This window comes from Haliotis rufescens, unplaced genomic scaffold, assembly GCF_023055435.1.
Source record: "Haliotis rufescens isolate VD_foot unplaced genomic scaffold, xgHalRufe1.0.p SCAF_2, whole genome shotgun sequence".
Classification (NCBI taxonomy): domain Eukaryota; kingdom Metazoa; phylum Mollusca; class Gastropoda; order Lepetellida; family Haliotidae; genus Haliotis; species Haliotis rufescens.
The window spans coordinates 46066288-46296586 of record NW_025963890.1 but is presented as its reverse complement, the minus strand read 5'-3'; the positions used below and the strand labels follow the sequence as shown (position 1 = coordinate 46296586).

Genomic DNA, 230299 nt, shown 5'->3' with positions numbered 1-230299 from the left:
GGCTTGGGAACACAGGCTTTTTTAGAAGTACCATCTGGCATACGACCAATTCGCTTCCTCCCTGAAGCCACCACTTTAAATCTGTCTTCACATTCCATTCTGTTGTCAGCCATTGCCGAGGACAATCCCCAACAACTGACTGTAACAAACAGCAAACACCAAGTAAAAATGAAAAGTTTGAATGCACTCCAACACAAGAGAAATCAAAAGCCAAAAGAACCAAAGATGAAGTACCATTAACAGTCAAGTGTGTTGTATAACACTAGACAAGTTGCTGAGAAGCAAAAGACGTCCGAACTCGACGGCAGTCAAGACCGAACCCTTGTCAAGGGAACTAATGATTTGCATGTGGATATCGTGGAGGTGTACATGTTCAATACCGTGACGTTACATCTGAACGCAACATCTAATCACAATGAAATGTCACATTATGCACGGACAGCACGTCATGCACGTGCACACAGGAACCAAAGCGTGTCCACCTGTAGGGGAACTCACAATCACTAATGCAGGCGAGCTAAACACACGCTTAAAATATCTCAAAGGGGATATTCTGCCGAATGTGGGGCAGAAGAAGTGTAATTCCTTGACTATGGGACAAGTAACGTTGAACGGGCGGGGTTGCAAATGACACTTGGAGTCCATTCCCCAAAACTATCGTAGCTAATGTCACCGTAACTCCCATACTTTAAAATAGACTTACGACCGTCATTGCGCAGCGATCGTCCTGTTGAACGGGACCCAGGACGTTACAGGCCTAAAACAACAACACCTAGACAACATCGTCTGATTACATTAATCGCACTACGCAATAGATTCAAATTTAATCCTGTTATCAATAGAAAAACCAAGGAAGGTGAATTTCAACTTAAAACCCGGCCCTATGCAGCAAGTCTGCAAAGCAAGGCGTCATATGAACGGTGTCACCATAAGACCTAACCAAAGGCGGCAAGGATTGGGGTGGACAAGGCAACACCAGTGACGGGATGTGCGCCAATGGCATTACACCGTATTTACGGACGAATCAAGGTTTTGTCGATTCACAGATAGCGGCAAACATTGTTAGCGACGTAGCGGCGAGCGGTATGCCACTTCACCATGATCGGTATGAGCGCGGCAGTGTCATTGTGTGGGGGTATCAGACATGACAGGCGAACTGTTTTTGTTATTTGTGAATGGACAATGACTGGTCAGCGATATTTGGCGAAAATGTACGTTCTGTCGTTGTTTTGAACTGCAAGATGACAATGCCAGACCACGTCGTGCCCAGGTCGTCACCGATTATTTCCCGCGAGAAGCCATACGGCATTGGTCTGGCCCGCTAAGTCGCCTGACATGTCCCTAAGAGAGCATATGCGGGAGATAACGTACTGAAACCTAAAGGATACACAGGAAATAAGCTACACTTGGTCTGACGCACATGTTGGCCATAGATAACAGACATGGCAGCAAAATGTGTTATTGGAAGTGCAATATAGAATGTTTGAGGATTTAAAGTAGAGTGGATTACTGCCTTGGAATTACCCAATAGCACAGTAGGACAGGAGGCCATAAAGTAAGAATATACTGAACATTTACTTTTAAGGATTATTACGGTGTTGAACTACATCTCCACAAAAGTCTCGAACGATCTCAAAGTAGCGATATTTCCATGTTAAGAAGTGGTGGAGCACCTCTCAGAGTCGAGGCCAGTCGCTATACCAATCAATACACCTCTTGGAGAGAAAGAACCAGTTCGTCTTGTACGAAGGAAACAGGAGGGGAAAGGAGGAAGTGAGACTCAAATAAATCGTCTGTCTGTCTGTCTGTCTGTCTGCTCGGGCGGGGAGTGTACGTGAAACACTAAGCACCCGCCAAAGTGGCCAAGCTTGGGGTAGCTCTTCAGGCGGAATGGCTGGCAACATCAACGGCAACCAAATGCAAGTTAATCAACACGTTCCCGTAACGATTCCGGGTTAGAATTAGTCTTCGGCAAACTATGCTTGTCGTAAGAGGCGACTAACGGGATCGGGTGATCAGGCTCGCTGACTTGGTTGATGGATGTCATCGTACCCGTATCAGTGCTCACAATGTCAGTCATTGGATTGTCTGGTACAGATTCGATTATGTACACACCGCCGTCATATAGCTTGAATATTGATGAGTGCCGCGTTAAACAACAAACAAATAATCAACATGTTGTTCGTTTTGTAACAGATTTTTGAGACCGCATAACAATACCATGGAGCCAAACATGGCTGTTTCTCCAGATTTCTCTCCCAAGGATGAGATGGGGCGACAGTAACGACAGGACCAGAACTAGCCAGTGACGTTTGCTCAGTTGGACAGAACTTTGGTTGACATTTGGAAAATGCACCCCAGTCTGTTTTTAAACACCTGGTGTCTTCAATGTACTAGTTGTGACCTAGTTAATGACTGTTTTCACATGGTAAGGGGAAGGTATGTGACCTAGTTTATGCACGGGTTCTGCTGGAGGAGGAATGGTATGTGACCTAGTTTATGCACGTGTTCAGCTAGAGCAGGGACGGTATGTGACCTAGTTTATACACGTGTTCGGCGGTGGAGAGGGCACGGTTTGTGATCTGGTGTATATGAGAGTTCATATATGGAGCGTGGATGGTTGTGACTTTGTGTACAAAAGTGTTCAATTTAGGGTGAGTGTGTCGGGGGGGGGGGGGGGGGGGGGGGGGGGGGGGGTATATGACTTACAAATGTTATTATAGGAAGGGGGTGGTGGCGTAGCCTAGTGGTTAAAGCGTTCGCTCGTCACGCCGAAGACCCGGGGTCGATTCCCAACATAGCTGCAAAGTGTGAAGCCCATTTCTGGTGTCACCCGCCGTGATATTACTGAAATATTGCTAAAAGCAGCGTAAAACAATACTCACTAAATCAAATAGGAAGGGGTGTGGTTGTGACTTGGTGTTTACAAGTGTTCACATAGAAGGGGATGAAGTGTCGCTTAGCATTTACAAGCGTCACAGAGGAGGTATTGTTTTGGATTCCAGTATTTACAAGGGTCCAAGTAGAGGGGCATTGCTTTGTCACTAAGTGTATACAAGTGTTCATATACTAGTATAGGGATTACTTAGTGTATACAAGTGTTCATATACTAGTACAGAGGTGATTTAGCGTATACAAGTGTTCATATACTAGTATAGGGATTACTTAGTGTATACAAGTGTTCATATACTAGTATAGGGGTGACTTAGTGTATACAAGTGTTCATATACTAATATAGGGGTGACTTAGTGTATACAAGTGTACATATACTAGTATAGGGGTGACTTAGTGTATACAAGTGTTCATATACTAGTATAGGGATGACTTAGTGTATACAAATGTTCATATACTAGTAGAGGGGTGACTTAGTGTATACAAGTGTTCATATACTAGTATAGGGGTGACTTAGTGTATACAAGTGTTCATATACTAGTATAGAAGTGATTTAGTGTTTACAAGTGTACATATACTAGTATAGGGGTGACTTAGTGTATACAAGTGTTCATATACTAGTATAGAAGTGATTTAGTGTATACAAGTGTACATATACTAGTATAGGGGTGACTTAGTGTATACAAGTGTTCATATACTAGTATAGAAGTGATTTAGTGTATACAAGTGTACATATACTAGTATAGGGGTGACTTAGTGTATACAAGTGTTCATATACTAGTATAAAAGTGATTTAGTGTATACAAGTGTACATATACTAGTATAGGGGTGACTTAGTGTATACAAGTGTTCATATACTAGTATAGAAGTGATTTAGTGTATACAAGTGTACATATACTAGTATAGGGGTGACTTAGTGTATACAAGAGTTCATATACTAGTATAGAAGTGATTTAGTGTATACAAGTGTACATATACTAGTATAGGGGTGATTTAGTGTATACAAGTGTTCATATACTAGTATAGAAGTGATTTAGTGTATACAAGTGTACATATACTAGTATAGGGGTGACTTAGTGTATACAAGAGTTCATATACTAGTATAGAAGTGATTTAGTGTATACAAGTGTACATATACTAGTATAGGGGTGACTTAGTGTATACAAGAGTTCATATACTAATACAGTCATGCCCCGCTTATACGGACTTCAGATATCCGGAAACCTCGGTTCATTCAAAACGAAATAATTACTATATAAATTTACCCGTATATCCGGAAATTCAGTTTCCGGAACCGGACGGTCATTTTCATACATAGGGGTGACTTAGGGTATACAAGTGTTCATATACTACTATAGGGGTGACTTAGTGTATACAAGTGTTTATATACTAGCGCAGGGTGGGTGGGTTGTGACTTAGTGAAAACAAGTCTTTATATAGGGATGGGGAATGGTTTGTGACTTACTGCATACAAGTGTTGTAATAGACCGGTGACGGTATGTGACCGGGGATGTTCATCAACAAGTTGGTAGAAACGTAAAGTTCTGCCTCATCTACCTAATGTAGACTAACATAAGAAAATAGTGAAGTCTTCAAAGGCGAGTCAGCTTCAAGGAAGATAATTGCGCAATCCATCAATTTCCGTCATTTTTTATTTATTTTTTTGGGCGGGTCGGGTCGGGGGGGGGGGGGGGGGGGGGGAATTCACGTACAGAACAGTCAGTCAAGAGATACACAGTAATGGGAATGTATGCCAAGGTCGTGTTGGGGATCAGGCCGCTCTAACACGTACTGTAGCTGTCATCATCATTCTCACAGTAAAAGTTGGCATTCCATAGACGCACTCAGCAGGAGCACGCCCTGACTGAGTCAGCTGAAACAGAGGCCTGCTACTAAGTCAGGTGTCGAGTTTCCTTCGCGACCAAGCCAAAGTTTTAAATTGAGCACAGTTAATAGTATATCGATATTATTCCATTAATCTTCACCAGTAAAGCTTTTCACTTGCAAAGGAAGGCAGTTTAGCTCTACTCAGATATATTTAGATACCCAAAATGTGAGTTGCTGGATTTCCTGATTGTCAATATCTTTGTCAAATTTGGGAATAGAATATTCAGACAAGTTATAAGTATCCAATGGGTGGCCCTCTCCTAGCTGATGCGTTTCCCTTAGCATACGAATAGGACTACTATAGTTCAATCAAAGAAAGAACGCGATGTAAAGAAGTTCCATCAGAGTTTCAGATATATTTCTTTCAACAATGACAAGATAAATGAGCATCTTGAGCATCTGGGTGGCACGGGTGGTCCAGACGTCTAAGACGCCAGAAACCTGTGATTGTGGGTTCGAATCCCGGTTCGCCCCGATTATGTTTCTAGGTTTGTCAGCCCCATACCCGCGCTCGTGGGTTTCACCGAAGTGGTTAACTTCGGGCTTTCCTCCAACATTAAACTGACACGCCGCGATATAACTGGAATATTGTTAAAAGCGGCGTTAAACCCAAATCACTCACATTCACTTGTCCTCATCTATCTACCAGAGTTGGAAATCAGAGAAACAAAGGAGAAACCATATGCCCAGACGTTCAAAATGATGGCAACCTCTGTACTAAGCTGTTTGACAAGAGGGATGAATTCGATGTTCCATCATGAATTTTCCCCTTGATGTAGCACTCTATGCCATCAATTCCAGTTTATGGCGGCTACATTTTTCAATTGCTTAGGTACCTCAGAGCATGTGCATTATATCCAAATTTCATAGAAAGACACATGTTAGTAACAGATAAGCTTATCAATCAGGGTTTTTCCCATCAAAGGCCTGGTCAAGTCATTCCAGAAAATGTGTGTGAAACATTCAGAGGAATGTACTGAATAGTACACGTTGCTTGTCATCTTATTGTTCGATAATTCCTAGTGATACTGATCACTTGATTGTCTGGTCCAGGTCACCGTCGTATTGCAAGTGTATTGCTGGATGCGGCGTTAAGTGACAATCAAACACATTTTTACGAAAAAACGTGTGAGTGGTGGTGTTACCAAAGATAGCTTTATACTCTTTTCGCGAAGCCCCGTGAAGATTCCGGGGTAGAATAGGTCTTCAGCAACTCATGCTTGCCGTAAAAGGTGACTATGCTTGTCATAAAAGGCGACTAACGGGATCGGGTGGTCATGCTCGCTTACTTGGTTGATACATGTCATCGATCCCAAATGCGTGGATCGTGCTCATGATATCAATCACTGGATTATCTGGTCCAGGCTCGATAATTTACAGACCGCCGTCATATATATTGCTGAGTGCGGCGTTAATCAACAAACCAACCAACCTAGTGATACTGATCACTTGATTGTCTGGACCAGGTCACCGTCGTAGGGCAAGTGTATTGCTGGATGCGGCGTTAAGTGACAATCAAACACTTTTTTTACCAAAATTGTGTGAGTGGTGGTGTTACCAAAGATAGCTTTATACCCTTTTCGCGAACACCTGTTGTCTTCACTTTTTCCCTTTCATATGATCTTCATTACAATTTTACCTTTTTAGCACAATAGAATCTGTTACGCCAGTTTTTCAAGACTCTGATTATTCCCTTGCGTTGACGTCTTGAACTTATCATCTCTTGTGCCGCAGCTTGTCTGTTTTCCCTCAATATATAGTTGTCGTAGGAATATTCATACGCGCAACTGCCAGATGGAAGTACAACAAAAATGATTTAAATTCAGATTACAAAAGGGTTCGAATTAATGCTGAGAATATGATGACACCAGGTGTTTGTAGGAGTATGTTGTTGGGACCCGTTTCATAAAGCAATCTTAGCGCTACGACGCTAGTAAGTCTAGATGGAAGTGTGGGAGTTACGATCGTCTTAGCACTGAAAGGCTTTTCGGAACAGGCCCCCGACGCGTGTGAATGTCATAACAGGGCATTCCTCACACGACTAAGCCCAAGCAGGGACATGGGTGCCAGTGTTTGTTTGTTGTTTAACGCCGCACTCAGCGATATTCCAGCTATATGACGGCGGTCTGTAAATAATCGAGTCTGTACCAGACAATCCAGTGATTGACATCATGAGCATCGATCCACAAAATTGGGATACGATGACATGCATCAACCAAGTCAGCGAGCCTGACCACCCGATCCCGTTAGTCGGCTCTTACGACAAGCATAGGTTCCCAGTGATGACGGGACACGGGTGGCCCAATCATCTCAGGCGCCGCGTTTCGCTGTGCAGAGTTGCGTCCCATGGGCACGCCAGAAACCTATGATTGAGGGTTCGAAAATCCCGGTTCGCCCCGATTATGTTTCCTGGTTTGTCAGCACCAAACCCGTGCTCGTGGGTTTCACCGAAGTGGTAAACGTCTGATACCTGCATCACCTCGGGCTTTCCTCCCACATTAAGCTGACACGCCGCGATATAACTGGAATATTGTTAAAAGCGGCGTTAAGCCCAACTCACTCACTCACTCACTCACTCACTCAATCCCAGTGATGACCCGTGTCACGCAACACAGGGCTGCTTTCTTCAGACACCAGGATCAGCCGGTAGCTCGGATTGATTATGATTCTTGCAAATAGTAACATTATACAGCCTGCGTCAATTCGGTATTTCCTCCCACATTAATCTGTTACGTTGCGATAATAATGAAAAAGTGCCCTAAGCAGGTTTTGCACCATCTTACTCCCATCATAAATCTCCGTGAAACAATTATTCTCAAGTTATTCATAGATGACGATCTTTTCAGTTTGCGGCAAATCAGTGGTCCATTTGACAACGCAGCTTACGCCATTGATATATATTCATGAACAAAATTTAATGTAAATAAATAAAATTCTTTATGTAATATGAATGAGTAAGGTGTGTTTCATGCCTCTCGTGGCAACATCCCAACCTTATCATAGAAACCAGAAATTCACACATTGCGCCCTTATGAAGAATCGATACCGAGCCTTGGGCTTAACGTAACATTTCCTCACAGAATGTGAATACTACTCTGATCTACCATATGCCTATTCTCATTTGTTTCCTCCAATACATACTTGTCTAAGACGTTTAACCCCAGAAGACCAATTTATATATGTTATGCAGAATGATAGTCTAGCTATTCCCCTAGCCGCAGTTGTTACTGCTGTGTATAAAAGAAGAAAATTTCAACTTGCATTGTAAATAGTGCACTTCTGATCAATAAGTAATTGTTATTCTTCCTTGTAGGATTTAACCACATGTTTATACAAGTCTAAATATATTTAGTTTGTATGGTATTTTTCCTTAAAGGATTCCTCAACAGTTACAAAAGATATTAACAATGGGACATTTTCAAATAAGTACTTATAAAATAGTTCTGTTACCACACGTTCGTATATATTTTGCATTTGTATCTCACTAAACGATACTAGTATAATCTCTTTACATAAAACTAAGTTATTTTTTTATCTCTCGTGTCTCATAGGCCAACTGGCCGGGGGGCATATTTTATATTTTGTTATGTACTTTGAATGTATGTTTTTTTATACTGCGTGACACGCAAATAAAATAAAATATTATCTTATCTTATCTTTATCTTGTAACCACTATTCTACCCATGTAGAATGTTTAATGTTTAATAAATACCCCTCCAAGAAACGAACATACGTGATGCTGGATGTTAGGAAAGTGTGATGGAACAAAACAGGAACATGCTGTGTTCTCATTTCGTAGTGAAAACAATATTTTGGAACTCTCTAAATCTCTGTGGAACCATATGTTCTTTCTTGTGTAAATGTACATCCGGGATTTAGCGTTAACAACCGGTGTCTGCGTGCACGAGCCACCTCGACATTGAGGAACCTTTCAGCAGGTTACACTGTGCTAGCAAGGTGAAGGCTTACACACCTGCGGGATGCTAGCGTTCCTGGAACAGGTAAAATAATACCCGTGTAGGGAAAACACTGATTAAAAAAACTCAAAACACATCAGCTACTCAAGGCAGGATAGCTAACGTCAGGTAATTTCTTTGCTTGAAGCATATCACATTCTATTGAATTTAGATCTGTCAGTGGTTGACACGTTGGGCGCCAGTCAGTACGCCTGGATACGTGAGAAAGAGAGAGAGGAAGAGAGACAGAGGGAGAGAGATGGAGCTACAGAGTTTGGTGGTTGTGTGGGTTATAAAAAAGGCTAGGGTGTAATTTGTCGTTTACGACATTCGAACATTTAAAATTGTGCGTGAGGGATTTGAGGGTTGATGGTACACTGTGACCTGGTCTGTGCAAATGTTCACTCAGAGGGGTGATGTAGCCTTGCTCCGAGACTGTACTAAAAGATAAGTCATGGATGTGTAGTAATTCTAATCTCCTAATAGGCAAGTCTTGTTATGTTGACAGTGTCTAAGAACTCCTGTCTCTTATAGGAACAACTTGTTCTTATTGTTTACATAATCTAGAAACTATGATTTAAACTAATAATTATTGGCTAAGAGACTTGTGCAAGTCTAAGGAGTGATGGTGTGACGTGATCTGGCGGGCCGGTAGAGATAGAGAAGACAGAAATATCATGGTACACCTTTGATTAAGTTAGGGTCAGGTGGGAGAGGGGTAGCATTACTTCAGTGTACAACACACAGACATTACTACTTGTGGTATGTTAGAATTACCCCCATTTATTTTTAACTAAGGTAATTTGTTTGCTATAGACCCTCCAACTAGGTATTTAGCCACAACACGTACCTCATGCAGACGAAGGGGGACTAGTGTTACAAGACGGTTAAACAGAGGTGATGAGCTCGCTAGCATTGATTGTTGCCAATGTCTACATGTGTGTAGCGTTGTCGATGGGTGCACGTAACGATTACAATGAGTATTTGTGCTCATTGTTGCCCAAACTTTTACCAATTGCATGGACGGTATTTGGCTCAACAGAAGTATGTGCCCACAACGAGGACTATTTGTGTTCACTGCGTTCTCTAGAAACATGTAACCTGTACATATACATTTTTGCTCATTGCTGTCTCTATAAACATGTAGCCAGTACATATACTTTTTGTGATAATTGCTGTCTCTATAAACATGTATCCATGACAAGGACTATTTGTGCTCATCGCATTCTCTATAAACATGTAGCCAGTACATATAATTTTTGTTGCTCATTGCTGTCTCTATAAATATGTAGCCAGTACATATACTTTTTTGTGATAATTTCTGTCTCTATAAACATGTATCCATGACGAGGACTATTTGTGCTCATTGCGTTCTCTATAAACATGTAGCCAGTACATATACTTTTTGTGCTCATTGCTGTCTCTATAAACATGTAACCAGTACATATACCTTTTGTGCTCATTGCTGTCTCTATAAACATGTAACCAGTACATATACTTTTTGTGATAATTGCATTCTCTATAAACATGTAACCAGTACATATCCTTTTTTGTGACAATTGCATTCTCTATAAACATGTAACCGGTACATATCCTTTTGTGATAATTGCATTCTCTATAAACTTGTAACAAGTACATATACTTTTTGTGATAATTGCTGTCGCTATAAACATGTATCCATGACAAGGACTATTTGTGCTCATTTCTGTCTCTTTAAACATGTAGCCAGTACATATACTTTTTGTGATAATTGCTGTCTCTATAAACATGTATCCATGACAAGGACTATTTGTGCTCATTTCTGTCTCTATAAACATGTAGCCAGTACATATACATTTTGGGATAACTGCTGTCTCTATAAACATGTAGCCATTAGAAGTACTATTTGTACTCACTGCGTTCTCTATAATCATGTAACCAGTACATATACATTTTGTGATAATTGCGGTCTCTATAAACATGTATCCATGACAAGGACTATTTGTGCTCATTGCTGTCTCTATAAACATGTAGCCAGTACATATACTTTTTGTGATAATTGCTGTCTCTATAAACATGTATCCATGACAAGGACTATTTGTGCTCATTTCTGTCTCTTTAAACATGTAGCCAGTACATATACTTTTTGTGATAATTGCTGTCTCTATAAACATGTATCCATGACAAGGACTATTTGTGCTCATTTCTGTCTCTATAAACATGTAGCCAGTACATATACTTTTTGTGATAATTGCTGTCTCTATAAACATGTATCCATGACAAGGACTATTTGTGCTCATTGCTGTCTCTATAAAAATTGTAGCCAGTACATATACTTTTTGTGATAATTGCTGTCTCTATGAACATGTATCCATGACGAGGACTATTTGTGCTCATTGCGTTCTCTATAAACATGTAGCCAGTACATATACTTTTTGTGCTCATTGCTGTCTCTATAAACATGTAACCAGTACATATACCTTTTGTGCTCATTGCTGTCTCTATAAACATGTAACCAGTACATATACTTTTTGTGATAATTGCATTCTCTATAAACATGTAACCAGTACATATCCTTTTTTGTGACAATTGCATTCTCTATAAACATGAAACAAGTACATATACTTTTTGTGATAATTGCTGTCTCTATAAACATGTATCCATGACGAGGACTATTTGTACTCACTGCGTTCTCTATAATCATGTAACCAGTACATATACATTTTGTGATAATTGCTGTCTCTATAAACATGTATCCATGACAAGGACTATTTGTACTCATTTCTGTCTCTATAAACATGTAGCCAGTACATATACTTTTTGTGATAATTGCTGTCTCTATAAACATGTATCCATGACAAGGACTATTTGTGCTCATTTCTGTCTCTATAAACATGGAACCAGTACATATACTTTTTTGTGACAATTGCATTCTCTATAAACATGTAACCAGTACATATACTTTTCGTGATAATTGCATTCTCTATAAACATATAACAAGTACATATACTTTTTGTGATAATTGCTATCTCTATAAACATGTATCCATGACGAGGACTATTTGTGCTATTGCTGTCTCTATAAACATGTAACCAGTACATATACATTTTGGGATAATTGCTGTCTCTATAAACATGTAGCCATTAGAAGTACTATTTGTACTCCCTGCGTTCTCTATAAACATGTAGCCAGTACATATACATTTTGTGATAATTGCTGTCTCTATAAACATGTATCCATGACAAGGACTATTTGTGCTCTTTGCTGTCTCTATAAACATGTAGCCAGTACATATACTTTTTGTGATAATTGCTGTCTCTATAAACATGTATCCATGACAAGGACTATTTGTGCTCATTTCTGTCTCTATAAACATGGAACCAGTACATATACTTTTTTTTACTCATTGCATTCTCTATAAAAATGTAACTTATACATGTATGTTTTGTGGTCATTGTTGTCTCTTTAAACCTGTATCAAGTACATGGACTCTTTGTATCCACTACTCTCCATTTAAACATGTCACCTTCACATGAACTATTTGCGTCCATTGCTGTCTAAACATGTACCCTGTACACGGACAATTTACGATCATTGCTATCTAGATCAACAGGTAACTATCATACGAACTATTGGCGTTCACTCCTGGCTATATAGACATGTAACCACTGCATGTTTTATTTGCGTTCATTGCTGTTTATATTAGTATGTAACCACCACATTGTCTGTTTGTGTTCATTGCTGTCTCTGTAAATATGTAACCATTACATCAACTGTTTGAGCTCTATGCCATCTGTATAAATATGTAACTATCACATTGGCATCTGTGTTCAATATTGTCTCTATAAGAATGTAATTAAATACGTTAATTTCTGTCTATATAGACGTGAAACCATTACAAGGACCATTTGCCCACATTGCCGCATATCCTATTCTAAAGCATGAAACTATAACATGGACAATGTTGTGCTCATGCATGTGAATGTAGTTGCTTTTGTAAGCATTCACACATTACATGGACTATATGGCACATTATTGCCGATATATTCACGTGACCATCAACTGATTGTGCACATAATTGGTGATGTATACATGTAGCCGTTTTGCAGTCAGTGAGTGAGTGAATGTGAGAGAGTGGATTTACGCCGCTTTTAGCAATATTCCAGCAATATCACCGCGGGAAACGCCTGAAATGGGCTTCACACATTGTACCTATGAGGGAAATCGAACACGCCACACAGACATTTAGTAGAACGGGTGTACACATTATTGCCGATGTAAAAATAGCCATTTATAAAAAAACAAAACAATTGTGCACATTATTGAAGATTTATTCATGTAACCATTTACTAAAACTGATTGTATACATGTTTGCCGATACATACATATTCATCAACCGGAATGAGTATCTGAATTAATTGTTTGTCCAGGTGAATTTGTTCTCAAACATCCACATTGTTGCCGACACATACATGAAAACGAAGTCATGTGAAAAACCCACAATGTCAGACCTTTACACTTATTTCATTATTTCTTTTATAAAAGAGTCCCAATTTTGGATGACAAGAGTGTTGACTTCAAGTTTCAAGTAATCACCTTTCTAGTTCACAACTTTTGGAAAACAATTGAGCTTGTTCTTTCTTCAGAAAATTTGAGCTTGTTCTTTCTTCAGAAAATTTCAATGAACGCCATACAACTCTTGTTCAAAAGTTGACCAAGATTACGACAATTCAAGGCCTCACGATAGCTTTCAAAAAGTGTTATGGTAGACATGTGGAAGACGAAATTAGACGCGTTTTTCCGTGTTTTTTAAGTGAACATTTGACATGCTTTTGCATACCTTTATAACGTGTCCCACCTTTTCTCGAACATCTCCTATCAGCACTACTTGCTAGTGATCATAAACACATGTCCTGTAATTATACTATATGGTAATAAAAAGTATTCATTCAGCATTCAGTATATCTGGACTTATGTTTGTAACCTATTTCATTAATTTTAGTCAAAATTTCCTTCGATATTGTTTACATTAATTTCGCATGTGAAGTGATCAGTAGATCACACAACTCACAGTCATTTACAGCAACAACGGTCAGATTACTTTTATTGACGCCTTGATATGATCTTTAGTTGCCACAGAATGGATACATATATCACCAATGTCATACTTTGACTCGTTAAGAGTCATATTTGTTGTAGTTTAACAATTATATGTCAATAGAGCCTCGAGTCCCGACAGTGACAAGTCAAGTTGTCTCATACGTAAAAAAACATCCGACAATAGCGATCAGTTGTGGTACGTTTATGGTTATTATTATTTTAAATATATATAGTAAAGCTGCAACTAAAGCAATAAGATATTTGAAGATATACTTCCTTATAAATAGTTTCAAGTACGATTCTTCCGATCATTGCATTAAAATTATTTTAAGTTCTATTATTGGGTAATGTTTAACCGAATCCCCGGTAGACTGTGAGAAAACGTGTGTACATCCGATGCTAGCTTGGTTTATGAGAAAATACACACGGTAATCTTAATGTCTGCATATAACACAATTTTTAATAGAGCTCGCATACAATTAAAACGGTAAATCATTATGTCTAGCGATATTTTGTGTCAAATTTCAAATTTGTATTGACCCAGTTTTCATCACCTGTTCGGTTACTTGACTGATAGGATACGATGTAATATTTTTTCTGCGCATAATACTTTGGTTTCTTTCCAAAATACCGAATACCCTAGAAGAAGGTGCGCATTATTAATAGACATACAACAAAGAAAAAAATGTATTATTTATACTTGAAATACATGATTAAGTTATAAAATTCCATTCAGTACTCCAAGTGTACTGTTAAGTTTTGTAAGTACTCCTATATAAAAAAAAATGGAGTACGTACTGGAAAATTATCTGGAGCCCATAATAGCTTATGAAAGATGCCCGATTTAAAACTCCATGTAAACATACAAACCACTCTGTTTAAGAATTTATGTGAGTCTATCTCCCAATATAAACAATACAAATAGAAAATGAAGTCTATCGGAGGCTCTCATACTACGACAAAGAGGGGTACATGCAATATAGCTGGAAATGGTAGCGTATCCGCAACAAAGACGGAAAACCCTCTTTGCCACCCCCAGCGCGTGGCACTTCATTTCATAGATACGCATAAACATGGCAACGAACAACACAAGTCATGATTAACCGATTAGTGTGTATATTTACCGTACATATACGATAATAGTTATCCACTTGTAATCTCGTGTTGTGCTACCAATGGCGTGCTGTAAGAACAATGAAATATGAAACCTCGGCATAAACAATGGCAAAGGAAATAGTTTGGGTTGCCTTGACAAATATATTTCATGATACGTGCGTGTCAGTTGTGAATGGTGCTGCAATAAAATGGGTTCATTGAGAGAATGGTAGAGTTCCCAGAAGTGCCATATCGTCTGCCAATCAGTGGGAATCAGGAAGGCGTGGCACGCATCAACCCCCACAACAGTAATTTCATTACATCACATCCGGCTGGTGGAAATCCTTCAGCCTTTCAGTAAGGGCAGTGGAGTGAAGCGAGTTTGTGAGAGTCATGCCACGCACATTTTATGCCTAATTGCAAAGCGAGTATATCGCGGCACCCCGCTGTGGCAACACGGCTCTTCTGGTACTACGGACACGCCAGACAGAACCGTCAGACTACCAGAGCTCACGGTTCTTTCTCCAAGGATTACTGTATGTCATCAAATCATTTAAATATTCGTTGCAAGAATTCTGATACCTCAGGACGTGACCACATGGTACATAAACGCGGGTGCTAATTGCCCCACCGGTTGGTATTGTTGGTATTGTTGGTATTGCCATAATAATGTAATACCAGCAAGGATGGTATCGCCAGACAGTTGCGTGTGATCTTGGACATGATGTCCTGAATTGTGGCGTTGTTTTGTACAGTTAAATCAGGTATTGACGGAGCTACTGTGTTGTGAAGCTTCTGGATGTGAACTGCGGGCATCTGTGTGTAATAAGTCAAGCTGTATGAAGAAGGACCATCATGTTATCACTGGGGGCAATTGTCTTCCTCATCGGGTGTGTCACCAGGACCGGGGCACAGTACGGTGAGTAGCCACGGTTTAACAGTCTGTTGCAAATACAGTTACCGTATTCGACGGAATAAGCGCCCCGCTCTAATAAGCGCCCACGGCGATATTTGCTAATATATTGGCTAGTGAACAATCCCATTTAGCACCCCTTACGATTGATCAATGTACACAAGACTTATTTATTCGCGTATAATACGCACTCGTGTGTTATATGCACCTTTAATTATGGCCCATTACATTCTGGAAAAATATATCTGTCATATATAAACATTTCATATAAACCACGAAATTTATCCTTTAGTTCTGTTTCAGAGTTATTTTAACCAAAATAATAATCTAATACGAACCTCCTATTTCTAATTTTGAGAGCGCCCTGGGCGCTTATTACGTCGAATACGGTAGTTGACAAATTCGGTCGTGACAGTTTTCTTGTAAAACATGTTCTATAACATTTACAAGAGGATCGTATTACTGGATATTGTACTCGAGGGGTTACGCTGATGAGAAAAACAGAAGCTGTCGTTAAATTCCAGGGTGGTGATAAACTCCAGCACTTTCTTGAACGGCGACACTGCAGTGAATAGTGGTCCCTGCTTTCTCTCGAACAAATATACAAAAAAGTTAAGAGCTAATTTTGCAAAGGGAAATCTGAGGCGACCACGCATTTCTATGAAAAAAGAATCAACAGTGAGCACTTGAATCACTTAGAAAAAAGATCCATGTCGCATATCTAGAGTTCTGGAGCAACTCCGACATCACATATAAACACATCATTCTCCATCACAACTCATCACATCCCAATAACTCATCTTCGTGTACCTATGTTTATTTTCAGAAAGCAAAATTGTTAAATGAAAACTAAACCACATCAAGCTTCACAGCAGATGAATGTATTGCACTCTCAGCTGACAGTGCCAAGCATGTTATAGGTGCACGAATAGGACACCTGGGTCCGATAACAATGGGTTTCTGGACCAGAGCGAGGAGGGAAACTTGCAGGGTTTGGATAATGATATGTTTACATGACTGAAGATATACATAACTATTTTCTGTATACATGCAGATACACAACTGGAATTCACTTGCAGTTGGTTGAAAACTGATGCAGAATATGGCCAGACAGACAGACAATTTATTCGATATTGTTATAATTTCTATTGAAGGCAATGATCACAAAAATGAAAATCGATTTAAACGTAAATATCTTACTGTAAGTCGATTTGAAATTTTGGCTAAAATTGAAAGAAAGACGAAATGGTTATTCGATGTGTTTGATACGGGCATCATAGTTGTGTATTGGACATTAAGTTTAAATTGTTTTGAAAATGCACTCAGCCAAGTGTATATACTTTCTTGTGCCTGGCAGTTTATGACATACATGTGATTATTACCCGTGTAATCTACTGCCAGAATGATGGGTGTACAGTTACCAACCGTTTCGACAAAGTAGGATTTCGAAAGTATTTGAATGTGTTCAAATCTCTGAAATACAATTATCTGTGAAAGTGAAAGTAGAACTGTATGACATGAGTAATGTAACATTTCAAATGTCTGGTATCACACATTGCAATATGTTATATGTACTTTTATGAAGAAAAGTGCTGATACAGCAAATCTAACTGGATCCTGTAGGAAGGAGCGACGAGCGCAAATTGCCATGCAGGATGGCACATGAGGGAAACATAGAATTATTTTCAAGATCCACGACAAAGATAACATCATCCAGTCACCGTGTGATTCGGATAAATTGAGAACGTTTGACCTATTTTTACTAATGGTAGATTGTAAATATATGATCATGGTCTATGTTGTATTTACGTATTGACACAACACTATTGATTTGGCTTTGCATGTGTTTGTGACTGGTGCCACCGGTAGGTGATATTGATTCATAAACACATGCTCATAGTATAGTCGGAATCACACAGCAGAAATTATATATGACTATTGAAGGATTTAGTCACTTTATCTTACATTCTGACATGCTACTTGGTAGGTATTGCAATACTGCTGAACGTCACAAGTTATTGCATTAGAAATCGACACGTCACGGGAACGGGGTATTATTGTATTTACACATCGACACATCACAGAGTGGGTTATCATTGTATTTACATCTCGACACATCACCGTGGCGGGGGTATTATTGTATTTACACCTCGACACATCACCGGGGAGGGGGTATTATTGTATTTACATCTCGACACGTCACCGGGGAGGGGGTATTATTGTATTTACATCTCGACACATCACCGGGGAGGGGGTATTATTGTATTTACACCTCGACACATCATCGGGGAGGGGGTATTATTGTATTTACATCTCGACACATCACCGGGGAGTGGGTATTATTGTATTTACATCTCGACACATCACAGGGTGGAGGTATTATTGTATTTACACATCGACACATCACCGGGGAGGGGATATTATTGTTTTTACACATCGACACATCACCGGGGAGTGGGTATTATTGTATTTACATCTCGACAAATCATCGGGGAGGGGGTATTATTGTATTTACACCTCGACAAATCATCGGGGAGGGGTTATTATTGTATTTACATCTCGACACACCATCGGGGAGGGGGTATTATTGTATTTACATCTCGACACATCACCGGGGAGGGGGTATTATTGTATTTACACATCGACACATCACCGGGTGAGGGTATTATTGTATTTACATCTCGACACATCATCGGGGAGGGGGTATCATTGTATTAACATATCGACACATCACCGGGGAGGGGGTATTATTGTATTTACACATCGACACATCACCGGGGTGAGGGTATTATTGTATTTACATCTCGACACATCATCGGGGAGGGGGTATCATTGTATTAACATATCGACACATCACCTGGGAGGGGGTATTATTGTATTTACATCTCGACACATCACAGGGTGGGGGTATTATTGTATTTACACATCGACACATCACCGGGGAGGGGATATTATTGTTTTTACACATCGACACATCACCGGGGAGTGGGTATTATTGTATTTACATCTCGACACATCATCGGGGAGGGGGTATCATTGTATTAACATATCGACACATCACCGGGGAGGGGGTATTATTGTATTTACATCTCGACACATCACAGGGTGGGGGTATTATTGTTTTTACACATCGACACATCACCGGGGAGTGGGTATTATTGTATTTACATCTCGACAAATCATCGGGGAGGGGGTATTATTGTATTTACACCTCGACACACCATCGGGGAGGGGGTATTATTGTATTTACATCTCGACACATCACCGGGGAGGGGGTATTATTGTATTTACACATCGACACATCACCGGGTGAGGGTATTATTGTATTTACATCTCGACACATCATCGGGGAGGGGGTATTATTTTATTAACATATCGACACATCACCGGGGAGGGGGTATTATTGTATTTACACATCGACACATCACCGGGGAGGGGGTATTATTGTATTTACACATCGACACATCACCTGGGAGGGGGTATTATTGTATTTACACATCGACACATCACCGGGTAGGGGGTATTATTGTATTTACACATCGACACATCACCGGGGAGTGGGTATTATTGTATTTACATCTCGACACATCACCGGGGAGGGGGTATTATTGTATTTACATCTCGACACATCATCGGGGAGGGGGTATCATTGTATTAACATATCGACACATCACCGGGGAGGGGGTATTATTGTATTTACATCTCGACACATCACAGGGTGGGGGTATTATTGTATTTACACATCGACACATCACCGGGGAGGGGATATTATTGTTTTTACACATCGACACATCACCGGGGAGTGGGTATTATTGTATTTACATCTCGACAAATCATCGGGGAGGGGGTATTATTGTATTTACACCTCGACAAATCATCGGGGAGGGGTTATTATTGTATTTACATCTCGACACACCATCGGGGAGGGGGTATTATTGTATTTACACATCGACACATCACCGGGTGAGGGTATTATTGTATTTACACATCGACACACCATCGGGGAGGGGGTATTATTGTATTTACACATCGACACATCACCGGTGAGGGTATTATTGTATTTACACATCGACACATCACCGGGTGAGGGTATTATTGTATTTACATCTCGACACATCATCGGGGAGGGGGTATCATTGTATTATCATATCGACACATCACCGGGGAGTGGGTATTATTGTATTTACATCTCGACAAATCATCGGGGAATGGGTATTATTGTATTTACATCTCGACACATCACCGGGGAGGGGGTATTATTGTATTTACACATCGACACGTCACCGGGTGAGGGTATTATTGTATTTACATCTCGACACATCATCGGGGAGGGGGTATTATTGTATTAACATATCGACACATCACCGGGGAGGGGGTATTATTGTATTTACACATCGACACATCACCGGGGAGGGGGTATTATTGTATTTACACATCGACACATCACCGGGGAGGGGGTATTATTGTATTTACACATCGACACATCACCGGGGAGTGGGTATTATTGTATTTACATCTCGACACATCACCGGGGAGGGGGTATTATTTTATTTACATCTTGACACATCCCCAGACGGGGTATTATTGTATCTACATCTCGACACATCACCGGGGAGGAGGTATTATTGTATTTACACATCGACACATCACCGGGGAGGGGGTATTATTGTATTTACATCTCGACATTATACATGACAGGGAGGGGTATAATTGTAATATTACATGTCAAAGTGTGCGTGCGTGCGTGCATGCTTGTGCCCGTGAGTGCGTGCGTGCGTGCGTGCGTGTGTGTGGTATTATTACAATTTACATCTCGACTTTATACATGACAGGGTGGGGTATAATCGTATAATTACATGTCAAAGTGTGCGTGCGTGCGTGTGTGCGTGCGTGTGTGCGTGCGTGTGTGGTATTATTGTATTTTACATATCGACAGAGTGGGGTACAACCCACCTTCAGCCCTCATGTTTCCCTGAATTAGTACAACACCGAGTAAACAGTCAATGTGATAATGCGGGGTGTTGCCGCGCCACCTGGCGGTGTTTGTACAGATGTTTCAGGATTACCTTCCTGAGGATGCACCGGAGACAGAAACAGTACCTCCGTACTAATTGCCATTTCTTATACTGTACATTCTTCCTCCGTATCCCCATTCATGCACGACCCCCCGATGTTCCCAAGTCCCCCCGCTATTTCCCCTGATGATGACGATGATAGCGAAGTGGGAAGTTTATTCACCAAATACATTTCTCCCATCCTCCCTATCTCAGCCTCGTTGTCGAGGTAATTCAATCTGCCATGCTTTTCCTATGTTTTTGGAAGGCCCCGCCCCATGTTTTCACAAGTTCGAATATGTTTCTCCGCTGCTTAAAGTCAGTAAACGGGCTTACTGTAGACAAAGTACGTGTGCTTGGGCGTGTTGAGGGATTACTGGATTTTCGACACAAGTAGCAATTCGTTTTACAGGTATATATTGCCTGCAGTTATGTTGTCAGATATGTAAACAACGCTGGAAGATAAACAAACATTTCTTACACCATACAGTCATAAATATCTACTCAGCAAAACCACTGACTGGCAATTGAAGCACTTTAATGTAGGCTCCTATCTTCAAGGTTTCAGCGATGCTCGTGTATCCACAACATCGTTGTCAGTTCTCTCATCTTGTTAACACTTTGTTTAACTTACGGCGAATATGACAATTCTGTTTACAGAAAACAAACAACTCTGTCCTAGTGTTTACCACGTCATCAGAACATCATAAAAAGTTTGATTACGTCAGCGGAAAAAAGGATGACACTATCAGTGCTATTGTTTGTTTGTTTGTTTGTTGTTGAACGCCGCACTCAGAAATATTCCAGCTATATGACGGCGGTCTGTAAATAATCGAGTCTGGACCAGACAATCCGGAGAATGCATCATGAGCATCGATCCACGCAATTGGGATATGATGACATGCATCAACCAAGTCAGCAAGCCTGACCGCCTGATCCCATGAGTCGCCTCTTACGACAAGCATAGTCGCTTTTTACGGCAAGCATGGGTTGCTGAAGACCTATTCTAACCCAGATCTTCACGGGTCCCACGGCGCTGCAATTCCCTTGGCAGTATCGCCCTGACCATCATCATTAGTTTGTCCCTTGGGGCTTTCCTCCAGCATCAAGCTGACACACCTTGATAGAACTGAAATACTGTTAAAAGCCACACAATAAGTTTCATTTATAGCATTTTAGTTCACCTGCACCTGTTTGTAACAGGGAACACAGGTGGCCCAGTCGTCTAAGGCGCCGCGATTCGCTGTGCAGAGTTGCGTCCTTTGGGCACTCCAGAAACCTATGATTGTGGGTTCGAATTTTGGTTCGCCCCGATTATGTTTCTAGGTTTGTCAGCACCATATCCGTGCTCGTGGGTTTCACCGAAGTGGTAAACGTCTGAGACCTGCATCACTTCGGGCTTTCCTCCCACATAGGCTGACACGCCGTGATATAACTGGAATAATGTTAAAAGCGGCGTTAAACCCAACTCACTCACTCACTCAAGGCTTGTAACGCGAAGGCCTTGGGTGGTGTTTCAATCGTAACATAAACAACAATTAAGACCGAACCCAAAATAGACCATTCAACCTTTTGACCTTCATCTGGCGCGATATTTGTAAATATTTATTTGGGTTTCAACTTTCTGCATGTTCTGTGTGTTGCTATGCGTTGTGTACACAAAATAATGTGTTATTTTATGTTGACGTTCGTCATTCTAACGATTCTAGAAATAGCTCTTCTTTCAAGTATCCTGCTTCACACTGTAGGACGTCAGTCTTGATATGCCGTGGGATTATACTTGTGTTATATATATAGCGAGTTGAAGCAACTGCCGTGCCCCCCCCCCCCCCCCCCCCCCCCTCTCTCTCTGTGTCACGATATGGGGGCGGGGAGGGGTGGTTAGGGTGGGGGATGACCGCACTTCGTTCTCACAAATTCCCAAGAATTTCCTTCAAGAGTTGATGGACTGCTACATGTAGCGCGTTATCGGCGCGTTCTGCTTGGGTCAGCGACAACTATGCACAATGACGAGTAAAACGTTGAAAAAGTCGTGTTTGATTTATGTACCAGATGTCATGAAAACAATAAAAAGTCGGTGTGCATATCGCCGCCCCACCCATGCCGCCGTCAATGCCTTTACACCCACGGCTGTGACGACCTGTCAGCGCTGCAGAAACGGCAACGGCAACGGCAACAACTGCACTTGTATATTATTAATGGCAAAACAAGATTATTGAAAACACTTGGCAGAAGCTGTTACCGTTGACGCCCTCTAAACAAACGGAAGATAACATTTTTCTTTAATTATATGTTCATAATGAGGCCATCGTTAACGCCGACAGCCAGACATAGTGAAACGTGTTTAAGCAGTTCTTTCTACGCCGACTTTTTATGAGAATTACACACATATCCTTTCTTTAAAAATAGTGTTTTCAATGTACTTAGATGACCTCGAGTGGTGTTGAGATAACGCTGTGAAGAGTTGATAAATGTATATGCTCACTATTGTTGCTTTCCATCTCTTCTGGGAACTGCACAATGTTACAAAAGAAAATACCCGCGAGAAGACCATCTCGTTGCGTAAGCTTGTGCTCAAACGATGCCTTGTGATTAAAGTTTGTTTGTTGTTTAACGCCGCATTCAGCAATATTCCAGCTATATGACGGCGGTCTGTAAATATTCGAGTCTGGACCAGGCAATCCAGTGAATGACATCATGAGCATGGATCGACGCAATTGGGATATGATGACATGCATCAACCAAGTCAGCGAGCCTGATCACCCGATCCCGTTAGTAGCCTCTCACGACAAGCATAGTCCCTTTTTACGGCAAGCATGGGTTCTGAAGACCTAGGGGCGGTCGGGTAGCCCAGTGTTTTAAGCGTTCGCTCGTCACGCCGAAGACCCGGGTTCGATTCCCAACATGGGTACAATGTGTGAAGCCCATTTCTGGTGTCCCCCGCCGTGATATTGCTGAAATATTGCTAAAAGCGGCGTAAAACCATACTCACTCACTCACTCTGAAGACCTATTCTACCCCGGATCTTCACGGGTCGATCGGCGCTGCAATTCCATTGGCAGTATGACCCTGACTATCATCATTAGTTTGTCCCTTGGGGCTTTCCTCCAGCATCAAGCTGACACACCTTGAAAGAACTGAAGTACTTTTAAAAGCCACACAATAAGTTTCATTTATAGCATTTTAGTTCACCTGTACCGGTTTGTAACGGGGGACACGGGGGGCACGGGTGGCCCAGTCGTGTAAGGCGCCGCGATTCGCTGTGCAGAGTTGCGTCCCTTGGGCACGCCAGAAACCTATGATTGTGGGTTCGAATCCCGGTTCGCCCCGATTATGTTTCTAGGTTTGTCAGCACCATACCCGTGCTCGTGGGTTTCACCGAAGTGGTAAACGTCTGAGACCTGCATCACTTCGGGCTTTTCTCCCACATAGGCTGACACGCCGTGATATAACTGGAATAATGTTAAAAGTTGCGTTAAACCCAACTCACTCACTCACTAAAGGTTTATAACGCGAAGACCTTGGGTGGTGTTTCAATCGTCACATAAACAACAATTAAGACCGAACCCAAAATAGATCATTCAACCTTTTGACCTATATCTGGCGCGATATTTGTAAATATTTATTTGAGTTTCAACTTTCTGCATGTTCTGTGTGTTGCTATGCGTTGTGTACACAAAATAATTCTGTTTCTTTATGTTGACGTTCGTCATTCTAACGATTCTAGAAATAGCTCTTCTTTCAAGTATCCTGCTTCACACTGTAGGACGTCAGTCTAGATATGCCGTGGGATTATACTTGTGTTATATATATAGCGAGTTGAAGCCACTGCCGTGCCCCCCCCCCCCCCCCCCCCCCCCTCCTCTCTGTGTCACGGTATGGGGGCGGGGAGGGGTAGTTAGGGTGGGGGATGACCGCACTTCGTTCCCACAAATTCCCAAGAATTTCCTTCAAGAGTTGATGGACTGCTACATGTAGCGCGTTATCGGCGCGTACTGCTTGGGTCAGCGACAACATGCACTATGACGAGTAAAACGTTGAAAAATCCGTGTTTGATTTATGTACCAGATGTCATGAAAACAATAAAAAGTCGGTGTGCATATCGCCGCCCCACCCATGCCGCCGTCAATGCCTTTACACCCACGGCTGTGACGACCTGTCAGCGCTGCAGAAACGGCAACGGCAACGGCAACAACTGCACTTGTATATTATTAATGGCAAAAAAAGATTATTGAAAACACTTGGCAGAAGCTGTTACCGTTGACGCCCTCTAAACAAACGGAAGATAACATTTTTCTTTAATTATATGTTCATAATGAGGATATCGTTAACGCCGACAGCCAGGCATAGTGAAACGTGTTTAAGCAGTACTTTCTACGCCGACTTTTTATGAGAATTACATACATATCCTTTCTTTAAAAATAGTGTTTTCAATGTACTTAGATGACCTCGAGTGGTGTTGAGATAACGCTGTGAAGAGTTGATAAATGTATATGCTCACTATTGTTGCTTTCCATCTCTTCTGGGAACTGCACAATGTTACAAAAAAAATACCCGCGAGAAGACCATCTCGTTGCGTAAGCTTGTGCTCAAACGATGCCTTGTGATTAAAGTTTGTTTGTTGTTTAACGCCGCATTCAGCAATATTCCAGCAATATGACGGCGGTCTGTAAATAATCGAGTCCGGACCAGACAATCCAGTGATTGACATCATGGTTGGTTGGTTGGTTTATTCTTTTACGCCGCACTCAGCAATATTCAAGCTTTATGACGGCGGTCTGTAAATATTCGAGTCTGGACGAGGCAATCCAGTGAATGACATCATAAGCATGGATCGACGCAATTGGGATATGATGACATGCATCAACCAAGTCAGCGAGCCTGATCACCCGATCCCGTTAGTAGCCTCTCACGACAAGCATAGTCCCTTTTTACGGCAAGCATGGGTTCTGAAGACCTAGGGGCGGTCGGGTAGCCCAGTGTTTTAAGCGTTCGCTCGTCACGCCGAAGACCCGGGTTCGATTCCCGACATGGGTACAATGTGTGAAGCCCATTTCTGGTGTCCCCCGCCGTGATATTGCTGAAATATTGCTAAAAGCGGCGTAAAACCATACTCACTCACTCACTCTGAAGACGTATTCTACCCCGGATCTTCACGGGTCGATCGGCGCTGCAATTCCATTGGCAGTATGGCCCTGACTATCATCATTAGTTTGTCCCTTGGGGCTTTCCTCCAGCATCAAGCTGACACACCTTGATAGAACTGAAATACTGTTAAAAGCCACACAATAAGTTTCATTCATAGCATTTTAGTTCACCTGTACCGGTTTGTAACGGGGGACACGGGTGGCCAAGTCGTCTAAGGCGCCGCGATTCGCTGTGCAGAGTTGCGTCCCTTGGGCACGCCAGAAACCTATGATTGTGGGTTCGAATCCCGGTTCGCCCCGATTATGTTTCTAGGTTTGTCAGCACCATATCCGTGCTCGTGGTTTCACCGAAGTGGTAAACGTCTGAGACCTGCATCACTTCGGGCTTTCCTCCCACATACGCTGACACGCCGTGATCTAACTGGAATATTGTTAAAAGCGGCGTTAAACCTAACTCACTCACTCACTCACTCAAGGCTTGTAACGCGAAGGCCTTTGGTGGTGTTTCAATCGTCACATAAACAACAATTAAGACCGAACCCAAAATAGACCATTCAACCTTTTGACCTATATCTGGCGCGATATTTGTAAATATTTATTTGGGTTTCAACTTTCTGCATGTTCTGTGTGTTGCTATGCGTTGTGTACACAAAATAATGTGTTTCTTTATGTTGAAGTTGGTCATTCTAACGATTCTACAAATAGCTCTTCTTTCAAGTATCCTGCTTCACACTGTAGGACGTCAGTCTAGATATGCCGTGGGATTATACTTGTGTTATATATATAGCGAGTTGAAGCCACTGCCGTGCCCCCCCCCCCCCCTCCTCTCTGTGTCACGGTATGGGGGCGGGGAGGGGTAGTTAGGGTGGGGGATGACCGCACTTCGTTCCCACAAATTCCCAAGAATTTCCTTCAAGAGTTGATGGACTGCTACACGTAGCGCGTTATCGGCGCGTACTGCTTGGGTCAGCGACAACTATGCACTATGACGAGTAAAACGTTGAAAAATCCGTGTTTGATTTATGTACCAGATGTCATGAAAACAATAAAAAGTCGGTGTGCATATCGCCGTCCCACCCATGCCGCCGTCAATGCCTTTACACCCACGGCCGTGACGACCTGTCAGCGCTGCAGAAACGGCAACGGCAACGGCAACAACTGCACTTGTATATTATTAATGGCAAAACAAGATTATTGAAAACACTTGGCAGAAGCTGTTACCGTTGACGCCCTCTAAACAAACGGAAGATAACATTTTTCTGTAACTATATGTTCATAATGAGGATATCGTTAACGCCGACAGCCAGACATAGTGAAACACGTTTAAGCAGTTCTTTCTACGCCTACTTTTTATGAGAATTACATACATATCCTTTCTTTAAAAATAGTGTTTTCAATGTACTTAGATGACCTCGAGTGGTGTTGAGATAACACTGTGAAGAGTTGATAAATGTATATGCTCACTATTGTTGCTTTCCATCTCTTCTGGGAACTGGACAATGTTACAAAAGAAAATACCCGCGAGAAGACCATCTCGTTGCGTAAGCTTGTGCTCAAACGATGCCTTGTGATTAAAGTTTGTTTGTTGTTTAACGCCGCATTCAGCAATATTCCAGCTATATGACGGCGGTCTGTAAATAATCGAGTCTGGACCAGACAATCCGGTGATTGACATCATGGTTGGTTGGTTGGTTTATTGTTTTACGCCGCACTCAGCAATATTCAAGCTATATGACGGCGGTCTGTAAATATTCGAGTCTAGACCAGGCAATCCAGTGAATGACATAATGAGCATGGATCGACGCAATTGGGATATGATGACATGCATCAACCAAGTCAGCGAGCCTGATCACCCGATCCCGTTAGTAGCCTCTCACGACAAGCATAGTCCCTTTTTACGGCAAGCATGGGTTCTGAAGACCTAGGGGCGGTCGGGTAGCCCAGTGTTTTAAGCGTTCGCTCGTCACGCCGAAGACCCGGGTTCGATTCCCGACATGGGTACAATGTGTGAAGCCCATTTCTGGTGTCCCCCGCCGTGATATTGCTGAAATATTGCTAAAAGCGGCGTAAAACCATACTCACTCACTCACTCACTCTGAAGACCTATTCTACCCCGGATCTTCACGGGTCCAACGGCGCTGCAATTCCATTCGCAGTATGGCCCTGACTAACATCATTAGTTTGTCCCTTGGGGCTTTCCTCCAGCATCAAGCTGACACACCTTGATAGAACTGAAATACTGTTAAAAGCCACACAATAAGTTTCATTTATAGCATTTTAGTTCACCTGTACCGGTTTGTAACGGTGGACACGGGGGGCACGGGTGGCCCAGTCGTCTAAGGCGCCGCGATTCGCTGTGCAGAGTTGCGTCCCTTGGGCACTCTAGAAACCTATGTTTGTGGGTTCGAATCCCGGTTCGCCCCGATTATGTTTCTAGGTTTGTCAGCACCATACCCGTGCTCGTGGGTTTCACCGAAGTGGTAAACGTCTGAGACTTGCATCACTTCGGACTTTTCTCCAACATAGGCTGACACGTCGTGATATAACTGGAATAATGTTAAAAGTTGCGTTAAACCCAACTCACACACTCACTAAAGGTTTATAACGCGAAGACCTTGGGTGGTGTTTCAATTGTCACATAAACAACAATTAAGACCGAACCCAAAATAGACCATTCAACCTTTTGACCTATATCTGGCGCGATATTTGTAAATATTTATTTGGGTTTCAACTTTCTGCATGTTCTGTGTGTTGCTATGCGTTGTGTACACAAAATAATGTGTTTCTTTATGTTGAAGTTCGTCATTCTAACGATTCTAGAAATAGCTCTTCTTTCAAGTATCCTGCTTCACACTGTAGGACGTCAGTCTAGATATGCCGTGGGATTATACTTGTGTTATATATATAGCGAGTTGAAGCCACTGCCGCCCCCCCCCCCCCCCCCCCCTCTCTGTGTCACGGTATGGGAGCGGGGAGGGGTAGTTAGGGTGGGGGATGACCGCACTTCGTTCCCACAAATTCCCAAGAATTTCCTTCAAGAGTTGATGGACTGCTACATGTAGCGCGTTATCGGCGCGTACTGCTTGGGTCAGCGACAACTATGCACTATGACGAGTAAAACGTTGAAAAATCCGTGTTTGATTTATGTACCAGATGTCATGAAAACAATAAAAAGTCGGTGTGCATATCGCCGCCCCACCCATGCCGCCGTCTATGCCTTTACACCCCCGGCTGTGACGACCTGTCAGCGCTGCAGAAACGGCAACGGCAACGGCAACAACTGCACTTGTATATTATTAATGGCAAAACAAGATTATTGAAAACACTTGGCAGATGCTGTTACCGTTGACGCCCTCTAAACAAACGGAAGATAACATTTTTCTTTAACTATATGTTCATAATGAGGATATCGTTAACGCCGACAGCCAGACATAGTGAAACACGTTTAAGCAGTACTTTCTACGCCTACTTTTTATGAGAATTACATACATATCCTTTCTTTAAAAATAGTGTTTTCAATGTACTTAGATGACCTCGAGTGGTGTTGAGATAACGCTGTGAAGAGTTGATAAATGTATATGCTCACTATTGTTGCTTTCCATCTCTTCTGGGAACTGCTAAATGTTACAAAAGAAAATACCTGCGAGAAGACCATCTCGTTGCGAAAGCTTGTGCTCAAACGATGCCTTGTGATTAAAGTTGTTTGTTTGTTTGTTGTTTGACGCCGCACTCAGCAATATTTTAGCTATATGACGGCGGCCTGCAAATAATCGAGTCTGGACCAGGCAATCCAGTGAATGACATCATGGTTGGTTGGTTTATTGTTTAACGCCGCACTCAGCAATATTCCAGCTATATGACGGCGGTCTGTAAATAATCGAGTCTGGACCAGACAATCAAGTGATTGGCATCATGGTTGGTTGGTTTATTGTTTTACGCCGCACTCAGCAATGTTCAAGCTATATGACGGCGGTCTGTAAATAATCGAGTCTGGACCAGACAATCCAGTGAATGACATCATGAGCATGGATCCCTGCAATTGGGATACGATAACATGCATCAACCAAGTCAGCGAGCCTGACCACTCGATCCCGTTAGTCGCCTCTTACGACAAGCATAGTCGTCTTTTAAGGCAAGCATGGGTTGCTGAAGACTTATTCTACCCCGGATCTTCACGGGTCTGTGATTAAAGTATGTGTAAACGAAACTTTTGAAAGTCTGACCTTACGTCCATCTTTCAACATTATGTTTGGCGCTACTTTCGCCATGTGCTGCTTGCATCGACTGACCAGTGGTCGTGCCCGAATACATGCTGGACACCATGACGGTCAATTTTTGAAGTTTTAGCCTGAGTGTCTGGCGCTTGTCAAGCTTCACGTTGTGTATTGATGATGCATACATAAATACATTTGTTTGTTTGTTGTTTAACGCCGCACTCAGCAATAGTCCAGCGTCTGTAAATAATCAAGTCTGGACCGGACAATCCAGTGACATCATGAGCTTCGATCCACGCAATTGGGATTGTTGACAAACATCAACCAAGTCAGCGAGCCTGACCACCCGATCCCGTTAGTCGCCCCTAACAACAAGCATAGTCGCCTTGTACGTCAGGCATGTGTTGCTGAAGACCAGTTCTAACCCGGACCTTCACGGGTCTCACACAAATACAGCAAACACGGAAACTGGCACGGAAGATTCGCCAAGACGATGGATTCGCCTTTTAGATTAAAACTTTGTCAGTGAGCTACTGGTACTCCAGGATAAGTTGATCGAACTCACCAAACGCGTTTGAGACCAGTAGGCGATGCAAACATATTTGGTTTTGTTACAGGTAGAGAGGGTGTACACATGTTATGCACGTGCAGTGCATGACTATGAAATTGACTGCACTCCCGTGGACACACGTGTTGCTCATAAGACTATTAAGAGGTCGTTGTGAAAGTCGATACCAGAATTATTAGCCGAGACACACACATATCCATTGTACTACATGTCACGGACCACCCGTTATCCCTTTCTTTACAATGGTATGTGCCAGTGGGCGGACCTTAGACATAAGCGTTATGTTGTACTGATACTATGACTCTCGTCTTTGATGTTATGTTGTGCTGACACTATGACTCTCGTCTTTCATGTTATGTTGTGCTGACACCATAACTCTCTCTATACGAGTCATTATGACTCTCTCTATATCTGAGTCATTATGACTCTCGTCTTTGTCCGACGTTATGTTGTGCTGACACTATGAATCTCTGTATATCTGAGTCATAATCACTCTCTGTATATCTGAGTCATTATGACTCTCGTCTTTGTCTGACGTTATGTTGTACTTACACCGCGACTCTCTGTATATCTGAGTCATTATGACTCTCGTCTTTGTCTGATGTTATGTTGTACTGACACGATGACTCTCTGTATATCTGAGTCATTATGACTCTCGTCTTTGTCTGATGTTATGTTGTACTGACACTATGACTCTATTCCTGAGTCATTATGACTCTCGTCTTTGTCTGATGTTATGTTGTACTGACACTGTGACTCTATGCCTGAGTCATTATGACTCTCGTCTTTGTCTGACGTTATGTTGTACTGACACTATGGCTCTCTCTATATCTTAGTCATTATGACTCTCGTCTTTTTCTGATGTTATGTTGTACTGACACTATGACTCTATGCCTGAGTCATTATGACTCTCGTCTTTGTCTGACGTTATGTTGTTCTGACACTATGACTCTCTCTATATCTGAGTCATTATGACTCTCGTCCTTGCCTGACGTTATGTTGTTCTGACACTATGACTCTCTCTATATCTGAGTCATTATGACTCTCGTCTTTGTCTGACGTTATGGTGTACTGACACCATGACACTCTCTATATCTGACGCTATGTTGCACTAACACTATGGCGCTTTCTATTTCTGATACGGTGGGGTAGCCCTGTAACTAAAGTGGGTTCGATTCCCATGTATACAATGTGCAAAGCCCATTTCTGATGTCGTCGGACGTGATACTCCTGGAATATTACTACAAACGGGGAAACACCTAAACTCACTCTGACGCCTTGCCTAATACTGGCGTTTAGCGGTATGTCTCACCGATTTAATATCTCACGTTATAACTAATTGTTTGTCTCATCTAATTTGTGACGCATCACTTGTACCGCAACTGGCACAAGCAGTAGAACGGCGTGACGTCTACAAAGACATGCTTTATTTGCAAGCGAAGCAAGCTAATTTGAACGTTATCTTTATTTAGCCCCGTTATGTGCTCGTTATGATGTGTTCACAGCATGCACTTCTCATCATGCAGTTTGTGAAGACGTAACTCACGCCAAACACGATTTTATTACTGAGGGGAAAGCATGTATTGAGATAACACAAGTATATGTCGACAATGTTGCGAAAATGTATAAAATAAACACGCACCAGGGACAACGCCAACTGCATGGCAAACTGAAGTTCGATATGCGTCCTTCCAAGGTCGTTATACCAATAACGAAATATTTCGTCATTCGCGTTTCATTTACTGAACAAAACACGATTTGAAACTTTTACACAGAACACAGGAGTCTGAATGAATGTCCTTTCCTTGACAGGTAAAGATGTCTTAATAAAAGACCATGCAACAAAACCAAAAGCATCTCGCAATGTATTAAAAATACTTCCAGCAATATCATTAGATCCTGTGTAATTCATTAAACGGTACGCAAGTCTTGTTTTGTCACCAATATAGCTATAAAACATCAGTACTAATATATCTAGGTAGAACAGATATAATTCTTTCATCAACAACGGAGGAAAATATCTTGCACGATATGCGAGTGAGTGAGTATGGTTTTACGCCGCATTTAGCAATATTCCAGCAATATCACGGCGAGGGGCACCAGAAATGGGCTTCACACATAGTACCCATGTTGGGAATCGAACCCGCGTCTTCGGTGTGACGAGCGAACGCTTTAACTACTAGGTTACCCCCAACGCCCCACATGATGTGCGAATTAAGAAGGGAAATTGGTCTCCAATTTAAAATAAACGCTTATACTTTCCAGCTTTCGGCATGCTGGTAATACTACCTTGCTTGTTTAAGACAGATAGATAACCATTAAAATATATATGGTTTAAGGATCTCAAGATACGGCGATAAATGCTTCCAGATGAACTGATAAAACGGGGATGTTATAACTACTTATTATCACTTGGTAAGCATGTTCATGTTTTTAAAAATCTTGATTCCACTTGCTTTTTGAAAAATATTCAACTATTTACAATATGAAATTTGATATTCAGCTTATTTTGTTTAGTCTGAAGGAGGTCTGACGATGTATTTGACATATTTAGCTACTGCTAAATAATGTATTTGTAATGTAAGTTTCGAAACTTTCCATTAACTTCAAACACTTTCAGCAGTATCTTTGGAAAAGATATATTATTGAAAAAATACTTCTTATAGCAACAACCTACAAGCTAGGTTCCATATAAAAATTGAAGCCAATCAATTGGTTGGTATGGTGATTGGTTGGTATGGTGATATGTTTGGTTAGATTATTTTTTATGTAATTAGTTTACCATAATTACTGAAGGAATCCTTGCAAACATGGTATCTATGTGATGTCAGTGGCATCTTGCTGTCATTACCAACAGCGTACCCGTGAAGATTACTTGAGGATACTCACTCTGTTTCTGTCTTTGTATCTCTTTGCCATACACTGGTCAAGCGTACTAGATAACTGATCTTTTCTGCAAGAGGCACTCACAATAAAAAAAAAAATAATTAAAAAAAATGTTTCAGACATTTGTCAGTGATGTCCCAATAGATTTCTCCTACACTCAAGAAACATATAAATTGTAGATTTCTGAAGAAGGGACACGTGATTTCTCCATATTATGTACGACTCTACCATAACACTGAATAATGCTTGATTCTGATTGGTAAAAATGAAATTTAAATCAGGTATGTAATTCGATCGATCTATCGATAGCTAACGGGCTTCGATGCATATACTAATGGCAGCAGATGAGACCCATTAGAATTGCATACATTCGATAGAATATTACTACTATTAATATTTTTTCTCACTTACTTGTACACTGAGCAAGCGCTTGGTCAACAGTTTATCAAACAAAATCCAATCTGTTTCAGAACACGTACAATTAACTGAAACAATCCACTATCCACTGTGTCACAAAAAGGTGTTTCTCATGTCGCGCGTACGGGCAGCACGTCTTCAGCTAAATACGGCGGTATTCAGACATACTTCAGGGTGTTTCCGTTGGCAATGGTTGTGCCAGTAGGTTCATTTTACCATTAAATCAACGAGTTAATGTTGAACATTACATCAGATCGGGATTGTCCTCTATAGTTTATATACCAATAGACAGCGAAGAGTAAGGGAAATAGGTCAAGTTTAGCCAGGTCGAAGTTGAGGGTAGAGAGATTGTCATTCTTAAATATGTATTACTGTTGAGGGAGTTATTTAAAACCAACTGGTACATAGGTACAACTTCAAAATAACTAAAATTCATTTATATAATAAAGTTTGTTGGAAAAATAAAATAAAATATATTTTTCTAAAACCTGTCACCCCAACAGAAGCCATGTTGATTTCAAGGAAATTATTTATCATCCTGATTTTCAAGAAAAGGCTTGTTGCGTTGATTGGTCGAGGTGCAACTATGCAACATGTTGCAATGAAATTTAAATAAAAAATTATATTAATATGGAGAGTTATTAGATCAATTCATTTTGAAAAAATATGTATTTTCTAACCGTTAATTGAAAATAGTCAAGAACATAAGTCATTATTTTTTAATTTGAATGAAATGTTTTATGTTGGTCACTATCTGTTACACCTTGCCGGCACCTTCTAAGGCGCGGTCGGGTAGCCTAGTGGTTGAAGTGTTCGCTCGTCACGCCGAAGACCCGGGTTCGATTCCCGACATGGGTACAATGTGTGAAGCCCATTTCTGGTGTCCCCCGCCGTGATATTGCTGGAATATAGCTAAAAGCGGCGCAAAACCATACTCACTCGGCACCTTCTAAGATGGCTGGCCTATTTACCCACGTGTAAGTACGCATTCAAAGAGTGCACCATTTTCCAACCGCTCATGACGTCATGGTAGAATGGAGATAAACCTGTGGTTTGAAATTTGAGGTGGTTTAATTGTAGATTAGGTACCTCTTATTTGTACATTTGTAACATCGGGCTAAAGCGCACGGTTCCAAATTGAAATAAAAGTATTCAATGTGAAGTTAGACAACCTCAAATGTCAAATCACAGAAGGGTTATTTCCAAAGTGGCGTTTTGCTGTGTACGTCAATTCGCTACGTGTGCAGCGCTATCAGTATTGTATATGCTGTGTTTTTCTATATTGATATTATGTATATGATCATCTCATTGTACTGCTATGCATTGATATGAAACACGGTAACTCTGTATTTCTATCATCTTCCCGAGGCTAGGGAGTTAACTGATATATAAAAAATCCAGTTTCCACCCTTGACGAACTAGGCTGCAATTATGGAATTATATTTTAGTTGAACTAACGAGTCTATGCATAGTCCAATCAAAATGGCGTAACGAAATCTACATCCGGTTCGTAAACTGCCATGAAGATCGGTCGATAGCAAGTTTTGCGCAGCATGTATACCGCCAACTCAATGTCAACAGATATTTTCAAATCTTTACATGTTTTCAATCAAAGTGCTCACGTGATTTGATGCACTTTGCGAAGTAAGACTCGTTTTATCACAATATGGATATTGATTATCGATCAGATCGTCTTGACTGGGCGCCGCCATTTTGTTTGAAGCTAATGCAAGTTATATGAGAGGTGGTATCTGATTTGTCAGTATGAGGGACATAGAAGAGACTCAACTCATAATAGTGGTGGCACTACGATCGAGCCCTGAAATTCGAGCGTAGTTCGGCAAGGATGGACACTGGACTTAGTTTAATCCCTTGCCTCGGGAAAATGTATTTATATATGATTTATAGCTATACGTTATCTCGTCTGCCAAGCTATTATTCTGTACCTCTGTTCCTAGGTTACATCAGCCTCAACGCTCGTGCACTGTCGGACACACAGGTGCTTGTGTCCAGGTACGACGTCGGGGAGGTCAACCTCGCCAACCTCGACTTCTCCTACAGACAAGATGGGACGGCAGCGTGGTCGACATTCAGGTTCAACCCCACGCGCCAGTACTTCCCTGTTACCGAGCTCAACACTAGCTCGCTGTACTACTTCCGGCTTGAGGGCAGGCAGATGAGAAGCTACAGCATGTTGCACGCCTATACACATATAAGAACACCCCCATACAGTGAGTAGAACCTATCAGAACACCACCATACAGTAAGTAGAACACATCAGAACACCAACATATAGTGAGTAGAACACATCAGAACGCCACCATACAGTGAGTAGAACACATCAGAACACCACCATATAGTGAGTAGAACACATCAGAACACCACCATACAGTGAGTAGAACACATCAGAACACCAACATACAGTGAGTAGAACACATCAGAACACCAACATACAGTGAGTAGAACACATCAAAACACCACCATACAGTGAGTAGAACATATCACAACACCACCCTACAGTGAGTAGAACACATCAGAACAACTCCATACAGTGAGTAGAAAATATCAGAACACCAACATATAGTGAGTAGAACACATCAGAACACCTTCATACAGTGAGTAGAACATATCACAGCACCTCCATACAGTGAGTAGAACATATCAGAACACCTCCATACAGTGAGTAGAACACATCAAAACACCCCCATACGGTGAGTAGAACACATCAGAACACCACCATACAGTGAGTAGAACATATCACAACACCACCCTACAGTGAGTAGAACACATCAGAACACCACCATACAGTGAGTAGAACATATCAGAACACCACCATATAGTGAGTAGAACACATCAGAACACCTCCATACAGTGAGTAGAACACATCAGAACACCACCATACAGTGAGTAGAACATATCAGAACACCACCATATAGTGAGTAGAACACATCAGAACACCTCCATAAAGTGAGTAGAACACATCAGAACACCACCATACAGTGAGTAGAACATATCACGACACAACCATACAGCCTCACAATAAGTTACCATACAGAAACCGTATCATACCGTAATGACACCCACATAAAATACATATATTACTCCTTACAGCAAGTACACCAGCACACGCTGATCAAATGTAGAAAACAAACACGCATTACGGGGTCTGCTGCACATTCTTTAGTAGTAAACAGAACTCGACAATACTCTTTTAGAGTACGTTCAAACATCAATACCCAAAGTAGAACATCTCTGTTATGTATAAAACAGCAAACACTAAGAAGGCAAAACCTTACCCAAATTAGATGCAGAATAAATGATTTAAAGCGATTTTAACTTAAGTACATGTATGTACAACATTCTCCCACTGGTAGCATTCTCAACCTGGATATACCACGCATATAGAATAATGTAGTCAGTAGATTACGGTATATGGTCTATTTCGCCTCTCATTTCGTACTGTGCGTGCATGTCTATCTGTACGCGATACATACGGGGGCTGGCTTAAATGTTCTGAGAATATTTACGAAGGATGAAAGTGAACCCTTTTGATGTATTACATTCAGTAGTCTATACGTAGAGGCTGCATTTGAACCATATACCCAACCAGGCAGCAAAGTGTCCAGGTATTCTCTGTTGATGAAAATGGACAAATCTGGCAACAAGGCTGTCGTCAAGTATTTCCAACTGAAAAGAGTCCAACAGCCTTCCATGCGGACGTTGGTGTTAACTTTAGGAGAAGATGTTCCTTCCCCTGACACTGTTAAGAGGTGGAAAGTGGAGTTCAAAAGGGGACGAGAAAACCTCGAAGGTGATCCAAGAACAGGAAGACCTTCAGCTGCCACCCCTACGGAACATATTGAAACAATGCATGATATGATTATGGATGGTCCCCACAAGTCACATAACGAATACAGTAGGCACCTTTCAAGAGAGAGTTGGGAACATTCTGAAGAATGAACTGGGCATGACAAAGGATCCAGGACGCTTTGTTCCAAGACTTCTGTCTCCTTATCAGAAATATCCCAGGCTCATCACCTCCCGTCAGAATGTACGTCCTTTTGAAGCTGACCCGTTTTGCTGAGCTATTCGGAAGTGATTTGGATGAGTCCTGGGTTCACTAGTAGCAGCCAGAGGCTAAACAACGGTCAAGGCAGTAGAAATAGGAAAAGTCTGTTTTTTTTAGTTTGCAAGGTTATGTCTTCTGTTTTCTGGGTTCCAAAAGAATCATATGAATGGACAACCTTCTGAAAGATCAATGGCCAATATTATGCCAATCTGCTCAGGCAACAGTTTAAGAATATCAAGGGTAAACAACGTGGAAAACTGGTTGTGATGTTCCACCAGAACAATCCACCTGTGTACAAGTTTCTTGTCTTCATTGCTGTAATGCATGACGGTGGCTTTGAACTTGAAACATCTTCCGTATTCATCAGATATGGCACCGTCAGATGTACTTCTTCTCAAATTTAAAGAAAACATTGTCTGACAGGCATTACGTTGTGGAGGGATTTTTACACCACCAGGATGAAGCCTTCTTCACCAGTGAGATCCAAACATTCCAGCATCGTTGTCAGAGGTGTGTGTACCAGTGAGATCCAGGCACTCCAGCATCGTTGTCAGAGGTGTGTGGACCAGTGAGATCCAGACACTCCAGCATCGTTGGCAGAGGTGTGTGGGCCAGTAAGATCCAGCCGCTCATTGTTGGCAGAGGTGTGTTGACCAGTGAGATCCAGACACTCCAGCATCGTTGGCAGAAGTGTGTGGACCAGTAAGATCCAGCCGCTCATTGTTGGCAGAGGTGTGTTGACCAGTGAGATCCAGACACTCCAGCATCGTTGGCAGAAGTGTGTGGACCAGTAAGATCCAGCCGCTCACTGTTGGCAGAGGTGTGTTGACCAGTGAGATCCAGACACTCCAGCATCGTTGGCAGAGGTGTGTGGACCAGTAAGATCCAGCCGCTCATTGTTGGCAGAGGCATTATGCTGTGGAGGGATTTTTACACCACCAGGATGAAGCCTTCTACACCAGTGAGATCCAAACACTCCAGCATCGTTGTCAGAGGTGTGTGGACCAGTGAAGTCCAGGCGCTCCAGCATCGTTGGCAGTAGTGTGTGGGCCAGTAAGATCCAGCCGCTCATCGTTGGCAGGGGTGTGTGGACCAGTAAGATCCAGCCGCTCATTGTGGCAGAGGTGTGTGGACCAGTGAGATCCAGGGACTCCAGCATCGTTGGCAGAGGTGTGTGGACCAGTAAGATCCAGCCGCTCATTGTTAGCAGAGGTGCGTGGACCAGTGAGATCCAGGGACTCTAGCATCGTTGCCAGGGGTGCGTGGACCAGTGAGATCCAGGCGCTCTAGCATTGTTGGCAGAGGTGTGTGGATCAGTGAGATCCAGGCGCTCTAGCATCGTTGGCAGAAGTGTGTGGACCAGTGAGATCCAGGCACTCCAGCACCGTTGGCAGTGGTGTGTGGACCAGTGAGATCCAGGCACTCCGGCATCGTTGGCAGAGGTGTGTGGACCATTAAGATCCACAGCACTCCAGTATCGTTGGCAGAGGTGTGTGGACCAGTGAGATCCAGGCACTCCGGCATCGTTGGCAGAGGTGTGTGGACCAGTGAGATCCAGGCACTCCAGCATCGTTGGCAGAAGTGTGTGGACCAGTGAGATCCAGGCGCTCTAGCATCGTTGGCAGAAGTGTGTGGACCAGTGAGATCCGGGCCTTCCAGCATCGTTGGCAGAAGTGTGTGGACCAGTGAGATCCATGCGCTCTAGCATCGTTGGCAGAAGTGTGTGGACCAGTGATATCCAGGCGCTCTAGCATCGTTGGCAGAAGTGTGTGGACCAGTGAGATCCAGGCACTCCAGCATCGTTAGCAGAAGTGTGTGGGCCTGGGAGCGGATTATATTGAAAAATAATTTGCAATCGACTCGAAAAACGCAGTCTATCATAGTTAGGCTCAGAACGTTTCAGCCATACCCTCGTTTACCAGTATATACATACAGAAAACGGCGAAGCAAATTCCGCAGACGAACAAAAGATAATGTTCTTCTCCTCTTATTACATTGAGTGATGGAATACTGTTTTCAGTCGCTAGAGTAATATTCCAGCAATATCACGGCTTTTAAACATTGTATCCAATTTGGGAATCAAACTTGTGGTATTTTAGAAAGTAGGCTTCAGATTTGTTCAGCATTAAGAAAAATTGTGCCTTACCCCATCACAACTTCTGTGAAAGGTTACGTCCTTTACCCGTGGCAGGATCCGATGGCCGTGGGTTCAATTCTAATCACAGATAGTCCTACTTGAGAGCCAGTCCGTCAGCACCACATCCGTGTTCGAGGGTTCTCTTTTACTAACCTACTAGGCCGTGATATAACTGACGTATTGTTTAAAGCGGCGCTAAACAATACTCACTCTGCCATACCAACTAATGATACGGACACTTTTCACCTATAGGTCAAAGGGCACCTAGCAACGTGACGGCGGTGACGTTGGACGATGACTCTGTGAAGGTCGCGTGGTCCCCTGAGCCAGATGGCCGAGTGTTGGGGTATCTGGTCATCTACACCGAGGTGGACAGTAAGGACAGGTCACTCACGGAGTATAAAGTGAAGCCAGTGTTCAGAGACTTCCAGACCGTTCTCAGGGATATAAAAGGGTCGTCTCGCTATAAGGTGGAGGTAGCCTCCATCTCCTTAGACGGAGAGGGGTCCAGCAAACAGTCCGTCTACGTCGGGGACGAGAAAACACGTAAGTATGGTTAAATTCCACGCAGGGATAAACTAATACTCAAGCTGTGAAATAAATAGCTGAGAAGGTTTAAATAATTTTTTGTCATGGATAAGAAAAATGTTTACTATTACTTACAATGTAATCGTTACCTAATATCGTTCTGACATATCTAAAGAAACAAGATGATCTTTCCTCCGAACCACACACGATTAAGTCAGAAAATGAAGAGGAGTTTGGTATTTATGATCCTCAAGTAGGTTGTCAAGAGACAGCATCTTCAAGTTACGATGTACAATGTTCCCTCATATCATTCTTACATATGTAAAGAAACTTGCAAGATGGTGGTTCCTCTGAGCCACACACGATTAACTCAGAAAATGGAGAGGAGTTTGGAATATATGAGCATTATGGTTGTCAAGGGACAACTTCTTCAAGTTACAATGTACAATGTTCCCTCATATCACTCTTACATTTGTAAAGAAACTTGCAAGATGGTGGTTCCTCTGAGCCACAGACGATTAACTCAGAAACTGAAGAGAAGTTTGGAACATATGAGCATTTTGGTTGTCAAGGGACAGCATCTTCAAGTTACAATGTAATAGTTACCTAATATCGTTCTTACATTTGTAAAGAAACTTGCAAGATGGTGGTTCCTCCGAGCCACAGACGATTAACTCAGAAACTGAAGAGGAGTTTAGAATATATGAACATTATGGTTGTCAAGGGAGAGCATCGTCAGTTACAACACTCTTGGAATGCTTTCAGCGTGTTCAGAATGGAAACAAAGTGAATGTTGATCCAGGTGACCTGCTAGTGGAACATTGAATAGCTTAGGAATATCAGACATTCTATGGAGATAATACTTTTGTTAGCCTTATCAGTTTCTGCTCTTATCGTTAAATATCCGGTAACCATTCATCGTCCTTATAATGTTGGCCAATCTTCTGCGTATTATTCCATGCATTTAACATTGAATCTCGAAACTCGAAAATAGAACGATGCTAATTCCTCCGATACAGATATGGTTGTAGTACAACCCGTCAGGGTGTGTGTTGTTAAGTCAAGTAATTCCTCGCATATAAAGTATATTCTCCTTTGTAAGAAAAACTTTTTCCATCGGAAGGTTTTTGGTAAGGCTAAGTATAAGTAAGTTAAGTGTATCTATAGGGCATTAAGATGATTCTATTAATACCACAATCATGATGCCGTGTAAGACTCAGTAAATCCACAATGGAACTAGAACTGAAAGGTTCATCAGAGTGCTGTGAGTGTAGGTATATACTTAGCACTACTTCAGGTGCCCGAAGACCGCCTCCGGGGTCTAGTGGCAGAGCCTCTGCCGGAGAGCGGAAGGTCTGGGGTTCGATCCCCGGCCGCGTCACAGGAAAAGACGTTGAAAGATGGTACATGTTGTTACCCTGTCTGGCCAAAATAAGGACTGGTCGGCTCGGCATCAGTATACTGTGTCTGAGTGTGGTATTCGTGTTAAACTGCAGCATGGTATCTCAGTGGGCTAGCACTATAAATCGGCATCAGTCTGGACTAGCACAAGCATCCACACGCGTGCATGCTCGTCGCTATATAAGTGCAATAATCTTGAACGTGACGTAAAATCCCATTTCACCTCAGATGTCCGACATTTATTTCACAAGATCACCCATTGTTCAATTGGAGGCTGTGTTACAAACTAGAAAATAGCCTTTAGGCCACAACAAATTGAATATTTGCTCGTGGGGAATTTGAGGTCAAAAGAAATAAAAATTTCGTCATGTAAATAAAAGAAAATAACATTTCTACCGTTTGATGTATGTATCGTAAATACAATGCCAAAGTTGGTATCTAACAAAGGTTTGCTCAAGACATTTGAAGTTGGCTGGTCAGCTTGTATGACCAAATATGGCTTTTTACGAACAATCATTCCATTTGTTGTGGCTTAGATAGTTATTTTTTCTGTTTGCATTTTTTCTTAGCTTGTCATAGTCCCATTACTGGGATAATTATGAATATTATTTGCTTTGATTGTTTATATCATTATTCAGTTGCACTGTTGAAACCCTCGTCGTAATATGATAATGCAGAACACACCTACTCGCACTCGTGCACTCGCATAGAGAGTAGCATCGTTTAGTAACGAGAGGTCCGGATACAATTATTAGTCCAACTGTATATACATATTGTATCTTAAACATGACACATTCGGAAGTCCCCCGGATCGTGTCAAACCTTCGACATCACATGGAACCTCAAAGCTAGCCGTGGCTAGGAACTAATAAATGTTGAAAGTATTTATGCGTATATTTCTTTAAATCTCAGAGTATACATATTTCTGCGAAGCAAATAATAACATGAATTTTTTGTATAACTTTTGTGATTGGCATATTTTATTTGCCATATTTTCTTTAGAAGGTAGTTCTTCAAAAACGGCCTTTATGGTACCCGAACTTGCGGAACAAGTTGACCCTGCACGGATTACAGTGAATATCGTAGTATTACGAACTTTCTGAGAGGTAGCATCTTGTATAGTCTTCAGTGCACTTGCATTCACTGCTATCAAAACAACTTCCGAGTTCAGTAATTATGGTTGCCAATATTCATCCCTGTAATGTAATTAATAAGACCATAATTGTTTAGTTAAAAGTAGAAAATACATCTTTACAACATGTGTACAAGGATATGATTGATTTAAAATGTACATTGTACGCTGGGTTTTGGTTTAACTATTCACAATGGATTTGATCCTCATTAAATAAGATTAATAAATAAATAATACTGTTGGTAATTTTTGAGTATTGTCTGGTCAGGATTCTTGCCCAAAACTATTATTATATTTTAATTTCCTCCACAGAACAGATAAGCAGAGACGTTTAAAATATCTTCATATCATAACCGTTTTGTGGGTCTTGTCCAAGTCTGGGTCGTAGAAGTTGTAATACTGCTACAGCAGCAATAAAAAATAAATGCAAGTTTATATTGCACCGTATCCCTGCCTACAGGCGGGCTAAAAGGGCTGCACGATTCTTACCCAGCTCAATGGATCGGTGTGCGCTTAAGTTAAGATCCCAGATCCACTGTGATCATACATCCCAGCTGCCTTTTAACGTCTAGAAGGTTTTTCATTCAAATGATCGTTTCACCCAACCGAGTCCCTAGTTATTACTAGGTGCACAGAGACATATTTCGAACAAAATCACTTGTCTGAGATGACACTCAGGCGTTTTTATATAATAACCTGTGATTTAGTGCGGGGCTGGACTGATGCCCAAGAAACCCCCAGGAGTTAAACACAACACCCCAGTATCTGAGTTTTTAATGCCATGTTGATGGCTGTCCGAAGATAGAACACGTGGCTTGATGTATTCGTCTATTATATTGGCTGTACACCGAGTTACCTGGAGCCTGTTTCGTGCTATCTGGTGGAAATCAATACTGGTGTTCCACCAAGGCCAAGAAACGTATTCCATCGATATCTTCATATCGCTGATCCCACCCTTGTAATAACACGACCCTCTACTCCCAGGACGGATACAGACACGATACTGTTACCCACAGGTGCCCGGAGCAAGACTTATCACTATATCTATAACACAAGCCGGCTGTTATCGCGATATTTCTTATCCATTTCATGATGGAGAATCACATTATGTACGAATCAGTAATGTTAATTAAAATGGTAAACTAACTGTTAAGCGAACTGTTAACAAATTGTTAAACTGAATGTTAAACTAAATTTCAAACTCAATGGTAAACTAAATGTTAAAATAAATGTTTAGTTTAACTAAATGGTAAACTAAATGGTAAACTAACTGTTAAACTAAATGTTAAACTAACTGTTAAACTAAATGTTAAACTAACTGTTAAACTGACTGTTAAACTAACTGTTAAACTATGTGTTAAACTAAATGTTAAACTAACTGTTAAACAAACTGTTAAACCAAATGTAAAACTTACTGTTTAACTAAATGTTGAACTAACTGTTAAACGAAATGTTAAACTAACTGTTAAACTAACTGTTAAACTAACTGTTAAACTATCTGTTAAACTAAATGTTCAACTAAATGTTAAACTAACTGTTAAACAAACTGTTAAACTATATGTTAAACTTACTGTTTAACTAACTGTTAAACAAAATGTTAAACTAAATGTTAAACTAACTGTTAAACAAACTGTTAAACGATATGTTAAACTTACTGTTTAACTAACTGTTAAACAAAATGCTACACTAAGTGTTAAACTGAATGTTAAACACAAATTGAATGTAAAACTAAACGAAACACCTTTTCTTCCACCTCCTGTGTTATCCCATTGCATTATATGCACGATACAGATCTTGGTTGCTTCTTTGAGGGCTTCCTGGTAGTACATATGCTATTCAGAAATAGTTAAGGATCATCCGATTCTTTTATATTACTATAGTTAATCTGTCATGGCATGGGATAACTATAGTGATGTGACATAATCAAGTGGTCCTTAACTTTTTGTGAGTAGTACATATATGCCCTGCATGTCTGTGTGGTTCATGCATGTAACGGCAGATGTTTGTTGATATACAGCTCCGGGTAGATGCGACCTTTTCTTTCTGCACGTGCACATTTTTCGTAGCCAGCTGCTTTGATTGTTTCATTATCATGGGGAAGGAGCGGACAGAAGACACAACAGCTAAGTATTGAACATATTATTAACATTCCATTCACTATCACCAGAATCAGTAAACAAATATATCTAAAAAAGGAAGTAATTTTTGTTTTATTTGTAAATGTAACACTATTTGAATATATTTCTGAGGTAAACTCACTGTTAAAGTAGGTCAATATCTTCATTGTAGCTTTTCTGCGCATGGTTATTCCGCCACGTGACTCCAAGGTGAAGGACGAAGGTATCCTTATTTTGGTCTGTCGGGCGGACGGGTACCCGACACCGAAAGTTACATGGCGTAAGTCTGGCCGATTGTTTGACGACAGAAACAGGCGAATCTATGAGGATTCCAGTGACGGGGTATCTATCCTGCGGATCGACCCTGTAGTGTCCCGGCAGGACCGAGGGACGTATACCTGCATTGCTTCAAACGGCTTTGGAGAAATTGTGCGGGCGAGGGCGACTATCAAGACATACAGAGCTAAAGGTAGACTGGGTCACATTGAGTGAGTGAGTGAGTGAGTGAGTGAGTGAGTGAGTGAGTGAGTGAGTGAGTGAGTGAGTGAGTGAGTGAGTGAGTGAGTGAGTGAGTGAGTGAGTGTGGTTTTACGCCGCTTTTAGCATATTCCAGCAATATCACGGCGGGGGACAACGGAAATGGGCTTCACACATTATACCCATGTCGGGAATAAACCCGGGTCTTCGGCGTGACGAGCGAACGCTTTAACCACTAGGCTACCCGACCGTCCCTGGATCACAATGTCTGCGTTGAGTAGAGGCTTGGTGAGAAGATTCATTGTGAAAAATGTGTTTAGATCCCAAACTCAAAACTCAACACGTCTTTGTCCCATAAGTATGACATGTTTAGGATTGTGTTTAACAGCTAAACGTGTTTAGGTTTTAAATGTGAGCAAGACCCGTATGCCTACCCTGAAATCCATCGTAGCTGATTTGAAGGGGAGCTTTCTATGGTTGACTTTAGAGTTTAGTGGGGATATAGGAGACTATGTATGGGTGGGTTTGGGTGGATAAAATATATTTGTAGCAGTATAAATGGAATATTTTTTTAATATCATTGTTTTTAGAAACGTTAAGGTTCTATCGTAGTAATTCGATATACTCTCATTGTATGCTTCCTGTATGAGAGAAATAGCATTAGTCATACAGCAACAACTATCACCATGAACTGTGTGAGTGAGTGAGTGAGTTGGGTTTAACGCCGCTTTTAACAGTATTCCAGTTATATCACGGCGTGTCAGCTTAATGTGGGAGGAAAGCCCGAAGTGATGCAGGTCTTAGACGTTTACAACTTCGGTGAAACCCACGAGCACGGGTATGGTGCTGACAAACCTAGAAACATAATCGGGGCGAACCGGGAATCGAACCCACAATCATAGGCTTCTGGCGTCTCCAAGGGACACAACTCTGCTCAGCGAATCGCGGCGCCTCAGACGACTGGGCCACCCGCGATATAACTGGAATATTGTTAAAAGCGGCGTTAAACCGAACTCACTCACATATTATGTATTTATTATGTAATGTGTAACTTGTGTTGATCGATGCAATGGCTTGTGTCGTTACTATAATGCACAACTTGTGTTAATTGATGCAATGACCTGTGTCGTTACTATAATGTACAACTTGTGTTGATCAATGAAAAGGGCTGTGTCGTTACTATAATGCACAACTTGTGTTGATAGATGCAATGGCCTGTGTCGTTACTATGATGCACAGCTTGTGTTGATCAGTGCAATGGTTTTTGTCGTTACTATAATGTTAAGACCCGCGAAGAACCGGGTAGAATAGGTCTTCAGCAACCCATGCTTGCCGTAAAAAGCGAGTTTGCTTGTCGAAAGAGGCGACTAACGGGATCGGGTGGTCACGCCGCTGACTTGGTTGATGCATCTCATCATGTCCCAATTGCGTGGATCGATGCTCATGATATTTTTTACTGGATTGCCTGGTCCAGACTCGATTATTTACAGACCGCCGTCATATAGCTGGGATATTGCTGAGTGCGGCGTTATAAAACAAACAAACAAACATCAAATAAATCTATAATGTACTATAAAACTGATTGATGCAATGGCTGGTGTCGTTACTATAATGCACAGCTTGTGTTAATCAATGCACTGGCTTGTGTCGTTGTGTTACAGACAACATTCCCGGGTATCCCGTTATATCCCAACACCCGGTACTCAACTTTGTGGAAGAAGGGGCGGAGGTCATCATGAACTGCACGTCCGAGGGGACCCCCGACATCATCACGCGCTGGTTCAAGGACTCCTTCCCCGTGTACTACTCCAAGGACAACAGGGTCGCGTTAGGAGCCAATGGTGAGTGAGTGAGTTGACCACGTGACGTCCCCCATTTCCCCATGGGGGCGCAGGTATCCCTGCTGTAACTCAAAAGAGCATGGCAAGTTACTGACAGACTATGCATTATAACTGGTGCGAGGCTAAGATTCTACCCCACGACAAGCGGATGCTGGCAGCTAAGGAAAGAAACTCTTTACACTGAGTAAGGGTAAAAAGATATATAGATGAAGAACTTCTTCATTACAATTAAAAGCGATGTTTCACACCGAGTTGTCGTTCCTAAATATACTAAAAGTGTTTCTCATGAATATTTATCATCCTTACTTTGGGGTAGCCTGGTGGTTAAAGCGTTGGCTCGTCACGCCGAAGACCCGGGTTCGATTCCTGACATGGGTACAATGTGTGAAGCCCATTTCTGGTGTCCCCCGCCGTGATATTGCTGGAATATTGCTAAAAGCGGCGTACAACCATACTCACTCACTCACTCACTCATCCTTACTTAGTATGCTTACTTCTACATGCCTCGCAAAGAAGTCTGTACACTGAGTTACAGCGGGTATGAGATACATGGACCAACCGTGTTCCGGCATCAGTGAGATAGACTGGACAGTGACTGTACATATACCCATCAATGGACTGTAATGATGTTTAATTTCAGCAGAAAAAAAGGACAGATGTCTGTAGTATAATTGGCAGAGCGTAAGGCTATGACAGGATGAAGTACTAGTTACCGTGTTTCTATCTAACATCTAATGACGTCTGGGATAATATTGGATAATATCGAGCGAACCGGGATTCGAACCCACAATCATAGGTTTCTGGCTTGTCGAAGGGACGCATCTCATTGCGGTTCCTTAGAATACTTGACACCCGTGTCGCCGCTGCATATAGTCAACGTACTACCGTATAACAGTCCCTCGACGGGACGGATGCTGCAGGTATAAGATACAGGCATGGGTCACTGTATCAATCTCCATCCCAGTGCGTGACACCATTATGACCTTCCCTGTATCATCGCTGCCACTGAATCCTGAAAATTTGCCTTGAAATTTATATGTGTGTGTACGTCTTTTAGGTATGCCATTGGGAAAACGTTTACCGCTAAATTTGTTTGTTTAATCAGATTGGTTCGAGATTGATTAACGGATAAGGTGTGAGGTGAGGTGAAATGGGGTTTAACGTCGCGTCCAAGATTATTGCACTTATATAGCGACGTGCATGTACGTGTGTGTTTGTGTGGCTGCTTGTACTAGTCCGGACTGATGCCAATTTATAGTGCTAGCTCACGGAGATACCATGCCGCAGTTTAACATGAATACCCCACTCAGACACAGTATACTGACTCCGAGCCGACCAGTCCTTGTTTTAGCCCCTTAATGCCGAGCGCCCGACAGGGTAACAACAAGTACCATCTTTTAACGTCTTTTGGTATGACGCGGTCGGGTATCAAGGCCCGGACCTTCCGCTCTCCGGGCGGACGCTCTACCACTAGACCACGGGGGCGGTCTTAACGGATAAGTACCTAGCTTCCATCTTGCTTTCACAATGTACCCTTCACATGATAGATGGAATGGACTAGAATTTAAAATAGGCAAATATAGAAAAGAATTTAGCTGGGGAAGGGTACTAGGCGTCAAAGATCGTTATCACTTTCAGTTGGGAGTTGAGTGAGTATAATTGTACACCGCTTTTAGCCACATTCCTGCAATATCACGGCGGGGGACACCAGAAATGAGCTTCACAGATTGTACCCATTTCGGGAATCGAACCCGGGTCTTTGGCGTGACGAGCGAACACTTTAACCACTAGGCTACCCGGCCGCCCCTTGGGAGTTGAACTCCATGCATGGTTGTGGCCGCCCAGCACAACAGGGATCTGTGACTGGTGGCAGCAATAGTGTAGATAACCCGCTGTGAGGATCTTTGTAGTTATCTGTGCCATAACGTTGTCGACGTACGTTTGTGAACCGCAACGTTATTAACAATGGGAATGTTTTCATAGTTAACCATTGATTACACAGCGTTTACTCGTGTATTGCAACGTGCGGTAACCGCGTAAGTTGACAAGATTATGTTTTGCTAATCCCAACATTTCACGGTAGACACAAGGTAGACACAACTTTATGGATAACAACTTCTTTAATACTGTGAAGAGCGACGTTTCGGTATAGGTCCTTATACCGTTGTCAAGCAAGACTGAATGAGGGTTGTTGTTGTTGCATTAAGTGTTTAAGAGGTCGCCTTCTGCCTGAGCAATTTCGGCTGACCTGTCCCTCTTTGGGACTTCTGTGTGTGAGAAGGGTACACATATCTATTGTGAGTTTGGTGTTCACATAATTTCTGTTTTTGTATTGATATGATTTCTGTTTTCTTATAATGATATTATTTCATTTTTATCCTTGGCTGCTCTGTTTATATACGTTCGAGCAGCTGTCCATCTCTCAGAAATAGAGTTAGTTTGGCCTTCGCTATTAGATCTCTTGGCTTTAGGAGATCTATGACAGATAGCGGATCTAACTGCAATTCTTGTTTTACGAATGAGGGACATAGTACAGAATACACATGTATATACAGTAGGTGGAGGATTAACAGTAGAGGATTAACAGTAACAACAATTGCATACATGAGTGGGATATCATTGGTAGGTGTTTTTGCCAACACTTCACAACAACACTAGTGTCAATCTAACCAGTATTTATATTCACGCCATGTTTTCTTCCCCAGCACAACTCATCATAGTACGTGTGAAGTTATCGGACGAAGGGAAGTACGAGTGCTCTGCCCAGAATGACCTTGGCGTGGTGTTCTCCTACCCTGCACATCTCTACGTTAAAGGTAAAGGTCAAGGTCCTACGTCATGTGTCTGTAATTGGTCATGGCCAGAATGAACGTTCTGTTTAATGTACCATGTACCATGTACCTGTACCACGCTGCATACACAACTGTTCAAAACAAACGTTCCATCGATCGCGACCGTAAGCATCGCGCCACCTCATCGAGAGGTTGATTTATTGTTTGTTGGTTAACGTTGCACTCAGCAATATTCCAGCTACATGACGGCGGTCTGTAAATAATTAAGTGTGGACCACACAATCCAGTGACTGACGTCATAAGCATCGATCAAGGTGATTAAAATTACGATGACACACGTCAGCGACCCTGACAACACTATCCCCATAATCCCGTCTGTTACAAGAATAGTCGCCTATTACGGCAAGCATGGGTTGCTGAAGACCTATTCCAACCCGGATTTTCACGGGTCCCGAGTCGTGAGAGTTTGTTTTGAACAGTACTGTACGCCTCATTCCTGTAAGCTGTTTTACAATAATAAGCTAATGAGGAAATCACGAGTCAGCTTCAAATATATGTTTTAATGTGATTATACTAATTAGAACTAGTTATAAAGTATTTCGCTCATCTCCCGATGACTTTGTGCGTCTCAGGACCAATTTCCCCGACTTACATGTAATCCTAGCGGTACGTGCTTGGCTTACGGCGTTTCACTTCCCAAACCAATTAGACTTCACGTAGAGCGGTGTGGAACATATCGCTAACATAACTGCTGAAATCTCCTCCCTCAAATTAGCTGCGTAACCAGTTCCAGTTCATTTTTTGTGGCCATGTAAACAACATTCCTTCTTACTCGCATAGTGTTTGTTTTGACTCATAAACCATCTGTTTTCATCACTCATATGTAGTGTATATGAATGCCAGTTATCTAAACATAGCGCCAGTAAATTGTCATTATCGCGGAAACGTCTGAATCCGTGACATTGTTGTCTTATTGATGGCTTGCGCGATGGCTTCAGATGGCTGTATGTGGACGCGGAGACAGATGTTAAAAGTGTTAGGATTGCCATAGGCGACAGTCTGTGGTGTAATATTGTAGCTTGGTAACTGAGTTTTCAAACACTGAACCCTGGAAGTGAGTGTTCCTCCTTGCAAAGTGAAGCCCAATTAGTCCGGACCCCTTTATTCGGGACACTGTCAATTCCGGACATATATGTTTAGAAACGTCTAAATATATGCAAAGTGCCATTACTCCATACCTATAATTCTTTAATCTGAACATCCGGACGTTTATGCTGCAGTGTTTTATCTTACGATAAACAACGGCCACGAGTCGTTAATTTCTTATGAGATATCAACATTATGTACAGCCTCTTTAAGGATGATGATAAAATGTACAAGCTTTAAAATTAATTATCCGTATTTTTAAAATGATGACTCCCTCATTTAGAATCCGAATTCAGCAATGACTGGGCGGCCGGGTAGCCTGGTGGTTAAAGCGTTCGCTCGTCATGCCGAAGACCCGTGTTCGATTCCTGACATGGGTACAATGTGTGAAGCCCATTTATGGTGTTCCCCGCAGTGATATTGCTGGAATATTGCTAAAAGCGGCGTAAAATCAAACTCACTCACTCACTCAGCAATGACGACGGAGATTCTTGTCCTTACACACAAACAATGGAGGATAAAGGCAACGATTTATTCTGTGAGACGCACAAGAAACTTGAACAACTTGACAGGGTTCATCCGAAAGTGAGTCGAGTTACATGTATATCCAGGGGATGAAGACAAGCCGAACGAGGTGAACATGAGATACGGTCTTTATGATGTAGCCAACGAGGGTGTCAAAATGTACCTAGTGGACATCTTATTAATGACGAGGGTACCAAGGGAAATCTCAAGAAATAGTTCAGCAGAGAAAAATGCTTCATGTGTTTGTTACCTATACGGGATTATAACAGCATCAGTCCACCTTGATGCTCTTCTGAAAGAGGTTTTCAATAAGAAAGGATTTAAAACCCAGAGGACACTAACATATATCCTGTTTCTAGCCAACAAGAACACAATCACAGAAGAATACGGTACCAGGTCACTCATGTTTGCAAAGGTTTTAGAAATGCAAGATTTTGAATGGAACCTTCTCAGTCTATTGATCGCAGAATTGAACACCTGTGTGATAAATTTGATTTAAACATAAAAACCATTAATCGATCATTGGAGGAGAAAACTAAAGATCATCTAAATGCCACTGGAGAAATAGAAAGACTTCATAACACTGAACTAAAATGACGCAGTGATAGCAGGATCTTAGCATATCAAATAAAGTATAAAGACTCACAGATTGGTCTCCATAGATAGAACATCCATAGACGTCGCAAAACGTTATGCCTCATTCACAAAGAATGCCAAGCTTTACAGTGAATGGGAGACTGATTTCAAGGGTGCTTCACTTCGATTCAAAGAAAAAGACTGGTACTGTCGAACATCAAAACAGATGTTGATGTGAGTCTTGACAGACTCTTGGTTGGTTGGTTGGTTTGTTGTTTAACGCCACGCAACATTCCAGCTACATGACGGTGTCTGTAAATAGTCGAGTCTGGACCAGACAATCCAGTGATTAATTTCATGAGCATCGATCAATGCTATTGGGATACGATGACATGCATCAACCAAGTCAGTGAGCCTGACCATCCGATCCCTGTAGTCGCATCTTACGACAAGCATAGTCGCCTTTTACGGCAAGGATGAGTTGCTGAAGCCTTCTTCTATCCCGGATCTTCACGGGTCGTCAGACTCTTGAACTACTGGACCTGTGCGTACTCACCATATACACTTCGGATCAACATTGAAATTGCCTCAGCACATACAGTTTTTTTTAAAAATGACCATGTTGGCCCAAAGAATCTAAACTATCGTGAATGGGAGACCTACCCGCTGCGGGATGGTGGAAATAGGTAACCATAAACATGTTATTGATGTGAAACTAACCCTGATAAGTAGAAAATGAGGGACCTTAAAAAATCTCTACTTTACAGATTTTCTAGTTAACCAACTACGACTTGTGTGCCATTTTTGAATCATTTACCACACGTTCTTTATGCACAAGTACATGTTACACACAAGTACATTGATACGAGACACAAACCACAAAGACTGCTATTCTACTTATCAAGTCAAATTTACTATGTAACATGCTCTAAGGACCAATTGCAAGGAAGTGTATGTAGATAACAGGTGTTTCTGCTTAAAGTGCTCTCCTTATTAGATATATGATATTGCTAATTTTATAGTGAGAATGGCAGTACCAAAGGGAAGAATCTACATAAAAAGCTTTTCCACTTATGGTTTTTCGAATTCATATGGAGCATTGGCACTTGGAACACCAGAGGCACATTGTACAGTCGACAGTACCTTGAGATACGAATGTGATGACTTAACTGTTTCTGAACACTTGGTGAACAATGGAACTAAAGACACTTTTCGACGCCCCGAGTTCGTTACATGACACTGTGGTAAAAATCATAGAAGACCAGGGACGACTCAGAGGCGAGGGCGGAGCTGCCATTTTTTTGGAAAAGGACTTCTTCAGTGATATACGGAATTATGCCTCTGAATGTGACGGAGTAGATGTGACGTGTGTTCCTACCATAGCGGCCAGAGGAAACATTCGACATTGTTGATGAACTCTCTGAAACCAGTTATGCTATCTTGTGTGCCGACTTTAACACAGACATTATCTACAAGCAAAGCTCGCATCGATCACACCTACGCTAAGTAAATATGGTATCTTCCCATGGCAGCAAAACTGATGACATGGAGAAACAAGAGATAAAAAAAATCCTCCATCATCGACGATGTATTTGTACCCAAACATCTACAACGTTGAAGACAGGTATATATAACTCAGTCACATTGGATGTGTCTGATCACTCCCCAACATTTTGACAAGCTCACTAGCTCTGCACGTGAAGCTGGTGTGACGTCTACTCCACGCAAATGGTCAAAAGCTAGACACCTGGAACTTTGTATGCACCAAGCCGATGTTCACAGATTGGTTGGTGATGTAGTGCCTGACACTGGCAATATAGGAGCTGGTGTGACGTCTACTCCACACAAATGGTCAAAAGCTAGTGACCTGGAACTTTGCATGTACCAAGCCGAGGTTCTCAGATTGGTTGGTGATGCAGTGCCTGACACTGGCAATAAAGAAGCTGATGTGATAGAGAGGAATTATGATTCCATTGTCGGTCCACTGTGGACGTCTGCTGCAAGATGTATACCACGTGGACACTATAGGCCGTACCTGAAATCTTACTGGAACAATTCGAACCTTGACCTCTGTCATTACCAGATGCGCCAGGCGAGAAGAGTGTGGTCAGGCGAGAAGGGTGTGGTCAGCCGAAGGCAGGCCTCGGGGTGCCGGTAACGACTCGTATACCCTATACAAACTGGCTAAATGTGACTTTCGGCGTTGTAAAAGACAGATTGAGAGACAATGGAAAAATGAAAAATATGTTGAAATAACCTCAAGATGTGATGTGGATATTGCTGAATTCTACAGGATTTAAAAAACACGTGAAGAAAAACACAATTTGAGTACAAAGAACGTTACCTTCAGTGCCCAACATGTGGGTAGTCTACTATGCAGACTTACTGTCACATTTGACCGGCCGGAGTTTGATAACGACTTTCGTATTGAGGCGGAATGAGCAGATCTCAAAGATACCACTTCCTATATTTAAGACGGATCTAGAAATATGCGAACCGAAGCGACTGATACTAGCTTAAAAATGAGAAGATCGCCAGGACCGGACCGCATCACAAATGAACATATTTATTTCGCTGAAGATTTGCTCCTAAACATTTAACCCAGCTGTTTAACATGATGAAACGTACTTGCTACACCCCTGCATTGTTAAGATCTGACAAATATTCCAATATATAGAGGCCAATATAAGGACAGGTCGGTACCTGCAAATTACAGATGTATCACCCTGACGTCCATGGTGTGAAAACTGTTTGAAAGATCCTGTTGGAAAGAATTGAGAGGTATATGAAAAATATGGAGCCCGACTTCCCACATAGATTACAACGTGGCTTCAGGCGAGAGCATGGTGCAAACATAGCTACCTACATACTCAGAGAAATCATATCTTTCTCAACGGAAATATCTCCCACTGTATACACTGTGTTTCTTGATAATGAGCAAGCGTTTGATCGCATCTGGCACAACGGATTACTCCTGAAACTATTCATCCTCGGTATTCAAGGGAAAGCCTGGCAAATAATACGTCAGACGTACTTCGAATCTACTGCATGTGCCAGATATGCTGGAGAGACAAGCTGAACGTTCCCAATCGGACAAGGTGTAGGGCAAGGACGCGTCTTATCCCCATGGATGTTCACCTTGACGAATTAAAAGAAGGTGTTGTGTGTGGACGTGACCACTCCTCAGTAGTCCTACTCGCGGATGACACAACCCTCATAAACTCAACAAGTAGTGATCTATGTATTCACGAAAATGCATATGAATTAAATGTTATATATACATGATGGAAATGCTCACCAAGGCGGAGCCTTCTCTTTATTATCACTTGCGGTGTAGGCCTGTGCATACCCCATATAAATATCTGTCATTTTGAAAAAGTAACGAAATAATAAATCAAAAGTTTGTATTTGATGTTTTTTTTATTTACTGTGTAATAGTCAAATATGATGCCAAAGCTGTCGGCTCTGTAGATGTGGACTTGGTTTATGCTCCTCTGCTTCATGCCTTGTTGACAGATCTCGCAGTGGTTACGTCAACAGCCTTAAGTTACTGACGCACACGATGTACGATTGAATGTGCTTTTAATAAGGTTGTCCAGATGGTGAGACTGGAACTACAGGGAAATACTGCAATGCTGTCAACACAGCTAGATAAGATCAGTTTTAGAAATATATAACTCTTGTAGCTGAATAGCAGTACCAGGCGCCTTTCAAAAGTTCATCAGTAATAAAGTAGATCTCTTGGCAATAACGAAATGCACCAACACGGCGTTTCTTTTATCGACCAGGAATTCTGAAATAATTAGTATTCTAGTACAGCGTTAAATTGCGGAAACTGTGGAAACGTATACATGATAGATTGGAAAAGAGAACGATCGCCAGCATACCCACGAACTGGATGACCTACATACTATTTAATCCAATACTAAATGACCCCGATGCTAGATGACCTGCATACAATATATATATATTTATATATATATATATATATATATATATATATATATATATATATATATATATATATATATGACATATACTAGATGACTTAAATACTTAATGATCCAGATACCAGATAACCAATATATGACCAACATACTAGATGACCTACATACGACATGCTCCAAGATATATTATAAGCAACGATATAGCCTACATACAAGATGACCTACGCACAAGATTACTCAGACATATACGTTCGCATGCTAGATGACCTGATACCGTATGACCCAGACACTAGATGACCTACATACATGTATATATGACTTACTTAGTAACAGGGCGGTTGGGTAGCATAATGGTTAAAGCGTTCACTCGTCACGTAGAGGACCCGGTTTCGATTCCTGACATGGGTACAATGTATGAAGCCCATTTCTGGTACCCCCGCCGTGATATTGCTGGAATATTGCAAAAGGCGGCGTATAACCAAAACTCACTCACTCAGTAACTGATCAAGATACTTCATGAACTAAATACCATGTGACCTAGATACAAGATGACGTAGTTCTAGATGACCCAGATTCGAGATTACCAAGATACCATGATGTTATAGTCTTGTTGACTTACATATTGGATTACCTACAAACTAGATGAACCTGATGCTAGGTTAACCAGATACTATATTAAGTAGATACCAGATGAATAACAAAAACGTCACCCGTGGTGTAGGTTTGCCACACAACTGGGGCATGTCTGTACACCTTGGAGCAGACACTTCCTAGGTCCTATTTGAGACGAAACCCTGAGCCCAGTTACACTTGGATACCTACAACATTCTAGGTTACGTCTGGGGGAAGACAGTATCCCATGATACGTCTGGGGAAAGACAGTGTCCCATGTAACGTCTGGGGAAAGACAGTGTCCAATGATACGTCTGGGGAAGACCGTATCCCATGATACGTCTGGGGAAAGACAGTGTCCCATGTAACGTCTGGGGAAAGACAGTGTCCAATGATACGTCTGGGGGAAGACAGTGTCCCATGATACGTCTGGGGAAAGACAGTGTCCCATGATACGTCTGGGGAAAGACAGTGTCCCATGATACGTCTGGGGAAAGACAGTGTCCCATGATACGTCTTTGGGAAGACAGTGTCCCATGATACGTCTGGGGGAAGACAGTATCCCATGATACGTCTGGGGGAAGACAGTGTCCCATGTAACGTCTGGGGAAAGACAGTGTCCCATGATACGTCTGGGGAAAGACAGTGTCCCATGTTACGTCTGAGAACAGACACTGTCCCATGTTACGTCTGAGAACAGACACTGTCCCATGTTACGTCTGAGACTAGACACTGTCCCATGTTACGTCTGAGAACAGACACTGTCCCATGTTACTTCTGAGAACAGACACTGTCCCATGTTACGTCTGAGAACAGACACTGTCCCATGTTACGTCTGAGAACAGACACTGTCCTATGTTACGTCTGAGAACAGACATTGTCCCTTGTTACGTCTGGGAACAGGCATGGTCCCATGTTACGTCTGAGAACAGACACTGTCCTATGTTACGTCTGAGAACAGACACTGTCCCATGTTACGTCTGAGAACAGACACTGTCCCATGTTACGTCTGAGAACAGACACTGTCCTATGTTACGTCTGAGAACAGACACTGTCCTATGTTACGTCTGAGAACAGACACTGTCCCATGTTACGTCTGAGAACAGGCACTGTCCTATGTTACGTCTGAGAACAGACACTGTCCCATGTTACGTCTGAGAACAGACACTGTCCCATGTTACGTCTGAGAACAGACACTGTCCCATGTTACGTCTGAGAACAGACACTGTCCCATGTTACTTCTGAGAACAGACACTGTCCCATGTTACGTCTGAGAACAGACACTGTCCCATGTTACGTCTGAGAACAGACACTGTCCTATGTTACGTCTGAGAACAGACATGGTCCCTTGTTACGTCTGAGAACAGACACTGTCCCATGTTACGTCTGGGAACAGGCATGGTCCCATGTTACGTCTGAGAACAGACATGGTCCCATGTTACGTCTGAGAACAGACACTGTCCCATGTTACGTCTGGGAACAGGCATGGTCCCATGTTACGTCTGAGAACAGACACTGTCCCATGTTACGTCTGAGAACAGACACTGTCCCATGTTACGTCTAAGAACAGACACTGTTCCATGTTACTTCTGAGAACAGACACTGTCCCATGTTACGTCTGAGAACAGACACTGTCCCATGTTACGTCTGAGAACAGACACTGTCCTATGTTACGTCTGAGAACAGACATTGTCCCTTGTTACGTCTGGGAACAGGCATGGTCCCATGTTACGTCTGAGACTAGACACTGTCCCATGTTACGTCTGAGAACAGACACTGTCCCATGTTACTTCTGAGAACAGACACTGTCCCATGTTACGTCTGAGAACAGACACTGTCCCATGTTACGTCTGAGAACAGACACTGTCCTATGTTACGTCTGAGAACAGACATTGTCCCTTGTTACGTCTGGGAACAGGCATGGTCCCATGTTACGTCTGAGAACAGACACTGTCCTATGTTACGTCTGAGAACAGACACTGTCCCATGTTACGTCTGAGAACAGACACTGTCCTATGTTACGTCTGAGAACAGACACTGTCCCATGTTACGTCTGAGAACAGACACTGTCCTATGTTACGTCTGAGAACAGACACTGTCCCATGTTACGTCTGAGAACAGACACTGTCCCATGTTACGTCTGAGAACAGACACTGTCCTATGTTACGTCTGAGAACAGACATTGTCCCTTGTTACGTCTGGGAACAGGCATGGTCCCATGTTACGTCTGAGAACAGACACTGTCCCATGTTACTTCTGAGAACAGACACTGTCCCATGTTACGTCTGAGAACAGACACTGTCCCATGTTACTTCTGAGAACAGACACTGTCCCATGTTACGTCTGAGAACAGACACTGTCCCATGTTACGTCTGAGAACAGACACTGTCCGATGTTATGTCTGAGAACAGACATTGTCCCATGTTACGTCTGAGAACAGACACTGTCCCATGTTACGTCTGAGAACAGACACTGTCCCATGTTACATCTGAGAACAGACACTGTCCTATGTTACATCTGAGAACAGGCACTGTCCTATGTTACGTCTGAGAACAGGCACTACAACAGATTATGTCCAATTCTTCTGTAAGTTGTTATGGCTATGTGAATAAAGGATCTGGGGCCAAACGAATATATTGATGAGTAAAACATATGTGTTAGACGGATAACACCTGTTCACGTATTCAGTTAAAAAGAAAACATCATGGATCTAGCCGAAGTAGATGGATTATGATAGCTGACACTTACTATTTTGCTGAAAATAAACCAGTGAGTGCACCAGAGGTTACTCGACCATAACTGACTTGTTTTTGTTGACATCGATGAAACATATTCTTAAAGCCGAGGAATGTTTGTACCTTGCCACCACCATCGACCAAATTATAAAATTCTCCCTCTGTTTATTTTAGTGACACATCCAGACACATTGTTATTTCAATTTGTCCAGAATCACAAATTATTATAAAAATGTTTAATGAAAACATATTTTAAGTTACAGTAAAATACGGTTATAACGAAGGGACCACTAATTTCAGTTCGTAATAACCGTAGTTCGTTATAAGCATATACACATCATATATACAACACATTGCCGGGACTAAAAAATAACTTCGTTATATCGGTAAGTTCGTTATAAGCGTGTTCGTTATAAACGTAGTTTACTGTAGTTGGTTTCATCTTGTTTCCGGAATCCTCCTTGGTTGATCATTTCGAGTCTACCGGAATAACCTGAAATTAATAGATATAATTATATATAACGCCAAGAGAAACGCCCAACAGATCATTTTTTTCCACAGAACGTCTCCTGCTGATGACGCCCCCGACGTTTCTCCGGTCGAAGTTGAGACACAAGGTCAACTATGGCGAAGAACTGACGTTAACGTGTGACGCCGTGGGGCGGCCTGTACCTGACGTGTGGTGGGAGCAGGGCGGAAAACGTTTAAAGGGCCGGTCTCACAATGGCCAGAATATTAAGGTGCTGCAAGACATGAGACAAACATCGATCTATACATGTGTGGCATCAAACCCCCTTGACACCATCCGTAAAGAGTACAAAGTGACTGTCATCGAACCTAGAGTTGAAGGTATGTGTCCTCGTTTGTTTGTTGTTTAACGCTGCACTAAGCAATATTCCAGCTATATGACGGCGGTCTGTAAATAATCGAGTCTGGACAAGACAATTCAGTGCTTGACATCATAAGCATCGATCAACGCAATTAGGTTTCGATGACATGCATCAACCAAGTCAGCAAGCCTGACAACCCGATCCCGTTAGTCGCCTCTTATGACAGCATAGTCGCCTATTACGACAAACATGCATGGGTTAAGGGAAGACCTATTCTAAGTCGGATCTTCACGGGTCGTGTTCATGTGGAACAAAACAGGAGCGGTGATGTCAATCGAGTGCCATGCATTGTAACACGAACAGAAGTCTGTGCCGCAATCAATCTAATTAAAATCAGATCCTTCACTCCGATACGATATCTTTACGTACAAATCTCAGGACAGTTTGCGTCTGGTCACAGATTACTAATCAGCCAAAAAGTGTCGAAGCTTCTAGATTTTCGGTAAGGCTGAGCGAAGCATTTGAATAGCATGATTTCCGTATGTCGAAAACGAAACTTCCGAAAGTGGAAAGTATAGAAGCGCCATCATATTGTTGTGGATATTTCAAACAATCTGGCATCTATGTACGCCGTGTCATCAACTCCCAACTGTCATAGCTCGTGCAGGGTTCACCTGTCGCAACCTTCAATGGTGTAGACAGCCTCCGTGGTCTAGTGGTAGAGCGTCCGCCCGGAGAGCGGAAGGTCCGGTTTTCGATCCCCGACCGCGTCATACCAAAAGATGTTAAAAGATGGTACTTGTTGTTACCCTGTCTGGCGCTCTGCATTAAGGGGCTAAAAAAAGGACTGGTCGGCTCGGAGTCAGTATACTGTGTCTAATATGGGTATTCATGTTAGACTGCGGCATGGTATCTCAGTGAGCTAGCACTATAAATCGACATCAGTCCGGACTAGTACAAGCAGCCACACAAACACACACGCGTGCATGCACGTCGCTATAAAAGTGCAATAATCTTGGACGCGACGTTGAACCCCATTTCACCTCACCTCACCTCACCTTCAATGGTGTACGAAGTGCAGTAAAAGATCTGATTTCAATGAGATTGTGTGTAAAAACACGTTATCAATTGGTCTTCGAATTCAGAGCTCCCCTCGACTATTCACCGCGTATGAATACATGGCTATATTAATGGACTTTTGTGTGCCCTAAATGGGAAAAGACTGAGGCACGTGGAATGTGGAAATGAATATTTTATGTTATACCTTCAATATGGTTATGTTCTGCAGGAAAGAAAATACCATTACTTTCTAGCCTGGGCACCCTCCCACAAAGCGATGATAGAGTTGAGACGATCGTTGCTCCCATGCTTCAGCAAAGACGTATGGCAGTCATAGCGCTACGATCAATTTGTGGAACGTCATCCTTTTTTTGGTGACGTTATTTGCATTTCATTTTGTGAAGTCATGTTCATACACGAATAGAAAGAGAATGATGTGAAAATTTTCTGAGAACACACGTTATAATATCGATCAGCGTCATATGTAGGGCAAACAATAATTTCGGGAGAAGGAGGGGGGGGGGGGGGGGGGGGGGGGGCGTAATAATTGAAAGCGTACGCTCGTTACGCCGAATGCCCGGGTTCGAATCCCCACCTGGCTACACTGTTTGAATACCATTTCAAATATAAAACTTTCGACATGTGACATTGTTCCAGACACCATGGTTGCGCCGACCTTCAAGCCGGCCACTTTGTCCGTCAAGGTCAAGTTCACCGGCTCCACCAGCCTGACGTGTGAAGCTGAAGGTGACCCTGTGCCACGTGTCATCTGGTTGCTGCAGGGGAAAATACTCAAACGAAAGTCTGAGAATGGCAAGAACGTATTACGGCTCACGCGATTGAGAAACTCCGGAAATTACACCTGCACTGCAAGCAACATCGCCGGCAACGCCAGTCAGGTGTATAACGTCACTGTGGCGAGTAAAGTAGGTAGGTGCTTGGGTGCTTAGCGTGATGGTATTCGTCGTAAGCAAGACGGCAAAATGAACAAGAACTACATGGATATACAGTAAAATACGTTTGTAACGAACACGCTTATAACGAACTGACGGATATTACAAACTTAATTTTGGTTCCGCGCCATTTGCTGTATAGTGAGTGAGTGAGTTAAGTTTAACGTCACATCGGCAATATTTCAGCCAAATCGTCACGAGATTTGCTTTATAGATGTTGTATATATGCTTATAACGAACTACGGTTATGACGAACTAAAATAGTGGTCCAATTGAGTTTGGTATAACCGTAGTTTACTGTAGTACGCTATGTGCGCAAGGTCATATATATTTCGCTGTTATCATATGGCAGTTTTCATATCATACCCCATTACAACCAGAGACCCTCACATCAGCCCGAGGGCCGAGGGCCGAAGAACAGCGACTTACCTGTTTCAGGGGGCGCTCAACATAATATATTGAGAATATCTCCTTTCCCCCGTCACGAGAGGAGACAAACGTGCTATTTCTTTCGACATATGGAATGTATAGTTGTCCAGTGGAAAATTAAATTCTTTCATTACAAATGTAAAACCTTGACACGTAAATTATCCCTACCTAGGAAGCAGGGACGTTTCACCACCCTTTTTTCGACTTAAAAAGGAGTTCCTTGTTTGCAAAAACTTAGTAAACATTAACAAAACTAACAAAAAATATTTAGGGTCATTATTATTTATAATACATTTGAATATGACTTATTACAAAATCAACTGAAACAAAACTGTTCTTGTAATCGACAAGACCGCTGTTGGAATCGAAAGAATACACGCTGGTTAAGTGACAAAATGGCGCTTTGCGAAACGAACAATCCCGATTGACGAGTTAAATGAGAAATTTACAGTTTATGAGGAAACATTTTCAAGAGAATAACAGACATCAAGAAGCGACATTAACTCCATAAATGGCTATCTGTCAATATTTGCCTTATCAATGTGGAACTAACATAAAAAGGAAGTCAACAGTTTGTGTTCGAGCTGGACTTTTTCGATAAAGGAAGACAAAGTAATGGTTAGCTCATTGAATAGTTGATAGTGTTAAATAACATTGATATAATTGATAGTGTTAAATAACATTGATATAATTGATAGTGTTAAATAACATTGATATAATTGATAGTGTTAAATAACATTGATATAATTGATAGTGTTAAATAACATTGATATAATTGATAGTGTTGAATAACATTGATATAATTGATAGTGTTAAATAACATTGATATAATTGATAGTGTTGAATAACATATTATAATTGATAGTGTTAAATAACATTGTTAATGTTGAAAGTGTTAAATAACATTTGGTAATTTTAAGAGTGTTAAATAACAGTATTATTATTATTGATAGTGATAAATAACACTGGTAATATTGAATATGTTAAATAACATTGGTAATATTGAAAGTGTTAAATAACATTGGTAATATTGAAAGTGTCAAATAACATGGTTAATATTGATAGTTTTGAATAACATTATTATTATTATCATTATTATTAGTTCTCCAACTTAGGACACCTTCTCCCAGACATTTACACACTTGATTTAGAGCTTGTACTAAGCCTGAATGTTACAGAAGGAAAGACAAGAACAGGAAAGATAAGTGAACAGTGCGAAAAATATAGTTTACATAAATCTCTTTGTATTACGTATATAACTCTGTGTATAATTGTTCTGGTAAATCCCCATTTCAATTGAACATCAAATTGAAATCTGTTGGTGTATTGTCGGCTATTTGGCTTATATTACTGAGTGAAGCGTCTCCTTCTTCTCTTAGGGGGGCACGGGGGGCCCAGTCGTCTAAGGCGCCGCGATTCGCTGTGCAGAGTTGCGTCCCTTGGGCATGCCAGAAACCTATGATTGGGGGTTCGAATCCCGGTTCGCCCCGATTATGTTTCTAGGTTTGTCAGCACCATACCAGTGCTCGTGGGTTTCACCGAAGTGGTAAACGTCTGAGACCTGCATCACTTCGGGCTTTCCTCCAACGTTATGCTGACATGCCGCGATATAACTGGAATACTGTTAAAAGCGGCGTTTAACCCAACTCACTCACTCACTCACTCACTCACTCACTCACTCACTTTCTTCTCTTAACAAAGAAAAATTGATATGCATTTTCACATTTACTACCACAAAAACATTCTGCTGTGTCTTTAATTCCTAGTCTACATAAATCATAATTTAACTGACTTACCTTATGTCAGAAGGTTACCAAAAACATAGCGGTGCATATATTGGGTCCAAGAATCCGTGTTTCTGACATTAGGCGTATCTATTCTCCCTTTAATTTCACTACACACATGTACCTTCCATTTTTTTCGACAGCATTGGTTTGAGGTATAGGGCGTGATTTGTTGCGCGATGACCTCCTTGAGACTTCAGTGACAGTGTATTTGCAACTGCCGTATAATGGCAGTCACATCTATGCTGATTGCGAGGTCGCCACCAAGCCGGCAACTCTCCGCTATTGAATGTATTGTTGACTGCAGGGGTATTGTAAGACGCTTCTGTCGATTTTACATTCGCATTATTTATTGCCTGTTCAGCCACACAAACAGAATAACAGTCGCCGTTTCAACTGATGTTCAATAAGTCAAAATATAAGATAGCTATGCCATAACTCGCAAAGAACAATGAAGAACGAAGTGTGGTTTATTGTTCAAAACATTGTTCTATCATGATGTCATTTCTCGAGATTCGAACATGCGCTCGCAACTTAATGACGTCGTATATTGGACGACGTTATTTTTGTGAGGGAAGAGTATGGTGAGTTGTTCCCCATAGATGTAGCTGGGCAACGTAGATAAACGCAATGGCCGAACGATCCAAAAGTGGGAGAGATATGACAATCGGTATTGGGAGAAAAGGTATAGGTAATCGACGCGAGGATTGTGAGAATATGCGGGAAATACCCACCTGTGCATAAAATGAACTTATCTGACATTGCCGAGGTCAGATTCTTTTGAGAGAGTCATCATTATTACAATACGGCTAAATATATTTTAAAAGCGTGTATATTTCATTATCATCCTTAAGAGGCTGTACATAATGTTAAAATTTCATATAAGAAATAAACGACTCGTGGTCGTCGTTTATCGTACAATAAAACACTGCAGGGAGAATAAACCACTCGGGAGTGCGGTCCTCATTGTTTATTCTTCCTGCAGTGTTTTTTTGTACGATAAACACCGAATACGAGTCGTTTATTCCTTAAATGTTGTTATTCATATGGTTTTTATGTTGGAAAACATGTCATATGCCACTGGAGAAAAGATAAGCACCACCCACTTATTATTTTCATATTTCCGAACCGCCATATAGCTTTGGAGATATCTACACGTGGCACTGATCTCATTGGATACAAACCCGTGAAGACCCGGGTTAGAAATGATCTTGTGTATGTGTATAATAGAAAGAGTACGTATTTATTTTCAGAGAGGTTCAGAGTTAGTCGACCGGTCGACTTGAAGTCAGCCGTCGTGATGCCGAACGAGGTGGAGTTGAAGTGGGATCCCCCCAAGAACCTCAGTGGAGTAACAGGGTTTGCTGTATATGTGGTGGACCCTATCACTAATCTCGAGACGCGGGAGGAGATCCCCATGGTGTACAATTACACAGTGACTAACCTCAAACCTGACAGACAATATATCATCCGGGTTACTTCCTTAGCAAAGTCACTTGACGGGAAGGGCACCCCTGCCATAAAAGTGAAGACTCTCAAATTTGGTAGGAGCGAGCATTTACCTCCCAGAGAACCTGCTTGAAAATATGTTTATTATGAATAAAGAAAATAATTAATTGATTGCGAGATTGAAATTGAAATGTGATCATCGTTGGCAATGTTATGATATTCTTGTGATATTCATTGGAATTGTCGTGTGTATGCAATAGCATAATATGTAATTATTATGACATAGATTGACGTGTTGCGGTTTGGACAAATCATAATGTAACATGTAACTTACATAACTGACAAAGGGTAACATATCATTGTTACGGCATGGGGTAACATGAAGCTCACCTGACCTAGGGTAACACGTGTCTTCACCGGCATTGGGTCCCATGTGCTCACACCGACAAATACATAAACTGCTGACTAAGCGTAACACGTACATCTGACATGGGGTAACACGTACATCTGACATGGGGTAACACGTACATCTGACATGGGGTAACACGTACATCTGACATAGGGTAACACGTACATCTGACATGGGGTAACACGTACATCTGACATTGGGTAACACGTACATCTGACATGGGGTAACACGTACATCTGACATAGGGTAACACGTACATCTGACATGGGGTAACACGTACATCTGACATAGGGTAACACGTACATCTGACATTGGGTAACACGTACATCTGACATAGGGTTACACGTACATCTGACATGGGGTAACACGTACATCTGACATAGGGTAACACGTACATCTGACATAGGGTCACACGTACATCTGACATGGGGTAACACGTACATCTGACATAGGGTAACACGTACATCTGACATTGGGTAACACGTACATCTGACATGGGGTAACACGTACATCTGACATGGGGTAACACGTACATCTGACATAGGGTAACACGTACATCTGACATAGGGTAACACGTACATCTGACATTGGGTAACACGTACATCTGACATGGGGTAACTCGTACATCTGACTTGGGGTAACACATACATCTGACATGGGGTAATACGTTCATCTGACATAGGGTAACACGACACGTACATCGGACATGGGGTAACTCGTACATCTGACATGGGGTAACTCGTACATCTGACATGGGGTAACACATACATCTGACATGGGGTAACACGTACATCTGACATGGGGTAACACGTACATCTGACATTGGGTAAAACGTACATCTGACATGGGGTAAAACGTACATCTGACATGGGGTAACTCGTACATCTGACATAGGGTAACACGTATATCTGACATGGGGTAACACGTACATCTGGCATGGGGTAACACGTACATCTGACATAGGGTTACACGTACATCTGACATGGGGTAACACGTACATCTGACATAGGGTAACACGTACATCTGACATAGGGTCACACGTACATCTGACATAGGGTAACACGTACATCTGACATAGGGTAACACGTACATCTGACATTGGGTAACACGTACATCTGACATGGGGTAACACGTACATCTGACATGGGGTAACACGTACATCTGACATGGGGTAACACGTACATCTGACATAGGGTAACACGTACATCTGACATAGGGTAACACGTACATCTGACATGGGGTAACACGCACATCTGACATGGGGTAACTCGTACATCTGACTTGGGGTAACACATACATCTGACATGGGGTAATACGTTCATCTGACATAGGGTAACACGACACGTACATCGGACATGGGGTAACACGTACATCTGACATGGGGTAACACGTACATCTGACATGGGGTAACACGTACATCTGACATTGGGTAACACGTACATCTGACATTGGGTAACACGTACATCTGACATGGAGTAACACGTACATCTGACATGGGGTAACACGTACATCTGACATGGGGTAACACGTACATCTGACATAGGGTTACACATACATCTGACATGGGGTAACACGTACATCTGACATTGGGTAACACATACATCTGACATGGGGTAACACGTACATCTGACATGGAGTAACACGTACATCTGACATTGGGTAACACGTACTGACCCGGACAAAGCGTAACGCGTATATTGACGTGGCGTAAACGTGAATTTGACATGCGGTAACACATGCATCTTTTATTGGGTAACACGTGCATCTGCGGACATTGGATAACACGTACGTCTTACATGGCATAACAGGTACATCTGACATGGGCCAGGGTAACACGTACATCTAACATGGAGTAATACGTACATCTGAAATGGCGTCACATGTGCATCTGCGGACATTGGGTTACACATTGGATAACACGTCAATCTGACATGGGGTGAGACGTACATCTGACATGTGCTAACACGTAGGTATGACATTGGACAACACATACATCTGATATTCGGTAACACGTACATCTGACATGGGATAACACATACATATGACATGGGGTAACACGTTCATGTGAGATGGGTAACACGTACATCTGACATGGGGTATCACGTTCATGAGAGATGGGTAACACGTACATCTGACATTTGATAACACATACATCTGACATGGGGTAACACGTTCATTTAAGATGGTAACACGTACATCTGACATGGGGTAACACATACATCTGACATGGGGTAACACGTACATCTGACATGTGGCAACATGTGCATTTAGCATTTGATAACACATACATTTGACGTGGGGTAACACGCGCATCCCACATGTGGTAATAGTACATCTGACATTTGATAACACGTACATCTAACATGGGTAACATCTACTTCTGACATGGATTGTCCCATTAACTGCGTACTGTAAGACCTCGTAACATGATATATTCCTGCCAAATGATTCGAGAAATCGAGAAATCTTCTACGGTAGAACCACGGAATGACTGACAATATGGGTCCCAGGTGTTTATAGAAGACTGAATGTTGAACACATAGAGCACCACTGCATAGTCTGGCACTGACAGTAGCGGCCTGGAGAGTTTGTGTCGCACCAGCATGGAATACACAAGGGAACGTGCACATGTTTTGTTACGTTCGTAGTACATTATCTATATCGTTATTTGTTTGGACTTGTAATTAGCATTGTTCAATAAACATAATATGTTATATTTAGCGTCTAGTTGTGTGTGTGGATTTACCCAGGACTAAATCTGGCGTGTGACACAGTAGCATGTCCTCAGTCAAGGCAGTAGACGTCAACGATCACGTTGTGTCACGATGTGCTGTGCCGGTCCCCCACACTACACTATATACACAAGCCTGTGTGTCACTCACCACTAACACAGCCCAGGTAGGTCTGTATCATTCTTCTGTGACTTGGGCGTGGAGTGTTCTTTCCGAACTAACATTGTTTTACAGCGCAGTTTGTTTCACAGTTCCATTGTTGAAATGCCGGCGTGTCTATCCTCATGTACTTTCAATCGATTTTTGAGTAGTATAGGCGATGGGGGTACGGGTACCTTGTCCAGGTATGGTTGCGGCAGAACCCCCATCATCTATACTACTATTCACTGCCTCTCACGATCTTAGCGCTACGATGATCGTAGGTTTATGTATTAGTATGTTACGATCGTCTTAGCGCTGGGATCGTTTTGTTGCAGTGTCCTGGTAGACAGGCGGTCGCGAAACGCGCTAACATCTGCATCTAACTAACGAAATGATGTATCGCTCACTTTACGAGTTCATTACAAACTCTGTGTGTGATTATGTTATCTCTGCAGCTCCTACGGACGTCACGGCCAAGGCTATCGACAAGTCCACGATTGTGGTCAAATGGAAGTTACCGGAAGACCCCTCAGTTAGAGTGTACCGGGGCGTCGATGTGGAGTACCGCCAGATGAACGACGAAGGGGCCGTGGTCAAACAGGAAGTGCAGCGGTATGCTGGAAGAGGCAATAGTCTTTACATCCGGGCACTGAATCCGGCCACCACGTACCAGGTCCAGGTTAGAGCGAGGACAGAAGTTGGAGAAGGAATACCAAGCGATGTCGTTATGGTCACTACTGACCCTGAAAGTAAGAATTATATATTTCTAAATTCCAATTGTCTTACAAGATCCCGATGGAACTGCACTAACGACTTAATAATTACTGATGGAGCTTAAGAAATGTTCGGACATCTTGTAAATAAGACGTGGATCTTTTAGATTCAAGTGATTTTTTTTCAAATATTGTAATCCTGAGATAACGAGGAATATTCTAAAATGCTGCACCTGACCAATCGGGATCTTTCAGTCCCCGAACCTCCATTCCGGCTGCAAGCTGTTGACATCACCCACAATGAGGCAGAGATCAGCTGGTCTACACGTACTCCTATCGCCAGACTGACGTCGTTCAACGTGTACGTCAGGGACGTCTCGACGGGACGTGATCGTTTACATCATATGAGGAGCAGCGGTGACAGCAGCTACAGAATCAGGGACCTACTCCAGGACAAGCAGTATGAGGTGACGATCAGCTCCGAGATCAACGGACAGGCGGGGAACCGATCTCTCCCAATACGATTTAGGACAAAACCATTTGGTGAGATAAATATGACCCACTTTGACATATGAGACCTTATTGGTGAAAAATCACATTTTGACTTTTCATTATATTTTAAAAATACAGTATATCGGCAAACAAAAGTACAATTCAGAAGCTTCATTTCATTGCTGAGATACATGCCATCAAACATTTGAACTCATTTTCCGACTTACAACTGTTAATGCTATAATTGAAGTTCTTAGACATAATGTCTGATGAATTAAAAGTAGATATGTAGACAAGATTTTGAAATAATGTTTTCTTTTCATTGCATTGCGAACTAGCGAGAGAAAAGTAAAAGATATTTTTGTCCGCACACGAGTTGTAAAAAATCTTTATGACGTCACATGACAATTGTACTCGAGCATTCATGAAGTCCCATTTCTCCTGGTGGGTCACAAATGTAGTTTTACATAGAGAGTGGGATGTGATATAGCCCAGTTTGAGCAATACCAAGCTATTGCACAATGGAGTACTCTAAGAATTGTCATTCAGAATTCACATATTGTACTCGCTTGAGGCTCGAGCCTGTGTCTTTGGCGTGACAAACGAACGTTTCAACCACTTGGCTTCCTTGACGCAGGTAGTACGTGACATTCGTGATGCTTTGTGTTGATGCTGCTTTCACGGCCGTTAAACGTCATCTGTTTAATCATTCCTTTTTTTCAGTTCCCGATGCACCCAATGATGTGAAAGCAGATGCTGTGAATGCGACCACCATCTTAGTAACGTGGGGGACTGCTAATGACCCAGTTTCACGATCGTACATAACGGGGTATCGCATCCAGTATGAAGAGCTGGCACGTTACACAGGAAGTAAGACATTGGATGTTAGCCGTGGGAACAGAGGCATGCTGACGTCATTGAACGAAAACACAACCTACAAGATACAGGTCCGCGGGTACTCTGAACGAGGAGATGGGAAACTGAGTACCCCCATTCAAGCAAAAACACGTACGTAAAAGCCGCCAGAGTGAGTGAGTGAATTTGTGAATGACTGCTTTAGATGTCGACAAGCCTGATCGGTCCCTTGGTGATTGCATGAGTGGTTGCACGAATGAGAGAGTGAGTATTCTAAATCGATTTCAGAAGTGCTGCAACAACAACCTTTACCCACTTGCCTCCATCGAATTTAAATCCCACAAATTATAATTCAGCTGCAGCAACTGATTTCAAGCTACTTCACTCTCTCAGGCGCGGTGCTTATTGCGTCACTGACACGAGCAGGCGATGAGGGTGATGGGACACTACTCGAAATTATCGACACTACTCGAAATTATCAGGCCGACTTAGCGTGCAACCGACTCTGGTTATCATAAACAGTGTGACATGGACATGGAAGTCTCACCTCTTTAGGTATTGCCTGTACAAATGGCTTCACAGCTATACCTCTAAAACTATTGCCTGTGTGAATTGCTTGATATTGTAAAACGGTGAATTCAATATTGAAATGCAGAGGTTAACCCAGAAATTGGTTCACACAAAACTAAATTGTAAATGACAAGACAGCATCAATAAGTAATCAATACATTGTATTTAGATACAGTTTCAAGTTTACGATAAGAAATGCAATACTATGAATCAAATAAGTGGAAGCAGCAATGAATAACAATCCCTCGAATTAATGTCGGTGCATTCACGAAAGTTCAGAATATTGTCACTGTTGAATGTCTCTGTTCTTGAAACCAGAATAGCATTGGAAGCTGACATCTGGCAGTGTTTCCAAATATATATCCAAACCGCACTTGCCAAGTATATTGGAAACCTGTCAGGTCGAAATGGCATCGACTCGCCCTCTTGTCGCTCTTACATAGGTACTACCCGTGAACATCAGGGGTAGAATAGGTCTTCAGATCCCATGCTTGTGGTAAGAAGCGACTAACGGGTTCGGATGCTCAGGCTCGCTGACTTGGTTGATGTATGTCACCGTATCCCAATTGCGTGGATAGATGCTCATAATGTCAATCACTGGATTGTCTGGTCCAGACTCGATTTTTTACAGATCGCCTTCATATAGATGGACTATTTCTGTGTGCGGCGTTAAAAAACACACAAACAACGAAAGTTACCGTGGTACAGCCAGGCTTTTCGAACACTGTCCCTACTTGAAACGTCTTGAATGGTCAGGTCTGCCTTGTTCGTGTGCAAAGGGGCAGATAACTCTAATTATAATGCAAAAAGGGAGCACTTGATATCTTTTAGTAGTATTTCAATCAACCGCCACTGATAAGCACTACAGACGTATCTACAACAGGCTTCACCGTCACTGACATGACCCACACATAAATATGCCACCTTTGAGTACATTAGAGAGTCGAATAAAGCAACCTGTGTTTATTTCCCTAGTGGTGTCACCACAACCCGTGGACCTCCAAGCTACCCTCGTCTCACACAACAGCATCCATCTATCCTGGGACGCCCCCATCCTTCTCCGCTCCATCACATCCTTCAACGTGTACGTCCACGACGACGTGACGGGCAAGGTGACGAAGACGTCTGTCCGGCCAGCAAAGGAGCACACAATCACTGGCCTCCAGTCAGACAGACACTACACTCTGACGGTGGCCTCTGTCGTGAAGTCACGTGAACAAGAGCGGTCACAGCCGCTAAGTGTCGCAACTCTTCCGTACGGTGAGACTGGGAAAATGATACTGATGGGTTGCTGTTAGTCGGAAAACAAAAATGATATACAGTGAAACTCCGTTAACTTGTAGATACCATCTAAATCACATTGAATTAACTTAAGCGGATATTTAATGTCAGACCTCGGAGCCGACAAGAATTCAGCATGGCAATGGAACTACATTTTCTCACAGGAATTCCTGTTTAAGAGGCTTTGCCTATTATCTGGCTGATCTACGTATTTTGAAGAAACAGACCTTGAATCAAAATACAACTGTGATATGAATAATGACATTCGGCTATGTTGAATTTTATGTGCGCATTATTTGAAAAGCACATTTACTCGATAAGCAATACCATAGTTAATGTTAAGATAACACATGTAATGTTCTCAACAAGTCCTGTTAATCCTGTCGGAATATGTCTATTGATTTGATGCCATAAATTTATGAGTGAGTGATTTTTATGCCGCTTTTAGCAATATTCCAGCAATATCACGGCGTGGGACGCCAGAAATGGGCTTCACACATTGTACTCATGTCGGGAATCGAAATCGGGTCTTCGGCGTGACGGGCGAACGCTTTAACCACTTGGCTACCAGACCGCCCCTATAAATGTTTAGATAAATGTAATACGAAATAATATCTCTTATTCTAATAATCTTCTTAACGCACGTGTGACATTTGCCGCAGTTCCTGATCCACCAAGTGACGTGGTAGTCGCAATCGTCAACGAGACGGCAGTGAAGGTGGAGTGGACGTTGATCAAGGATGACGCTCACGCCATCGTCAACTATCACGTGGCCTACAGCGAGCTGGGCCGGGCTGGGGTCAGCGAGGGCCGGACGGTGTCCCGGCGAAGTGAGAGGGTCGTGCTGTGGCCCCTGGAGATGGATACCAGCTACAATGTCCGTGTCCGTGCTGAGACGGCGTCGCAGAAGGGGGTGTACTCGCAACCGACAGTCGTCACTACACGTAGGTTTTAGGGGAATCAAACACATTGATATTTAACAGCAAGCCTATTTAATACTTTGAAATGGAAGTTACTCTTTTTCAGTAAATAGTTTAAGTATCTATGCTGTGAAAAAATGACACTTTTTTATGGATTACAACTTCTTTTATTCTTTGTACCACGTTTCAGAGCTGCTTCTTGCTTCTTCATCAGAATCATCTGATATGGGAGCAAGGAGTAGCTCTGTAACGTCCTACAGAGAATAAAAGAAGTTGCTGTCCAAAAATAGTGTCATGTATTCATGTTCTCCAAACTTCTAAATGCCTATCAAAGACTTCATCTAAGCTAGTCATCTGTTGTGGATCAACAGTCAATGTCTATTTATTACCACAGTTGCCTGGGAAAAAGCTTTCCAACAAAAGTCCCATAATAGCAGAAAGCACACACAATTGAGTTTGGTCAAGTTCAAATGTCTATATAAGGGCAATGCCCTCTTAGTAACAATAGCCAGTGGAATTATTACCTTTCAACTTTTTCCATTTGAAAAACAAATCGCCAGCAGGCCTTCATTGTTAACCAAATATAATGGCCGAACAAATATTGCATTTTGGCCATTTTGTGTCCTAGAAGAGATCAGTGCTCATTCTCTGCCTTTCCTGAACATTTTCGTCTTTCAGGGTACAGGTAAGAACATTTTATCATCCCCCGTCACGATGTGGGGCGGGGATATAGGAACGCAGTTCGTTCGTACGTGCGTCCGCTTCTCAATGTGGACAACTTTTCTATAAAAACTATTACACACTGATGTTATTGGCTACGATCTCAAAAGGGTTCGAAAATTGGTGTTGTACATTCAGCTTTTATGGCCATTGCTCCATGCTTTTCAACTTGTATACTATGTGAAATTGTGGTCAACTTTCTGGGAAACAACTGCCGTTACATGAATGAAACTTTACAAGCTCATCTATGAGATATTTGTGAAAAATGAGTGCGTAAACTGGTTCCGTCTGGTGCATTGTGTGTGCAATGGGAGCATGTTCGCTTTGTTTTGTTTTGTTTGTTTTTTAACGCCGCACTCAGCAATATTCCAGCTATATGACGGCGGTCTGTAAATAATCGAGTCTGGACCAGACAATCCAGTGATTGACATCGTGAGCATCGATCCTCGCAATTGGGATCGATGACATGCATCAAACCAAGTCAGCGAGCCTGACCACCCGATCCCGTTAGTCGCCTTTTACGACAAGCATAGTCACCTTTTACGGCAAGCATGGTTTGCTGAAGACCTATTCTACCCTTAAATCTTCACTGGTCGTTAGTTTGCTACTGAAGTTGGCTTATCTGAGAGATATTTATCAAGGCTGAGTTAGGGACCTATGATGTGTATTAATTCCACATTTAATGACATAATGATGACATAAAGCGGCCCAAGTGGCTATCTCCTTTTAAGGGTTGTTTATATTCACAACTATATGAACAAACTAAATTCTAATGCGCCCCAAGGCTAGGGATAGTGATAACACTGTTTTCGTGTTTGATTTCCCCATGTAGCTTGTAACTTTCATATTTCAGTTGCATCCGACAAGCCTAACGACATCGATGCATCGAACATTCAGTTCAACCAAGCCGACATCACGTGGTACGCCCCGACAAAGAAACGCAACATCACAGAGTTCCGCTTGGTGGTCTCTGATACCGTGACAGGGGAGAAAACTCGTTTGAATATACCTCCCGTTACTGAGTATACTGTCACGGAGCTATACCCGGACAGGAAGTACATAATCACAGTCCGGTCAAGGATGGGTGCGCTAAGAGGCAAGAGGTCGGAGGAATATGTATTTAAAACATTACCCTATAGTAAGTATGGACATGAGCAGTTATTAATCTCTGAGTATGTGAGTGAGTGAGTGAGTGAGTGAGTGAGTTTGGTTTGAGGCCGTTTTAACAGTATTTCATGTGTGATGTAAGTCTTAGACACTTACTACGTTAGTAAATATTCATTGCAAATCTAGGATACAAACCCACGATCGTAAGGGACGCAACTCTGCAGAATGAATCGTGGCGCTTTAGGCGACTGGGCCAAAGCAATCACTCGGTACACTAATTCGGAAAGGATGTTGCAATGGGGTTATTTGGGTTAACACAATTGTTTTCAGCAAGGTTGGATGTGATTGTGTATACACTCTGCCTCAGTACCCTTGGCACCGGCCAGCGTCACCGTTGTCCCCGCGAATGACACTTCCCTTGTGGTGGAGTGGATACCAACCGTGAATGATCAAACCCGGCGCTTCGTCGTACGCTACAACATCGTCTACGGCAGGCAGAGAGACAGACCCGAGAATGAGGAGAGTCTTCAGGTTCCAGGAGACACCAGCATGGCTGTCATCACGTCACTGGAGCCCTACACCACGTACAGAGTGCGCGTGCGCGCGGAGACGCTGACTGAGACGGGACAGTATAGTCTACCGATTCACTCATCAACATGTGAGGAGATACATGTCTTCTTAATCTTATCGCTTTTTAATGTCTGCAGTTCATCATTTTAATTGGCTTCAAGAATATGCTCTGATATTTGGACCATATCATATGCTGAATTTGCATGAGATTATTCTTGAATGCACCGATAATGTATGATGTCTCAGCTATTGCTAATCCTCACCAGTAAAATCGGACAAACCCGTTTCACTGAGACCAACACGGCTAGAGTTCAACCAAGCTGACGTGACCTGGAACGCCCCCATTGATGAGCGGGATATTACAGGCTTTGAACTTGTGCTTAGTGACGTCACGAGCGGGAAGATGACGCTCCTGAACACGCCCCCTACCACGAGATACACCCTGAGGGACCTCAAGCCTGACAACGGGTATACACTGACTGTGACGTCACAACTCAGAAGCCGGAAGGGGAAGACGTCGGAGAAGATGACGTTCAAGACGTTGCCGTTTGGTTAGTTTCACATCAGCAGTCAGCGCATGCAGTATCACATATATCACTCATTACTATGAATACACAATGGTATTGTTTCAACGACCTCAGTTGGCGATATCATTGCTTAAATACAGGGCAATGGCATTTTCCTAATGTATCCTCGTGTCTCTGACTTCCTCCTACGCCTGTCACATATGACTGTCTACTACGTCTGTCACCTTTGTCTACTACGTCTGTCACATCTGACTGTATACTACATCTGCACATCTGACTGTCTACTACATCTGCACATCTGACTGTCTACTACGCCTGTCACATCTGACTGTCTGCTGAGTCTGTCACATCTGACTGTCTTCTACAACTGTCACATCTTACTGTCTTCTACGTCTGTCACATCTGACTTTCTCCTACGTCTGTCACATCTGACTGTATTTACTGCATCAGTCCCGGAAGCTCCGACCAACGCCGATGCAACAGCCATCAGCGATACCTCTGTGTTGGTGGAATGGACGTCCACTGATAACGACGAGACTCGCGACTACATCCTGCGGTACCACATCGCCTACCGCAAGATGGGGAGTCCAATGGCGGCTGAGGACAGCGTGCACGTGGATACGGACACAGACGAGGTCGCCATCGCTCTTCTGGACGCCGACACCGACTACAGGATCCGAGTGCGGGCTGAAACTCTGACGGAGGAGGGGAAGTACAGCAGACCCATCAGAGTCAAGACCTGTGAGTAGTGGCGTCTTAACTACATGAGGGTCCTGATTGGGGGGGTCCCATAAGCAGTAACCAGTAAAATTTAGGGTACTTTTTGATTAAGCAGTAATTTTTCTTCTTTTTCAATAAAATCGTCGCGAAAATCTTTTTGGGTCGCATATTTGTTTCACAAAAATGCCAAATGAATTTTTCAACAAATATTATATTAATATCACCAGGTTATTTTACCTTTCATTTCATCCTGGCAATTCATATTTTTAATACCGGGTAAAATCTAAAATCGCTAAACATTCTAGACTGGTCCCCTGCGTTAGTTGCGCAGCCTGCTTTCTGTGGCGAAGCATTTGGGTCTTGAAGACAGACTGTTTTTGACCATTTTAATCATTTTACGATAAGCAGTAAATTATTCATTTAAGTTAAGCAGTTATTTATTGGTATTTTCCGTTGAGCATTTACGATAAAAAAAGATGAATTTTATGTTTACGACAGTGTTTGAAGGGTGTTTTACGTTAAGCATTAAAACCTATCAGGACCCTCCTACATAGCCCAACGTACCTGTCTTGAAGTCCCACCTCTGTCCCATAGAAGTGAGGTGAGGTGAGGTGAGGTGAAATGGGTTTTGAAGTCGCTTTCAAGTCAATGTACTAGTCTTATATAGCGACTTGCATGCACCTGTGTGTGTGTGGTTGTTTGGTTTAGTCCGGACTGATGCCGATTTATAGTGCTAGCCAATTGAGATACCATGACGCAGTTTAACATGAATACTCCACTCAGACACAGTGTACTGATTCCGAGCCGACCAGTCCTTGTTTTAACCCCTTAATGCCGAGCAGACAGGGTAACAACAAGGACCATCTGTTAACGTCTTTTGGTATGACGCGGCCGGGGATCGAACCCTGGACCTTCCGCTCTCCGGGCGGACGATCTACTAGTCTACGACTCTACAGAACTATCACCATACGATGTGATAATGTATGGAAAGAATGGGACGGTGTGGTAGTCCAATGGTTGAAGCATACTCTCGTTACGCACAAGATCCCTACATGGTATATTACGTGGCGCCCATTCTTGGTGCCCTCGATCGAGATATTGCTTGTATTTGCAAAAATCGACATAAAACCATACTCACTTTTCGAAAGAGGTTGTTATTGGCAGAACGGGTATGGGTGTTTACAATATAGACATCAGTTGTGTTTTTATATTTTTGCAGTAAAATCTGACAAACCTTTGCAACTCGCCGTGAAAAGAGTACAGTTCAACCAAGCTGAAGTGTCTTGGAACGCGCCGATCAGCGAACGAGGTATCACGGGCTTTAAGCTCACGCTTGCTGATGTTACGGGCGGGGAGGTGACATTCTTGGACGCGCCCCCGAATGAACGCTATACACTGACAGGTCTCGAACCCGACAACGGATATACTGTCAGTGTGATGTCCCAACTCGGGGATAAGGAAGGGAAGATTTCAGACATGCTGGAGTTTAGGACCTTGCCGTATGGTTAGTATATCACCCTGGTGATGTTGAGGATATTCTACCGATATACGTAAGTATCTGAACGTGTTACACCTGGAATGTCGGGGATTTCCTACTGATAAAATTAAACGCAATAAATATAGTTTCAGTTGGTAAAGGACCCAAGTTGCTCAGAGGTCAAGGTCGCCGCGGTGCAGAGTTGTGTCCCTTAGCTTCTAGGATCCTTTCGTTGCGGGTTTGACTCCCGAGGCCGTCGGAAGTGTGTGGAACATGTGGAGGTGAACTTGAACAACCTGCGTCGCTTTGTGATGCACAGCACACGTCCTGATACAGTCGTAAAACTCATCTAAGCGGTGTTCACTCACTCATTATTAGCATTTAACAAGTTAAGCATTTATTCCATTTACTCTGGTAAAGCGTAATAGTGTAAAACCCTCGACATCGATCTACAAGTATCAATGCTCTCAAGACCAGGATCAGTACCACGGAGATTTATATTACAAGTGTATATTCAACCTAACAGATGTATTTTTACAAACACCTTTAGCGTTTGTTATGAAGTACCTTCAGTACATGTAGTCAGGGAAGAAGCACTGGTACTGCCTAAGTCTCTTACAGTATTCCACGCTGAGGCTGGAGTCCATATGGTATATCATACCTGTGCAGCAACACACGGTACAGCTGTGAATAATATTAATAAAATTTTAATAAATCGTGTCAATTTGTTGAGACTGAATGATTTTTTTACTTTTAAAAAACGATAGCTGTTGGGTATTGGCAGCATAAACAGAATGGAATTATACCTGTCTTGAAAAGCACTCTCAAGATCGAAAAGTACTATCTGGATTGACGAGTACTAAATGGATAAGAACACTATGTGGATAATGAGCACTCTATGGATTTAAGAGCAATTTATGGACTGAAGAGCACTTTCTGGATTGAAGAGCACTATATGGATTGAACAGCACTATCTGGATTGAACAGCACTATCTGGATTGAAGAGTACTAAATGGAAAAGAACACTATGTGGATAATGAGCACTATATGGATTTAAGAGCAATTTATGAATTGAAGAGCACTATCTGGATTGAAAAGCACTATCTGGGTTGAAGGGCACTTAATGGATTAAGAGCACAATGTGGATTGAACAGCACTATCTGGATTGAAGGCACTAAACGGATTAAGAGCACTATATGGATTTAAGAACAAAGTGTGGATTGAAGAGCGCTATGTGGATTTAAAAGCACAATGTGAATTGAAGAGCACTATACGGATAGAAGAACACTCTAGATAGAAGAGCGCTATCTGGATTGAAGGGCACTAAACGGATTGAAGAGCACTATGTAGATTGAAGAGCACTATATGAAGTGAAGAGTCAATGTGGATTGAAGAGCTGTATTTAGGTTGAAGAGTCAAATGGCATTAGAATGTAGATCACACTGCAGTCTGTGGCTTCAGTCAGTATGGCTGCCATTGTGGACAGATGATCATCAATTCTCGCGACATACCTCTATTTGCAATATATCTGCCATTGGTGACTTTCCCATCGTATCACACGGTACGGTGTACAACCTTTGCCAACATCTATCGTGTACGTGTGGTGTCAATAGCCGGTTTATATCAGTATTGAAACATTGCTTTCATTATGCACATTTTCTGAGGTTTCTTCCTTGTCCCTTTGTTTCTTGGTAGTTCAATGCTCGAAGACCTTGCTTGAGATTTACATCTGTCTTTCTACAAGCACAATACTTGCCGGGATGTGCGAGAACAACAAAAGCAACCTTTGTTACAGGAACCAACACCCTATTGGTGTTTCATTATGAAAGTTCTATGATGACAAGAATGAATTTAAGCTTCCAGAAACATCCCACAATTAACAATATGGTTTGTAAGAGGAGTTGTATGAGTTCCGGTGACACATGCACCGTTTAGACTCACAGCTTTCTGATTTAGTTGTACTATGTTTATAAGTCAATATCCAACGACAGTTGTACGATGTTACGTTTGTCGCTTCCAAATGTGCTTGTGTCTATATATCCAGTGTCAAATATGCTATTTGCTATGTGGTATGTCGATGTAGTTGTCATAATTTAAAAGTAAAGGACATGGAGATTGTGTCTTTCTTGTGTCATTGACAAACAGGTTATATTTCTGAGAGTATATTGTCTGCATTTCGTCATGCTCTTTAACAATGTGCCTACCATAAAGAACGGACATGAAACCAGATAGCGATGTGTCACTTATGATTTATTTTGTACGTACTAACTGATCCCACGGTCGGAAGAAACTGAATATTGGCGTTCTTTCACTTGCAGTCCCTACCTCCCCAGTTGGTGTTGTTGCAACACCTCTGAATGACACCGCTGTCATGGTGCAGTGGACGCCAACCGTGGATGATGACACTCGTCGGTACGTCACGAGTTACAACATCGCCTACACCAGACAGGGAAGCAATACAGAGGGTGGAGCTGAAGAGAGTCTTTTGGTACCTGAGGACTCAACAATGGCGACGATCACCTCTCTGGCCGCCGACACAAGCTACAGAGTGCGTGTGCGCGCTGAGACGCAGACGGAAAAGGGGCAGTATAGTCTCCCGAATCTTGTGAAAACATGCAAGTAGATTAACAAGTTTCCTACTCAGTAGCAAAAACAATGTACATGTGGCTGTCGACTCTCTTCCTCACTACACACCTGTCTATTTGTCCACTGACCCAATTGTGAATATATCAACTTCGTCTCGTCGCAAAATGGCTGAAATAATGCCGATGCGACGTTTAATTTTAACTCACGCACTCCTTACTACACGCGTATAGTTTTTTCCACTTCATACAACAACTGTCTTTTTGTCCTTTTCATAACAAGTGCCTATAACCTTTCATAATTACTACACAACTGTCTTTTTGTCAACGTCCTAAGAACGAGTGTCTATAACCTCTTTCCCTTACTACACACGTTTTTGTGTCCACTTCATAACAAGGGTCTGTAACCTCTCACCTTTACTACACATGTGTCTCTATTCCTCTTCTCTACTACACACCTTCATCCTTACAAGATACATAGTTGTAAACCTCAGGCTTCTTCCAAACTACATATGTTTCGTTAACCCTCCACCTGTAACCACCTTCCCAAATGCACACGTTTCTGTAAACCATTTTCCTAACGGCACACGTGTCTGTAAACAATCTTCCTTACGACATACGTGTCTGTAAACCACCTTCCTTACGACACACGAGTCATTAAACCACCTTCCTTACGGCACACGTGTTTGTACATCTTCTTCCTTACAAACGTATGTGTATGTTACCCTCTCCTAAATACACTTGCGATTGTTAACACTCTTCCTAAATACTCACGTGTCTTTTAACCATCTTCCGAACTGCAAATATGTATCTAAATCCTCTCCCCACCTAACACACGTGTATGTTAACCTTCTACACACGTCATTATTGACCTAACTTCATACATCTTCATATCCTCTTTCTAACCTGGCTCGTGAATATTAACCCTCTGGCTTAGAAGACACGCACTTTATGATCTTCTCCCAGAAAGGAACTGTATCTCTGGACACACATACTTTACTACACGAGTCTGTTAACCTTTACCTACCGAAACAATGCTATGTGTTTGTGAAAGATGATGGCAACAAATATATCCCATAACCACATATCTGTTACAGATGTGTCTGATAAGCCTCAATCGCTGCGTCTGACAGACATTCAATTCAACGAAGCGCGCGTGTCCTGGTATGCCGCTGTGCAACAACGTAACATCACCGGCTTTAGGCTTGCACTGACCGATGTCATGGACAATGACGTACAAATCCAGCGTATAGGGCCTGTCCAACAGTTTGCCTTCGAGAAGCTCAAACCAGACCGGAAGTACACACTGACTGTGACGTCACTATTTGAAGTCAAGCAGGGGAAGGAATCAGACGCCATGGAATTCCAAACTCTTCCTTTCGGTGAGTGGGGGATTGTTATCAACATCTGATTTCTAGGTCTATAGTTACATGGTACTGTGTGGGGATGTTTTTCGTAGTCATCAGGATCCGCTGTTGGACGGTTGGAATCCCAATTTCGTGGAGTTCCAACATCGTGAGATGTCAGAAGTCCGCTTCGCCTGGGAGCTGGAAGTGTATTGAAGAATGACACAGAACACAAACGCTAAACATTGACGCGATCTTTCAAAGTCTCAACTTGTAAACAACCACTACCCAATAACTTACACGTGCAAGTACCAATTCATAGTACTGGTACACATTCGTATGTCATGCTACCATATGCATCATACTGCCCGTACAGCTTTGAAGACTTAAACAAGCACAGACACATATTCATTCACATAACGGGTTTATAAACACAGATAATAACTTTGACATATTCTTACGGTCAGTATCTGTTTTAAGCTTAACGCTATATCTTTGGAGCATACATCTGAATGCATTGTATTTGAAACGGTGACGTATGAATGTTATGTGCTGGAAGCATGTTCACCGTAAGTAATCAAATATATGAAATGCACTTAAACCATGAATTGTATTAACTCTGAAGCGTTCAACTGTTTTTCACATACGAGGGGGTATCAAAATTTGTTCATCCCAGTGTACATAGAACTGATATATCGTCGTGTGCTATAATTATTTTTCAACATTTATCACTTCGACACACTTACTACATCTCTTTTGAGGTCGGTTCAATCATTCATGTTTTGTAGAAGGTCAAATCCAGAACAACAACCTTGGTCCTCATAAATACATAGGGCACGAGCATTTGTCATTATGTATACGCCCATGAAGGCTTGTTGCGACCTATACAAGAAGACGCTCGTCCTTTCTTACTCATGGAGTCTAATGCGCCTATTGTTCAAGACTAGGTTGTGGACGGCGTCAATATTTTCTTTCGTGGTGCTGGTGGTGGGTTGACCTAAGACGGGGTCATTTTACAGACTCTCTCTCCCACACTGAAATTCCTTAACCAAACGTTTACTTGTGGCGTGTGATGAGCCAGCTTCCCATAGAAACACCATGCAGCCGTTTATCAAAATTCGTTGGTGATTGCCCGTCCGTGGTATGAAATTAATATGACTGCTCTATTCTCAATGTAGTCGATTTCAATGCTTAGAAGAAGGATACCTCAGAGTCGAAGTCAGTTATTAACAAGTCAGTAAACAGAACGGCAACGTAGATTTGCCAGACAAAAACGTCCTGATATCCCCTCGTTTCCTGCCTGCACTCATAAATAACATTGTTTAATGATGCATGCCACTTTCTCACAGCATTGACAGCATGTTGTGTTTTGGTAGAACTATAGGCTCTATCTAATCATGAGGAACTGTAGTTATGCCTCTTTTGCTTTGTACTGTCATATAGCGTGTGAGGTCAATTATATGAGGTCAGAATGTTAAAGCATTATGAAGAAGGCATGTAAACTGTTTACTACCATCAGCAACTTACATTTTGATTGATTGACTTCATATATATTTATGTGAACACATCTGCTGAGCATTTCAGAGTAGACAGGTTTCATTAAACCACTCGGAGCATATTGCACTGGGAACTTGGCGGTTTCCAATCTCTGACCAGCCTCATCAATAAGTGAAAGGCATAGACCATTTCTCATGTATTAAAAAGTGGTTTGTCTAGTCCTAGCACATCTGTTCAGAAGGCAATGATCCGGGAAGATAACGAAGAGAGTAATGTAAACTGAAAACACTTACTCTCTCCTTCATCAGCATTTGCTTGATGCAGTTACAAAATTATGATAATGACTTTATGTTTTGTTCTTACTTTTATCAAAGTTGAATACCGTAGGTGTTTGTCATTGGTACTCGTACTGGTACAAGCATACTGCTGGGAAATCATTTGTCTGATAAATCTGAATACCAATGATGGACCATCATACCAATGACAATACCAAAAGTGTGAACACAATTGTTCAAGTGAGCAATTTAGTTTGGAGAAAGCAAGTTTTGAATCTTCCTACTGAACCTTTAACTGGATGACGATGCCATTTGTTGCTGCAATACTGCAAATGATATGACAATCGCCTGCACAAGATGTTGGAATGCTTGCTACTTTTATAAAATGAAAGATATTCAAATCTGCACCATGACAACACGTTTACAATTTGTTCATAATGTGTAAGCAGCAGCACCTGTTATTCCCACAGCAATATGCATTGTCCATCGAGTTGAATATTGGCAGTGTAAATACTACAGTAAGTACTCTTCATTTTTACCCACATGTGTCTTTGGATCTCTGTTACATATGTTAGTATTGAAATATATCTACAGCTGTACACATTGTTCACCCATGATCACAACAGTACGTTCACATAGATGTCTTTTTGACACAGTAGTGTGACAAAGAATAGGATTATTGTTGCCCATCCTTAAATATCCTTCATTTTTGACAATATCCACACCATGATCTTCTTGTTAGTTTATTTCACTGATGGAGCTGGTGCTCCTGCCTTCCTATGTGAACCATCTACATGCCTTTCTGCACACAATATATACTGGATGGGCATACCAGGAACAACTCTGACATGACACGATCAGCATGTGTGTCTCAGAAAGAAGAATCTATGTTTTGGTTTCACAAGTTTCTGGTTTTCAATCCAATTCTTTCAGCACATATTTTAACACTACAGCCATAAAATATCAATCTATTCCACATCTATGCTGATGACACAACGATATACCTTGCTTCCAAACCATTGACTAGAACCTCAAGATGTGTCTGTCTGTTCCAAAACTGCAGACATGTCAGTGTAAACCACGAAAATTCAGAAGTGACTTTTTCATTGATCAAAATAATTGAAAACCAAAGGGCACCCCTATATTTAAGGCTGTACCTTTCAGTTTTGTCACATGGTTCTGTGCTATAGTTATGTATGTTATTTGTGATTCAAGCCTATAGCTGTCGTGCATATGAAGACCAAATATCACAAGAGGCCGTTAAGACCTTTGACGTCCTTTACCTCTTTGCTTTACCGATGCTTCCATGACAGTCTTCATTTAACCGAAGGATGGGAACCAAGTTGACAATCAACAGTTCTGGAGAACATTCCTGCATTTGGCTGTCAGATAATCACCTACGAGCCATGTAGAACCAGAATTAATATTACAGAATAATTTCGATTAGTGCTTGGATTTTAACAAACCTCCGGTAAAAATTCACATTTTAACCATGCATAACTAGTCCGTGTCATTACTAAAATGATTACATTTGTGGTCGGGCGACAGTAGTTAACGTTTTCAGGCAGTGCCTACTTTTTTCCCAAGTGTATATGTTGATATAAATGTTTACATTTTGCTTAGGTTAAAATCCCGCTCATAAGCATGACGGAATGGTAATGTTAATCAAAATTAAATTCAGATTATTAGAGTTATAGTGCTCAATTACCAGTATGCTTCGACATACTACTGCCCAAACTACCTCACCTTCTTTCTGCATGGGCTCCTCTCGAGCTGGACTCTAACAGTACTTTACCAAACAGGAATGGGAACAATAACAAACCATCCTGATCAAACAGCATGAGTCTTTGACTATCAAATATCCCTTGGCAGTTCCTGGTCCCCCGAGTAACATTCGCACAACACCATTGAATGACACCGCTGTGCTGTTGGAATGGACGCAAACCGTTGATGAAGAAACACGCAGGTACATACGCGGGTACACCATCGTCTACAGTAAACAAGATGGCATGCGTCGAGATGAGGAGAGTCTGCAGGTTTCAGATGTCAACATGGCTGTCATCTCTGCCCTGGCCCCAGACACCAGCTACAGATTGCGCATTCGTGCAGAGACTCTGACGGAGGCGGGAGAGTATACCAAACCAATCTATATGAATACACGTAATTTACACTTTACTATCTATGCCTTAAAATCGCAAAATAACATCCAAGATTAACTGTTCATAGTCATAAATGTGAAGCAATCATTCATTTAAAATAACAAAAGATTAGATTGGAGTACAAACTATAATCTGAACCTTGAATTTATCCCTGCAGTTGTATCTGACAAGCCTGTGTCACTAAGGACCAGTAAAATAGAGTTCAACCAAGTAGGGGTGTTATGGTATGCCCCTATTAATGATAGAGGCATCAGCGGGTTCCAGCTTGTGCTCAGTGATGTTGACGGAGGAGGCATGGCAGAACTGAACACGCCCCCAATCTTGCAGTATACACTGTCAGGCCTTAAACCTGACAGGAAGTACACATTTAGTGTGACATCTCAACTTGGGGACCACGAAGGGAAGACTTCAGACCTGCTTTCCTTCAGGACCCTGCCTTATGGTTAGTTGTAAATATGGAAAATATTTGTAGAAAATAAGACTTTGTAGTTGACATCTGTAAGAACTTGTTGAATGCCTATACATTTTATCAGCATCCAAGGATAAATATTGAAGAAACTATATCAGAATATCTATCCTGTTTTGTATTATCTAAGGATATAAGCACAGTCCTGATTCAGTTATCAGAAGCTCATTATGTGTTACTGAATACTTGGAAAGCAAATTGTTCAGTGTCATTGTTATGCAAAACATGATAGTTTCAAAGAGGCATAATGTAGACATTCGCCCTGGTGGCAGTCACTGTATGACTTCCTGGTGACTCTTCTTGGCAGTTCCGGAAGCACCAAGTGATGTCACGATAACATCTCCTAATGAAACCACTCTTGTGGTGAAATGGACGCCAACTGTGAATGATGAAACACGCGGCTACGTTGTGGGTTACAACATCGCCTACAGCAAGGAGGACAGAAGTAGAGGCGATGGAGGTGAAGAAGGCGTGCAGGTTGCAGGGAGTTCCAGCATGGCAGTCATCACATCACTTGATGCTGACACCAGCTACAGAGTACGTGTGCGGGCTGAGACGTTGACGGAAAAGGGGCAATATAGTGAACCACTCGTTTTTCAGACTCGTGAGTTACAGCATATGCTAATATGATTTGTGAATGTTGCTTGTTTTATAACTGCTTAACTCTACAAAAGAATTGTGGAAAAGAATATATGATTGTTCCTCCCCATCTTACAAATCTGTTTCTAAAATTGTGAGATGCAAATCAATGTTTGAATGCAATAAAAAAGGAATATTGATCAATCTTTTAAGCACATGGGCCATGTAAAACAACGTCTTAAACCCTCCATAAACCGCACATTACTGATGTCAGATCGATGTGGTTGTTTGCAGTCGAGACAGATAAACCATTAGGATTACAAGCATCCCGTATACAGTTCAACCAAGCCAGGTTGTCCTGGTATGCCCCGGTTACACAGAGGAACATTACAAACTTTCACCTTGTGCTCCATAATCTCAAAACAGAAGAGGTAACCAGGAGTGTCATACCACCACGTACAGTGCACATTGTGTCAGGCCTCTTTGCTGACACCCAGTACGAACTTGTCATTACGTCCCAGATGGATGATCAAGAAGGGAAGTCTTCAGATGTATTTGAGTTCAAAACACTGCCTTTTGGTGAGTCTTTTATAATGATTTCGTCACATCACTAACAGATCGTCTTCGAGAACCTTATCTGAATAGAGACGATATGTTCTTCACCGTCATTATCCAAAAGTTGATATTTGATACACGATACTTTTCACAGTGCCTGATGCCCCCGACAATATTGTATCAAGGCCACTGAATGACACTGCTGTTCTGGTGGAGTGGACACCCACAGTCAACAATGAAACCCGTAGCTACATCCTTCGCTACCACATTACATACAACAAGTTAGAAAGAAGTCAGAGGGTGACTGACATGAGAAGTGTGCAAGTGCCAGGGCACTCCAACACAGCCATCATCACTTTCCTGGATGCAGACACCAGCTATATACTGCGTGTGCGTGCTGAGACTCTGACTGAGAATGGAGCACTGAGCCCGTCAATAATTGTGCGCACACGTGAGTCTGTATTGAATTATTGCTGGGTGTGCCACTGAAATTGAAAACATGACAATCTCATATGACATTCAACAAACGAGAGAACATCAAAGTCTCATGTCATGTAATTTTTTTTAACCTGCGTATAAATTTTAATATTCAATGGTTTGAAAATGATTGGATCGATGCAAATGCTTACATTTCAGTTGAGTCTGACAAACCACGGGCAGTGAGGACAACGAATATCGAGTTTAACCAAGTTGAGCTGTCGTGGTATGCCCCTACCGAGCAGAGAAATATTACAGGTTTTGAAGTCCTCCTGACTGATAACGTCACTGGAGAGGTCACAGGTCAAGAGACACTACCGAATTCTCGCTACACTGTCACCAATCTCAAAGCAGACCGGACTTACAAACTGACAGTGACATCACTGCTTGGATCACTTCAAGGAAAGACTTCTGATGTACTGGAATTTGTAACAAAGCCATTTGGTGAGATTAGAGAATATTGGTCGATGTATTTCTCTCCTTTGTAAGCACCTCCTGGCTGACTATGGGAAATAAATTGATAATTGTCGCCACAAATCTGGCATGTTTTGAGATCTATTTACATATGTTTGTATTATACATATTATTTGGTTCACTCTTGGCTCTTATAACGTTTTAAATGTTGACTGAAATGGTATGGAGTGTGCGTTTTGTTATCATGTCTATGGTGCATGGACATTAATGTGTATGTGTGATATTAATGTGCATGCAATATTTTCACTTTTACTAATACCAACACATGTTGTTATTACGAGCACAGTTTGCCTTATTGGTAGATGGTATTTAGGGTATGACACTATCAACAGCGTTGATACATGTGACAAACAGTGAGATTGTGAAGCATAATAATAAAAGGGATACAGTTGTATCAGTATTCCTTTATGATGTATTGTCGAATCAATAACAGTTGGTTTGTTCACAAACTCTTTCAAACAATGTCTGGCAACTGCATTGTTTAAAGTTCTAAACAAAGTTTTGACTGAATTTGATACTTCTGATACAGTGCCTGCTGTTATCGAGGATGTGGCAGTGACACCACTCAATCAATCCACCCTCCTCATTCACTGGAAGGTGCCAGACAGTATAGGATCACACGACTACATCACGCTCTACCGTGTAGAGTACAGCCTTCTGGATCGGTTCCAGAGGGTGAAGGAGACATGGAGCCTTGAGGTTGATGAGGGTGAAGACCATGCATACATCACAGGGCTGGAAGGGGACACAGAGTACAGGATACGGATGAGGTCAGAGACAGAGACCCAGCAGGGAAAATACACAAGAGGAAAGCGCACAAAAACATGTGAGTAGATAAACTGCTCATGGGCAAAGCATCTTCAAAAATTGTTACTTTCATGAACTCCAATATGGTGGTCGTGGTGTAATCTGTAAGTAGTGGCTAGCACAGAGACTATTGTTGGCGTCAAGGTTGTGTAAGCATTACAGAAGTTTTTGTGGTTAGCACCAAGCCAAAGACTGGCATCAGGATGTGTTTTCTAACTGGCTAGCTGTGAATAGTAAGGACATGGGTAGTAACCAACGAGATGCAATGAATTTACGGGTTATCTGTCTCGCACAAAGGATCAGGTCTTACACTATTGATTGAGAGTAGGGTAGGGTATTTTGTATACTACTCATTGTCATTTTAGAAAGAAACTTAAGTAACAAGAATGTATGACACGTTAAGCCTGCCAAGAAGCTTCCGTGAAGTTAGTCTTTGATTCAGACGACCTGATGTGTGACTTCTTATCTAATTGTTCTCAACAATGAAGCAACTGACTATTGAGTTTAGATGTTCTCTAAAATGCACATTTGCAAATATCGGAGAATTATTACGCTCGACATTTGCCCTTTTATAATTAATGTACATTTGGAATTTATGATCACAAGTGAATTCATACGTGTGTAGGTTGGATGGTTTGCTGAGTGTTTAGGCTTGATACCCTTTATGGCTATTCTATTCATAATTTGCTCATGCGCGTCTACGGATCATAACACTGCAATATCGTTAAAAGCTGTGCAAAGTATGCAAATTTAATGTTGATACATCATGTTGATAACGTCTATGTGCAGTGATGTCCGAGAAACCACGGCGTCTGAAAGTAACAGAGGTACTATTCAGCTCCATCAGCATATCGTGGAAGGCGCCTATAAAACAACGGAACATCACCAGCTTCAAAGTGATTACTTTCGACACCATCGAAGGGACGGAACAGACCAGGCAGATACCACCAAAGCTCAACTTTAGAATCGATAACCTACTGCCAGACAGAGCATATGGGATCAGGGTGTCAGCTCTCATTGGTGAACACGAGGGAAAGTCGTCCAAAACAATTGAGGTCAAAACCAATCCTTACAGTGAGTTTTGTTGTTGTTGTTGTTGTTGTTTAATGCTGCACTCAACAGTACTCCAGCTATATGACTGCGTCTGTAAATAATCGAGTCTGGACCAGACAATCCAGCGATTGCCATCATGATCACGGATGGGTTGCTAACGACCTATTCTAGCCCGGATCACGGGTCCCTTACAGTGAGTAATTGTCAAGACAGAAGTAGCAATCCCTACTGGTATGGATAGGTCATCTATTGGATCAAAGCACCGCATCAGTGTTTATTGTGGTCTGAAATATACAGAAGGTGGGCCCCAATGATTCGTTTGTAATTTAGAATGGAAATTGTCAGACATAATCAGATTATCCACAGAAACAGATTCCATTTGACATTAAGGGAAAATATAGCTGTTAAAATAATTTGAATGGACCACTGAAAATCAGTGATGGCACCAGCCGTTGGCGAAAATTGTGAGCACATGATAGTCTGCCTTGTGCTTGGCAGTAAGGGGATAAAAGAAGGACTGGTCGTCACCCGAGTCAGTATACTGTGTCTGAAGGGTCATCCATGTTAAACTGTGGCATGGTTTCTCATTGGGCTAGCATTATTAGCCAGCATTTGTCCGAACTAGTACAAGCACCCCCACCCCCTCCTAAATACATATACATCGATATTATAACATAAATACTTTTGACCTCCACGTTAAACTTATTTTGACCTCACCACACATTACAGTCAAACTTTGCACTTACTATTCCGTTAGATGCATGCAGAACTGTGCAGTGAGGATGATGTGGAAACTGTGAATCTGATGCAAGTAGATCCTATTCATTACGTATAATGGCATTTGTTCCAGTTCCAAGGGCTCCTACTGAGGTAAAGGCCCACCCAGTAAATGCTACTGCTGTGTACGTAGAGTGGAAGGCACCCGATGATCTGTTCGCAAGGCAGTACGTCATCGGCTTTAACATCCAGTATGACCGGTCGCGATCCCGACTTCCGGTTGAGAAGTGGAGTCTTCTGGAGCATTATGGGGGCAAGCAGAACTCGCTGATTACCTCCCTTGAACCCGACACGGAGTACAATCTGATGGTGAGCGTGAACACCAAGACAGAGAAGGGCGAGCTCAGTCGACAGATATCAGTCAAAACTAGTGAGTTCATCATTCTCATTCAAAGATAGCGTGGTGTAATTACACACAATCAATTAGCAATAAACAGTATCGGTGACTTTAACGACAAAAGTGTTGGATACATAATACAGTATATAAGATTTCACAAATTAAAAGAAAAATTAGTGAGAACCAAAATAGTCTTTGTATTTTCATCACATAACACTTGAATTGATTATTATTTGTTTTGCAATCTCATAACCAGAACTTAATTTGGTCACTCGACCATTTTAATCACAAGCATAGGCTGTTGTTTCACAATCCCCGTTGTATTATCTGCCAAAAGGACTCCAGACAAAAGTAGTCAGGGTTCTACATTCTTTACTCTGAAAACCACGATCGTGTATACCAAATCCTTATGTTTCTTCATTAAAGTGGTATCAGCTGAGCCTATGGATCTGAAGACAACACGGGTGTCGTTTGACGAGTTTGTCTTGACGTGGGACGCCCCGGTGGAAGAGAGAAACATCACTGGGTTCGCCGTCTACCTCACAGACAGGACGAACAACAGTCGCGTCCGGGAGGAGATGCCTGCAGTCCTCACCCACACATTCCAGGGTCTCACCCCCAGCACAGTCTACCTGGCTGATGTCGCCTCCATCCTCCACAGTGGGGAGGGGATATTGTCACAACAGATTCCAGTTGAGACAGCGCCATTCAGTGAGTACAAACTGTACAGGAGGATTTTAAAAAAATCACTTATAAATGATTCTTTGAATAGTTACTGTCTACATCATGTGAACACATTGCTTTATCATGTATTAGATAGGTTTCTGGGCAAGATACAATGAAAGGGCATCCAAAGAATGAAAGATAAGGTAGGGACTACCTTCAATGTTTACAAACAAACTTGGCGTCGTCCTTGTCTATCTCCGATCGAGTCGGTCTTTTGGACATATTACTGGTTATATCGTTATCATAATCAAACTACTAGTCTGTCGTAAATCAGTGTCTTACTCAGGCCTGAAACACGTGTAGGCAAGCGAAACAAATAAGCGAGACTGCTAGTGGGATCAGTTTCCATATCTTAACTTGTACACTTCTTCAAAATTAAAAATATTTGCGTTTGGCCGAAATTATGCTTGTTTCATTTTGACGCGATGACATCTGACTGCATGTCCACAACGTTATCATAGACTAGAGTAGCTTCCCTTTGGCAAAGGGCAATTACTCTAGCCGGCGGACCGATGGATTGCCGTAAAAGGTGATCATTGACATTGAAAATGCAAGTGTCGTTTTGCCTTTATGATAGTTATGCCACTGTCTATAAAACAAGTCTCAATTAAAATTATATTGACTGTTGTCACAGATCGACTGACTACTAACCACTGACCTTGTGACATGATACATTAATGCGCACATTCCATGAAAACTTCAAATGTTTGGGTATCATTTGTAAGGTTTGAGAAATACTTTTTTTGATAATTGAATGTAAGAACCAAATAATATGAAAAAGAGATTTTCACGTTTGTGTGTTTTTGAAGGGTCAATACCCTGTATTACGAATAATCGTTGTATATAGCGAGCCTTGGCGGGACGAAGGCTCAAAACGGTATCCGTTGGGTACTACATGTATACATGTACCTATAACTATGCAAATATAGAAGGTCAGGTCGGTAGTACTTTCATTGTTTACAAATATGGCGCTGCTCTTGTCTATCGGCAATCGAGTGAGCATTATCCATCCGGGATCTGGACAAATTGCTTGGAAAATGACGTATCTGAGACATTTTACATGTGACGTAAGTCTGGAGATATATTTTCGAAACACTTAGGAGGACTAGATTAAATTTCATATCTGTTCTTGAAGATCTCTACGGCTTTGGCTCTTTTCCCTAATATTAAAATTTTACCTTGATTTATTTGGTCGCGGTGTTGGACATGTAACTATTTTGTAACGTTATATGACAGGCCAGGCAGACCCTTAACAAACGTGACGTCCCGTAGACAGGAGTGACTTCACTTTGCTTGTTTGTTTGTTGTTTAACGCCGCACTCAGCAATACTCCAGCTATATGACGGCAGTCTGTAAATAATCGAGTCTGGACCAGACAATCCAGTGATTTACATCATGAGCATCAATCCACACAATCAGGATACGATGACATGCATCAAAGAAGTCAGCGAGCCTGACCGATCCCGTTAGTCGCCCCTTGCGACAAGCACAGTCGCCTTTTACGGCAAGCTAGGGTTGGTGAAGACCTATTCTATCCCGGATCTTTACGGGTCAACTTCACTTTGATAAAGGGTAATTCAATTTGAAACCTAACGCCCTGCGGGAGGTTTCAAATGTTAAGCCCATTTATCTAAGTGAGTTATTCTTACCTCTCTATCGGTATTGCATGAACTTAATTACATACCATGTGAAGAATGTGAATTACAAAATGGGACATTATTTACATTGTTTCTTGCAGTCCCCGATGCTCCGACTGAAGTCCAGGCGAGGTCTTATAACTTTTCCACCATAGCCTTCATGTGGCAGCTCCCAGAGGACCCCGCCTCCCGTGTCTACATTAAGGGGTCTCAAATCCTGTACACCAAGCTGAGCCGGGACGGGAGCCCCCCTGTTACTAGGCAACACCAGGTGCTCGGTCAGAGCAGGGAGAACCTTCTGACGTCACTCGAGGAGGACTCAACTTACAGAGTACAGATCCGGGGCTTCTCCGACACTGCCGAAGGGAAGTTGAGTCGGGCCATCACAATTTCCACCCCTCCTCAAGGTAATTGCGTCATCACAATATCTACCCCTCCGAAAGGTCCATGTGTCCTAAAAATATCAACCCCTCTCACAGGTAAATCTGTGTTCACAATCCGCCAGTCTCACAGGTGCCACGGTGTTATCACAGGTGCCACTGTGTTATCACAATATGCATCCCCCTGTCGGGTGACTGTGTCATCACAATATCCACCCCTCTGACAGGTGCCACTGTGTTATCACAAGATGCACCCCCCTGACGGGTGACTGGGTCATCACAATAGCCACCCCTCTGACAGGTAAGTGTGTCATCACAATGTCCACCCCTCTGACAGGTAACTGTGTCATTGCAATATCCACCCCTCTGACAGGTGTCATCACAATGTCCACCCCTCTGACAGGTAACTGTGTCATTGCAATATCCACCCCTCTGACAGGTGTCATCACAATATCCACCCCTCTGACAGGGGTCATCACAATGTCCACCCCTCTGACAGGTAACTGTGTCATTGCAATATCCACCCCTCTGACAGGTGACTGTGTCATCACAATAGCCACCCCTCTGACAGGTGACTGTGTCATCACAATACCCACCCCTTTGACAGGTAAGTGTGTCATCACAATGTTCACCCCTCTGACAGGTGACTGTGTCATCACAATATCCACCCCTCTGACAGGTGACTGTGTCATCACAGTATCCACCCCTCCGACAGGTGACTGTGTCATCACAATATCCACCCCTCTGACAGGTGACTGTGTCATTGCAATATCCACCCCTCTGACAGGTGACTGTGTCATCACAATAGACACCCCTCTGACAGGTGACTGTGTCATCACAGTATCCACCCCTCCGACAGGTGACTGTGTCATCACAATATCCACCCCTCTGACAGGTGACTGTGTCATTGCAATATCCACCCCTCTGACAGGTGACTGTGTCATCACAATAGACACCCCTCTGACAGGTGACTGTGTCATCACAATGTTCACCCCTCTGACAGGTGACTGTGTCATCACAATATCCTCCCCTCTGACAGGTGACTGTGTCATCACAATATCCACCCCTCTGACAGGTAACTGTGTCATCACAGTATCCACCCCTCTGACAGGTGACTGTGTCATCACAATATCCACCCCTCTGACAGGTAACTGTGTCATCACAGTATCCACCCCTCTGACAGGTAACTGTGTCATCACAATATCCACCCCTCTGACAGGTGTCATCACAATATCCACCCTCTGACAGGTGACTGTGTCATCACAATAGCCACCCCTCTGACAGGTAACTGTGTCATCACAATATCCACCCCTCTGACAGGTGACTGTGTCATCACAATGTTCACCCCTCTGACAGGTGACTGTGTCATCACAATAGCCACCCCTCTGACAGGTGACTGTGTCATCACAATGTTCACCCCTCTGACAGGTGACTGTGTCATCACAATATCCACCCCTCTGACAGGTGTCATCACAATATCCACCCCTCTGACAGGTAACAGTGTCATCACAGTATCCACCCCTCTGACAGGTGACTGTGTCATCACAATGTCCACCCCTCTGACAGGTGACTGTGTCATCACAATATCCACCCCTCTGACAGGTGTCATCACAATATCCACCCTCTGACAGGTGACTGTGTCATCACAGTATCCACCCCTCCGACAGGTGACTGTGTCATCACAATATCCACCCCTCTGACAGGTGACTGTGTCATTGCAATATCCACCCCTCTGACAGGTGACTGTGTCATCACAATAGACACCCCTCTGACAGGTGACTGTGTCATCACAATGTTCACCCCTCTGACAGGTGACTGTGTCATCACAATATCCTCCCCTCTGACAGGTGACTGTGTCATCACAATATCCACCCCTCTGACAGGTAACTGTGTCATCACAGTATCCACCCCTCTGACAGGTGACTGTGTCATCACAATATCCACCCCTCTGACAGGTAACTGTGTCATCACAGTATCCACCCCTCTGACAGGTAACTGTGTCATCACAATATCCACCCCTCTGACAGGTGTCATCACAATATCCACCCTCTGACAGGTGACTGTGTCATCACAATAGCCAACCCTCTGACAGGTAACTGTGTCATCACAATATCCACCCCTCTGACAGGTGACTGTGTCATCACAATGTTCACCCCTCTGACAGGTGACTGTGTCATCACAATAGCCACCCCTCTGACAGGTGACTGTGTCATCACAATGTTCACCCCTCTGACAGGTGACTGTGTCATCACAATATCCACCCCTCTGACAGGTGTCATCACAATATCCATCCCTCTGACAGGTAACAGTGTCATCACAGTATCCACCCCTCTGACAGGTGACTGTGTCATCACAATGTCCACCCCTCTGACAGGTGACTGTGTCATCACAATATCCACCCCTCTGACAGGTGTCATCACAATATCCACCCTCTGACAGGTGACTGTGTCATCACAATAGCCACCCCTCTGACAGGTAACTGTGTCTTCACAATATCCACCCCTCTGACAGGTAACTGTTTCATCACAATATCCACCCCTCTGACAGGTAACTGTGTCATCACAATATCCACCCCTCTGACAGGTGGCATCACAATATCCACCCCTCTGAAAGGTGTCATCACAATATCCATCCCTCTGACAGGTGTCATCACAATATCCACCCTCTGACAGGTAACTGTGTCATCTCAATATCCACCCCTCTGACAGGTAACTGTGTCATCACAATATCCACCCCTTTGACAGGTGTCATCACAATATCCACCCCTCTGACAGGTGTCATCACAGTATCCATCCCTCTGACAGGTGACTGTGTCATCACAATGTTCACCCCTCTAACAGGTGACTGTGTCATCACAATATCCACCCCTCTGACAGGTGACAGGTGTCATCACAATATCCACCCCTCTGACAGGTAACTGTGTCATCACAGTATCCACCCCTCTGACAGGTGACTGTGTCATCACAATGTCCACCCCTCTGACAGGTAACTGTGTCATCACAATGTTCACCCCTCTAACAGGTGACTGTGTCATCACAATATCCACCCCTCTGACAGGTGTCATCACAATATCCACCCCTCTGACAGGTAACTGTGTCATCACAGTATCCACCCCTCTGACAGGTGACTGTGTCATCACAATATCCACCCCTCTGACAGGTGTCATCACAATATCCACCCCTCTGACAGGTAACTGTGTCATCACAATATCCACCCCTCTGACAGGTGTCATCACAATATCCACCCTCTGACAGGTGACTGTGTCATCACAATGTTCACCCCTTTAACAGGTAACTGTGTCATCACAATATCCACCCCTCTGACAGGTGGCATCACAATATCCACCCCTCTGAAAGGTGTCATCACAATATCCATCCCTCTGACAGGTGTCATCACAATATCCACCCTCTGACAGGTAACTGTGTCATCTCAATATCCACCCCTCTGACAGGTAACTGTGTCATCACAATATCCAACCCTCTGACAGGTGTCATCACAATATCCACCCCTCTGACAGGTGTCATCACAGTATCCATCCCTCTGACAGGTGACTGTGTCATCACAATGTTCACCCCTCTAACAGGTGACTGTGTCATCACAATATCCACCCCTCTGACAGGTGACAGGTGTCATCACAATATCCACCCCTCTGACAGGTAACTGTGTCATCACAGTATCCACCCCTCTGACAGGTGACTGTGTCATCACAATGTCCACCCCTCTGACAGGTAACTGTGTCATCACAATGTTCACCCCTCTAACAGGTGACTGTGTCATCACAATATCCACCCCTCTGACAGGTGTCATCACAATATCCACCCCTCTGACAGGTAACTGTGTCATCACAGTATCCACCCCTCTGACAGGTGACTGTGTCATCACAATATCCACCCCTCTGACAGGTGTCATCACAATATCCACCCCTCTGACAGGTAACTGTGTCATCACAATATCCACCCCTCTGACAGGTGTCATCACAATATCCACCCTCTGACAGGTGACTGTGTCATCACAATGTTCACCCCTTTAACAGGTGACTGTGTCATCACAATATCCACCCCTCTGACAGGTGTCATCACAATATCCACCCCTCTGACAGGTAACTGTGTCATCACAGTATCCACCCCTCTGACAGGTCACTGTGTCATCACAATATCCACCCCTCTGACAGGTGTCATCACAATATCCACCCCTCTGACAGGTAACTGTGTCATCACAATATCCACCCCTCTGACAGGTGTCATCACAATATCCACCCTCTGACAGGTGACTGTGTCATCACAATATCCACCCCTCTGACAGGTGACTGTGTCATCACAATAGCCACCCCTCTGACAGGTAACTGTGTCATCACAATATCCACCCCTCTGACAGGTAACTGTGTCATCACAATATCCACCCCTCTGACAGGTAACTGTGTCATCACAATATCCACCCCTCTGACAGGTGGCATCACAATATCCACCCCTCTGACAGGTGTCATCACAATATCCATCCCTCTGACAGGTGTCATCACAATATCCACCCTCTGACAGGTAACTGTGTCATCACAATATCCACCCCTCTGACAGGTAACTGTGTCATCACAATATCCACCCCTCTGACAGGTGGCATCACAATATCCACCCCTCTGACAGGTGTCATCACAGTATCCATCCCTCTGACAGGTGTCATCACAATAGCCACCCCTCTGACAGGTGACAGGTGTCATCACAATATCCACCCCTCTGACAGGTGACTGTGTCATCACAATATCCACCCCTCTGACAGGTAACTGTGTCATCACAATATCCACCCCTCTGACAGGTAACTGTGTCATCACAATATCCACCCCTCTGACAGGTAACTGTGTCATCACAATATCCACCCCTCTGACAGTTGGCATCACAATATGCACCCTCTGACAGGTGTCATCACAATATCCATCCCTCTGACAGGTGTCATCACAATATCCACCCTCTGACAGGTAACTGTGTCATCACAATATCCACCCCTCTGACAGGTAACTGTGTCATCACAATATCCACCCCTCTGACAGGTGGCATCACAATATCCACCCCTCTGACAGGTGTCATCACAGTATCCATCCCTCTGACAGGTGTCATCACAGTATCCATCCCTCTGACAGGTGTCATCACAATATCCACCCCTCTGACAGGTGTCATCACAGTATCCATCCCTCTGACAGACAGCTGTGTCATCACAATATCCACCCCTCTGACTGAGGATTGTGTCATCACAATACCCACCCCATCACCCCTGTGTCATAACAATATCCACCGCTCTGACCTTTATCGACACGTGTTGCTATACTTAATATCACAATACACGAAGGTTCGGTTTTCTATGTATTAGCTCTGTATCAAACACAGGAATGGAAGGCATGAGCGAAATCGGACTATAACTGGTAGAACATCAGTAGAAGTCACTCTGTTACAGTTCCCGACTGGGCTCCAGAGCTGTTGACCGCGAGTGTCGAGTACGACGCGTCAGTCAGGTTGGAGTGGTATGTCCACTCCCCCAAGGCTGCATTGGACCACACCCTTAAGTACGAGGTGCAGTACTTCCGCCAGCCCGACCCCTACAGCGACATGTACGTCAGGGACCTGGACTCAGGGCCGACGATAATCGACAACCTGGAGACCCATTCCACGTACTCCTTCCGGCTGCGAGCGTACAACCCGTCTGGCTTCGGACCCTGGAGTAGCAGTCTTGAGGCTACCCTGGATGGGCCAGGTAGAGTCTTAGCGGGCACTTGGCACATGTTGTTTGTTTGTTTGTTTGTTTGTTTGTTGTTTAACGCCGCACTCAGCATTATTCCAGCTATATGACGGCGGTCTGTAAATAATCGAGTCTGGACCAGACAATCCAGTGATTTACATCATGAACATCGATCAACGCAATTGGGAAAAGATGACATGCATCAACCAAGTCAGCGAGCCTGACCACCCGATCCCGTTAGTCGCCTTTTACGACAAGCATAGTCACCTTTTACGGCAAGCATGGGTTGGTGAAGACCTATTCTACCCCGGATCCTCACGGGTACATGGCACGTGTGACTCATTGAAAATCTAGGCCTCTGTTGCGCGGCCGGTTTAAATAGAACATATGACCGCTTCCAGTACCGTTAGTTTGCCTTCATATCAACGTAAAATAATTTAATTTGCTTGTAAGATTTTACGAGAACTTCTAGCATTTATATATCCAGAAAGTAAAGCAAAACGTTACATTTTTGTTATAAACTTTATGATCAGTTTGTTTGTTGTTTAATGCCACTCGGCAATATCCCAGCTATATGCGGCGGTCTGTATATAATCGAGTCCGGACCTGACAATCCACTGATTGATATGATGAGCATCAATCTACACAGTTGAGATACGATGACATGCATCAACCAAGTCAGCGAGCCTGACCACCAATGCCGTTAGTCGCCACTTACGACTAGCATAGTTTCCTTTTACGACTAGCATTGGTTGCTGAAGTGCAATTCTACCCGGGATCTTCACTAAACGGGTGTTACACTTTATCTGTGTTTACAGCTTCAAGATTGTAATCCTGTAAACATTAGTTATTGTTCTAACTAGTGACTTACTAATACACTCCGAGAATGTCAGTAAATTGAATTAACAGAAAATTTCGGAATGGTTTATTCCAGATCTGGGTGTCATCAACATCATGCATATCAACAGGACCGGGCCGTATTCCTCCAAAGTTCGCTGGGTCCAGAGAGGCAAGACTGACTACGACGTCCAGGGGTACCGCGTGTACTACACCCCCATCGACTACAAGTTCCAGCCTGTTCCGGGGCAACGATTCGTTGATTCAGTTGGAACTCGAAACCGAGTCGACATCATCCGTAGTCTGCGTCCAGAGCAATACTATCACGTACAAGTTGCCGCTTTTGCCGACGAGGGAATTGGAAGACGTACTGACGTTGTCTTTCTCCCTGACATGGACTATCCGCGGATCCTGATTGGACCACGTAACACGAAAATTGCTGCCAAGCTGGCTGTGACTTTTTCTTGCAAGGTCGTTGGAGAGCCGGGGTTTACTGTTTTCTGGAAAAAGGGTTTGAAACGGATTACCAAGCGGCTTTCAAGATTTCAATATAAGATTGATAACGGGACCTCAATATTGAGGATCAAATCGGCTCGGCCACGAGACACCGGCGTGTATGAATGTGTACTTAATGTGAACAATACATTATACAGCAAGAGTGCAAAACTGGAGGTGTACGATCAGGCGGGTGAGTTTCTGGTACCTGTTATTATGTCTGACACGAGTGTTTATGTCTGACACGTGTTTATGTCTGAAACATGTATTTATGTCTGACACGTGTTTATGTCTGGCACACATGGTTTATGTCTGACACGTGTTTATGTCTGAAACATGTATTTATGTCTGACACAAGTTGATTATGTCTGACACATGTTTTTGTGTCTGATGCATTTGTTTATGTCTGACACGTGTGTTTATGTCTGGCACGTGTGTTTATGTCTGACACGTATGTTTATGTCTATTGTGTGTGTTATTGTCTGATTAGTGTGTTTATGTCTGATATCTGTGTATTCGGTTGACACGTGTGTGTATGTCTTGGGGAGCTTTCAGATACTATTTTATAACAATAATATTTTATGAGGTAAACCTTAGGACAAAATATCCATTCAAGTTCTATTCTGATATTTGCCCGTAAGCATTATTTTACTCATCCCACCCCCAAATCTAACACCTGCGCGTCAAGCTCACACCCAGATATTACTGTATAGGGTATTTCTAATGAAAGTAGATATCTCTCACTATCTCACACAGTGGTATCAGCTGTCTCTGAAAATTGGGCCTCAAATCGAAATTGAAAAACAATTTGTTTGTTTGTTGTTTAACGCCGTTCTCGGCAATACTCCAGCTATATGATGCGGTCTGTAAATAATCGAGTTTGGGAGAGACAATCCAATGAGTGACATCACGAGTATCGATCTACGCAATTAAATAATATAAAGAAGTTACAGACTGTTAGTCATTCGGTAAAATATGAAGTTATAAGTATTGTCACTTGTGTGATATGCAACACTTGTTCATCTCGACTGACGGACACGTTTTCCATTTTTTGCAGCCATCCCTTCCGGGTACCCGTCCTTCACCCGTAACCCGACACTGACGTCAGTAGAGACCGGCTCCAATACCTCCTTCATCTGCGAGGCGTCAGGAAATCCCATTCCCATCATCAAATGGCACAAAAACAACATCCCGCTTCAGGAGACCAACAAATTTGTCATCACACAGATCGGTAAGACTCGAGTAGAGCAATGCAGTTAACTAACATAAACCATAACTAACACATAACTCAACTTGCATTCTGTTGTCAACCATAGCTCAACATGCATTATTTAGAAGATAAACATCCTGTGTTTTTAATGTAGAGCTACGTAACCTTTATATTTAACTGAGCTAAATTGAATTTTGAACCGGAACCAGCTTTGCAAAGCTTTCGTTCAAAACCCCACGTCACCATTATGACGTCATATCGCTCATTGTGACGCACACGATATGACGTCACAGTCGGAGAGTCAAAATTTCAAGCTCTCTGTTGTCCCTAAAACTTAAAATACACTCTCTTTGAAGATTTCTATCGTGTTTTCTGCACGTAATGTGGTGCCAGACACCCTTTGAATATTGTAGTAACCGCAACTTTGCATTTTGTAACCTGTAAGTGTAGATATAATTATTTGAATATGCCTCCCGACAGTGACTGAAAAAGTACTATTCTATGAATATTATTAGCTTCCGCGGTGGTGCGGCCGTCAAACCAACTGTTTCAGTCAGAGGGGATTTATTGTGATTTAATAGCCTCTGATTGACAAATCAGAATCGAGTAATTTTCCAAATTTATGATAGAATCGCGGATCACGTAGATGTAGGCCGTCAGTTAACTCAACATGCATTATCGTGGATAACATAGGTGTGGGCCGTCAGATAACTGAACATGCATTATTCATGGATAACGTAGATGTGGGTCGTCAGATAACTGAAATACATTATTCATGGATAACGTAGATGTGGGCCGTCAGATAACTGAAATACATTATTCATGGAAAACATAGGTGTGGGCCGTCAGATAACTGAAATTCATTATTCATGGATAACGTAGATGTGGGTCGTCAGATAACTGAAATACATTATTCATGGATAACGTAGATGTGGGTCGTCAGATAACTGAAATACATTATTCATGGATAACGTAGATGTGGGTCGTCAGATAACTGAAATACATTATTCGTGGATAACGTAGATGTGGGTCGTCAGATAACTGAAATACATTATTCATGGATAACGTAGATGTGGGCCGTCAGATAACTGAAATACATTATTCGTGGATAACGTAGATGTGGGTCGTCAGATAACTGAAATACATTATTCGTGGATAACGTAGATATGGGTCGTCAGATAACTCAACATGCATTATTCGTGGATAACGTAGATGTCGTCCGTCAGATAACTCAACATGCATTATTCGTGGATTACGTAGAAGTCGTCCGTCAGATAACTCAACATGCATTATTCGTGGATTACGTAGAAGTCGTCCGTCAGATAACTCAACATGCATTATTCGTGGATAACGTTGATGTCGTCCGTCAGATAACTCAACATGCATTATTCATGGATAACGTACATGTCGTCCGTCAGATAACTCAACAGGCCCTCAGACATCGATGCTGGACCCGTGAAAATCTGGGGTAGAATAGGTCTTCAGCAACCCATACTTGCCGTAAAAGGCGACTATGCTTGTCGTAAAAGGCGACTAACGGGATCGGGTGGTCAGGCTCGCTGGCTTGGTTGATGCATGTCATCGATCCCAATTGTGCGGATCGAAGCTCATGATGTCAATCACTGGATTGTCTGGTCCAGACTCGATTATTTACAGCCCGCCGTCATATAGCTTGAATATTGCTGAGTGCGGCGTTAAACAACAAACAAACAAACAAACAAACATCGATGCTGGTCGTAAGAGGCGACCTAATGGATCGGGTGGTCAGACTCGGTGACTTGGTTGCGAATCTTCGTAACCCTGCGGCGTGGATCGATGCTCGAAACATCAATCACTGGATTGTCTGATCCAGTCTTAATTATTTACAAGCCGCCGTCATGTATCTGTGATAGTTTTAAGTGCGGCGTAAAACAGCTAAAAAAAACAACATTATTGACAAAATAGATTGTAACGATTGAAGATAAACACGTATGTGTAAACATCTACATGACGTAATGAATTTCGAAATCCTACAACGTACGTGTATCCCCGTGAAAGATACGAGTTAGTATTTATCTTCAGGCAACCCACGCTTGTCATAATAGGCGACTAAGGGGATAGGGTACTCGCTGACTTATTTGATACATGTGTAGGTCGATGCTCGTGATGTCAATCACTGGATTGTCTGGTCCATTATGTACAGATCGCAGTATTTGGAATATTGCTGATTGTGGCGAACTTACAAAGAAACTTACTTTTGTAACTTTAAATCCCGAATTGGGAACATGACTAAAATAAATAATGATTAAATTGTGTGCCTACGTGTGTACATGTTGTTATTCGACCGATCAAAGTAGACTCATTAAATCAGATAATGATTGTCGGAAATTAAAGATATCTCAAAAAACGTAATGGTATATGTCAATTCGTCAAGCTATCAAAAAGGGTATTAAAGTTTATGAGTAATCCTACCGTAATGTCTGATTATGCCTCAACATGTATCAGAAAGTTCACATTTCAGCAATCAACCATACTATTTCTGTCTGTGAAACCAAACCACCGACATTTCTGATTAATTCTAATGACGTATTCGGCCAATGATCTCAATTGAAGAATGCACGATGCTGTCAGATACGACGTGTTTCATAAGCAGACCGATATTATCGGTATCAGCTTGCACCGTAATGTTTCTTACTCGCCGTGTTTATGTGTGGAGTGTCAGATAGACATATGAGTTGATGACGTTAATGCTACTAATAGTTCTGTAGCTGTTTTTAATATGTGCTTGTCACGCGAATGCTCTGTGGGTTTGTGCCTGGTTGATCATGATATGAATTGAACGATGTTATCACACAGCTAATATACTGTATGGTTTAAATATATTTTTATTTCAACTGAAAATTGGGATCGGTATACAAGACAGCGCTTATTTGAATACCTCTCCCTACATTGAAATCAGGTAACAAAGATAGTGAGTGAGTGAGTGAGTTGGGTTTAACGCCGCTTTTAACATTATTCCAGTTATATCACGGCGTGTCAGCTTAATGTGGGAGGAAAGCCCGAAGTGATGCAGGTCTCAGACGTTTACCACTTCGGTGAAACCCACGAGCACGGGTATGGTGCTGACAAACCTAGAAACATAATTGGGGCGAACCGGGATTCAAACCCACAATCATAGGTTACTGGCGTGCCCAAGGGACGCAACTCTGCACAGCGAATCGCGGCGCCTTAGACGACTGGGCCACCCGTGCCCCCGGTAACAAAGATAGTCAAGGTGTATACATACATACTATTTACACAAAAATACCTTGGTGGTCAGTTATCACGCATGATCAGCAGTGTCTGGTTTTGATAGTCAGACTGATAGGGTTACACGTAATATTAAGTACTACATAATGTAGACAGGTACGTATATATACTGTATCGCAAAAGAAACGTCACCATGGATAGATATATGAGAAACCGTATTTGTCCAAACACTGTAAACATACTTCGAGACATTAAAAAGATGAAACCTCGCAACACTGATCATCAAGGTTGAAATTAAAGAGTCAAATGTTCTTAAAGTGAAACACAACACAAGTCTCTGAGAAAATGGCATCACAAGTCATTATCTCGTGTGTCCGCCATGTGCATTGATGACTGCCGTGCTACTTCGATGCATGGAATGGATGAGGCGGTTGATGAAGGCCAAAGGCACTTGGGCGCACACTCTGAGGAACGCCTGGCGCAGTTCAGCTGCAGGTAATTTTAGAAGCTTTGACAAAAATTACCCAGATATTTAAATGACAACTTTTCATACAATGTTACTTGGGGTGATGTTTCTTTTGCGGTTCAGTATATATTATATGTGAGGGTTTGGTGCATTATTTAAGTTTAGATCTACCAGAATTTGTCTTGAAAGTATGGACGGATAGAAGAATTTCTTGATGTTATTACACAGCTGAAGTACGATATACGTGGGACAATGTTATCACAATCTAATATTTTATTACACAGCTGATATACTATATACGTGTGATGATGTTATTATGCAGCTATTATACTATATACGTGTGACGATGTTCTTACACAGCTAATATATCATATACGTGTGATGATGTTATTATACAACAAATGTACTGTATACGTGTGACGATGATATTACAGAGCTAATATACTATATACGTGTGACGATGTTCTAATACAACAAATATACTATATACGTGTGACGATGTTATTACACAGCTAATATACCATATACGTCTGATGATGTTATTATACAACAAATACACCATATACGTGTGGCGATGTTATAACACAGCTAATATACCATATACGTGTGGTGATGTTATTATACAACAAATATACTATATACGAGTGACGATGTTTTTATACAACAAATATACTATATACGTGTGACGATGTTATTATACACATATATACGTGTGACGAAGTTATTACACAGCTAATATCCCATATACGTGTGACGATGTTATTAGACAACAAATATGCTATAGACGTGTGACGATGTTATTATACAACAAATATACTATATACGTGTGGCGATGTTAGTACACAGCTAATATACCATATACGTGTGATGATGTTATTATACAACAAATATACTATATACGTGTGACGATGTTATTAGACAACAAATATACTATTTACGTGTGACGATGTTATTATACAACAAATATACTATATACGTGTGACGATGTTATTACACAGCTAGTATACCATATACGTGTGACGATGTTATTATACAACAAATATACTATATACGTTTGACGATGTTATTATACAACAAATATACTATATACGTGTGACGATGTTATTATACAACAAATATACTATATACATGTGACGATGTTATTACACAGCTAATATACCATATACGTGTGACGATGTTTTTATACAACAAATATACTATATACGTGAGACGATTTTATTATACAACAAATATACTATATACGTGTGGCGATGTTATTAAACAACAAATATACTATATATGTGTGGCGATGTTATTATACAAAAAATATACTATATACGTGTGGCGATGTTATTATACAACAAATATACTATATACGTGTGACGATGTGATACAGAGCTAATATACTATATACGTGTGACGATGTTATTATACAACAAATATACTATATACGTGTGACGATGTTATTACACAGCCAATATACTATATACGTGTGACGATGTTATGACACAGCTAACATACTAAATACGTGTGACGATGTTATTACACAGCTAATATATTATATACGTGTGACGATGTTATTACACAGCTAACATACTAAATACGTGTGACGATGTTAGTACACAGATAACATACTATATATGTGTGACGATGTTATTACACAGCCAATATACTGTAAACATGTGACGATGTTAGTACACAGATAACATACTATATATGTGTGACGATGTTAGTACACAGCTAACATACTATATATGTATGACGATGTTATTACACAGCCAATATACTGTAAACGTGTGACGATGTTAGTACACAGATAACATACTATATATGTGTGACGATGTTAGTACACAGCTAACATACTATATATGTATGACGATGTTAGTACACAGCTAACATATTATATATGTGTGACGATGTTAGTACACAGCCAAAATACTATATATTTGACGATGTTAGTACCCAGCCAATATACTATATACGTGTGGCGATGTTAGTACACAGCTGCAATACTATATATGTGTGACGATGTTATTACACAGCTAATATACTGTAAACGTGTGACGATGTTAGTACACAGCTAACATACTATATATGTATGACGATGTTAGTACACAGCTAACATATTATATATGTGTGACGATGTTACCACACAGCCAATATACTATATATGTGTGACGATGTTAGTACACAGCCAATATACTTTATATGTGTGACGATGTTAGTACACAGATAACATACTATATATGTGTGACGATGTTAGTACACAGCCAATATACTACATATGTGTGACGATGTTAGTAGACAGCTAACATACTATATATGTATGACGATGTTAGTACACAGATAACATACTATATATGTGTGACGATGTTAGTACACAGATAACATACTATATATGTGTGACGATGTTAGTATACAGCTAATATACTGTAAACGTGTGACGATGTTAGTACACAGCTAACATACTATATATGTATGACGATGTTAGTACACAGCTAACATATTATATATGTGTGACGATGTTAGTACACAGCGAATATACTATATATGTGTGACGATGTTAGTACACAGCTAACATACTATAAATGTATGACGATGTTAGTACACAGCTTACATATTATATATGTGTGACGATGTTACTACACAGCCAATATACTATATATGTGTGACGATGTTACTACACAGCCAATATACTATATATGTGTGACGATGTTAGTACACAGCCAATATACTATATATGTGTGACGATGTTAGTACACAGCCAACATACTATATACGTGTGACGATGTTAGTACACAGATAACATATTATATATGTGTGACGATGTTAGTACACAGCGAATATACTATATATGTGTGACGATGTTAGTACACAGCTAACATACTATAAATGTATGACGATGTTAGTACACAGCTTACATATTATATATGTGTGACGATGTTACTACACAGCCAATATACTATATATGTGTGACGATGTTACCACACAGCCAATATACTATATATGTGTGACGATGTTAGTACAGAGCCAAAATACTATATATGTGTGACGATGTTAGTACACAGATAACATACTATATATGTGTGACGATGTTAGTACACAGCTAATATACTTTATACGTGTGACGGTGTAAGTAGACAGCTAACATACTATATACGTGTGACGATGTTAGTACACAGCTAACATACTATATACGTGTGACGATGTTCGTACACAGATAACATACTATATATTTGTGACGATGTTAGTACACATACACATACTATATATGTGTGACGATGTTAGTACACCGATAACATACTATATATGTGTGACGATGTTAGTACACAGATAACATACTATATATGTGTGACGATGTTAGTACACATACACATACTATATACGTGTGACGATGTTAGTACACAGATAACATATTATATATGTGTGACGATGTTACCACACAGCCAATATACTATATATGTGTGACGATGTTAGTACAGAGCCAAAATACTATATATGTGTGACGATGTTAGTACACAGATAACATACTATATATGTGTGACGATGTTAGTACACAGCTAATATACTTTATACGTGTGACGGTGTAAGTAGACAGCTAACATACTATATACGTGTGACGATGTTAGTACACAGCTAACATACTATATACGTGTGACGATGTTAGTACACATACACATACTATATATGTGTGACGATGTTAGTACACCGATAACATACTATATATGTGTGACGATGTTAGTACACAGATAACAATCTATATATGTGTGACGATGTTAGTACACATACACATACTATATACGTGTGACGATGTTAGTACACAGATAACATATTATATATGTGTGACGATGTTACCACACAGCCAATATACTATATATGTGTGACGATGTTAGTACAGAGCCAAAATACTATATATGTGTGACGATGTTAGTACACAGATAACATACTATATATGTGTGACGATGTTAGTACACAGATAACATACTATATATGTGTGACGATGTTAGTACACATACACATACTATATACGTGTGACGATGTTAGTACACAGATAACATCATATATATATGTGTGACGATGTTACCACACAGCCAACATACTATATATGTGTGACGATGTTAGTACAGAGCCAAAATACTATATATGTGTGACGATGTTAGTACACAGATAACATACTATATATGTGTGACGATGTTAGTACACAGCTAATATACTTTATACGTGTGACGGTGTAAGTAGACAGCTAACATACTATATACGTGTGACGATGTTAGTACACAGCTAACATACTATATACGTGTGACGATGTTAGTACACAGCCAATATACTGTAAACATGTGACGATGTTAGTACACAGATAACATACTATATATGTGTGACGATGTTAGTACACAGCTAACATACTATATATGTATGACGATGTTATTACACAGCCAATATACTGTAAACGTGTGACGATGTTAGTACACAGATAACATACTATATATGTGTGACGATGTTAGTACACAGCTAACATACTATATATGTATGACGATGTTAGTACACAGCCAATATACTTTATATGTGTGACGATGTTAGTACACAGCCAATATACTTTATATGTGTGACGATGTTAGTACACAGATAACATACTATATATGTGTGACGATGTTAGTACACAGTCAATATACTATATATGTGTGACGATGTTAGTACACAGATAACATACTATATATGTGTGACGATGTTAGTACACAGCCAATATACTACATATGTGTGACGATGTTAGTAGACAGCTAACATACTATTTATGTGTGACGATGTTAGTACACAGATAACATACTATATACGTGTGACGATGTTAGTACACAGCTAACATACTATATATGTATGACGATGTTAGTACACAGCTAACATATTATATATGTGTGACGATGTTAGTACACAGCCAATATACTATATATGTGTGACGATGTTAGTACAGAGCCAAAATACTATATATGTGTGACGATGTTAGTACACAGATAACATACTATATATGTGTGACGATGTTAGTACACAGCTAATATACTTTATACGTGTGACGGTGTAAGTAGACAGCTAACATACTATATACGTGTGACGATGTTAGTACACAGCTAACATACTATATACGTGTGACGATGTTAGTACACATACACATACTATATATGTGTGACGATGTTAGTACACCGATAACATACTATATATGTGTGACGATGTTAGTACACAGATAACATACTATATATGTGTGACGATGTTAGTACACATACACATACTATATACGTGTGACGATGTTAGTACACATACACATACTATATACGTGTGACGATGTTAGTACACAGATAACATACTATATATTTGTGACGATGTTAGTACACAGATAGCATACTATATATGTGTGACGATGTTAGTACACAGATAACATACTATATATGTGTGACGATGTTAGTAGACATACACATACTATATACGTGTGACGATGTTAGTACACAGATAACATAATATATATATGTGTGACGATGTTACCACACAGCCAATATACTATATATGTGTGACGATGTTAGTACAGAGCCAAAATACTATATATGTGTGACGATGTTAGTACACAGATAACATACTATATATGTGTGACGATGTTAGTACACAGCTAATATACTTTATACGTGTGACGGTGTAAGTAGACAGGTAACATACTATATACGTGTGACGATGTTAGTACACAGCTAACATACTATATACGTGTGACGATGTTAGTACACAGATAACATACTATATATTTGTGACGATGTTAGTACACATACACATACTATATATGTGTGACGATGTTAGTACACAGCCAATATACTTGATATGTGTGACGATGTTAGTACACAGATAACATACTATATATGTGTGACGATGTTAGTACACAGCCAATATACTATATATGTGTGACGATGTTAGTACACAGATAACATACTATATATGTGTGACGATGTTAGTACACAGATAACATACTATATATGTGTGACGATGTTAGTACACAGCCAATATACTATATATGTGTGACGATGTTAGTACACAGATAACATACTATATATGTGTGACGATGTTAGTACACAGATAACATACTATATACGTGTGACGATGTTAGTACACAGATAGCATACTATATATGTGTGACGATGTTAGTACACCGATAACATACTATATACGTGTGACGATGTTAGTACACAGCCAATATACTACATATGTGTGACGATGTTAGTACACAGATAACATACTATATACGTGTGACGATGTTAGTACACAGATAACATACTATATATGTGTGACGATGTTAGTACACAGCCAATATACTATATATGTGTGACGATGTTAGTACACAGATAACATACTATATATGTGTGACGATGTTAGTACACAGCCAATATACTACATATGTGTGACGATGTTAGTAGACAGGTAACATACTATATATGTGTGACGATGTTAGTACACAGATAACATACTATATATGTGTGACGATGTTAGTACACAGATAACATACTATATATGTGTGACGATGTTAGTATACAGCTAATATACTGTAAACGTGTGACGATGTTAGTACACAGCTAACATACTATATATGTATGACGATGTTAGTACACAGCTAACATATTATATATGTGTGACGATGTTAGTACACAGCGAATATACTATATATGTGTGACGATGTTAGTACACAGCTAACATACTATAAATGTATGACGATGTTAGTACACAGCTTACATATTATATATGTGTGACGATGTTACTACACAGCCAATATACTATATATGTGTGACGATGTTAGTACACAGCCAATATACTATATATGTGTGACGATGTTAGTACACAGCCAATATACTATATATGTATGACGATGTTAGTACACAGCTAACATACTATATATGTGTGACGATGTTAGTACACAGCCAATATACTATATATGTATGACGATGTTAGTACACAGCCAATATACTATATATGTGTGACGATGTTAGTACACAGCCAATATACTATATATGTGTGACGATGTTAGTACACAGCCAATATAATATATATGTGTGACGATGTTAGTACAAAGGCAATATACTATATACGTGTGACGATGTTAGTACACAGCTAACATACTATATATGTATGACGATGTTAGTACACAGCTAACATATTATATATGTGTGACGATGTTACCACACAGCCAATATACTATATATGTGTGACGATGTTAGTACAGAGCCAAAATACTATATATGTGTGACGATGTTAGTACACAGATAACATACTATATATGTGTGACGATGTTAGGACACAGCTAATATACTTTATACGTGTGACGGTGTAAGTAGACAGCTAACATACTATATACGTGTGACGATGTTAGTACACAGCTAACATACTATATACGTGTGACGATGTTAGTACACAGATAACATACTATATATTTGTGACGATGTTAGTACACATACACATACTATATATGTGTGACGATGTTAGTACACCGATAATATACTATATATGTGTGACGATGTTAGTACACAGATAACATACTATATATGTGTGACGATGTTAGTACGCATACACATACTATATACGTGTGACGATGTTAGTACACAGATAACATATTATATATGTGTGACGATGTTACCACACAGCCAATATACTATATATGTGTGACGATGTTAGTACAGAGCCAAAATACTATATATGTGTGACGATGTTAGTACACAGATAACATACTATATATGTGTGACGATGTTAGTACACAGATAACATACTATATATGTGTGACGATGTTAGTACACAGATAACATACTATATATGTGTGACGATGTTAGTACACATACACATACTATATACGTGTGACGATGTTAGTACACAGATAACATATTATATATGTGTGACGATGTTACCACACAGCCAATATACTATATATGTGTGACGATGTTAGTACAGAGCCAAAATACTATATATGTGTGACGATGTTAGTACACAGATAACATACTATATATGTGTGACGATGTTAGTACACAGCTAATATACTTTATACGTGTGACGGTGTAAGTAGACAGGTAACATTTTATATACGTGTGACGATGTTAGTACACAGCTAACATACTATATACGTGTGACGATGTTAGTACACAGATAACATACTATATATTTGTGACGATGTTAGTACACATACACATACTATATATGTGTGACGATGTTAGTACACCGATAACATACTATATATGTGTGACGATGTTAGTACACAGATAACATACTATATATGTGTGACGATGTTAGTACACAGATAACATACTATATACGTGTGACGATGTTAGTACACAGATAACATACTATATATGTGTGACGATGTTAGTTCACAGATAACATACTATATATGTGTGACGATGTTAGTACACAGATAACATACTATATATGTGTGACGATGTTAGTACACAGATAACATACTATATACGTGTGACGATGTTAGTACACAGATAACATACTATATACGTGTGACGATGTTAGGAAACAGCTAACATACTATATACGTGTGACGATGTTAGTACACAGATAACTTACTATATATTTGTGACGATGTTAGTACACATACACATGCTATATATGTGTGACGATGTTAGTACACAGATAACATACTATATATGTGTGACGATGTTAGTACACAGATAACATACTATATATGTGTGACGATGTTAGTACACAGCTAATATACTATATACGTGTGACGATGTTAGTACACAGCTAATATACTTTATACATGTGACGGTGTAAGTAGACAGCTAACATACTATATACGTGTGACGATGTTAGAACACAGATAACATAGTATATACGTGTGACGATGTTAGTACACAGATAACATACTATATATTTGTGACGATGTTAGTACACATACACATACTATATATGTGTGACGATGTTAGTACACAGATAACATAGTATATATGTGTGACGATGTTAGTACACAGCCAAAATACTATATACGTGTGACGATGTTAGTACACAGATAACATACTATATACGTGTGACGATGTTAGTACACAGCTAACATACTATATACGTGTGACGATGTTAGTACACAGCTAACATACTATATACGTGTGACGATGTTAGTACACAGATACCATACTATATACGTGTGACGATGTTAGTACACAGATAACATACTATATACGTGTGACGATGTTAGTACACAGATAACATACTATATACGTGTGACGATGTTAGTAAACAGCTAACATACTATATACGTGTGACGATGTTAGTACACAGATAACTTACTATATATTTGTGACGATGTTAGTACACATACACATACTATATATGTGTGACGATGTTAGTACACAGATAACACACTATATATGTGTGACGATGTTAGTACACAGATAACATACTATATATGTATGACGATGTTAGTACACATACACATACTATATACGTGTGACGATGTTAGTACACAGCTAATATACTTTATACGTGTGACGGTGTAAGTAGACAGCTAACATACTATATACGTGTGACGATGTTAGAACACAGATAACATAGTATATACGTGTGACGATGTTAGTACACAGATAACATAATATATATTTGTGACGATGTTAGTACACATACACATACTATATATGTGTGACGATGTTAGTACACAGATAACATAGTATATATGTGTGACGATGTTAGTACACAGCCAAAATACTATATACGTGTGACGATGTTAGTACACAGATAACATACTATATACGTGTGACGATGTTAGTACACAGCTAACATACTATATATGTGTGACGATGTTAGTACACAGATAGCATACTATATATGTGTGACGATGTTAGTACACAGATAACATACTATATATGTATGACGATGTTAGTACACAGATAACATACTATATATTTGTGACGATGTTAGTACACAGCTAATATACTATAAATGTGTGACGGTGTTAGTAGACAGCTAACATACTATATATGTGTGACGATGTTAGTACACATACACATACTATATATGTGTGACGATGTTAGTACACAGATAACATACTATATACGTGTGACGATGTTAGTACACATACACATACTATATACGTGTGACGATGTTAGTACACATACACATACTAACAGAATAGCAGCTGATCGTTGTTGCCACACAGATGAGCCGAGGGCTGGTTCTGTGGCAAGTTGCTTGTAGAGGGGGAGCGTCTTCATATGACTTACATAAGCATCACTGTTGATGTTGTTTGTGTAGTTACGAGGCACTTCAAAAGATGAAGTGAACAAGACAAGCCCGCAATAGTTAAATCCAAACTAAAAGACAAACACAACAAACAGATAATCATTTCCCACACACCCAGACATCGATAACGTTCCAGCGATGCCGGACATTAGGTTCAATAATAGTGATATTTCAGAACGTTCAGTTAAACGTTCTACAGCTGGATATGCCGACTTGCTACACTCTCCAATTAACAATCAGTTCCACAGGACCCGTTTTCTAAAGATTTCCAGCCAGCATGTCACCAACATGTTCAAATAAACATCCCAATAAATAATCGTGAAGAAACCATGTATTATTTAGATTAGTTTCGCCATATCTGACTGCCTCATTCCAGCATGTTCATACAATTATTGATTTTCCTTTTTGAACTTTTGATAATGTTCCATTTGTATGACTTGTCATAAGGCCCGCTGCGAGTTTTGTTTAAACACAACATTTAAGTAGACACTGGATCTCAATTGGTTTTAGATTGCAGAAGCTGACGGTAACGTATGTACATAAATCAAGCAATCAATGGTTGACAGAGAACTTGATCGGTGTGCCATGGATTCCATATTCAGTGCCTACACATTGCGTGAAGATCAAAGCCGGTTACAGCGTGTGATCTGTAGACAGCCTTCAAATGATTGCATGTTGTAGTGTCATTTGGTAATGCCTGCCGCATACGATGATTTAAAGCTATATTTACTGAAACAGATTGGGATTTGCGTGGATGCAGACAGACTTATTGTTGAACCAATACTGCTGAATGTTTGAAGTACTTGTGCTTAATCTCGATACAATGACTCCTGGGAGACTGAAATGTCCATACCATATCGCTGTTGTCACTATCACTCATCGTCTGACGGACTTGAGTGAGTGATTTGGTTTTCACGCCGCTTTTAACAGTATTCCACTTATATCGCGGCGTGTCAGCTTAATGTGGGAGGAAAGCCCGAAGTGATGCAGGTCTCAGACGTTTACCACTTCGGTGAAACCCACGAGCATGGGTATGGTGCTGACAAACCTAGAAACATAATCGGGGCCAACCGGGATTCGAGCCCACAATCATAGGTTTCTCGCGTGTCCAAGGGACACAACTCCGCACAGCGAATCGCGGCGCCTCAGACGACTGGGCCACCCGTGCCCCCCTGACGGACTTGAACCTGACTGTATAAGTTATACCGTGTGTACTTTTTGGGTCTCTCGAGCTCCTGTCTGTCCTACGTCACTTACCGTTTCGCAAGTCTGAATACGTACACTCGTTCTGGTACCAATGGAAGAATTTCCTCTTTCAAAGATTATGTTTTTTTAATTATTTTTTTTATTGTTCGTGTTCTTTGGCTGGGCATGGCTATGGGAAGCACACACAATACTATTGATCATCTCATTGGTTGGCAATGTCCATTGTATCAGGTGCCTTTGACCTTCAACCTCAGCCACCGTCCAGCCCTTCCCCCATCCTATGGTATGCGATAATGGGGGTGCCAACCCCCACCTCTAGTCATCCGACATACCAATTAATTCGTCTTGGCATCCAATCGAAGAACTTAGTCTACATGGCAATTAAAGTAAATTAGACTGGATTTTTCACAGAAAATGCAGGAACGTCACGCGTATAGGGTTAAAGCTTAATATTTTATTGATTTGTCGCTCTTTGCAAGAAACAAGGAAAACTATATTTCAATTAATATTGGCATCCGCGTACCAGATAAACATGTTATGGCATCCAGCGTAGTGCCCTGCAGAATCTGGAATACCAGACTGCATTCTGGGAATCAAAAGGAGGTTGGCACCTGTACGAGTTCTCAGTTCCCATGTCTGCATCCCACCCAGAAAGTCCATCTGTTTGTTATATTTCTTCAACGTGAAACGAGTAAAAACGTTTCTTAAATGTCTATTTATGTATTTAACGATCAGACCCGTGAAGATTCCGGGTTAGAACAGGTCTTCAGCAACCCATACTTGCCGTAAAAGGCTACTATGCTTGTCGTAAAATGCGACTAACGGGATCGGGTGGTCAGGCTCGCTGACTTGGTTAATGCATGTCATCGATCCAAATTGCGTGGATCGATGCTCATGATATCAATCACTGGATTGTCTGGTCCAGACTCGATTATTTTACAGACCGCCGTCATATAGCTGGAATATTGCTGAGTGCGGCGTTAAACAACAAACAAACAAACAAACAAAAACGATCACTGACCTGATACCTGATGGGACCTGTTATAGTTACAGTATATGGCACGCGAGCTGGTGAGTATGGTCTCATGACAATTCCGTGTCACCGTTGACCTACTTCGTGACTCGACTTTTCTTGAAGTCGGCTTGACTTCTCTGTCATTATCTGCCCTATCGCCGAGTTAATGTTTTGTGTAATGGAACCTCTTGCTTAATGTAACCTTCATGAAACCTCAACTTAACCACACTGTCACAGCATGGGAGCAGATAAGCTTGTACCCTTCTTTCACAAAGTGACTGAGTGAGTTGGGTTTAACGCCGCTTTTAATAGTATTCCAGTTATATCACGGCGTGTCAGCTTAACGTGGGAGGAAAGCCCGAAGTGATGCAGGTCTCAGACGTTTACCACTTCGGTGAAACCCACGAGCACTGGTATGGTGCTGACAAACCTAGAAACATAATCGGGGCGAACCGGGATTCGAACCCACAATCACAGGTTTGTGGCTTGCCCAAGGGACGCAACTCTGCACAGCGAATCGCGGCGCCTTAGACGACTAAGACGAGGAAAGCCCGAAGTGATGTAGCTTTCAGACGTTTACCACTTTGGTGAAACCCACGAGCAGGGGTATGGTGCTGGCAAACCTAGAAACATAATCGAGGCGAACTTGATTTCTAACCCGCAATCGTAGATTGTTGGGGGAGGCAGCGAATTCCGGCGCCTCAGACGACTTGTCCATCATGAATATTCGTTCACGTGACACACTACACGTTTGTGTAAACATTCACCATCTCACAACTTTATTGATAACTGTCTGTGGCCCAAAACAGGCATCTTTTAAACTGTTTGATGGCCATGACACGTGGATCACATCACGATTGTGATTACAGGTGCACCATGTCATACCTTAACTTGCACGACACGCCATCAATACACACGCGCCATGTTACGCACGTGCAACGCAGCTCAGACATGTTTACATTTACGTTATCCCACGTGCACGTGTTCACATGCAACACAACTGAAATGTGATAACACGTGCAATATGCCATGTGTAAATGTTAATGCATCATGTCTCACTGCTATCTTTACCCTCGACATATCTTTACGCATGCTTGACATAATTGCGATTATTTCTATTGACTCTTTTCTTTAGAATGTTTTCTGTGATCAGTGTTGTTGTAGATATTAATTATTGATGTATAGTGAATGTGGATGTTTTTGTTGTTGTTGACGTCAATGTTGTGGTGTCGTAACATCTGTAGATGGTGATGTTGTAGACAGCGGTGTTCAGGATCACAAGAATGAGTGAGATTACGCCGCTTTTTACAGTATTCAAGTTGTATCACGGCATCAGTTTCATGTAGGAGGAAAGCCCGAAGTGATGCAGAGATTAGACGTTTACCACTTTGGTGAATCCACTGAGCAGGGATGTGGTGCTGAGAAACGTAGAATTATAATCGGAGCGAACCTGGATTCGAACCTACAATCACAGGTTTTTGGCGTGCCTAAGGGGCGCAACTCTGCACAGCGAATTGGGCTCCTTAGACGACTGGACTACTTGTGTCCGCTCACAAGGATGTACAGAAACATGGAGCCAAATATTCTTGAGATACCAACTGTTCTTGAAATAGGACAGTGTCTAAATTATGGGACAATGCGATTGTGACATACACTATGGAATAATTGTTTGATATAATAATATCAGTTTTTGTTTGTTTGCTTGTTTGTTGTTTAAAGATGCACTTAGCAATATCCCAGGGACGGCGGTCTGTTAATAATCGAGTCTGGACCAGACGATCGAGTGATTGACATGCGCTTTGTGAAAGATTTAGGACAAAATAGTTATTCTACGGTAACATGAATTAAAACATTTCTTTCTGTAAATAATACATCACATTGATTTCTGGTGATATATTATGATCCTTGAGAGGGCTCCTGTCAATATTTATCTTATATGCTGAGTAGCATGCATCGTCATTGTATTAGTGAGGTGAAATGGGGTTTAACGTCGCGTCCAAGATTATTGCACTTATATAGCGACGTGCATGTGTGTTTGTGTGGCTGCTTGTACTAGTCCGGACTGATGGCGATTTATAGTGCTAGCTCACTGAGATACCATGCCGCAGTTTAACAGTAATACCCCACTCAGACACAGTATACTGACTCCGAGCCGACCAGTCCTTGTTTTAGCTCCTTAATGCCAAGCGCCAGACGGGGTAACAACAAGTACCATATTTTAACGTCTTTTGGACCTTCCGCTCTCCGGGCGGACGCTCTACCACTAGACCACGGAGGCGGTCTCATTGTATTAGATGCTACGTACAAGTGCACTGACTGTTTCAGGGCGGGAGAGCAGGCTATGGATCCTAAACGCAACTGTGAGTGACATGGGCAAATATGTCTGCTCGGCCGAGAATAGGTTCGGCACCATCTACAACTTTGATGCTCAGCTTTACGTCAAATGTAAGTCACATGGAAACCAGTCTCCGGTACACTTTCTTCTCCTACGACCATACAGCATCATTGTTACGTGTTGATGTGTGATGACTAATAATAGTGAGCGAGTGAGTGAGTGAGTTGGGTTTAACGCCGCTTTTAACAGTATTCCAGTTATATCACGGCGTGTCAGCTTGTTGTGGGAGGAAAGCCCGAAGTGATGCAGGTCTCAGACGTTTACCACTTCGGTGAAACCCACGAGCACTGGTATGGTGCTGTCAAACCTAGAAACATAATCGGGGCCAACCGGGATTCGAGCCCACAATCATAGGTTTCTGGAGTGCTCAAGGGACGCAACTCTGCACAGCGAATCGCGGCGCCTTAGATGACTGGGCCATCCGTGCCCCCGACTAATAATATACTCATCGCCAAAAGAAACATATAGAGAAGTATGTACGTTGAGAAGAGTTGTTTCCAGTGTGTATACCAATTAATGAGCAAAATAACAATCATCCAAGTGTTAACACAGAGTACATTTATTCTTAACCACGTGCTGCACGTGATTTCCAAACGCTGATCCAAATGATGCATCTCGAGTCATGGATCTATGACGTCACATGTAATGAGTTCATGAGCATCGATATCGGTTCACACAACACACCAGTATGTTGGTTTGTGCTTCGAACCAAACCTAATATCTCTTGAATGTGAGTAATTCTTCATATATTAACCAATATGTTTGGTATACGCGTTTCTTTTGGCGGTGAGTATATATCGAAAATTAAATGTGTGGATCGTTGCTCAGACTATCAACCACTCATTCCCCTGGCACCTATTTGATAGTATACATGCTACGGTGATATAGAGTAAATATTGCCGACTATGGCACAAAACAACATTCACCCACTCCCGTTGCTAGGGCTGTCGCTTGCGTAAACGGTCAGTTCACAGGACTTATATTCCTACGGTGGCTCATAAGGGACATGGAGTCTGTTTTTCAATATTAGGATATTTCACTTACTTTTATCGTGACCTTTTGCACATTAACACGATTTGTCATACAAATATGTGATAAATCTGGTATAAAGTAGATATTGAATCGCTGAAAAGTGAAGCGAAAATGTGAAAAACTAAAACGGAAATGTCCAAAACAAAACCGAAAAGGTCAAAAACTAAAATGAAAATGTCAAAAACTAAAATGAAAATGAAGAAAAATTTTGGTTTCAGTTTTTGGCATTTTCGCTTCACATTTCAGCGATTCAATAGCTACTTTAAAGTACATTTTCCATGTTTTCGGTTGTTTTAATACATACATGATTTATCACATATTTGTATGACAAATTGTGTCAATTTGCAAAAGGTTACTCCATGTCCCTTCTGGGCCACCGTAAGATCCCGCATTGCGCAATGTAACCAGTGACAGCCGTCTTTACGAGAGTGAAGATATGAATTCCGGAATGAAAATGTGTTAATGTAATCTTTTGCTAGACATTTTGTAACGTTTAACATTTACATTTTAATTTTAATGACTTTATTTGGAAAGGAGTCATGCATTTGGTTTGGGAACAAAGTCGAAGCAATATCTTCTATCTGAGTGAGTGAGTTGGGTTTAATGCCGCTTTTAACATTATTCCAGTTAAATCGCGGCGTGTCAGATTTATGTGGGAGGAAAGCCCGAAGTGATGCAGGTTTCAGACGTTTACGACTTCGGTGAAACCCACGAGCACGCATATGGTGCTGCCAAACCTAAAAAAATAATCGAGGCCAATCTGAAATAATAAGTAGCATCATTTGTGTATGATAGGTAAATACCATGAGTTCTGGATATGTATTTGATATTTGAACGTGAAATAACTTAAGGCGTCATATGGAAACACATGTGTTTACATTCTATTAGATTCGTCTTAGATAAAAACAATATTGTGCATTTAACGTGTATTTTGAATATTTCAGTAAAGAAAAGTCCGCCTGAATTTTCGGAATTTCCCGAAGATGCCTATGTGAAACCCGGATCTCCAGTCACATTGTCATGCGCAGCAGAGGGCGTGCCGGAGCCAACGATACGCTGGCTTGTTGACGGGACCTACTTAGAAACAACGGAGGTTTCTACTGGCCGAGGCCAGCTTGTGTTGCCGGAGGTGTATGTGTCGGCCTTGTACACGTGTGAGGTCAAAAACATTAAGGGGACCGATAGTATCGACGCCCGAGTCCAAATCGACAGGACGGGTGAGGAACTACATCCAGGGCTCTGATGTTTATTTATTTATTTATTTAAACAAAAATAATTTGTGTATTTATTTTTATTTTTATTTATTTATTTATTTATTTATTTATTTATTTATTTATTTATTTATTTATCATTTATTTATGTATTTATTTATTTATTTAACGCCGCATTCAGCAATATTCCAGATATATGACAGCAGCCTTAATTGATCGCATCTTGACAAGACAATCTCCAGGGATCTAATTTAAAAATCAAAGTGTGAAATGTATACACAAATACCTGACTTGGTGTGATTTTCATAAATGCCTGTGAAAAGTAACAGTGAAATGACCGAGCTACCGTTTAAATAACAACTATACTACTCAAAATAAATATAGAAAACCCGATTATTTCAAATTTATAATAGTTAATATGCAAAGAACACACGAAGACAGATTAGCTATAGTAAGATGAAAGAATCGAGTGTTCTTTAACTTCTTTTGGGTAGTATACTTAATGTGGATAAGTTTGGCGAGTGAGAAACATGACCTGTTGCTGTGGGGCGTCTCAATTTGTTGTGTACAGTTGTCTCCCCTAGTGCTGGTGTTCGTCCTTTGTCTGTCTGTGGCCTTCATCAAAGCTGAACGGCCTCGTCATTTGAGCTTCCCTCGTATATTAGGCTAAGGTAATGGAATAGAGTTTTCGGTAATTCAAAAATGGCAATAATGAGTGAGTGAGTTGGGTTTAACGCCGCTTTTAACAGTATTCCAGTTATATCGCGCCGTGTCAGATTAATGTGGGAGGAAAGCCCGAAGTGATGCAGGTCTCAGACGTTTACCACTTCGGTGAAACCCACGAGCACGGGTATGGTGCTGTCAAACCTAGAAACATAATCGGGGCGAACCGGGATTCGAACCCACAATCATAGGTTCCTGGCGTGCCCAAGAGACGCAATTCTGCACAGCGAATCGCGGCGCCTTAGACGACTGGGCCACTCGTGCCCCCCTCAAATGGCAACAAATAGTATGTAGAATTATAACGTAGACATGCGTTGGGACTGTTGGTGTAGTGTAGCAGTTAAAGAGTTGGCTCACAACAGCACTTTATTTCAGTTCAGGCCCTGTATATACTATATGGCAATCAGAGAACAGGCATTGATTATGTAGGTACATTATACAATTAATGTAATACAGTAAATAACAGCGACAAAACCCTTTCCATATTCATAAGAAATATCCGCTCAATTCACAGCCGGTTGTGCGATTCCGACAGTATCATAGGCATGTGTTTATGAATCACTATCAAATAGTGATGACACCAGGCGTTCGCGAAAAATAACATTATAATTATCGATTTTATCGAATATCTAAAGATTGTGTTTCATATTTTAAACATCAAGAACTCAAAATGCAATTATCTTAATACTGTCATAATAGTATACGCAATCTGCTGGACGTTTTGGGGATAGCTATTTTGAGGATCCGACTCTATCGTGGCAAGAAAGGACACTTAAATACATATTGGAATTCTCCTCACAGGGGCCGTAATCTGCCATGAAGAGGTAGTCTATTCCATTTACATTTTTCTTTAGGGAGACGAGAATTTTGATATTCTTAAAAGTAGTGACGGGATTCTGTATGTGTGATCAAGTATTTGTAAGTTAGGTTCAAACCACAAATCAGATTCAAATAGTTCAACGCAGATTCAAATTCAAACTTGAACATTGTCCTGATGAAGCCAGATACTGATGGGTATGTTTCTGTCTACAGTGAAGTTCAAGGGGGTCATTCTTCGGAAGCCCCAGGGAAAGGCAGTGGTTGTCGGGGCCTCCGTCAGCTTCTTCTGCCACGGGGTGGGGCAGCCCAAGCCCAATGTATTCTGGGAGCGGAACGGGAAGCGCCTGTCCCGCCAGGACTTTGACCAGACGTACTACCTGGAGGAGAGGGACGGGGTGTCCGTACTGGAGGTCGGGAAGGTGCAGGAGAGCCGAGACGAGGGCGCGTTCTCTTGTACAGTGGAGAATGACCTGGGCTACAGTGAAGCGGCCACTACCCTCAAAGTTTACAGACTGAACGGTACAGGCAACATACTCATGATAATAATAATGTTACGCGTCGATTCCCAAATTGAAACAATATGTTAACCCAGAAATCTATACGTAAAAGAACCTATTGTGAAACCAACCAACACCCAACAAGTGGTATACTGTCAAGAAATGAATTACAAATATTAACTAGGTTTACAAATCAATACACATTTCTGCACAGCAATTACAATGGCAGTACATAAAAGGTGAGGTAAGGTGAAATTGGGTTTAACATCGCGTCCAAGATTATTGCACTTATATAGCGACGTGCATGCACATGTGTGTGTGTGGCTGCTTGTACTAGTCCGGACTGATGCAGATTTATAGTGCTAGCCCACTGAGATACCATGCCGCAGTTTAACATGAATACCCAAATCAGACACAGTATACTGACTCCGAGCCGACCAGTCCTTGTTTTAGTCCCTTAATGCCGAGCGCCAGACAGGGTAACAACAACTATTATCTTTAAACGTCTTTTGGTATGACGCGGCCGGGATCGAACCCCGGACCTTCCGCTCTCCGGGCGGACGCTCTACCACTAGACCACAGAGGCGGTCCAGTACTCAATAGAGTGGTAGTACAATTTTCAATGGCAATAAATAATATAATGGCAGTGGTCAGTATCAAATTCAAAAACACAATGGTGATAGCAAAAATCGGTGATAATAATATATATGTACCCAGCGGCGACAGTGGTGAAGCTTCCGAGATAAGCTAGGCAGGGAATCAGGGATGATGAGCGATCCTCACATGAAAGCTAGTTTCGAAGCGGTGAAATGCGTTAGGTCCCGTAAAAACGCTCTTGTCCAACGATTTATCATTATACAGCCTAACCAGCTAATAGAAAGTTCCAGATGGTCCTCACAATAAAGAACATCACAGAAATTCCAATATGCTTCTATAACCGCCCATATCACCGTCCGCGGTATATGGACCGGAAGTTTACACACCACACTAGCACCTATTTATAGTAACTTCTTGACAACTGATCACTGCCAGCAATATCACGTCAGGGGAAACCTGAAATGGGCGTCACACATTGTGCCCATGTAAGGAATCGAACGCAGGTGTTCAGCGCAACAACCAGTAGGCTACCCCACCGCGCCCCCTCCATCTGAAACAAATTGAGAACAAATGGGTTTCTAAATAATCAAAACTGACATCACCCTCCAATAGTTGTTGTAGATTACGTCCTTTGTATATTATACATAAATCAAAGTAATCGAGATTGTGTTTTCAGAGAGACCCGAGGATTTCCCTTCCATTGTGAAGCACCCAGTAGTGACCGCAGCAGCTCGGGGGGAGACGATTCGACTCTACTGTTCATCCAATGACCCCACGGCCTCAGTCACGTGGTACAAGGACAGGTTCCCTCTGCAGCTGTCAGAAAGGGCCAGAGTCACCATGAAAGGTTCGTCACTTTGCAAGCACACGTGTGAAACACTTCCCGGGGCAAGGGCGTTAACTGACTATAAAAATCCAGTTTCCATCCTTGCCGAACTAGGCTGCAATTATGGAGTTATACTTTGGCGGGACTAACGGGTTTATGCATAGTCCAATCAAAATCGTGTAACGAAATCGACATCCGGTTTGTAAACTGCCGTGCAGATTTCGGTCGATTGCAGTATTTGCAAAGCATGTGTTCCGCCAACTCGGCGTCAACAAATATTTACCTTATCTTTTCGTGCATTTAATGAAGGTGCTCACCTGATTTGATGCATTTCGCGAAGTAAGACCCGTTTTATTGCTATGTATATCTTGATTACCGATCAGATCGTCTTGACTGGGTGACGCCATTTTGTCTGAAGCAAATGCCAGTGATATTAGAAGTGGAATCTGATTGGTCAATAGGAGGGACATGGAAGGGACATAACTCGTAACAGCCGCTGGTGACGCTACGATCAACCCCAGACATTCCAACCTAGTTCGGCAACATGCGTCTCCACTCGGCCCTTTCCGTGACGTGTAAGAAGACTCTTGCCCCTATCGATGAATGTTATGTGCGAAAATACGACAAACCAATCAGAATGCGCGTATGACTTCAAATACTTCGGTCAAAGAATCCCACAGGAATATTTATTTTAATTTTACATATGTCTTACATTTGAAAATGTATAAAAAATACAGTTACATTTGTTCAATCATACAGTATAATACTGTTAGTCCCGATGTGTTCAATAGGATCTAGAATTTATATGATATATGAGGGAATATACGTGAATCATTACGCAACGTGCTTAGACGCGCTTAGACGGAACCCAGTCGCAAAAATGACCACGAGAGAGGCACGAGTCGCTATTCGGGTTGTCCCGGAATAACACGAGTTGGTCACGAATGATTCGACAAGGTTGGAAACTGGACTTTTACACTAAGACAACTCCCTTGCCTCGGGCAGATGCTTCCCATATACTTACCCATAATTCCTTTTCCGAGTTCACCCACAGCAACAACAGCTCGCCGTATGAGGCGACGAGAGTAGTTCGGGTGGTCGTGCAATCAGCCACGTCATCGATCCGATAGTGCAGTGGAGACCCATTATGCACTAAATCAGAATTGAAAACGACAAGAGAACCTTATAAACGGGTGACTCAAACCTCACCTGCCATCCTCGATGATGAGTGAGTGCGGGAGTGAATATAGTTTTACGCCGCTTTTAGCAATATTCCAGCAATATCACGGCGTTGGACACCAGAAATGCCCTTCACACATTGTACCCATGGAACTTCGGCGTGACGAGCGAACACTTTAACCACGAGGCTACCGCACCGTCCCTCCTTGATTATGAGTGAGTGAGTGAGTTGGGTTTAACGCTGCTTATAACATTGTTCCAGTTATATCACGGCGTGTCAGCTTAATGTATGACGCAGGTCTCAGACGTTTACCACTTCGGTGAGACCAACGAGCCGGGTATGGCGCTGACAAACCTAGAAACATGATCGGGGCGAACCGGGATTCGAACCCACAATCATAGGTTAATGACGTGTCCAAGGGACGCAGCTCTGCACAGCAAATCGCGGCGCCTTAGACGACTGGGCCGCCCGTGCCCCCCTCACACCCCCTCGATTATTATGAAATTAAGCAGTCAATAATTAAGATCTCACCATTTTGTGATTTGTTTTTCTGCAAATAGGTTCAAATCGATATTAATATATTAGATATTAACATTTATGTTACTTTGTATTCCGACCGACCACGTGACTACAGGAAGCACTCAAGACCTACATTAAGGTGACTGGCATACAGTTGCGTCTATTCCCAGTCTATGTTTAGACGTTATGATTAGAGCCCTGAGTGGAACTGATACATTGGTCTATGTAATTTGGGTTATCGTTTATTGCTAGATTGGCCAACATAATAAAACTTGAGTTATATATAACCAACGGGGAAAGTGGCGTTTCAATTACCTGTTCTAAGGACATACGCCATGATATCTAGTGTACTGTACAAAGGTAATGTATACAGACTCCCCAAAAGGCAAACAGGAAGATAGTGTTTCAGGACAAACGATTTTCCTACTAACCCGATTGGACTTTCTACATCAACCAAGAGTAGTTTATTTCTTAGATGAGATATCAACATTTAAAAAAAATATTTAACCAAATTTTAATAATGATGACTCCGTCAACAGAAACCGGAAACCTCGGAAATGTTGGACAAGTAAATTTTACGAACAGGGGTGTTAAATTTGGTCTTTCGCGCATATTCTCACAATTTTCACGTCGATTGTCGCCACCTTTTCTCCCAACACCGATTGTCATATCTCTCCCACTTTTGGAAGCGATCGCTCGGCCTTCGCGTTTATCTACGTTGCCCAGCTACATCTATGGGGGACAACTCACTTGATGACAGTTCCCTCTCAAAAATAACGTCGTCCAATATACGACGTCATCAAGTTGCGAGCGCATTTCCAGAAATGACGTCATGATAGAACAATGCTTTATCGTGAAATAAACCACGCTTCGTTCTTCAGTGTTCTTTCAGATTTATCGCGTAGATGTCTTATATGATATTGTATTTCAGGGGCGACTTAGAAGCCAAGTGGTTAGACCACGGTTCGATTCTTTGGTACTAAGTGTTAAGCCCAGCGCTAGTGTTCCCCGTCGTGATATGGTTAGAACATTGCTTACCATTACACACCCTTAATGTTAAGTGAGTGAGTTGGGTTTAACGCCGCTTTTAACAGTATTCCAGTTATATCTCGGCGTGTCAGCTTAATGTGGGAGGAAAGCCCGAAGTGATGCAGGTCTCAGACGTTTACCACTTCGGTGAAACCGACGAGCACTTGTATGGTGCTGACAAACCTAGAAACATAATTGGGGCCAACCGGGATTCGAGCCCACAATCATAGGTTTCTGGTGGGCCCAAGGGACGCAACTCTGCACAGCGAATCGCGCTGCCTTAGACGACTAAGACGAGGAAAGCCGGAAGTGATGCACGAGCACGGGTATAATGCTGAAAACCTAGACTATGTTCAGAGAGCTGACTGCCTTATCTTGGCTTTGTAAGTTGTAGGTATCAGATATTTCATCTTCATCTTAAAACATTTGTTATTATTTTTTGTGTTGTGTATCCACATGTTCATCTTTAAAAAGACACTAAAAAAACTCCCTTTGACTGAGAACACAAGATCCTTTTTTTTGTCTAAGACTTGCAAAAAGTAGTTCATAAAGCTATCAACTATTGTAATGCATTGAAATGCAATGGATTGAGAGCTTTGAAGTTGGGGAAAGGAACAATAGCCTTACTTCCTTTTTTTTAATATCCATGCAAAAAAAACAAACAGCGTGGAGTTTTTTATGAAACGGGCCAACACTTTCCAAGGCGGGATGATATATAGAAAAATATGTTCAAGCAAGCTATGGGATTCATTGATTTGTATTAATGTTTGAGTGAAATGGTAATTTAAGACCGGTGTGAGATGAGTAGCACAAACGCAAACAGACTACATCCTTTTCTTTGTTTCTGCCAGATGGAGCCAGTGAGCTCCGCATCCTGAAGGCGCGGGACAAGGACTACGGGAAGTACCACTGCTCAATGGAGAACGCGTCTGGCATCGTGTATTCTAAGCGAGCCATGTTGTACATACGTCGCGCCGTCAGGAAGTCCTAATGTTAGCCCTGCTAGTAGGTGTTGTGCTGATGTGCTAGTGTATACGTAATGTTTGCATGTACATAGGCTTCTTTGTGTGCAGGTGCTTTGCTGTGTAGAATATATGTCCTGTTTTCCACGCTGAAATGGGGCGGTAGCCTAGTGGTTAAAGCGTTTGTCGTCACGCCGAAGACCCGGGTTCGAGTCCCGACATGGGTACAATGTGTGAAGCCCATTTCTGGTGTCCCCCGCCGTGATATTGCTGGAATATTGCTAAAAGCGGCGTAAAACCATACTCACTCGCTCCTTTCACGCTGAAATACGCTACATTGAAATCTTCTGAAATTGATATCTATTTACTCAAACTTCAGAAGCTCGAACTCCGATAATACCAACACAATGCTTGTCTCGAACTATCAAATTTCGAGATAATTTCGATTGTACATTGGATTTCAAGTTTCTGAGGTTTCACAGGATGTCTTCATACTATATGCATGCCTTTATCTCAGCGCCGTCAGTTACTTAAGAATGCTTTCAGAAATATGGTTGTGTAAAGTGGCTCATTGGTTAAATATAACATACTAATCTTTACTAGTTTGGATGTGTTTGAAAGTATGATTAAATTCCCCGTATAAATTAATTGGCTCATTACAAGGATAATAGTAGGGCCCATCTCTGTCATCTGCCTGGCCCGGATTGGCTGGTCACTTGTAGCCAATGACAGCGCGTAACATCAAACCCTTGCATTCTGATTGGCTCAGCAGTCGTTTGAGGTATCTGCTGACCAATTGGAACAAGCGGCAGTCACGTGTCTGCTCTTTGATAAGACAAGGTGTGACTTACACAGGTTCTTTATGTATATTAACTCGCTCTGTCGTCTTCGAAATCCTTTGTTTTGTTTATGATTCGTAGGAAGACACACGCATGGTCAATCAGTGATTGATGTCCAAGAAAGGATTAACATAATCTCAACAACTGTAATGATATATAATCCCTTCACAATTAGAACCCCAATCATAGTTCATGCTGATTTAATCTCCGCGAAATATTAATGCCAGAAATTATCGTTATTGGTTACTAACGGTATCTAGGATTTCGTTGTATGTGTTCAATATATACTGATGACGTACATGTGTCGTGTAGAAGGGCCCTAATTGCCTTCAGTGGAGGGTATTTGTGTGATGTACAAAATGAGAGCGTCATGCTATGTTTTTGCTACTTTGTGAAATAAAAAAATTCCTGTCATGTTGTGTTTCTAAATCTTCCATGATGGCGGTTCGAGCGTTTCAAGAATACTTTATCGAATGTGGTCCTTCCTTTGGAAACTGTGTTGATTTCGTCACCTTCATCATATATTTTCCACACAACCAGATCCGGGTATACATGCGAAGATCTGGGTCAGAATTGGTCTTCAGCAACCCATGCTTGTCGTAGAGGCGACTAAAGAGATCCGGTGGTCAGGCCAGCTGATTTTGTTAATGCATATAATCGTATCCCGTAGATTGATGCTCTTGATGTCAATCACTGGATTGTCTGTTCCAGACTCGATTTTCTACAGACTGACTTCGTTTAGCTGGAATATTGCTGAGTGCGGCGTAAAACAACAAGAGTCAAATGCGCATGAAGGAAAGTGAATCTGACTGTTTTAAACACTGTAAAACACTAAGTGGCTGTGTATGGTTTAGTAGACACAGACAATCGTTTCTCGTGCAGATTTAATGATGGTCGACTCAGGAGAACTGCGTACACAAAACATTTATATCTAGGCGAATTGAGTAAGCTGGAAATGATCTCAGATTTTGCCGATGTGAACTGAAAACAAATGCAACGCCATTGCCACTCACCGTCTCCTGTCCAGTGGCATTCACGGATTGACTAATATTTTTCGGTTCATCGAATTAAAATTCTAAAAACCGAACTGCAAGCCTTTGAAATAATCGGCCCATTCACGCATTCTGCATTAAGGTAATCCGTTGTCTGGAATCGTCCTGCAATGCCATCTTTAAGCTTTAAAAGAAGCTTGACAGCAACATCCTCGATTTAACTATGGCATGAGCTTTTTATCCGCTACCTACAGAAACACCAATCAGCATGTGGATTCGTCTGTTAAATAGCTATCGACACGACACAGGTCCGCCCATGTGTATAGTGATCCCGTGTATACATAATCTCATGGAGACAACGTTTCGTTTGTTTCTTGTTGTTTAACGCCTCACTCAACAATATTCCAGCTTTATGACGGCAGTCTGTAATTTAAGTAATGAGCTGAAAATCCAGTGAATGACATCATGAGCATTGATCCACGCAATTGGAAAACGCTGACGTGCATCAACCAAGTCAGCGAACCTGACCACCGGATCCCGTTAGTGTCCCCATACGACAAAACATCTATTAGTTTGTTTGTTTGTTTGTTGTTTAACGCCGCACGCAGCAATATTCCAGCTATATGACGGCGGTCTTTAAATAATCGAGTCTGGACCAGACAATCCGGTGATTGATAACATGAGCATCGATCCACGCAATTTGGATCGATGACATGCATCAACCAAGTCAGCGAGCCTGACCACCCGATACCGTTAGTCGCCTTTTACGACAAGCATAGTCGACTTTTACGGCAAGCATGGGTTGCTGAAGACCTATTCTACCCCGGATCCTCACGGGTCCCATCTATTAGTAGTTCATATAGTAGATTCTAATTAAAGAAGTATTTCCCTAATTTGAAATACTTATTCCTGTCCCAACTATCAGTTATAACCAGATCGGTTATTACGAACCCTTGTCTAATCCTCACCTTATTTGGGGTGTGGGGTAGCCTAGTGGTTACAGCGTTCGCTCGTCACGTCGAAGGCCCGGGTTCGATTCCCCACATGGGTACAATATGTGAATCCCATTTCTGGTGTCCTCCGCCATAAAATTGCTGTAATAGTGCTAAAAACGGCGTAATACCATACTCACTCACTCAACTGATTGGTGATCAACGTTTTCGTTCATATAAATATAGATTGACTCCGTGTAGTTTGATAGAGCGTCTGCGTAGTAAGCAGAAGGTCGGGGGATCGATACTCGGCCTCGCCATACCAAAATACGTTACAAGATGGTACTTGATGTTACCCTGCCTGTCACTCAGTATTAAGGGGCTAAAACAAGGATTGGTACGGCCGGTTCAGTATATACGGTGTCTAAATGGGTCTGGCACCATAAGTCCGGACTAGTACAAGCAGACAAACGCGCACAAACCGCAACGTGAGTGCAAAAGTTCTTAAATGCGACCGCAACCCAATTTCCCCTCGTTTGTTATGAATTGTGAGCATCAGGTTAGGGTCAATATGATCCTCATGACAACCTGAACAACACTGAAATCCCAAGAATGCAACAACAAAACAAGAAAAACAACAAACAATTATTTTATGAAAGAGTACAACCTTGCCTTAGTTACAACAGTGCTACAATTCCTAAGCTGATGGGGCCCGTGAAGATCTGGGGTAGAACAGGTCTTCAGCATACCATGCTTGTCGTAAGAGGCGACTAACGGGATCGGGTAGTCAGGCTTGCTGACTTGGCAATCTCATTAAAATCAGACCTCAGTTCTCGCTACCGCTAAACAAAGATCTGAGTACATCTCATTACGGGTCACGTCAGAACGACCTTTCATCCGACCAATCGGAGCATCGCTTACCAGATTATGAAAGTGACAGTCGGAATGTGATTTCTAATCATGCTACCTCGAAAACTTTAACTCCGAACGATAGTTACGGGTTTAACGACTGAATCCATACAATCTAGGCCATCTATTAGCCATTCCAGAATGTTCTTTTGTTCAGGTTTCAAATCTGTAATTGAGAATTTGTCAAAAAATGTTTCGGAGCGTAGTCGCCAATTTGAAATTAGTGCCGTAAAGCACGAGAAAGCTGCCTTCTGATTGGTCATTCCATTAGTCGGTCAAAGTTTGCGCAAGGTCAATATTACGTGACCCGTAATGGGATGTCCTCAGATCTTTGTTTAGCGGCAGCGAGAACTAAGATCTGATTTTAATGAGATTGGCTGACTTGGTTGATGCACGTAATCGTATCCCAATTGCGTAGATCGATGCTCATGATGTCAATCACTGGATTGTCTGGTCCAAACTCGATTATTTACTGACCGCCGTCATACAGCTGGAATCGTGCTTAAAGCGGCGATAAACAACAAACCAAACCAAACCAAAACCTAAGCTGATCGATGGAATGTAAAGACGTCGTATGTATGACACGAGGAGATGATATTTGATACATGCTTATCTGAGAACAAGGCTGGCTGTGACCTGGCACCATATCTGCTGGGACGGTCCGAGAGTGCAGGCTTTGGAATCGGCACAACAACATGAGGTGAGGCAAACATCGCATTTGTCATATATATGGGTATGCGTTCACGAATTGGCTTACGTAATATTGTATAACAAAGTTTTAAGGGTTAAAGTAGTTGGTTTTTAGACAGTTTGGACCCGATTCACGAAGCAATCTTATCGCTACGGGTTACGATGATCGTATCGCAGCTATTGTTTTACGAAACGGGTCATGCCTTATACCCCAGTAAGGACCTGGTATCTCAGTCAGGATCTAGGTACCCAGTGAGAACATTGTACCACAGTAAGAACTTAGCACAACAATAAGGATAGTGTACTGCAGTAAAGGCCTAGTACACCAGTGAGGACCAAGCACCACATTTAGGATATTGTACTTCAGTAAGGGCTTAGTACACCAGCAAGGACCAAGCACCACATTTAGGATATTGTACTACAGTAAGGGCCTTTTACACCAGTAAGGACGTAGCATAACAATTAGGATATTGTACTACAGTAAGGGCCTAGTACACCAGCAAGGACCAAGCACCACATTTAGGATATTGTACTACAGTAAGGGCCTTTTACACCAGTAAGGACGTAGCATAACATTTATGATATTGTACTACAGTAAGGGCCTAGTACACCAGTAAGGACCAAGCACCACATTTAGAATATTGTACCACATTAACGGTCAAGGACGGATCGAATAACACGGAGGACGGTTCGTCAGTATGGTTGAAGAGGCACAGGCCTCAATGACAAAGCAGGCTGACATCTACGGCTATAACAGCTATACTTCAACATCAAGTCCTCGAAAGGCATTAGGACGTGGTACACATAAGGAAGCGAATTTATGGATGTCAACTTCTTTATTATGAGGAGCACAACGTCTTGGAGAATACACTCACCCCTTCATCGGGTGAATAAATGCCCGCTGCCCATTGCCTATTACCCATCAATTGGCTATCAATCGACAATTGGCTATCATCTACCGCCGTCACCTATCAGTGCTTATTTACTGTTAAGTCCTGGCTTACATCACCTGACAGCACCAATTATCTATTGTCTTTCCTTGTTAACTTTGCGCCTTTGTTATGCTATCGCTTTTGTTGTTCTTACAGGCACATATATATATGTTCTCTCCTTCATAGCACGTACTCATTCACTGCACACACTACCAAACACACCGAACAACACTACAGACCACCCTAAATCTTAAAACCGCACTTACACTAGAATCAATCCTAAATCCTCAAAATAAATTAGAAAAATTCAAAGCCTTAGGCATATACCTAATTAAAACAGGACTAATTAGTCGCATTTAAACCCCAAATAAAATATTAAAACCAAAACTACCTTATCTCACAACCACCCAACACACACACAGCTCCCTTAGTTCGTCCTCCACCCACTCTTGGCATTCATTCCAAATCTCAAAATTTCAAAATTACTATATAAGCGCCACCTGGCGGCGAGGTGAGAGCACGCACGAAAAGCAGCTCTGATGAAAATGCAGTAGAAGTCGTCAATACTACTTCAAAAACCCCTTTATGTATTGAAACCTAATGACAAACAAGTATGGGGTGTGATCTAGCAACGTATAGAGGAAGTGTTGGCAGTTTTGCTTCAACTTTTATCGCATTTATGGGTCGCCGAGCGAAATTGGCTCAAGTCATGCGTGTCGCCATGATGCACGTGCCGGCAGGTACAGGTAGGCTTGTGAGAGCAGCCGTCGTCGTGAGTGTTATGCTTCTAATCCAACTGGGTAATGATGTCAACCTAAACCCAGGCCCCGGCCCAGAAGATACAGGTGCAAGTAGAGTGACGAGACAAACCACCAAACCTCCGAACTCCGAACCCAGTAACAGTGAACTTCTGAAAGAAATTCGAGGTATGAGAAAGGATATGAGTGACAATTTCTTAACACTGTCTAACCGGATAAATTGCATTGAACAGGATTTCCAAGCGATGGGAAATGAGAATTCTGCCCTAAAAGAACAAGTTTCATACTTGACACGTAAAATAAATAACATGGAGAGCCAAAGTAAAAGAAATAACATTATTTTTTATAATGTGGAAGAAACTACGAGAGAAACTTATGACCAAACTGAAGCAAAAATAAATGAAATTATTATAAACAAATTGAAACCTTCTGATGAAAATGTAGGAGTGCTTTTAGCAAGAAGACTGACGACTAAAACCCCGGGACCCAGACCAGTCCTCTTGACGTTCACACACCCAAAACACAAATCTCAGGTGATGGGTTCTTCCCGAAATTTGAAAGGTAGTAAGATACATATCTCCCATGACTTCACGGAGGAAGAACGCAAGGTCAGAAATAAACTGACACCTTTTATGAATGAGGCTCGACAGAACAATAAATTCTCTATGCTGAGATACACCAAACTCCAAATTGACGACGACCTCTTCAAGCTGGACGATACAGACTCCTCTAAACTTCAACTCGTGAAACACATCAAACGTCGCCCTCCTCTGCCCAGTTCTGCTTATTGTGGAGATGAAGACTCACTTTCTGAACAATAGCAGACTGGCCAAGGCCCTTCCGACAAAGAGACGGACATTAGATTCATTTGCTGGAATATAGAGGGTCTGAAATCAAAACTAAATGTGCCATCATTTAAATAATTCATTGCCAAATTTCATATTGTTGGCCTCGTGGAAACTTGGGCTGATGAGACAGATGTATTTGTGTTTAATGCTTTTTCTCAATTCCGGAAATTGAGACGTAAACATCGTAATGCTATCAGGAATTCTGGAGGACTTCTGTATCTGGTGAGTGATGACATAAGTGAATTTTGCTCTGTATTCCAAATTGATTCCGAAAATATCCTATGGCTTAAATTCGAAACATGTTGTGAAACTTTATTCCTTGCACTCAAATATATCTCTCCACCCAACTCTAGTGTTTACTCTCTTGAAAATATGTTTGACACCCTTGATAATGATATCAGCAATTTAAAAACTGATTCCCCAAATTGTCATATCTATATTATGGGAGACTCCAATGCCCGGACAGGTTGTGCTCATGATTATATTGAAAACGATGACACTACCCACTTGCCCATAGATGAAGATGTACACTATGTGGAGGATAGTAATTTTATACCACGACACTCTCAAGATAACGTCTTAAATTAAAGAGGACAACACCTACTTGATCTCTGTAAAACTACAGGTCTCAGAATCTGTAATGGTCGTGTTGGTGGGGATACTGGGGTGGGCAATCATACTTGCTTTGCTAACAATGGTCAAAGTGTTATTGACTTTGTACTGACATTTGAAACCTCGTTCCCGATGATATCATCTTTTCAAATCGGAGATCAAGTTGATTCCACTCACCTACCAATTGCATTTTCTCTCAAAGTAAAAACTTCATCAAGTGCCAATTCCCGTAGTCTTTTATCAACAAGGACCATATACAAATGGAAAGATGAAAATCAATCGACGTATGTTGACAACTGGAATAACCGATCGACAGAGATACATTCAGCATTCGACGATGCAGTAGCCTGTAACAAGGTAAACAGTGCAACTGATTTGTTTACAAACATGTTATCAAAATGTGCCAGCCATTGTGAAACTAATCCGTCCACATCAATCAACTGTCAATCAAACAAGAGACGTAACTGGTTTGATCCTGACTGTGAAAGTGCACGTGCTAGTGCGCGGCGATGGCTTCGTGCATTTCATGTCTCCGGTAGCCAAGCTGACAGACTGCAATATACATCAGCTTGGCGAGAGTATAAAGACTTGTGCTCATACAAAGCTCGTTGTTACCAGAATAATTTTGCCAACAATTTGGTAAATTATTTGAATAATAATGACAATAAGAGATTTTGGCGTACTTTGCAAAATAAATCGTTTGTGATTTCAAAAGACATTACTTCCTATGAATGGATGAGTTATTTTGAATTTGTATTTCATGGAAACCGTGAATGTAAAGATTTTATTGAATTTTATAAATCTGTTGACGATTTTGTGAACTCTATTTCAGCTGAAGTGATTGATAGAACTGTTGATATAGAAAGTGAGCTAGATGAAGTTATCAGTATAAACGAGTTGTTATCAGCACTAGGCAGTATGAAGCCAGGTAAAGCACCAGGTCTCTCAGGTATATCAGTCGAGTTCTTTCAGAACGCTCCGCCGGTTTGTCTGAACATGCTGTTGGATTTATTTAATCTAGTTTTGTCTACTGGTATATTCCCCAATCAGTGGTCCTTTGGTATTATTCTTCCAATCTTTAAGAAAGGTAGTCCACGTGACCCCCAAACCTATAGGCCTATAACACTCCTTGACGTAGCTGGTAAGATTTTTGCAAAAATTCTCTGTAACAGGTTGAATAACTGGGCGTTTCAGGAAAGTTGTATCGTTGGAGAACAATCTGGCTACAGAAAGGGTTTTCAGACCACGGATTACATCTTTGTTGTTGAGACATTGATCAGTAAATATCTTTCCTACAAAAAAGGTAGACTATACTGTGCTTTCATCGATCTAAAAGGGGCATTTGATTCTGTGTATAGAAATGGTTTATTTTTCAAACTATGGAAGGGTGGTATCAAGGGACGAGTATTTAGAGTTCTTAAAAATATGTATAAATCTGTCAAATCTTGTGTTTCATTAGATTGTGGTCTTACAGATTTCTTTGATTGTATGTCAGGTGTTAGACAGGGATGTCAGCTGTCTCCATTTTTATTCTCATTTTTTATTAATGACATTGTCGAGGAGTTGGAGTGTGATGCTCATGGTGTTACCTTACATACTCTAGAACTGTTCATCTTGTTGTTCGCCGATGACATTATTTTAATGGACGTGTCAGTTGTTGGTCTTCAAAAGCGACTTGATAAACTATCTTTATATTGTGATAAATGGAAACTTACTATTAATACTGATAAAAGTAAAGTTGTCATTTTTAGAAATGGTGGAAAACTTAGAAATCAGGAAAAATTTAGGATAGGAAATGATGATGTCACCACAGTATCGAATTATAAGTATCTCGGTGTCCAGTTATCCTCTTCTGGCTCGTGGAGTTTAACTCAGAAGACATTAGCCCAGCAAGCTTGGAAGGTGATTCAAATCCTCCAGTCTAGACTAGGTAAATTCTCATATCTGCCACCAGATGTCTGTTTCAAAATTTTTGATGTAAAAGTGTTACCAATTTTGACATATGCATCGGAAGTTTGGGGATTCCATGCATCACCTGACATTGAAAATGTGCACAGTAAATTCTGTAAATTGACTTTGGTTTTGAGTAGAAACACACCAAATAGCTTTGTAAAATCTGTCTTGATGAGAAACTCCGTCAAAGTGTCACATTATTTAAAAATTATAAAATTTTGGCTTCGACTATTGATACAAGATAATAATTTGATTTTGAAAAAAACATATAGTTTTCAATATAAAAAGGGCAGAGAATGGCAACGCCTGCTGGGCACTCAAGATTAAATCATTGCTGTTTTCTTACGGATTTGCAGAGGTATGGCTACAACAGGGTGTTGGTAGATCTGACTTGTTCTTACATCAGTTGAGGCAAAGGAGCGTAGACATTGAAAATCAAGTGTTGCACAATAATTGTGAATCTTGTTCTAAGCTTGAATTGTTCTCTGCAGTAAGGGATAAATTTTCATATAATAACTGGATTCGATTAATTGATGTAACATTATTTCGAATTAATATCTTGAATTTTCTCGGATCCAATCTTATGGTTGAAACAGGCAGATATCATAATATACCAAGACATGAACGTTTCTGTCCCCTCTGTGTTGTAAGTGCTATCGAAGATGAGTTCCACTTTTGTATGGTGTGTCCGTTCTATCTTGATCTGCGGTCTAATCTCATACCAAATTATTATCACATGTTTCCAAGTCGTGAGAAAATGTTCTTATTATTCAGCTCGACTAATCAAAGTATTTGCAACAATTTAGCAAAATATGTATTTCTTGCTGGTAAGAAACGTAATTCCATTTTCAAGGGAATACCTGTGTCATATAATTAACTCCAATATTAACAGTTTGAACACTGCATTGTAAATCTTATAATTCAGCGCTCTGTCACATTTGTATGCCATCATGCTCTGCACGTGTATAATGGGCCGATGGCCTCATTACCTAAATAAAAGCATCAACCAGCAACCCCTAAAGTCCCCCTCCTGGGTTGCACAAACTCGCTTTTCCCCTTTTCGGAAACACATTAAATGGCCTGGCCGGGCCCGTGTGCGAAATACGCTTGCAGTCGGAAAGCGCACGTTAAATCTCCAATATCAGTAAGTAAGTAGCATTTATTCACCTGATGAAGGAGTAAGCATATGCTCCAAAACGTTGTGTTCCTCATAATAAAGAAGTTGACTTCCATAAATCCTCTTCCTTATACTTTAACATGTACAATTCCCGTAGTCTTGGTCTGTCTGATCCAGGTTCAATCCATAGCTTCCACGGTATAGCTTTACTATTGCCGACTAAGGCAACGCACATGTAAATTCACGCTGTTATCAAAGAATGAAAAATATGTAGCCAGACATTCTATTTGTTAAAATATCCCAAGACATGCCACTAAATTGAATGGATTTCTACTACGCTACTTTCTGAAATATCACATGTCAGTGCTGTATGCGCCCGTTGCGTCGGATTAGAATGAGGGACGTTCGCGGCTAGACATCACGAGTCAAGTTTTTCCGGTGAGGGAATATCTACATCATACTTACATGTACCTGTGCGGTTGCCCATACTGAGGCGAGCCATGGGGAATGGCTGTGACGAACCTCTCCCATAAACTTTGTCTCAAAATGTCTTTCCGACACAATTTTGAACAGTTGATTGAGATGCAATTTTACTGCATAACGCACTTTCTGTATACATAGATATATGGTCCAAAGAAGTGATTTGATAAACAAACTCTCGGTTGCATATTGTAATTTCATAAAATTTGTATGGTTGCCTTACAACAAGGAATTTAAATCAAGAAGCGTCAGCGTAAGTGTGTTAACGTCGTTCTGAACAATATAGCGGTGAATCGCGGCGTGTCAGGTTAATGTTGGAGATATTCCAATGTGACGCAAGTCTTGTACATATACATATGAACACAAGAAAGATGATTCCGGGACGCAACTCTGCACTGCCTAACGAACGCCGAAGGAATGAGTTTCATCGAGGCCACGTGAATCTGATGACGTTAACTGGGGAACCTGGTGACGTTAAGTGTCGGAATCTGATGACGTTAAGTGGGGAATCTGATGACGTTAAGTGGGGAACCTGATGACGTTCAGTTGGGGCGTCTGATGTCGTCGTTGTAAGCACAACGGCGTCAAAATAAGTATTTTGATCAGGTCAAAGTGACGACCAGTATATGTTATGAGTTCTCAGGAGGCGTGTTTACGCCAGTCTTCTAATGCGTCACAATTCACTCTACAGACTTGTGACAGGATTACCCGCCGTGATATTGCTGGAATATTGCTAAAAGCGGCGTAAAACCATACTCAGTCAGTCAGTCAGTGTGACAGGATTCGATGATGATGGATTTGTGGGTTTGAATCCACGATTCACAAGGCCTGAATCCCTGTGAGATTCCTCCCGATGTACGCTGTAACTGAAAGACCTTTCACATAGACGTTACACCCATCTTTGTCTCTTGTTTCAAATAGTGTTCTCCAAGTCGTTATCAGAATTATAATAATAAAGAATTTGATTTAATAATGATATTAAAGTTAAGAATGTCAAGGAATCTTTCTTAGCATTCGTTATCCAGCGATAATAAAGGATCTTCTCTTTCACTGTAAACAATCGGGGGCACGGGTGGCCAAGTCGTCTAAGGCGCCGCGATTCGCTGTGCAAAGTTGCGTCCCTTGGGCACACCAGAAACCTATGATTGTGGGTTTCAATCCCGGTTGTCCCCGATTATGTTTCTAGGTTTGCCAGCACCATACCTGTGCTCGTGGGTTTCACCAACGAAGTAAACGTCCGAAACCTGCATCACTTCGGGCTTTCTTCCTACATTAATCTGACACGCCGTGATATAACTGGAATACTGTTAAAAGCGGCGTTAAACCCAACTCACTCACTCACTGTAAACAATCAAAAGCATCCAACTGTTTGAACTGTGAGAGACATGTTTTTCTGATTATGTTTCAGGTGTATAACACTGTTCTTCTCAGCGGCCTGGGTACTTGGTATCGTGTCTTCCCAAAACATCGCTCTGTCTTCCAGTGGTATGACGGTCCTGAAGGCTGTGTACGGGGCTTCCTGTGGCACGGGCAGAGCTCTGGCAGATGAAGAATCCCTTCTCACAGATTACGTGAAGGCTCTCTGTGACGGCAGGGACGTCTGCTCGGGCGTCGTGGACGTAGACGTCTTAAACGGGGCCATCGGCAGCTGTGACGGGGACTTCCACGTGGTAGCGGTGTGTGACCACGGAGAACTTCGCTCATATAGTCTGGATGGGGAGGCTGCGGGAGAGGAGTTCACCATTGACTGCAGAAACCGGGAAATCCCCGTGGCCCGACAACACCCTGACTGGATGGGGAACATGGGGGATGTACTGGTAAACAAGACAATCAAACAGCTCCGTCTAGCGGGGACACATCACAGCGGGACGTTCTCCTTCAATATGTTCCTGTACCACCTCGCCAAGTGTCAGAACGTCCGGGTGGGACAGCAGCTAATGGCGGGTGTGCGGTATGTGGACTACAGGCTTGGGGCAATGGAAGAGGCTTACGGAGCTCGGGTGATACACGGGGTCTTCTACGGACAACTCGTTCTCGCGGATCTCCTTGAGATATGGGCTTTCTCTCAGCTTCACCCGAGGGAATTCTTTATAGTTGATTTCCAGCATACATCAACACTTGAAATGTCGATGCAACGGCAGCTGTCTGTCTGGCTGGACGTGCTGTTCCGGGACACGGTCATTAACAGATGGACCATCCTTCTCACAGAACACACCATGGGGGATGTGTGGGGGTCGGGCAGGAGGGTGCTGTTCCTCCACGACAGACCCACCTCAACCCAGGTGTGGCCTCGTGGGGTGATATATGCTCGCTGGCCAAATGTGTGTACTGGGGAAACTCTGGATGAACACTCGGAGAACGAGTTGTCCCAGATCCACGTCCACCACCATCAACTGGTCATCCTTCAATGGGTCATCACGGTCCAGTTCCAGTGCCTGACGAGTCTTTACGGACGGTCCCTCGACATCCGGGAGGAAGGGATGCTGTGGCTGCAGCAGCAAAACCACCCGTTCACCATTGTCCTTACAGACTTTACACTACAGCCCCTGGAGGAGGCGGGCCTCGTGGAACAGATCATCGAGGCCAATAGACATGTGGATGCTTAGTGAACCAGGGCATTGCAGTTGATGCTGATGGACACTTAAAGAGCGAGGACAATGCATATAAGTCGGTTGGACGTTCAGTGAAAACATTCTAGCGCCCATAGGCAGATTGAGTTGTATACTCCCCAGGGAGTTGAGAATGATAACTGAAATGCAAACGGATCCATTGGTCAGGGAACATTTAAAACCGCATTTGAGCAGATACTGGTACCTGGATACCTGCGCAATATTTAAAGAAATAAAAGCCTCGTGGTCGTTGTTTATCGTACAATATAAGTTAGCTCCGCGACAAATCACAGAGAACAATAAAGAACAAAGCGTGGTTTATTTCACGCTAAAACACTGTTCTATCATGACGTCATTTCTGGAGATTCGAAAATGCGCTGGCAACTTGATGACGTCGTAAATTGGACGACGTTATTCTTGAGAGGGAAGTGTTTAGAGAGTTGTTCCTCATAGATGTAGCTATCTTATGTATAATATAATAATAAGTACCCAGTTTATTATGTCTCTGTTCTTTTACGATATATACCCTAAGATCATTCACCGTCAGGGTCGGTCGGGTAGCCTGGTGGTTAAAGCAATTGCTCGTCACACCGAAGATCCGGGTTCGATTCCCGACATGTGTAAGGCCAAATTCTGGTGTCCCCCCCCCCCCCCCCCCCCCGCCGTGATATTGCTGGAATATTGCTAAAAGCGGTGTAAACACATACTCACTCACTCATTCACCACAATAGTGTTTCGGAAGTGACGTCACCTTTTTCTGTTTGTTTCGGGATGTTTAATAGAACCATAAGAATTGACGTCATCTTCCCGAGGCAAGGGAGTTAACTGACTATAAAAGTCCAGTTTCCACCCTTGCCGAACTAGGCTGGAATTGTGGAGTCACATTTTAGCTGGACCAACGTGGTTATGCATAGTCCAATCAAAATTGCCGTGCAGATTTCGCTCGATTGCTAGATTTACGTGAACAGATATTTTCCAAATCTTTTCATGCTTTTAATCAAGATGCTTACATGATTTTAGGCACTTCGCGAAGTAAGACCCGTTTTATTACAATATATATTTTGATTATCTATCAGATCGTATTGATCTTGTTTGAAGCAAATGCAAGTGATATGAGTGGTTGAATCTTATTGGTCAACAGGGGGAACAAAGAAGGGACATAACTCGTAATAGCCACTGGTGGCGTTACGATCAAACCCACAAATTCCAGCCTTAACTGAAATTCCACAGTTAACTCCCTTGCCTCGAAAATATGATGATGTTTTCCTGGAACATATATTATATCAGTATAACACAGGAGGGGGTGTCTTAAGATCCCAGTTGTAATTGGTACAGTACTCAACAAGGCGAGTTCTAGCGTGAGCACTTCTTTCAATTATGAAAGGCCAATGTAAAATGATTGGTCGCCTAAATTTAGCATCATTTCAACCGGACTCCAAACGAAGGCATGAGGGCGAATGGGCGAATGGTATGTATCATAATAGAACGAACGTAATGCAGTGGGTGATCGAGGCTGTGTGAACGAGGACATTGCAGATACTAAACTAGTGTCCAAAAGAAACGATACCAACTTATTTTCAAAATTAATTTTTAATAAGTGAATTGTCAAGTATGAAAACATGCCAATTCGTATTGCACATCCCAAACACAGCATAGTCGATAAAAAATACCGGGAACACGTGATCACTTCCGGGAAAAAACGTAAATTTCGTGAAAGTGACATTTCCCTCTCTAGCATGTTCTGCACGTGCAGAAAAACTGTATAAAACGGCTGATCAGACACGTTGATATCACAGCAACAAAAAGAACACAAGATATGCCACGTTTGACAGCCATCAAGAGAGAGAGAGAGCCGTTGGAATGGTCCAACAAGGAGCCTCACACGTCGACGTCGCCAGAAGGTTAGGCTGCGCACGAATCACTATCACCAGGTTGATGCAGCGGTTACGTCAGACAGGTCAGACGTCAGACAGGCCCAGGAGTGGAAGACCACGAGTAAACACGCCCCGTGAAGATCGTTACATCCGCGTATTACACCTGAGGAACCGCACCGTAACAGCGACGTCCACGGCGGCTACAGCACTGGGACACAGGATCAGTCGACAGACCGTCTACAGGAGACTACGGCAGTATGGTATCCGGCCACGTCATCCCTACCGACGATTTGGTGAACGTTTGGCGCCTAACTGTATCCAACAGGTCCGGCCGTTTGGAGGTGGAGGGTTAATGGTTTGGGGTGGCATATGTGGTGACGTCAAAACGATGCTTGTAGTAATTCGTGGAAACCTGAATGCACAGCGTTATCTTGATGACATCCTACGGCCTGTTGTGGTGCCCTTTATTCAGCAACAGCCTCGTGGACTCCTTGCCAACGCCAACGTACAGGTTTTGCTATGGCCCGCATGTTCACCGGACATGAATCCCATCGAGCACTTATGGGACCACCTCGATCGGCAAATCCGACGTCGCCGTGTGCCTCCAGTCAACGTCCAGGACTTGGAACGATGTCTCCTCGAGGAATGGCAACGCATCACTCCCAACGTCATCAGACGTTTGACGTCATCAGTCCGTAGGCGTGTTCTGGCATGTATTGATGCTCACGGTGGACATACCCGCTACTGACTTGACTTTGAGACGTGTGGTGTGACATTTCCCGTTGTTTCTGTGATCAGTGCTCTAACGAAATGTTCATTTTTCGACCCCACCCATCTTTAAAGGCTTGTCATATTGGTTGTACAGATTTTATTGCAATGAAATTTTTGTACAGATGTTGTGAAAGGATTTCTCAAAAGCATAACACCAATCCTAAACTTCTGCATTGTTTAGTTTTTCTTTTGTGTCGTTGCAAACAGGTGGTATCGTTTCTTTTGGACACTAGTTTATATTGGAATAATATGAAAATTTGATGGACATTTTAGATGTGGACATTGCATGTGGTGTAGTTGGAAACTAAGGACCGAGGACATTGCAGTTAACATATGATGACTTATGATATATTTACACTTAGTGAATGGGGCATTGCAGTTAATATGTGATGACTTATGACACATTTACACTTAGTGAACGGGGCATTGCAGTAAATCTATGTGACTTATGATATATTTACACTTTGTGAATGGGGCATTGCAGTTAATTTGTGATGACTTATGATATATTTACACTTAGTGAACGGGTCATTGCAGTTAATATGTGATGATTTATGACATATTTACACTTTGTGAATGGGACATTGCAGTTAATATGTGATGACATGATATATTTACACTTAGTGATCGGGGCATTGCAGATAATATATGATGACTTATGACATATTTACACAATTATTGATCTGGGCATTGCAGTGAATATATGTGACTTATGACATATTTACACTTAGTGATCGGGGCATTGCAGTGAATATATGTGACTGATGACATATTTACACTTAGTGATCGGGGCATTGCAGTTATTATATGATGACTTAATGTCCTCGTTAAAATGTTATTCAAGTTTATATTATCTGCAATGTCCTCGGTCACTTAGTCACCTTTATTAACTGCAATGTCAGCTCTTATCGAACGATATCATGTGCAATGTCCGCTGTCACTTTCTCAACTATATTATATGCACTGTCCTCGTTCACTTAGTGTCAATATGTCATAAGTCATCATATATTATCTGCAATGTCTTCGATCACTAGTTATCAACTTTATAATAACTGCAATGTTCCCGTTGACAAAGCGTCAGTATATCATAAGTCATCGTATATCATCTTCAATATCCCCGTTCCCTAAGTGTCAATATGTCATAAGTCATCACACATTAACTGACATATTTACACTTAGTGAACGGGGCATTGCAGTTAATATATGATGACTTATGACATATTTACACTTAGTGAACGGGGCATAGCAGTTAATATGTGATGACTTATGACACAATTACACTTAGTGAACGGGGCATAGCAGTTAATATGTGATGACTTATGACACATTTACACTTAGTGAACGGGGCATAGCAGTTAATATATGATGACTTATGACATATTGACACTTAGTGAACGGGGCATTGCAGTTAATATATGATGACTTATGACACATTTACACTTAGTGAACGGGGCATTGCAGTTAATATATGATGACTTATGACATATTGACACTAAGTGAACGAGGACAGTGCATATAATATAGTTGGAAAAGTTACAGCGGACATTGCATATGATATCGTTCGATAACAACAGTTACTGACATTGCAGTTAATAAAGGTGACTAAGTGACCGAGGACATTGCAGATAATATATACTTGAATAACATGTTAACGAGGACATTGACAAGATACTGGACACTTGAAGAGGACCTATGAGCCAAAGACAGTTCTCGAACAAAGATATGTTATAAACACCAAAGGAAGTATACACCTATGTTTGATGATGACTAGTAATGAAACAAACAATAAATTGTTATTCGTTGGTTATGTGTTTGCAGGGTTTCGGCGACAGGGTTTTGGTAACGTTTGTCTTTTGGTAAAATCCATTATTCAAGTGTATACTTTATTTTACCCTGCGGTTTCATAGTAATGAATTTCAAGTAATCCCACCCTAAATGCATCTGTCATGAAGCATAACCCATATCGACACAACTCATACAGAGTATGAAACTGGCTGTTATTTAGAGTTGTGTATATTTCAAATAAAGGCAAAGCTTTCAACTCTAATATTTCGCCTGTTCAAGTATCAATGATTGTACGTCTATCGCCCAATGAATCCTGAGCACCCGTTGTGCAGAGTTTGGTCCCTTGGCCATGTTTGGATCAGTGATTTCGAATACAAAAATCGCTCCGATTATCGTTCCTGGCCTGCCAGTTCTACTTCTGTGGGAAAAGGGTAAACGTTTTCGAACCATGGCATTTCAAATTTCAGTCAACAAAAATCCGACACGCTCCTTTAAGACCAGGACCAGTATACAATATATGTTCCTTGTAACATCTGCATCTCGTAAAAGACTCGTGAAGATCCAGGGTAGATTAGATCTTGAGCAAACCATGCTTGCCGTAAAAGGTGACTATGCTTGTTGTAAGAGGCGACTAACGGGATCGGGTGGTAAGGCTCGCTGACTTGCTTATTGCATGGAGTCAAGGGTGAATCGATGCTCATGATGTCAATCACTTGATTGTCTGGTCCAGACTCGATTATTGACAGATCGCCGTCAACAGCTGGGATATTGCTGAGTGCGGCGTTAAACAACAAACAAAGCTTGTCGTAAGAGGTGACTAAATCCATTGGGAGGCTTGGTGATATTAAGTTGCTTGCCAGACAGTTCTATTTCTAGATTGGGAAGCGGTGGAAATATGATGGTGCCCGAGCTGGTGAATACAAAGGATTTTCATCCCCTTCAGTTCATAATATCAACCGCTGGTTTGTCTGACTAAGACTCAATTATTTACAGGTTGCCATGATAAAGTTGAAATATTGCTGACAGCAGCATTTAAAAGACTCATTTCTTTACTTACATCTGACGTTTCGTTAAGAAAATTTAACTATTTAAAAGATATAATAGACTAGGATCCAGAAGCACGTGTCCGTGTGAGACGAAATAAGACTGGTAACCTGAATCACGGTATTTCCAGAAAAAGTGCGCGCAGCGGTATGTATCGGGCGGGTAATGATTGCTGCGGTTGCATTCAACCATTAGTGTAAGGACACACATACCTACCTAATTATCATTCCCTATCCCCATGATTTGTGATAATACGTTTTTTGACACATACCATAATGAAAGACTATTGGCACCATCACTGCAATATTTATTGGTGTTATTCGTCATTGGAGGACGATGGAGGTAATGAGTGCCCAGCTCATGTGATGTTGTGGGAGAATGGCTACAGACCCATGAAAGGCTATTCGTACTTAAATTGCATAGTTTGTGTTGTTGTGGGAGTATGGCTACAGTACGATGAACGGCTATTCGTACTTATATTCCACAGTTTGTGTTGTTGTGGGAGTATGGCATCAGACCCATGAAAGACTATTCGTACTTATATTGCACAGTTTGTGATGTTGTGGGAGTATTGCTACAGGACGATGAAAGGCTATTCGTTCTTATATTGCACAGTTTGTGTTGTTGTGAGAGTATGGCTACAGACCCATGAGAGGCTATTCGTACTTATATTGCACAGTTTGGGATGCTGTAGGAGTATGGCTACAGTACGATGAAAGACTATTCGTACTTATATTGCACAGTTTTGGATGCTGTGGGAGTATGGCTACAGTACGATGAAAGACTATTCGTACTTACATTGCACAGTTTGGGATGCTGTAGGAGTATGGCTACAGTACGATGAAAGACTATTCGTACATATAGTGCACAGTTTTGGATGCTGTGGGAGTATGGCTACAGTACGATGAAAGGCTATTCGTACTTATATTGCACAGTTTGGGATAATGTAGGAGTATGGCTACAGTACGATGAAAGTCTAATCGTACTTATATTGCACAGTTTGGGATGCTGTGGGAGTATGGCTACAGTACGATGAAAGGCTGTTCGTACTTATATTGCACAGTTTGGGATGCTGTGGGAGTATGGCTACAGTACGATGAAAGGCTATTCGTACTTATATTGCACAGTTTGGGATGCTGTGGGAGTATGGCTACAGTACGATGAAAGTCTGTTCGTACTTATATTGCACAGTTTGGGATGCTGTGGGAGTATGGCTACAGTACGATGAAAGGCTATTCGTACTTATATTGCACAGTTTGGAATGCTGTGGGAGTATGGCTACAGTACGATGAAAGTCTGTTCGTACTTATATTGCACAGTTTGGGATGCTGTGGGAGTATGGCTACAGTACGATGAAAGGCTATTCGTACTTATATTGCACAGTTTTGGATGCTGTGGGAGTATGGCTACAGTACGATGAAAGGCTATTCGTACTTATATTGCACAATTTGTGTTGTTGTGGGAGTATGGCTACAGTACGATGAAAGACTATTCGTACTTATGTTGCACAGTTTGTGTTGTTGTGGGAGTATGGCTACAGACCCATGAACGGCTATTCGTACTTATATTGCACAGTTTCTGATGTTGTGGGAGTATTGCTACAGGACGGTGAAAGGCTATTCGTTGTTATGTTGCACAGTTTGTGTTGTTGCAGGAGTTTGACATAGTACGATGAAAGGCTATTCGTACTTATATTGCTCAGTTTGTGTTGTTGTGAGAGTATGGCTACAGACCCATGAAAGACTATTCGTACTTATATTGCACAGTTTGTGTTGTTGTGGGAGTATGGCTACAGAGCCATGAAAGGCTATTCGTACTTATATTGCACAGTTTGTGATGTTGTGGGAGTTTGACATAGTACGATGAAAGGCTGTAGTAGTAGTGTATTAGACATAGTAGTTGTAGTAGTAGCTGCTTGTAGTAGTAGTAGTAGAAGTAGCAGAGGTAGAAGACATGGTATTATTATTACTGTTTCTTCTTATTATTATTATTACTAGTAGTAGCTGTTGGTGTTGTTGTTGTGTTGTAGTAGTAGTGGTCGTGGTGGTGGTGGTAGTAGTAGTGGTAGCGTTAGTAGTAGTAGAAGAAGTAGTAGAAGTAGTAATGGTAGTAGTAGTAATGGTTGTAGTAATAGCAGTAGTGGTCGTTGTAGAAGTAGTAGTAGTAGAAGTAGTGGTAGAAGTAGTAGTAGTAGTAGTAGTAGTAGTAGAAGTAGTAGTAGTAGTAGTAGTAGTAGTAGTAGTAGTAGTAGTAGAAGTAGAAGTAGTAGGATGAGGAGTTGTAGGTGGAGGAGTTTTAGTCATAAATGTGAAGTGTATGTGTGAATGGCCAGCATCTTGTACTGAATACTGTAGTTGTCCACGCGTTTCCCTTGGCCCCATCCAGCTGCAGTACCGCGTGTACACCACTAGCAGGAAACACGGAACAGACATGTTTATGTTTCCCATATCTTCATCACCTTGTGATTATGACTGATACAAGTATCATTATACCTGTCTACATCGTCAGGCCCAGGGGCAGGTGTCAGTGGTGATGAGATGACAGAAGATGATTGGTCTAGGAGAGGGGCAACAAAGTGACGCTACGTTGGTAAAGGTACACAGGTATGAAACTCGAAAATATTTGTTTGATAGATGAGTATGTGACTCGGGTGAGAGGATGGTGATGTGGAATGGAGAGATAGGATGGGTTAGAAAGGTGAGATGGGTTTGAGGAGTTGGGTGGAAGATAGTTATTGTTGAGAGGGGTTGAATGGGTTTGAGTGAGTGAGTGAGTGAGTATGGTTTTACGCCGCTTTTAGCAATATTTCAGCAATATCACGACGGGGGACGCCAGAAATGGGCTTCTCGCATTGTACCATTTCGGGAATCGAACCCGAGTATTCGGCGTGACGGGCGAACGCTTTAACCACTAGGCTACCCGACCTGTGGTGGAGAGGGGTTGGGTGGGTTTGAGGAGCTGGGTTGAGGTGTAGTGATGGTGGAGAGGGGTTGGATGGGTTTGAGGAGCTTGGTTCAGGTGAGTGATGGTGGAGAGAGGTTGAATGGGTTTGAGGAGCTGGGTGGAGGAAGGTGGTGATGGCGGAGAGGGGTTGGATGGGTTTGAGGAGTTGGATGGAAGGCAGTGATGGTGGAGAGGGGTTGGATGGGTTTGAGGAGCTAGGTGGAGGAAGGTGGTGATGGTGGAGAGAGGATGGATGGGTTTGAGGAGCTTGGTTGAGGTGAGTGATGGTGGAGAGGGGTTGAATTGTTTTGAGGAGCTGGGTGGAGGTTGGCTGGGTTTGAGGATCTGGGCCGAAGATAGTGATGGCGGAGAGGGGTTGAATGGGTTTAAGGAGTTGGTTGGAGGTGAGTGGTGGTGGCGCGGGGTTGGCTGGCTTTGAGGATCTGGGCCGAAGATAGTGATGGCGGAGAGGGGTTGAATGGGTTTAAGGAGTTGGTTGGAGGTGAGTGGTGGTGGCGCGGGGTTGGCTGGGTTTGAGGATCTGGGTGGAAGATAGTAATGGCGGAGTGGGGTTGAATGGGTTTGAGGAGTTGGGTAGAGGTGAGTGGTGGTGGCGCGGGGTTGGCTGGGTTTGAGGAGTCTGGTGGAAGATAGTGATGGTGGAGTGGGGTTGAATGGGTTTGAGGAGTTGGTTGGAGGTGAGTGATGGTGGAGAGGGGTTGAATGGGTTTGAGGATCTGGGTGGAAGATAGTGATGGCGGAGAGGGATTGAATGGGTTTGAGGAGCTGGGTGGAAGGTAGGAGGGGTAAGGTTGAGGGGCAGCTGTGGAGTCATAAGGTGGGGTGGGGTGTCCGAGATGGAGGGAGCGGTACAGTGGGGTGGCATGGGGAGAAGGGTTGTTGGGATGTGTGTCTCATTTTATGGAGATCGGAGTCATTTGAATTTATGAAAATATAATCTGTTTTGAACCAGTGTATTATGCATGATGTATTAGACCTTAACTCTCTTATACACACTTGCACTTCCCCGGCTCACAAGAGGTATTATTCCGCGACTCACATGTCACATGAAACACAGACTAAACTCTGGACTTTACCATCCTCATTATACGGACACTATGACACGCGACTCCACGCTAAGTAATGAAACGGCAATCGATCATTATTATGATTAATTTCCTAATTTCGACTCCTGATTGATATTTTCATGCGGAGACATACCTCTCAATCGTTTCCTCTGTCGATGCCATCTTGATCACTTCCTCATATTAAAGCCGGCGAAATCCAAGGCTTGTCGTAAATCTAACCACACCGCTTGCCATCGTACGTGATCAGAGTTCAAATATTGGTAAGTCGAGGCTTTAAACCATCATGTTTCGGATAGGTATGGTCTTGAAACTTCAAAGTAATTGATGTTTCGCATTAAGACCATTGCTAGAATGTCAAGGATCTATCCCTGCGGATATGTCTGATTCGGTAATTTCACTGGTATAAGTTTGTACTTTTGGAAGCTCCAATCTGCCATGGTAAAGCATGTTTGAGCATTCCCTAGTTGTACCAAACGCTCAGTGAAATCAAGCCCCCTCCCCCACCCCACCCCACCCCCCCCCCCCCCCCACCCCCCCCACCCCCCCACACACACACATACATTGCTGCACTAGCGATACCACTATGGCAGAGAGTAGCTTCAGTAAGCTCAAATTTCAAATTTCAAATTAAAATTCGCTCTGTGTAAATAGAGTATCAACGTTGATGCAATACTCACCTGTACATACACGGTCATCACTAACTGTCTTTATGTAACTGCTGTGTTATGGTTACATGTATGATCAACTCTGATATTGAAAGATCAACTCAGATATTGAAAGGTTCAACTCTGATATTGAAAGTTTCAACTCTGATAGTGAAAGATCAACTCTGATAGTGAAAGATCAACTCTGATAGTGAAAGATCAACTCTGATATTGAAAGGATCAACTCTGATATTGAAAGGATCTACTCTGATATTGAAAGATCAACTCTGATATTGACAGATCATCTCTGATATTGAAAGATATTCTCTGATAGTGAACGATCAACTCTGATATTGAAAGGATCAACTCTGATATTGAAAGATCAACTCAGATAATGCAAGATCAACTCTGATATTGAAAGGATCATCTCTGGAGAAAGTTGAAAGGATCAACTCTGATGGTGAAAAGATCAACTCTGATAGTAAAATGATCAACTTTGACAGTGAAAGATCATTTCTGATTGTGAAAGATCATCTCTGATAGTGAAAGGATTATTTCCGAAAGTGACAGGATTATCTCTGATAGTGAAAGTACCAACTCTGATAGTGAACGGATCAACTCTGATAGTGAAACATCAACTCTGATATTGAAAAAGAAACTTCATGTTGTGTTTTTTCTTTATATCAACCATCCACAAATATTCAGTTCTGCTCGGATCTGACAGCGGAGTACATCCTTACTATGATGTGCAGTGTACTTGTATCTGTTGTTGGTATTTACACGTGTCAGTCATTCACAGAAACGTCAGTAGTATTTTCAATGGCTTTATTTCCTGACATCACACTCACTGCCCATACAAACATCAGTTCAACACTACTGAGACAACTGATCAGAATACATAACACATTTATATTTGGATCAACATTAAAGAGAGCTTCAGTTGTACACGCATATATAACACAGAACACATGCACCCGAGCTGCACAACATCAATATATATATATATATATATATATATATATATATATATATACATATATATATATATATATACATACATACATATATATGTATTTCGTAGCAAATTAAGTAGCTTCAAATTCGTTGTCTCTACCGGTCTGTGGAACAGTGTCTACTCTATATCACAATCAAAAGTGTTATAAAATTTAAATAAAACCTCATTACCTCGAAATCTGTAGTTAATGCGAACGTTATACAAGCAGACAGTGACGGTAAGCAAGTGACATATCGAGTTATATGAGTTCGAGGTAAAGAGGTTTCATTTTGACCCTCTTCACTTAACTCTCAAAAAACATACTGGTGACGAATATTTTGTTGCCCGCGGGTCCTGCTGACGACCCCAATCAGCAGGATCTGCAGAAACCTCTGTCCATATAGTAAGGCCATGATAAATTAAGTATTACATTTTCAGCCCAGCCCGCCTCACTATCACACATCCACCTCACATCACTGTGTGTTACATCCTTCTTTACCTGATGACATTATACATTGTCCAGCTTAACATGTTCTTGTGAATCACATCCATTGAAGCTAATCTAAACATGTGTCTTGAATAGTATTCCTAGACATTAATATAAAGTGTAATATAAAAAATTAAATGCCTCTCGACTAGCATTTTGATTATTTTATGAACATCGAGTAACAAATAATTGTGGTCTAAATACTAGAACTTCACTTACATACATGTATGTTGCCCTACTCTGTGCAGAAGAATTAATCAACCACATAACATTTTCATCACGATCATTGTTCAACATTAGTTGTGGAAACACATTATATTGTGGAAACACATTATAGAAAAAACCCGGCGTCTGACAAACTTGTCTAAGTCTCCATTCACATGCTGACCTTTACTCATGGGGTATTTGTGCATATGGGGTTTGAGTGCATATTTACTTTCTGATCGGGCGACGTTGCGATTATGTCATGGGTGGAATCTGACGACTACATACAGGTTATCTCTCGACTCGAAGATAGCTTTTCAACATCAGTCATCGTGAACAGAAGAGGCAGAGATATTTTCCAGTCTCCTTGTGTACAGGTCTTGTTCTGGGACAAGCCCAGGAAAATAGAATTTGGATGAGGAAACGATCCCATGATTGGTGGACTAGGGGAAACCTTTGACGACGATAATTTGGTTCCACATGTCCGAACAATGAATGCAACTTCTATATTCAAAGTGAAGAACATCTTCCTATTTTGTCCAATCAACGTAAACATTCACCCTGTTTACATTTATTAATTTTTTTGTGAGCAAATATTTTTTAATATCCTTTTTCAATATTTCTTTTGGGCATTCAAATTTACCCCAGGAGTATCTATCCACACATATGGTTCACATGACAATTATTTCAATCCTATGTACATTCACGTAAATAAAACCATGAGTAAAAGTCCACATGTGAAGGGGGTTGATGACAGTGCCAGAAGTATTGGAGGAACTGAAGGAATAAGACCGTTATAGAGTCACACATCTGCGTCAATAACCAGTACGATATGCTTTGACCCAACTCGTCCACATTTGTACATAGAGTAGGACAACAGGTAGACGAACGGCTAGCACAACATGCATAGGTCATGATGGGTGGATGTAATTCAGGCACCGTCACACCACCTCCATTCACGGTATTTTCAGTTACAATTATTTTTGATTATATTCAACGCTTGTATAACACTGTCACCAAAGAGAATCATCACCAAGACTTGCTCTTGAACCTTGTACAGCTCCATTGCAACACTGAGTTCATAATCCATAAGGTATCATTTTGTAGCATTGCAACACCCAAATATATTCGTACCTAGCAATGACACTACTGCAACGTTGTTCATAGTAACGAATAACGGAATATGACAGCCTTTTCACAAACGCCATGAATGTTAACACATCATCATGTTAGCAGCAATGTCCATAAGTCTTAGCACATCACTTTGTCCCCACTGCAAAATTGTCCGTTAGTTGTAGCTCATTACTTGTGAGCAGTACAACATAGTCAATTAGTTTTAGCACATCATTTGTGATTAGTGCAACATTGTCCATTAGTTGTAGCACATCACTTATGAGCAGTGCATCATTGTCCATTAGTTTTAGCACATCATCTGTGAGCACTGCAACATTGTCCATTAGTTTCAGCACACCACATTGTGAACATTGCAACATTGTCCAAAACTTTTAGCAAATCAACTTGTGAGCAATGCAACATTGTCTCTAAGTTTAGCACACCACCTTATGGGGACTGCAACATTGTCCATACGTTTTTAGTATGCATTATCACACACCATCTCAGCAGCAATGTCCATAGATATTAGCACATCACCTTGTGAGCACTGCAACATTGTCCATAAGTGTTAGCACATCACCTGGTGAGCACTGCAAAATTGTCCATAAGTTTTAGCACATCACCTGGTGAGCACTGCAACATTGTCCATACATTTTAGTATGAATTAGCACACGACCACCTCAGCAGCAATGTCCATAAATATTAGCACATCACCTTGTGAGCACTGCAACATTGTCCATATGTTTTAACACATCGTCATGTCAGTACTGCGACAATGTCCGTCAGCGTTCTCATGTGAGCCTGTGAGCACTGCAACAATTCCAGTTGTCCGTCGAATATCATTAGGGAACAGCAAGGCGACCACTCTTAGTTACTCAGCATGGGAGTACTGCAAAATATTCCATATACCGTAGTTCATCGCCATCATGGACACATGATCATTGAGTCTTATTGAGACTTCTGAGACCTCTGTGACTACGGTACGACTTGTCGAGAGTTGTTAGGCTTCTGTGACCTCGGTACGTCTTATTGAGCTTTATGAGACTTCTGTGACTACGGTCGACTTGGCGAGTCCTATGAGGTTTCTGTTATCATGTTACGACTTACGAGTCTTACTTGGCTTCTGTGACTATGGTACGACTTGTCGAGTGGTGTTAGGTTTCAGTGACTGCGGTATGACTTACGAGTCTTACTTGGCTTCTGTGACTATGATACGACTTGTCGAGTGTTATTAGGCTTCTGTGACTACGGTACGACTTGTCGAGAGTTGGTAGGCTTCTGTGACCTCGGTACGTCTTATTGAGCTTTATGAGACTTCTGTGACTACGGTACGACGTGTCGAGTGTTATTAGGCTTCTGTGACTACGGTACGACTTGTCGATAGTTATTAGGCTTCTGTGACTACGGTACGACTTGTCGAGAGTTGTTAGGCTTCTGTGACCTCGGTACGTCTTAGTGAGCTTTATGAGACTTCTGTGACTACGGTCGACTTGGCGAGTCCTATGAGGTTTCTGTTATCATGTTACGCCTTACGAGTCTTACTTGGCTTCTGTGACTACGGTACGACTTGTCGAGTGTTATTAGGCTTCAGTGACCACGGTACGACTTGTCGAGTGTTATTAGGCTTCTGTGACCACGGTACTACTTGTCGAGTCGTATTTGGCGTCTGTTATTACGGTACGACTTGTCGAGTGTTATTATACTTCTGTGACTACGGTACGACTTGTCAAGTGTTATTATGCTACTGTTGCTACATTACGACTTGTCAATTGTTATTAGGCTTCTGTGACAATGGTACGACTTGTCAAGTGCTATTAGGGTACTGTGACTACGGTACGACATGTAAAGTGTTATCAGTCTTCTATTACTATGGTAAACGTGTCGAGTGTTTTTTGGCTTCTGCGACTACGGTACGACTTGAGTGTTATTAGGCTTCAGTGACTGCGGTACGCCTTGTCAAGTGTTATTATGCTTCTGTGACCACGGTACGACTTCTGCTTACATCATAGGAGTCCGAGTCCTTCCCAATGTACCGACGTCCACTGCAAGAAGTAAACCAACATTCAGGAAATGTAAGCTTGACAATTAAAGAAGGTGCAGGTACGATTATGCCCTATATTTGTATCGGATCTCCAGACCGTGATCTTTAGAATCATCCTTGCAGTACCATCACAGAAGAAACATAGGAGGTTGTACTCTGAACGGTATATGATATAAACTCATATTGATCAGATTATCCACATGCACATCAAAGTCCAATCCACATCCACACCCACATCCATGTCCACCTTCACATCCAAGTCCACCTCAACATCCAAGTCCACATCCACATCCACATCCACATCCACATCCACATTCACATCCAAGTCCACCTCCACATCCAAGTCCACATCCACATCCAAGTCAATATCCATGTCCACATCCACATCCACATTCACATTCACATCCACATCAATCTCCACATCCATGTCCACATCCTTGTCCACATCCACATCCAAGTCCACATCCATATCCATGTCCACATTCAAGTCCACATTCACATTCACATTCACATTCACATCCAAAGTCCACATCTATGTCCACATCCACATCCATGTCCACATTCACATTCACATTCACATCCACATCCACATTCACATCCACATTCACATCCACATCCACATCCATGTCCACGTCCAAGTCAACATCCACATCCACATTCACATCCACATTCACATTCACATTCACATCCACATCCACATCCACATCCATGTCCACATCCACATCCACATCCATATTCACATCCACATTCACATTCACATTCACATCCATGTCCCCATCCAAGTCCACATCCACATCCACATCCACATCCGCATCATTGTAGGAGATGTTATCATATGGTGATGATATATCATTGAACGATACTGAAATGGGTTTGCAACAAGAAAGTTAGGATAGAAACGCTAATTCAGATCGAATTGACTGTCCTCGAATATAATGTCACCAACTGCAGAACAGTTGAATTTTAACTTGACAAAGGCAAGTTAACGTTATACGTACCCTTTAGTTGTGGAAAGGGGCTCCAGTTCATCTGTAACAGAGACAAAGACCCAATGAATCGTACAACATGGCAATATAACATTACTATAAACACGTTAACAAATCAGTTTGAATGTGTTATTTGACAAGAACATAATTGTGACAAAATACATATCTCCGTGACATTTTAAGAAATTAAAAGACGTTAGAATTGCTATTTCTTAATCAGTACGTGCCAGGGTGGTGGCAGAGATTAATGTCACTCATCGTTCTATGTCTCGTCGTGGAGCTCATTATAAAACACACACAAGCAGAATAAATGTCTTACGGTCCGTGTCAGGACAATATTTCATCGATCTTCCACTGTCTTATAAAAGAACACAAGGTAAAACTATCTCTCTAGCCTTTGCATCTGTCTTGACACATCGATTGACAGTCATTAGGGTCCCTCTCATAAGGTAATTGCTCAATGAGAGAAAATAAAGGCCATTCTTCAATCTTTCTCATCTTGTCTCCTACAGCTTGAGGAGGTGTAAAACACAGGCACTGGAGACAATCTAGGCGTTGCTGGGGTTGCAGATTGCGACGTCGGTGACGCTGACAGTGCACTTACGGTTGTTGTATCTGCGCATGTCCTTGCCATCACAAGGGAGGTAGATACAGGCACACACTGACTTGAACTCCTTCCGGAACTTGCCTTTCATAAAAGATAACAAAAAAAATCAGTAAACGATACTGAGCGTTTGCTGGAGGGTTTGGTCACAGATACACCCACACATGGACGATTGTGAATGTTCGATGTGCCTGAATATGTTATTGACATGTGGCATAAATGGGCGATGTATTTGTTTCGGATTTAGACGTGAGGTAAGGTCATTTTTCTAAATCTTCAGAATCATCATGGCAGTACCATCACAGAAGAAACATATCAGGTTGTACTCGAAAAGGTAAATGATGTATACTCATGTTGATCAGATCTAGACTAGCCACATCAGAACGGGACAGCCATTGGGAGAGATGGTGGTGACAGATGATAGATGGATATTGAACTGAGCTTGCAACAAGAAAGTTAAGATAGTAACGCTAATTCAGGTCTAATTGACTTCCCTTGCAAAGATGAAACTACAGAAGAGATGAATTATAACTTGACATAGTTGGCGTTCCAAGTACCCAACGACCTACGTCTAATTACGAATGATCTGTCTTGAGTTATATATATTGTACGTCCCGAGTGATGACCAGGGTCTTATTTCTCGAGGGACAGTGATATGTTCGTTGTATGATTCAGCCTCTTGATGTCAGTAGCCAGCTTGAATAAACAACAACATTAATGTGGCTGATTTGACCCCATTAGCTTTCTGTATGAAATATGCCCAGGCTTACCGCTCATGAAGTTGTAGATAATTGGGTTGATGGAGCTGTTGAAGTAGACGAGCCAGTGAGCTGAGAGCGTGCAGATAGACACCGAATGAGGATGGATCATTGCAATCAGCGAACTGTCGGTCAATCTGAAGGAGATCAAACATCATTCAATCAAAACCAATCTTTGAAAAATGATTGTGTGTTCCCTACTATGCCAAACATACAAAAGGCATTTTAAAAGTAATTTTGCAGTTAACCATAAACAGATTCCAGTCAAATTCTACAACAAATTTATTTTTCAGGAAATATTCCACTGATCCATTCAATAGATATAAGTACCGCAGTAAAGATTGTGTCTGGAATTAGGCGAGTCTCTCAAAAGGAAATAATTTTTATATCACATTAGATGTAAAAAGCTTCGATATACTGTTAAAAGGATGTTCAGTTAAAAAAACAGTTTAATAAGTTGACCACAAAAGAAAAAGAACCAACTGTTGAGTCTTACATAGAACTCCATGAAAATATTGACACTTCCACATTGATGATATATAAAAACGACCGTTAACTAACAAAATTAAATTCTGAATCTGCATTAAAACGTGTACGACCAATAAACTTCCCTTAACTTATAAAAATTTATAAAAGCACTGAAAACAAAAATATAAAACCCGATGATGTTACAATGGAGTTCTACACATTCATATGAAAACAAAGTTAACAACTATTCTTTAAACTCCTTAACTCCCGCTATGAATGAAGGGGAATGAACAACTAGACTCATACCATGCATCCACGAAGGTAATTAACCGAAGAATTACACAACAAAAATTGAGCAAAATTTCCCTATCAAATGTTTCATATAAGTTAGCTTCTGTTAAAATAGACCATCGCATTAAGATACTATGAGTGTAAAGCAAGTGATTCATAATTCATGTGAACAATAAGGTATTATTATCTTCTAGATACATGAGAAAATTAACAATAGTGATATGTGACGTAATGAGTAATACATAAGTAAGACATTTACATGGGAAGGAAACACAAACCTATCTCATCAAGCTCCACGTATATATGGGGAGGAAACACAGACCTATCTTATCACCTCCCACGTGTGTATGGGAACGACGCACAGACCTACCTCATCATGTTCCACGTGTACATGGGGAGGAAACACAGACCTACCTCATCAAGTTCCACGTGTAGATTGGGAGGAAACACAGACCTACCTCATCAAGTTCCACGTGTACATGGGGAGGAAACACAGACCTACCTCATCAAGTTCCACGTGTAGATTGGGAGGAAACACAGACCTACCTCATCAAGTTCCACGTGTACATGGGGAGAAAACACAGACCTACCTCATCAAGCTCCACGTGTACATGGGGAGGAAACACAGACCTACCTCATCAAGTTCCACGTGTAGATGGGGAGGTAACACAGACCTACCTCATCAAGTTCCACGTGTACATAGGGAGGAAACACAGACCTACCTCATCAAGTTCCACGTGTACATGGGGAGGAAACACAGACCTACCTCATCAAGTTCCACGTGTACATGGGGAGGAAACACAGACCTACCTCATCAAGTTCCACGTGTACATAGGGAGGAAACACAGACCTACCTCATCAAGTTCCACGTGTAGATGGGGAGGTAACACAGACCTTCCTCATCAAGTTCCACGTGTACATGGGGAGGAAACACAGACCTACCTCATCAAGTTCCACGTGTACATAGGGAGGAAACACAGACCTACCTCATCAAGTTCCACGTGTACATGGGGAGGAAACACAGACCTACCTCATCAAGTTCCACGTGTACATGGGGAGGAAACACAGACCTACCTCATCAAGTTCCACGTGTATATGGGGAGGAAACACAGACCTACCTCATCAAGTTCCACGTGTAGATGGGGAGGAAACACAGACCTACCTCATCAAGTTCCACGTGTACATGGGGAGGAAACACAGACCTACCTCATCAAGTTCCACGTGTACATGGGGAGGAAACACAGACCTACCTCATCAAGTTCCACGTGTACATGGGGAGGAAACACAGACCTACCTCATCAAGTTCCACGTGTACATGGGGAGGAAACACAGACCTACCTCATCAAGTTCCACGTGTACATGGGGAGGAAACACAGACCTACCTCATCAAGTTCCACGTGTACATGGGGAGGAAACACAGACCTACCTCATCAAGTTCCACGTGTACATGGGGAGGTAACACAGACCTTCCTCATCAAGTTCCACGTGTACATGGGGAGGAAACACAGACCTACCTCATCAAGTTCCACGTGTACATAGGGAGGAAACACAGACATACCTCATCAAGTTCCACGTGTACATGGGGAGGAAACACAGACCTACCTCATCAAGTTCCCCGTGTACATGGGGAGGAAACACAGACCTACCTCATCAAGTTCCACGTGTACATGGGGAGGAAACACAGACCTACCTCATCAAGTTCCACGTGTACATGGGGAGGAAACACAGACCTACCTCATCAAGTTCCACGTGTACATGGGGAGGAAACACAGACCTACCTCATCAAGTTCCACGTGTACATGGGGAGGAAACACAGACCTACCTCATCAAGTTCCACGTGTACATGGGGAGGAAACACATAATGAACACCAGCACCACCACAATCAACATCCGGGCAGCTCGTCTACGGGCTTGTAGTTGCGCTGTCACAGCTGACTGTTCCCCCTCTGTAACAAGACGGCAAAAATAAATATCATTGAAAGACGCAATTGATAGTAAAATGGTTCACAGTCGAATCTTTGTGACATCGCGAAATGTTACGCAAAATTAAATGTTGCATTAAATGTAAGGTTTGGTTGGTTGGTTATTTAACACCGCGCATAATATAAGCTCGATTGTGACGTTCGCAGTATTTTACTGATGATGCATATGATTTGGTTTGTTGTTTAACGCCGCACTCAGCAATATTCCAGCTTTATGACGGCGGTCTGTAAATAATCGAGTCTGGGCCAAACAATCCAGTGATTAATATCATGAGCATCGATCCACGCAATTGGGATCGATGACATGCATCAACCAAGTCAGCGATTCTGACCACCCGATCCCGTCAGTAGCCTCTTACGACAAGCATAGTCGCCTTTTACGGCAAGCATGGGCTGCTGAAGACCTATACTACCCCGGATCTTCACGGGTCATTGCATGTGATCTACATAAAAAATACGTGTTTGGCTAAGAATATGTTGAAATTAGCTTGTCAGTTATCTGTTATGAATTACAATACTATGTTAACTAAGCTTGAGGAGACGCAATTTATGGATAACAACTTATTTATTTACTGTAAAGGCGACCTTGCGTCAAGCAAGGCTGACAACAGTATAAGGATCTATACCGAAACGCTATCATTACAGTAAATAAAGAAGTTGTTATCGACAATTTGTGTCTACTTTGTCATCGTCAACCTCTAAGTAATACCTTTCAAACATTTCAACTTGATAAGCAAAGGTTACGAGTGGGGTGTATAGAGGATATTATGCGAATGTCCGTGTCGTTTCGAGTGCAGAACTTATTGCAGTAAAGACGTCGAATGGCTCAATTATTTTTTAGACGAAAGATGGAAGTGTGTGATGGCGTCATGAACTAATTACCAATTCGCTGACATCTGATATGCGCTTACAATAAAGTGCAAACTGGTTTGGTATTTGAAATAATAACATAAATATTATGACTGTCAAACACTTTCGGTTTAGCTTATATTTAAAGTACAATGTTCTGATCAGCGAAGTCGTTTGACCATTGTAAATGTAAAAGTACAGTGCCTTCTAAGAAAAATCTATCATCGCCTAGTTTTTCAGCCATGTCAGCCCTCAGTATCCTATCGTTATATCTTGTCTTTTGTGCAATGTTTTTTTTCTGATCTGCCACAAAATCATCAACTTCATCATCTCCAACCTCCACAACCCTCGAAGATATAACTTTACTTGACAGCTCTGATTTGTCAAACTCATAAAAAATGTTGTTTCCTAAAAAATCACAAATAAATGACTTTCGTCGTACATATGAATCTTGGTCAGGGGTAATTCGATTTACTGTTACGGGAAGTACTTGCATACGTTGGCGATGGACCTGCTTCACAACATCAATTGTCTGTACAATGTATACACTGAATGTCCGGAGATGCTGAGTGACACTTTTAACCACATAAATTGTGTTTCTTGTTATGTTTGGCATTGTTGTATATGCAGAGATTCAAATTACCGTGTATCTTATCTCGTAAACTAAGCCGGAAAGAGCAATCAGCTGTCCACACATTTTCTCCTACATGTGATTCAGGTAAAAAAGTCCAATAATATATCGTAAAGTTTTTTGGGGCAATGATCGGAAGAAATTGTATCTGAAACCATATTTTACCAGGAATAATATTATATGCATTCCAATATCATGTTATTTTAGTTGTCGATGAATAATAGTAAAATTACAACAAAAACGACTTTTAACGAGTCCATATTTGTTTATGATATATGTATCCATTCTCTGTCAACTAAGGTTCGTTTCAAGGCGTCAATAGCAGTGATCTGATCGTGGTTGCTGTGAATAACGTAGAGTTGGTGCTATCTGCTCGTCAGTTCACACACGATTTCGATAAAATTAATGTAAATAGTATTGAATGAAATACGGAACAACTTGGGATAGCAGAAATACGAAACTTCAATAAAAACAACTATTTATTCCACTTCACGCTATGTTGAGCAGTATAATTAAAACACTTACGAGAAATTACGTAATGGCTTTCGTTAGTTCTTTCACGGACGCACTCTTCTCCGCGCTAATAAGCGCTGCTCTTTGCCGTTTGATTAGATTAATGTTCGATTAAATACATAGCGGTTAAACCCCACGGAAGTAATTTTTCCCTCTAAAATTCTACTGGGATCGGGTGGAAATCGCATTCATTTAGAGTCAGCAGTCGTATTAATTTAGGGACGCATTAATTCAATATTTTAAAAATTAATATAAATGTCATGGTAATATAGCGTGCCTACAAAACTATACATATACGAGGGTTAACAGATAACCTTTGAGCATAAGCAGGGATCCGTGATCTTTGGAAAATAGACAAACGTGCAGTGATCAAGTATTTGCAGGCAAAGGGTATTAACATTAAAAGCCATCAAGTAAGGATAAGAATTAATGGATGAACAACTTCTTTATTACAATTAAGAACGACGTTTCGGTGTAGGTTCTAACACCGTTATCAAGCAAGTGTTAGGACCTACACCGAAACGTCGCTCTTAATTGTAATAAAGAAGTTGTTCATCCATAAATTCTTATCCTTACTAAGTACTCCAACTTCTAAATGCCCATCAAAGAAATGAAAAGCCATCCTTGAAGAAATGACAACACGAAGGAAGAATGTTCCTTCCTTTGCCGCTGTAAAGAGGTGGGCAGAATTAAGTGTGGCGTGGAAGGACTGTGACGTCAACGACACCAAATGATCCAGAGAATCCGCGATATAGTTATGACCGACCGGCGAATGAATAGGCGACATATTGCTCGTTTAGTATGCATTTCCCAGGAGAGAGTACATTCTATAATCACAGAAACTTTGACAATGGCAGAAATGATCAGGTCGTTGGGTTCCAAAGCGTCTCATCAAAAAGCACCAGGCACAACATGCCTCTTGATAATCTAGCTCTGTCTGAAACTGATCCAGACAGGCTCTTGCAAAGATTTGTTACTGTTGATAAGGAATTGGGCTCACCACTACCAAACAACAATCAAGACAGTGGAAGCATTTGACATCACCACCACCAAAAATAGCAAAGACTGTTCCATCGGCTGGAAAGGTTATGGCCTCCATGTTCTGGGATACAGAGAGTGTCATCATCATGGACTATCTTCCAAAAGGCCATACAATAAACGGAGCACGTTGTGCTTCACCTTTGAGACACTTCAGGATGAAATGATGACAAAGAGACGTGGGAAGCTGAAAAAGGGCGTGCTCGTCCTCGGGACATTGCTCCAGTTGACAAAATAATGCCATTTCTACATCCAGCTTATTTGAACTCCTTCAGCACCGACCCTATTCTCCGGATCTGGGCCCATTTGCACAAAGCGATCTTAGCGCTACGACTCTTGAAAGCCTATGTTAAAGCATGGGAGTTACGATCATCTTAGCGCTAAAATTGCGTTGTGCAAGCGGGCCCTGTCCTTCAGCTTTTCCGAAACATGAAGAAAGCTCTAGCCAGAACCCATTTGGAATCGACCGATGACGTCAAGCAAATGAGGAGAAGGGCAGCCAAGAGAAGGACTTCTACGACACTTGGATAAAATCGTTGGATAAGTATAGCAATGTAGAAGGGGATTATGTTGAAAATTGGTTCATTTCAATGTCATTTTACCTGAGGCTCAGAACTTATCAATCATCCCTCGTACATGTCCATACGTCAAGGTATATGGATGGAGTAGGTACACTGAATAACTATACATACATACGCCACGTTAATATAGGGAACATCCATAGTACTATACAAGGAGACGTCATGGTCATACATGTATAGAGAGCTCCCATAGAACTATATGCAGATACGTCAATGTAATATAAATAATGTCCATGGAAATATACGCAGAAAAGTCAACGTTATATTGAGAGCATCCATAGAAATATACCCATATTCGTCACGGTTATACAGAGAACAGCCATAGCACTATACACATATACGTCACTGTTATATTGAGAGCATCCATAGAACTAAACACATTTTCGTCACGGTTATATAGAGAGCAGCCATAGAAATATACCCATATTCGTCACTGTTATATTGAGAGCATCCATAGAAATATACACATATACGTCACGGTTATATAGAGAGCATCAATGGAAATATACACATATTCGTCACAGTTATATAGAGAGCATCCATGGAAATGTACACATATTCGTCACGGTTATATAGAGAACAGCCATAGCACTATACACATATACGTCACTGTTATATTGAGAGCATCCATAGAACTAAACACATTTTCGTCACGGTTATATAGAGAGCAGCCATAGAAATATACCCATATTCGTCACTGTTATATTGAGAGCATCCATAGAAATATACACATATACGTCACGGTTACATAGAGAGCATCAATGGAAATATACACATATTCGTCACGGTTATATAGAGAGCATCCATGGAAATGTACACATATACGTCACGGTTATATAGAGAGCATCAAGGGAAATATACACATATTCGTCACGGTTATATAGAGGGCATCAAGGGAAATATACACATATACGTCACGGTTATATAGAGAGCATCCATAGAAGTTTAGAGTGCAGACATAAAATACTAGTATACGCAGGCACGAGAGGGTAATAGAGGGAACATCCCGATAACTATACAAATAAACGTCACGGTCACTAGTATTAGAGAGAATAAATAGAAGTTTACTCAAGTACGTCAAGGTTATATAGAGTGCAGCCTGCGCAGATACGCGTGGACCTATTGCACTAAAGTTCATATGAGTGGTAACATATGAGGATACATGGCGCTGAGAGTACGACACGGGAATGACATTATCTATTTGATCATTAAGGGCAAAATCCGTCCGGTGGTTCCGAAAGTGGAAACTATTCAGTGCATGCAAGTAGGGGAGTTTGTAAATTGAAACTGTCGTTTAACGCATCGTTAGCGATTACATCCCATTGCTTTCTAATGAGAACGGAATGTGATAAGTTAAGCTATTATGGAACACTTGTACACCCGTCCATAACTCCAAGAACGATTTACCATTCCCGAGGCCGCAACAACGACGGCTGCTGTTGTGGAACGGTGATCAAGGGTTATCAATTTGACCAGTTATAGGTCAGTGATGAATTATCCGCGTGCCTTTGAATGCAACAAGCGATACTACAGGGTGCAGTCGTGTATTCCCCGCTCGTCCATCAGATCTTCAACGGGACATCAGGGACGGGAACAGCCCGCGAAATAAACAGCGAATCTTTTTTTCTAATTGATTTTAAGTCAAGCTGCTTGACACGATGATGTCCCCCGTGTTATACAACTGTCACCCACCTCGTTGGAGGGACCCCGCGTCTTCAATCCTTCATGTTCACTTGAGACATCAGTTGTATTCAATTCACATTGGGTTGTTTTATTACTGTCATGAGCACTACACTGATTAAATGGTTTCTGACGTGAAGGCTATCTACCATCTGTGCCGTGTACCAAACACATTGCGGAGCTCAGTCGGGCTACATGTAACTTACCAGAGGATATGAGAGATCTGGGTCATACTAGACCCGCGGTACTTAATGGACATTAGAGCGACAGAACGGCTGCCCGGATAGCGGGGGGTCAGTGGTTTGATCCCGGTCGCGTCATACAATAAGACGTTCAGGGGCTAAAGCAATGACTGGTGAGTGAGTGAGTGAGTGAGTGAGTGAGTGAGTGAGTGAGAGAGTGGTTAGTGAGTGAGTGAGTGAGTGAGTGAGTATGGTTTAACGCCGCTTTTAGCAATATACAAGCAATATCACGGGGGGACACCAGAAATGGGCTTCACACATTGTACCTATGTCGGGAATCGAACCCGGGCCTTCGGTGTGGCGAGCTAACGCTTTAACCGCAAGGCTACCCGACCGTCTGTCTGAGAGGGTATCCATGTTAAAACTACGTTATAGTATCTTATAAAATCAGTAATAGTCCGGACTAATAAACACGCACATGCTCGCACACGCACACATACGCACACGCACGCACACGCACGCACACGCACATGTGCATACACGTCGTAATATGAATGCCATAATCTTTAACGCAACGTTGAACCCTATTTCTCCTCCCCTCCCCTAATGGACATTAACGTTAATACATAATTATATATATACAGCTCATATAATGTTTTTGATCAAAGAACAAATGTAGCGTATCCGTAAGCATGTGCCTTTGTTTGAAATGTGCCTCTGTTCACCCAGCAGTGAATGGGTACCCGGTAGGATGAAATGGTAATGTGACTGTTAATCGTCTAGTGACTCACAAGTAGATTTCGTTGTATACTCTCCAGGGAGCTGAGAATGAAAATCGAGAGCGCACTGATCCATTGACCGGCGCTATAATAATGTAACTCTCTGATTACTAACTTAGTGATTGGAATTCGGTGCATTAGAAATGGACCTAATATTATTAATAATGATGCGTCCCATACGAGACTCGCAATGTTTATTCATAACTCCGCCCACTGAATCCAAAACGAGGCTGACCCGGCTGACGATCGACCAATAAGAGCGAGTTGAAAGGCGCGACCATCGAGCAACTTTAACTGGTGTGTCCGCAAAGTTCAAGCGATTCGCGCTACGAAGCAAATATAATCTTTTACGCTTTCCCCGAGGCAGAAGAAAAGCGGAGGAAAAACCCACAAACATGAAAGTTGTTAAACGAACTAAAAACTGATACATGTTGTTCTCAAATAAAGAGTAATTTACAAATTAACAACACAACATATCATTGTCGATGAACGTACATTGTTATCAATATAATCTGAACTGGTAACATAATTGTTAATTTTTCAGCTTTGGAAAATGCCGTAAATGGTTCGTGTCAGATTGCAAGCGCTCCATATTTTGAACTAATTCGGGTTCTTGCCGGGTCGGCCTCGTTTTCGATTTCCTCATGAATATTCATAAAGAATATAAAGACTCCCGTATTATCATATTTCCAAACTGCACGTCGTGGAACCCAATCTCCTCTGTCAGGGTCATTAGTCTGTGAACACCCTACATGTGCCTCTGATCGACAGTTTCACAAAAAAGTGAGTGAGTGAGTTGGGTTTAACGCCGCTTTTAACAGTATTCAAGTTATATCGCGGCGTGTCAGCTTAATGTTGGAGGAAAGCCCGAAGTGATGCAGGACTCAGACGTTTACCACTTCGGTAAAACCCACGAGCACGGGTATGGTGCTGACAAACCTAGAAACATAATCGGGGCGAACCGGGATTCGAACCCACAATCATAGGTTTCTGGCGTGCCCAAGGGACGCAACTCTGCACAGCGAATCGCGGCGCCTTAGACGACTGGGCCACCCGTGCCCTCTTCACAAAAAAAGCAAACGCCGACACACACATTCATTTTGTGATTTTCTCAAATAAAAAAACTGCTACCAGTATTAATGTTCATATTAAAGAGGCGTAGAACCCAACTCACTCACTCACTCTCATGTCAGTGCTGTTGATTGCCAGGGCTATCAGATTATCAAAACCGTTCGGTATTCGTCAACTGGTCTATAATACATCGTGTAGGCCGTTACAGTTGAAGCGAATTGAACCTCTCAGGACTTGTCTATATTTACACACATAATGAACTATTACGTTTACACTTATCTATCTGTTTAACGTCGAGGCAAGTGTCACAACTTATTACTCAAACAGCGTTGTGGCCGCCCCAGAGAACATTCATCTCCGTCGTGGCACAACTGGGGCTTGAGTAGCAGGAACAGTGTTGCTACAAGAACAATGACTCTTAATACAAGGGTCTCTGGTGTACCAGCGTTCAACGTCTCTTGCTAGCGTGACGTCGTGACACTAAAGTCTAGACCGTCAGTCAGTCAAGCCGTAAAGGGACGTCTTGTGTCACACGAGTCGCCGTGTAGACATGACGCTTTAAGTGCTACGACTGCAATGAAATGGACCTTTGACAGATGTCATAAGAATGTAATTTTCCTATAGGAGATATGTCGAGCATTGTTAGCTCCTGTCTCATGGCGATGTATGGAAAAATCGTGATGACAGTGTGTCCGTTCAGGCGACGTATGATAATATAAGCTCGGTGGTGACGCTGACAGTATTTTAACTGATGATGCATATGATTTGGTTTGTTGTTTAACGCCGCACTAAGCAATATTCCAGCTATATGACGGCGGTCTGTAAATAATCGAGTCTGGGTCAGACAATCCATTGATTAATATCATGAGCATCGATCCACGCAATTGGGATCGATGACATACATCAACCAAGTCAGCGATTCTGACCACCCGATCCCGTTACTCGCCTCTTACAACAAGCATAGTCGCCTTTTACGGCAAGCATGGGTTGCAGAAGATCTATTCTACCCCGAATCTTCACGGGTCTGATGCATATGAGCTCGCTCGTGCTGACCTTATGTCTGGTATGCTAAACGCGCTAAAATTATTATTTTTTATAGATAATTTGTTCCAAGATATAATTATGCATAAGACATTCTGGTTGCCCTGGAAACATTTATATTGCGTGTCTGGTAGAAAGTAGACAAAATATTCAGTCTCGGACAAATATCAGGAGGAACGGACTGGTAATACACTACCGGGCAAAAATTTTAAACGCTTGAAAATTCACGCTTCAGTTTGTTCATTGCTGTATACTGTGCCATTGCGACCCCCACTTTGCTTAAACGTCACCTGTGGTGACATATATATTGTTATGCTCCATATAATATCACCATCGAATAGCCATTTCTTGTTTGTTTCATTTTAGCCACCACCAAACAAGGCGTATACTTTCACTTGCCCGGCAGTTAATCCAATACAGTAAACTACGGTTATAACGAACACGCTTATAACGAACTGACGGATATAACGAACTTACTTTTTGGTCCCGACTACTAGCTGTAGTCATGCTGTATAATGTTCTTATAACGAACTACGGTTATAACGAACTAAAATTAGTAGTCCCTTTGAGTTCGTTATAACCGTAGTTCACTGTACTGTGAAGAAGGCGGTTGATTAAAACTTCATAACCATAAGCATCCCTTAACTATTTACACACCAGGACTGGATGCCACCACAACCAGGTTCTGATAAATGCGATCACCGGTGAGAAATTGGTGATGGGGACCTTCCCTATCATTAACATCTGTTGGAAAGTCAAGGCTCCGGGAACATGTGCCCGAGGCAAACTGAAAGAAGAAAATCTAATGATGTAAATGGCCGGTAATGTTATTGTCATCCGCATCTCAAGGACAGCCGCTGCTGTATCCTTGAGTCGGCGGTGTTCATTATTCAACCTAAACTAATAAATATTACGACGACACTTCTCACGAAGCTGAGGCTAAAAATAATAATGATGATGATGATGATGATGATGATGACGATAACACCGTTGTTTAACGCCACACTCAGCAATATTGCAGCTACATGACGGGGATCTGTACCAGACATGTTAGTGATTGATATAATCAATAGCAATAAACAACGCCGTCGGGGTACGGTGTGGTCACGACAAGCACAGATAGCTTGGGAGCTCTAGTAAATGATACCAGTATGTAATATAAACAACAACAACAACAACAACAATAATAATAATGATAATAATGTCAATAATAATAATAATAATAATGATACCAGTATGTAATATAAACAACAACAACAATAATGATAATAATGTCAATAATAATAATAATAATAATAATAATAATAATAATAATAATAATAATGTGATTGACAAGATTGAGGAAAAGCATGACAAATATGCTGACCTCGCTTTCGAAATGTCACTTGCATCCAAAGTACCAAGTTGTTCGACTCCCCATTGTTCTCGGTGCCTTAGGTTTGGTACCTCCCAATCTGCTGACTGACATTGGGAGAGTCCCCTGCTTTGCTACCAGGAATACAGCCCTTCTGACAATCTGGGTAATGCAGAAGGCTGCAGTGTTGGGGAGTCTTCACATTCTCCGAAAGGTTCTGGTTGGGCTTGACTAGGCTGTCTTGGCCTAACCAGCCTGACTGTGCCATGATCACCCAAACCCTTTTTTCTGCATTTGTTATTTTAATCTGTACATAATAATAATAGTAATAATAATAATAGTAATAATAATAACAGGCAAGCGGTTACCTTTTACTGTAGATGCTACATGTAAGTACACACTATTATCCAGCAAATGGTTCGAAGGTGGTACATGCACATAAGTTATAGGGAGCGCTAACAGATAATTATTACCGGTTTGTTATATTGGTTTATTATATACCTAAAAAGCGGCGTAAATCATACTCACTCACTCACTAAGTCACTCACTCACTCACTCACTCACTCACTCACATATCTGTATCTACACGTAACTGGATGCACCAAACGTTTGTTTTGGAAATTATTGTTACTATCTTCTATCCAAACTCTCCTGTGACAAGAACGATATTTCTCGTTATCTGAGGTTAATGTTTGATTACATACGACAACGGTAGGTTAATTAGGACGTTTTAAGTAAGCCATTATTTATTATCGGTGTACACATATCGACCAACGGCCTTGTCTGTTTTATTGTGATGAGCACAACTCTGATAAATTCATTGCTGGGCGTTGCTGCTTCAGCCAGCATCCACAGCGACAGTTCCTGCTACAGTGAATGTAACTACATCTAGCCTGCCATCAGTACCATAGAGCCAGGGCGGCCATAAACCGCTGCTTTAGTAGGCAATGCTGAGGGCACAGAACCATTTAGGCGTACTCAACCAGTTTTTCGCCTAAGATGAAGATTTGAAGCGGTGGTGGTCAAAGCGTGCTTACTTTGTTGTCAGCTTTGGACTGCCAAGTAAACAACTATTACATCTGATAATTGTGGTGTAAAACACCACGATCCAACGCCGTTGCGTCCTAGGATAATGACACACCATTACTAAACCAGTATAATAACATGACGACGTCGATTGCAGGAAACTCTAAGAAGAGCGTTTAAGTTGGCAAAATATTAAACATGAACATGTTTTCATTGTCGTAAATCAATGTAATGAAACTGACAGTAATAATACTGCGCACGCATGATCTGTCAGTTACGTCATATATTAGACAATGTGGGTGTTATGATGTCTTTGCTAGCCACGTGGTAAGTTTGAACATGATCATTACTGTAGGTGCATATGCCTCCCGAGTTTGCAGAACATGCACTGATTAAACAGCTGTTGTTTGTGTGGGTTGTTTACCACAGTACCCAAGGATATTTGACCGCCTCCGCGTCATACCAAACGACGTTAAAAGATGGTACTTGTTGTTACCCTGTCTGGCGCTCGGCATTAAGGGGTTAAAACAAGGACTGTTCGGCCCGGAGTGTCTGAGTGGGGTATTCATGTTAAAACTGCGGCATGGTATCTCAGTGGGCTAGCACTATAAATCGGCATCAGTCCGGACTAGTACAAGCAGCCACACACACGTGCATGCACGTCGCTATATAAGTGCAATAATCTTGGACGCGACGTTAAACCCAATTTCACCTCACCTCACTCCAAGGATATTTGGACGAATAATGGGTTATTTCATCAATTATTTACTTGCTTTTCATGAACAAATTAGTCCTTATGTTGAAGGTAGGTGGCATGCCATTGTGTCATATACATGATATATGTAATGTAAACTCTGAATACTTCCTAAATTCCTGCATACATGCTCCCCAGAAAACACTCGTTTCTCTAAGGGACCGTCTCAAAAGTTCAGTCAACCACTAGATTAAAAAACTTTAATCTAGAATTTACCACCAACCTAGCACCTCCAGATTAATGATGAGATATTACTAGAAACTCCACACCTCATCTCAAGTGACACCTACTTCACGCACTATCATGTAAAAACCCTCTATCGAGTTTCAATGCACACGCACCACATGACCCTAAATATGAATTATTAAAGGGGTTCATATATCAGGGCAAATAGATAATTTCTGTTGAGGTTTCTTGGAAAAAGACAACTGAAACAGTAAGCACATATGAAGGCTATTAATAAAAAGAGAGTTACGGCATCGCAAGTCTATGAGCAAGGTTACGGCACCGCAATTCGCTGCACAGAGTTACAGCTCCGCAAGTCGATGCACGGTGTTACAGCACCGCAAGTCGCTGTACAGAGTTACAGCACCGCAAGTCGCTGTACATAATTACGGCACTGGAAGTCGCTATACAGAGTTACGGCACCGCAAGTCGCTACATAGAGTTACGACACCGCAACTCGCTGTACAGTGTTACGGCACCGCAAGTCTATGAACAAGGTTACGTCACCGCAAGTCGCTGCACAGAGTTACAGCACCGCAAGTCTATGAACAAGGTTACGGCACCGCAAGTCGCTGTACAGAGTTACAGCACCGCAAGTCGCTGTACAGAGTTACGGCACCGCAACTCGCTGTATAGAGTTACGGCACCGCAAGTCTATGAACAAGGTTACGGCACCGCAAGTCGCTGCACAGAGTTACGGCACCGCAAGTCTATGAACAAGGTTACGGCACCGCAAGTCGCTGTACAGAGTTACGGCACCGCAAGTCGCTGTACAGAGTTACGGCACCGCAAGTCGCTGTACAGAGTTACGGCACCGCAAGTCGCTACACAGAGTTACGACACTGCAAGTCGCTGTACAGAGTTACGGTACCGCAAGTCTATGAACAAATTTACGGCACCGCAAGTCGCTGTACAGAGCTTCGACACCGCAAGTCGCTGTACAGAGTTACAGCCCCGCAAATCGCTGTACAGAGTTACAGCACCGCAAGTCGCTGTACAGAGTTACGTCACCGCAAATCGCAGTACAGAGTTACAGCACCGCAAGTCGCTGTACAGAGTTACAGCACCGCAAGTCGCTGTACAGAGTTACAGCACCGCAAGTCGCTGTACAGAGTTACGTCACCGCAAATCGCAGTACAGAGTTACAGCACCGCAAGTCGCTGTACAGAGTTACGACACCGCAAATCGCAGTACAGAGTTACAGCACCGCAAGTCGCTGTACAGAGTTACAGCACCGCAAGTCGCTGTACAGAGTTGCAGCACCGCAAGTCGCTACACAGAGTTACGGGACCGCAAGTCGCTACACAGAGTTACGGGACCGCAAGTCGCTACACAGAGTTACGGGACCGCAAGTCGCTACACAGAGTTACAGCACCGCAAGTCGCTGTACAGAGTTACGACACCGCAAATCGCAGTACAGAGTTACAGCACCGCAACTCGCTGTACAGAGTTACAGCACCGCAAGTCGCTACACAGAGTTACAGCACCGCAAGTCGCTACACAGAGTTACAGCACCGCAAGTCGCTGTACAGAGTTACAGCACTGCAAGTCGCTACACAGAGTTACAGCACCGCAAGTCGCTACACAGAGTTACGGGACAGCAAGTCGCTACACAGAGTTACAGCACCGCAAGTCGCTGTACAGAGTTACAGCACCGCAAGTCGCTACACAGAGTTACGGCACCGCACGGAGTTAACTTCCGATTATGAAATATGGCATGTCAGAAACATAATCCTCCTTCCTTCCGGTTTCAACACAATGATGCACCTACGACCTGGGCCAGTTCGGGACCCCCTTACCTTCAGCTGACAATAATAATATAATACTGTACAAACCCAACTCAATCACTCACACATTCCCCCGACCATCAGATGATGTGTTGGTTATATCATGGTAGAAATCACTCTTCTTTGTCTTCTCTTCCCAAAGGGAACCACGTCGTGTCCTAATATGGCCTGACGCATTATTGGCTGCAACCCTATCTCAACACGCACCCAACTCTATTCTTTTGCATTCGTATATTCGTGCTGGATTAATACCATAAAAGGGGTCATTGAACACCTGGCGACAGACACGAGGCGTTATAACAGGAGATTTCTGATTGGCTCAACACCCTGTGGCAATGTCGGTGTCCCTGGGGAGCGTGGAGCTATCAGTATCACGTAGCCTTGCGTTTTGAGTAGGAATGAAAGAGAGAGATACAAAAAACCTAACATTATCGTTATTGAATTCGTTGAATGATTTGTATAGAATATGGTGTTTTCAGAAAAATGCAAATCTCCAGTCAAATTATGAAATATCCACTTTACGTTTCGAAGAAGTAATACAATGAATCTCATCCTAACAATGTCAATACACATCATGTAATATATTAACGCAGGTACAAAATATCGATTTGGTGATGTGGGTCGGTATAACAAAAAGTCGAATGGAGGCAACGTCCGCACGCATTCGAAGTGCATGGGCTAATACAAATTTAGAAGGTATGGCGTCCACCATAATTCTTGTCACAGCAAATGTCTCAGTCTGTTTACGGTAAATATATTTAACTTTGTTTTCAGGTCCACAGTGCCATACCATCAGGGAACGTATTTCTAACCGAAGTGACGAGACTTTACTTTAGTCACGTTATGCCACCACGTTATAGCTATATACAAAGACGTAGTCACATGTTGCCATTGTTTGTGAGTGACCTCTAGTGACGTCCAGTGACCTACATTGTATAGGGACCTCTAGCTCTAGTGAGTGAGTATAGTTTTACGTCGCTTTAGCAACATCACGCCGGGGGCAGCAGAAATGGGCTAAACACCTTGTACCCATATAGGGAATCGAACTCGGGTCTTCGACGTGACGAGCGAACGCTTTATCCACAAGGCTACCCCGCCGCCTCTAACCTCCAGTGACCTCTAGTGGCAGAAATCTGCCAATCATCAGGCCGATGCTTTACCGCCTTCGTGGTGCATTGTGAGACACTGTGTCAAAAAGGTTCAAGGTTCTAAGACGCATTTCCTTTACCTTTGACGTCTCATGGACCTGGTGATGTAATGACTACTAGACATACCTACACAGTTGCACACTGGATAACGACTGCACTTCTTCGTCCTCATACTTTACCCATCGTTATCCATTAATGTGTAGGGGGCACGGGTGGCCCAGTCGTCTAACGCGCCGCGATTCGCTGTGCAGAGTTGCGTCCCTTGGGCACGCCAGAAACCTAAGGTTGTGGGTTCGAATCCAGGTTCGCCCCGATTATGTTTCTAGGTTTGTCAACACCATACCCGTGCTCGTGGGTTTCACCGAAGTGGTAAACGTCTAAAACCTGCATCTCTTCGGGCTTTCCTCCCACATTAAGCTGACACGGCGTGATATAACTGTTATACTGTTAAAAGCGGCGTTAAACCCAACTCACTCACTCACTCATTAATTTGTATATTAATCAGACACATGTGGTTGTAACACAATGAGTTGGCTGCAGCTCGCTGTCAGTAAATCTACGAAACTAATTAGTTAACAACTCAAAAACAGTAAATTATTAACGAGTTCATTACCCTGTGTCCTGTCGCTCGGTAAAGTATGTCAGTCGACGTGTGTACAGACATGCATGCACAGACTGTTACAGTAGGTTTACAGGTGTCTACAGGGGCCCGCGGGCTGAGAAGACCTCTCACCGGAGACCAGATCGATTGCAACGAACTTGAAAGACCTGAAGCTGGACACTCGTATTCCACGTGGGCTGTACAGTGACACATGTATGACAAGAGTAACGTTACCGTGTGGACTCCATGGTAACGAGTGAGACGCTTCACTGTCATAACATATCCGCGAAGTGCTATAGATATGGTAAACTACTCATGAAGTGTTTTCTAGTCTATGGTAACCTACTCATGAAGTGTAATCTAGTCTATGGTAAACTACTCATGAAGTGTTATCTAGTCTATGGTAAACTACCCATGAAATGTTATCCAGTCTATGGTAAACTACCCATGAAATGTTATCTAGTCTATGGTAAACTACTCATGAAGTGTTTCCCATTCTATGGTAACCTACTCGAGAAATATTATCTAGTCTATGGTAAACAACCCATGAAATGTTATCTGGTCAATGGTAACCTAATCATGCAGTTTCATCCAGTTTATGGTAACCTACTCATGAAGTGCTACCTAGCCTATGATAATCTAACCGTGAAGCGCTATCAAGTCGATGAAAACCTGACCGTGAAGCGTTATCTAGTCTATGGTAACCTACCAGTGAAGTGTTATCCAGTCTAAGGTTACCTACTCGAGAAATATTATCTAGTCTATGGTAAACTACTTGTGAAGTGTCATCCAATCTGAGGTAACCTCCCCGTGAAGCGTTATCTAGCTCATGGTAACCTACTCGTAAAGTGTTTCATTTATACCTGAACATGTATCAGTGTTTCTGGGCTTCCACGTTTTTTAGCAAGATCGTTTTACTCCCGTCACAATCACACAAGGTATCTAGCTCACAAGGCAAAACATATTAAGCCAGTCTGGGTGAATGCTTCAACCACGCTATTGTAACCTACACGTAAAGCGTTATCTAGTCTTTGGTAACCTATCCGGGAAGTGTTTCCCAGTCTGTGGTTACCTATCCGAAAAAGTTTCCCGGTCTGTGGTAACTTATCCGGGAGATGTTTCCTGGTCTGTGGTAACCTATCTGGGAAGTGTTTCCCGGTCTGTGATAACTTATCTGGGAAGTGTTCCCCGGTCTGTGGTAACCTATCCGGGAAGTGTTCCCCGGTCTTTGGTAACCTATCCGGGAAGTGTTTCCCGGTCTGTGGTAACCTATCCGGGAAGTGTTTTCCGGTCTGTGGTAACCTATCCGGGAAGTGTTCCCCGGTCTTTGGTAACCTATCCGGGAAGTGTTCCCCGGTATTTGGTAACCTATCCGGGAAGTGTTTCCCGGTCTGTGGTAACCTATCCGGGAAGTGTTCCCCGGTTTGTGGTGACCTATCCGGGAAGTGTTCCCCGGTCTTTGGTAACCTATTCGGGAAGTGTTCCCCGGTCTTTGGTAACCTATCCGGGAAGTTGGTTGGTTGGTTTGTTGTTTTACGCCGCACTCAGCAATATTCCAGCTATATCACGGCGGTCTGAAAATAATCGAGTCTGGACCAGACAATCCAGTGTCATGAGCATCGATCCAGGCCATTGGGATCGATGACATGCATCAACCAAGTCAGCGAGCATGACCACCCAATCCCGTTAGTCACCTTTTACGGCAAGCATTGGTTGCTGAAGACCTATTCTACCCCGGAATCTTCACGGGTCTATCTATCCGGGAAGTGTTCCCCGGTCTGTGGTAACCTACCTGTGAGGTGTGAGCCGGTCTTGGTGCTGGACCAGAGGCAGGCTGCGATGCTGACGTAGGTGTACCCCATGATGACGACAGGAACCAGGTAGAACGTGACGAATATAAAAATGTCGTAGTTGAGAGCAAGGCTGCTCATAGATTTATCCGGCGTACATGACGTCATCAGCAGCGTCAGATTCTGTGGAATCATCTGGTCGGGCGTCTCTTTGAACAGCAGCAACCGCGGGATCGACAACACGTGGGCCAGCAACCAGATGACGACGATGGAAATAACCACACGGCGTTTCGTCTCCTTGAACGTCAGAGGGTGACATATGGCGAACCAGCGTTCAATGGAGATCGCCGTCAACGTCAAGACAGATATGATGATCGTCACCGTCTGGAACAAATATTGTCAAAGTAAGCTGTACTCTGTCATCAAACAATAACCTTTTATGGAAAACAACAATGCCTTAGTTTGACACCAATCTGATTTTATACGAAATAGTCACTTGTAACTGTTAGGTCATAATATGCACCCGGTGATGTTTTCGGAGAAGAATTTGTACCGAAATTTGCCCAACGAGGCGACTATATGGATTGTGTGGTCAGGATTCGTGATTTGGTTGATTGGGTGTCAGTGGTATCCCGACAGCATGGGGTGTTCATAATATCAATAACCTGTTTCTTTTTCTGGCCAATACTCCATTATTTACATATGGCCGTCGACCCGTGAAGATCCGGGTTCGAATACGTCTTCAGTAACCCAGGCGACTATGCTTGTCGTAAGAGGCGACTAACGGGATCGGGTGGTCAGGTTCGCTGACTTCGTTGATGCATGTCATCGTATCCCAATTTCGTGATGTCAATAACCGGATTGGCCGGTCCAGACTCGATTATTTACAGACCGCCGTCAAGTAGCGTGAATATTGCTGAGTGAGGCGTAAAACAACAAACAAACAAACACACATATGACCGTCATATAGCTGGAAAACTGCTGGAGAAGCAACGTAAACAAAACAACAACAAGAATTAGGAGTTAGAACAAGCAGCATTCTCTAAACCGAAATAAGTGATCGGACTTTGCCTAAATGTTTCCCGATTGAACGTAAGATGTTCGACGGTTGCCAATACCGTCCGATTTAGGATGTGATGGAGGATGTGATGCAGTATATAGCTGGGGAATCGAACAAGGGTCTTCGTCATGACGAGAAAGAGCTTTAGTTACTAGACTACCCCACTTTCAGCGTGACAGCGTGTACTTGTGTTTTAGCGGTTGTTCTTTATCCATATTTATGCCTAAGCTAAAATAAATGAGGCTTTATTTTGAACTCTGATATACATTACAGAAAATTCGATATCGACGTAAATGTACATTGAGGCCTCTGGAGATTCATAAAAGTAATAAACCTTGATCTGGCAAGGAGAAACATGGTCGGAAGTCTATCAAAAGACAAGGTTGTGAATTATAGAGAAAAATGAAATCCAGACCGATGTGTAATGATTGCTAAATGTCCAATGCAATCTTGCAGGCAGCACAACAACTGATCACGGGGGCGGTTTAATGTTACGAACAGGAGGGGAAGGATCGTCATGGCAAGTTTATAGCGTCATTATAATCACTGAGTGGCGCTTCAGGAAGTCAGTGTTGTACACTGTTTCTGATTTTGGGCTTTCGATCGTGTTATTCTTTATCTACAAAATGTACCACTTGTGTTAAAGGCTACTGCCTTGATCACTAATCGCACTCTCTCCTATTACTAATCGATTAAGTCCATAAACCTGACTATAAAACCGTACCAAAACAAATTAAAAAGATTTCGTGAGATTTCAACAGCTCCATTGATTATGTGTAGGAGAAACACGATTTAAAATGTCACCGAAATGACCATTCAATCGCAGCTAGGTGGAGATATGAGACACAGATGTACGTAACAATCACGATATATGTACATAAGGCATAGATTGACCGACACGTAAATACTGCGTTCAAAGATGTCGCCGAAAAGATCAAAGGCGCCGTATTTTTTCATCCTGCGGTAAAGTACACTTTGAGAGATACAGTATAATGGGCTGACGTCATCGCGCTGTTTAAATTACCTCCCCGGTGATCTAACGTATCCGTGGTAACATTGTTCTATCATTACCGTAAATCGAGATGGCGCACCCACTTCAATTATCGATCGGTGAAATAGTTTATTGAAACTTGTCGAATATTTTACTATTATTCTCTTGGAAGAAATATGGCAAATATTCAACACATTCAAACCAATGTGTCCGTACGTCAGGGACAAAATTGTCCGAGGCGGGCGTTGGTGCCCTAGGAATTATGTGAATGGGCAATCCTATAAAAGTATCGTAACAATAAATAGAACTGTTGGTCAGTGCTGGGCATTTAGCAACATACTGTAGTCGATCAAAACGGCCAATGGAGTTCCACCTCCGCCATCTTTGTCCCACGGAGACGGCTTCATGTTGTGAACCTACTCGGTAAACACCCCGCTTCATGGGTCACAGTTGCTGCCGTCTCCCCCAACATTAGTGTTGGAAACAAAGTTGTATTTTTTACGACAGAAAACACCCCAACTTACAATAACCAGCGACCCTTGCTAGTTCCGGGTTAGAATAGGTCTTTAGCAACCCATGCTTGCTGAGTGCGGCGAAAAACAATAAACAAACAATACATAACCAGCGGCACAAAGGATCGTTATGTTTACAACGTTAGTCTTTTATTCAGCATCTTAGAAAAGTAATAGAGTTAATAAAGTTTGTTCTTCCCCCTTGTGTAGTGTAATGAAGTATAGTTTTGCCTTGATCCATTATAACGTCAAAGCAATTCGAGCGCAAGCGTCCTTCATTACATTAATTTTGTGGAAATACTCCCGGCCATTTTTATACTATTGGGAAAGACCTAATGACATTTACAATTTGGAAAAAACTTCATGACACTTACTATTTGGAAAGACTTGCTGACACTTGCTATTTTAAAAGACTTCATGACCTCTACTTTATGGAAAGACTTCCTGACACTTGCTATTTGGAAAGACGTCCTGACACTTACTGCCTACTATTTGGAAAGACTTCCTGACCTTTACTTTTTGGAAAGACTTCCTGACACTTGCTATTTGGAAAGACGTCCTGTCACTTACTGCCTGCTATTTGGAAAGACTTCATGAGACTTACTATTGGGAAAGATAAATATTTCCAAGAGCAGTATTCTATATCAACGTTTCCATAATTCGTTAGTCAGGACGATATCAGCAGAAAACGTATCATTTAGATTATAGGAGTTTTACTGACTCTCATCCACATCCTTCAAATGGCTTCATTGTTTTACTGAACTGTTCCCTTCCATGTTGCTCTGGTCACCATGACGATGACAGAGACGGTGTGTGTGGAAACACATCGTATCTTCAGGAATAAAAATATTAGCGAATACAAGACATTTGTGATTAAAACTCTCGCCCTGATGAAGAAAGAAAAGTTCTATGGATGAACAACTTCTTTATTACAATTAGTGCGACGTTTCGGTGTAGATCCTAACACCTTTATCAAGCAAGTGATAAAGGTGCTTGATAAAGGTGTTAGGATCTACACCGAAACGTCGCACTAATTGTAATAAAGAAGTTGTTCATCCATAGAACTTGTCTTTCTTCATCACACCAACTTCTAAATGCCACTGAAAGAAGTCTCGACCTGATACCAAATGCACGAACACTGTGAGAGAAGAATCTTTACAATACAAAATGGCTGCTTTGTCTGGCCGAGAGCATCCTCCAGAATGAGACAACTATGGATGCCTTGCCCCCTTTCCTTGACTAGAGATACGGGTACTTCCATACGGTGGCTGCACGAGTTATGTCTCTCATGTAATAAACTATGACCTTGGGGTCGAATCACATTCGTCCTGATTATGTTTCTTGATTTGTCAGCATCATTCATACCCGTGACCAAATGTATATGTCCCACATTAAACAGACATAACGTGATATAACTGCCATACTGTTAAAGCTGACTTACCGTTTTATAACACCCTGTGATATCACTGATATACACAGCCGCTTTAAAAGAACACTAACACGTCTCACATTTCGGACTCATTATATGAAGGTATCGTCTCTTTAATTCCTGCCTGGCATTTTATGAAGGTCTCGATCAACTCTTTAATTCCTAAATGGCATTGTATGAAGGTCCCGTCTCGCTAATGCCTGGCTGGCATTATAGGAACTGTCTAATTAATTACTAAATAGCAATCTATAAAGGTGCTGACTGTTTAATTCTTGACTAGCATTATATGAAGACGTCTCGTTTGTCCATGAAGAGGATAATATGGAGCTGTAAAGAAGGATCAGTGCCCATAGTTCCAGGCAAACACCCCTTCCTAACACAAGCCTATAACCTAGAAAGGATAAAGTTGATTTAATTCAGGGCTAATGGTTACTTATCGCTTCCAACATAATACCATGGCTTGTCACAGCCATAAGAAAGATAGCATATATTAATTGTGTTGTAGGATAGACTATCGACAAAGAAATATAGGCTTGCATTCACTCATCCCAGTTCCATCCTTCCGACAAGACGTAAGTCCCCCGAGGCATTAACTCAGTGTTAATGAAGCCTGGTCTCTGCTGAGGAGGAATGACTAGTTGTTTTAGTATCCATCGAGGCCCCCGCCTATAGTCCGCTCAGTCATCCGTTCGGACAACGCAGCAAGTACTAAGTCAGTCTTATAACGAAGTTAATTATCTGCCCAAGCGTCGTCACCAGAAAAATGTGTTAATTTATGAATGCCTATCTAAGAACACTGCCTAACGTCCCGAGACAAGGGAGCTAAGTAACTCAACAACCTTAATTGACCATACTCGGAACACTAATTCAACGTACACCACCAATTTACTGGCATACAAGTGACAACGGGTTCACGTAGGGTGCATATGATTACAATCTGTGTAAAGCATGAATAACGCCAAACCGTGGTGTGACATGAACAACGCAAACCCGGAACAGTAATAATAACGCTAATCTTGGTACAGCATGGATAACGCCAACCTCGCTATTACACCCTCACCCCAGTACAGCGTGGATAACGCCAATCCTGGTATAACATGGATAACGCCAACCTCGCTATTACACCCTCACCCCAGTACAACATGGATATCGCCAACCTTTTGTATAGAATTGATAACGTCAATCTTGGTATAGCATGGATAACGCCAACCTTGGTATGGCATTGATTACGGCAAACTTGGTATAGCATGGATAACGTCAACCTTGGTATAGCATGGATAACGTCAACCTTGGTATAGCATAGATAACGCCAACCTTGGTATAGCTAGGATAACGCCAACCTTGGTATAGCATGGATAACGCCAACCTTGGTATAGCATGGATAACGCCAACCTTGGTATAGCATGTATAACGCCAACCTTGGTATAGCATGGATAACGCCTATCTTGGTATAGCATGGATAACGCCAACCTTAAACAGCATGGATAACGTCAACCTTAAACAGCATGGATAACGTCAACCTTGGTATAGCATGGATAACCCCTATCTTGGTATAGCATGGATAACGTCAACCTTAAACAGCATGGATAACGCAAACCTTGGTATAGCATGGATAACCCCTATCTTGGTATAGCATGGATAACGCCAACCTTAAACAGCATGGATAACGTCAACCTTAAACAGCATGGATAACGTCAACCTTGGTATAGCATGGATAACCCCTATCTTGGTATAGCATGGATAACGTCAACCTTAAACAGCATGGATAACGCAAACCTTGGTATAGCATGGATAACCCCTATCTTGGTATAGCATGGATAACGCCAACCTTAAACAGCATGGATAACGTCAACCTTAAACAGCATGGATAACGTCAACCTTGGTATAGCATGGATAACCCCTATCTTGGTATAGCATGGATAACGTCAACCTTAAACAGCATGGATAACGCAAACCTTGGTATAGCATGTATAACGCCAACCTTGGTATAGCATGGATAACGCCAACCTTGGTATAGCATGGATAACGCCAACCTTGGTATAGCATGGATAACGTCAACCTTGGTATAGTATGGATAACGCCAACCTTGGTATAGCATGGATAACGTCAACCTTGGTATAGCATGTATAACGCCAACCTTGGTATAGCATGGATAACCCCTATATTGGTATAGCATGGATAACGCCTATCTTTGAAAAACATGGATAACGCCAACCTTGGTATAGTACGGATAACGCCTATCTTGGTATAGCATGTATAACGCCAACCTTTGTATAGCATGGATAACGCCTATCTTGGTATAGCATGGATAACGCCTATCTTGGTATAGCATGTATAACGCCAACCTGTGTATAGCATGGATAACGCCTATCTTGGTATAGCATGGATAACGCCTATCTTGGCATAGCATGGATAACGCCTATCATGGTATAGCATGGATAACGCCAACCTTAGTATAGCATGGATAACGCCTATCTTGGTTACCATGGATAACGCCTATTTTGGCATAGCATGGATAACGCCTATCATGGTATAGCATGGATAACGCCAAACTTGGTATAGCATGGATAACGCCAACCTTGGTATAGCATGGATAACGCCTATCTTGGTATAGCATGGATAACGCCAACCTTCAAGTTGGTATAGCTTTGATAACGCCAACCTTGGTATAGCATGGATAACGCCAATCTTGGTATAGCATGGATAACGCCAATCTTGGTATAGCATGGATAACGCCAATCTTGGTATAGCATGGATAACGCCTATCTTGGCATAGCATGGATAACGCCTATCTTCGAAAAACATGGATAACGCCAACCTTGGTATAGCATGAATATAATGTAGGAAACATCGACCTATGTAACGCCTTATCCTGTTGGTAGAGACAGTAGGTTGCCAGTGTTTGTTTCTAATAATATGGTGCAGGCGCCAAATGAGTACGTGTTCTCTGTGTTACAACCCGACAAGACAGCCCTCCACGCAGTTAAGTACAAACGCCCACGGTATAAATACACAGACAACAAAATGAGCAGGTGATAAGCTGTTCCGGAAATACTTGTTGAACTGGAAAACCTTTAACCTACAAGTGTCACATCCACGTGCACGTTCAAGTGATGACATAAGTACGTTCCTAGACCTTTCTGTGATTTGATTACACAAGGGGCATGTGTTGTGACACCTGCACGTATACATTGTTCTCCTCCTTCGGGGAAAGACGCAGATTTAAGCTTGGAAGGTCACGATGTGAAACTACTTCTCTCTATATCGGCGCCAGGGAATTCCCAGTCCTCTTTTGGGATGAGGAAACAGACCGGAGATGCTGAACATTAAAAGTAGCGTCACTGATGGCGGAGTTAACACTCGTATGAACGCCATTTTCAGTCACGTGAAACCGGACACCATACCACGGAGAGGGACCAAATAGTCCACCAGCTGGAGTTGGTCACTAAGGTACTTGGAGCATGAAACTGGCATGCAGGGCTACGCTTAGCCTTTCTCCAAGGCTGCATTGAAAGAAAAGTCCATGGATGTGTAGTAATTCTATCCTCCTAACAGGCAAGTCTAGATATTTGGACAGAACACAAGGACTCCAGTTTCTTGTTCTTATTATTTACATCATCTAGAAATTATGATTTAAACAAATGAGTATCGCCTTAGAGGCTTGTGCAAGTCTAGGTTACGCTGGGAAAAGTAAACATCATGATGAAGACCCCTGAGGGCTTTACTGTTAGGTTGAAAAACAGAGGCACACGCAGCAATGTGCCTTTTAATCATTTCATATATCATTGACACTAGTTCCCCTGGGTTCGTGAATACGGTTTTAATCTGTCTGTTATTTCAATGAACTCATGGTGAGACCTGTTGTCTTACACCAGCATGAAGAGCGCTGTGTGTGATGTGAGCCTGCTTGTATGTTTTCCGCATGAACGAGTGTTGCTTCTACGTGCTGCTGGGGGCACGGGGCCCAGTCGTCTAAGGCGCCGCGATTCGCTGTGCAGAGTTGCGTCCCTTTGGCACGCCAGAAACCTATGATTGTGGGTTCGAATCCCGGTTCGCCCCGATTAGGTTTCTAGGTTTGTCAGCACCATACCCGTGCTCGTGGGTTTCACCGAAGTGGTAAACGTCTGTGACCTGCATCACTTCGGGCTTTCCTCCCACATTAAGCTGACCACAGCGATATAACTTGAATACTGTTAAAACGGGGTAAAACCCAACTCACTCACTCACTCACTCTACGTGCTGCGCGTAGACATATATGCTTGTGCTGATTGTAAGAATTGTAGTGCATGTAACAGATGTCAGCTCGACAAATATGGCATTCAGATGACGATGTAACACCACGTTACCAACACACAAGTAAGATGGACGTAACAATCAGATTATGGCAAGACCTGTTCATGCGCTTGCCAAAAGCTTGTACCACTTGAGGCCGGACACAGAGTTTTAGGTCTAAAACACCTGTCAGTTAAACGCCGCTCTTGTTGAAGTGTGTTTCAGATAAACCACGGTGTGTAGACGGATGCAAGACATCTCGGACCACATTAGCAACTGCCTCAATCACAACATCAACTGGAAAACGTCCAAATCCTCTTTATCTACCTCCATGACTTCATTTAAAAAAACCTAACAGAAGCATTTCACGTTCGTCGCCACGAGCCATCAATCAACAGAGATCAAGGCTATCTAATCCCACCGCCTACTATGAACTCATTAAGCAATAATCACCCCACCTATGTATACTTAACCCTGTCTATTTCGTTTCCTGTCTTACTGGCTTCCTCATCATGTGTTCTCTGTCCATCATGTTACAGTAGTATCCTTCTGTCGCCATATAAGTGCAATGATCTTTTACGCGACGTTTAACCTCATCTCACCTTACCTCACCTTCTGCTGTCAAGATTTAACCTACTCATGCTAATCTCTCTCTTGTATGAGGGGGCACGGGTGGCCCAGTCGTCTAAGGCTCCGCGATTCGCTGTGCAGAGTTGCGTCCCTTGGGCACGCCAGAAACCTATGATTGTGGGTTCGAATCCCGGTTCGCCCCGATTAGGTTTCTAGTTTTGTCAGCACCATACCCTTTCCTCCCACATTAACCTGACACGCCGCGATATAACTGGAATACTGTTAAAAGATGCGTTAAACCCAACTCACTCACTCACTCTTGTATGCAATTGTTGTTACTGTTAATCCTCCCCTTATTATATATTCTGTACCATGTTCATTATTTAGCCTTGCTTGACAACGGTATGAAGATCTATACCGAAACGTCGCTTTTACAGTAAATAAAGAAGTTGTTATCCATAAATTTTGTCTACTTGGGATGCAAGTCCAACGCTATCAGCTGCAGTATACAGTACTGCCGGTGTCTTCCTCCTCATCCGTGTAGAATATCAAAAAGCACACGGTGTCGACATCACAGCCGCGTCTAAACTAACCCATCTTGTTACCGCTGAACAAAAAACGACCCAAAGACCACATATGTTACAATATAAAACTAATCACCGACCGAACCTACAAATCACCCCGGACATAATTGTTTTTTATTACGTGCATGTTAAATTCAGTTACGGTTCTGTTACAGACAATGTTTTCACCAAATAGTTTTTTATTCTTTATTCGTCAATTAAACGCCGTTGAATGATCCGTATACCTATAAATCTTGTAGTGTTACCATGGACATGAGAGCGTTAGGTTTAAGACAGCATCTTTGTAATGCAGCCGAATTGTCACTTGTAATGCGGCTTGGCAGATAAAAGCAATGACCTAACGTGACGAGATGTGGCAATTTATTATGGAGGGGGAAAAAGTACGGAGTATGGCCGTCAGTTGTAGTTATGTTTGTGAGAATATTCAGGAAATACCAAACTTAACCCCCTGTTCATAAAATGGACTTGTCCGATATTTCCGAGATCGGATTGTATTTATTATTCAAATATAGGTAAATATGTTTTTGGAGAAATATCTGGAAAAAAATGTTGATATGTCACAGAAGAAATAAACGAGCGGTGGTCGTTATTTATCGTACAATAAAACTCACCACATATAAACACTATATCCACACCACAGGGGCATGCTCAAAGCGGTAGATTATTATTACTCCGGTCAATGGATCAATGTGCACTCAACCATCATTCTCAGCTCCCTAGGGAGTATACAATCCAAGCTGCCTGTGTGGCGTTAGGTTAACAACCACATTTCTATCTCATCCTACCGGGTACCCATACACTGCTGGGTGAACAGAGGCACATTTCGAAAAAAAGTCACTTGCCCAAGGATACGCCACATGTGTTACATGAACTTTGGTGTGGGGCAATACCGAAGCCCAAGAAACTCTCAGGAGGCAAACTGCCGACCGCGATCACCCATCCAAGGACTCTCCACGACCAACGTTGCTTAATAACTTCACCATATTTGTGACCTGTGCGCTGTGTACAGGACCACTTTCACATATTTAAAATTTATTATTAACATCATACACAATATCAATCCAGGAGGACTACAATCTTTCCACCCTACCGGGGCGGTCGGGTAGCCTAGTGGTTAAAGCGTTCACTCGTCACGCCGAGGGCCCGGGTTCGATTCCCGACATGGGTGAAGCCCATTTCTGGTGTCCCCCGCCGTGATATTGCTGGAATAGTGCTAAACGCGGCGTAAAACATACTCACTCACTCACTCACTAACTTTCCACACTACCGCAAGGTAACGCAACCATGGACGATCATAGAGACTCCCACAACAAGATGCTAATGCACAATGTTAATCACGATTTTACCAAGATACTCGACACAAACAAAAGCTGTCCTCACTCACAATGTGTCAACGCTGTGACGCGTGTCAGAATGGTGTCAACATCACGTTTACCATTAACTTAAAGGTTTGTTTCTGTAAATAATGTAAAATTGATTATAGGATAATCAATTAAATCACGCCGTAAAACCATCAGATAATCGCATGAAATGTATCGGTCCTTGCGTGACGTCATTTAGCATTCAAGCTTCTGATGCAGTTGAAGTAAACGATACCCATAATTTGACATTCAGAAACACGACCCGACAGTCTGGTATCAAACCATCTCAAACTCATTGATTAATATGGCCGTATATAATTAGCACTCTGTACCATTTATCCACAAAACATGGCGCCGATTGATAATCAGCTCAGAGACTGTAGTACAAATGCAATCCCAGTCCCAGAGGAGGTCAGACAGGGTACGACTTTACGGCGCACTATCACGAATACCACTAGACTTCATCAAACTAAAACTGTTAAAATAGAATAGTCCTATCTTGTGAATATATTGGAAAGGAATTGATTCCGGCCACAAGTGAAGTGCAAAATATCCATTATGGAGCGACGATGATCTGAACTCACCCAGTAGGTTGCGGTTAAAGTTATAGGTTGAACTATTCCGATACCAATGTCGGATGTTGTTAGCCATCCGCCGCATCAACCTCATCCTTCCTGACCCCTCTAGCCGGATAGTCTACCCCGAAATGCCCACAGTGACAGTGGTGGTATTTGTCAATCAAGCAATCAAGCAATCAAGCAAGCAAGCAATATGCTGAGAAGGCCATAGGCCTATACAAATTTTTATACAAAGTACTTGAGGGTACATTTATACAATAGACTAAACATCAATTGACATGGTAACTTTAAATTCCGTATAAGTGCATGCTTTTTAAGATTCATGGCATGGAAAATGAACATTGACACATTTTAATTGTGTCCAAAAGTCCTCATTACTTCGTAAAATTGATACAAGTGAAGATCTTTGAGAATAATCATAAATGAATTTGTTTCTAATGTCGACATAGAAGGGACAAACAAGAAAAAAGTGATATTCATCACATTCATTCATGTAATGGGAACAAGGCCGCACATCCCCCCGGGTCCCCTCTATTCTTCGTTCCTCTATAGTGTAATAACCGAACACTGGGCCATGGGCCACGGGTCTGTGTGGGAGTAAGTTTATATACAGTTTAAGAGAATGGGATAGTGAGTGTTGTCCGTATGACGTCGTGTCTAAATAGTAGCTAAGTTGCATCACGGTCTGACTGCTTAATGTAGAGTGTGTTTGTTTGTTTGTTTATTTGTTTGAACGCCGCCCTCTGCAGTATTCCAGCTATATATAAATAATCGAGTCTAGACCAGACAATCCTGTGATTGACATCATGAGCATCGATCCACAAAATTGAGATACGATGATATGCATAAACCAAGTCAGCGAGCCTGATCACCCGACCCCGTTAATCGCTTTTTACGACAAGCATAGTCGCCTTTACGGCAAGCATAGTCACCTTTACGACAAGCATAGTCGCCTTTACGGCAAGCAAAGTCACCTTTACGACAAGCATAGTCGCCTTACGACAAGCATAGTCGCCTTTACGGCAAGCATAGTCGCCTGTACGACAAGCATAGTCGCCTTTACGACAAGCATAGTCGCCTTTACGACAAGCATAGTCACCTTTACGACAAGCATAGTCGCCTTTGCTGCAAGCACAGTCACCTTTACGACAAGCATAGTCGCCTTTACGACAAGCATAGTCACCTTTACGGCAAGCATAGTCGCCTGTACGACAAGCATAGTCACCTTTACGACAAGCATAGTCGCCTTTACGACAAGCATAGTCACCTTTAAGACAAGCATAGTCGCCTTTGTGGCAAGCATAGTCGCCTTTGCGGCAAGCACAGTCACCTTTACGACAAGCATAGTCGCCTTTACGGCAAGCATGGTTACCTATTCTAACCTAGAGGACCACACAAAGTGATGAAGGTTAGTATGGCGAAATCGCTGGTCACGCATATGACGCTGACACATCACGATAATACAGGGCAAATCTTGGGTTCGAACTTACGACCAGCAGAATCTGGGGCTGCCTCAGGACCTCTGAATAGCTGTGGTCCTTAGGCCGCTTGACCAGTGACATTAACCCTTCTGTCGGTATACCTAGATGGCAATGGCGAGACTGCTGTTCACGCGATCCAGACACCTCTTTAGGATGCTGATACATTTGCAGTTCATTTGAGATATTTGAACTTCACTGCCATCTTTATTGAAGGTATATACATACCACGTACTTTCGCTAATCATACTTAAAGCACTGACATTCATGTAAAGGTATCAACTATTTTGATCATAATTACTAAATATCTGTCTGATACCGCACGGGACATTGATTACTTCCTTCCCGTATCTCACCAGGACTACTATTACAAGGTGATTTCCAAATGAAACACATCAGTTCACACAGAACTGAATTGTTTAATCAGTGAAGACCACACACGATCTATGAATAATCAATAACTATATTTAAACACACAGTTTAGGTTTACAACAAAAAGCAATACCATGGATCAATTAGGTGGTGGCAGCAATTAGTAACAGGCCCCAGAATTGATATAGTGCATTCGCGAATATTCAGGATATTGTCACTGTTGATTGTCTTGAAAGAGGCCTGTCTCCGACCTTGAATCCAGAAAAGTGTTTGAAGTTTGCAGGAATTTGGTGTTTCCAATTAGGTAGCCAGAAGTAGATTAGGAACAAATCGCCCTCGTGTCGCTTTTATTATATATAGATACAGCCATCCTTCTAGAAACTGTTCCATCTTAAAACTTCTCGAACGACCAACGATGTTCATCTGCACAAGTGCGATATTATAATACGATACAAAAGCAAAAAAAACAACACCCGCTGCTGTCGACTGCGGTTCAAATATGGCCACAACAGCACTTGTTATTTTAATGGTATTTCATTCATTTGATGCAACTGATAATTACAACCAAATATTTCCACTGAAAATGCTGATACATACCATCCACCATGAGTGTTATTTGCCAGTTTAGCAGACTGGAAGCGAAATATAAGAACGGAGATGGTAATACGCTGGGTGATCACTGTGATAATATGTACATATTACAGTCAGGCCGTGAAATCAGTCATTTCATGAACAGCCATATGCCTCTGGCTCATTGTCACAAACTGAACTGATGATTTTAATTTAAACTATGGTGATGGCGGCTGTTGCATTTCAATTGTGGCGTCGAGCCACATACACCTATTTGCAGGTTTTGATAGTATCTTTATTCGTTATGTATTGTAGGCCACAGGCCCATTATACATTACAGAGTATACAGTGAGAGAGAAACATTATAATACAAAGGTATTTAAAAAAAAGGTTTTGTTGTCCTGAGACTGTTCAGGAGTTGTCAGTGCTGATAGGTCTAAAGACTCTTGATGATCTACTGTTGTTGTTGTTGTTGGTTTGTTGTTTAACGCCGCACTCAGCAAGATTCCAGCTATATGACGGCGGTCTGTAAATAAACGAGTCTGGACCAGACTATCCAGTGATCGATATCATGCGCATCGATCCACGCAATTGGGATCGATGCATGCTTCAAACCAACCCAGCGAGCCTGACCACCCAATCCCGTTAGTCGCCTTTTACGACAAGCATAGTCACCTTTTAGGTCAAGCATGGGTTGCTGAAGACCTATTCTACCCCGAAATCTTCACGAGTCCTTGATGATCTACTGAGGCAGGGATGTCGAACTTAGGCCAACTCCGATACAAAACGTGGCTGCATATAAACGACACTGGACGCCAAATTGATGCAAAGAGGCCTTATCAAACTGTACAAATGTTCAATCGGTTGGCCATGTTTGGAAATATTGTCACTCATCCAAGCTAAAAGCATGGCCTTAATATCCCCACTGACTCTTCCTATTGAACACAAGCTCTAGGGATGTCTTGGCTTATCATGAACTAACGTCAAGTCAGGCCAGATTTCTCAGATTTCATTGATGACATGTGCAGTGAGATGAGCCTCGACGTTTTTGGTGCTGGGAGACTGGCAAGCTTTGTTTATCTCTTCAATGATGTTGTATAGTATACATCTTTAGGTATCAGGTAATTAGGATGTTTTTCATATCTCTGTGATAATGCTTGCTTAAAATGATTCTCAAGAGATGGCGATATACTGCAGTAGTTTATAAAAATAAACATAAAATATTAGGTAATGTAAAACAGATACTCATTTCAGTCTTTTGTAACATATGTTCGTCAGTGAGTAAGCATGGTTTTACGCCGCTTTTAAAAATATTCCAGCAATATCACGGCGGGGGACAGCAGACATGGGCTTCACACATTGTACCCATGTCGGGAATCGAATCCGGGTCTTCGGCGTGACGAGCGAACGCTTTTACCACAAGGCTACCCGACCGCCTCGATATGTACGTCTCTAGGTTTATACGTAGTAAGGCTCCTGGAGTGAGCTATTTGTTCTCTTGTACTTACCGTTCACAAATGAAAACCTATGTTTGTCCCTGAAAACGGAAACACAATTGGTTCAGATGTACCTGCGGTATTGCCCCGAACCAATTTGATGGGCACAAGCATCTTCTTAAACAAATCTAACGGCACAGGAGACAACCAAATACCCAACTCGACTAATGATTAGACTAAGTGACCTGACAGATTTAGGAAGAGGATGCATTTCACCCTTTGTATGATAACGTGATCGCTGTAACCAAGTTTGAAAACCGTCTCTGAGCCGTACGCGTAAGCAGGTAAAGAGCTGTAATTCTCTGTAATGCGATGTCCAGTGCCGATCCTAAAGCCAACTGACATAAGAAAGGCAATCAAATTTATTCGTTCATCCGTTTAAGTTTGCAAAAGAAATGAAAATGGTTAAGGCTAATGTTTTTAAAATATTGAATGGCACCGACACATGTCTGAGGAGCAGGAGACCAGGACTCATTGTCTTCATGTCAGCCATCTTCTGTTCCATCAACTCACGGCAACCTTCGATCACTTTACTATTCCCTCCTGTAAGATACACGTACAAATAATGCCTTGGTAATTGTCAGCCAACGTTTAACATTTCCACTACGATAATCTTTTAGGTCAGAGACAAAAGTCCTAGCCAGCAAACGAAAGTTGGTGTTTTTGTTTAATCCCTAAGTTTAATATCTTTAAAAGGTCATTGCAGAGATATTTATTTTTTAAAACTCGAAACCCGCCGACATTGGATTATGTTTTCTCTTCAATCATTTCATCGATATTTTTATTTCTTTTTGCTTTGGGTTCATTAAGACGAAGTTGGTTTCTCATTCGCCTATTTTATGGTTATATTATTCATCAAGACAAGTTTCTGTTGATTAGGGTTAAGATGGCGTTGAGATGAGGATTGAAACGAACGTGAGGCAGTGAATCATGAAATATTCATCATTGTCAAAAAGTGTTTAACATTGCGATGGATTATTCAACATTGTGACGAAGTATTCAACATTGTGATGATGTCTTCAACATTGTGATGAATCATTCAACATTGTGATGATGTATTCAACATTGTGATGAAACATTGAACATTGTGATGATGTATTTAACATTGTGGCGAAGTATGCAGCACTGTGATGAAGTATTTAACATTGTGATGACGCATTCAACACTGTGACGAAGTATTCACCATTTTGATGAGCTCTACAACATTGTGATGACACATTTATCATTATGATGGCGTATTCACCATTGTAATGATGTATTCAACATTGTGATGAAGCATATGTATTTAATTTCATTGTGATGAAGCATTCAACATTGTGATGAAGCATTCAACATCATTGAGATGGAGCATTCAACATCATTACGATGAAGCATTCAACATTGTGATGAAGTATTCAACTGTGTGATGAATTGTTCAACATTGTGATGAAGTATAAGTATTCAACATCATTGTGATGAAGCATTCAACACCGTGAAGGTGTGCTGCAATATGGTTTGTGATTACAACCGTTTCTTCAATCGCATTCAAAGCCCTCTTTGAAATACCCTTCAATAGTTCTAAACTGTAGCCCCAAACTTGATACGAACGCGGAACCCTATTCCTTACAGATTGAGTTTCGAAAATGCATATAAGACCAATTTTCTTGTTAATGATGAACGAGTTGTTTTAAGGATTTCAACTTCCCTATTCCAACAGACATGGGTCCACACAATGTGTTTGCTTCCATAGATCGGATATTTGTTGAGATTGCGGAGCTGCCGAAGGCGTCCAACTGCTCACTGAGCCCCTTTGCGGTGCTAATGTGTAATGATTAATGAAATGTTGTATCATCATGCCGTGCGACACGCAACTACACCGACAGGAGTCATGCCAATGGCTGGCTCCGTAAGTAGCAGTGTTATGCTCACGTGCTGCGTCATATATGGCAATGAATGGTTACGCGAGGCATTTCAGTGCAGTATATGTAGGTCAGCTGGGAATTCTACCATTCCTAGGTCCAACATCCTGTATATTTAGAACATCGGAATAACGATGTGGCAGACAATGGCACCAGGGATTGGAACACACGGTCAGCGGAACAAGGACAGGCGAGAATTAAATTTCCTCGTGTCGTTAGAAGGCAACTTCTGGAGCAGATACGTATCTGGAATATCAATAACTATATCTGAGAAAATAATCCGGTAGTGATACCAGACTCAACCTCTAGACCATTCACGCATCTCAACTACAGTTCCAGTCCCTGTAGGCGAATATAGTCGACATTTCGCCGTTTGGCCGAGTCCCTTATGGCAGCCATTATCGGACTTCGCATAGAATCTGTGTAAACTTTCACAAAAGGCACAGAAACTTGTGAGAGATGTAAAAAATCCTTCCTGATGAAGTAGTAATTCCAAAAAAAAGACATTTACGTGGGCCGTATTCAAGGCACCTACATAAGGAGCACATACAGTCCTTCAAGCAATTAGATTGTGTGGGAAGTCTCTTACATTTTCATCAACGTACGATCAAAGGACTGGGTAGTCCTAAAATAGCGTTTCAAATTCCCAGGATTTTGTTGAACCTATAAACCTTTCTTTTTTCATTTTGATATAAAGAGATGGAAATAATAGGACGGCCAGAAGTGCTATACTACAAAATAAATAAATAATAATTGCCTTGTTTTATATTTTCAATTCCGTAAGGGATCAAAACAATCCATACTTATAGCTCCATTACGGTTGTGACAAAAAACATAATGCTCCCTGTAACGTTAAATGTTAAATGTTAACTGTCGATGAAATGCTGCATGTGCACTATGTTAATACTGTGTATGGGGGCGGTCGGGTAGCCTAGTGGTTAAAGCGTTCGCTCGTCACGTCGAAGACCCGGGATCGATTCCCGACATGGGTACAATATGTGAAGCCCATTTCTGGTGTCCACGCCGTGATATTGCTGGAATATTGCTAAAGGCGGCGTAAAACCATACTCACTCATTCACTCACTAATACTGTTTATGGACATCGTGTCGTGTTAAACAGGCTGTTTTCTCTGGTTAGATTTTACCTAACTACTAAACAACGGAAAGGATATGACAGTTAAATATACACGGCATGGGTTTCGTTGTACTACAATCAATCAGGGGTAAAAGGGAACAAACTAATGATATGGCAGACTAGGGTTGGTCACAGTCCTAACAAGTTAGACTCAAATAATTCAATTCCACTGTTTTTCACGTTGACAAAGTTTATGAGTGACTGAGTGAGTATGGTTTCACGACGCTTTTAGCAATATTCCAGCAATATCACGGCGGGGGACACCAGAAATGGGCTTCACACATTGTACCCATGTCGGGAATCGAACCCGGGTCTTCGGCGTGACGAGCAAACGCTTTAACCACTAGGCTACCCGACCGCCCCGACAAAGTTTATGAATGATACCAGTTCATGATTACCCTTATAGTGGTTAAAATCACCCCTTTTCAAGGGCAGGAAGCAAGTACTATACTTACAGCAAAGGGCCCAAAACTGTTACCAAATCTGTATAATTTCCAAAATTACGGCCGAAATTGACCTCGATAATGCTTAGATAATATGTCCCTTAGAACACCAAAATACATTGTACGAAAGGCTTGTTTTTCAATATTTGCTCGGTTGGAATTTCATTTTCATTGTCAAATGTTTCAACGTTTATAAGTCAAAATTATATTTTTGTTGGTTCTTAACTCATCATGCAATATTAGGACATACAGCGAAATGTTTTCCTGACATCCCACACCGACCACTGTTTGTACATCAGATTGGAAAGGTCACAACATACATCATATCAGTCACAGATGCCAGTACCAATATGTCTGACTCTGTCAAAGAGCATGGAGTCTGCATAGTCTGCCAGGTTATCCATGGAGACCCAAGTGAATCATATGTCAAAGCTGCTACTTTAACCTCCTGCTATCCCTTATATTCGACGACCCGTGAAGATTCCGGGGTAGAATAAGTCTTCAGCATCCCATGCTTGCCGTAAAAGGTGACTATGCTTGTCGTAAAAGGCGACTAACGGGATCGGGTGGTCAGGCTCGCTGACTTGGTTGATGCATGGCATCTTTCCCAAATGCGTGGATTGATGCTCATGATATCAATCACTGGATTGTCTGTTCCAGACTCGATTATTTACAGACCGCCGTCGTATAGCTGGAATATTGCTGAGTGCGGCGTTAAACAACAAACCAACCAACCTTATATTCGACAGTTTCTTGCTCCCAAAGTCACACATGCACTTGTTCGTGTTCTCGTTAATCATGACTCTACTATTGCAACAGTATCCTATCTGGCCTCAGCTGTGGGTTCATTGACAAGCTGCAGAAGACAGCTGCACTTGACAGCTCATCCAGACTTGAGAACATTATAGCTGTGCTCATGAACTTCCATTGCCTACCAGGCTATATTTAGAGGATACGGTTCAACACAAACATTATTTAAATCAAATTTTTGTGTTGAACCGTATCTTCTAAATATCAATATTGATGAATGTCGTACTGCGCTTTCCCGCTTTCGTTGTAGTTCTCATACACTCCATATTGAAATGGGGAGATATCATAATGTCCCAAGAGACCAAAGACTGTAAACGCTGTAACATTGGGCTTATCGAAAACGAATACCATTTTCTGTTAATTTGTAAAACAAATAACAACCTTAGAAACAAATATATTCCGGGAAAATATTATGTCAATCCTACATTACATAAATTTAACATACTGTTGTCATCATGCCATGCTGAAATCATGAAAAACCTCTCATTATATATATGACATGCCATGAATATTAGAAGCTCGTTAATGTCCATTGTGGACCTGACTATCTAAATGTACAAGGGGCCGATGGCCTACAGTGCGAAATGAATAAGAAATATCAACCTGGCGTCAAGATGATTATTATTTACAGATTAAAATAAATACATGCAGTAAAGAGGATTTGAGAGATCTTGGTACAGTCAGGCTGGTTAGGCTCATCATCAGCTCAGGGCCCTTGCCCCCTCTACACGCAGCCCAGACAGCGAATGGGACTTCTCCCTGGAAGCACTGCCTAGTTGAACCCATCCAGAACGTTTCGGGGAATGTGGAGGCTCGTCAACACTGCAGCCTTCTGTAATACCCAGATTGTCAGAAGGGATGTATTCCTGGCAGCAAACCCGGGTACTCTCCGAATGTCAGTCAACAGATTGGGAGGTGCCAAACCTAAGGCACCGAAAACAATGGGGAGTACAACTTGGTACATGTACTTGGGATGCAAGTGTAATATTTTGTAACGGTAACCGAGGTCAGCATATTTGCCATATTTTCCCACATTCGTGTCAAAAGGAACAGAGAAATCAATTGGATTTATCAAAAATGACAAGGTCAGGTGTGTTTGCCTGGAAACATCTGAGGCTGTATACTGGCCTATTCCAAAGAATTTTGTAATTGTCATTTTCCGCGACGAACTCTATGTATTCTGGGTCGTATCGTGGATTGACCTCCCAGTGAAAACCACAAGCATGGCGAAGACGGCAATAAAAGGATCGAACCTGCCATCAGGTCGCTTATAAGCATCAAAATCTCTGCACTTGTACACAGCAGACGTTATTAAAATTAACTTGCAGAAGCTGGACTTTCTACTTCATCGATCATTTGATTGTCTGGTTTGTTTACAAGCTGCGTCTCATGGCAGGAATACTGCTAGGCTGCGTCAGGCAACAAATTCTTACTTTATGATGCAAATTATATGAATGGCGGGTGCTACCGGTAGGGCAGGACATGATTACCCTTTTCGTGAACACCTGGTGTCATCACTGATTTTCAGTGGTCCATTCATATATTTTCCACTTTTCAGTCCAGCCTTCATCCAAGAACGATGATGTTTGTTATTGTTATTACTAATATTATCATACTAATTCTATCAAATTGCAGGATCTGTAATTAAAACGGCTGGGCTCGACTTGCTGTTTCATATACAGAACCGTAAGCCATCTGGTAATTATATGAGAAAAATGTATCTGTTCGCTGTCATTTTTGGGCCAATTACTCGAACATAATTCTGCATGAATCTTTGTCATTGGGTATGCAGTATGCATGCAGTATTTGCAGTAGCACACCATACATATTTTGCATTTGTTCATTCATTTTTGAAGTGTTATCTATGAAAACAGCTCAATTCTGATCCAACTTAACACATGGCCTCCATATGAAAATGCTACCTTTGCCAATAACTCGGTAGTTTCTTTATCATTGATAACGTCATTATCCCTCACGTATTGGCGGGTACAGTAATGCAAGTTACATGTTGTGTGTATTTATCGTGAGCCCGCTCTGGCCTTCACGTTCGAATATATTCCATCAATTTACAGTTACTCGGGGAGTCTATTTGCATCATCTCTACAACAATTACCGGTTTAATGAAGCTTCACTCTTCTCATCCTTGTAGTGACCTCAGAAGTCCAATAAAAATATATCATCAATATTGCAAGGCGAGCTATATTGAAATCAAGCCGTGTTGTCCCACTTAGCCATTTATTGATACATCAATGTCTAATGTAATATTATCGTACTAGAGTTTATTGCGTGGAACCACGATTCTTTACATAGGTTGATTAAGGACGCTTGTTATCTCTCTTTTATATTAAATTAGTTTCTACGTTGCTACACATATTTTTTTATTGGTCAGGTGAGCGCCGGTTCTGAAAACTTATAACTGGTTGAGAGAATTGCAATAGGGAATTCATCAGTGAAGATGATAATACTGTCCATTTGCACTAATTATATTCAACATCGCGTGTCTCCTGTTATGTTGCGTAATAATATGCATTTACAAAGTGAAACCCGGAGACTTGATGTAATTATTTTCGGAATTTTGCATTGTAAAATAAAACCTTTACCATTTGTTCTTTTCAGATCTGTTATTAAAATGCATATATATCAATGGCACATTTGTGAAAATGTGATTAGTTGCCTTAGGTCATGTAGTGTGAACATTTAAGAGTGAGTGAGTTTGGTTGAACACCGCTTTTAACAGTATTCCAGAATCACGGCGTGTTATAATTAGCATGATGTGGGAGGAAAGCCCGAAGTGATGCAGGTCTTGTGTATTTTCAACAGAGTGACTGTATTTCAAATAATAAGACACAGGGAGTGAATGTGCTTTGATTTTACGCGGTTTTCATCGATGCTTCAGCCAAATTTCCTCGAGGGTCACCAAGAATGGCTTCACTACGGTACTTCCTTGTGAATTCGAGCGCGCGTCTTCGGGTGACGTGCCAAGACTTCATTATCTCGTCTCCTTCGTTTCATAATTGTAAACGTACGTTCTTATAACCCACTGTATAATTACTGCCAGCATCCATATTCTTCAATTGATCAAATTTGTTTTGACGAAAACATGTCCCATTTTAGAGCTATGTTTAACCAAGTACATAGTGCCCTCTGGGAAGAGAGTCTGATACCGTAGAGTAGACGTTGCACTGTGTGACACGGTGCTTCGGAAGCAGTGGTAGTGATGGTGTAGTAGTCGTTGAAGATGGCGGACAGAAGGCACGATTTGTGCCTTAGGTTTGGACCGAACCTTAATCTTGTTTTTTTTCTAAAAGTAGAGTTCTAAAAAATGACGACATTGTTAGTTTTAACAGAAGGGAAAAGTGTCGAAGACGATTTTGTTAGTTTAAACAGACAGGGAAAGTATCAACAACGACCTCGTTATTGTTAACAGTAGGAGAAATTGTGAATACGAAAAAACTCATCCTCGTGATAGAACGAAAACATACTTGCTTGTTTACTGTTGTTTATACATGACGTACGTATTATGTTAAGGACTTAAACACATTACTTAACATGTTTAGATCGTTAAATATGTAAGATCTAAACATGGCTTGTATGTGTTTACATTCTAAACGCATTTTTTTCAAATGTATCTGGCACGTTATTCATGCCAAAACGCCCAACTCGTGAATTTAGTAGCATATGTTTTTTTTGTAGACATGTGACGGAAACAATCAAAGACCATTCACAAGTTTAATGTTTTTACGTAGCATATATATCTTCACACACAGTTCATGATGCCGTGAACAAACGAGACAATGGTTTTAAAAAATACCCTGAGAATCAAGATGACGCAAGTCAAAATCAGTAGGTCAATTTACATATCAAAATGTTTATTAACAAATAAGAAATATATATTAGTACATGCCCATACCCTTCACAGAGGGCGGTCGGGTAGCCTAGTGGTTAATGCGTGCGCTCGCCAAGCCGAAGACCCGGGTTCGATTCCCGACATGGATGCAATGAATGAAGCCTATTTCTTGTGTCCCCCGCCGAAATATTGCTGGAATAGTGCTAAAAGCGGCGTAAAACCATACTCACTCACTCCTTCACAGAATTTCTTCCCGTTGAGCACAGACAGGTATTATACATAATATTTGAAAGTTTACCTAAGTCAGATGTTAGGCATAACAACTGAATTTGAAAAAGTAAGAATACAGAATGACTTTGTTTATTCATACATATTAACATAGTAACATGATAAACAAACACTTTCATGGAGATTATTTGACTCAAGTAACCACACAATGTTATCAATGGTCAGCACATGACATTTTCATAGACATCTTACTTTGACATGGCTTATTGGATTAGCATGGATCTTGATTAACATATTATTGAAAAGTCAGTCTGCAACACTAGGTCTTGTAGCACGAAAGGCTGGAATGACATCTTGAATTGCACATCAACGTGCTTCGAAACCCCGACATCTAATTGTCTCACATCTCTTTTATCAGCAAAATTGACTCGCACAAATCGCTGTCCACAAGAGTTTGATTGCTGCTGGAACAGGTGTCCGAAGAGAGATAACAGTTTCAGTGGATACGACAGCCATCGTGTGGAGAAGTGCCACTGACGTCGAAGTTCAAAACACCAGGGGTGCATTGCAAAGCGCCAATCGCTTGCAAGCGATGTACAGCGATTTGCCTCACAACAGTGCGCTAACTCTCAGCCGCTTGCAAACGAAATAATCGCTGGCTGAGGTCGCTTCATTCTCAAACCAAAATGGCGGCTTACTTTGACAGCGGAACAAGAAATTCTTGACTGGATCAACGAGGAAAAGAGCAAAGGCAGCTAACACCCCATCATCCTCAGCCTGCTCTACATCTTCAAAGTAGTCATAAATTCCATCAGCTAGTCATCGAGCCTCTTCTATTACGTTCTTCATTACGCCAAGGCAACCAAGCGCTAGTTGCGCCGCCATTTTGGAAGAGTGCGCAAGCGCTTCGAACTGTTGCAGACACCGGGATGAGCGATTAATTTGCTTTCTCTTAGCGGTTCGTGGCTCGCAACGCGCCCGAGACTGTACGGCAATAGTGCAACATGTTGTAAGTTATATCTGTCACGATTACCATGACATCACCAGCCTTTACCACAGATAACAGAATTTGACTTCTTTTCATCATCTTCTCAGCTTCTTGTTGTGATTCTGTTTCGTTGTTTGCGGATGTTGTTCTGTGTGATGGTGACGGTGGATATGTCATCAGATGATGCTGTCTCAGATGATGGTGTTGAAGTAGGCGTGATATCAGGTGATGTATTGCCGAAGATGTGGCAGATGGGGCAGCCTTAGTGCATGTCTCAGCAGATACAGTTGGAGCTGAAATCTGGAAATTACTTCCTTTGGGAGATCGACAGATGTCAAACACCTTTTGGCATCGGAGCCCAAAGGGCAGCAAAAGGCGACCTCTGGTTTCCGTTATGAGTTCATCCGCAACAGGACGAACAGCAACTAGTACGCCACATTTGCGGTTACAAATTGTACATACGTACACTTTCTCATCATACATTGCTATGCTATTCCATTTAAACGAGATGCCAAGTGTTTGTTGTTTTGGAGACAACTTTATTGGAGTTACTCTCGAACTTTCTTATATGTGATAAAGCGAGAAACCAACTCACTTTTTTGTTTTGGAGACAACTTTATTGGAGTTACAATCTAACTTCCTTATATGTGATAAAGTGAGCGAGTGAGTTAGTTCCAGTTATATCGCGGCGTGTCAGCTTAATGTGGGAGGAAAGCCCGAAGTGATGCAGGTCTCGGACGTTTACCACTTCGGTGAAACCCACGAGCACGGGTATGGTGCTGACAAACCTAGAAACATAATCGGGGCGAACCGGGATTCGAACCCACAATCATAGGTTTCTGGCGTTGCCAAGGGGCGCAACTCTGCACAGCGAATCGTGGCGCCTCAGACGATTGGGCCACCCGTGCCCCCATAAGTTATAAAGCGAGAAACCAACTATCACTGTGTGTTTTTGGAGACAACTTTATTTAAGTAACAATCAAACTTCCTTATATTTGATAAAGCGAGAAACCAACTATCCTTCTTGTTTTCATCAATCATATAACTCTCTATGCTGTTCCATTCTGTTTATTAAGTCTAAAATCTAAGGCACAGTTTCAAGAATTGTGTATTGGCTGAAAACCACCTGAAAATTGCAGGTATTATTTGTTTTTTTTCTCCAAAATCTGCTCCACTGCAATGTTAAGAGGGCACCTGCCTTACACGTATCGGTCGTTTCTCGGACATTTATCAAAATCATATCAAAGTCATATGGGGATATTTACAAAAGAGATACCTGGAAAGTCAGTAAATATGATGGTAATGAAACCTGGGGCCTGAATTAAAAAAAACCCGCGTGTTTATAACAGTACAATTGAAATTCTGAACCTGGAAACATAAATAGAACATCTTCCCTGTAATCACTTCTAAACGCTAACTTGATGTGACTAAAAGAACGCTGCAGTGGGAATTGTAATCATTATTCTTTGATCAACGTCAACACCTGCATTTTCGAGTCATCATATGATTGACTGTAGCCTTAATAATCACGGGGGCACGGGTGGCCGAGTCGTCTAAGGCGCCGCGATTCGCTGTGCGGAGTTGCGTCCCTTAGGCACGCCAGAAACCTATGATTGTGGGTCCGAATCCCGGTTCGCCCCGATTATGTTTCTAGGTTTGTCAGCACCATACCCGTGCTCGTTGGTTTCACCGAAGTGGTAAACGTCTGAGACCTGCATCACTTCGGCCTTTCCTCCCACACTAAGCTGACACGCCGCGACATAACTGGAATACTGTTAACAGCGGCGTTAAACCCAACTCACTCACTCACTCACTTAATAATCACAGCGAGTCCCGGATCAGAGATGATCTTATTAAGTCTGTGTGTTGATATAGTAGTCCATATTGAAAAAAAGGTCATCTGGCTGTAGGTCAGTGGTAATATCCATCATGTTAGATAAAGCTCCGTTTCCCCTCCTGATTAGATGAAGTGGGCGAATCATTGTAATGTAATGTGCAACTCTATTCCATTCCTAAAATATATTTGTCCTCGGACCCTGTGGGGGCCTGGCTGCATTATTTTTAAGGAAGGCTGACAGAAGAGGACAGTGGTTAAAACGCACCCCTACTTTTTCACTTGGACAAAACTTTCTAGTTGAATATATAAGAAAAATACACCTCTTTCTCCCTGTGTTTATACTGTTTGAGTCACCCTTGCGTGATGCACGTGGACTGTGTTATTTTTGTCTGTTCTGCTGTCCATGGCTCAATACAATTTCCGGGAGTCCTAAACGATTAGTGTATCCAGATAATGAACAATGTACAACCAGCTGTCCATTCATGAACCATAATGGTGCGTTTACATAACAGAATGACGTCACAGAGCGTTTTAACACTGAATTGGTGGCACCTTGCGCTTGTAAAAGCTTTGGCGTGTCACACTCAAGACTTGCTTGTCACAAAGGGTTCGAGTCCCCAGACAGGTACATCCTGTTTTAATAGTGCTGGAAAATTGTGAGTCACAGTCGCTGCAACAATCCAGAGAGACAATCGATCGTGACACCGGGAATGGTAAAAATTAAACCTGGTTCTTTGGCATGACGAGAGAATGCTCGACCAATGAGGTTACCACCCCTCCCCACTGGCAGAGAGCATCCATCAGTTGAAGGATGCGGTTACATCACAATACGCTCCGTAACATAAGATACGTGTGTGTCAATTTGAAATATCAAAACAAACGATTCCATATTACACCCGACATTAAGTAGGAGTACACAATATGCTTGCTTGTTTATATTTATGCCCAAAACGGTTCAAAGTTGTTCTTATCCAAAGCTATTCTCGTGATGAATATAAATAGGAAATATAAAGTTGCTTTCCAAATCAGTTTAATGTTATCATTTACAGTGACGTTTTTCTTGTTTCATGATAACTTCAATATGTACGTATGTCAATCTATACTACTCAAAAGAAGTTAAAGAACATCCAATTCTTTCATATTACAATAGTTAATCTGACAGGACAGAAGTATTTACATCACAAAAGTCGTGCACAATATGCATAAAAAGCACATATACGACTCAAAAGAAGTGGCATGACAGATTAACTATACAATATGAAAGCATCGGGTGTTTTTTAACTTCCTTTGAGTAGTAGTAAAGGTTTATTTCAGTAAATCAGGCCACAGGCCCATTTTACAATATATATTCAAGCATTAAAACATGTTGCGCCACAAGTGCATGTAGTAATAGCAATACTAATCAGTACAAGGGTATACGTATCTGAGACCATATACATATGGTGGTAGAATTAGTAGTTTATATAATGGAAAACTGCTTGCTCCTCATTTTAAGAGCAAAGAATGTAAACTTGGCAAGATTATTGATTGTGAAAGCATTACTGGTGGTAAATAAAACTTTACATTTATGCTCTGATGGAGATGTATACTAATAACTTGGCAGAAAGTTTCTTCTAAGATCGTCATAAAACGGACAAACTAAACGAACATGGTATTCTGTTTCTGCACTTGGAATGATACAAAATGGACAAAGTCTTTCATATTTTGGAATACCTAACTTTCTACCCTGTGATACCATAAGATCACTGCTCGACGTGCGAAACTGTGAGAGAGTGACTTCCTTTGAGTAGTATATATGGATATTATATGGTGCACAGCAATTGTGATGAAAATCCTTCTGTCATGACAGATTAACTATAGCAACATGAAAGAATCGTGTGTTCTTTAACTTTTTTTAAGTAGAAAATATGCATTTCATATAATGCACATCAATTGTGATGGAAATCCTTCTGCCATGACAGATTAACTATAGCAACATGAAAGAATCGTGTGTTCTTTAACTTCTTTTGAGTAGAAAATATGCATTTCATATCATGCACAGCAATTGTGATGAAAATCCTTCTGTCATGACAGGTTAACTATAGCAACATGAAAGAATCGTGTGTTCTTTAACTTCTTTTGAGTAGAAAATATGCATTTCATATAATGCAGAGCAATTGTGATGAAAATCCTTCTGTCATGACAGATTTACTATAGCAACATGAAAGAACCGTGTGTTCTTTAACTTCTTTTAAGTAGTAAATATGCATATCATATAATGCACAGCAATTGTGATGAAAATCCTTCTGTCATGACAGATTAACTATAGCAACATGAAAGAACCGTGTGTTCTTTAACTTCTTTTAAGTAGTAAATATGCATATCATATAATGCACAGCAATTGTGATGAAAATCCTTCTGTCATGACAGATTAACTATAGCAACATGAAAGAATCGTGTGTTCTTTAACTTCTTTTAAGTAGTATATATGCATATCATTTGATGCGCAACTATTGTGATGCAGCACTCATATAACGTTTGATGCTAGTCTGTCTTACAGACCCTGATACAAATATATATCAAATACAGCCCATGCAAGTCTATAATGTTTGGCAAGTCTAGAATACTGCAGTATCTGAAAATGAAGAGATTCACTGGGCTCCTTTTTATTATATTTTTATTAAGATAACTGAACAACTGTTTTTTTCTGTACGATATGTTCATTTCAGAGACTAGATGTTAGTCTAGTGTAATGCGGATGGTGGCCAATAGAAATAGAGGTCAGCTGAAGGTCACACTGTCCACGTGCCATGTTGCATCATATTTACTGTGTGAGTGAGTTAGTTGAAGGGTTTACCTTCACAGCAGTGTGTGCCTTGATCGACCCTGGATCAGGCAAACCACTTACAGCAGGGTGATCGATTCACGCAACCTTGGCAAGAGGACAAAAAATGACCATGGTCACAGCTTGGAGTGGGTCATTTTGCTTCTTGGTGAATACTTTCTATACAAGGTGAGGAAGTCGGGACAGAATAGCTCCCAGTATCGACAGGTGGGATTACGGGTTTGAATAGATCTCCAGCAACCTAGGTTGGACGTGACAGGCGACCATTTGGATCGGGTTGTCAGGCTCAGTGACTTGGTTGTTTGCATGTCCTCCTTCCCCGACGGCGTGGACGGTGCTCACAACATCAATCACTGTTTGTTTCGTCCAGACTCGATTCTTACACACCGCCGTCATATAGCTGGTGCAGCGGTAAAGAACAAACCAAACAATGATTACAACGTCATACGGCAGAATGTCAAGGCCAATTGTCATCCTGCACGACGGCTTTCATCATGCCATCGTCCATCGTTCCACTGACCTTGACCCGACTACTTCCATCCAGTCCTGATACACTTGGAAAAAAAGCTGACTGTGCGCATTCCAACATTCACTCACTGATTCTAAACTAGGTTAATGTTGAAAGACAATACTATAGAGTTCCCCCAAGAAACCGGAGATCGCAGATCTCTGACGAAACCAAGCGCTAGGTGCATTACCACAGGAAACAGCACTGTAAACCAGACAACGCCACAAGACATTATCGTACCCGTCAATCGCTCAGTGAGTGAGTTTGGTTTTACGCTGCTTTTAGCAATATTCAAGTAATATCACGGCGGGGAACACCAGAAATGGGCTTCACACATTGTACCCATTTCGGGAATCGAACCCAGGCCTTCGGCTTGACGAGCGAACGCTTTAACCACTGAGCCACCCGATCGCCCTCAATCGCTCAGCAGGTCTATCCGCTACACAATGGAGTTGTTCCTTTCTTCCTTCCATCAAAGATTGGATGTCTCCTTTTGTTGAAGTTTCAAACGCATGCTCAGAGAATATGACTGTTTGTATTTCATCTGTTAAATAGAATACGTCGTTTATTATTCATGAAGTTTGCTTTGTTTATCGTATTCTGCTTAGGATCCCTGTTAACTGTGTGTACCAGGAACTTGAGTTACATACGATATGTTTCTACATCGGAGAGCTTTACAACAGGATTAAGGGTAAGGCAGAGGTAAGAAAAATACTTATGGTTTGGACAGCCCGACTGATCAATCGTACCCTGTACGGCCCTGACATTTTGATCAAATCTGCACCTACTCATCAAATCTCATATTTGAAAAAAGAATATCTTTGGCTTTTGCTTGTCCCCTATCCCAGGGGAAATCTAGTACTTGTAATATCTGTTTCATGTGAAATGAGTACTAATCAGTACTAATAGTACTAATCTGTTTCATATTGCATGAAGGACCCCTTGGGAATACCGGGGACCATGTTTCCTCATTAACCCATATTTGTATCAAGGATCGCCTAAATAAACTAGTGGGTGGATACACTGTGATTATTCCAGTACTCATTGAGTGCGCCTATGTGAATGTTTAATAACGCTTCCATCAATAGCTGGACAGAGAATTGACGGTCTAAAACATCTAAAGCAATGGATGTACGTTTAAAGCCTCAACATCCAACGACGTGAAATTCAAGGCATACATGAATTATTAGAGTTGTCAAAATATCACGAGCCAGTTGATACAACATGTACGATGTATGTGATGACGTCAATTGGCTCGCGGCATCGTTGCCAGGTGAGAACATGGAACATGATTTGGAAACTTTGACCGCGGCTCTCATGCGGGACGATCAAAAGATTACGACGTTTGTGTGTGTGTTTGTATTTGTGTGTGTTAGAGAGAGAAAGAGAGAGAGAGAGAGAGAGGGGTGTGTGTGTGTGTGTATGTCAGCGTGCGTGTGTGAGAGAGTGTGTGTGTGTGAGAGAGAGAGAGTATGTTCGAGTGTCTTGTGTGTTTATTTGCGTTTTGTATGTTATATGTGAGTGTTGTGTACGTTGTATGTGTGCGTTGTGTATGTTTTATGTGTGCCTTGTGTATGTTATATGTGAGTGTTGTGTATGTTGTATGTGTGCGTTGTGTATGTTGTATGTGTGCGTTGTGTATGTTGTATGTGTGCGTTGTGTATGTTATATGCGCGCGTTGTGTATGTTGTATGTGTGCGTTGTGTATGTTATATGTGAGTGTTGTGTATGTTGTATGTGTGCGTTGTGTATGTTGTATGTGTGCGTTGTGTACGTTGTATGTGAGTGTTGTGTATGTTGTATGTGTGCGTTGTGTATGTTATATGTGACTGTTGTGTATGTTGTATGTGTGCGTTGTGTATGTTGTATGTGTGCTTTGTGTATGTTATATGTGAGTGTTGTGTATGTTGTATGTGTGCGTTGTGTATGTTATATGTGAGTGTTGTGTATGTTGTATGTGTGCGTTGTGTATGTTATATGTGAGTGTTGTGTATGTTGTATGTGTGCGTTGTGTATGTTGTATGTGTGCGTTGTGTATGTTGTATGTGAGTGTTGTGTATGTTGTATGTGTACGTTGTGTATGTTATATGTGAGTGTTGTGTATGTTGTATGTGTGCGTTGTGTATGTTGTATGTGTGCGTTGTGTATGTTGTATGTGAGTGTTGTGTATGTTGTATGTGTGCGTTGTGTATGTTATATGTGAGTGTTGTGTATGTTATATGTGAGTGTTGTGTATGTTATATGTGAGTGTTGTGTATGTTGTATGTGTGCGTTGTGTATGTTGTATGTGAGTGTTGTGTATGTTGTATGTGTGCGTTGTGTATGTTATATGTGAGTGTTGTGTATGTTGTATGTGGGTGTTGTGTATGTTGTATGTGTTCAATCCAAGAGAACTTTGGACGCGGCTCTCATGCGGGAAGATCAAAAGATTATGACGTTTGTGTGTGTATGTGTATTTGTGTGTTAGAGAGAGATGGGAGGGGTGGACGGTGGGGGTGTGTGAGGGGGAGAGTGTGTGTGTGTCAGCGTGCGTGTGTGAGTGTGTGTGAGAGAGAGAGAGTGTGTTCGTGTGTCTTAAGTGGTTTGTTTGCGTTTTGTATGTTGTATGTGAGTGTTGTGTACGTTGTATCTGAGTGTTGTGAATGTTATATGTGAGTGTTGTGTATGTTGTAAATGTAGGTTGTGTATGTTGCATGTATGCGTTGTGTTTGTTGTATCTGAGTGTTGTGAATGTTATATGTGAGTGTTGTGAATGTTGCATGTGTGCGTTGTGTATGTTGTTTCTGAGTGTTGTGAATGTTATATGTGAGTGTTGTGTATTTTATATGCGCGCGTTGTGTATGTTGTATGTGAGTGTTGTGAATGTTGTATGTGTGCGTTGTGTATGTTGTATCTAAGTGTTGTGAATGTTATATGTGTGCGTTGTGTATATTGTATGTGAGTGTTGTGAATGTTGTATGTGTGCGTTGTGTATGTTGTATGTGAGTGTTGTGAATGTTATATGTGAGTGTTGTGAATGTTGTATGTGAGTGTTGTGTATGTTGTATGTGTGCGTTGTGTATGTTGTATGTGAGTGTTGTGAATGTTGTATGTGAGTGTTGTGTATGTTGTATGTGTGCGTTGTGTATGTTGTATGTGAGTGTTTTGAATGTTGTATGTGAGTGTTGTGTATGTTGTATGTGTTCGTTGTGTATGTTATATGTGAGTTTTGTGAATGTTATATCTGAGAGTTGTGCATGTTGCATGTTGCATGTGTGCGTTGTGTTTTGCGTGTAGTATATATGCGCGTTGCGTATGTTGTTGTGTTGTGTGTCATACGGAGTTAACTAACGATATTATCTTAACATTCGTTACGAACTTGTCGTTCATCTGATAGTATACCTATACACGCAGCATTTCAGCCCTCGTGGCTCATTGTTCATTAATATTTAACTTTTTATGAAAAAATAAAAAAGACATCGATATACATTCATGCAATATTTACCTAAACATATGGTTTTGAGAATGCAGTGAGTGAGTGAGTATGGTTTTACGCCACTTTTAGCAAGATTCCAGCAATATCACTGCGGGGAACACCAGAAATGGGCTTCACACATTGTACCCATGTCGGGAATCGAACCTGGGTTTCGGCGAGACGAGCGAACGCTTTAACCACAAGGCTACCCGACCGCCCCTTTGAGAATGCAGGAGTTTCAAGACTACAAAGAACAAATTAAGTTAATATTCACAATACGTGACAAAACCCTATTTTTCATAAGAAATCAGTGCTGAAAGAGTCGATTACGATTCCGACTATATCATGAGCATATATGTTTATGAACCACGATCAAATGGTGATAGCACCAGGCGTTCGGGAAAAGCTGAGCGAAAAAGACGCGACCATCTGAGAGTTTTCAAGCAAATAAAGTGTCAACGTTGGTTGGAAGGTTCAACTTCTTTCCTTAGCTTGTTCACGAAGAGAAGATAGACCCGCCATCAGAAATTTACCTGACTTTTAGTCAGGTGAGCTAAAGGTCATTTATATGTTTCGTGAAAACGGTGTGAAACGCCTTTTGTAAATCCATATACATTCTTGGAAGTAAATATGTTAGGAAGTATTAATGATACACCTCTACGAACATATAAGAAGGTAATTAGAAATATATCTACCTGGTAATACTCCACAATCCTGCACATGGCGTCCCCAAGGAACCAGGTCTCCCATATGGACTGGATATACGACGGCGGGAGACACAGCGTAATAACGAGGAAGTCCGCTACAGCTAGGTTCACAAGGAACAGGTTGGTTGACGTCCTGAGCTGGCGGTTTTTCCACACCGCAAAACACACGAGAAAGTTGCCGGTGAGTCCCAGAACGAACACAATCACATACAGCGCCGTAAATACCCATTCGTGAGGCTTCGGCTCGATGTAGGAGTAGATGGCGTGTAGCAGGTCGTCGTCGGTGAAGTAACATTGCTGGATGGTGCCGTTAACTTCGTAGAGGTGCTTGCAGGTGGCGCGGCTCCAGTTGGCCCTGGACATTGTTCTAAAGAATCACGATTCCTGTAAGCCTGCGTGGTGCTGATTGACTGGTCAGAGCAGAAATGAAGTCAGTAAATGGGACCATTTCGCAACACACAAATACACAACTGCAAATAATCTACACGTTCTCTGTATGTGATAATGATGACTTAAGTGCAGCTTTAACGCGAGTAGCAGTGTGGTCAAATACTTTTGTTGCCTTCATCAGCCTGTGTATATATGGTTCACTGACAGTGTAAACAACACGTACAAACACACAGATAATAATGTCCATCAACAACGGGTTTTCCTAGCGCTGCAGACAGTTTACATCATCTCCAGATGTGCAGGGTCCGATATAACGCCGCTTGTTGCTCTGGCGTCGCCTCCTCTCACCCCTCTTGTGATTTCATCGCTGCAGGCAATCAGAAACTGTAACGCGGCGACTCTTAACGCCAGCAGCGTGTGTACCGCGCGACGGTTTACAGGAGAAAGACAAGGTTAGGAAGCCCAGCTTGCTGCTGACCATACAGTCAGTTAACAGACGCAGGATGCTCGTCGCGATGTTCCTTTTCACAAGCCGTCACGCCTACAAGGAGATGCCAGCATGCCGGGGCATAAGGGCAGAGGCAAGCGTATCAAGGAGTTGAATGAGGGTGTTTTGTTGATAGACTGGGGCAATGATGGGAAAATGGTTAGACTTTAAGAAAAGGTGTGTGTATGGCTGGGTGGGGGTCAGTGTGTGGGTGTTCGTGTGTTTTGTATGAACTGCCTGGGTGTAGATGCGGGTCAAGGTATGTTTAGGCTTTAAATGGACTTGTTGAATCAGGGAGCTTAGGGCATACATATTAGAGTAAGTAATTGTTGAAAGGTGCAAATATACACTGTTAAGTTATGAAGAAAATACTATGGATATTGCTAGATTAAGGGTTGTATATTGTATGTGGTAGATGAGGTTTGGTACTTTAGATAGAGGGAGGCTGTGGCAATCGTACTAGATCCATGCACACATACATACATACATACATACATACATACATACATACATACATACATACATACATACATACTAGTCTGTCTTACAGACCCTGATACAAATATATATCAAATACAGCCCATGCAAGTCTATAATGTTTGGCAAGTCTAGATCACTGCAGTATCTGAAAATGAAGAGAGTCACTGGGCTCCTTTTTATTATATTTTTATTAAGATAACTGAACAACTGTTTTTTTATGTATGATATGTTCATTTCAGAGACTAGATTTTAGTCTAACATACATACATACATACATACATACATACATACATACATACACGTATATATATATATATATATATATTAGTAACGCGCCGAGTGTTTAGTTAATGAAGATCCTTAAATCAAGTGATTATTCGATGCTTGCGTCCATTCGTTGATGTTTTTTTCGAGAGGCGTTTGCATCAGGTTCTTCCGATTGTGTTTTCAACGCCGCTTTTCGAGATTTTACCATTTTGAAAGTAACATTTCAATAAAGAAAGTTCCATTTTGGAATATAAACATATTTCTCCCTATCCCAATCCCACTTCAAAGCTATGTTATCATTTCTTCCTCATCTGGGTGGTGTTGTAGCCTTGAGGTTCAAGCGTTCGCTCGTCATGCCGAAGACACGGATGCGATCCCTGCATTGGTACGATGTGTCCCCAGCCGTGATATTGCTGGAATACTGCTAAAAGCGGCGTAAAACCATACTCACTCATTTTTTCAGCTAAAGTTTGATCAGGCGTTTATCATATTTCTGTGTGTGCTTCAACTGAACTGGCGCTACCAGCATGCGGTGATTAAAGGCTTTATCGTTTTTCCAGATGGGGCCGTCTCCATGGTCTTGTGCCAGTGTTGTGGCTGTCTGTGGAATTGTATCCCTCTCTATTGATGCGTCCTGGTCAGCTTTCACTGATATTTGTATGGGCATTGTGAAATCAACGAGGCAGTAAACAACATGATGGTGGCACCGACGCATCCCATGATTATGACTGGTAACAGGAAATGAGATAAATGTAGTGAATGATCAACATTCTTAAAGAACTCTTTCTTAATGTACACGGACAGCGTTGGATATTGAAATAATAAAGATATAGGTCATGTTACCCTTTGTCTTGATATTGATAATGGATTTACCAAATATACTCTTATATTCAATTTAAGATCTTTATCCATATATCCATGTAAGTGTATTGTGTTGGTCGTGAATGCATTTACGGAATTGGGAAAGTTTCGATGTGGTTTTGTATAGTTGAATCAATGTTTGTTCATAAAGCTTATGGAGATTATTCTGTTCATTATATCGAGTAAATCTCACATTGTGTATGCCAACAATTTCCCATGGGTTGAGTACATAAATGAATTAGAGCGTTTTCCTTTTCGTTCTGTAACAAGGGACATGATCACAATTCTGTATAGTGATTCTGACCGACAGCCATGTAGCCGGGCAGTTGATGGGTATTAAGGATGCAGCGTTGGCCACATTTAGAGATCATTGGATGACTGCATCTGCATTGTTTGCGTCACGTGGAGGCGCGCTAACATTGGGAAGTTTATAGAAAGTGAGTGATGGAAGACAACAATGAGAGAGAAATATCACCAGGAGTTGATCTTGCCTGTATGGGAGATGTGTGGTGTGGGATGTTTGCCGCTGCTCCTCTTCATTGGGTTTGTTTGTTTGTTTGTTGTTAAACGCCGCACTCAGTAATATTCCAGCTATATGACGGCGGTCTGTAAATAATCGAGTTTGGTCCATACAAACCAGAGATTGACACCATGACCATCGATCAACACAATTAGTGAGTCTGACCACCTTATCCCGTTAGTCGCCTAACAAGCATGGTCGCCTTTTACGGCAAGCATGGGTTGCAGAAGACCTATTCTACCCCGGAATCTTCACGGGTCCTCACAGGGGCACGTGGCGGTCCATTCTTCCAAGGTGTATTTGCCTTCCCGATGCCGTGGGTTCGATTCGCCCAGCATACGACTCTTGGTAGGTGATGATCATACCCTTGGTCGTGGGTTTCATCAAAGAGGTACATAGTAAGGATAACATATCAGTCATTCTCAGTTAAATGGTACAAATACAGTCGCTCAGATATGACACCGATTTATTCCTGAATTGTAGTATATTTTAAGATAAATTTCTGTGCGGTATTTAGTTAAGTATACTAGAAACTTAATTCGAAACAAAAAACACATAACACATGTGCATATAATTTCCAGATATAATTTCCTAGCTTGGGGATGCCATTTTTCAATCGTCCTTGAATAACATTTCTATCAAGAAAATGTTATACTAAATATGTGTGACAATGTCAGAAATACTAACTATCATTCTGAAAACTTCAGTATTAGTAGAGTCATATCCCTGGAATCCGTGACCACTTTATTCCTACCTTTTTTTATGATGGATTTTTTTAACTGACATGTTTAACTAAAAAAATAGCCCCCATGACCCTCTGGAAAATGACGGCTAACTCTGCCAGAACGCATTAAATAGTATATCTATGGAAGAATATCAGCCACAGACACATATAAGGTGTCTAATTCCACTAATGTGAACGTGATAAATCCATTGTAATCGTTATTTTTTACATTAGAAGCAATTCTGACCTTGAATTCCAAGATGGCTGCCGGCTGCCATCTTGAAAAACAGAAAATATCATATCTCGAATACTAGATGGGCTACAAGAACAAATGAGGTGTCTTATCTAACTAATTTTAACATTATAAAACTATTGGAATGGTTAATTATATCCTTGGGATAATATTTATCTCAATATTCAAAATGGACACCATTCAAAATTATTTAGGTGTTTGAAATTCTTTTAATTATATGAGGAGGTAATACTGTGCTAAGAACTACAGAACGCAACTAAAAAGATGCTTTGGAAACTCTTTACAATTATTCACTACATGAGTCATTGCATGAGCTCTCATCACTGCCGTCATCAGAATCACTAGATAGATCACTGTCATTATCGTCTGCTGGTGAGATTGCAGGTAAGGTAATTGTTGAAGGTAAAGAAGGCTGTGTGTAACGATCAGGCAGGTAAAGGCTGGCATCACAATGCCAACCATGACCTATTGGAGAGGGGTGACTCTGGAGATCAAAATGCTTTTGCAAATATGCCAAGTAGTTTGCCCGTTCCAAGTGATGACGGAGACTGTCCGAATCAGGTGCAAGTCTGTGCTCTCCACTTGGATGCCCTGACTTCTCCTAAACTTGAGCTTTTGAAATCACAATAGACATAACCAATTACAAACCGTTCTAAGTCCTCTATGACTTCTTGTGTGACTGGAAGTTCTCTACCACAACTTGTTAACAGGTTCTGTGCTTCTTCAGAATGCTGGGTGCGATGTAGAATACTCTTCTTGCCAATCCCATAGAAACCAGAGTTATGGTCACATCCAGTAAGCACATGAATTGGTATAATGCATTCTGCCATTTCCTCGTCACACAAGCATCTAGCAGAGATCAGTTGGTGTTTCTTTTTGATACACATCAGGCCTGGTGTTTTTTTAGCAACATATGCAGCCTGTACATGGTTGTCAGTATCTTCAGTGTCAACGACAACAGCCTCTGTGTAGCCCTCAGACCGAAGCATACTATATGTGGTAAATATGGCTGTGTCTGCCTCTGCTTGGAAACATGTTAACTCTGGCATAAGCTTACCTGTGGTTAGATTCTTTGGACTGCCGCCTACTACACAGTAAATGATTTCCACATTAGTTGAAGCAGCAGTTTTCTGGAATGCATTTTGCAAAAATACCTGCAAGCGAATCTTGTTGCTAGGATTATACAAGAGAGAGTGGAAATGTTTCTTGAAGGAAATGTTTCCTCAGACTTCATGAACACATTGCTGACTGGTTTGGCATTTTGGCGCAGGATACGCTCACACTGTCTTTGATGGAATTCTGATCATATTTGTCATTGATGCAAATGATCTGCTCAGCATGCTTGTGCCTTGTAAAAACAGTGTGCACAACCTTATCCCCATAGTCTCCTCATCTGTACTTTGTGCCATCACCCTTTTCTCTGTCTTCAGTGGTTGGAGTAGCCAGGTGCCAGATGAGACCCTTATCAACAATAGAGGTATACACATCAGGTTCGGGAACAGGGGTCATAGTAAGTTTCTCCTGGAGTTTACATTTCTGGACCTTCCGCATGGTTCCATTAACATTGAAGATTGGAAGGCACTCAGATGTAACACCATGCTGCAACACATCTTCAAGTTTGAGGGCACCACTGTTTTCAACAAGCCCAAGGACAGAGGCCAATGCTTTAGATTCAATTTCTCCAGTTTTCTCTTTGAAGTTATCTTCATTTACTGTCTTCAGTTCTTGATTTGCAAAGTTTTGGTGCTTGTTGAGGGGGATACGTTCATTCAGAGATTTCTTTTTAGAATACACTCTCTCTTTCATGAAGTCTTTCACCTTATGTTCACCATCTTCCTTTGCTGATTTCAAATCATCAGCCAGCTTTTCTGAAGCCTGCATTCCTGACTGCAGAGAACGAAGGGTTTGGTTTGTGTGATCAAAGGGATCACAGTCAAACTCTGTGAAACATGCACTGATGTCCTGGACGGCTTTTTCATCCTTCTTCATTCGACTTGATGAAGCATCTGCATGCTTCGGTCTCTGCTGTTTCTTCATATCAGCATGGCGATGGACACTTGCCCTGACTCGATTGATGTTATTCACATTCCGTGTATTTGACAGGAGCTGCTGTTCATTGTTCAAGATGACCATCCAGCCAGACTTTAGCTTTGAACCCTTATTCATTGTAGACTCGATCCAGATGTCTAGAGCCAGAGAGGAATATGGCTTGCCTGTCATTGACTGAGCGAAAAACCAGCTCTCCGTGAAAGAAGCCTGTTCGTCAGGAAGGTTGTCAAGTACTGCACTAAAATCAGGGAAATGTCGACCATACTTGGTGTTGTCATAAGCCACCATCCATGGCAGCATGAGCTTCAGTGAAGATTTGAACTCGGTCCAGTTCCTTGTTCGTAGAGCATGGATGTTTTGGGTGAGAACTTCCACTATTTCCATAAAAGATATCCAGTACTGTGCTTGTGGTGCATCATGATATTCTTCGAAGAGAGTATCAACAAGGTGTTTCAGCTCTGCATTGCTTTCCAGTTTGCTATACGCTTCCGCAAGTTCCTCATCTTTTGCATCAGTCTGCTGTCTAAGCTGGGAAATAAAAGCCTTGACTTCATCAGATAGAGCTGTACCTTCCAAACGCCTGTTTAGTGCATGATGATCCTGCATGTGAGCCAGAATTAAATTGTGAAAAATACTTAAATATTTTGTCAGCACATGCTGTGAAATGTACTTTAGGTTTACTTTCATGATGCTTAGCTCGATTGTTTATAACATATATTGCAACCAAACAGGTTTATTCAAAGCTGGAAGAAACATACAAAAAGTATATACCTTGTAAAATACAACAAAAGCCACAGTTGGTATGAACTTGTTCGCTAAGAAGGAATTTTCAAAGCGATTTTTAAGGATGTAATTATACGTGACAGCTAGTAAAAGGGAATGTGAATTTGAATTAGTTTCAGCCTATGGTCGTTAACAGGGCTACTATATCCACAAATGGTTCGTTACAGAACAGCGCCAAAACGCAGCTTTTATATCTGGATATTGAACCATTGAAGTTCAGATGTAATTTACGTTTAGTAATTTACGTTGATAGGCATTTGAAAAAAAGCGTTAAGTAGTAAATGTAAACCCCAAAGACTATTTAAACAAACGTGTTGGTACCACTGGCCATTGCATCACGCCTTCTGATATCACCAGAAACATCTAGAGGTTTGGCTTGTCCATGTTGTTCAGTACTAGTATGACGAAAATTTCTAGTGATGGGATCTTCATATACTGCTGTTGAACTTTATAAAATCTGACAAATCTTTCTTTTATTTTGTGCTTAGAAGTGTCATCAATTTAAATATCGAGTTTTTATCATGTTTAGTCAAATTCAATGACAGATCATTTACTGTTGGGACTTGTTCAAACAACCCACCGCCAGGAGCCGCATTTTTAAATATATTCGAGATTAATTGTGAATTAAATTTATAAAATTAATCACTAGGTCAGAATACACTCCAATGCAATTGTAATTGTTTTAGGAAGTAATTTCAAATGCAAACTAACAGTTTTCAGAGTGACGTAAATTACAACGTAAATTACACATTCAGTATGGAATAGATTAGTGTCAATAAGTTCAAGTAAACTGAACCAATGCAACACTTATCGTTTGAAGGTGTTTTATATATGCTGCTACTATAAATTAGACTATTTATTGCAGACAATATGGCAAAATTATTTAGATTTGAAATTTATGTCACGGTGCGGTGCTACTGTTTGAACGGCTGTCTAAATGTGAGAACCAAGTATATTTTCATATTGCTACGTTATATGGCTTCCCAGTGACATTTATTAACATATTTTGATGTATGAAGACTTCCCTACACGGGATCCGTAATGAGGCCTATATGTTGTCATCAGGTTTAATTTCTTGCATATGCAAATAAAGGAGAAAAACTGAAAGTATTAAGTAGACATCTTTAAAACTTATTGTGCGTGAAATATCTAGTTTCCTTTTAGTATTTAAAATATGCTGCATTGTCCATCAAAGGATCTTTAGGAATTGCGATAGAATCTGAAATGTTTAACCAGGTTTTGTTATGTAAATTACACTGTAATATCAGGGTAGGTTACTTTGTATTACTTGGGTCACGACACTATTTGTCCCTCAGTGCTGAATTTTTGGTTATAGTATTGTTGAAATTCTACTTTATGACAATATAAGCTTTCATGAAAAATCAGAACTTATTTTTTTCTATACTTTGCTCAGCTAATTGTACCATTTAACTGAGAATAACTGCTATATGGATAAACAACCTAGTCCTTACTTAGCACTCCAACTACTAAATGCCTCTCAAAGAAAATGGTACACGTTTTAGACATGCATCCCCTGGAGTTTTCCTCTCACATCAATCTAACAATTGCACGGCCGTAGAGCAGAAATGAAAGGAGAGCATAATGTAAAACTAGTTTATCAAAAACATCGGAGAAAAAACTGAAAATGATAGACATGATAAGGACACAAAGAAATATGTTCCTCCGAACTATCATTTACTTCCCTCGAAATAACGACTCTCTCCTCCAAAAAGGAATAGTTACATACACCCACATTGTTGAATAAATTCAACAGATGCAGCGCATTGTTTTCAGGCAAGTATAAGTAGGACGTCATCTTCTATATTTTCTCAAATGTAATTTGAATATCCACCCATCAAGCTTATACATCTCTGTGACGCGCTGCCTCAAACTAGTAGTTTGCCCGTGTCAGTAATCAACAGTTTATCTGACGGCATATTTGTAAGCAAATGTGTTTATGTAATCTAGTATGCGTGATGTCACTAGTACACAAGGCTTTATGCACTTATATTTACATAAATGCATTCGCTATGCACACTAGAAGTAATTGGGTTGTATAAATGAACACAAAGGTGTTACAGAAACTCGTTGTTGTGGTAAGTTCCTGCTTGGTCTCTGGAATCGAGTGGTCCGGTCGTCTATGGAGCAGCAGTTCCCTGGCAGTTCCTTCCTTTATCGGAAATCTCTGACCGTGGGTTTGGATCCAATGTTCGATCTGATAATGTTTCAAGGTTTATCACTATGGGACCGGGGATTGTGGGTTTCACCAAACTGTAGTCATCACATCACACTGCAGCTGTCCTGCCACATTATGCTGATGAGCTGTAATATGACTGAAAGACTAAACAAAGCTGGACCAAACTCTCTCACTCTTGCAGACACGAGCAGTTGTCAATACACCGTTGGGTGACGAGTGAGTGAATGAGTGAGTGAACAAACAGAGTGTGTCCATGTTAGGAATCAAACCCCGACCTTTGGCGTGACAAGCCATGGCTTTAATAACTGATATACCACAAAATATAGATTCTGACACCGGAGCAAATACCACATTATTTATTGTATAACTGGACTTAGCATAGCAATGTGATGGGTTATGTGGTGTTAATCCTAGCTGTTCTAGTTTCACATAATACTCCATGTAAACTGGCTAATGCTACACCAGCAATAGCAGTCTGTAGTTGGTAAAGAGCATAACACACAGAGACACAGACATATACATAATGATTGAGTCAGTTGGCCACGACGCTTTAATCATTGTGTCAGTAATCAGACAGCATGTCAGCTTAACGTGGCAAGTCCAAATTGATGCCATCGATGTTTGCACGTTAACGAAGCTATTGAGACGCATGCATGTTTAGCAGGTTGTGATGGATACTGAAACAGAATACAAACTGATCAAGTCCAAAAGCAAACAGTCTGGTTTGACGTCGTTTTGATTATTACAACGTCCACGTAGGCTGTGAGTGGGAGTGATTTGTGATGATCAAGTCATAATGGTATGTTATCATCGGTCTTCTCAGCAATACTCGTAAACAATAGGCTGTTTACCTCAAGGATGCTATGTTTTCAAGAGTAAAAGATGAAAATCAATATCTATGAGTCATGTTTGTAGAATGTTCTCATAAGATTAATATTCTGTTTTATTTCATGACACTTGTACATTCAATAAAAATACATATTATTTTGTTATAAAAGTTATTTTAGTAGTATCAACTGATCAGTTTTTTTGGGTGGGTAGTGGTAACTAAACAAAGTTAAGGGTCTATCGTAGTAATCAAATATACGTTCATAGTCAGCTTTCTGTAGGAGAGATAACACTTCGAGTCACACAGCAACAACACATTTATGACCACATGACTTTTCGAATACCTCCCCCACCCCATCCGCTGCTAGTTAGGAATCTGCAACCTCTTGGTTTGCAGTCCGTCACGCTACCGCCACGGAGAAAAGTCACAAGTGTCAATTTTCCTCGTCACTATTAACCGAGTTTGGTTAATTTGTACATGTTTGTGTTAATATTTTGCCACGTTCGTTGGAAGTCCTGGTCGTATATGTGTTATGCAAGTGCCTGTGAATCTGATTTGCACAATGTCATCTAATTTCAATCTTATCCATATTTGACTTCTTGCCTCATGCTTTGCATCTTATTAGAAAAGGATCTGAACATGTTTTGACATGTTTAAATTCGAAATATCGTTTACCTTTAACGGTGAAAGCGCCACTCCCAGCCACAGGCGAACATCTGAACAGGTACAGGAGCTATGAAGTTGAAATATTTAGATCACTCACTCACTCACTCACTCACTCACTCACTCACTCACTCACTCACTCACCCACTCACTCAAAAGTTGAAACTGTACAATACATAAAAGAGGATCAAGCGAATAAAAAACAAGTGAATCCTACTGAAGAGGTAGATGCCATATCGTTTATTACATTATAGAGGGTGAATACAGCTGATTCCCACAGGAATAGAAATTACATTGTCCGCGCTTCACATCTAAGAGAAATTGAGAAATTGCACCATTTATGACTTCCTTCTTCATCCTCAGGAGATATTCTGTCGTTGTGCAGAGAATATTTTTCTTCATTTCCTTTTCATGTTCCTTCTCAAGAACTGTCAAGGTCTTTTGTTTTAAATGTTTGTTTTTGTCATTGTAATTGTTTTAAAAGTTTGTTTTGCAGGGCACTCAGTAGAACGATGACTTCGCAATGTTATGCCACATTATGTACCTAAGTATCTACTTCAGGTAAAGCAATTAAAAAAGGAAGATCTGCAAGGTATGAATAAATATCTAAAACCTGATATGAAGTCATTCCAAATTACGATAAACACCAAACAGTAAATGGATATAGACTGTTATAAGACATACCATCATGAACAAACTTTAGTATTTAGGATAAAGCATTCTATCTGTTCATTCTCTGACTAACATCATTTATTATGTGAAATATGTATGCATATGTTCAACAATTGATTGAGAAAATTAGTGTATTGGTTTTATATTAACATGCATAAAAAACAATCCAAAAACACGATTTACATTCATGAATTATACTTCGTACAATGCAAAACGAAGAGTGAAATAGATGTCAAATGCATATACTCAACAACAAAAGTTCCTGTGACACCAATATTTTAGTGTATTTTTCAAACAAGTAAAGTTTGGTTTTCAATATTGTAGTACATGTATGGAATCAAATCACAAAAACGCAACTGCTACAGAAAAGCATGCGTTCCATGCAAAAGTTGACTATATGCAAGCCCCATGCATTTCACTACCCAAGAGTGGGTATAAAAACATGTGCGTTAACGGGATTCAATATGCATTGTTTAGCATCGTGCTGACAACAACCACTCAGAAAAACAAAAAAAATTACGCAATGATACAACATTACGAAATGCCACGCCAGAGAACCCGCCAGATGTCCCATTTTGACAGGTAACCACCGTCAAGCACGTCTACATTGGTGCAGACAGCGTCTACCCTGGACGGCCATGCAGTGGGGACAAGTTCTATTCACTGACGAGTCTCGTTTTCACCTCAGCCACTGCGACTGACGGATTCGAGTGTACCGACGTCGAGGTGAACGTTACGTCAATCATTGTGTCATGGAATAAGATCGGTTCGGGGGCGGCAGCGTTATGGTATGGGGTGGGATTACAACAAGACAGAGGACCCGTTTGATGGTGGTAGAGGGAAATCTCAATGGACGGCGCTACCGCGACGAGATCATCGACCGTTTTTTGCGCAGTCATGGCCCAGGCATTACCTTTCAACATGACAAAACCCGGCCTCATATTGCTCGACTTGTTCAGGATTCTCTTCAATAAAACAACGTGAATGTCGTCCCCTTGCCGGCTCGCTCCCCTGATCTCTCACCAATCGATCACATGTGGGATGAGATTGATCGTCGCCTTCGACGTCAACCACGTGTTCCACAGACACTCCAGGAACTTCGAAGCATGCTCCAGCAGATATGGACAGATATCCCACAGGACTTTGTGCGACGCCTGGTCCATTCCATGCGACGAAGATGTGTTGCATCGCAACCAGAGGTGGACACACAGGCTATTGGTTTGTAAATTGACATTTTGGCATGTTCATGGTTTTTTTAATGAAATCACGCATTTTCTGAAGTCAGTATGGCAAATTAAACCATTTGAACACTTACAGGATTCTTTTATCTGTTGCAAACCGAAATTGTTTCAGATTTGGTAAAAAAACATAACTTTGCATTAAATCTTATAAATCAATGTCACAGGAACTTTTGATGGTCAATATAGTTAAAACATTTTCTATTTGTTGATAACATTCATTGGCTTTAATTAAATACCTTGACAACCATGTGTCCATTTCATGTTTCAAAGTAATTAAGTAACAATGCAAACAATAGAGGTAAATTTTCCATTACACGAGAGGGGCGGTCGGGTAGCCTAGTGGTTAAAGCGTTCGCACGTCACGCCGAAGACCCGGGTTAGAATCCCGACATGGGTACAATGTGTGAAGCCCATTTCTGGTGTCCCCCGCCGTGATATTGCTGGAATATTGCTAAAAGCGGCGTAAAACCAAACTCACTCACTCACTCACTCACTCACTCATTACACGAGATACATGATTTGATATTCTGATAAATATTCTGAATATCTTGAGGTATTTGCCACATGTGTTATATTGTAATTGTTTGTGGACAAACATCTGATCGCAAGACTCAGTCGAAGGCTTTTTCGATTACGTCAGAAGGCTGACAACATCAATGAGGCGGCGCAAGTCTGGGCGTGCTTTGGTGCTCACGGTGGTCATACTCGTTCCTGAGCGTACCAGGTTTCCGTTAAAGACAACAAACATATGAAGACAGTACCTGGTTGTCTTTGATCATTCCTGTGAACTGTGATCTGCCTTCCTCCATGTTCATGTAAACTTCATGTACACGTCACCTGTTTTGAGTCTCGCACTGAAATTGTGCATGGACTATCGCATGTGACCCTATTAGCGATACACGATCATTGAATAACATTCTCTTGTTTGTTTTC

The 230299-nt window shown here is 41.7% G+C and overlaps 3 protein-coding genes across 8 annotated transcripts; 2 read left to right on the top strand and 1 right to left on the bottom strand.

The window, feature by feature from the left end:
- Positions 1–15232: 15232 nt before the first annotated feature.
- On the top strand, positions 15233–133453 carry LOC124142186 (protein sidekick-2-like). 5 transcript variants are annotated; one of them, XM_046510489.2, is made up of 41 exons: positions 15233–15828; positions 36067–36339; positions 40567–40860; positions 45665–45961; positions 47631–47810; positions 50516–50626; positions 60705–60992; positions 62690–62962; positions 66452–66742; positions 70385–70678; positions 70898–71185; positions 71858–72142; positions 73535–73819; positions 74503–74784; positions 76334–76618; positions 76955–77245; positions 77424–77708; positions 78135–78425; positions 79624–79908; positions 82200–82496; positions 83561–83845; positions 87454–87741; positions 87898–88182; positions 88514–88810; positions 89080–89364; positions 89495–89791; positions 89977–90261; positions 90821–91117; positions 91888–92172; positions 93002–93298; positions 93692–93976; positions 95730–96035; positions 101448–101744; positions 102664–103254; positions 104119–104292; positions 120443–120466; positions 122736–122855; positions 124782–125054; positions 126804–127109; positions 128361–128531; positions 132090–133453. In XM_046510489.2, the coding sequence occupies exons 1-41, from the start codon at positions 15765–15767 to the stop codon at positions 132227–132229; spliced, it is 10827 nt and encodes a 3608-aa protein (XP_046366445.2). In that variant the 5' UTR covers positions 15233–15764; the 3' UTR covers positions 132230–133453. The 5 variants fall into 5 exon arrangements, with proteins under 5 accessions (XP_046366445.2, XP_046366446.2, XP_046366447.2 ...); XM_046510490.2 differs by lacking the exon at positions 120443–120466 and having other exon boundaries at positions 15234–15828; XM_048400057.1 differs by lacking the exons at positions 76955–77245; positions 77424–77708; positions 78135–78425; positions 79624–79908 and having other exon boundaries at positions 15235–15828.
- Positions 133454–136465: 3012 nt separating this feature from the next.
- Positions 136466–146212, top strand: LOC124142185. Its single transcript, XM_046510488.2, has 2 exons — positions 136466–136572; positions 144671–146212. The coding sequence occupies exons 1-2, from the start codon at positions 136568–136570 to the stop codon at positions 145866–145868; spliced, it is 1203 nt and encodes a 400-aa protein (XP_046366444.1). The 5' UTR covers positions 136466–136567; the 3' UTR covers positions 145869–146212.
- A 10881-nt stretch (positions 146213–157093) lies between these two features.
- On the bottom strand, positions 157094–217775 carry LOC124142184 (orexin receptor type 2-like). 2 transcript variants are annotated; one of them, XM_048400056.1, is made up of 8 exons: positions 216939–217775; positions 183001–183382; positions 165789–165912; positions 163220–163344; positions 162450–162533; positions 161858–161888; positions 160821–160860; positions 157094–159707 (listed from the first exon to the last, which is right to left on the bottom strand). In XM_048400056.1, the coding sequence occupies exons 1-8, from the start codon at positions 217311–217313 to the stop codon at positions 159690–159692; spliced, it is 1179 nt and encodes a 392-aa protein (XP_048256013.1). In that variant the 5' UTR covers positions 217314–217775; the 3' UTR covers positions 157094–159689. The 2 variants fall into 2 exon arrangements, with proteins under 2 accessions (XP_048256013.1, XP_046366443.1); XM_046510487.2 differs by having other exon boundaries at positions 157094–160860.
- Positions 217776–230299: the final 12524 nt, after the last annotated feature.

Excerpts from the sequence above, each read along its gene's own strand:
- LOC124142184 (XM_046510487.2), bottom strand. The coding sequence starts at position 217,313 with ATGTCCAGGGCCAACTGGAGCCGCGCCACCTGCAAGCACCTCTACGAA. Across the intron at positions 163,345-165,788 it reads TACACGTGGAACTTGATGAG|ATTGACCGACAGTTCGCTGA; the intron begins GTAGGTCTGTGT and ends GATCTCCTTCAG. Across the intron at positions 162,534-163,219 it reads TATCTACAACTTCATGAGCG|GCAAGTTCCGGAAGGAGTTC; the intron begins GTAAGCCTGGGC and ends CTTTTATGAAAG.
- LOC124142186 (XM_046510489.2), top strand. The coding sequence starts at position 15,765 with ATGTTATCACTGGGGGCAATTGTCTTCCTCATCGGGTGTGTCACCAGG. Across the intron at positions 71,186-71,857 it reads ATTTAGGACAAAACCATTTG|TTCCCGATGCACCCAATGAT; the intron begins GTGAGATAAATA and ends CCTTTTTTTCAG. Across the intron at positions 101,745-102,663 it reads GGCTACCCTGGATGGGCCAG|ATCTGGGTGTCATCAACATC; the intron begins GTAGAGTCTTAG and ends GGTTTATTCCAG.